We start from the raw sequence: 243793 nt of genomic DNA, 5'->3' as shown, positions 1-243793 counted from the left end.
TGTAGCTTCCGTATAGAATGTTAGCATTGTTCCATGCTTGCAAGAAACCCAGGACTGTGGGATGATGAGACTGAAGGACCAGAATGCCAAGTTGCTGTCCAGCATTGATTGTCTGTTTGCCAGTGTAGTAGAACTAGGCTCTAAGGGCCCTGCCGGAAAGTCACAGAGCCAGAGACACCCAACATCTTCTTGGGTCCCCTCTGGAACCCGGAGCAGCAGCCGCCCCCAGCACAACAGCCAATGAGAGGCGCCGAAAAACACACACAATACCCACCCCCACAAACACACACAACTGTATGCTTATCAAAGCAGGAAGCAACCTGGAGAATGTCTCAGACTTGCAAATCCAACACTCAGGAATCAGAAGCAGGAAGGTCCCTGGCTCCAGGCAAGTCAGTGCTATGCGGTGAGAGCCCTTCTGCATCCTCTCAAAGACACCCCAAAACGCTAAGTAGGATCTGTGGCTCCCCAGCTGCCTCTCAGTATTTGCAGCACTAACCATGGAGCAGTCTGACCTAAAATGTCTCTAGGTGTTTGTTCCCTGGGAGAGGGTTTGTCTCCCTAGACTGCACCGGCCTAAAGGTCACCATCCTGCCTCCCCTGAAAATTAGCTGCAGCCTAGCTGATTGGGTGTCTGTCAGGCTTAGATCCAAGACGCGACCCCCCATGCTGAGCTGGAAGGCAATTCTCTCTGGTTCAAATGTGGATGTCGGCCGTGCGCATGCGCACTGGCGCCTGGGAAAAATGGGTCCCTAGCACCTAGCTGAGAGAGTTGTAACTCCAGCCTGCTGCAACTGCTGGCTCAGGCTTCTCACCAAGGCGCTGCTGGCCTCCTGGTGACTCCAGACAACCCCAGGGTGACTGTCTTTCGTGTCAACCGGCCGGGAAAAACCCTGAAGCGTCCCGCGGAGTTTCGTGAAGATTTTGTCACCGTTCCTTTTACTCCAATCGGATGTAGTTATCATTGGTGACAGGGGGGTCCCGATCGAAAGTCAGGTCTGTCCTTTATCTCCTAGATCTGTCTCAGGCTGGCCTCGAACTGACACAGATCCATCCACGAGCCTCTGGGTCCCTAGGCCAGCGGACATCCCCTTGCACGATCAGAAGGCTCTACTCAGCTCAGGATGCTCCTGGCATAGGCTAAGACATTCGAGAGCAGACACTGTCCACAATGTCCTCTTCCTATAGGCACAGCACCCCTTTCTTCAGGCTGTACTCATTAGGAAAACCCTTGCCAGTCGCTTGGAATGGATAAGATAGTTCCATTGCTGTATCAGCGGAGGCCAGAGCACAGATGGCCATGACTGGAATTATACAGGCCATGACCGTCGAGGCCCGCCTGGAATTATACAGGAGCATTCTGCGGTCTCCTTGGTCCCCTGAGTCACGCTGGCTCTCGAGGCTCGTGCCACCATCCTGGTCCACAGTGCCTTGGCCATGGCTCTAGGGAGCTATGGTCACACGAGGAAGGAAGAAGAGATTTGTGGAGCTTTCTCTAGACCATTGGCATCTCAGGTCTGATCGAGGGTACAGGGAGGACAGGCAGCCTCTTAGTGAGGCTCAGTTATCGCAGATCACACGAGGACAGACATCAAAAGTTTCTAATTGGAAGCACGATAGTGGCGAAACCCCAGGCTATGATGACTGTGAGCCGATCTAGCTTCTGGTCAGTTAATCAGGAGAGACAATGCAGTGAAGTGGCTCAGTCTTCTGGAACTGGAAAAACTCCCTCAATTGTGGAAAGACATGGATCTCCAGACGCAAGCTGGCACCTGCAGCCTCGTGCTTGGGCTCCCAGTGTGTGCCCAAGACACCAACTAACCCCGAAAACTGCAGACAAGGAGATGAGAGCTATGTGTCCCTCATCACCACCCAGCTGTCTTCTCGAAAAGAGGAAAGCTCAGCCATGACATGAAAATGAGTCCACAGACATTCAGGTCTCTTTGAAGCAAGGTACATCAACAGGTGCCCAAGGCATGAGTTATGTTAGAGGTGTGCAGGATATAGAAGCTAGAATGGGGAGATGTCCCTGGATACAAGTCGTGTGCCCCAGCATCTCTGAAGAACAGCTGGCATGGGTGTCTTCGTGGGTCAGAACACCGAGCAGTCTACTGTGGTGGCCCACACCTAGAACCTCCATAGAGGCGCACTTGGAGTCCAGGGCACAGGAGAAAGCTTTCATCCAGAACGAAAGAAAGAGCTTAAGACCGGCCGGGCCACAGGAGACACCGGCCAGAAAGACTAAAAGAAGATAGAAAGGTGGAAGGACTTGAAGCAAGTGAGGAAGCAAGCAAGGATGGAAACAAGCATAGGATCCAGCAAGCTGGTAGCTGATGGAACCTGCGTGCCTAGGTCATTTCACCATTGGGTCCTCAGAGTTGGCGAGTTCCTTAGGACTTTGGGCCCATTCGGGTCAACAAACTCCTCACCAGAAATGCCGAGTTCTATGGTGAGACTAAGTCCATGGGGAAAAGCCAAAGGATCTGTGCTCTCACTATATGAATTAAATGTCATGAGCTTCGCTCAGAACTCTGGGGAAGGGAGAAGAATAGGTGTGGGCTGGTGTAGAGACCGCTCAGTACTCAGTCCGTGGGAGAGAGAGCTTTCTATCCTCCAGCTTGGGGAGTAGGGCATGGAGCTCAGCATCCGTGTAGGATGTTTGCATGGTTCCATGCTTGCAAGTTACCTAGGACTGTGGGAGGCTGAGACTGAAGGACCATAACACCCAGCTGCTGTCCAGCATTGATTGCCCTTTTGCCTGTGAAGTAGAGCGAGGCTCTAAGGGCCCTGTCTAAAGTCATAGATCTGTATACCCAACATCTTTTTCGTTCTCCTCTGGGTACGTGAGAGGCATCCGCCCTCCAGCACAACAGCCAACGGGAGGCACCGCAAAGACTGACAGACAGACAGACACACACACACACACACACACACACACACACACACACACACACACAACTGTAAGCTCATTAAAGCAGGAAGCACTAAGGAGAATGGCTCAGGTTCTCAAATCCAACACTCAGGAGTCAGAAGCAGGAAGGTCCCTGACTCCAGGCTAGGCAGGGCTACAAGGTGAGAGCCCTTCTGTGTCCTCTCAAAGACACCCCAAAGCGCTATGTAGGATCTGTTGCTCTCCAGCTGCCTCTCAGTATTTGCAGCACTCACCATGGAGTGGCCTGACCAGTGCCTCTAGGTGCTGGTTCCTTGCAATAGGGTCTGTCTCCCTAGGCGACACCGGCCAAAAGGGTGGCTCACCAACATAGAGCCCTGCCTCCCCAGAAACTTAAAGGCAGCCTAGTTGCCTGGGTCTCTGTCCTGCTTTGAGCAAAGGCGCTAGGCCCCACGCTGTGCGGGAAGGCTGTTCTCTCTTACTCAAATGTGGCTTGGGCCGTGCGCATGCGCATGGCGCCTGGGAAAAATGGGTCCCTAGCACCTAGCTGAGAGGGGTGTAACTCCAGCCTGCTTTAACTGCTGGCTCAGGCTTCTCACTAAAGCGCTGCAGGCCTCCTGGTGACTCCAGAGGACCCTAGGGTTAAGTTTTTTTGTGTCGACCCGCCAGGAAGGACCCCGGATGATCCCCCGGAGGTTCGGGAAAACTTTCTCACTGGTCTTTTTACTCCAATCGGATGTAGTTATCATTGGTGACAGGGGGGTCCCGATCGAAAGTCAGGTCTGTCCTTGACCTCCTAGATCTGTCTCAGGCTGGCCTGGATCTGACACGGATCCATCCACAAGCCTCTGGGTCCCGGGGTCTGCGGACATCCCCTTGCACGATCAGAAGGCTCTACTCAGCTCAGGATGCTCCTGGCATAGGCTAGGACATTCGAGAGCAGACACTGTCCACAATGTCCTCTTCCTACAGGCACAGCACCCATGTCCTCAGGCTGGACTCATTAGGAAAACAATTGTCCCAAATGACCCTTCCACCAGACCGTGCCAGGCGCTGGGAATGGTTATTAAGTTAGTTCCATTGCTGTCTCAGTGGAGGCCAATGCACAGAGGGCCATGACTGGGGACAGCTCCCGTCCATGCCCCCCTGGACCTACATGCGAGCATTCTGTGGTCTCCTTGTTCCCCTGAGTCACGCTGGCTCTCGAGGCTCGTGCCACTATCTTGCCCCACAGTGCCTTGGCGATGGCTTTAGGGAGGTATGGTCACAGGAGGGAGGAAGGAAGAGATTTGTGGAGCTTTCTCTAGGCCATTGGCATCTCAAGTCTGATCGGGGTCCAGGGAGGGCAGGCAATTATGAATGAGGCTGAGACACCGCAAATCACAGGAGGATAGAAATCAAAAGTTTGCAATTGGAAGGGAAAGAGCCCGAGAAGCAGGATGGCGGTGAAATCAGAGCCTGGGATTTCTGTGAGCCTGTCTAGCTTTAGGTCGGGGTATCAGTAGAGACATGGTGGTAAAGGGTCAGAATCTTCTGTAACTGGGAAAACTCCCTCATCTATGGAAAGACATGGGTGTTCAGATGCAAGCTTGGTCCTCAGGTCTCAGCCTGGATCGCCCATTGTGAGCCCAGGTTTCTGGCCTTCCTGACCACCCCGAGAATAAAATGAGAGCCGTGTGCTCCCTTCTCAGTACCCAGATCTCTTCTGGAATGAAAGAGATCTCTTCTTGTCTGTTAAGGATATCCTTGATATGCAAAGGAAAGTACAGGGAGATGTGAACTCAGGGTCTTTTCTGTTCTCTTTGATACATGGTATTTCAGCCTTTTCAGATGACATACGTGAGTGTGCATATTTTGCATAGAGGTAATAATTGTTTTCTATATATATTTTTGTGTTCCACAATTTCTTTGTGGAATGACTTGGTGTGGTTTGTATATGGTCAGAACACTGAGCACCTCTTGTGGTGGCCTATACCTGTAATTTTCTCAGTCCAGGTACAGTTGCTGCTCGGGTAAACATTGATCCCGAATGACAGAGAGAGTTCCAGACTGACCTGTGCCTCTGGAGACACTGTTCTGAAATACTAAAAGAGACAGAGAAGCAGAAGGATTTCAAACCAGCAAGCAAGCTAAAAAGCAAGCTAGGAAGAAAGGAAGCAATCAACAAGCAATCAAGCAAGCAGGCAGGTAGGTAGGCGAACAAGGGAGCCTGGGAAGAACTCAGTTAGCTTGCAGCAGATAGTAAGTGCACGCTTATCTCATTTGACTACTGACCCCTCAGAGGCGGCAAGACGTGTGACTTTGGGCCCAGCCTGGTCAACAAACTCCTCACAGGCAACGGAGAGTTATATGGTGAGACCAAGTCCGTAGGAAAAAGCCAAAGGACCTGTGTGTCTTTTGTATGTATTCAATGTCATGAATTGTGTTCAGCAACCTGTTAAGGGAGAAGAACCAGTGTGGGCCGGCTCAGTCAGTAGGCGAGAGAGCTTTCTGTGCACGCATGGATAGCAGAGGAGAGACCTCCTCATTCGTGTTTTGTGTGATTACAAGCTTGCAAATAACCCAGCAGTTTCGGAGGCTGAGAATGGAGGGCTAGAGGGGAAAGTGTCCAGCATTGCCTTACAGCACTGAATGAGAATGAAGATCTAAGGGTCCAGGTAGAAAGTCCTATAGTGGGACTCCCAACACCTTTTTCTGCCCCCCCAGATAAATGAGCAGTAGCGTACCACAGCAAGGAACCCCTCCCATATACTCACATCAACACATACATTGCAGTCACTATCATATATGTTTGCTGTGCCATATTTTCCTTACGTCAACAAATTTTCTTTTTTGTTTAATGTTAGCCATTTACCCTTGAAAGCTATCTAACTCCCTCAAAAAAAAAAATCCCAAAAAAATCTTTTCAGAACCCATGTCTTCTTCCTCTTCATCTATGTTTTTCCAATACTCCATATGCATGATCCTAAATTTAAAATGCATTTTAATACCCTTTCTCTTTACTCAAATTAGAAGTTTCGTTGTATCCCCGTTGGACTTAAATATCTTCATCTTCCTTGTTCTAAGGAGACTTTATGCAACATGTAGTACACATGGTAGTAATTACCTTTTTCCATTAAGTTTTCATATTTTTCAAATCAAATTTGCTAATTATTAAATTTGTGATTAATGTCATAGAGGTCATTAGTTTTGTTTTGGGAGTAATTTGTGGCCATTCTCATCTCACTGTATTTCAAAGACAGCCATTTCTTCCAGAGAGACTCTGAGTCTTAAAAAAATGTATTTATGTCATTTTGTTTGGGCCTTGTCTCCTTGGCAACCAAAATAGGTGTTAGCTACCATGAAAATGAATGACAGTGGAGTATGGGCATCCATGTGCATTCTGGATATTATAAAACAATTCTCCTCAGGACCAGTCAAACATTTTAACTGCTTTGCCATCCTGCCTGTCCTGAAATTATGTTTTGCATTTACTTATGAATCTAGTTTTTGATCATGATATTATTGCTCACCCACAATCTCATGAATGTATGTGTGTGATGTGGGGTGTGTTGTTGTAGGTGTCTTCTGTTATTACCCCAGTCTCCAAGTGTGTATCAATTCTGTGTACTTCAATCCGGTCTTTCTGGCATGGAAAATACCCTGAGTTAGTGGGTAGTTCTTGACATAGCAGATTATACCTTATTCCTACCATGGTTCCCAAATATCCCATGGAGGAGTATGAGCCCAATGAGACATTTTGATGGAGGTGAGCCACGTTGCTAGAAGTGAATGTATTCGAGGGCACCTTGAAATACAAATACTCTCTGCTACCTGCCATAAGATCTCCAAGATGCTCCTGATTGACAAGACTGAGACGTAGCTGTTGTTACATAAACATAACTGTTGTTACATAAAATCTTTGGATTTTCTGATTATGTGTGTCTACTGTTGATCAGTCTGCTAACTACTTCTTTCGTATCTGACCCAGACCTTGGCCCAATTTCACATTTAGCAAGTCTTCTTGAGTTCCACTATGTGTCTGCATATTTGTATGTGTGTGTATGTATATATGTATGTATGTAACTACAGGTCTAGAAGATCTGCTGCCATCTTCTGGTTTCAACTTGTATTGTATACATGTGGCACACATACATGCACCAAGTCACACACACATACATATCAAGACAAATATTTCAAGAGGAGAAAGAATTTTTTAAAGGTCCCAGTAAATTAATCAAAATAACGTAAAATGTTTCACATCTGTAACAGCTATCAGCTGTTACAACAAACATGTTTTGGGACTCGTAATAGTTTCAGTTAAAACAGCTAGGTATTTTAAAAGTTCATCACCATTCAGTGGCACTGGCTGGGTGGTCTAGGAGGTGATCTTCCTGGAGGAAGTATGTCACTGGGGTTGGACTTTGAGAGATAAAGTCCTCCCCTCCAGTTCATTTTCTCCTTTTCTGCTTGTGGTTTTAGAAGTGGGCTCCCAGCGTGCTCTTCCTGCTCCCCACCAAGACAGACTCCTATCCCTCCCGAGCAGGCAGCCTAAACCCTTCCTTCTATAAGTTGCCTTGACTATGGTGCTTGTTTTGTCTTGGGTAAGAAATACAAAGGTCAAGGCCAGGCAGTGGTGGCGCACGCCTTTAATCTCAGTACTGGGGCGGGGGCAGAGGCAGGCGGATCTCTGTGAGTTCGAGGCCAGCCTGGCCTACAAGAGCTAGTTCCAGGACAGGAACCAAAAAGCTACGGAGAAACCCTGTCTCGGAAAATAAAAAAAATAAAAAATAAAAAAAAAAGAAACACAAAGGTCAGCGCTGGCTCCAGGTATTCCTGCTACACAGGGTAGATTCCTCTTCAGCTCTGCCTCCAGCCCCCCAAGCCCCAATGGCTCAGTAGACACAGGGCATTCTTGAGCCTGACTCTGGCCATTTGAATGGAGGTCCCTATAAGGTGAGAGAATAGCTGTTAGGGCACAATGACGCTATTTCAGAGAGTATTTCCTCAAAATCCTGCTGAACTTGGCTCAGCACGTCCTTACGCAAGGTCACAGAAGCCTTCCCAACGTCCCTTAAAGACTGCAGGTGTCAGCTGATTTCCGTCCCTTCAAACCTCAGGTCTAACTGCTGCCAGGTGGCAGAGCGATGTCCTGAGCTTTCACAGCCGAGCATTGCACCCATGCAGTACATACACAGACGTAGGTTCCTTTTAAGGCCTCTCCAGAGGAGCATTAAGGTACTTTCTGTTCCTCAGATGTCAAGGATGGCTTGTATTGTTTGACTTCTGGATATACCCTAGTGGATAGATCCACTCTCCTGTGGGTGGAGGCTTTATTTTTTCTGAGGTTTTATTTTTATCCTGAATTTGGGGTATTTGTGAGTTTATGTGTGTGAGTGATGGTGCCTGCAGAAGCTACCGTCTTCAGAGCCCCCTGGAGCTGGAGTTACAGGCAGTTGTGAGCAGTCTGACGTGTGCTAGGAAGTCAACTCAGGCCTTCTGCCTGAGCAGTGTGTGCAAGTTCTTAACTGCAAAGCCCCCTCTCCAGCTTTGGTGTGGGGTTTCTTGAGTGGCGTTTTCTTAGGTACATTATTTCCCTTCCCCTCCCCAGCTGTCCTGCCTCCCCTCTTCTGCCCCATCCTGGGCTGTGTCCTTTGCGGTCCCCAGTGTCGTTCCTTATTACCACAGTCATCCACTCTCCCTTTCCTGCTTCATGATGTCCCCATCTGTCCCCTTTAGTCCCCCTCTATTTCCCTGTGGCTCCAGGCAGTCCTCCTGTGCAGCCCAGGTGGGGCTCAGACTTGAAGTTACAATCCTCCTTGCCTCTGCCTCAGGAGAACTAGGATTACAGGCACAGCTTCAGACTTCTCTTAGTGTTTCCTTTCCCGCCCACGGAACCTCAGTCTCCTCACCTCCACCCCTTTTTTTTCCCTCAGCCCTGTCAGCTTTTCCCTCCTGCAGTGAGCAGCAGCTTGTTTCTCAATCAGTTCCGGGCCTGGGGAGATGGCTCAGTGGGTTAAGAACACCAGCGGTTCTTCCAGAGGTCTGAGTTCCCTTCTCAGCACTCACGTCAGGCAACTTAAAACTTCTGTAACTCCAGCTCTGTGGGATCTAATGCCCTTTTCTGGCCTCCATGGGCACTGCTCAAATGAGGTGCACAGAAATACACGCAGGCAAACACCCGTCACATATTTTTGAAAACATCAGTTATGATAACATCACAATTCTAGAAAGTCATTATTAAGTAAATTGTGTCTGGGCATGGTGATGCATACTTTAATACTAGCCCTGGTGGATCTCTGTGTTTGAGGCCAACCTGGACTACACTGTGTGTTTTGGGCCAGCCAGGGCTACGTAAAGTCTCACAGAAAGGAACTCTTTACCTCATATGAATTATTATAAATTGCTGTGGTTCAAATATGGTCTTTCCATGAGCATATGCAGGAGTTTAACACTCAAAAAGTTTTATGTAAAAGGAATTAAGAAGATTAAAAAAAGGAATCGCACTGTGGATGGAAATGCAGGCCTTTGGGAAGTGGTTAAGGTCATTGATGGGGCTTAATGACCAAATCCTGAAGGCTTATCCAAGACTAAGGAAAGAGCATTCAGACAGACATGCATTACAATGTGATGGAGCCTAGATGGTCCTCAACAGAGCCTGTGCCATGTTGTTTCATACCGAACTTCTAGAACTCTAAGCCAGTATAAACCTCTGTTCCTTAAAATGGATCCTACCTCATGTATTTTGTCATAGTAGCAACCCCAAACTAACTCATAACCCTGCACATAGTTATGCAGGAGCCGGTGTTTGGGAAACTGGTAACTTTAACAAGCTGGCCATCCAAAGAATTTGCCTGAAGTTAATCAGCCCATGGGGAGAACACTGAAAAAACTGGAGGGTATGCAGGCTCTTAGCTATAACTTACTCCTCTGCATGGAAGGTTTTAATATTTATTTCTATCCAGTTTTTACTTAGGGCAAAAGCCTGGTCTCCCCTGGACTCTGTGCAAGTCACCCACCCCCGGTTCTTCCCAAATGGGCTGGGGCTGAGTCATCTCTGCACCACAGCCCAGGGCTTCTGTAATTCCAAGACAGGAGCAGCACTGAGAGAGCAGAGGGCAAGTGCAGCCAGAGTCGCACAGTGGACCCCACGCTTCTCAACATCTCTGCGCTTCTGCTTGCCGGGCCATGAGCACAGAGAGAATCCAGTATGCTCTGAGACAGTGGAGGTGAGGCACAAAGCCTGGCTGCTGGCATATGCTTGGCAGTGGTGGTGGCCGTGGGGGGGGGGGGTTGCCCAGAAGTCAAAAATGTTGGTGTCTTCTTTTATCTGTCTTTATCTTGGTTGAGATGGTCACTTGCTGGACTTAACCCTTGCTAATTCAGCTAAATGAGCTGGCCACTGAATGTCAAGGACCCCCAGTCTGTATCCCTAGCACTAGGATTGAAGATGCATGCTGCCACATCTGGTCTTTTTTTTTTTTTTTAAAAAAAAAGATTGGTTTTCTTTTTACAGGTGTATGAGTGTTTTGTCTGCGTATTTATATTTGCACTTTGTGTGCATCTGGTGCCCACAGATACCAGAAGAGGGTACTTGATACCCAGGAACTGCTGTGAGCTATCATGTGGGTGCTAGAAGCCAAACCTGGATCCTCTTCAAGAGCAGCCAGGTTCTTAACTACTGAGCTATCTCTCCAGTCCCAACTTTACATTTTAGATTTATAGTGTGTGTGTGTGTGTATTTGCCTTCATGTAGATATGTGTACAACATGTGTGCTTTGAGTTAGAGATGCCTATAAATCACTATGTAGGAGGTAGGAATTGAACCTGGGTCCTCTGTATGATTAGTTAGTGCTCTTAACCACTGAGCTATTATTCCAGCCCCAATGTTTTTTTTTAATATTTTTTTATTTATTATGTATACAATATTCTGTCTGTGTGTATGTCTACAGGACAGAAGAGGGCACCAGACGTCATTACAGATGGTTGTGAGCCACCATGTGGTTGCTGGGAATTGAACTCAGGACCTTTGGAAGAGCAGGCAATGCTCTTAACCACTGAGCCATCTCTCCAGCCCCCCAGCCCCAATGTTTTATGGTTTTTGTTTGTTTGTTTTTTTTTTGTTGTTGTTGTTGTTTGAGACAGGGCTTTTTTATAGCTTTGGTGTCTGTCCTGGAACTAGCTCTTGTAGACCAGATTGGCCTCGAACTCATAGAGATCTGCCTGCCTCTGCCTCCCAAGTGCTGGGATTAAAGGCGTGTGCCGCCACCGCCCGGCTCTGTTTTATGTTTTTAAGGTTCATGTGAAAGCCTGCATAGAAGTCATCACATAAGTATTGGAAACCCTGAGCCCCATATCACAGGCACCTTGTTTTTTAGGTGACAACTTGCATTTATTGATCCCTTCTTGTCCTTGCAAGACTCCAAGTTAAAGCTCTTTTCTCTGCATAGCCATTTCTCTGCGCCTGCTGTCTGTGCTGTTCACCCCATGCATGATGACACTCAGCCACTCCAGAGCGATCCTTCTAAGTGCCCTTCCATCCCAAGGCACCTTGGGGAGGCACTCGCTCGCAGGCTTCTCTGAGCTTCTGGAAATGGAGCAGCAGCAGCAGCCCCTCTAAACCCAGCAGTAAATTCCCCAAGATTCCCGAAGCCTGAGCATGAAGAGAATCCCAGGATGCAAGGCAAGGTGAGAGGGGAACAGTCTTGAAAATAGAAGTCATTTGACAGGACATTTGCAAAACGAGCAGAAACCAGACAGAAGTCCTATCAGGCTTTCATTTCCACTGTTCCCTCAGCCTGTGGGACTCAGAAAAGTAGGCACAAAGCGGTCATGTCACACTATTCTTCCAACTGTCCTGTTTAAGGGAAGCAAAAGTGTCTCACTTGGACAGATCATGCAAACGGGGACACAAAAGACCAGCTTTTACAGGGGTTCCTACTTACAACACACACTGAGGTTTAACATTACATTTTACAATATAAATCACAGCCAGACTGGGGCATAAATAAAACTGGATGCTCCCATGCCTTCAAAAGATTCACTTAGTATGTGCAACTAGAAATCATACGGTCTCAGATAGAAACCACACTGTCCCTTCTGAGGGTCACCCTCTGTGGACACAGATGTGCCCCATGTCAGCTGCGTGGGAAACTGTCACCTCTTTGGGGGAACACCACGAGTACTTGACAGGATGCGTTTTTTTTTTTTTTTTTCCTTTCGGAGAAAACTGGTGACAAGGAGCTGGGACCACAAAGCGTTCTCATCCTAAGGTTCTCACAGTGTCAACCCATTTCAGGAACCTCATCTCCCATGCCTGTTTCTCAGTTTGTCACTCCACAGGCTTTGAGCGAGAGCCCCCTGGTGGAGCTCCCAGGAAACAAGGCTCTCCTGCCTTTCTTTTGCTTTGCTTTTAAGATGCAATCACTGAAAAACCACTTCTCTCTCCTCCTGACTTTCGAGGGCAGTTTTTGACACTGTGTGTTGTTGTTGCTGGTTTTGCTACTGTTTTAAGAGCCAAAAGGAATCAGGAGTTGAGAATGACAGACTTGCAAGCTGTCTAATTTCCTAGCAACTCTGAGACACAGGTAAGGCAGGTTCCAGGGTGGGGCAGACAGCTCTGGAGAAAGCTACAGGAGAGGCTCAGAAGGACTGTGTTCTGAGAAGTGGTGTTGCCATGGAATAGCTGCCATGCCTCTCCAGGTGACTCCTGGGAGGGGACAGCATCTGTGTGTACGTCTCTGCAGTCACATAGCTCTTGCGTGGGAAGTCTCAGAGTCCAGGCTAACCTTCCAGAAGAACTCTAGCCACACATTCCCGCTTTGGTTACTAAGGAACTCAAGGTCAGAGACCCAGACTTCCCATGAGCACCTGAGACTTCCACAGTTCCTGAGGATCAGGCATACTCTGCCAGGTTTCTTCTTTCAAATACTCCGCTTTCTACCCAAAGTACAATCTTTCTGCCAACCACCACCGCCATCTGCTCTTCTTCTGACGGTCCCTGGGAACACCTCCGTACTGCTCAGCCCAGGATCTCAGATTCTATTCCCCAACGCCCAGGGGCCTAGTGACGCCCATGCTTTCTTCCTCTGGTTCCTTCTTGGACATCAGACGCTGTCCATCCACTGCGTGGCATCCTCTTGCTGAGCCCTTAGGGGCGAATGTGCAGAATTTTCTTGAATGTCTTCTTGAAGTTCTCGTTGCACAGGGGGTAGATGAGGGGGTTCAGCGTGGAGTTGATGTAGCCCAGCCAGATGGTGAACATGTGCACGGGTTCACTGCAGCAGCTCGTGCAAAAGGCAATGACCATGAAGAAGATGAAGTAGGGAATCCAGCAAAGGATGAAGGCCGCCATGATAAAACCCAACTGCTTGGCTGCCTTCCGTTCTCGGTTCAAGTGCAGCCCAGACACATACTGTCTGGAATGTGAGCGGAGTCTCTTCCAGGTGATCTTGATGTAATCTAGGCCGCTGTTAGATCCACTTCTCAGTTTGTCTCTGCCCGGCCCTGGCTCTGTGCTGGGGTCAGAGTCCGTGGTCCGTGAGAAGGACTGTCGATCCACCAAGGTCTGGTCCTCTGATGTCTCACTGATCCGCCGGCAAGCATTCAGGTTCTGCTCATTCATTTTGAGCTGGCTCAGGGCCTGGTCATTGGTCTCTGAGTCCCTGCCACCCGCTTCAGCCATAGCCTGTGTGATGTCAAGATGAAAACAGTGGCGTGTGACTGCTTCTCTATCCTCCTCTTGACTGAAGACAGTCGGAGAGTTCATCTTCTTGGGGTCTTCGGATGTCGATGTCTGATCCAGGCCTCCACTAGGGTCTCTTGATGGCCTTTTCAGGACCCCCCAGGGAGACTCTTTCCCAGGTTTCTTGGTATCCTCCTTGATATCCTCTGACATCGACTTGATCTTTAAGAAGGAAGGGAGGGAGCCATTGGTGAGCTGGCGGTGCTGGCAGTGTTGCCGCACGGCCTTGTAGATCCTTACATAGAACCACAGCATGAGCAAAGTGGGGAGGTAGAAGTTGATGATGGCGGTCATGACCTTGAACCAAGTGACATTGTAGAAGTCTGTCTCACACTTGTCTTCCCGAAGCACTGGGGGTGAGGGTGTGAAGTGATGCCAGCCAAGAATGGGTATAATCCACAGGAAGGAGAGAAACCAGGCCCCCAGGATGGTGGCTGATGCGCGGGTCTTGGTGCGATACCTCAGGTACCGGAGGGGTTGCTGGACGGAGCGGTATCGATCAATACAAAGGATGAAGACACTGAAGATGGATGCTGTGCTGGCCACATAATCCATGGAGAGCCAAAAGAGGCAAAGGGGGCGGCCCAGGGACCACCTGGCCATGATGAGATAAAGGATGTTCATGGGCATGACGACTGCACCTACGATCAGGTCTGCTACCGACAGGCTGACAATGTACAGGTTGCCCACGGTGTGCAGCTTACGCTCACTGTGCACAGCATAGAGCACCAGCAGGTTGAGACCCACTGTGACCAGGGAGATGCTACTTAGAACCACCACCAGGGGCAGCAACTGAGGGCTGGCCATGGCGGTCCTGTTCCCCTCACACATCTTGTCTTCGAAGGTTGAGGTGTTGAGAAGGCTCATTGGCACAAGGGCAGCCTTCAACGATGGCGTCCACCCTAGGAGAAAAGACACGACACGAGATCAAGGTCAGCGGTCACCCAAGAGCATCATGCTGGTCAGACTGAGAGCTGCTGGGGGTAGTGGGCATCCATCCCACCATCAGGACCCATGTGGTCACTCATACATTCTTTCTGACCTCATTCCATCAGTGGGTAGTTGTTGGATTCCTGGCATTATTCTGAATATCAGTGCATAAACTGGACAAGACCCTCTGATCTCGTGGATCATGCACGCCAGAGTTTAACCAGGACAGGGTAATCAGTACCTTGTGCAAGTCTTATTTCGAACATATCCTGATTGACCTGAGCTTTGTCTTGTTCACCTATGTCCTCTTTGCTGGCTGCTGGCCCTGAGACAAAACTGTGGCTAGAGCTGGGCAGTGTTAGTACACACCTTTAATGTCAGCACTTGGGAGGCAGAGGCAGGTGGACCTCTGTGAGTTCAAGGCCAGCCTGGTCTACAGAGCTAGTTCCAGCATAGCTAGGGCTGTTACAGAGAGAAACCCTGTCTCAGAAAAACAAAAACAATACAAAACAAAACAACAACAAAGCCCTGTGGCTAGAAAGAGGCAGTGGGGCTCACAAAGAATTCTCTCTCTGTGACAGATGATAAACTATGAAAACCACCCTTTTCCTCTACCCTCTTTCCAGAAGGAAGTGAAGACGGGGTGTTTGGAGCAGTTCAGAGGTGGCCAGGAAAGTGTTAAGAAAACCTCAGAGGCTCGAGGCTTTAGGGTTCAGTTGTTATTCAGCTGCTGAAGGGACCCTGGAGTCTTGGTGAACACTAAGTCCTAGTCACTCAATTCTTTCTTTTCTTAGGTCACTGACCAGGGAGAACTGACCTGGAGCTATGAGCATCCCTGACTGGGATAAAGGAGGTACAGAGACATGGACTGAATGTAGCATAGCCCCAAGAAGGAAGGTCCTTGCACTGTGGAGATAGCTCAGGGACAGACGGGTCATTAGCGACATCAAGGCTCTGGTTTCCAGTTCAGCACCATGAACAAGATGTTATTTATTTATTTATCTATTATTTATTTTAAAATATTTATTTATTATGTATACGATATTCTTTCTGTGTGTATGCTTGCAGGCCAGAAGAGGGCACCAGACCCCATTACAGATGGTTGTGAGCCACCATGTGGTTGCTGGGAATTGAACTCAGGACCTTTGGAAGTGCACACAATGCTCTTAACCTCTGAGCCATCTCTCCAGCCCCTTATTATTTATTTATTTATTGATGTCTGTTTGTGTTTTGGAAGCCAGCTCTTGGTACAGCATGAATGACATGGAACTTACAGTGTAGACCAAGCTGGCCTTGAACTTGCAGTAATCCCCCTGCTTCTGCCTCCCCAGAGCTGAATTGCAGGTATGAGCCACCATATCTGGCTTCAAAATATTAATTTGCTTATTACTTTATAAATTACAATAAGCAAATTAATATAAATTTTCATTTGCTTACTACATACAGTTCAATGAAATTAAAAAAAATGGTCTTATGTAGCCTAGGCTGGCCTCAAGCCATTAGGTAGCTGAAGATGACATTGAACTCCTGACCCTTTGCCTCCATCCCTTGAGTGCTGAGATTACACATGTGTACCATGTCTGGCTGATGCATGCTCTATTCCCCATCTCCCTTTCTCCTTCATATGTGTGGAATGTCTTTTGTGCAAAGAACAAAAGCTGCTTAACGTGCAGGGAAGCCTCGCTTTCATCCTTAGCATCAAAACCAAGTAAAAACGAACCCCACAAACCAGTAAATGAATATGGTAGTATCAGCTGTCAACTTGACAGACTCTAGACCAGTGGTTCTCACACTGTGGGTCACGACCCCTTTGGGATGGAGTATCAGATGGCCTGCATATCAGATATTTACATTATGATTCATAACAGTAACAAAATTACAGTTATAAAATAGCAATGAAAATAACTTTATGGTTGGGGTCATGACAACATGAGGAACTTTATGAAAGGGGTTGCAGCATTAGGAAGGTTGAGAACCACTGCTCTAGAAATACCTGAGAGATGGGCCTCTGAGCATGCCTGAGAAAGACTATCTTCATTAGATTAATGGATGTAAGAAAGCCTAGCTCAGCAGGGGGTGGCACCTAGGGGACCCTGGGCTGTATAAAATGGAGAAAGCCATCTGAACACAGATTCATTCATTGTTCTTGACTTCTTGGCTGCAGCTACAATGGGTTCAGCTGCTTCAAGCTTCCTCCTGCTGTGATCCATGGGGGGGGGGGGGGCATGAGCTGAAAGCAAGAACTGTGAGCCAAAATAACTCTGTCTTAAATTGCTCTTGTTGGGGTATTTACATCACAGAAACAGAAACTAAAAAGACAAATAACTGTATGTTAAATGAATGAATGAATGAATGAATGAATGAGTGGCAGAAGGGTCTGACTCAGTGGCAGTACACCCACCTGGCAGGCACAAGGCCCTGAGTTCTATTCCCCACACCATTGAAGCTAAGTAAGTAGGACTAGGGAGGTAGCTCAGTGGTTATGTGTGTCTGCTGCTCTTCCAGAGGACCTGAGTTCTGTTCCCAACAAGTACATTGGGTCACAACCACCTGGAACTCTAGCTCAAAGGGATCTACTCACACCTCCCGGCCTCAGAGGACACCGCGCTCATGTGCACATACCACCCTTCATATATAATTTTAAGAGTAAAATCCTTAAAAGTTAATAAACAAAACGAATGTGCAGGAGACAGCATGCTGTGAAGCATTTTAGCTCGGAGAGCTTCTTCATTCAGCCAGTACTTGCTGCTGCCGCCCATCCTTTATACCCTCCTGCTGATCCAACCCAAGAGGAGGAAGGCTGCTTTGCCCTGCAAAGGTGCAGGCCTGTGAATAGAAGCACTCGAGAGCTGCGATTTTGGTGGGGAAGCTATTGGAAGGAGGGAGCTGTTGGAGGAGGGCTGTTGGAGGAGGGCTCTTGGTGGGGCTGCTGGGGGAGAGCTGCTGGGGAAGGCCTGCGGGGTGGAGCTGTGGGGACACAGTTGCTTTTGTATCTGAATTTGCACAGAAACCCCAGTGCTCAGCTCACACAGGGAGGTCTGAGGAATGCCTGCAGTTCCCTGGAAGTAGAAAAGCCTTGGGGAACTCTGAGAGCAGGCTGGAAGCCCAGAAAAAACTGGCCACACAGGGAACACAGCAAACAGCACCGGTCTGCAAAAGGCAATTCCAAAAAGGGATGGGGAGCCTCAGGGACAGGCTTGATGGATGCTGGAGGCTTCTCAGGAAAAAGATGCCTCAGGGATCCACGGGTTCTGGGCCTGGGGCCTATGGTCACACAGAGAGGGCTGCAGAGGGCCCACAAGAGAAATTTTCTCCACTCCAAGTCCTGCTCAGGACCACCTACTTTATTGATAGTCCTAATAAAATGAAAGAAAACAAAAGATAAAATGTTTTTCAATGCCAGGGATCAAACATAAAGCTTCTCCCCAGGCAAGTGCCCTAGCACCAAGGCTCACAGCCCTAAATAAAAATGTCCAAATGAGCCGGGCGGTGGTGGCGCACGCCTTTAATCCCAGCACTCGGGAGGCAGAGGCAGGCGGATCTCTGTGAGTTCGAGACCAGCCTGGTATACAAGAGCTAGTGCCAGGACAGGCTCCAAAACCACAGAGAAACCCTGTCTCGAAAAACCAAAAAAAAAAAAAAAAATGTCCAAATGACCAGGAGTCTGATGACAAGGGATGCAGAACATCCTGACATCTGGGAACCATTCTGAGCACAGGCTTCCGGGCAGCTGCAGGGTCACAGGGTTACCATGGCTGGGAAGTATGTGTGCTTTATCCAGCCCTTACTAGCCTGGAAATAGCACATCAGTGTTCTCCCTTCTTATGGATCTGCAGTTTGAACAGCAGATTCATAAGTAGCTTCTAAGAGAGGGCCAGATGCTTGTGGCAAGAGGGGGAAACATGCCAACAACAGACAGATCCCACCCAGCCTTCCAGCCCACAAAGACAACAGAGAAGGTGGAGGGCATGACCCTATCCAGGCTTCCATCTCACAAGGGACTGCCAAGAGGGTGGAGGACACACAGAGCAGAGACCCCCATCATATCCACAGGGGACTGCCAATGTGTAGGGGACATGGGCTTCCATCTGACGTCATGGACCACAGGGAACTAAAGAGAAAGTGGGACACACAGAGACAGGGGCCCAGGGCTCAGGGCTTACAGGGGACTGCAGAGAAGATGAGGAGGGGACATGGAGACCTTCAGCCTTATACACCGCCCTTCCCCAGTTCCCAGACTGAGCAGCCTAGAGCTCTGGCAAGGCATCCTTATATCAAAAGCAGAAAAATGGCGACCCTCCTCCCCACCTTCCTCTACTGCTAGGAGGTGGGGGAAGCACAGAGCCAGTGAGTTTGTCATGGGCTGCGCAGGATGAGGCACGGAGGGTCCAGTAAAAGGCAGCAGTGGGTCCTTCTTCCCCAATGGGCTCAGGGAGAGGGTGACATTCTTCTGGGTGACAGTGGTGGATACAGACCAAAGCCATCAGCAGGTGCAGCCTCTGTAGTGATTGCAAACACTACAATATAATTAAGTACCAGGAAGCAAGGCCAGGGTCAATGTTCCTTCCACATGCTGGACCACACATCAATTATATTGACCCGAGCGGCCCCAGCTCAAAGAGGCCAAGCAACTCATTTAAAGTCACACAGCTAGGGTGTTTGCTGAGATTGCCAAGTCTAAGTCTGCTCCCTTTGGGTCTCTCACCTGAGTACCACTGGCACTAGGGGGAGGGGTCACTCTATGGTGGGAGCTTCTCTGTGTCTGCTCTGTGCAAACAACCCCAGCTTCCGTGCAAGGCACACCAGTAGCAGATACCTCCCGATGTGACAATGACATGTCAGATGTTCCATGGGGGACAAATAAAATGTGACCAGAGCAATGGCACGTTTGTCTAGCCTAGGACACAACATGCATCTCGCAGTAAGTGAGACTTACTTGTGGGTTTAAAAAGTATGTGTGTGTTTGTGTGTGTGTGTGCTCACGTGCATGTGTGCGCACAGATACTCTCAGAAACTAGAGGACACCCATTCTAAGAGCGTTCATGACAATACAGGAAACTCTTATGACAAAATGAAATCTTCACGATGTTGTCTGCATAGGCTAGTGCCAATTCTACCCACGGAAAGGCTGGGGAGAGGGAGGACCTCTGTGCATGCACAGCTTTCTCTGGGCTGTGGAAAACGTTACCTTTAACAGTTCCCAAGGTGTCAAGGATGAGATTTGTCTTAATAATGGGAAAAATAAAAACTCAGTAACCACATCTGTTGTTAAAAAACACAATAAAATAAATTTCATTAAAAAAATAATAAAGCAATGTTTTTACATGTTTTCTCTACCAGAAATGAGAATTCAGGATTCCATTTTGGCACACTCTGAACAGCTCCCCATCCCAGCCTGCCCCCTTCATCTGCATGGGTGACACTTCTAGTTGAGTAAGTCAAAGCATTAATTTCTCGGCTCCCATCCCAAGTGAAAAGCACTGCGAGCAAGGGTGAGCCAGACAGCAGAGCGTTGTCAAGTCTGGGAGGGCTTCATTTCCACGAAGCCCCAAGCTTGACGGTGCCACTTTCTGAGCACACAGAGCAGATACCAGCAGCAGAATACCACTTGGGCTCTGCTGCAGGACTTAGCCTTGGGGGAAGAAGGAGTTGGCTAGTGACCTTGAGTTTGGACAGAGACCCTCACAGATATCCTGAGGGTGCAGGTCTACATGCTGGTGTCTGGACTTACAGAAATGGCTCAGTGGCTAACAGTGTTTACAGCTCCCAAAGACCTTGGTTCAGTTTCCAGCACCCACAAGGCAGCACAAACCATCTATAACTCCAGTTCCAGAGGATCCAACACCCTCTTCTGCCTCTGAGAGCACTAGGCACACAAATGGTGCACATGAAAGCTAAACAGTTATACACATAAAATTAAAGTAAGTGGGGCTGGAGAGACGGCTCAAGGGTTAAGAGCACTGGCTGCTCTTCCAGAGGTCCTGAGTTCAAATCCCAGCAACCACATGGTGGCTCACAACCATCTGTAATGAGGCCTGGTGCCCTCTTCTGGCCTGCAGGCACACATGCCGGCAGAATGCTGTATGCATACCAAATAAATAAATCTTAAAAGGAAGCATAGCAATTCTTAGATACGGCACTAAAGGCTCAAGCCTGAAAGGAGAAATTGGTTCAGCGGACTTAAGAGTCCAGCAGAGAGCCCAGCACAGTGTGGAATGTAATCCAACACCCATAAGGCACCATGAGTTCGAGGTTAGTTCAAGCTACATAGTGAGAGCCAGGCGATCCCTGGAAACAGAAGGAGATCCTGTCTCAAACAGTCATGGAAAACTTTGTGTTCCAAAAGAAAGTGTAAGGCTACAGAATGGGAGAGGATATTTTAGTCTGTATTTGCTCTGTATGTGATGTATCTGGAAAAGCCCACAATGCACTGTGCCTGTGGTCATGTAGAAATGTATAAACGAGCAAGTGGTGGATCTGACCACTTTGGGAAAACATCCCCTACCACACTTCCATGAATGAAACAGCCTGACAAACCAAGCCTTTCTCAGACACAACAGCATCAGGAAGGAATACGTGATCACGAAGGGAACTCTTTCTGCACAACCGTGAGAAGGCGAGAAATGACCTCATTTCAAAACCAGAAAAGGATCTGAACAGACATTTCACCAAAAAGACCTTAAAGATAAGAAGTGCCTTTACAATCACACAAAAATGTTTGCAATATTGTGAGTTGCCGGGGAAATGCAAAGCGAAACCACGGTGACACACTACTTCATGTCTACAGCGCTGATTAGTAATTAGGAACAAGGCAAGCGCTGCACGTAGACACGCTAGCCGCGATGCGAGGGCTGCACATAGACACGCTAGCCGCGATGCGAGGGCTGCACATAGACACGCTGGCCACGAGGGCCGCACGTAGACACGCTAGCCAAGATGCGAGGGCTGCACGTAGACACACTAGCCGCGATGCGAGGGCTGCACATAGACACGCTGGCCACGAGGGCCGCACGTAGACACGCTAGCCAAGATGCGAGGGCTGCACGTAGACACGCTAGCCGCGATGTGAGGGCTGCACATAGACACGCTGGCCATGAGGGCCGCACGTAGACACGCTAGCTGCGATGCGAGGGCTGCAACGGAGACACGCTAGCCGCGATGCGAGGGCTGCAACGGAGACACGCTAGCCATGATGCGAGGGCTGCTTAGAGACACGCTAACCGCGAGGGCTGCCGGGAAAATAGGAAGAGGCAGCTCAGGTTCCTGAGCTGGCTAAATATGGTGGCCTTCAGAGCTGAAGTCACATGCCTAGACATTATTCCCACCCCAGAACCAAGACCATGTGCACAGGAAACAAGCAGGCGAGTGTTCACCATGTTACCCCACAAGGGTCCAGAGAAATCCAAGCCCATCAGTTTGTGACTGCATCTTAACGACACAGTCTATCGTTAAAAAGGTCACTGAATGTCCATCAGTGAGAGGGAACAAAGCAGATAGGCTGAGCATAGTGGTGCGTGCCTTTAATTCCAACACTTGGATGGCAAATGCAGATAGATCTGTTTGTGAGTTTAAAGACAGTCTGATCTACACAGAGTTCAAGAGACCTTGTCTCAAAAATAGAAACAAAAAAGCACAACAACAACAACAAAAATCCCAACTGGGAGGTGGTGGCGCACATCTTTAATTCCAGCACTAGGGAGGCAGAAGCAGGCAGATCTCTGTGAGTTCAAGGCCAGCCTGGTCTACAAGAACTAGTTCTAAGACAGGCTCCAGAGCTACAGAGAAACTCTGTCTTGAAAAATCAAAATAAAGCAAATGAACAACAACAACAACAACAACAAGACACAGTGAAACCCAAAGGCGGTGATTATCCAGAACCAGTAAAACAGAGAGAGAGAAACAGACAAAGAGGCAACAGAGGATAGAAAGAGAGAAAGAGAAAGATCATGACTGCTCCAAGTAGTTTAGGAACAGGCAGGATCTTTGGGGAATGACGGGATGTGCTGCAACCGACTGTTAATGAGGAACTGTACATTTAGTAATTACATTTTATTTTTAGATTAATTTTAATTTTATGTGCACAACTGCTTTGCCTGCATGTATATATGTGCAGTGTGTATATGCCTGGTGCCTGGAAAGGTCAGAAGAGCACATCAGATCCCACAGAAGTGGATTTAAGGATGCCATGTGGGGGCTGGGTCTTCTGCAAGAGCAGCCAGCACTCACTCTTAACCACTGAGTCATCTATCCTTGTATTTAAATTGTACACCAGCCAGGCGGTGGTGGCGCACGCCTTTAATCCCAGCACTCGGGAGGCAGAGGCAGAGGCAGAAGGATCTCTGGGAGTTCGAGGCCAGCCTGGTCTACAAGAGCTAGTTCCAGAACAGGCATCAAAGCTACAGAGAAACCCTGTCTCGAAAAACCAAAAAAAAAAAAAAAAAAAAAAAATTGTACACCTCACTTTGTGAATAAGTGAATTTTATAGTATATTCAATACACTATAAAACAATAAAGTTGAAAAAAAATTTAAATTCCTCTGAAGTAGGAGGATTACAAGTTCAAGGACAGCTTGGGCTAAATAATAATACCCTACCTCAAAAATTAAAACCAAACCCAGAGAAATATATTAACATGTCAGTGCTTAAGAAAAAGGGTGCAGGGCTAGGTGCAGGGGCATGCACCTGCAACCACAGTCCTCAGGAGGCACAGGCTGCCTGGGCCTCTGGATCTGTGCATCTGTTAAAATCATCTTCTATCAGTGTGGGAAACAGGATGGATTCCAAGATTCTTAGGGCCATAAATTTATTTATCGACTCAAAAAATTTTAAATTTGCATCTCATGTGTGTGAGTGCCTATAAGTATATGTACCGTGTGTGTGTGCCTGGCCTGGAAAGGTCAGAAGGGGCTATCAGATCCCCGGAGCTATAGATGGCTATGAGCCACCATATGGGTGGCTGGATCCTCTGGGTAAAAGGATGAACCCAAAACTGGGAGAATGAACGTCAGCTGGCATCCACAGCCATGCTGGCTCCCACTTCTGCATGCTCTTGGTTCTGAGCCAAACCTGGTGGCGCTGAGGACCCCAAGTGTGGGAGCAGGGTGACAACCTGTTGGGCCCATGTCATTTGACTAAGGGAGACAGACATGGAGGAATGAGGACCTGGATCCTCTGAAAGAGCAAGACAGTGCTCTTAACTGCTGCACCATCTCCCCAGCCTCTCGGTGTCATTTTAAACAATGGCAAGCTCGTTCATTAACAGAATGGCAGCTTCAGCCAGGACCGAGCCTTTTTCACAGGTAATGGTTAGCTCACATGAGCACATGCCTGGCTCTCAAACAAATTAAGCCCCTGTATATACACACACATGTGCATGCACAACCCCTCATTAATCTCAGCTTCCTGGTGAGGGGACACAAGGAGATGTCACAGCTAACCTCTGAGTTACTCATCAGAACTTCCCCCATCTTCCCATGTCACAGTGGTACCCGGGTTTAGGAGATGGCAATTGTTTGACTGTCTGGCCCACCCCCACAGTGACAGCTGAAGGCAGGGAAGGGAGCTGAGGGATAGACGGCCCCCAAAAGGAATACATGGAAAGCTTGATTCAGCTATTTCTTCCCCCCGGTTTTGGGCATCAGTAATGGAAAGGCATATGGATCCACCATATGCTGGGAAAGGGCCCATTCTCTCACCCTCATTCTGCTAACGGTTCTCTCCTAAGTCAAAGATGTAGAAACTGAGGCTGATAGAGCTTGACACCAACATGAAGAGACCCAAGGTGGGGCGACACTGAACTTGGGTGTAACTCAGTGCTTGCCAAGTATCGGGGGCCCTGGGTTCCAGCCTTAGGCTTCATCAACCCGAAAGTCCAGCAGCCATGAGAGTAAGTGTCACTTGAAGGGCCACACCATAGCACATCCATTGTCTCAGACCTCTGGCCACCTCTGCTCCCCTCACTCCCAGACTTCCTTTTCATAGGAAGAGAGAGAGAGAAGGAAATACGTGCTTTAAATAAAAACATCAGGGAACGGACAATATGAGCATCTATTGCTAAGGTTAGACAGGACCAGTGAATGCTACACCCGACCCAGCATGTGACTATCATTTCAGAAAGCAAGGAATGAGTTTTTTTTTTTTCTCAAATCCCTAAAGATTCCGCTTTGAGAAAGACACTTCCAAAAACTAAAGTCCACACAGGATGTTCTCTGCTTCAAAAGGAAAAATAAAACAAACCAAAAAACAAACAAAAACCAGACTTACAAGCTGCAGTAAGCAAAAGAGAAAAAAAGGTGTGAGGGGTTGATGCTCATGGAAATGCCTGGAATTAGGCATTCCTTTATGACTGTCTCCCTCAGCCAAGTAACCTCGAGCCCTCGGGCTGTCACCCTGCTCCCATACTTGGGGTCCTCAGAGCCACCAGGCTCAGAAGTGGGAACCAGCATGGCTGTGGATGCAAGCTGATGTTCATCCACACAGTTCTGTGTTCCTCCATCTGTCCATTCATTCTGCTTCACCCACTCATTCATTCACAAAACCTGAGCTGTGGGGCAATGGTTCTACCCTGTAAAGATTTGTTTCTTGTACTTGTTTAATAAAACGCTGATTGGCCAGTAGCCAGGCAGGAGTATAGGTGGGGTGACCAGGCAGGAAGTAGAAGCAGGGTATTGAGAACAGGAGAATCAGGAAGAGGAAAGATTCAGTCTGCAGTCATCACCCAGACACAGAAGAAGCAAGATGAGAATGCCTCACTGATAAAGGTACTGAGCCACGTGGCTAACATAGACAAGAATTATGGGCTAACTTAAGATGTAAGAAAGAGTAAAGAAGGAACTTGAGCTAATAGGCCATCCAGTTTATGATTAATGTAGACTTCTGTGTATTTCTTTGGGACTGAACAGCTGCGGGACTGGGCAGAAGAGAAACCAAAGTCAACAAACCTTTATTGGAGCAAATTTTCCTCATGAGTAGGTAGAACAACATTTAAAAAGCAAACCCAGCTCCTGCAAGAGGCAGCTCTTACCAGTAGCTCTCACCCCTGCCTTCCCGGACTGCATCTCAGTGCTCTGAACCTTCTACTTTCTGATGATGGGTGGACATGGTTTTCCCCAGTCTTTACTAAGCATAACTGGAACCCTTTGGACACACTTGCAATGTTCATTTTAAAATGTACATTTTAGCTATAGTTCCAGTTACCTGGAGGGATGAGACAGGGGGATCATTTGAGTCTAGTAATGTGAGACCAGCTTGGTAACATCATGAGACTCCATTTCAAAAGCAAATGAGCAATCCCCGGAAACCACTCTATATTTTAGTCTTAATTATATGTATGAATATGTAGGGTATGTGCACTGAACTGTAGCTGCTAGATGAGGCCTGAAGGGGCCACTAGATTCCCTGAAGCTGGAGTTACATGTGGCTGTGAGTTGTCTGACATAGGTGCTGAGAACTGAACTTGGGTCCTTTGCAAGAACACTGTATCTCATCAGAAAACACCAGGGAAGAGAGTGGTGGGTAGTGGAGCTCAGAGGGTGACAGAAAGCAGTGACAGAGTGAAGGAAACCGGCATGTCCTCAGATAAAGAACTTCAGTAAGATTTTCATGTTGGAAACAACCACATCATGGTGAAAACAAACAGATATATGCAAGCTGTAAAGGGATGCAGACACCCAGAGCCCATAGATCAGGAGGCTCAGGCTCAGCACAGCAAATAGTTACTCAGGGAGGTGTAGATTTACAGTTCACAGGAAGAAGCCTTACACATATGGATAAGAATGCTGTAGGGCTGGAGAAACGGCTCGGTGTCTAAGAGTGCACACTGCTCTTCCAGAGGTTGGGAATTTGGTCCCCAGCAACTAGGTCAGGCTGTTTACAATCACCTGTGACTTCACCTCCAGAGGATCTGATGCCCTCCCTCTTCTGGCTTCAGCAGGCACTGCACTCATGCAAATATAACTGCATGTGCATGTGTGCACACGCACACACATACAAGTACACATAATTACAAATAAAAATTAAGTAAAAGATTATATTAACATGTATGTGAAAATGCAAAAGAACTAGAATAATGAAAACAGCTAAAAATTACACTATTTACTGTATATGGGGGGTATGAGCATGTCACAGCATGTGTGTGGATGCATATGGTCACTTTTCACATCAGTTGTCTTTACTCACTGAGCTATCTCACTGGCCCTGTTTGATTTCGAGACAGGGTCTCATGTACTCATGGAGCTTAAGCTGGCCTTTAACTCACTATGTAGCTGAGGCTGACCTTAAATTCTCCACCCTCCACCTGCCAAATCCTGGGATTATAGGAGTGTGTGCTACCACACCTAATTTGAATGAAACACTCTGAAAATAATGAAACAAGAGAAACTTGCTCACCCATTTCTGAGATGCCACACGGGCAGAACACCCACAACTCTGGCACAAGTGGGGGAGCCACGAACAACAGAGTAGAGCAGAGACCAGCAAGCAGTTCCCAGACACAAAGAGGGGTTGAGACACTTCAAGGAAGAGCAGAGAGGCTTTTAGCTAATGGTACCAAAGCATTCCTGAGCTCTCAGGCAGAAGAGCATAAACCTTGACCTAAACCATGCCTCACGCTGGTTTACATACAAAACTGTAAAATATGAAACTATAAATCTTTTTACAACACTCCAAGCTCCAGGGCTCTAGGCTAGGGTATCTCAGATTCAATGCCAAAACAGGGGCGCTGAAGGAGAACAAAATGGCAAAGTGGATCTCATCAAAATGCTTAACTTTGGAAGAGACCCTGTTAAAAGGAAGAAAAGTCAAAATGAGCACTTCTGCAAACCACATAGCTTGCCAAGGACTAGCACTTGGTATATATACATAACGAGCTCTTGCAAGGCACGGTGGCTTATGCCTGTGGGCTCAGCACTGGGGAAGAAAAGACTGGAGGATCAGGTCAGGGTCACTGTGAGCTTGAGATCAATTTAGGTTACTTGAGATCCTGCCTCACAAACCAAGCCAAATCAAACCCCAAACCAAACAAACTCTCAAAACTCAACAGTAAAGACCAAATAGTCCAATCAGGAGACAGGGAAAAGGCTATGAAAAGACATTTAACCAAGAGATGAACAGAGGACATCTCTCTCTTTCTCAACACACACACACACGCATGCACGCACGCACGCATGCACACGCACACGCACACACACACACACACACACGCACACACGCACACACGCACACACACTCAATACCCCTGGCCATGAGGGAAATGCAAATGGCAGCCACAATGAGACACCACTACACACCTATAGAATGGAAGAGATAAAGAACAGCGGCACAAACGCTGAGTGTGCAGAGAGACTGTACCATGCTTGTCTCCTACTCCCAGTGGGAACAGGAAACTGCAGGCACATAGAAGAGAGTACAGCTGTGACTTAAGGGTCCTAAACATGTGGCTCCCTACAGCTCAGCAACACACCCCTGAGTGTCTGTCCCAGGGAAAAGAAAGTGATGTTCACACAAAGACCCACTCATGGGTCACCTAGTGGCTGTATTGCTAATTGCCTCCAAATTTAGCACACCACAGAATACCACTCAGCAATAAAACAGGAGCCAGGGGCTTCAGGTGTAGCCCAGTGGTAGTTTGCATGCTTAGCTTCCCAGATGCCCTGGGATGCAAGTCCTCCGCGAGAAGACAGGTTGCCAAGAGACACAGGCATGTGAATGGTGCTCCAGCACATCCTGAGGAGAGCAGCCGGTCTCAAAAGGCGCTCATCGCATGCTTCTGTTCATACGGCACCCTTGGAAGTATTAAAGATGCAGACGACAGAAGAGTGGCCTCCAGAGGCAAGGGATGGGTGAAGGGGGTCGAGAGGCAGAAGAGCGGCTGCAGGATCCTGGTACACTGCTGTCTGATGCAGTGACATCAGGATGCTGGCTAGGATACTGGGCAAGAGTTTCGCAGGCAGTTCCCATGAAAGGAATTGAGGAAAGAGACGTGAGATCATTCTGCATGTTCTCTTTGCTCTGTATGCATGAATTAACTTATTTAATGGGTCCTGGGTCTCAGGTGGCCCAGCCTAGCCTCAAATTCTTCCTGTAGTTGAGGATGACTTCTGAAGTTTTGAGCCTCTGTCTCTGCCTCCTAAGTGCTGCAATGACAGGTGTGCCCCAACAGCCTGGCTTAAGCTAGTGCTTTGTGTCTTCACGCAAACATTTTTCTGAGGCTCAACTTTAAATGTCTCCTTACATCTGAGGCAGCATCTGGGGTGCTGCATCTGTGGCAGGATCCCCCACTAACACCCATGCTGCTGACTCACCTTGCAGCCAGGGCTTCTGCACAATGCTTGTGTTTAGATTGAGATCATAAGAATCGCCAGGGAAACATCATGGATGGAGAGATGAAAAGAGAAGAGGCTGTATACTCATTGTGGAATACTATTCAGCCATACAAAGAACAATGTCCTATGGCTTTTTGTAACAGGGAGGGGACTGGAGGATAGCATGTGAGGGAAATAACCCAAGACACAAAAAGACCAGTGCCGCATGCTATCAGATGCTAAAAACAGCAATCTGAATGGCTGTCAGGGTTTTCTCTGTGAAGAGTAGGAAAGAGGGGAGCAGGGAGGTTGCACACTAGGTACGAGGCACAGCACTTGAGGGTAGCTTAGAAGATAGACTGGTTCACAATGATGGATACCTTAAGAGTCACTGCAGAGAGGAGCCTGAAGGTTCTAAACACAGTCACAAAAAAGAGAATAGCGGGGATGACATGTTATGTACATGTGAAATGTCACAGTGTGTGTGGTGGTTTGAATGTAATTTGCCTTCAGAAGCTCATAAGGAGTGGTATGATTAGGAGGTGTGGTTTTGTTGGAATGGGTATAGCCTTGTTGGAGGAAATGTGTCACTGTAGGGATGGGCTTTGAGGTTTCATATATGCTCAAGTCATGCCCAGTGTCTCAGACCACTTTCTGTTGCGACCAGTCAAGATGTAAGAACCCTCAGCTCCTTCTCCAGTACCAGGTCTGCCTTCATGCCACCGTGTTCCACCATGATGATAATGAACTAAGCCTCTGTAACTATAAGCCATCCAATTAAACGTTTTCCTTTATAAGAGCTGCCATGGTCATGCTGTCTCTTCACAATAGAAACCCTAACAGAGAAGTTGGTACCAGACACATGGGTACTGCTGTGATAGGCCTGACCATGCTTTTGTTGAAGGAATATGGACCTTTGGACTGTGAATGAGAAAAGCTGGTAACACTTTAAGCACTGTGTCTAATGGGCCATACTAGTGGGAGCATGGAAGACAGTCATGCTGATTGTGATTTGGACTGTGGGGCCTGGATCAAAAAGGTTTCAGAAGAGAAGGATGTTAGTATGTGGCCTAGAGATTGTTTTATGAATGTAGCTGCTTTTTGCTCCTGTCTGAAAAGTTTACATGAGGCTAAAGTGTAGAGTTTTAGATTAATTCCATTGGCAGAATAAAATATCAAAACAGCCTAGTATAGACTCTGCCCTGTGGTTATTAGTGGCAACTCTAACATAGGTTTAGAATGACAGGGAGCAAGCTGAGCAGGGTAAATTACAAAATGTAAAATTGGAGGAAAAAGGAGAACCAGGAAGTGGAATGAAACTAAGTCCTATATTCAAGAAGATAAATAGATTAAGAAATGTAATAAGCTGGGCGGTGGTGGCACACGCCTTTAATCCCAGCACTCGGGAGGCAGAGGCAGGCGGATCTCTGTGAGTTCGAGGCCAGCCTGATCTACAAGAGCTAGTTCCAGGACAGGAACCAAAAAGCTACGGAGAAACCCTGTCTCGAAAAATCAAAAAAAAAAAAAAAAAAAAAAAGGAGAGGCGCTCTCAAGGCAAGATCCCACCCAGCTAAGTTTCCAATTTATGAAAAGGAATTTTAAAAAGTCTTAGAACCAGGTGTGGTGGTGCAAGCCTTTAATCTGAGCACTCTAGAGGCAGAGGCTGACTGATCTCTGAGTTTGGGGCTAGCCTGATCTACAGATCCAGTTTCAGGACATCCACACTTAGGCAATAAAGAAAACCATCCGAAACAGAAAGCTGGTGATGATTTAACTGAATGAGGGGGCCATGTTCCAGCCCCAGCAAGCAGCAGAACTTGGCAGGTTCTGCCATATGGTTCTGGAGTTAAGGCGAGAAAAAAGAGGTTACAGAATATTCCTCTGTGACTAAGGAAAGCTGCGGGAGACTAGGTATGTGTCAGGAGTGTCCCTGCATGGAGGCCTAGAGAGGCCATTGTGTGAAGCTGTGAGGTGAAGCCTGGATTGCCTTGGAGACCCCAAGATTTTGGAGATGCTGGGCCTGGGGGATGCCTGCCAAGAAAAGCTGCTAACCGGGAGTGGAACAAGCCCAAGAGGAAGAATTATGCTTTCAGTCAACAAAGATGAAAGGAGCTGGAGATCTGAAGAGTGCTTTGACGTCATACATGGAGATGCAGAGTTTGGAGTTTGCCCAGCTGATTTTTGGTCTTACATTGGTTCAGTATTTCTACATTATGCTCCCTTCCCTACATTTTTATGTAGGTTATGTATATCCTGTGCCATTATATGTTAGAAGTATGTGATCTGCTTTTTATTTTGATTTTATAGGGAATTACACTTAAGAGACTGCATGAATCTCAGAAGAGACTTCGAACTTTGAACTTTAAAATATTGTTGAGAGATGTGGGAGGTGATGTATGCTGTGAATATGTTTTATTGCCATTGGTTAATGAATAAAGAATCTACCTTGGCCTGTGAGGGCAGAACAGAGGTAGGCAGGGAAAACTAAACTGAATGCTGGGAGAAAGAAGGCAGAGTCAAAGAGGCACCATGAAGCTGCCAGAGAGGAAAGACACGAGCTGCCAGCTGGAACCTTATTGGTAGACCACGAGCCTCATGGTAAAATATAAATTAATAGAAATGGGTTAAATTATGATGTAAGAGATAGTCAATAAGAAGCTAGAGCTAATAGGCCAAGCAGTGATTTAAATAAAACAGTTTCTGTGTAATTATTTTGGGTCTAAGCAGCTAGGAACAAATGAGTGGCCTCCTTACTACAGTTGAGACTGTGGTAGACTTTGGGGATTTTTGAATTGAACTAAATGCATTTTGCATTATGATGTAAGTTATAAGTTTATGGGGGTCAAGGAGTGGAATGTGGTAAATTGAATGTAATTGGCTCCCAGAAGAGTTGTACTAGTAAGAGTGGCAGCTTTGATGGAGTAGGTGTGGCATTGTTGGAAGAAATGTGTCACTGTCGGGTTTTGAGGTCTCATATATGCTCAAGTCATGCCCAGTGTCTCAGACCACTTCCTGTTGCCTATGGGTCAAGATGTAAATATATGCTGCCATGCTTCTCACCAAGATAATAATGAACTCTGAGCTGCATGCTACCCCAATGAAATTAAATCCTTTATAAGAATTGCCATGGTTATGGTATCTCTTCCCAGCAATAGAAACCCTTTCTAAGACACTATTCCATGTGTGTAGTTGCTACATGCTAATTGGGAAGGTTTAGAACTGGCAAAGGGGGACGGGCGTGCTCACTGCCCTGACTCAATCAAGACACTATATATATATGGATCTCCTTGTTACTCTCTGCCCCACAGGTATGTACAAGAAGGATGATAATAAATAAATAAATAAATCTACCTTTAAAAAGATGATAATCAGCAGAGAGAAAGAATTTCCAGGGCAACTATAAAAACCACACTGCGCCCAGTTCTGGAGAAGAATCCAGGATGTCTAGCCTGGGGTTTAGGAGTTAGTTTTTAATCTCTTGCTCCCTAGGAAATATGGTGCCAGAGTCGGGGCATGGCAGTCAGGTGTGTCTCTTGATCCCCATTTTTTCCGGGAACAAGCTCCCTGTGGCCCCAGGGCAATAACTGAGCCCAAACCTTCTTGTCTTCATTCCCAGTTATTTCTTCATCTAAGCACCAGGGTGGGGCACTGAGTTCAGTGTTCTTGTCTGCTGGAGGGCCGGTCTGTGTCTCCTGCCAGTGTCACTTCCTGGAGATCTGCTCTAGGTCTCCTGGCAACGACAGAATGCTGGCCACCGACCCATTTCCTTTTCCTGCATGGAGGCCGCTGGGTCCAGACTCAGGTTGTCTTACCCAGGCCACTGCAAAGGTCTCCAGCACAATGGCCTCCTTCTCATCTCACATCTGCCAGTCCCACCTGTGTCGATCAAAAAGCAATTTCTTGGGGACCGGAGACAATGCTCAGTGATTAAAAGCACTGGCTACTTTTGGAGAGGAACTGAGTTCTATACTCAGCACCCACATGGCAGCTCAAAACCATCTGTTACTACAGTTCCAGGGAATTGATGCCCTCTTCTGGCTTGTGTGAGCATTGCATGTACGTGTTGTACAGACATACAGGCAGGGGAAACACCCATACACATAAAAGGAAATTAGAAAAATAAATAAAAAGCAATTTCAAAAACAAATATGTATCTCGCTGTCCAACACTCCCTTTATCATTTTTACTGCATGCTTCCTAAGCCACCATTTACTTTATGTATTTTGCAAAGAGCCTTCTTTTAAAAGCCCTTCTGCTTATTTTACTGCCACACATGAAAGCTACAGAAATGCAAAAGCCTCTATGATGTCACGCCTGTGTGGCATCTGAAGACGCCACCAACAGGGGCAGGGATGAGAGGGGAAGCTCCCAGAAGCCAGGAGAGGGCAGGAGCGGGAGGGGTTGGTCATCAGGCACAGCCTCACAGTGAGTAGAGATCTCTGTACACGGTGGGCAGCCGTGCCTAACAAGGTTCTGCAGAATAGTCCCAAACAGCTGGATGGGAAGATTCGGAGTGCCGCAAACCTCAGAAGGATGGACAACAAAATGAAAAGATAGCAAACGTGCTATTTAGCATATCCAAACATGATCCTCTACCCTAAATAGGCACAACCAGGAAAAAACATGTAAAGACCGGTCATGTTTTTGTCTCCTGGGGAAGCTTTCAATAGGACTGAACCCGGTGACAACAAGAGACAGAGCTGACAGCGTGACTGCGTTCTAATGAGTCCTAGCTCGCCACTGTGAAGGCAACTCTGCCTTGAGGAAGGGAAGATAAGCCTGTATAAGAAGGGTGTTTGAGGCCAGGCAGTGGTGACACACACATCTCATCCCAGAACTTAGAAGGCAGAGGCAGGTGATTTCTGAGTTCAAGGTCAGCCTGGTCTACAAAGTGAGTTCTAGGACAGCTAGGACTGTGTATACAGAGAAACCCTATCTCAAAGAAAAAAAAAGAGGGAGTTAAAGACCCTCCAATCCCAGGGTTATATTTAGATGCTTCTGGAATAAACGAAGGGGCTTAGGCACAAACAAGATGCTGAGTCAATATTAATCACCATCGCATTTGTGTGCTTTGGTCAGTCCAGATGCCATTAACTGAGGGAACATTGGAATCTTATCACACAATTGCTTTGCCTCTACCTGAAGGAAGTGTTCTAAGACCCTCCGACCACTACACGGCAGTCTAAGTGACTCCTTTGTAATTTTAGCACTCGGGAGGCTGAGGCAGGAGGATCTCAAGTTCAAAGTAGGCCTAAACAATGTGGTAAGGCAGATTCTCAATTTTTTAAAGATACATTTATTTTATTTTATTATTTTATTTTATGCGTATAAGTGTTGTGCCCATATGGATGCTTGGGTACTGTGTGCATGCAATACCCACAAAGGCAAGAAGAGGGTGTCAGAGCCCATGGAATCAGAGTTATGGTTGGTGGTAAGTTGCCACATGGGTACTGGAAATTGAACCTGGGTCTTCTGAAAGAGCAGTCAGTGCTCTTAATCACTGAGCCATCTCTCCAGCTTTCAAAATAATACATTTAAAATGGGTTGGGAACACTTTGTCAATATGCACAAAGCCCTAGGTTCCAACCCCAGTACTGAGAAGAAAGAAAGGAGGGAGGGAGGGAGGGAGGGAGGGAAGGAGGGAAGGAGGGAGGGAGGGAGGGAGGGAAGGAATGGGAGCGGGGGAGAGTAAAATAAAGACATGGTAACCATTTATCGGGCTGGAGAGATGGTTTGGTGGGGGAGTGCTTGCTGCTGAAGCAGAAGGAACTGAGTTCAGATCCCAAACACCCAAGTTGAAAAGCCAGGTGTGGCTGTACCCCAGTACTGAGAGTGTGGACAAGCTGAGACAGAAGGATTGCTGGAGCTTACTGACCAGCTAGCCTAGCAGAGGTGGAGGGCGTAAGTGAGCCCCAAGTTCAGTGAGAGAGTATCTCAAGGGGACAAGGTGGGGAGGTATGAAGATGACACCTGGTACCCTCCTTTGGTCTCAGCAAAGATGTACATGTGTGAACTCACCTACACATACGTATGAACACACATGTGTACACAAACTCATACATCACTCACGGAACAATAACAATAAAAGTATTTATAATAAAAGGTTCAAGAATAGTTCTATATGAGAATGATGGCCAAGAATGAGCAAAACCCCATTCTCCAATGCTGGAGGGAAAACATAAAGGGAGAGAGAGAAACAGGGAAGAAGATATTGATGGGCTTCTATTCATCCTACAATGCCCATCTTAAAAAACTTCCGCCATTCCTTTATTTGATGAGTGTGTGTGTGAGTGTATGTGTACATTTTATACAGTGTGGTCAGAGGACAATCTGTGTAAGCCATTCTTTCCTTCTACCATGGGTTCCCAGGGATTAAATTCAAGTCGTCAGGCCTGGCAGCAAATGTCTTTCCCTGCAGACACACCTTGATGGCCCACCCACAGAGCCCATCTTCAAAGCTTCCCTGTGTCCTTCAGCAGGCTCTGAAGCAGACTCAGAAGGTGACACATGTAAGCCGTGGAAGAGAAGCATCCCTTTCTGGGGTTCTCACGGGGCTGTTTCCATAACTCAAGTGCTAGCCATTCTGCAATGGGATTCAGCGCTCCCATCAGGCTTCTAGCACTCTCCCTGCTGAATGAATGAATGAACGAGAATCTCGTGCACATTTGTCCTCACATCAACGGGGGAAATGAGACATTTAGGCGCATCTCCAGCACCTGGCTCCGTGGCTCAGCCTCGGCTGCTACTGAAGCTATAAAGTGTGATGGTTTGAATAAAAATGGCCCCCATAGGCTCACAGGGAGTGGCACTATTAACAGGTGTGGCCTTGCTGGAGTAGATGCGATTCTGTTGGAGGAAGTGTGTCACTAGAGGGTAGGATTTGAGGTCTAAAAATTCTCAAGCCAGATCTAGCGTGACATTTGCTTCTGCTATCTGTCGATCAAGATGTAAAACTCTCAGCTCCTTCCTTCTCCAGCACCATGTCTGCTTGTTTTCCGCCATGCTCCCCACTATGATGATGGACTAAACCTCTGAACTGTAAGCCAGCTCCAATTAAATGTCTCCCTTTTTAATGGTCATGGTGTCTCTTCACAGCAGTAAAACCCAAACCAAGACATACAGCGAGCTCTAAAATGGACGGTGGCGTGAGTCCCACCTAGGACACAATTCTAACTTAATTGGCCTAGCGTATAGTCTAAGACTTAAAAACCCAAATGGCTCCAACGTAGGCCGAGACTGTGATCTGACGCCCTAACCCACCACGTAGTAGCCAGAGAAGCCCAACAGTGACTACCGCATTTGACTCTTACCCAATGACACCCGTTATAGGGTTTCATGTTATGTTAATTCATTAATATATTCAGGAACTATTAATTAAACAGTAACATGGTGGCAGGTGCTATGCTTGGCTGAGCTGCTGGAAATGGGGCCAGAAACAAGATGCCCACTTCTCTCCCTGGTCCCTTGAGCCTCTTAGGAAGCATGGGGGCTTTGTGCCACGCAGCTCTTGAAGAACTTTCTATCTTGCTGGCTAATTGGCCAGGCTCACCAGCCATCATTTCCCTGGCTGCAGGCAGCCATCCTCACTCACTTTGGGCTGTTTGCTCTAGCAAGGGTTATGTGAGGACAGACACTATCACTTCAGGAGACGGGAAGCTCCTGAATGCTGGACCAAGTATAGAGCAGCTTCACCTAGATGGCCCCACAGGCTCCAGCCGGACAAGTGAGTCAGGTGCGCGCTACAACTCCGTAGAGCCAACAAATACTTTTTTCTGGGTGTGGGTTTACATAAAGAAATGTAAAGGTCCAGAAAAAGACGCAAATCTTAATAATCCCACAGGTAGGAGGTCATTCCTGGCAGCTACTTGAAGCTCAGCCTTACTTGAAAACCCCACATGTAAGTTCAGTGCACTGTGAGCCCAGAATGCACCCATGATCCCAGAACCCACCATAATGCCAGAACGCATCATGATCCCAGAATGCACTGTGATCCCAGAGCCAGGGGCATTCAAGTTCCAAACCACTCTGGGTTCCATAGGGAAGCTTTGCCTCAAAAACCCAAACCAGTCCATACACAGCATGTCCAGGTGCCTGGAGGACAGAGAGGCAGACACCTGTCCCCCACCTCCGCCAGCAAAGAGTGAAGGCCTTCTCAAGTCCTCAGCTGCCTCCTCACTGGGCTGCCCCCTCCACCCATCCTCCACACTGAAGCTGGATGCCGTCCTTAGAGCGTGACCCTAGTCTCCTGCGCTGGGCTCTTCAGGCTTCTAACTGTCAGGTTATAATGGAAACCCAGCTATATGGAAACGAAGGTGAGCCCGTGAAGTGAGTTGCTGGGCCTGCATCCATTTCCCACACAGGGCTTTACAGTCAACAGACACTGAAGTCCAGCATCAATTATAAATACGCACAGAGATCCATATTTGTGCTTACACATGCATATCCTCAAAGTCACTAAACCTCTACAGGAGGGGCTGGAGAGATGCTCAGCAGTTAAGAGTATTCACTGCTCTTGCAGACACTGTTCCCTTCCGTTCCGTTCCCAGCACCTGAGCCTGGTGGCTTGCAACTGCCTGGAACTCCAGCTCCAGGGGATCCGCTGTCATCTGCCCTTGGCGAGAACTCACACATGCAAATATTGCCCCCATAGGCTTGCACGTATTCATAAAATTAAAATAAAAACATAATTCTAAAGCCTATTTTTAAGCCCTTCTGAGGACTCTGAGAGAGGTGGGGGCCCCTCCATGGTGCCACTTGCTGTCATCTGCCTGCCCTCAAACCTCCCTTCCTTCTCTTAAAACCTTCAGCCCGCCTCAGTGTCGCCTTCTCTTCCCCTCCCTTGAGTTATTCTGATCCTTGGAAGGGCACCAAGTCATTTGTAAGATGAATCAACTTGATTTTCCCCGAGAGTCTCTTTTCCTTTCTCTACGCCCATCCGCGACATCAAGCCCCCAAAACAAGCCTATGGACTCCACTCTAAGGAAGGGTCAAGGGAAAAGAGAGGGGCTGTCTCCCCACAAACATCTTAGGACACCTACGCTTCCATTTCCAGCCCCATCAAGTACACCTCGCCACCTACCTGTGTCTATGCTGTTCTCTCTGCCAGGAATACCACAGTCGTCCTTAGTTCCTAACTCCCAGCTCTGATGTCACTTCCTGCTGGGCATTCCTTGACCTCACAGGCTAGGTTCACCTACTTCCTTCTCTGGGTTTTTCTCAGTTCTGTATACTTGGGTTCTGAGCCTTGTCAAGCTGGGCTGTAATTGCTTAATTGCCAAGCAGACTTGCTCACAGAGTGTGGGTGTTGACTGGAAGGCTGAGTCATGTCTGGGTCCTCCATGCCAGGATCCCAGGAGGCTCTCCCCTGGTGCTCCCTGGTGATCGATCGCTTCAGAGGCAGCCTGTACCCTGCAAGACTATCCCTGTCCTTCCTTCCCAGCTCGCCCTCTGGAGAGGCCTGTTCTGACCCTGGTGCCCATATGCTGCTTCTCAAGTGGTTCTGTAGATGGCTGTGCCAGGGAGAAAAGGTAGTTTCCAGGTAGGAAAGACGAAGTCAGGCCATCGTCTTGCCGTGCCTGATCCTGTCCATGATTCCAAGGATAGCCCTTTATGGCTCTAATCAAATGACCTCTGGGGTCCTGGCCTCGGAGTGTTGCCTCCTTCATGCAGTCCTGAGCACCAGCAGCCATGCCACTCTCCCACTCCATCTTCCCCTGATCTCCAAGGTCTAGAGTCCTTGCTGGCTTCCTTTGGTGCTGAAGATGGAACTCAGGACCTCCTGCCTGATAGGTGAGCGCCCTGTCTGAGCTACACCCCCAGCTCAGCTTTATCCTCAGCCCTGCGTGTTCTCTTACTTTAACCCTCAGACAAATATTCAGTGGGCCCTGCCCTTGCCTCTGCTCACAAAGTTACAGGTGGCGTCTCTGTGAACGGAAGCAAGAGCTGCAGACTAGATCGTTGCCTCTAACACATCCTTAATCTAAACTCTATACCAGAGAGGCACCGAGCCCGGGTGAGATGCCTTTCTCTCCCTGACCCAAACTGCGGGATAGCAAGGGATCAAGCCCCGGCATGGGCAGTACCAGTTTGCACTACTTCATGTACATGGTGCACTGGCCTTGCTCAACTAGAAGGGCACAGTACTAAATAGCCTTATACACCGCAGGGTTTCAGAAGAGGAAGCCAGATGGCAGAGGGACATGACTACTTCCTTTTGTCTCCACTTATTTTGGGGTGAGGATGAAAGGGGGGGCGGTACAAGGGCACCATCACACAATTTTATCCCCTTCTTCCAACCTTTTTGTCAAACAAGGCAAGAGATGTTTCCAGTCTCCCTCCCCTTTGTCTTGGTACTGCTACTGCTGTTTCATGTCCATGTTTATCTAAAACCGATGAACAAGGACTGCCACACTCAGAGGGTAGGGTTCGGAGCCCTGTGTTCTGGCTTGTTCCCACCTTCCCTTGTCCTCTGCCCCCAAGAGACCACTTGGAGCAGTTTGGTAACACTGAGAGAGGCTTCAACCATCCTTAGTACAGAGGGCAGCTGTCCAAGGATACCTGCAATTCAGAGGGCAGCCCTGGAAAGGGTGGTTCTTCCAGACCAAGCCTTGAAATGCCTGAAGGGAGGCAGGCAAGGCAGCTTGCTGAGAAAGACAAGGCTGGGCCAGTCCAGGAGGGAGGGAGGATTTCCACAGGGCCTTCAGATCACGCTGGGCAGGGCACCATTTGTCCCCTTCTTCTCCCTGAGTGGCATCTGGTTGCAGAGCACACTGCAGTCAGCAACTTGAGCCACTGTGCCTTCCTACCTGTGGCTTTTGGAACAGGCAACCCACTTTTCTCCATTTTTCTGCTGCTTTCCACAACTACTGCAAACCTCCAGCGGGTAAAAACGGTTTAAGCCACACAGTGAACTCCCCGAGAGAGGTCAGTAAGGGGATAGATGCATGATAGGCCAACAGCCCATATTTGGATATTTTAAAACCTAACAGGACAGTGTGCTGTCCAACCAGAGTGACCATTCTGCCTCGTAGGGAAGTGGCTGCAGTGCTGGGAAGTGTAAAGTAATCATCCTTTTCACAAATGGCTCCCGGGAGAACCTCTCAGTGCAACGAGGTTACCGCTTATCCTCCAGTTATATTGGAACTTTCCAGTCTCCGAGTCAGGGGCAGGGCTTAGAGAAGCTGCCAGCAGACCGCAGCACCTACTTGAGATGCTTGCCTGGACCATCAGGTTACATAAGGATAACAGGATGGTTTTCTGGGATGTTCATGGAGCCCAGGCATTGCAGATAGGGAAGGCTCTATGACACCGCTTTGAACTCTGACAGGGAAAAACCATATATACTACAGCACCAGTCACGGCAGCCAGCCAGGGAAACAACCCACGAGTCCAGGATAAGCAAGAGCGCCCCTAGTGTGGTCCCAACAAACAGGATAGGAAGGCCCACATTGACTGTCACCTCACAGGACCCAGAAACACCTAGGAAGCAAACGTCTGGGTACATCTGTCAGGGGGTTACTAGATATCGTTATGAGATACAGTAAGGTCCACCCTAACTGTGTGTGTCCCTATCCTAAGGGCTGGAGCCCCAGGCTGGATAAAAAGGAGAGAGACGGTTGAGCACCAACATTTATCTCTCCAGCCCCTGCCACTGCATCTCCACTGTCCTGATGCACCGTAACCCTAGAGCAAGAAAAAAATGAGGCAGGGAGGGGAGCAGAGAAAAATGTAAAGCTCAATAAAAATCAATTTAAAAAAACGAGGCCGCCCTTCCTTGAGCCGATTTTGCCTTGGGTCACAGGAAAAGTAACTCTTTCACAGTGGATTTGGTCTTACAAAGGAAAGTTAAGCAGTCACAATGCCACCGCATGGAGGCCCTTGATCATACCATATAGGGCCAGTTGCACAGAGAGCTCAGTGGCAGAGGACCTGCTTAGCACATGCAAGGCCCTGAGTTTTGTCCCCTGCACTGACAAAAAGAAAAAAAAAAGGTATAAGAACTTTCATTTTTTAAATTTAAATGTTATGTGTGTGTCTATGTGAATGCACAACCCCTGTGTGCAGGTACCCGCAGAGGCCAGAAGAGGGCGTCAGATCCCCTGGAACGGGAGTTACAGATGGTTGTAAACCATCCTGTGGGTGCTGGGAACAGAACTCAGGTTACTCTGTAAGAACAGCAAGTGCTCTTGACCGCTGAGCCACCTCCCCAGACCAGAGTCCACTCTTTTGGATTAATGAGTTCTCAGAGAAAGAAGGGTGAAGGCAGAAAACCTCAGATTTAATGTCCAGATTAGGAAGGGGGTGGGATAAAAAGGGAGTGAGTGTCAAAAGGACAGAGCTCAAATGTCAGAAGGCAAAAGCATCCAGAGATGACCCGGGCAGGCGGCTGTGTGTGAACACAGTATCACCGAACCACACTGCTGAGGTCTAGAGATGACCCGGGCAGGCAGCTAGGTGTGAACACACCAATGTCACTGAACCACACTGCTGAAGTCCTTAGAACCATAAGTGTTGTGTTACTCACACTGAAACACAACTGCAGAGTCAGGAGAGGCCTGGCAGCATTGGAACGGGGCCTTGCACCTCACACGGATGAGTTTAGCAAAGTGAGAAAAAATTCCTAGAATCCGGGGTAGCTGAGTGCCAGGAACTCAAGTGGATACAGTGTACCCCAAAGGCAATCACTATGCATGAAGCCATCCTCCCTGTATGTCATAGACAATGCACCTACTCCAACCCTCCCCAACACACCCCATCTCTTCTCTGCACTTAGGACTCAAGGACTGGACAACTGTCTCCTTGGGAAAGGAGCATTCTGAATGAAACGCCAGTGGAAAATGCAAATGTTTTTGTTACATTCTGTTTAATAACTGGTGTGGAGCCCTCTTGAAAAATATGGCACACAGGACTGGGGTATGGCTCCATGGCAAAGGACTTGCCTTGCACAGATGATGTCCCAGGTCCCATGCCCAAAGAGGACAGACAGCAAATGACGCACACAGACAGAAAACAAAAACACAGGGGAAACGGGATGGAAGCAGCAGGCAGCCATTCCCAAGTTGCTATAGTAACCCGAACTGTCTGTTCTGAGCTCACTATAGTGACCTTGAACTTATCCGTTTCTTTGTTTCTTTGGAGTTTGGCTCAGGTGGGCAGGGTTTGCAGTTTAAGATTAGGAGGGAAAAGTCAGCTTGACTTTGACACATAGGGTGACAGAAACCAATTTACTGTCTCAGCCGTGTGCTGGGCATGTATTTTCACCTGCGGGTGCCCACGGGAGGCTGCGCCATGTGGCACCTTGCTTGTCACTGCTTCCCAGGGTGACCAGGAGTCCATGGCTTTTTCCTATGTGTTCCTGTTGCCGCTAGCAGGTCACCCTCAAGCTCAGTATTTCTGTTCATGCTGGGGACTGGGGTCAGCAATACAGACAGAGGCCACTTCGCCAGGAGTGCACAGCAGGTCGCGGGTCAAGACTGGGGCTAACGTGGCGTTGGTGACCCATTCCCAAGTCCTCTTCGTGCCACCTCATTAGCTGTGCTTGCTTGGGGTCAGTCGTGGGGCCTGAAGATTCTCTGCATTCTTATTAAGTTCCCGCCACAATGCCAAGAGTTAATGACTGCCACAATTAGTCTTCCAGACAGGAAGCAAGGCGTGGAGAGGTGAAGCAGCTTCCTGAAGGTCACGGAGCTGACAAGAGGCCAAACGAGGATTGGGACCCAAGTCCTCGTGTTTGTAGCCAACACTTCCTTACTCCAAAGATTGTTCTTTTTTTTTTTTTTTTTTTTTTTTTTTTTTTAAGAATACATAAATACCGCACCAATGTAACATATGAGCTCAGAGATTATTATGAGAAGAACCTGGGATGAAATGTCTGGCATCTACCCCCTCCCACTTATGGCTCCCACAAGTGGCAGTTATCCTGACTTCAGGGACTCGTTGTGTCTGCAAAAATGCACCTCACGGGACTGGAGAGACGGCTCAGTGTATAAAGAGTTTGTTGTGCTGACACAGGGTCTCCAGCCCCCCGAAAAGCCAGCTGTGGCAGTATGCACCTGTGAATCCAGTGCTGAGAAGGGGCAGGCAGGTGGATGTCAGGACTGTCTGGCTCGTCACTCTAGACAACTGGTGAGCTCCAGACTCAGGGAGAGACCCTGCCTCAAAAAACAAGGTGGAGAGGAATAGAGGAATACACCAGACCTCAGCCTCTGGCCTCTCTACACATGCCTGTGCACACATGTGACCATGCACCCCCACACAAGAAGGAGGGGAGGGAGGGAGAGGAAGAGGGAGGAAGGGGACCCCAAGACTTTACATTCTTGCCTGTTTAAAAGCCTCGACATGGCTTTTTAATTTTTGAGGTGCCAAGACAGAACCCCCCTCATGCTGCTGAGGTAAGTCCTCTCCTGTTGAACTCCACCTCAGCCTCTGACTTCTAAGTCAGACGTAAAAAAACTTTACGTGTATGAGAGTTTCTGTATGTGTGTGTGTGCAGTACCCTTAGAGACCAGAAGAGGGCATCATAACCATGAAACTCAGTTACAGAGGATTCTGAGCTGCCATATGGTTGCTGGGAACTTAGGTTCTCCAGAAGAGCAGCAAGTGTCCTTACACGTGGAGCTTTCTCTCTAGCCCCCTTTCAGTCTAACTTGTGGGTTTCTCCTCCATACATTTTACTTCCTCATTCTTTCTGGTTGGAAATGATGGGGTTGGGAATGCAGGCTGCATACCTGGTTCACTGTCACACACTGCCCCGTCCCCTGTGCTCTGTAGGTCAGCTCAGACGCAGGTCTGACACCTTGGGTAGGAGCTTGCCCTCTCTAGGAGACATGGGATAGTTAATTATATTATATTCCCACATTCTTAGAAGTGATTGGCACCTCACACAGTTGTCTTTTTCTTTAAAAACTTTTTAAAAACTATTAAATTCTCGACATCAAATGTGCCCTCCTCACCCTACAATTTCTCAATTCAGTGATGTTACATATTCATATTTTGCAGTCAGCTTCCAGAACCCTCTACCCTGAAGAATTGATATTCCATATTTATTAGACAGCTCCCCACTCCCACCCACAGTTCCTGGGAATCCCACTCTTTTCTCCATCTCTATGAACCTGACTATCTCATTTATGTGGAGTTGCACAATCTTTGTCCTCTTGTGACTCACTGGTTTTATATTATTATTAATTATTAATTATTATTATTATTATTATTATTATTATTATTAGTTTTTTGAGACAGGGTTTCTCTGTGTAACACCCCTGGCTATCCTGGAACTCACTCTGTAGACCAGACTGGCCTCAAACTCATCACAGAGATCTACCTGCCTCTGCCTCCTGAGTGCTGGGATTAAAATCATGTGCCACCGCCCAGATATTTTATTATTTTTTGTATTTATTTGTGTGTGTGGTACCCCATGCCAGAGCATATATAAAAGATCATGGGACATAGGACATAGGTCAGTTGTCGGAGTCTGTTCTATCCTTCTACCATGTGAGTCTCAGGGACCGAACTCAGGTTGTGAGCCTTGGTCATCAGCACCTTTACCTGCTGGTCCATCTCACGGGCTGATTTTACAGTCTACCCACTTTGCAGCGTGTGTCAGGGTTTCCTGCCACTTATAGACCTAGGAGAGGCATTTTACTACATCTAATACAAGAAGCCTCAGGAGGCTGAGACAGGAGAATCTGGAGGTCAAGGCCAACCTGGGCTACCTAGCAAAGACCCTGAAAAAAAAAAAAGCCCCAAACAACAATGAAACCAATAACTATAAACCAAGAGAACCCGAAATGTGAGTCCAGAGGTCTTGAGAGACAGGCTGAATGCGCAATAAACAAGTGCAGGGGGACAGAGAGCCAACTGTAAAAGCCTGGGGAATAGCACTCCTCTGGAGGGACCCAGCTCACCGAGTTCTCACTCCAGCCATTCTTATCACTCCCATTGTTCTGAGCATTCACAGCTCTCCATAGCAGTTATTAGCCTCATCACACATGCCAATTGCGCAGAGTGAGGAGATTCTGCTCTGCTGTGTTCCCCGGCAGGGGGGACAGACTGGTGCAGGCAGAGGCAGGCTCGCTGCTGCAGGGGAGGGCGTGCCACTGTCTCCCTGTCCTGCTTCCTAATGACAAACCCAGCGCCGGATTCCTTCTTTCCAGGTCTGTCCTGGGGGCCCAGAAACCTCCTCTCGGTGGGAAACCAACTGGAGAGGGCACAAACCTGGAACCTACCAGAAATGGCCTCTTCCAGGTCTCTTCCAGTTAAAGAATTTTCCCTTCCAAGCAGAAAAGGAGACACAAGACACTGAGGCAAGAGTGTTGAGCCCGGGATGCCCGCCTGAACACACGGTTTTGGATGCAGTAAGGAGCTCAGTGTTTGGTGAGTGAACGGCAACGGCAAAAACTCTTCGTTCGTCTTGCTTCCCTCCCGGACTGGCCTCCCAGTCTACCGAGCCCGTGCCCCGTGGCCAGAAATACCAGCAGCGACAACTGGTTTCTTCTGGATATGAGACCTCATCCAGGGCTGCTTGCGGGTGATCCCGGTATTAGAATAACCAGCCTGCAGTGTTTTCTGCCACCCTCCAGACAGGCTGTGACAGTGAGCAACGCAATACTCGGTCGCCTGCTTTCCTGCTGTGCAGCCCTCTGCTCCGAGGCTCAGAGCCACTCTGCCTCTCTTAGTTCTGTTGACTCTGCTTCCCAGAAGGCACCAGGGGCCTCTCTTCTTCCACAGAGAAAAGCAGGCCTCCCTTCACTTTCTGCTCTCCTGGTTCCTCAGGTTCTGGAAGTATTTCCACCCAGCCTTTCTAAACCTCCTGAGGCCAGCCCCCATACCACCATTTTGCATGCTGGGTACAGGGTGGGGGTCAGCAAAAATGTCACATCTGCCCAGAGAAGCCTTTCCACTTGAGTACATGACCAGACCTCTGCCCATGCTCAACATGACGGTCCCTTGAGACTCTTTCATTTTCCTTAACATGTTCTGCCCTATGTGCCCATTAGTGATGATCTAACGACAGCATTCTCTGAGCGCCATGCAGATGGCCAGGATGCGTGTGCAGCTATCGTTGGAATGTGTGTGTCCCTCAGTCCCTCAGGCAGCCCAGCTGGAACTTAAACCCCAAGGCAATGGCATTCCAAAATGGATCCAGGTTGGGCTATGACTCAGTGGCAGAGCACGAGCTTGGTATGTCTGAGGCCTGGGTTTCGAATCCCAGCACCAGTAGCAATAACGTTGGCAATGGTAAGAAGACAGGTGGCACCATGCCAACTCCTCCCTTGAGAACAGGACTGGAATCTTTACAAAGCTCCAGAAAACCTCTTGACCCTTCCACCTCTCGTGCCACGTGAGGGCAGCCAGTGCCATTTCTAAGGAAGGAATCCAGATAGGAACTTGCCAACACTTCAATCCTGGCCTTACCAGCGCTACCCTGCGAGAAATAAACTCCTGTTCGTTATAAACGACCCCGTCAGGCTTTTAGAGAGAGCTGTACAGAAACACTAGAGATGGATACACCGTCTTGTCTAGCATGGAACCTCTTTAACCATGAGGATCAACGATGCGAAAGAGCTCATAGCCACACAGCTAGTAAAGAGCAGAGCTGGGCCGTCAGTCAGTCAGTCAGATAGTCAGTCAGTCAGTCAGTCAGTCAGTCAGTCAGTCAGCCAGTCAGATAGTCAGTCAGTCAGCCAGTCAGTCAGATAGTCAGTCAGTCAGTCAGTCAGTCAGTCAGTCAGTCAGATAGTCAGTCAGTCAGTCAGTCAGATAGTCAGTCAGTCAGATAGTCAGTCAGTCAGTCAGTCAGTCAGATAGTCAGTCAGTCAGTCAGTCAGTCAGATAGTCAGTCAGTCAGTCAGTCAGTCAGTCAGTCAGTCAGTCAGTCAGATAGTCAGTCAGTCAGTCAGATAGTCAGTCAGTCAGTCAGATAGTCAGTCAGTCAGTCAGTCAGTCAGTCAGTCAGATAGTCAGTCAGTCAGTCAGTCAGTCAGTCAGTCAAATAGTCAGTCAGTCAGTCAGTCAGTCAGTTAGTCAAGCAAGCAACCCTTATTATGGTTCTTTGTTTTGCTTTGGTTTTTTTGTTTGTTTGTTTGTTTAGTTTTTCAAAACACAGTTTCTCTGTAACTTTGGAGCCTGTCCTGGCTCTTGTAGACCAGGCTGACCTCAAACTCAACGATCCACCTGTCTCTGCTTCCCAAGTGCTAGGATTAAAGGCGTGCGCCACCACCACCCAGATTATTGTGGTTTTACAATGCATTGGGCATATGGGAAAATATGAGAGGACCTATCTATAAATGCTATCATTCTAGTAGGGAGACACAGGCCACAAAGGAAAGCACAAGTAAATTAATATGTCAGGTGGTGAGGAATGCTTGGGCTATAATTGATAGATTAAAGTGATCAAACAGAGACCTAAAAATGAGGGAATTAATGATGCCGACTTCTTTGGGGATTAAAAACATCCCAGAAAGAAGACAGTTGGTGCAAAGGCCCTGGGATGGGCATGTCCTGGCGTGTAAGGTGAACAGCAAGGAATTAGGTGTGGCTAGGGCTCGGAGTGAGTGGATTGAGCCAGAGCAAGAACTTTGGCTTTGACCTGAGTGAGATAAGGACCTCTGGAAGACGATTCCCAGGACCCACACTCTTGATTGCTACATTCTGCTAGTAACTGACTGTAGGCATGAAGATCAGAAGGGACCTGGGGCCTCGTCTCATCAAAAACAGCAGGCTGGTATCCTAGCAGTCTGAAAACAACCCTGGAAAAGCCAGATCTAAGCAAGCAAGGATCCTCCCCTAAGCTGCAGGAGTCTCCGTGCCTTCCCTACGGGGCAGGGTGGGATTCTGCAATGGTAGCAGAGAATCAATTTCTCAGGATTGTCGCTGGGACGTGTTCTGTGAAATCTGCCTTATGCTGACGAGAGGCAGTGAGAAAAGGCAGCATCTGTGGTGACTCACCAGAAAGGGATGAGAACTGTGTCCAAGCTGGCAAAGAATCCATTTGAAAGTGACACATTTCCCTCAGAACAGACAGAAAGCTGAAGGAAGGCAGAGCCCTGCACACAATTGCCTAACAGCAGGGGGAAGCTGGCTTCTGAGATCCCCGCTGCAAATCTCTCCAAGGCAAAAATATAACTGTGGCTCTGTGACCGCCACCAGGCTCACAATGAAGTGCCATTTGAAGGCAAGATGCAAGCACGCCCTGACACTCCACAGGACAAATTCTACTTCACGTGTTCTGATTGGCTGTCCACTCGACCCAGCCCTCACTGAGGCTGCCTGTGAGAGCTCAGAAGCTGCATGGGTGGGCACACATGCTAACCAATCCCTCTCCATCTCAATTTTTGAGAGAGGGTCTCTCACAGAACCCGGAGGCTGTCAACCTGAAGGTCAGCAAGCCTGAGTTCCTGCTATCTCTACCTCTCCAGTGCTGGGCACACACTCCGCTCAAATGTGGGTGCTGGGGATTGAACTCTGGTCCTTCTGCTTGCACAGCAAATGCTTTACCAACAGGCTAGTCCCACAGCCTGCTGCTTGTTACATTTTTTCCAGTGTTGAGGATGGAACCCAGGGCTCACATGCTAGACAAGCTCCTACCAACTGAGCTAACTCAGCTCAGTAGTGCGTGTTACATTAGCAGCCTCAGGTCGTCTGAGGAACACTCCCAACAGTCCTAGGAGAGGGAGGTTAGGGGCATTCTGTGTGCCACATGTTTCTGGTTTATGTTTCTTAGCTTCTGATGGACTGGACAAATGCACTACACAAGCACTTAGCTAATATTTACTGACTGCCTGAGTAAGTAAGTCACACGCTCTGAGAGTGCAGAGCCACACCTGTCTCCATGGTACCCTGCTCACCAGGTCCAGGGGTCTTTGCCCTCTCAATGGATGGGACAAGGATAACAGCAGGTGCTTTAACTCATTGCTTACTACGTACAAGCAATGTCATCTCCGTTCGTCCTGAAGGCAGCTTGACAAGGTAGAGCGTAGCCCCATTTAGGACACAAGGAGACGGGGGCTGGAGAGATGGCACAGCAGCTAAGAACACTTTCTGCTTTTGCAGAGGATCTAGGTTCATTTCCCAGAACCCACATCACAGCTCACAGCTATCTGTAACTCTAACACCAGGGGATCCGCTGACCTCTTGTGGTCTCTTTGGGCACACAAGCATACAAACATACATGCAGGCAAATCACATGCACTTAAATCTTTAAGGATGTGGGGGTGGGGCAGGAGAGACGGCTCAGTGGTTAAGAACACTCGATATTCTTCCAGAGGACCTGAGTTTGCTTCTCACAGCCCATGTGAAGAGGCTCACACTCATCTCTAAGTCCAGCGACAGGGGGTCAACAGTCTAGCTTCCACAGGCACCCACATTTATACACCTATGTCTGCTGGCAGACACACACCTACATCTACACAGAATTAAAAATTATAAAAATAAATCAGAGTGTGTGCAAACGAGAGAGAGAATGAGAGAAAGAGAGAGGAAAAGAGCAAAGGTGAAGGCAGCCAGAAGAGGTGAGGCTAAGAGTCAAGCTTGCTCCCTCACGCTGAGGTCATCGTCCTGATGACAGGTTTGATGTGATTACCTCTGCTGACACTGGAGTGGGGATTGAGGGGATCAAGCCAAGGTTCCAGTTCCCAGAAATTCACAGTCTTCCTGGGCAGGAGAACTGAGCTGCTTCCCCTCCAGCTAAGCCCACGCTCTCGTCTGTAAAATGGCGCTAATAAGGCTTGCATACAGCGAGAAGGGGGCCTGGAAGGCTGGGTGGGTTCACACGGAAGTGTGCTCACCACAGAACCTGACACATAGTAAGTGCTCAATAAAGAACAGGGCTCACTGGCTACCACTAGAGAGCCGACATGCCCATCAAAGCAATGAGCCAGCCCACTATCTCTCTGACCCGCCCTGTGGACTGGATGCCATGTTCCCTCTTTGGCAAACACACGTTGTGGCCAGACCCTCCATGGGACAGCAGTGGGTGAGATCTTCAGGGAGTTGACAGGCTTAGAGGAGAGATTATTAGGTGGCCCCATGCCGAGACTGGGGTCCTTGTAAGAAAAGGAAGCACTCATGAGTTTCTTCCGCAGCCCTGTAAGGATGCAGCAGGAAGAAGGCCACTGAAGAGGCCTAGAGCTCCACTATGATGGCGCCTGACCATGAACTTCCAGCCTCCAGAAGTGTGACAATGTCTGCTAAGTCACCCCAATGATGGCACTTTCTTACATCAGACCAACGGACCTAGGTGTCAGAAAGTCTGGGAGCTGTGGGGTCGTCGCCGGAAGCTAGGAAGCACAGACACACTCAATTCTATCCTGCAATGCAGTTTCATTGTCAAGCACACAAAAGAGATAAGATTCTCTGGGCAATTAAAAATGCCATCCTAACCAATTACTTCCAACCCCTCTGTTAATAAATATTTCTAAACTGGGTATTTTAAATTTTAGCATTTGGATGGGTAACACAAGGCAGGGAATGGGAGGGGCCAGGCTCCCACTACTCCTACAGGATGACAGTTGGTGACTTTTATTTCAGAATGTAAAATGTGCCTGCCCTGTGGCCCAGCAAGTCATCTTCTGAGAGCCCCTCATACCACACAGCACTAAAAGATAGTCAGGCCAAGAATCTGACTGGAAGCTCTGGATTTTAGACATTTTTGGATTTGGACTATTTACATAATGAGATTATCTTGGGGATGGGGACCCAGGTTAAATCTGAGATTAACATATGTCTCCCATACACTTTATACCTGGAGGCAGAGACTGATGTATGTCATATGTCTATATGTCTTCTGTGCACTATACCTGTATGCAGAGACTGACATATGTCTCCCATACACTATGCCTGGGGGCAGAGATTGTTGTATGTCATATGTCTGTATGTCTCCCGTGCACTATGCCTGGGGGCGGAGACTGTTGTACATCATATGTCTGTATGTCTCCCGTGCACTATGCCTGGGGGCGGAGACTGTTGTATATCATATGTCTGTATGTCTCCCATGCACTGTGCCTGTAGGCAGAAGATAGTTTTTATTCAATACTCAAATGGGCCAGCACTGTTACTGCAAGCTGAGAACAGGGTTCTAGCTTTTGAGAAAAGCTTCATGCTTTGGAGTGCTTACAGACCCCTGGAAACAATATCGGCAGCAGCAGCCATCCTGGGGCTGGATGAAGAGCAGAATGGGAACAGAACACACTGTGAGGGTGTGTGTGGCTTCTCTGGTGACACAGGAAGGTGTTCCTGACAGGAGCCACCTAGGAGACAAGTCAATGAGGGATTAGACTAGGTTCAGTTAGGAGAACTGGGTCTGAATGTGGGTGGGGCCAGCCTATGGACCAAGGTCTCAGTCTGAATAAAACTGTGCAAGTGAGTTGAGCACCAGCATTCACCTCAGTCACAAGCAGGCTTCCCTGACATAGCGTCCCCGTGGTAGACAGCTGGAACTGTAGTCAAGTGAACCTCTCCAACTGCTCGCCAGGCATTCCGTCTGTGCACTTGCACAGGTGTGCCCGCTTGCAGAAAACCTACAAAACGTCCCCTAAAATATTTTTTTTTTAACTTCGTCCCCTAAAATATTAACAGTGGCTTTGTTTCAGTGGAAATATTTCAAGTGCTTCCCCCTAACACTTTCTACAGTATGTTAGAGGGGAAAAAAAAAAATCTAAGAGAGAAAATGGAGCAAGTTAACTCAAAATTGGTTTAACAATTTAAAATCGATTTAAGGGAACAGGTTAAGGAAGTAGCAGAACAGACAGGAAAAGACGTGCGAAAGTCAGGACAAGCTTGTCAGACACGCTGTCAGCTCTTCTTCCTGCTCCTGCAAATAATCCACAGCGGTGAGAAGGCTTCTCCTTTGCTGTGGCCAGGCTCTGGCTGAGATGGCATCCGCCTTTCCCAATAGCTGTCAGGACCTGAACCAGACCGACTGTGGGGATGACCATGCTTCTTTCTTTGCATCTTTTAAAAGAGATTTTATTTTTTAAGTGTATGTGTATATATACATGCGTGTGTGTGTGTGCGCGCGTGCGTGCGTGTGTGTAGACACATGCAGCCATGAACCAGAGTGCAGTCTGCAAATGTCCAAAGAAGAAATCAAATGTCCTAGAGCTAGGATTACAAGTGGCTGTGTGCTGCCCAATATGGGTTCTAGGAACCAAACTCATATCCTCTGCACACAGATGGGCGAGCAGAGCCAATGTTTTTCTCTCCAGCATGAGGTAAAGGCGCACTGGATTAGAGACTTTTGTTCTGTAAGTGGCCTTCAGTTGCTCTTGTCAGAAAAAGATGAAACTATGAAATGATGAATATATCTATCCCTCTCACTACAGTAATCACGCTACTGTCTACACACATCCTGTAAAGTTATGTTGTAAATCCAGATGCACACAAGAAAATCCATGTAAAAGTTAAAGGGATCCAAAGCAGGAGGATCGGGGGTTTGAAGCCAGCCTGGACTACACAGTGAGTCTGAGGCTGTTGAGCTTATCTCAGGAATAAAGACAGGAGCTAGAGTGTTGGCTCATCAACTCAGAGTGTGCTCTGCTCTTGCAGAGGATGTGAGAGATCCACTTGCCCCTGCCTCCCCAGTGCTGGGACTAAAGGTGTGCGCCACCATGCTTTTCGATATTTTTATAAGAGGTGGGTATCTCTCTGTTGCCCAGGATGGCCTTGAACTCATGGGTTCGAGTGAGCCTCCAGTACTTGGGACTTCAGATTAGTGCCATCCTGCTTGGCTTTACTGCACCCATCTTCCATAATGGCTGTGCCTATTCACTTCTCAAACCTTCTACATTGCTCTCAACATTTGTGGAACTGCTGTTTCTTGACTTTTGGGTAACTGCCATATTTACTGATAGTTGGCAACATCTTGTCATGGACTTTAATTTGTGTTCTCCATTGATGAGTGGTGTTGAATGTTTTTTCCCCCCACAAGCCTGTCAGCTGCGACACATCTCCTTTGAAGAAATTTATGCCCAGACTCTTTGTTCATTCCCTGATTCCTTTTTTTGACCTAGGTCTATGTACCCCTAGATGACCTGGACCTTGCTATGTAGACCAGGCTGGCCTCAAACTCACAGAGATCTGCCTGCCCTACTTCCCTGGTGTTGGGGCTTAAAGTGTGTGCCACCATGCCTGGCTCTGCTATTGTGCTGTGAGCTTCTTTGTACATTTTGGGTATTACCCTTCACCAGATGAGGGCTGCTCTTACTACTCTGCATCTCCCATGTTTCCCTTCTGCCTTGTCGACTGCTTCTCATGCTACACACAGCTTTAGTTGGATGTGAGCCTAGAAGCTGACCCACTGACCGACTGACTGTAGCCTGAGCCATGGCCAACGCCCATAATAAGGGACTTCCCCTACTCTCTTTTTGGGGAGATTTGCAGTGGTTTCCTTTTGTGAGTGAGTTGAGAGCCAAGTCCATCCACTTGCATGTGGAAATCAAGTCTCTCAGAGCCCGTTACAGACAAGATCACCTACTCTTCATAATGACACAGTCAAAAATTGGTTGAACATGTATGTGTGAGTAGACGTCTACCCTCTATTCCATTCCATTGATCTACATTTCTGCCATGCTGCTTTTGTTTTTGTTTGCTTGGTTGTTTTGTTTTGTTTGCTTTGCTTCTTTGTGACAGGATTTCTCTTTGTAGCCCTGGCTGTCCTGAACTCACCACGTAGATCAGGCTGGCCTCAAATTCATCTGCCTCTGCCTCCCAAGTGCTGGGATTAAAGGCAGGCGGCACCACCACCCTGCTTGCCATGCTGTTTTAATTGCTATAGCTTTGTAATACCATCTAAATCAGAGAGCCAGTTATTCAGCCTGTTTTGTCTGAGTGTTGTTTTGTTACTAGTGTTTTGCTCTGTTTTGGTGGCTCTCTACAGGTCTGAAATTTGTTTTTCTATTTTAGTGCAGAATGCTTCTGTAGAGCTTGCAGTTAAGGACAAACTATGTGACTGGGGGGGGGGTCCCCTTTGCACAGAGATTGGCTAATGTCTCCCCACATATCTTTCCAACCATCCCAGGAGAGAGGGCCTCTCAATTAATCCACAGATAGTCTGTTGATGAAGAAACAAGGTTCAGGGAGGGAAAAGATTTTGTCCAAGGTCATGTAGCAAGGAAGTAGAGGAACACAGAGCTGAATCCAGGCCTTTGTGATCCTAGGACCCACCACCCTAACCCTCCAACAAGTTCTGCCTGAAGTTACCCTCTGCCCAGGCCAATCTGGCCCCTGTCTACTTCTACTGTCTCCCCTGTCATCTCCAACCATTCTGGGGTCCATCATTAAACTGCCACATGACTGAACATCTTAGCCCTGCCCACCCTGGTGACATTTTTCCCTCTGTAAACTTTCCACAGCCCCCCCCCCCCCCCGTTCCCTCAACACTGAGGCCAAGGGTAGCTCTGTTGGCCCGTTCCTTTCTTGGCTCCTCCCTGGGAGGTCAAAGGTCACTGAGGGTTCCCACAGACTCTCTGCCCCCAGGCTCCCCTCTGTGGCACTTCAACCCTTCCTGCCCCCATCTGCATATCTGCAGGCTTCTGCTTTGCCACGCTCCTGGACACAGGACCTCCAGAGATAGGGTTTCCAGAAAGCTGCTGTTGAGCAATAGGCTCCCAGGAACCCAGAAAACATGCTGAATAGAAGGCTTGAAAATGTGTCTGGGACTCAAACAAGCACAGTGCAAGTTTCAGCTAGGCATCTCCGCAGCTGTGTGGCTCTGGGCAAGTCACTCTACCCCTCTGAGCCTTACTGACTCCAAACCATGAGGATGAAGTGACGTCACAGGTAAAGTACTGGGTGCAGGGAATATGCCACCGACAGTGGCTATGACAACAATGCCAGTTCAGTGATTGACTTAGAAACAAAAACGGCCACTGTGGCAGGAACAAGAGGTAAGTCAGGCTCTGGAAGCAGTTCCAGCCAGAGGGCCAGCTTGGTAGTCAAAACTGTGAGAAACCACTATCCAAAGGTGGCGATACAAAGTCACCTCCTAGACATTCCTAGAGACACAGTCAGGCACACCACAGGGACAGGGCTACTATGACAAACTTCAAATGACAAACCTCAGGGGAGACCTATTAGCCTGGGGCTGGAAGATAGCACCAGTCTCAGGGAATGCAGGGGCCTGGCAGAGCTGGGCAATGATCCCTAAGCACAATGATCCCTAAGCACAATGATCCCCAAGTACAATGATCCCTAAGCACAATGATCCCCGAGCACAATGATCCCTGAGCACAATGATCCCTAAGCACAATGATCCCTGAGCACAATGATCCCTAAGCATAATGATCCCCGTGCACAATGATCCCCGAGCACAATGATCCCCGTGCACAATGATCCCCGAGCACAATGATCCCCGAGCACAATGATCCCTGAGCACAATGATCCCCGAGCACAATGATCCCTGAGCACACACCAGATCGCTGATAAGTGTTTTCCATGCACAATCACAATTCACCACCACTGCTGTCCTCTAGGGATGCACTATCTCATTTCACAGAGAAGGAAACCAAGGCCTGGTTCTGTTATTGACCAGCGCCTCTGAGCCTCGGTCCTCTTGTGTGTTGGATGGCAACTAGGATGTTGCCACCACCCGTGGCAATGGGGACTGCTGAGATCGCGGGCACCAGCGTCCCAGGAAGCATCTAGCATGTACTTTGTTCACTTTCCCCATGGCTTCCTTTGTGTCTTCAATCCCACAAGGCCATGCAGAGAGCCAAGTCTACATCCTCCCTCAAAGACACAATGACTTCATCTTGTCCATCTTCCCTCCCATGCTCTGGACACATACACCCCCAAGTCTCTGGGAAGCTCTGAGCTCCTACCGGTCCCAAGGGTTCTGCTTGGGGTCCTGGGACCCTTCTCCACCTGGTCCCTATCAACCCACCTACAGTTCAACAGTGCCATCTACAGGCAGATTCCCAGGCCCCAGTCCAAATGGCCCACGTCCTCCACTTGTGGGTAAGGCCATTCTTGGCTCTCTGCCTCCTACACAGTAAGCTCCAAGAGGGTGAGGAACAGTGGCACCGGTCACCTGTGTAGCTCTAGCTCCTGGCTAGAGACGAAATTCACCTCAGGATCCCATGAATACCTGACAGGAATTATGCCACTGCACCCAGGTAATACAGAAGGATTGCCCAATTTGGGGCCCATAGCGGACCATAACCTCCCCATTGCCCCTTTCCTCTTGCATAAGGAGAGCTGTAAGGAGGAGCATGGCTGCCTTGAAAGGCAACTCCAGTCCTAACCAACGTAGCTTCACATTCGCGGAGAAGCCACAGCTGTCTTAGAATACCAGTTCTTCCCAATACATCGACAGACGAAAGCCCAGTCGAAATTACAGCAAGCTCTGTGTGAAATTTATACAAACTGACTCTAAGTCTTCTATGAGGAGGGAAATCCCCAGAAGAGTCAACACAGCATTGAAGAAGGGCAGAAGCCCTGCCCATAGTGTCACTCTTCGGGGAATTTCTGCTTATTGTACGCGAAAATCTGCTCAAACTAAGAGACAAAGCAAATCCTGTCCCCCTTAAGTAGTGTCTGTGGGGCGTTTTTGCTACAACACAAAAGTGACCAGTCCAGAAAACTGCTATCAGGAGTGGGGTTGTTGCTACGACTAAGCTTCACTGTGCAGTTCTCAGGGCTCTGGATTAACAGGCTGCAGGAGAAATGGGGAGAGTCTGGTGTGGCCTAGAGAGGCCCCAGAATGATGGCAGCTCGGGGTGACATTTGTGAGGTTTCAGAGTGCAAAGAGGAAAGTTGGATGCTCCAAAGGCTCCAGATGGGAACAAGGACTCTACTGGGAACCTGGCTACAGGGCTCGTGTACTGCCAAGTGGCAGGACTGGAGGGGTAGGCTGCCCATCACAATACCGTGCACCCCACGAGACTTCATGGTTGCTGGACTTCAGTTTTGCGTGGATCCAACCTTTCCTTCCTGCACTCCGGGTCTGTCTTTTGGAGTGGGAATGGTTGCTTGATGCCGTTTTTATCTTACTGGGTTTCACGGCTAAGACCTTAAGTCTCAGAACAGATTTTGAAAATTTTGAATTTTTTAAAGATTTGTTTATTTTTATTTTATTTTGCCTATAGCCGTGTATGTGAACCATGTGCTATCACTCACAGAGACCGAAAGAAGTCACTGGATCCCTTGGAACTGGACTTGCAGATGGTTGTGAACTGCCATGTGAGTGCTGAAATTCAGACCTGGATCCCCAGCAAGAGAAGCAGAGCTACCACTGAGCAACCTCTCCAGGCTCCTGAATTTCAAATTTTTGAAGTGTTGAGATCGGGGGACTCGAAGTTGAACCGAATGCATTCTGCACCGTGTGATGGCCAAGGGCCTCTGGGTGGCCAGGGTGGAAGGGGACAGTCTGAATCTGAAGTGACACCATAGGCTCGGGGCTCAAAGGCTTTCTTCCCATTATAATTCAGGGAGGGCTGTGGAACCTGAGGGGGAAGGGCTTAGATGGAAGAAATAGGCCAACAAGGAAGGATCTTTGAAGGTTACAGCTGAGCCCCTGGTTCCTCAGACCTCTCTGCTTCCTGGCCTGCCATGACATGAGGAAATCGCCACAAGCTCCTGCTGCCATGAACTCTGCCATGGCCTCCTCCTGCCCTACCCACAATGGAGCCACTCTGCCATACTTCCCTGCTATGACAGACAAAAATGTCCTCAGACTGGAGGGTGGGGACATCTTTCCCCTCTCCGGTTGTTTTGTCAGGTTTTGGTCACAGTAACACACAATTCAGAGTGTATGCTGAGGTACCAGGCCTGACGAGCCACCATGTTTCAGCCCCTTGCCCTCCTCTTCAGGCCTGGGGCTGCCTGAGCCTTAACTGCCCCTCCTTTCAGTCTGCAGCTTGTCCTGGGATGGGGCCCTCTTGCCTCTAGCACCAGCCTCTCTGCTCAGTGAGCCCCACTTCCCAGCACTAGTGTCAAGAACACCATGAACACAAGCGGGGCAAGAGAGAGTGCAGACACGTTTGAGGGTGGACTATGGCTGTGACCTGGGTCCTGCAGAAATGGCTCGCAGCCAGCTCAGCAGAAGAGGTCATGATGAGACCAGGCGAAGAGAAATGAACAGGAAGACACGCCCCCTCCTGGGGCACAGAGCACAGTACTCCTTGGCAGAGAAGCAGCCATCATCCATCCACTTGGGACTGCTGAGATGGAGGTCTCAGTGCCTGGGCCTCCACCAATCCAAGATACCACTGTCTCTATAGTGATGGCCACTATCACGAAGCAGCCACCCTGGCCTGCAGGGAGACAGCACAGTGCAGGGCTTCTATCTGGAGACTCGAGTGGGCTGTAGACCTGGAGCTCAAGGGACGTTAAGGCCTGAGGAAGAACACTCACCTAGCTTTGGCGGGCCAGATCTCAGGCACAGCCCTTGCTTCCTCAGGGGACAGCAGCATACCATGGCCCAGCTAGCCAGTCAATGACATCAGCCCCTTGGGAACCCAATAACTTCCTGAGTCTCTAACTCCCACTGCTCTCAGACGCTATGTCCCAGTTTTTGACCTTGTGACAAAGTGCTCAACAGCTTTCGAGGCTTCAGTTCCAAAGGAAACTAAAACGTTCTCTAGCAAGTTCACAGCCACAGCCCAGGGAAGAGGCTGCAGCCCCCAGGCCTCCCTGCTCTTCTCCCCCCTGCAGCCTGGTCATTTCCACACAGTGCAAAGGGAAGACGTCCCTCTTTCCCAGAGCTCTGTGGTGCCTTAGCACAAGCAGAAGCCTTTAGGTTTTACTACCCACTCCCTTCAGTAGCCCCCTCCATGGGGACGGGGACATGGCTGTTTAGGCATGCTGATACATGTGTCCCTCAACGGTGCAGGAGCTAATGCTGGAGTCTTTTATGCAATTGCCTCTCAGAGCCTTTCAAATCCATCTAAGATGCCAGGACTGCTGCCCTTGTGTGGTGGTGAATGCTGGCTCCACTTACACTTGGCATCCAGCTTTCTGGGAACAACAGCTAGGGTGTGTGCGTGCATGCGCACACATGCATGCCTGCACATGTTCTGAGCATGATCCACAAACCAGCATCACCTTGGCTAGTTAGGAACAGAGACTCAAAAGTCTGACCACACTTACTTCTTCTGAGCTCTGCCCAAGAGGTGTGTAGATGTTAGCCTTTGTCAGACTGCAGACCAGGACCCCCTTCCGGAAGCTTCTGAACCACCACTGTGCTCCTTTCCGTTTGTGCCTGCCTCTTTATTGTCCTTCTTCTTTATCATGGGGCACCTCTCCTTTCTTCTAGGCTGCAAGCTTCCCAAAGGCTGGGGGGCTAGGATGTGTTCCCCAACCCTGCAACTCCAACACATGCTATGTAAAGGCAAAGATTTATTTTTCTCTAAAATTGTCCCCAGGGAAAGGGTGAGCCCTGTCTTTTGTAATACATAAAAGCCCACAAACCAGGAAGTTATGCTACTGAAAGCATCATTAGTCATACGTAAGGGGACCAGGATGGAAAGCTGGCCCTGCAGCGTGCTGAAAGTTGGAAACAGGCTGAAGACATGGCTAGCGGGTAAATCCTCTAGAGGCCTCTTCAGATGTGCTTGGGACGGGGGGTGGAGCATGGGAGACCCAAAAGGGTGACGCTGACACCAGGAGATTGGATGCTGATTTCAGTGTGGCACTGTCACACGTGGCCCCTGACGCCTAGAACCCACGCCCGCACCATGGGATCCCCTTCTATTAGTGTGAGCCAGACACATGTCAGACAATGAAGACATGACAAAGGCGGCAGGATGTCACTTGTGCACTTACATCACGTGTGCATCTCCTCCTTGCTGGCTTTGACGATGGCAGCTGTGGCAGAGAGAGCGCCACATGACCAGGACCCCAGGGCCAGCCCTGCTAGTCCCCAGAGAAGAACTGAGGCCCTTCAACAATCCACCAGGAACAACGTCCACCACCTTATTGGCCATGCCTCCCCACCCCCCACTCGGGACCCGGCCCTAGTCACCACCTTGACTCCAGCTCTATGAGCAGCTAAGGAATAGTGCCTTCTCTAAAAGCCATGCCCGGGACTCTGCACCACAGAAACCCACACTGCAAACAGGCATGAGCCAAGTCACCACAAAAACAACCTTTAAAGGCTCAGTAGTAGAGTATTTGTCCAGCATGTGTGAGGCCCTGGCTCAGTATCGAGCTCCAGAAGAAACAAACACAGGAATCTGGTAATGACCTCAGCGCTGGTTTGGACGTTTACCTTGGTCGCATAATTGACACGATAAAAATAAATAAATAGATACAGTCCAATTGAGAAACGTGTCTGGAAATATGACTTAACAGCTCTTGGCTGGATGTCACTGAAGACCACCCGTGAGAACACTGTAGTACATGCTTGTATTGGGATCACAAAACACATCGCGGAATCCACTTATAAAGAAGGGAGACAGCTCGTCATAGCCTCGCCCGCCTGTGTGCCTTCCTGTCACCACAGCAGTCACCGTGGAGCTCTGTGACTCAAAGTGTTGTGGGATATTATTTTAAGGTGTGTTACATTTGTTTATGCTGGGGAGCATTTATTTAACAATGCAAAGATGAGCTGCATTCTGTTATTTGTTTAACTCTGTGAAGCTGTGTGACTTTGCCTGTCCAAAGCACCTGCTGGTCTAATAAAGCGCTGAACAGCCAATAGTGAGGCAGGAGAAAGGACAGGTGAGGCTGGCAGGCAAAGAGAATAAAGAGCAGAAATCTGGAAGCAAGAGGAAAGAAGGATCGAGAAAAGAATGGGCCAGCCACCCAGTCAGCTACAGAGTCAGAGTGAAAGAGAGATGGCAGAAGTAAGAAAAGGAAAAAGCCCAGAGGCAAAAGGTAGATGCATTTAAGATTAAGAAAAGCTGGCTAGAAAGAAGCCAAGCTAAGACCAGGCATTCATAAGAAATAATAAGCTTCCATCTCATGATTTGGGAGCTGAGTGGTGGGTCCCCTAAAAGAGTAACGAGTGAAAAACAGCCAACAACATTTTGGTGGTCCAATGTGGGGCCAGAGTAAAAGAAAATCCAACAACGGGAAGTCCCTAGTCTGTTTGTAGTATTAGGTCAAACATCTAGGGAAATGCAGGTACCTTTGGGACAGACTCCCAGCTGGGGCTGTTGGCCCACCCTGAGTCTTATAGCGGCTCACGACTGGCCATGTGCCTCCCAGGTCTGTTCTTTTCTCACCTGGAAATAAGGACTCAGCCCTCTGACTCTGCTGGTCCCTGGATATCACTTCTACCACCACCTTGCTGAGGTGTCCAGTGACCTGTGGTCCTGCCTGACCCTCGGCCATTCTCACCCCACCTTGTAGTGGAGAGACATAGAGTCCTCACGTCAAGGCTTCGGCAGAGCCTCAAGACAGTGAGACACCTGCAGCCAGGCCACTCACAGCCTCCACACTGCCTGTACATGCACACCTTCACCACAGGCCCACAGATTGCCCACTGTTCGCGCGTGCTTCCCTCCCCCACTACAGCCCGGCCAGCTGCCAGTTCCAGCCCACTTGCCCATGCTCCACACAGTTTTTCCCATTTCTCTCCAACTGCCGTCTCCCCAAGGCTCCACTGCCAGGATTTTCTTTACTGGAGGAACAAAAGGAAAGGAACATGGGAATGGCCAAGAGACCCATCTCTCATTGTTCAAATAATTACTGCTATTTATGAGCAACTGTTTCGGGCTTGGACTGGACTTGGATGTGGGTGGTGGGGCTGGTCTCTGAGACAGGATAGGACAGTGAGATCTTTGAGGAACAATGGCTGACCTAAGGATAGGAGCTGTGGCTCAGTGAATGAGCACCTGCCTAGCATCCGTGAGGCTCTTGGGTTCCATCTCTAGCTTTGTATTAAGTAAAGAGGGAGCAGGTTTATGCAGGAGATGCCCCAGCCCGGAACTCATTCTAACATCTGGGGACCCAAGGCAATACAGAACATGAATGGAGTGTGGCTTGGGTTGGGGGTTTGGGGAAGCCTGAGACTGAGGTTGTGGAATGCAGTAGAAGGTGAAGGGATCAGTGGGAGAGCTGGATGATCGGATTGGCATCCTGGGTATCCCTTCAACAAAACATAAAGCATCGGTGGGCTGAGACCAGAGACAGGTGAGGCAGATGCGTTGGGGAGGAATCCTAGTGTTCCCATGGGAACACTAAAGCCACGACTACAGTAGAGAAAAGCACAGAAGGTCGGGATGTGTATTGTATTAGTCAGGGTTCTCTAGAGTCACAGAATTCGTGGAATCTTTCTATACATATTTAAAAGGGGAATTTGCTGGACTGACTTAACAGGCTGCCGTCCAACTAATCCAACAAAGGCCAGCTGTTAATGCAAAGTTCAAGAATCTCTGCTGCATCTGCTGGAATTCTAAAGAAGCAGGCTCCAATGCCAGTGAAGGAATGGCTGCACTAGCAAGGCCAGGGCAAGAGGCAAAGAGCAAGCGTTTCCTTCTTCCACGTCCTTAGAGAAGCTTCCAGCAGAGGGTGTGGCCCAGATTAGAGGTGTGTCTCCTCGCCTCAAGATCTGGATTAAAGGCGCATGTCTTCCCACCTCGAGATCCAGATCAAAGGTCTGAACTAGAAGGAGGTGCACCCACTTCAAACCAAGCAGAAGATCTCTCACAGATGTGCCCTCCATTTCTGAAGTGTAGTTCATTCCAGATGTGATCGAGTTGACAACCAAGAAGAACCATCACGGGATGGATATGGGAGAGATTTCCAAGACAAAGGCAGGATGGTGACTACAGAGAACACTTGAACGCTACCCCTGTGTTACAGATATGTGGCTAAGGTGCGGGGCGGGGGCACCCACTACTGGCACAGGTGGCTGAGAAGAGGCCAAGCTAAAAGCTACCCCGTGGGGAGCTGTTAGGAGGTAGTAGGACACTGGCAGACATCGGCTAAGGAGAGTCACTGCATGACCAAAGCAGGAACATAAAGCCTGGGCTCGCTGCCTAGCTAAGAGATGACAGCAGTTTGAACTAGAAACGGTAGCAGAAAGATCTAGAAACACAGATGAGATGGAGAAATCAGTTCTTTGAAAGGTCTGCTCTTGGTTTCCGGGAAAAGGCGGCACAGTTTGGGGAAAGATAGGGCCTGGCCTGGCTTCTCTGCCAGAGTCTTGAGCAAGGATGCAGGTGTGAGCCATTCAGCTGGGAGGCAGCCATAGATAGCACGCAGTGAGCCAGGGACAGGGGGAAGAGAGGTCGGGCTGAACCATGGAACTCCCTATATAGACCAGGCTAGCCTCAACGTCACAGAGATCCTTTGCGCCTGTTTCCTGGGTGCTGGGATTAAAGGCAGTGCCACCACACCTGGCTGAACAGTACCGTATTGTTCAGGGTCCGATTCACAGTGGGGGGAACAATGTGGTTTTAACAAGGGCAGTGGCCTGATGTTTTATACTAGAGATGACGCAGGGGACCCCAACATTAGTTCTACCCCCAACTAAGGAGCACCTACTATGTGCCCGGTGACTAAGCAGACCTGATGCAGTCCCTGTAGAGGGAACAGCTGAAGGGAGTGGACAGTAAAATCCAAAGACTCCTAGAGACACTGGCAAAGCATATCTGCGACAAATACTGTGTGTGACTGTGAATGGCAGAATGTGAGTGAGGGGAGGTGATGGGGAAATAAGACTCTGGGAAGAGGCCACAGCATCACAGCAGGGGCCCAAGCCTCTGAAGGAGGCTACAGAGGTCCTAGGCAGGGCCAGGGGCAACTCAGGCTGCAAAGTCGGGCAGCATGCAGGTCAGGCAGGGCCTGGGGAGACCTGTGTTCATGCAGAGAGAGCCTGTGCACTGCAGAGTGCTGGGCAGAAGCTCCCCCATACCTATGTACTGTGCAGAGATGGCCAGGCTACAGAGCAAAGAAGGGGAGGGAGGACTAGTGTGGGCTTGTGGGTGTGGGCTTGCTAGAGAGCATTCTGGTCTCCTGGGGGCAGAAGACTTGAAAGTCATTGACCAGTTTGTGACACCAGGTCAGTGGATTTGGGGGCATATGGCCTGAGAGCAGAGAGGAAACTAGACAGGCAGGAAGTCACCGGGGCTGGGAGTGCAGCCAGTTAGAGCCCAGAGGGCTTGCTTAGCAGACACAAGGTCCTGGGTTAATCTACCTCGGAGAGCTGTCTCTGGTTCCAGCCTGGCCTGAGGCTGTCCACTGCTGCTTTGGATCCCTTGTGAAGCATCTCCATCCACAAGGAGCCCTTTGGATAAGGTGGTTTCTTATAGCTCAGAGAGCCCTGGAGAACTGCTGCTATCACAATGCAAAAGTTCTAGAAAGACAGGCTCTAAGAACAAGGTCAGAACCTCCGGACGCCCAGAGATGTGCTCCAACCACTGTAGAACAGTAGTCACTACACAGCCAGAGCGTGTGAGGTTGCTGTCTTTGCTGCGGGTGGGATGGGATAGAATTCCTAGCCTAAGCAGGGTGGGAGAGTGGGCATGAGTGGCAACTCAGAGTACCTGGGAGAGCACACGACAGGCAGGTCTACCCCTGCCCTGCTTTGATTGTCTAACTCTTCCTTCACACGGCTGTTGATACACAAGTCTCATGCAAGGGCGGGCCTTGGATTTGATCTATGAGCAGTTCAGGCAAATGAGACTTTCCAGAAAGAAAACCCAGGCCAGAAATACGGCACCGGGGGTGAAGTCACTTGCCTTCAAGCCCAACCTTGTACGGTAGAAGGAGAGAAATGACTCCCATAAGCTGGCCTCTGACCTCCACACCCATGCTATGGCACACATGCAAACACACACTAAACACAGAAAACATAATTTCAAAAAGAAGCAGAAATCACCCCTGCAGAAACCGCTTGTTCCTGGGAAGAACTCGCAATGATGTTTTCTTTATTTTTTTTGGCTACAGGCCCCACGAGGATTCAGGAAAAGAAAGACTTCTCTTCAAAGGAAATTGTCTCGGAGAATGTCAAAGTGACCTCGCTGAAGTTCCGGCTAGATGTGCAGTGTTGGCAGGAAAACCCACTGCCAATGCTTGGGGGGTGCAGGGTCCCCCTGCACAGGGCTGCCGATCAGGGCGTGAACGTGGAGGTGATACCAGGAACCGTTTCTCTAACACAGAAGCTGCTGCTTTAAGAGTAATGCAGTAATTCAGGAATTATTAGAGAGAGAAGGAGAGAGAGCCAGCGAGAAAACACATGACTGTGAACCCTTGTCTTTTATAAAAAGCCAAAATAAGCATGTCAAACTAGCAATTCAGTAGCTCTTAGTGCTCAGAACGAGGCCTAAATAAAGGGGGAACTGGTTCAGGAGGTTATTAAGGAAGTCACAGAGTGGCCAGAGTTAACAAAACACTGCGAAACTTGTTAAGTTTGAAGGTTTGGACTTGGGGTGTCCCAGGAAGCCTCCTGTGCTAGGCTCTGAGTCCCCTGCCTGGCACTGTCAGGGGGTGGGGAGGTGGGGATATGGGACCCTCGTCTCTTCCCACTCATTTGCTTCCTTACCAAGGTGAGCAGCTTGGCTCTCACACTCCCACCACGGTGCGCTGCCAACACCACGGCTGAACAAACCGATGGACCCCGAATAGAAAGCTCTGAAACTGAGAGCCCAGATAATCCTGTCCTTCTCGTGAAGTGGTTAGCTCAGGTGTTCAGCACATGATGGAAAACTCCCTCATACAGGAGGCACCTGGCAGAGCCTAAGACAGCCAGCGCCCAGTGTGGTGGCCATTGTTTAATGCATGCCTCATTATCTTTAATTATTCTAGTAAGCTGGGAAGGAGATACCTTTGTTGTATTAAAGCTAAAAAACAAAACAACAACACAAAAACCAACCAAGCAAACAACCGAACAGGCATGGGACTGGGGAGATGGCTCTGGGTAAGCATGAAGCCCTGGTTTAGAATCCTCAGCAGCCACGTAAGGCAGGCACTGCTGTGTGTGCCTGTAACCAGAATGCTGGGGAGTGGAGACGGGTGGACCTTGGGCTTGCCAGCCAGCCTAGTCTCAACAGTGTCAGTGAGAGACCCTGTCTCAAAGCAGTAAGGCTGAGACTAACAGAGGAAGACACACAGCTGTAACACGTGTCTATATAAACGCACAGACTAAACATGTATGGGGGTGGAGAGGGAGATGAAGGGGGAGGGAGAGAGAGGGCTGAGAAAAAACTTGCCAAAGCGCACAGAATCAGAAGGGTTAAATTAAAATTTGAAGCTAGGTCTGTTTCCCTTTGGCCTTCTGATTTTCCAACGGTACCATGCTCTCCTCGACACAAACCACTCCTCCTCCCCTAGAAAAATGTCCTTCACATGGACATCTCCTGAGGACAGCTCCTCTTCCCCCAGTCTGGGCACATTTTATCCCTGTGTGTATTGTGTATGCAAATGTATTTGCATGTGTACATGGACAGTCAGGCTTCAAACTAAGAAAGTTCAAGACCAGAAGTGTTCGTGCTTCCTCACAAAGTAACAAGAAAGACTATGCCCCCACCACCACCACTAAGCAGAAAGCCCACCACTGTGGCTGTCAGAGCTGATACCCCAACAGACTTCCTGAGCCTCTTCTCCTTGCCCCCACCCTGATGTTATGACCTGAATATTTGCATCTCCTACAGTCCTATGTTGAAATCCCCTTGTAATAGTATTTGGAGACAGGATCTTTGGTGGAAAAGGATGAAGCACTCAGAACAGGATTAGTGCCGTCCTCTTTCCAGACTTCCCTCCAATCCACAGCTGCAATCTGTAAGTATTTGGGGGAGGGGCGGAAACAGGAAGCTGTCAGAGACCATACCGTGTTAGAGACTTGAGTGGCTTACCTTGGACATATGGTGACTTCCCCTGCTCCCTGGTCTTCCAGGGGCTTGGACCTTAGGCCATTCACACTGGATTAAAAAGAATAACCCTAGTAAGCACAATCCAAACATACTCACATTTCTATTCCTTGTGCATCCTCTATGTCACACAAAGCATCAGAAGCAGGAGACAGCTCAGAGGCTTAAGTGCTTGCCACTCAAGCTGAAGAAACTGAGTTAGGATCTGCCCACTCTCTTAAAACCTACAAATGTGCCCAGCTCTGTGAGGGCAGGGCAGAGTGGGGTGGACACATGAGGATGGATCCCCAGAGCTTGATGCCAGCTACTCTAGCTCAGTCAGTGAGTTTCAGGTTGGGAGAAGAAACCATGTCTCAAATAAGTAAATTAAAAAAAGAAAAAGAAAAAGAAGGTAAAAGAGAACACCCATGTTCATCTAGCTCAGTGGTCCTCACCCTTCCTAAGGCTGTGACTCCTTAATACAGTTCCTCATGTGTGGTGACCCCCCAATCATAAAGATATTTTCATTGCTACTTCATAACTGTAATTTTGAATAATCATACTCTTACGAATTGTAATGAAAATATCTGTGTTTTCCGATGGTCTTAGGCAACCCCTGTGAAAGGAACATTTGACCCCTCCCAAGGGGGCCTTGAACCACTCACTGATCTAATTCATTGTCACAAGCTGGAGCCATCTGGAAAAAGGAACCTCAACTAAGGAACTGCCTCCATCAGACTGGCCTGTAGGACAATGTGTGGGCCATTTTCCTGATTAATGATTGACATGTGAAGGCTCAACCCACTGTGGGTGGTGCTACCCCTGGGCAGGTAGCTCTGGGATGTCCAAGGAAGCAGGCTGAGTGAGCCATGGGAACAAGCCAGCAAACCATGCCTCTCCAAGGTCCTACTTCAGTTCTGTCTCCAGGTTCCCGCCCTGAGTTTCTGTGCTGACTTGGCTCAACAGTGGATGGTGATGTGGAAGAGTAAGCCAAATGAACCCTTTCCATTCCAAGTTGTCTTAGCCATGGTGTTTTCATCACAGCCATAGAAAACCAACTATGACAGTATCTAATGTTGATTTCTAGTTTCTATATGTATGTGCATACATATGTGCCCCCTTCCCATACATGTGCACACAAGAACACATAGACATGCATATACTACATGGCATTTTTTATTTTAAGTTCTTTGGAGTTTTTGAACTCCACCATCCTCATTGGCTACGAGGGCTGGGGCTGAGCATGGGGACCGTTCATGAACCCTGCTCTTCACGTCATGTTTGCCCACGTTAGCTACTGTGAAGCCCCAATGCATTCTGGAAAGCACCATCCCGTGTGCATTAGAGAATGAAGACATAAGAAAGCTCCTCCAGTGGAAATGGTCAGATGTTGCAGTCAATTTCCCGGCTCCATCCTGCTTTTCCTGTTTGTTTAAAACTTTAAACAACGGTTTGCTTTATCACTTTGAAATTTATAACCACAACAAATATTTCAGACCATTGGGAGTCCATCTTTGTTTCAAGAAAGTCTGCGGCATGCCCCAGGACATCCCAGGTCATGTCTAGGCCACACTTGCGAAAGGTCTGCCAAGCACAAGATGATAAGATGCCTGCGTATTTGCATACTTTGTCTTCGCTCTTCCCCCTAGGAGCCATATGTCACCTGGGGGTAGGTGGGTGGCCCATAGCTGTGGATATCAACAGCGGAGAGCAATGTGGCAGCTTGAGGACCCCAAACCAATCAAGAGCACATCAGCATCCTTAGTACACTTCCTCCTGCTCGGACTGTAGCTATCCTCCCACAGTTTTTCTTCTTTGCCCGTTTAAAGAACATTCCCCGGGAGGTACCACGTATCTTGTACATCTACCCTAGAGAACTCCCGATGAGCCCTTGAGCCCTGAGCGCAGAAGGCAAAGGTCCAGCCACATGCTCCCAAGAGCTTACAGACGTGTTCTGCCCTGACTTTCGCCACTGTGACACATCTCAGTACCTCCCGTGGACTTTACTCCCCCTTTGGTTGCTCACTAAGCATCTAGTTTTGGGCTACATGTGCAACGGTGCAGCCCTGAACCTGGCTTTGAGGGGCAGGGTAGGGCAGGGATCTCAGATCCACCTTGAGGGATTTGATGCTTCAGTTTCTAAGTTCTCTCTAGATTAGAGGATTTTTTTGTAGCTCCAGAAGCATCCTTGGGAATGGAGCCCAAGCCTATACAAGAAGCTCATTTATAATTCCCATGCAGTGTTTACACACAGGCCAAGGCAATTCATCTGTGTCTTGCTCTTGGTGCATCCGCAATGGGGCTAGAACCTGTGACTCAAGGTCAGACATGGATTTGGCGTCTGGCATCTTCAGATTCTTACTCTGCACTCTTATACCAGCTAGTTGCATGCAGACAATGGGGACAGTGGGATGGCCAACTGCGGGACCATGGCAACCAGTGGGGCAGCTTCCTCTCAGCACTGCCAAGTGTGCCAAAGGGATGCACACCCATTGTTGGCAATCACTGCTGTGTGCATGCATTTTCAAGAAAGCAAGAAACAAACTCCCCTGTGAAATTTAAGCAGCCAAGCCAAGTTTATCTATCCAACTTCTTTAGGTCATGCAGTGCACATCTATAGCTCCTGGTGAGAGTTCATGGTTAAGGCATCACCAAATGATAAAACTATACAGTAATATTTGGCCTGACAATCTGGTTTGAAAAATGTGAACAGGCTTGGAAAAACATGTATTACATTACTCAAATAAGTATGGTTATGGAAAAGAGAAAAAATGGCATAAGAAAATTAAAATAGCCTTGAATTAGTGTAACTATTTTCAGAAGCAAACATTTGAATACACTTTGGTATATTTCCTCTATGTTCATTTATAAAAACATAGAAGCTCTGTGTGTAGCTATTTAAACCACAGCTATCACCATGGCTTTCATGGTCTTGATATTACATCCTCTGCTTTCCAACAAAGGCAGTGTGAACTTTCCCCCTACCTCAGGGCTTATTCTACAAAATCTATTTTCATAGTTCTATCAAATGTCATCATTTTGATATTTGATATGGTAGATTTACCATAATTTACATAAACATCACCTCACTACTGAGCATTTAAAGGTATCATCATTATCATCATCATCATCATCGAAAGAGGGTCTCTATGTAGCCCACATTAGCCGGGAACTCAAGGACTTCCCACCTCTGCCTCCCAAGTGCCGGGAACGCACTCAGGACAGGTGTTCAGGGAAACTGTAGCCAGGAAATTAAATGTCCTCCACGTTTTTGCAATCAAAAGCAGCAGTCGTGGGTGAAGGCTGTAAATACAAGAGATGCTCTTTCTGCTTCCCTTTTATCTCCCCAGAATGTTTTTCAATTCTACTCTACAGCCTTTATTGCTAAAGGATAGTCAAAGGGCATGTTTTTCAGTGGATTTTCCAAGTGAGCCATCCCAGCTTCTCAGGAGCCCCCAAACCTTTACAAAAACATCCAGAAAAACGGAAGACTCTTTTTTTTTTTTTTTTCAAGCAATTCTGTCCAGCAGAGGAAAAGAAGCTTAGGTCATTACTGGGAAGTAGAGACCCAAAGACTGGATTATTTCAGGCCTTGGGGTGCTCTTCCAACCCAAGTTTTGAGAAACAAACAGGACTGGAGTTAGACAAACCTGACAAATCTGTAGTCTTGAGGGGCTCCTAGAGGACTGGGGAGGGTTGGAAAGTCCCTGAGAGGACAATCAGGGTCAGGAACCATCCAACACTAGATCCAGATGTCCCACTCTACAGATGACAAATTGAGGCTCAAACAGAGGGCAGTTTTGTCATTAGGATAAGAAGCTGGGTAGATAGGACATCTCCTGGCATCATGGAGATATCTCATACTGGGTAAGCAAATATCGTTGAAGCTAGAGAATTCTAAAATCCAAAACACCTCTCTCAATATTTGGGGTAAAGGATCCTTGCCACTGGGAGACATCAGACCCTGTTGGCACATGACGATTGCCCTTGATCTTCATGAGGGCAGGTTCAAGATTAAGCATGCAAAAGGACAAACTACGGCTAGCAAAGGGAGGGGGAAACTGACACAGTAAACATGTCCCGTGTGTCTGCCTTGTTCTCTTATCCATCCACTTGAGCCACAGCATTAGAGGAAAAAAAATCCCCAGCTGGGGTGGGGTGGAGGTCTGATTCCCAGATGCATCTGCGACCACAGCCCAGTGTCTCCACAGGGCATCACTACCCATACCCAAGTGCGTGAACACAGCTCTTGCTTCTAACCCCTTTTCTCCATCTTTTGTTTCTTCTTTCTTTGTTCCTGATCTGCTTTTCTCTCCCTTTCCTCCTCCTTTCTTTCCTTATGCATCTGCTCATACTCGGCCTCATCCTCTTCCACAGCTGCACAGTGAGGCTCTTAGGATAAAAAAGCCTTTGCTTAAGAAGAACCTGCAGTGTGTGCTTACAGTGTCTCCCGTGCACCATCCGGGCTTCACACACACACACACCCACACACACACACACAAACACACACACGGTTATCTGTAAGACAGACCTGCATGGGTAGGGAACTTATGGGGCACGCATGGGTCCTGTATTTTTAAGGCTGTGTGAGTCCCTGTGCCCTCTCTGAACAAACCTGTACTACTTCTGTGGCGCTGGCATTTCCAACAGTGTTGACTGCTGCACAACCTCCAAACCAGAATGTCTCATTTAACCTTGCACTCTTTGGCGATCCCTGGAGGCTTAGAATCATGTCTCACTGTCCTCTAGTTTCTGTTCCTCATAAGAGGTGGGACAACCTTCCATGAGAGACATCCTTCACTTTCTTTTCCGTCCCCGTTCTTTGATCATTTTTCCTACGGGAATGGGGAAGATCCTTTGTTGACTGGCAGGGATTCTTTTACACATTGAGAGATTTAGTTCAAGGGTGTGATTTGCATTCATGACTATTTTCTCCAAGAGACTCATCTGTCTTTCAACTTTGCCGATAGTATGTGATGAAAAGGCACTTGAATGTTAAGTGTTGAAGTTTCTAAAAAATGTTTGTGTTTTAGATTGTATGTCATACCTGAGGTGCACAAGCACAGGAGATAGTTTAGCCTGGGATTCTATTTGGCTCTGGGCTTTGCAACTGCTCTTCCCTCTCAATGATGTATTTGGAAGCTTATCCTTCACCTATACAGTGCTCACACAGCCCTCATCCAAGAAATGCACCTGGCTGTACCAGGCTTTTTTCTTTTGGGTGACCAACCAGCTCTCAAATTATGACACAGAGACTTATTATTAGTTATGAATGCTCAGCCTGGCTAGATCTTTTAACTTAAATTCATCTTTTATGTTTTTGCCTCAAGAGCTTTTCTTTTTGTTTGTTTGTTTTTTGTTTTTGTTTTTTGGAGGCTGAAACTTGCTCTGTAGATCATTTTGGCCTCAAAATCACTGAGATCCACCTGTCTCTGTCTCCCAAGTGCTATGATCAAAGGTGTGCGCCACCACCACCTGGCTACTTTTTATCTTCTTTCTTTCTTTCTGCTTATCTTCCTTTCCTGTTGACTTTATGTCTGGGTGGTGGCAGCTGCCTGGCTTCTGGCCCTGGGCATGTCTCTCTCTTTCTCTCCTCCTACTTCTTTTCTTGTTCCTCCTGGTCTTCTCTGGAGCCTAGATTTCTCCTATTTATTCTCTCTGTCCACCAGCCACACCTATCCTTTTCCTGCCTAGCTATTGGCTGTTCAGCTCTTTATTAGACCAATCAGCCACCTTAGGCACGCAAAGTGAGCCAAATAGAACACATCTTTACATAATTAAACACACATCCTTATACTGCTAAACAAATGCAGTATAAGCAGATGTAACAACCCTTACAGAGTTAACTATTCTGCAGCATAAACAAATGTAATACATCTTTGCCTAGTTAAAATAATATTCCACAACACCTAGTATCTTCATAAACCCTGACCCTCCCCTAAAAGTACATCAAGCTACACATACTTCCATCTAGGAACAAAAGTATAAACGTCCCCATTTCTAGTAACAATTAGATTTAGACAGTTTCTCTTCAAGTGTATTCCCAGGAATAAATAATAGAAGCGCCAATCCAGTCTGAATTGGTCTTAGATGCCTGTGCAATAAAGCAAAATTCTGTCCTCAAGTGACCTTTTAAGGAGAATCCCCTGTTTACCACCTGATGCCTGTGTGTGCACATGATCACAATCAGAGGCATCATAGGAAGGGACATGCACAGCAAGAAAAAGAAATGCATAGCCCCATCTATCATCAGGAGATAGAACCACCATCACCACGCCCCACTCCTCTTCTTGCATCCAATCAAACAATCCTAAACAACAGTCAGGGCCCATGAGTCCCCTCACTCATAGGTCCCTGCCAATTATGACAGTTTACCTCTAATCTGTATTAGAGATAATTAATCTGTATTGCTTGGCTCTGAATAATGTCATCTCACTTCTTTTGTAAATCTGAGTAAGCCCTTATTTTCGTTGGGTAAGAGGTCAAGAACCTGGAAACAGCCTGCCCAGGTAACATCTGAACCTGTGACCATGGTAACATCCTCACAACGCTTCCTCCTCTCGGGTTACTGAGGAATCCAGTAAATGTGGCCTTGGGCTCCTAATTCCAGACAAGAGATGGGATGGTGTCTTCCTGCTCCCCCAGGTCAGGGAGAACCATCACCTGCAAGCAGTAAAACACAGGTCCTTCTTCTTTCCCTCAAGAGTCAGGGAAGGGCACAGCCCACCCTGTACTGGACCCAGCCTCTGCAGACTAACTGCTCGGCTAACTCGGCTCATCTCTCAGTGCCTCAGTTTCTCCAACTATGAAACGGTAATGGCAGCGATACTGTCACATTCCAAACATTTAGTCAGGAGATGCTGGGCAGGAGCGATGAGAAGTGACAGTTACAATGTCTAAGGGTGCTGGTGGCCCCGCCACCCTCCCTCATACTGAGGCACATGATGTCTACCTCTTCAGCTACACTTGGCAGAAAATGAGCTATTCAGCTCCTTGACAGCCCCAAGAAATCTAAAGTTGTAGTGGCCACACCCCAAGTGCACAGATCTCCCATGGCAGGAGAAGGAAAGGGTGGGACTCTTCCAAGCCCTGCTAGACCTCAGAGCCCTGGGGTTTAAAAAAAAAGGCCTTAAAATCAGTGCTAGGTCTTTCTTGGGAGGGACCAGGACCCAGGCTCTGCTGTCCTGAAAGCTGCAGGGAAGCTGGGTAGAGAAGGAAACCCCAGAGGGCAGCAGGATGAGGGCAGAGGTTCAGCCTGCCACATGATACTAAACACATCCGACCCTAGACTAGCAGGTCCACTGCATGGGGGGGGGCAGAGCTAAGTGTCCATCCAGTGAACACTTCTGGGGTACCAGTTTTTCTGGGGTACCAGTTTCACAGCCAGTGGGCTCACAGCAGGTGCCAGGAAGGACAGAGAAGCAGATGAGACTGTTACTGCTCCAAAGGTCCCAGTACACAAACTGTCTGCAGTGCCCAGTGTGGCAGTGGGCAGAGAAGAACCCATCAACTCCTTTGAAAAACCAGAAAAAGCTTCCTGGAGAAGGGCTGTTGTTCTGGGAACCATGTGTACCCATCTGGGGAAAGCTGGCCTCAGACACAGGCAAGGCAGGAGGCAGCACTTCCCCTGCCTGTTTAAGAAAAGGGGGTGGCATTCAGCAAAACTCAACAGCTTGTGTTCAGGGTGAACTGGGGCTCCTTCTGAGCTGTGTGGCTCGGAAGAAGTTATTCAATCTCTCTGTGCCTCAATTTCTTCATCCGTACAATGGGGACAGTAACTGTATCTGTCTTGTAGGTTGTGTGAAGACTGGGATTCATGCATGCAATACAGCACTTGCAGCAATGCTGGTCAAACGCACGCTGAGTGGGACTGCTACTGTTATATTAGTGATTAGCTTGTGAGTTATGGTGGATTCTGGTGGGAGATTGGCTGCGGTCAGGACTATCGGGTTTTATCTTGATTAACCAGTTAATTTACTTACCACCTTTATGCTAGGGTGGGGTACAGGCCTGACTGCTAGGCAACTGCTGACACTGAGCTGCACCCCAGTTCTTGTGTTCTAATCTCTGTACCCCAGCGCTCTGGATCCCAATCTACTGGAAGTTAAGTGTCTGTTCGTCAGCACCCAGGCAGGAGCATGGCTGCATCCTGTGAGGCACTGGAGAGCAGGTAGCATATATTCCCTAGCTCTGGGAAATGCAAGCTCCATTGATGTCTCTTGGCCTCTCTGAGCTACAGGGTGGGTGCATCCCCTAGGTTTCATCAGAAATATCTATCCCTGGACACAGAAAGGGGAGCAGAGTACCCAGACCTGTAAGTCAGGTGAGGGAGTATTGTGCACACGTGTGTATGAACACACATGTACACACACACCTTTGGGTTGGTCTAGTCTCAATCCCTCCCCCTGTGCATCTGGAACTCTGGGGCCAGGTAAGTCTCTCAAGGAAGGTACTGGACAGAGCAGAAGATCAGAAGCCCCCAGTCTGAGTTCACTAGTGGTCAGAAGCACCTTCCCATGCAAGCTGGGGCAACCCTCACCCCTGCTACCTCTAGACACTACCCAGTATCCTACTCCTGCCTGAAGATTGCTTTGGATCAGGCCATCCCTCCCCAGCCTCATCATATAAGTGCAGACACATTGACCTCCATAACGTCTCCCACAGACCCAAGGGACCCTCAGACTCAGGACTCAGTTAACTCAGCCCCTGTCACTTTGCAAAGGTGGCCTGGGCTGGGTGTGATGGCATCAGAGCTTTATGATGGGTGGGCACAGTGTCTCAAGATGAGGGCAGACCTTCCCTCTTCCTCAGGTTTCCTCTGCAGGTACTAGAATTCCAAACCAAAGATCAAGGATGAGCACTGGAAGGGAGTGAGAGAGGAAAGGGCTCGGAATGTTCTCAAGCCTGGGTGTGTCCTGGGAGTGGCAGTGGAGAAGATAGATGGCAGGCACTGGGACTGGAAGTCTCTCAGATCAAAGACGTGAGCTCGGGAAGAAACTTCAGCTGGTATGCCGGTTTCTATATCTGAACAAAGCAGAGAGGAGCACCTAGCTGGGGGCGGGGCTGAGTAGGGAGTGGAAAGGTGGCACTTTCACCTACAGTGGCTCCATCAGGTTGGTCATGTGATGAACTCCCGACTTTAAATCATACAGATGAGGTACAAAGAGGGAGGCCTTTATCCGAGGCAAACAGCCAGTTTACTCCAGATCTCTTTGAACCATTTCTGAACACTGGGAGTCACTAACTTTCCCTCCCCAGCCTAAACTGCTTCATCTAGGAAATGGGCAGGTAGCAGAGGCCCAAACTAGGTGCCATGAGACAGCTGATCCGACCGGAAACGTCTGAGAACTAAAGAATGTTCCATCAGTGACGACAGCTGCCTGTTGAGTCAGGCCCCTCCCACACTCTGTCTCCACTCTAAGGGACACAGAAAGATACAGGCAAGGGAACGGGGGTGTCACAACATAGAAACTGGAAGACACATTTATATGTCAACCATTAAAGGACACACTACCCAGATAAGGAATGAGCAGAAGATCTGAGTGGACACTTCTCCAGTGAAGATGCGTACATCACCCTTAGCCCATGAAACGATGCCCCGTATCACGAGCCACCATTGCAAACCAGTGCCACACACAGAGTGGCCAACGGCAGCAAGCGGGGAGCACGTGGAGATATGGAACCTTCACAAAGTGCAAACAGCCACTTTGGAACACTTGCCGGCCCATGAAAACATCAGCTATGTTAAGCATAAATGCCCCAGAAATTCCATAGAAAAGCACAGGCTTGTACCAAAACTCATTCATAGCAGCACTGTCCATGACGACCAAGTAGGGATAATCCAAATGTCCATCAGTGGATGGATGAATGGTCCAAAACTGGCATAGCCAGGTGATAAACTATTATTCCATCATATAAAGGAATGTTGTTCTGGTGGCTGCTGTAATGGATGGGCCTCAAGAAAATTGGTGCTAAGACCTATAAAAAACTAAATCCATCAACAGCTCAGATGGTTGGGTCTGCGTTCATTAAGGCCTCGCAATCCCTCAGAACTAACCAGCAGCTAATGGGTGCTTGGGGGCGGGCATGCTATAGTCCTGGTGGTTTAGCCACAGGTAGGTTGCCTTTGCTTAAGTAAATGACTCCCCCAGGTTCATTCAGACAACTATAACTAAAAGCACTGGAACCAGGCATAGCTCCTGTCTGCATGCTGGGATGGAAAGAGTAGGCAGAAGGGCATCTATAAGCCAGGAGCTCCCTAGACTCCATATCGTTTCCTGAATCATCTACAACTATTGGGCCTTGGAAAGCCCTGGGTCAATCCTTGGGCTTTGGGCTTGTGGGGTTGCCTCTCAGGATTCTGCACTGACCTGAGAGCCCATTGGATGGGCCAGGGTCCTGTCCACAAGGCCCAACCCAGTCATCAACACAGGAGATCATGTCATCCCTGGGACTGAACCTCCATGGAACTCCACCTGGCTCAGACAAGCCTCCAGACTTAGAGCTCACGGCACACGGGCTTTGGGGAGATGGAAATGGCTTTTCTTCTCATCTTGGTGTCTCTGCTCATTGTCGCACAGTTGATGTTCTCCATCCTACACAAGCCTAGGCTGAGGGCAGCCCCAGTGGGGCTTACCTCCTGCCACGGGTGACACACTCCAAGGTCGTGCTCCTTTTCTCGGGGCCACACGAGCAGAGGATAGCTCCTCAAGGCCCAGGGTATTCTGAGCTTGACCCTCATCCTGACCTCCAGTTAAGACATGAGCAGTCCCTGGAAGGCAACAAAATCTGTTCTCCATCAAGAGCTGGTTGAGATCCTTAGGATAACACCATCCATCTGCCCTGCGGAGTTCACGGTCCAGTCAGGATGGTTCAATGTAGCGCTGTTGAGACTGTGCCAGAGGCCTTGAGATTTCTTGGGCAAGGAAGGCCAACCAATTCTGCCTAGGTAAGACGTGAAACTACAAATAAGAGTTAGCACCGCGCTAGGGTATTGAAGGATTTGTAGGAGTTTCCTCAGGACCGGACTAGAACTCAGAATCTCCCCTTCAACCCCCCAGAGCTAATAATTCTGGCAATAGTTACATCATGACTTTCTTCTCAAATGACAGTCTCTATAAAAGGGGACATAGAAAAGGGATCAAGGATGAAACACGACACCCATTTGGGCTGAATCTGGACCCAAAGACAATGGCCTCCCCAGACTGTTTCAAAGCTTTATTCTCTCCTCAAATGAGTATCACAGAGTGTGAATTCCCAGGACCGCCCCCCATATTATACAGCTGACACACAGGAAGGAGCAGCAAAGCTGGGCGGCGAGTCGGCCTAGAGAAGGGAAGACACTGGTTGTCAGCAGAAGGTGCCAGAAAAGAACGAGGTACAGAGGACGCTTGGCTGAGGGGACCAGGCCACAGCACAGCTCCTGTCCGCACACCGTGACGAGGGCACTGGATGATCAGAAACTTCCATTCGATGACATGTTGAAGGTGGCCAAGGGAAGTGGCTCTTACTGAGCACAGGAGTGATGGCCGATGTGCCAGGGTCACCAGATGAGTCACATACTGGCCCCAGTCTGCCTGAGTCCTGGAAAGTCAATGGCAAAGCTATGCCTGACCTCATGGGAGGCTGCCCTGGCCCCTACTCTCCCCAGTTCAGTCAGCAGCCTTTGTCTTCTCTCTAACTCCATCTGCCTGCCCCAACTTGGTTCCTCGGAGCTGTCACCCGATACAATGAGCTGGGGAGAGTGGGCCACAGGGTGACCAAGGAGATGACGTTTCTCCCATCCCCATCCCTCCTCTGGGCCTCTCCTGTTTCCCCATCCCTTCGTTTCCATGACAGCATCCGGCAACGAGATGTCTCCTTCAGAATGCTGGCAGGGATAGCACACAGGAGTAGAGGCATAGGCTGCAGGGGGGAGGGTGGTCTAACCTGCAGGGCACCCTCTGTATGGGTGCCCTACCCTACTCCTTACTCCAACCAGGAGAGGACAGGTGTCTCAGAGAGGCGGTCATGCTATCCAGTTCTACCTACAGAAATGTCAGAAGCCCACCACTTCTCATGGCCTCTGGTCACATGATGGTCTCTGACCTGACTACCTGGCCGTCAACCCTAGTGTCACTCTGCCACTCTATGCCTCCTTTCTTCACGGCTCCAGACGAATGAAGAGAGAGTGATGCTTTTCACACCACCTTTGGTCCTGATGCTGGTGGCCCAGAGTCCCCCAGCAGCTCTCAGCATCATCTGAACGAAAGTCAACACATCACGACAGCCAGGCACATCCTCCACAGCAGGCCTGCTCTCTCCCAGTCACCATTACTTACTCACTTAGGCCTTCTTACTCTCTCTAGAACATTCCAAACTACCTCCACCCCAGGGTCTTTCTAAGGCCCCTTTCCAGAATATTCTCCTTCAGGAGTGCTCCTCCAGGCTACACTCAATCCAAACGCCCACCTCTCACTCTCTGGGTAAAGGGACCTCACATCAGCCATTCTGACAACAATCTCCATATTTCTGGCCCCAGGGAAATGACTCTGCTCTTCAAGCAGCCCAGGACCCTGGAGAGGCAGGTAGAGCTGGACTTGAAGGATGAGGAAGGGGCTTCCCAAGCTTGCTTGGACTGCTTTTAGAGGACCTCTGACCCTTTATTATCTCCCAGGGTCCTTGGTGGCACCTGCTGACCTCTTGCAAGATTAAGTGGGACATAGGAACTTACCTTTCTTAAGGACTCCCTAGAGGATACTCATCTCTAGAGAAATGCTTTTTGAGCAGGAGCTGGGGAAAGGTTCCTCTGATACTCTCTGCAAGATTCCTAAGGACAGGGACCCAAGTCCTTGCTGTCATGCACTTCACAGCCCCAGTGCACACATCTATTCACGTCAGGGACCCTCCTGTATTCATGCTGCTCACTCCCGAGTACTATACTGTACACTAACTGCGGGCTCCTTCTCACCCCTAAACCCTTCAGGCACATGCACACTTCCAGGAACAAAGCCCTAGGCAGGCAGAACCTCTTGTCCAATCTGCTCTGTTTTTCATCACTCAGAATGGTTTCCAACACCAAGTGGAGAGGGGTGTTGAAATAGTCTCTACTGCTGAAGTCTAAAGAATCAATGAGGCCTGTTGGTCACAAGGCTCTTCTGGAAGACAGCCTAGTACATAGCTCTGTCACCCTAGTCACTGGGGACAGTGCCAGTCATAGTCATCCACTGGTTCTATATGGTGTGGCTGGGATAAACTGTGTGCCCAAGTTGTCCTTGGCAAACAGGAGGGAAAACCAGATCAGAGATGCAAAGCTGTGGGGTTGCAGAGCCCAGGGTCACAGACCGTGACCAAGAGACAGTACAGTCAGCAGGCATCCAAAATGAAAAATCTCATGGGACAACAGAAGAGAGGATAAAGGTATCAAGGACCAACAAGGTTTAGAACTAAAGAAGTTGTAAGCCTAGAAGCTAGGGGACAACAGGAACTGTGAGGCAAGAGAAGTCACAGAGTAGCAATGACAGCCAGTTAGCATCTGGCCTGGATGCAGGAGCCTTTCATCTCCTGCAGGGAGCCCAGGGGCCAGAGCAGGAGTGGATGGGCAGAGCAGGGACTCAGAAAGCAGGCGCAGAGGGATGGAAAGGCTGACAGGAGCAGAGAGCTGAACAGTCAATGGTCTTCTTGCTGTCGCTTCCCTGGCACTGGAGAAGAAAGCCCTTACTGCGGGGGGCGGGGAGGGGGGAGACCATCAGGATGACAGGTCTTGAAGGGCTGCCTAGCTGTAAATGGATCCTTAGTTCCCCACAGGGTCTGCCATGTGTGATAAAATTGTGTTTGGTCTTATTCAGGTCCCCACATCTGGGCAACCAGCACTTGCCCAAGCCTAATGTATACTTGTGGCTCTTCCCAACCCCAGCAAGTGGAATCTGCCTATCTTGCAGGGCCATGGCAGGGGACACCTGGAAGGAGCCTTCATCTGTGCTTTTAGTTGCTTTTAAGCAGTTTTGGTGAGATTTAAACCATACACCCATAACATTTACCATTTTTTAGCTGGGGGTGGTTATCTTGCTATTCTACTGCAGGTTGTCCTCAAACTCATGATCCTCCTGTCTTAGCCTCCTGGATGCTGCAAGTGCAGCTGTGGTCCATTTGACAACATCCACTCACTTTAGATCAATTTCATCACAATAAAAATATTTTTAATATCACTGTCTAAGTATGCAGTGAAATGGAACCATGGGCTATAAGTGGGCAGAAAGGTGAGAAGCCATGCAGGCAACAGAAGCATGGAGCTAAGGATGGAGACCAGCCACAGCAGGAAAGAGCTGGCTATGGGCCAGGCAAGCAACGGTACCCAGGACCTCAAACAGCCTATGCTCTGAACTCCAAACTTTACTTGGCACACCTGGGAGAAAAAGCGCAAGAAGTCAGGAGACCTGGGCTCCAGGGTTAGCACCGCCACCAACAGAGGAAGGATATGCCTTGGAGAACTTACTCTCCGTGTCAGTTAGCTTTCCGTGACTGTGGAAAAACAGCAGGGACAATCAACTTAAAATGAACAAGGGATATTTTGGTTCACAGAGGTGTTAGTCCATGGTCATTTGGCTCTGGCACTTTGGACCTGTGTTGACACGGTACATCATGACAGGAACACAAACTGTCACTTCAAAGTCACCGTCTGTTCACCTCACAGCAGCCAGGAAGCAGTGAATGGAGAGGAAGGGCTTGGGGTGCTACTGTCTCTTCAAGAACACGTCCCCTGATGGCCTAACATCCTCTCATCAGGTTCCAACTCCCAGCTCATCCCACAGATGTGAGAACAGCAATCCCAACCTTACAGAGTTGCTCAGAGCACAGACACTCGAATGCCTAGCGTCATGCCCAACTCCCAGGAGATGCTCAGCACACGCCATTATCACCCAGCCTTGGGTCAGGTGATGCTGGCGAGACTGATGAGGGCAATTACCCCAGGAAGCATGGATGTGGAGATGCTCAACTTGAAAACAAGTGTTCTCAGAGTGGCATTCAGAGCCCGACGTACAGCTCTGTATCTGAGATAAAAAGGACAGCCCGCATTCAGCAAAAGTGCTCTCTTCTGCGGGACTTTCTCCCCAAACCAGTCACAGAAAAGCATGGGACTGGCCACCCTTAGCTCTTGACACTAACAGAACAAGCCAGCACAGTGTCACTCCAAAGCCTGTGTCTTTCTGCGTCTGCCACTCACTCCAAGGCTGCACTTCTACCCAATGCTCAGTATTTGGTTTTACTTGGTCTGTGAAGCCTTTTTTTTCTCCTACCTGCCTCTAACGAACGTATCAGGAAACAAGCAACATCAGGCTCACCCAGAATCAAGTACGCAGTCTGGAGCTCAAGGGATGGGTGACGCACACAGCTCCTGCAAGCATCCACTTTTCATCATTAGGAAAGAGTTAGATGGATCAAAGCGGCCTGACTTCCCACCTGTAAGGATGGGCTAAACGTGGCCATTCCCACACTGCACCAGACATGTGGCATCAGAGGGGCAGGAGATCCCAGTTCAAACTCTAGCCTGGCTCCTCGTTAGCTGTGCACTGCGGAGTGAGTCACTCAGTCTCTGAGTCTCTGTTTGCACTGTCCCCTCCCTGTGTCCTCGTTACTCGTCTGCTTTATCACCTGTCAGGACCACAGGCCATGGCTGTTCAGGGTCCTCAGTGCGCAGAATTTGTGATACCTATAAACAACCTCCAACCCCTAACCAAGCTCTGTGAGCCTCAGCTGCTGGCCCACGCACTGTCTTTCCTATTGCTTTCAGACAAGCAGGATTCAGAGGGAAGTCTCCCATCAAAAGGCCTGTATTGGCATCTGACTACTCCAGCCAAGGCCTCCACAGAGGAGGCACGTTGGGGGAAAGTTCACCTGAGGAGGACGCTATATAATTTTCACCCCTGCAGAACTGAGGGACACTCGCTGGGACACCGCATTAGCATGCACGGTACACGCTATGCCTGCAGCCCACACCCTATGCCTGCAACCCTCCGTGGTGAGGAAGTTAAAAGGGAGGCGTGAACACTGCATCTCTGTGCACACAAAGTTTTTTTTTCTTTTTGGCAAAAATCAACCACACAACTGGACCTCCAGCTTTCACCTCTCAAAACTCTACAGCCTGGCCCTAGAAGGAGTCAGTTACCCCTGTCAACTCATAAACAATCCATGATGTGACAGAGGCGTTCAGCAGATCCATGGGGTCAGACAGATGTGGAGGACTCCTCCTCAGCCCCTCCTTCCCTCCACTATGCCCACCCCATCACGGCCACATTCCTTTCACCACACAAAGCGTCCCAGCCTGTCCCATCTTGTTCCCCTTCATTACTTCCTGCTAAGTTCCCAAGTCACCCTCTGAGGGGCACCTTAACATACATCCTTGACGGGGTGCACCCTTCCAACCCCTCAACCCGAGTGCTCTGCCCCGTCCACCTGGAATGGCCCATCTCCTCGGTCTCCTCAAGGAAGTCTCATGTTTCAAAGTCCTGCTCATCTTCCCCCATTCACTCATTCATCCACTTCTTAAACAACCTCCTAACTATTACTATCTTCCCTGCGCTGTGATGGATGTCAAACATATAACAAGGAGCCGGTCACAGCCCTGCATCCTCAGGTGGCTCATACCTTAGGGAGACACATGGCGACAGTAAGAAATAATGTGTGTGGCAGATACAGGTTCAGGGGTGCTGCGAGGCCAGAGAAGACCCTGACCCAGGTTGGGAGTGATCAGGGTAGGCTTCCTGGAAGAGGACACACGTACCCTGAGTCCTACAGCTAGAAAGCAGGAGAAAGCAGCTGCGTCTATGTGTCACGTGGCTGGATCAGAGCAAACACAAGTGCTCCTTGTCCCCAGCACGGGCTGGCAGTGTAGACAGCAGAGTGCCTACCACCCACCCAGCGCCATGAGATGTAGACTCTTTCGTGTCCCACAGGTGAGGGTGCTGAGTAGATGGTTAAGCACTTTCTCCTGTGCACAGCTACCAAGCGGCCTGGTCAGAGTGGGCCCTGTGACCAGGGTACTCTGTTGTCTATGATTTCTGTCCTTATTAAGTTTCTATTTCTGTGATAAAACACTGCCACCGTAAGCCACTTAGGAAGGAAAGAGTTTATTTCGGCTTACAGCCTTGTAATCCATCACTGAGGGAACCAGGGTGAGAACTCAGGATGGGAACCTGGACACAGGAACTGGAACAGACGCCATGAAGGAATGCTGTTTGCTGGCTCGCTTCCCGTGGCTTGTTCAGCCTGCTTTCTCAAACACCCAGGACCACCCAGCCAGGGTGGCACCACCCACATTGAGCTGGGCTCTCCCATATCAATCAATTAAGAAAATGCCTCCACAGGCTGATGTACATTGGCAGTCCCCCTTCCTGGATGACCCTGGCGTATGTCAAACTGACAAAACTAACCAGGACACTGTGCATGACGCCCGTGTGATTTTGACATTGACTCTCATCCCCTGCCAGCGCATCCATCACAGATGCCTCTCTTGGTTCAGTCAAGGGTTCATTCCTTATAATGGCCCTAGACGTCATCCCTGGGTTTGGAACAGGAGGTGACATGGCCAGATTCTACCCTGGAATAGTCAGGTGATAACAGTGGGCTTTAGGAGGCAGTGGGGCAGGTATCAGGGGTCCTGTGAAGAGACAATGAGGTCTATACTAAAGTTGGGGCAGGGAGAGTGGAGGGAACAGACTTGGCAATCAGTGGGATGCTGCCACCTGTCCCCTATGGGGATGGAAGTGCAGGAAGGATGTCTCTGGTTAGCTACCATACCTCTCAGGGGCCTAACTCCATTTGTCCAGCCCACAGACTGCACTCACTAAGCACACTCCCGCATATGCTCCGGGGGGGGGGGGGGGAGAGAGAAAGAGAGAGAGAGAGAGAGAGAGAGAGAGAGAGAGAGAGAGAACACCACTCCTAGCTCCCCCAAGTGGGCAAACCGCATTGTGCCTGCAGAACTCAGAATTCCCGGCAGAGGCTCCACCCATGAGGAGAGTGTCTCTTCTATCCTAGGTGCAAAATCAAAACCCCAGGACTGAGTCAGCACAATGAAGAACAAGACAAGCACAGCGAGCTAGTCTGAGCTAGTAACGAACACAGCTTCAGCGCCGCCTCCAACAATGACAGCAGGCGACAACCATGACGCCTGCCCAGTGCTCATGCACTGCTTCCTAAGAGCTGCCCTGCTTCCCTCTCTCCACACCAGTCTCCCCTTGCCTGGCCCTCCACAACAGTTTTCCAGAGTCTGCTGGTTGCTCAGGAATGTCAGTCAGAGCCTTCAGCCTCAATGCTCCCCTCCCAGAGTGGATGGGCAAACAGGATGACCTCAGGAAGGGAAGGCCCTATTGTTCAGTGCCCAGAGCTCGGCTCTTTGCCTCTGTCAATGGGGTGGGAGCCCCAAAAGGCCAGGGACCCTGTTTCTTCCATCCTCCTCTGCTTACACAGATAATAAGCCAGTCCCTGACACCTCAACTGCCACTCCTCCCTGCCCTAGCTAATCTTAACCGTCTTTTCTACTTCTTTCCACAGAACTGGACATATACGCAAACACACACACACACACACGCACACGCACACGCACACGCACATGCACACACGTTCACACAGTTCTAAAAGGAATTGTGCAAACAGATCCAGCCAGAGCTAGCCTGATGGGCAGCCTCCAGGCTGCTAGACTCTCCCCAAGGAAAGAGGGACCGCCTGGCTATCCTCAGCACCACTGCACCTGGGCAGGAGCCCAGCCAGCTCTGCCTTCAAGCCACACTCTCGAGCCATGCTGATTGGCAATCACAGTGACATTTTGTTCTCCAGCTGCCTGGCCTTTTTATCTTCATTCAGTTGGACAGAGCTGTGACTGGGCAAAGCCTACTCTTCACCCAGCCCCCTACAGGAGAAACCAAGGGAGGAAACACCATCTATCTCTATCTCGTGTTCCTGACTTGCTAATGGAGGGCCTCAGTCAAGCCCGGTGCCAGGCGCTGTGAGAATCAATCGATAAATTACCGACAAATATTTATTGAGCTCCCAAAGCAAGAGTGAAGACAGCTTGGCTCTGTCCAGGGTTTCCTACTACCGGCCATTCAGCTCCACAGTCTGAGTGGCCTGGTGCCAGCCCTACATTAAGCAGAGACACTGTGGTGGGCTATGCAGCCACCTGTTACCTTTCAGCTTGCATTAGGTAGGTTTTGTGTGCCTACGAGGTGCCGGCTGCTAATAAGGTCACTACAGATGAAGGGGTGCCAGAAGATATGTTCCCATCCTATAGGTTGCTGGGGGTGGCAGGGAGGCAGAGCAGGCCTCCCTGAGGAGGAGACAGCTGGGGACTTGGGGATGGGAAAGTGCAGGCCTTTATAGGACCTGGGACACTAGGCACTCAATAATACTGTCAGATGAGTACCACTGTTGTGCCCCTTTTCCAGATGAGGAAACTGGGGTCAAGGAGATTAAGATGCTTTCTTGCAAGCTAAAGATTGGAGGGAGCCTGGAGAGGTGTCTCAGTAGTTAAAAGCACTTACTGCCCTTCCAGAGGCTTCCCACCACCCATACAGGCTCCCCTCCCATTTCCAGGGGATTTGACGCTTTCTGTCTGGTCTCAGACAGAAACATGTCCAGGATAAGACTCAGAAACCTCACCGATGACCACCAAACCCACATGCCCTTAGGCTCCAGCATGACTCCCTAGAACCTTCCCTTAGGGAAGTCTCAGCAACCGTCACTAGGATTCTCCCCAACAGCTCACGGTCTCTGAGCTGCTTCCCCACAAATGCCACTTTTTCTGACATTCAGGTACAGGACCATACCTCTACAAATTAAAAGCCCAACACAAGGAGGGCTGACTTCCTGTGGGAGGGGAGGGGGTGTCCCATGTGGCTGTTTATTAATCGGCTTATTTAATATACTTATGCCCCTATTGTAGATGCTTTTCAAACATCAATTCTCTCAAGCTCCATGACTCATCTGATACTCATAAACGATCCTGGCAGTAAATTGTTGGGCGTCACTGAGCGACAGGGATGCGACAGAATTCGTTATGAGACACTCGTTGGAAGGCCGTTCCATTGCTGCACGAGCACACCAGAGTGGCAGAGGCTGCAGCGACCCAGGCTATATGGCATGAACCGTTGCCCCTGGCTACGAATCAGCACAGCCCAGAGTGTTCCAAATACCACCGGTGACAGGGACACAACTCTAAGTATTCACATCTGGACATGTCTAAGCTGATGTGGCGGGTGGCTGCACACCTGGAACCCTAGCACTTGGAGAGCTGAGGCAGGGTGGGGGCAGCCTGAGCTACAGAGAAAGTTCCAGATCATCCTAGGCTATGGAGTGAGCTCTAGCTTTAAAAAAAAAAATCATAAAGAGGAACTGGAAAGATGGTTCAGCAGTGAAAAGCATTGGTTGCTCTTGCAGGGCACCTGGGTTCAATTCCCAACACCCACATGGCGGCTGACAACTTTCAGCAACTCTAGTCCCAAGGGATTCGATGACCTCTTCCTCTGGTACTGCACACATGGACAGACATACAGGTAAAACTCAAAAAACTTTTTTTAAGGAGAAAAATGCATCATTAACAAATGAATGAATGAATGAATGAATCAAAAAGCATCCAGATATAGAAAAGGAGCAGTCAAAATATGTGAAACTGGATAAAAAGACGTCCCCTATTCCTGCTCTTAAAGTGGGTGGATCCTATAGGGCAGTGGCTACTCTGTCATCAGCTGTAAAGTCTATCTAGGGAAAGGCCTCGTCACTGCCACAGACTCCAAGAAAACTATACAGGAAGTCTCTAAGACTGGTTATAATGTTTAACATATTTATTTGATGTGTAGGGATGTGTACCATGTATGTGTGTACCCTGGAGGTCAGAAAAGGGCATCAGGTCCTGTGGAACTGGAATTACAGGGGGTAGTGAGCCACCATGTGGGTGCTAGGGACTGAACCCAGGTCTTCTGCAAGAGCAGCTAATGCTCTTAACCCCTGAGCCATTTCTCTAGCCAGGTGTGTGTGTTTGTGTGTGTGCGTGTGTGTGTGTTTAACTGGTGGTGGAGGTGGTTGGGTTTTGTCTGTTTGTTTTTGAGACAGGGCCTCTTGTCTCCCAGGCTAGCCTCATACTCACTATGTAGCCAGTGATGACCACGAACTCCTGACTCTACCACCTTCAGTTGCTAGTGCCGGTGCGGCAGGCGTGAGCTATCGTACCTGGGCCCCCTTATTATCATCATTATTATTTTACTTTGTAAACTCTTTGCTAAAGCTTAAGGCATAAGCACATGAACCGAGGCCTTGCAGTCTATTGTTGTCACTTCTATCCCGCTGGAAAGTCTGACAGCAGTAACACACACAACTGTCACCTCCTGTGGTGACAATGTCTACTCTGCCTCACTGTAATCTATGAGACACTGACGTCTATCTTTGCCCAGAGTATCATATGGCATGAGACTATACTGTCACACAGCCCGTTATACAGGGAGGGCACAAGACACAGACAAGCCAGGGCATTTTACCAGAACACCATCTGGAAGGTGATGGGACCAACACAGAGCCCTATGTCCCCAGCCCTGACCCTTGGCTGGATTGGCAAGTAGCACTGTACAGCTGAGTCTGTGTATACGACAGTCTCTTTGGCCTTTTCTGCCTCAAATGTTCTTGTTTTCAGGGAGAGATGGGAATGGCCTGATTTAAATGCAGGATCATCCTTCCCCCAGATTCATACAGAGAGCCTTGGGAAACACTAGAAAGAGCAGGGCTGTCTGCAACCCTCCAGGGAGGCTGGAGCCTAGTTACCCAAAGAAAGGTCCCTGGGACCACAAAAACCACAGTGAGTGAGACCCCTGGGGACAGGTCCCATTCAAAGCCTTGGAGCCGGGGCATGGCTCTGTTCTTCACATGAGCTCAGGGCAAAGGACAGCAGTGTGCATTTACCTAACGAGGACCAGAGAGCCTCTTCAAGAACAGAGCAAAGCCTGTGACAAATGCAAGAAACCCAGCTGAATGAAGAAACCACAGGGAAATTGCCTAGAAAGGCGGGCATCTGGCAGCTTAAAATACATTTGATAGCTATAAAATACATCTGGGTAGACATTTAGTAGCTATAAAATACATTTGGTAGCTATAAAATACACACTATACAAACAGCCCTCAAATGTGCAGCTTGGTCCCCACTCCTCCATATCTCCTCTCTGCCTGCATGGACCTCAGAAGACGAACTTGCTGTCTGCTCGTCCACCTGTCTGCCTCTTCCCAGCCAACAGTGGCCACTGGCTGCAGAGACCTATAATAGGTGTTTCTTGCCTGACTCCTTCCCTACCTTGCCTCTAAGGGAGGCTGAGTGTGACTGTATGCTCAGGCTCTGTGCTATGTGTGCTTGCTCCTCGATAAACAACACCCTTATCTCACCCCTGTTTTCAGGTAGGACAAAAAAAAAAAATGCTCTCTTCTCTCCCTGATCCCTGAGGCAACCGTTCCTTGGTCAGGCTCCCCTTGGTCAAGCTCTTTGCAGACACCTTGTTTCCTGCCTCTGCTGACTCCTCAGGCCAGCAGGACAAACATACAACACCACAGCCCAGACAGAAGCCTCCAGCCAGTGTCCAGTGTGGCCGATGCTAGCAGTGGCCTCTGGAGCTGTGCAGCTTCTATTTGCGGCTCTCCTCCACAAAGGGATCCAGTTCTGACACATGAAGCAACAGAGAGAAGCGATAAGGAAGGAAGGTGGATTCAGTAAACAGAACGGGGAGCCTAAAGAAAACTTGCTTAAATAGGTAAAAAGCAAATCATTTTACTGTGAAAGACGAAACCTTTGGAGATAATCAACTAGAAGTCTTGCCTTTCCTCATCTGGGAGAAGTAGGAAGTACCACCCATAGTGTTGTTACAGTGACTATGAAAGAGGATCCAAATTAGTACAGGACCTGGCACATCCAGCAAAGAAGACCAAGAGAAGATTCCAGCTGAGAATCTCAGCCCTATCTGGTTACCCAGAGGAGTGTGGGAGGGAGGTCAGGAGCAGACACAGTACTGGGTCACTGGGGGGGGGGGGACGGGGTCCTGTAAAACATGCTGGAGAGAGTCCCTGCCACCCCCTAGAAGAGGATGGATGCGGGAGGAAGTCAAGTTCCTCAGTCTCTGGCCACGGGGGAATGATGAATCACCAGCACACAGCCTGAAGCTGCGGCAGGCTCGGGAGGAGACTCAACTGCAGCCCACAAGCACTGGGCTTCACTTGGGGCTGAATCTCCCCCTTCTGGGGTCCTGGGTTGGCAGACCTCTCATGCCATGTGCATGGCTGGCTCTCCCCATGTCGCTCGGGATTGATAGCTGGCAGTCTCTGGGCATTTCTGTCCTCCACGGCGGGAGTCTCCCAGTGCTGGAAAGTTCCTGGCAGCCTTGGCTGAGCTAGCTTTCTTCCCCACCCTCCACTTGTGTGTCTCACCCGTGACCTCCAGCTTGGCTTTCTTCCCCACTGGTGAGCTCCAGCAAGCACCCCATGAAGAACAGCATCCTGCTTCAGCAACTGCTGCCAGCCCAGAAAAAGGTTAAACCACTCAAAGTCTGATAAATACTTGCTTGAATAAGTAAACCATCAGGAATTTCACTGGAAACTCGCATCACAATCCTATGCTAAAAGATCATCAGCAGAGATGCTGCAGGATGACGCAGAGTGGGTTTCTGCCGAAGAGGCAAAAATCAAGGTTGTTTATCAGGCCAAGAGAGGGGGGCAAAGATCATGTGATCACTCAGAGTGATGCAGGAAAAGCATCTGTAAAATGCCTACTTCCATCTATAACTAAAAATAACTAAAAACTAGACACTGGGAATGCAAGGGAGTTCTTCAACCTGACACAGTGATTTACCACAAACTTAGAGTCAATCTATATTTAATCTTCAAATTAGAATAGCTCCTACACAGCCCCAGCAAGAGGCACAATGCCCATAGGATACTTTCATTTACCATACTGAAGTCTTAGGAGGAAAGAGAGAATTAGAAAGAAAGAGATGAAATTGCTCATTGTATCTCCTATCATTGTATATGCCATGCTTTCTAAAGAATCAACTAAGGCAGTTTTTAATTAGTAAGAAGTTTGGCAAATATTTCTGGGTGCAAAATCAATTTGCAAATTGTAAATGTATTTCCCTAACAAGAAACAAACAGAACATTAATTTAAAATATATAAATGTCCAACAGATGCAACAGCCTCAAACTACCAAGGAGTATAGCTAACAAAAGATGTACTGAGTCATCAAGAGAAAGTTAAGAATTCACACTATGGGCTGTTAAAAGTAGTCATAGAAACCCAGCCTTGAAAAGAGATACAATGTTCATGGAAGTCTCAACACTACCCCTTCCACCCTCTGGAGGGCAATAGAGAGTAACACTCTTCCACCAGGGGCAATGCTCTGAGAGGAGCTGGGGAGCTTTGGATGGAAGGTCCAGCAAGCCCTGAGTCACAGCAGAATATCAACACGGGATGAGCTGGGATTCCTGTAAGAAGTAACTCAATGTCAGCAACCCACCCAAAGAGAGCCACTGGGGGCAGAAGCAGGGGTGTCGTGAGCTCTATTGCCTAGCACCCTCTATTGTTTATCTCCAGCCACAACATAGAAGGACCTGTGGTTCCTTTTCATACTGCTTTTCAGCTCGGGCTTTGGTGTGTATTGATCTTGTCTGTAGAAATAGCTACAAGCATTTGCACTGTTCCGTCAACCTCGGTTTCCTCACCGGTAAAGCAAGGACAGGGATTCCTGCCTCTGGGTCAGGAGCAAATGAACGTGAAAACACTCTTGTAGTGCTGACTAAATACAGGACCGTCTTCTGGCCCGTACGATTGCTTTTTTGTAGTCTGGGCGTAAGAGACTAATATTCTGTCTCCTAACCTGGACCTGTCTTCCTCCCTTCTGTCCATCCATTTGTCATCAAAGGCATCACAGAGTCCTTACTCGGGTAATAACATTTCTTCAATTACTTCTCATAGCAAACACTAGGTAAGGTGTTGTCTTATCTGGTTCCATTCTACAGATTCTAGGCAAGGTTCAATTCTCCACTAGGCAGCCATCGTGCCCCTCATATAATGGGGGTACTTAACAAGACCAAGTCCTTGCTCTACAAGAGTCGTTCTCTAGTTGGGAACCCACCCAGAGCTCACTAACAAAGTGGCAGAACCCACATCCAAACTCAGCTCCACCGGACGCCAGTGGCTACGTTTTCAACTCATCCCCAGAACTGCTTTCATCTCCCACTTCCACTCCCTCCTTTTTAATGGCACCATGGTTGCTAACACACATCCATCTAACAGCAGCAAGGTGCAATGGCCCCTCACCATGTGAGCAAGCCACCAGGCCAAGTGAGAGCTGTCAGCTTCAGTCCCTGTGATCCTCCTGCAGGATCAGCAGAGAATTACCACGGGGTTGATGAGTGCATAAAAGAGGTGAGGCATCCTCCCACCCCCTCCCTGGGCAGCATCAGCAGCATTGTTCCCTGATAGAGTGTAGCTGAGTCTTCTGCTACCATTAATGGCAGAAGTGAGTCACTTATAAGATGCAGACGCTTTGTTATAATTACATCCCAAGATTCAGCAATGCTCCGCGTCACTGTGAAAGGAGAGGGCAGCGGGTGACTGAGGCTTGAATGATCCTCTGCCAGGTACAGCTTTCAGATAAAGCATCTTGGATCAGGAGCAATTACAGCTAACGCCCAGTCTGAATGCTAATGAGAATTATTTACAATTGCATGTAATTCTTTGCCATTTATACACTCAGCTGGTTCTTCTTTTCTTTCCTTTCTTTTCTGTTGTCCGTCTATCTCAGAGTTAATCCCAGACACAGGGAAGATTCATGGCCATTTCACAGATGAGGATACTCGAGTCCATAGTCATTCAGTTCTAAGGAATGAAAATGGGCTTCAACCTTGCGTGTGCTTCCCCGGGAGGGAGCCTGCAGACCTCTGAAGGCACGCAGCATCGCCACAACCAGCTGCACATGCTCAGAGGCAATGGTTGGTATCCTCTGTTGGGACAGCTGCGGAAAGATCTTGTGAAACAGACCTCACGCATGCCCTCTAACCCTGAAATCGTCAAGCGACTCTTGCCTCTCCATGGGGAACCCAGACAATGACCACAGGGTTCAAATCCAGGCTGAGAGACAGGAAACACCTTCTTCTGTCCTCCAGCTCCCCAGTCCCTCCCAGCCTGGCCACTTCCTTTTAGAAAATATCTGCTTGAAAACTGCTCCGATCCACACCACACAAAAGCATAAAGTTCAGGCTGCAAGGTGAAGGAGTCAGGCCGGGGTAGCCGTGACAATAATGGCAATGCCTGGGGCTTCCCTAGGACCCGGTGCAGAGCTGGCTGAGTGAGGAGTCTTCTACCTGCTAAAATGAGGGGCTGCAGGAAGACTTTTGAATCTGCCCCACTTTACAGGTGAGAAAGTGGGGTGGGGGCGGTCCTTGGGTCTGGAGATGTAGCTCAGTGGTCGAATGTTCACGTAACATGAACAAGGCTCTGGGCTAGATTCCCAGCATCACAAAATAAAACCAAAGCAGCACATGTCTGGCAGTGGCCAGGGGTGCACAGGTTTGCTGTGCTGAGGCTGTCCGGGTGGCAGTGACAACAGCTGCACTTACATGGTACTCTGGTGAATTACAAGGTACCTTTGCAGCACCCTGTCAATGTGAACACAGTTGAATGCTCTCACCAGCCCAGAGAGGAAGGAACCACAAACACCTCCATTCGGAACATGGGGAGACATAAACAGGTGGAGCAGCTTGTGATGGCGCATAAGAGACAGCAGGTGATTGGGCCCGGAAATGCACCTACAAATGCCTTGTTACTGAGGAAGAGCCCCAGGCACTCCTTGGCTTTAGAAAGGAAAGTGTGCAAGGGGAGAAATCCACATATAAACACTGTCCCACCACACTCAAATCAAGGCCGGGGACCCCCTTCAAGCCTTGATTGTCTAGATTGTGTTCTGGGGGGTTGGGGAGTGATGGGGACCTCGGCAGGCAGCTCTGGCCTCTGTGCAAGCTCTGATATTATAGATGGGTGGTACCTAGCTACCTGCTGGTTTTTCAGGTCTTTGTCATATTTGAAAACAGCATCAGGCAAACCCTGTCCTCCACCAGGCGCAACGTTCTGCGGGTAGTGAGGTGGCCATGGACTGAAGGTCCATCTAGCCCCAGATCACAGCAGGATATCAACGCGGGGTGAGCAGGGATTCCTGTAAGAAGGAACTCAGTAGCAGCAACCCACCCAAAGAGACCTACAGGAGGCAGAAGCAGGGGTGCTGTGGACCCTGTTGCCTAGCACCCTCTATTGTTTATCTCCACTGCCATCAGCCACAGCACAGAAGGACCTGAGTGAGGTTCCATCTGCCACCTGAGCTTCACTGATAGTCCAAGATACAGGCAAGCCTGGTACCCAATCAATCCCCACTCCACCACCGACCAGTTGGCCAACTCTAGGCAATCTATTTAACCTCTCTGAGTCTCCACCTATTGCTCAGTACTGGTGCCTTGAATGGCTGCTGGATAAACTATGTTAATCCATAATCATCTCCAGTGGGCTCTTCCTCTGTTTCCAAGGGCTGGGCTGCTGGTGGGTCCCAGGAACAAAGCCAAGAGGGGGGCATTCAAGTCCTCCCTGTCAGAGCCCCACCTGCCCTCTTTATGATCCAGTGACACACTTCACCTGCGCTCAGGTTCCTGCCCTCCCTCTCCCCGCCCCCCTCCAACATTCCCCCAACAACGGAATGTGCTCTCCAAGTACCCCAGCCCGGGGAATCTTCTAGCCGGATACTGCCGGTTCCCTCAGCTCCACTTGGTCTTAGATGGGAGCCCCCTGTCGGAGGGCAGTGACCCTGCCTGGAGCATCCCCGGGCTAGCAAGCGCCTCAAAAGGTGGCTTCTGTAGAGAACCGCTGTGCTCTGCTTCCAGAACAACCCGGCGTTAATCCCAGAATTTGGTATCCCCCAACCCTTCCCCGAAAGGGCAGCCCCCCCCCCCACGGACCTCTGCCACCATAATCCACATCCTGGCCACAGCATCCACCCTTTTCTCCCCAAAGGATCCCTTCTGGTACAGCCAGAAGATGGTACAGCCAGCTGGGAAAGAAGGGAGTGCAGGTTCAGATGCTTCTCATACCCAGACACCTGGTTTGGGTTCCACCTACCTAAGAAGCTTGGATCCATCCAATTTAGGCTCAAGGCTCTTCTCTGCGGCACAACTTTCCCTCCCCTAGCCTCAGTTTCCTCCTCTGTAGAGTGGGTATATTAGTACCTGGGTCCTGGGGACTCAGGAGGATTTGAAAGATAGTGGATACCCGGAGCTTGGCACGGAGATCGCACCTCCACCCTGAGGCTGGGTTCACCGTTTGCATCAAAGTCAGACCCCTCCAGGAAGCTCGAGGAGCCCCAGAGGCAGCCCTCCGGCCCAGGAGTCCCGAAGCCCACGAGGACCGGCGCGCCTGGACCAAGCCGGAGGAAGCCACAGGTGTTTGTGCGTCCAGGCGCAGTAGCCACAGCTCCGCCATCCTACCCAGGTCGCCCCCGTCGCCAAGGTACCGGCGCGCCCACCTCGTGCGGCTACCTGCGGGGTATCCCCGCCGCCCTGCGGGGGCGAGGAGCTCAGAGCCTAGTCTGAGCGCATCCTCGCCCGCCACCCGGTTCCCGCCCCTGCCCGCGCCGCCGCTCCGACTCACCCGCGCTGGCTCCGGGGAAAGTTTGGCGGCGGCTGCCAGGCGGCTTGGTGCGGTGGCGGAGGCCGCGGAGGTGGCGGGAGCACGCGGAGGCGGGCGCGGGGGAGGAGCCGCCGAGGGGCCCGCCCAACACCAGCCCCAGGGCACCCTACCCCCGCCCAGCTTCCACCACCGCGCCCCAAGTCTATGGCAGAGCGCTGCGCCTGCCTAGCCACAGGCCAGGGACGAGTCGGAAACCTAGCGACAGCCCTCTGCCACGGCCACCGCACATGTACCCGGGGGCACGCAGAGCCACAGACCACACTCAGATACGAAGGAGCAGGCAGGATGCTTCGCAAATTCAACCACAGGTGGAAGGAGGAAGATAGAAGAGGGATCAAAGTGTAGCTGGACGGTGGTGGCTCACATCTTTAATCCCAGCACTCAGGAGGCAGAGGCAGTCAGATCTTCCGTGAGTTCGAGGCTAGCCTGGTCTACAGAGAAAGTTCCAGGACCTTGTACTGAGCTATTCAAGAGAGGTCAACTTTCACTGTACCCTTTCACTTAGGAAGACGGGAGTGTGAGTGTGCCAGTGTGTGTGTCCACAGGTCTCCAGGATGGAACTTGAGGAACTTGCTCATTTTCTGAGCTGGAAGAGGGCGTTTTTCCTTTCTCCTTCCGTTCCAGGAAAGCCCTTTTAATGTATAATTATGGCTTCAACACTCAGCGAGAGGAAGGCAACCGAGGGAGGGAAGTGGTTCCTCCTTGGCACGACAGCCTGTCCCCTAGAAGGGACTCATCCTCCTCTCCTAGTTCATAGGAATTCAGGCCCAGCCCCATGGGGCTCATATCCACAAACCTGTATGGTGGCCTTAATCCCTTTCTGTCCCGTGGGTCCAACTCTATTCCCAGCACTACAGGAGTGCCCTTCCTTAAACCTTACACTACATGAGAGGAAAGAACAGTCATCAGCCCCATTTACAGGTGAGGAAACCGAGGCCTAGAGAGGTTGTGTAGCTTCTAGAGGGTCCCAGAGAGGATTGTACTTCCATCCCACCTCGCCTGAGCCCAAGGGCCAAGGCCAAGCCAGCCTTCATCTTAATGGGGCCCCTGGCAAGTCCAATGATGCCATCTATACACAAGGCTTACTTGGTACAAGGCCCCACAGTAACCGTAGTAGGCCTGTGTGTGCCTGTTGCAAAGGTAGGGCTCCAAAATTGTTGGAAATGCCATTAGGGACCCCAGAGACACACAGCTGGATTCAGAACAGCTGTCAGACCTGGGTACCAACCCTGCCTGACTGATATGACTCAGATAAAAGCCCCCCCCCCCCCGCCCCAAACCTGTACCTCAGGAGATCCAGGAGCACAGGAATCCATGGCAAGTTCCTTCCACTTCCTGTTGCTACTTTCTGGCCTTCATATTTACATTTTGTGGGACTAATGCACCCTTTGGAACTGAGTGAGCCACCAGGGTTGCACTTGCTATAAACTGTAAGGCAAGATATTTCCTCTCCACAGCTGTGGAGCGTGCAGAAGTGGGGGGAGCCTCGGAAATGGTGGGGTCCCTTCGTCTCTGTTTCCTGAAAGTCAGCAAAGGCCTGATAACTTGGAATTTCACTTAGAAGAGGTTTCACTTCCTAAAGCCAACTTAGGCCTGTTCTACCCCAGGGGAGGTTTTAGGAAAATCCGCATTTTAGAAACAATGTGTCAGAGATTATTTGAAGCCTCTGGCGATTTCTGGATAACTTTTGCTATGGCTTCTGTGACTGACAGACCATATTGTAACCTGGGCCATGTCTGTCTGGGATCAACCAACTAGCAAAAGGCAGGCAGCAGGTGAAAAACTAAGGCTAGTTCCCTTTCCGCTGTCCTGTGGAGACTCTGCCCTGAGAGCTTCACTTGAGGTAATGTGCCTACTTTCTCACTGCAGCTCCAGGAGGAGGCTCTGTCTTCGTCCAGTTTGCAGATGAGAGCTAGTATGACGCATGCGCCTGTAATCACAGCACTTGGGAGGTAGAGGCAGGAGGGGTTTGAGTTGGCTTCTGTACTTTGTGGAAGGAAAGTGAGAGAGGCAGGGAACTGAGTCCCAGAGCAGTCGCGGAGGGAGAGGAGTAAACGGTCATTAAGCCTCCCATTAAGCCTCCCTGCGAGGCTACTTGCCCCCTCTGCATTTACTCTGCATCTTGGAGCCTCAGTGTCCCTACCTGTAGGTAAAATGAGAACAATGCCCAGGTCATAGCCAGAATTTGGGTCATGGTTCTTTCTGCTGCGGGCAACAGTAACCAGTAATAATAACCAGTTTGGGCCAGAAAGGGTGCTTGAACCTTAAAGCTTACCGGATGAGTCTGGATTCAGAACAGCCTATCCCAGAAGCTCATACCTCACTGTGAGCCTGCCCCCAGTCTGCACTGTTCTGTGTCTGCTTCACTACGAGCTGAGTCTTCCCATAGGGAAGCAGGAATACCAATTGGCAAAGAAATCATCTCACCACTCCCGCAAAAATGCCAGGACTAACTGCAATTGGCCTGGCCTGAGCCACACACCCTGCTCTGTAATCACAAGAGTTGCTCTGGTTGGCCAGGCCTGAGTCACATGGTAATGGCTGGTCTGGTGGTAAGGCCAGTCACTCTTCAGCCACCAGGGTCTAGAAGAGGGCAAGGGCTGGATCCCCAGACTTGGGTGTGATGAGTGGAATGTGGCTTTGGATCTGGAAGTTGCGGGTGTCCCCTCCCTCCAGAAGTGTTCCTGGGATCGGGTCAGTGTGTGTATTGTGTGGAAGTCGGGGCACCACTTGACTCCGGTGGGTGCTCAGTAACTGAGTCTCCTCCCTTCCTTCCTCTTCTGGAAAACAGGAACTGTGGCTCACCATAGCCAGGCTGACTTCTTTTCGTTCACACAGGGAAACTGAGGAAGATCCACAGAAGAGAAGGGACTTGTCCAAGGGGCCTCGGTTTGTCAGCCACAGAACCATGCCTGAGTGGGGAACAAACACCACTGGAATCAGCTGACAGCTTGTAGTCCCCTATTGATGAGGAGGGAGTTGTCTGTCCTGCATAGACGGGACTGGGAACTCACAAAACCTTTCCAACCCAAAGGAAGTGAGTGTCACTTATGCTGGGCTCTTAAGTCATGCTGCAAGCTCTAGACAAGAGAGGGAGGTCTAGGCAGAGTGCCCATTCAGCTCCCCACCCGTCATAGCTGAAGTTAGCCAGTTCCTCAAGGACAGCACACTCTGGGTGCTGAGAGACCCCCAAGGTTATTGTTATGAAACTGCCAAAATTAGACAAGATGGTTCTTTGCTTGAGTTCTTTCCTGCTGGGGTTGAGAGAGCAAATGGGACCAGAATGGAGAGGGGGCAGGTGGCTCTTTAGTCATCAAAGTCAGCCTTCTGAGTGAGTTGGTTCTCACTCAGATCCAAGTTCCTGGTCTTAGACAGTATTAGAGTATGGATCTGGAATGTCCCTTGAGAACTCACTTGTTCAAGCCTTGGTCCCCAGCTACTAAGGGAGGGGTTAGAGGGTGAGGGAGGGCACAGGCCACTGGGAGTGTGATCAGATAGTTGTTTTTAGCCCCTGCTCCTTCTTTGTCTCTTGCTGTCCCTTGGCTTTTTGGTTACCACGATAGAAGCAGCCTCTGCCTCCCCAAAAAACTTCTGTTGCCATGAACTTGTGCCTCAGTTTAGGGCCCAAATAATAGAGCAGACCTCGGAAGCTGTGAGTTAAAACAGTCTTCTCATTGCAAAAGCTGATTTATTCCCAGGCTCTCTGTCACAGGGATGGAAAGCTAACTAATACTGGAAGTCTGATTCTTCCACTTCAAAGTTGGCTAGATACATGGTGGGAATATAAGTCTGTCTATATATGTAATATTATTATATCTAATCTGAAGGTACTGGGGATGAGCCCAGATCCTTGGACACGAATGGCAGATACTTTGCTGAGATGACCAGTCCTCTCCCCTCTCTCCTCTCTTAAGTGCTCAGTTTTGTGTGAACTCTATGACAGGAGATAAGGGAGGGGATTTCATGTATAGGAGGTCACCAGGAAGCAGGGCACAGGCCTGGGAAAAGAAACTTGGGCACCCAAATGCTAGCAGGATCCTGGGAAAAGCACTGGACCACTGTGCGTATAAGCTTCTCCATCCCCAGATGAAGATAGTAGCATTGGGTTCGCTGCAAGTAGAAAGGGCTATGCAAGTCAATTCCACAGGACGAAATGGCTTTGCACAAGGTGAAGGCTCTGTAAACACAGGCTGTCATGTACTTACCCAGATGGTGGAACACATATGCATGGTCAGTGTCCTCGGGGGGGTCATTGTGCACCCTACAACACAGGACTTTACACATGTGGGTGCTCACCTGTGTCTCTCTGGCCTTTACAGTTGGTATAGAATCCCTAGTCCCAGCTCTTGCTAGAACCTAGGTCAGGAGCCACTGACTCCAGGGAGATTCATACTCTACTTACATCTGACCCATAATCCAAAGCCTTGGGTGAGCAAAAGTGGCAGCTTAGTTTAGGGGAAGCAGTCCCAGGCCTGCTGTGACCCCATAACTCCCCGAGAGACTGATCTCAGGCGGCTAATTCTGAGAGTCTCATTGGGGAGCCCCTGAGCCTGGAAAGTACAACAATGGTATCTGTGGAGACATCCTTGTTCCCATCCTCACAGGTCACTGGAAGCAGTCCCTTGTTCTCTCTCCAGCGGTCTCAAGGACACATTTCAAGGTCCCCGGGGAAGCTGTTCAGCTCTGTAGCAGTAAGAGACAGGAGGCTGCTCTGTGTAGCCACATCCTGCTGCCTGAGGAAAGCGGTACTGTTCTCTACATCCTGCTTTCCTGACACTTGTCTAAGATGCTGGAGTCTCTCCCCAAGTTCAGGTTCATGCCTGAGAGGCCCAACAGCAAGGGGGGCCACAGATGGAAGCGGAAATGCCATGGATTAGAGTCACCCCAGCCTCAGTAGGCTCTCAAGAGTGCTGACCAGTTTGCAATCTGGAAAAGATGACCCTGGAGGTGGTAAGGAGATGGTCACAGGGTTTTAATAGCCCACGAGCTGGGGGTGGGGATGCGGAGCCAGGCAAGGAACAGTTGGAGACTAGTATGAGGAGAGAGGAGAGTCAAAAAACGCTTTGGGAGCCGGCCCTGTTAAGCAGCAGGGGAAGAGACAGTTAAGGAGATTCCTGCCAACACAAGTCATTTACTAAGAAAAGACTAGGGGGAGGGGCATTTGCAAGAGTCAGCATGGTGAGCAGTCTGGCCCGAGCATTCCCGTTCCCCCTTATCCTTGATAAGAACCCAGTTTGTGCTGTAGAGATCCACTCTGCTCTTTGCTCAGGTTATACAGCCATTGGGCTGTAGGACATAGAACTCTGTTCTGGCCCAATCATCATGTTCCAGTTCTCCGAGCCCAAGGACTGGTACACAACCAACACTGAGACAAAAGGAATCAATCCTGGGAAGCACCGGTGCTCTTGGTGGAAAAGTCTGTCTTCTCTGAGGGTTTTCTGAGCAGGGGGATGAAAACCTGGATCTGCTGATGGCCACCAAGGCAGGGTGAGCCAGCGCTTGAACAAACAGAAATCAAAGGCTGGAAGAGCGTGTGTGGGGTGTTCCTGCTTGGCACCTAGATCCAGCCATGCCTGGAACCAACCAAGACTTTTTGTGAAATGATACATTATGTCTTAGAACAGGCCTGTTTAGACTGGAGTTTCTCTCTTAACTGAGGGTGTGCTAATGAGTACAGACCCCATTAAAAAGCTTTTATGTGATCACCAAGCCTCTGCACGAGAGAATAGGAACATTCTGGAAGTGGGCAGCAGGTGATAGCTGAGCAACACTGGGCTGGGCTTACGCTGTAAAGCAGATACTTAAATGGTTAAAATGCTAAGTTCTTACTTTCCCACAATTCAAAACATATTCTTTAAAAGCTTTTATGATAGAAGTAAGAGAGACAAGCTTAAGGAGCCATGAAATAGCTTTGTAGAGACATAATTCTATGGCATTTGAAAGACACCAGGCAAAACATTGTTGGGCATGGGAAAGCTGGATTTCAGGTAAAGGGAAGCCATGTAGGCAGGAAAAGAAAGGGAGATACTGAGGGAATGTTGAGGGGCCAGGCCAACTTTACCAGGCAAAGGGAGTCGGGGAAAGAGTGTAGAAGGGAGAACAGACTGCCTTTTGGTAACAGAGTTATCTGAGGTCCCTACAGAACTGGATGGATGTGAGCTCAGAGACTGGCAGATGGTTCCACCATCATCTTTGATGATGTTCCTCCCTCTGCTTCCCTAAGTCATACAGCCTCCTCACACTGGGACATCTGGCAGTCTGGATCAAAAATAAACTTTCAGCACCATAACCTTGCCCTCTGTAACCCACTCCCCATACAGCAGAACAAGGACCCTGCAGCTATACAGCAGACAGCACCCAGAGGTAAACCCAGGCAGTCCCAAGGACCGTGGGGTCCCATGTCATCTGATCCTGTGCCCACTCTGCCCTTGTCTCAACCTTGTCTATTCTGTCTGCCAGGGAAATGCAGACCTCAGCCATGCCCACAAACCTCGTCATCATTCATCTTTCCTCACCTGGCACCTGGTGGGTGTGGAGAGCCCCCTGTATGTCTCTTTGCCTTCCAGGTTCTCCTAGCTGGCTCTAGTCCAGCTGAATATTTTACTCCATCTGAGCGTGGGTGACTCTTGGGCAGGTCTTTATCCATAGCAGGTGCCTAACAAATAGCACTGGAAGGAACAGTTGGCACATACAAAGCCTTAAGAGACACCTGGGAAGTTAGACATGGAAAATGGAAGGGACTTACCAATGGTACCCTGAAGTCATTACCAGAGTTTAGCCCGAGCTCTAAAGCCAGTTAGTTTTTTATAATTCTTCCCACATTTTCCTGTGAAAGGATTTGCCAGGCTCTCTCATGGTAGTTTTTATCTCTAGGATGGAAAGAGCTGATGTAGGTGTGTCTTCTATCTATCTGTTGTTTCATTGGTTAATTAATAAAGAAAACTGCTTGGCCTGATAGGTCAGAACATAGGTAGGTGGAGTAGACAGAACAGAATGCTGGGAAGAAGGAAAGTGAGGCAGACGCTATAGCTCTCCTCTCTAAGATGGACGCAGGTTAAGATCCTTCCTGGTAAACCACCACCTCGTGGTGCTACACAGATTACTAAATATGGGTTAAAGCAAGACATGAGAATTAGCCAATAAGAGGCTGGAACTAATGAGCCAAGAAGTCTTTGAATGAATACAATTTGTGTGTTGTTATTTTGGGTATAAAGCTAGCTGTGCGGGAACTGAGAGGGAATGCAGCCCGCCCCTCCTTCTACAAAGAGCCAAGAACTGGCAGCCAGGGGAGATGGGAGCTAGCTGCAACTCTGTCATCATGTGCCTTCTAGTAGCTAGCGCCCTTGTATTGGTGCTCAGCAAATGAATACGCAATTGCTTGAATGAAGATGGTGGGTACCGCATAGGTAATAATTTTGAGTTCAGAGTCTGGGCCAGGTAACCTGACTTCAAATCCTGCCATGCTCATGGTCAGTGGCTCTCCATCTGGCCTCAGCCTTGCCTGAGGCGGCTCGTCTCCAAGATGGTGCAATATCCTTCACCTCCCTCCTACTTCTTATGTGTGTGTGTGGAGCCCATGGCAAATAGGATTGATCTGTGTAGCAAAAGAACACTTCAGAGCGACAACATGTGATGTCTACATTCTAAATCCTAACAGAAGACTCTTAGGAACTTCGTGGAAAAAGCCACTATAAAATGAACCAACGCCTCCTGCCAGCATTTAGCACCAACCCAAGGCCAGATGAGTGAGCCATTGCAACAGGTTCCTTCAGTCAGCTTAGGCCTTCAAAAGCCAGAAGACAAAAGCAGGGGAGACTGTGCTAAAAAACACCCAGCATGGCTGCTTCTGAAATATCAACTACCCACACTATGAGAGGTCAGACCTTACTTTACTGGGAGTCACTATGGCCTGCGGTGATTCACCGAGCAACCAAGCTAACAGGCATTCTCTTCTCCCTCATGGAAGCTTACCGAGAGCTTCCTACGTAGCTTCTCAGCAAACCTCTAAAAACGACTTGCAAACCCCATTTCACAAGCAAGGGCTGCTGGGGTTTGGAGCAGCATAGTCTCTCCCTGAAGAGACTCTGGCTTGAGGCTTTCGTAGTTGCTCTCGAATACCTATAGCTGAGACTCTGGCTGACCTGGGCATGGTGAACAGAGCTCTGGCAGGCCTTGCCCTTCTCTCCCATTCCCTCTGCCTTTCTAAAACCCTTAGATTGCAATCTTAAAGCTAACCACCAAAGTCTGTTCCCTTATTTGGCCACTTCCTTCTCCGGAGACTGACTACCAAGGTCCAGCTTTGGCTTAGCTAATTAACATGCCCAATTAAAATTAAATATATCATCCAAGTCTGTCTTCTCCATATCCAGAAGCAGTCCTTTGTCTCTTCCCCTTCTCCCCTGCCCTAGAACAAATACCCCTTCTCCCTCCCTTGTTCCCTTCCCCTTCTTCTTTATCATCTCTCTCTCTCCTGTCTTTGTCTCCTATTTCCTGCTCTCTGTCCCTCTGGGACAAATAAATCTCCTTTGGGCTGAAAACTTAGTCTTGGGGGGGAGGTGTCCTGAACCAATCCTTTTCCTTTCAATGGCCCAAGGTAACAGCACTCTAGGAGTCAAAGAGAGAGAGAGGAATTTTGGAGCCTGGCTTCCAATAACTGGTTTCCTAGCCTGGAATGTCTTAGAGGCAGCAAACATCTCCCTTTCCTCAGAGCTCCTGAAGATTCTGGGAGCTCTTGCCTTGGATTATGCACGCTTTTCTACAGAGAAACAGGCTAGCCTGCACAGTGGTAGTAACTTCCATCAGAACATGGCAGGCACTTCGCCCTTAGTAAGTTCCACACAAGAAATATGGCACCCAGCAGGCTTCATGCAGCAGTGACCTCTGAGGTTAAACCTTCCATCTTGGAGGGAAACTTCAAAAGACAGGGAGGTGAAGCAGGAGGATGGTCTAAGGCGACAGTTCTCAACCCGTGAGTTGTGACCATCAGAAAACACGGTTCTGATGGTCTTACGAACTGAGACACTGCTCTGTAGCAAAATTACAGTTATGAAGTAGCAATGGATAACATGTTATGTTTGGGAGTCACCACAACACAAGGAACTGTATTAAAGGGACGCAGCATTAGAAAGACTGAGAACCACTGTTATAAGGGGTGGTATAATGAAGGGAAGCTCCTTAAGGCAGGAAGTAAACAATTCAAAGTAGCAAGAAGTCCCTGAAGCTGATTCCCTGGGCCCCTCCCTCTCCGAGAGTGTATAAATAGGAAAGACTACTGAGAGTCTCAAAGAAACCCAGCTGCTTGGAAGAAGCAGAGTTCAGTCCAACTGCCCAGAAAATACAATGACCAGCAGATCTGCCTGGAAGAGGCCCAGACCGACAGAGGCTCCTGGGAAGGATGCTCCTGGGAAGGATGTCTGCACAACGTGCTCCAGGTTCCCAGCTCTTGTGAGCTGTCACCAGTGCTGGGGGCAGCTTTGGTGAAGCCGCTATCTTTGAGTCATTTCTGCTCCTGTAAGTAACCCCAATAAAACTCATTGGTTTACTAAGTTGGACTTTGATGCAATCATTACTTTGGCCTGTTCTGGGGCTCCACATTTGGGGGTGAGTAGACATGTGTAGGTTACATCTCCCCAGGAAAAGTCTATCACACAACAAGAAGTCTCCTGTGTGATGGGGAAGCTGAGGCTGGAAAAGCTGTGTGATTCTGGCATAGCCAGATAGGGGCATCACCCAGTAAAAGTCACACTTTCTTATTTTACAAATCATTCAGGACAGGGGTATGGGGAGGCAGATGGGGTTCCTCCAAGTCGGGAGAGGGTGCCGAAAGAAGTGAGTGAGCAGCGGAGTTCTGAAATGAGATCTCCAGAACGTGGTCATGAAAGGGTCTGAGAGGGACAGAGGGAGTTGCTGGGGGCTCCCAGGGCGTGCTGGAGCACAGAGGGTGGAAGTTACAGGCATAGAAAGAATGAACAAGCTGGGCATGTGGCAGAGGTGTGGCTACAGTCTGAGGGTTCATTGAAATTGCAGCTGCAGGGTGTGTGCGTGAGAGAACTTTGAGCCTGGGCCCAAAGTCAACTTTGCACAGAGCAGGAGGGCAGGGCTTATTTTCCTTGTTGAGTAGAAGCCGTCCCTGTCTGTTGTTCTCTCTGCCAGGGGACAGGTGGGGTTTCACTAGCTTCAGCAAACGCATTTGGGCTGTCGTTCCTCGTCCGTCAGATGGGCTAGCAGAAGTCCAGATGCGGGTGGAAACCTTGATGACCCACCTCCGGCTACCATCAACACCTGAGCTGTGCCCTGCACACAGGCACCAGTCCCAAGGGGCTAAACCCCAACCTGCCATCTGTCTGCAAGACTGTGCCTCCCAGAGGGACTGCTGCTTTTTTTTCTTTTATTACTTAGAAAAATCAAGTTTTATGAGCTAAAATTCACAGTGCTTAAGTCCTCCAATTGAAAATACTTTCAAGCATAAAATTCAATGGCTTTGGTGTAGTCACACTGCCGAGCTACTGTCATCACTCTCAATCTGTAGAACAACTTCTTCACCCCCCCCCCACAGCAATTCTGTAACTCTTATGCCCCCTTCCCTGGGTCTTGACACCCAAGGATCTGCCTGACAAGGGCAGATCTCCTCTTTCTACACTTACATATGGGTAGCAAACTCTGGTTGTGGTGTGTCATGGCTGCTTCTTTCATTTAACATGGTGCTTTCAAGGTTTCTTTGTTTTTTTTTTTTCCCCCACATCATATCATGAATCCGCACCTCATTCCACTGTACAGATATTCTACGTTTTGTGAATATGTCCACTGGCTGACAGCCTTCTGGGCTATGTCTACGGTTGCTACCAATAAGGATGTTACAGACAAATGGACAGGCTTTTGAGTGAACTTGTATTCTCTCCGTTTGGGTGTAGCTGGGGATGGAGAGGGCTTAGATTGTCTTATAATCCTGGTCAACTTTATGAATCTCCAAATTCTGCTCCACATGAACTGCTTTACCCATCATACATTTCACACAAGAGGTGCGTAAGGTACCCATTTCTCTACACCTTGTCACTATCTGTTCTTGTCCTTGTGGTAGTTTAAATAAAGATGGCTCCCATAGGCTCATGTATTTGAGGGCTTAGTCATCAGACCGTGGAACTATTTGGGAAGGGTTAGAATGGTTAGGAGTAGATGTGTCCTTGTTGGAGGAAGTGTGTCACTGGGGATGGGTTTTGAGGTGTCAAAAGCCCATACCAGGACCATCTCCTCTCTTTTGGCCTATGGGTCCCAATGTAGCCCTCAGCTATGTCTCCAGCATTATGCCTGCTTGTTGCTATGCTCCATGCCTGATGATACTGGACTAAGCCTCTGAGACTGTAAGCAAGGCCCTAATGAAATGCTTTCTTTAAAGAGTCACCTTGGGTCACAATGTCTCTTCACAGCAATGGAACAGTGACTAAGACATCCATCTTCCTCACTTAGCCTTCCAGTGGGTGTGGAATGAGCCACTCCATTGTGGTTTTGATTTGCACTTTCTTAAGAGCTAATCATCTTGGACATTTCCATGTGCTTACCAACCACTATGGAGCTTCTTCTTCTTCTTCTTCTTCTTCTTCTTCTTCTTCTTCTTCTTCTTCTTCTTCTTCTTCTTTTTTAAATACACCTATTTATACCCTTGCCCATGTTTGAGCTGTCTTTTGAGCCCTGAATTGTGTGGGCTCTTTAGAAGTGCTGGCTGCTAGATCTGCAGGTAGCTCCTCACACTCAGTGTGGACTGCTGTTCTCTACTCCACCCCAGGGAAGTGGAGACAGTCTGCACAGCAACTTTGGGGAGGTGGGGACCTTAATGCAGTATGCCAGACCTTCTCCTGCCATGGAAGCAGAACAGCTCTCAGAGGCCTCACCTAAGAGGTCAGTTTAGTCCCCTGGTTCCTGTACAGGTTCACTGTTGCCAGGCCTGGAGTCAGACTCTGAAGATAATGGGGCCCCACTGGTCCTCCTGAAGGATACAGGCTATCATTCAGACAGGTGCAGAAGCCAGAATCACCACAGTAATACTTGAATTCCTCCCTCATCATGGCCCCATCTGGTCTCCTCTGTCAGCCATCACCCGTTCTTCCCTCCCCTTTCCACCCACCTCCTACTGAGGTCAAGCCATTGACTTTGTGGCTGTCACCAGGCTGCTTCCCACAATCTCCTCCTCTCTCTGCACAGGAACATGACTTTTCTGAAATGAATGTCCCTTCATGGAGAGACTGACAGCTTCACAGTCATGTCAAGAGCAAAAACTCACAGGGATGCTGTGTTAACCTGACACAAGCTAGAGTCATCTGGGAAGAGGGGACCTCAACTGAGAAGATGCCTCCACCAGATTGGCCTGCAGGAAAGTCTTTGGGGTGTCTTCTTGGTTGATGGCTGATGAGAGAGGGACAAGCCCATTGTGGACAGTGGCAGCCCTGGGCTGGAGATCATGGGTGTTATAAGAAAGCAGGCTTAACAAGCCATGTGGAGCAAGCCAGTCAGCAGCACACCCCCCCCCCCCCAGTGGCCTCTGCTTTAGTTCCTGCCCCATGGTTCCTGTCTTGAGATTCCTGTCCTGGCTTCTCTTCATGAGGGATTACAACTGGAAACTGAAACAAACCCTTTCCTTCCTGAGTTGTTGTTGGTCGTGGTCTTTATCACACAAACAGAAAGCCAACTAAAACAGATACCAGCTGCTCCATGCCACAGTGCAGAGGTCTCTCCTCCTTCTGGGTCTAACACCCCTCTGCCTGGCTGAACTTTCTCTTGCTTTCCTCACCACCCCTACCTTCAAGCTGACCAGGCATCTTAGACTCTGAGGGTAAAGATATGGCTCTCTGTACCACAAGCCAGTGGCAGGCTTGGCATCAAGTAGACAGGCAGGTGCTTGAGATGTGTGGTGGGGGACAGAACTATGGGGGTGACAGACGAGGGAGCCTGGATTACAATTGTGCAGTTACAGGCCTGGATGTGCACCCAAGTCATCTCAGAAGGTGTGTCCGTGACAGGCTCCCAGAGCGGTTCTCTGGTGCAGGAGAGTTGTCTATAATCTGTTGATCGTGTTTTAAATAAACACTGATTGGCCAGGCAGGAAGTATAGGTGGGAAAACCAGAAAGGAAGTAGAAATGATGTAATGAGAACAGGAGAATTCTGGGAAGGAGGAAGTTGATTCCTCCCACTCCTGCCCAGACTGCCAAAGCAGCAGGATGTGATCTGCCCCACTGAAAAAAGGTGCTGAGCCACATGGCTAACATAGATCAGAAAAATGGGTTAATCAAGATGTGAGAGTTAGCCAGTGAGAGGCTAGAGCTAATGGGCCAATGAGCTTATAATTTATGGAGACCTATGTGTGATTTTCTTTGGGGCTAAACAGTTGTGGGGTACCAGGCGGGACAAAAACCCCAACAACAAACAGGACCCTCCATGTTACAGTTCTCAACCTGTGGGCTGTGACCCCCTGGGATAACCAACCCTTTCATGGGGGGGTCATATAACCAACATCCTGCATATCAGATATTTACATCACAACACAACAGCAACAAAATTACAGTTATGAAGTAGCAACAAAATAATTTTATGGTTGGGGGCAACTGTATTGAGGAACTGTATTAAAGGGGTGTAGTATTAGGAAAGGTGAGAACCACTAACCTAACAGCTTAGAAGCAAATTCAGCTGACCTGCTGGATCCTCAAATTCAAATGCTGGAAACGATTTTTAGGTATGGAAGTGCATGGCAGTAATCCTAGCAGTTGGGTAGTAGAGGCAGGAAGGGGTGAAGGGTTAAATGTCATCTTTGTGTACAAAGAAAGCTCAAGGCTAGCCTGGGATAAGTAAGACTGTCTCAAAAAGGAAAGAGAGAGAGAGAGAGGAAGAAGAAGAAGGAGGAGGAGAAGGAGGAGGAGAGAAGAAGAAAAAAGGGAGAGAAAAAGAAAGAGAGAGAAAAAAAAGAACAGTAATAATAATCAGGGGCGTTGACTTCAGCCTCCCCCTCCCCCTTGACACTGTTGGGAGGAGGGTTGGGAAGTGGGCTCTCAGCCACCCCTCAGGTTACAGGGTCACTGCAGTGCTGGCTTTGTGTGGCCACCATGCGTGTTTTCCCTGTCTGGAAGCCAAAACCTGGCTTTCTTGTTGCAAGTGCTAGGAATGAGCCCTTCTGACCACTGTGGTTTGGACTTGACTACTGAGAAGGTTCTAGAAAGAAGGAACTCATGCCCTGGAGCTTAAACGAGGGGTCAGCTTGCTGACCTCCATGAGAAGGGAAGTTCAGGGGAGCAAGGAGGATACAGGGAGAGGCAGGCAGAAATGAGATCAACTTAGAACATGAGCTAGGTCAGTCACTGATGAGGTGGGTGGTCCAGGTGTCACCTACATCTCCTGCTGCCCAGGCCACCACGCTAGCTGAAGCATCTCCATGCTGAAGGGCTGTCACAGAACAACACTTGTTTAAAACATGGCAGTTTCCTTCATCTTCCTTTTCCTCTCTCTCCTCTTCTGTCATGGTTTGTGCTGTAGTTTCGCCCCCCCCCCACCCAATCTTAAGCTTTTAATCAAGGTTACATTCTTCTTGCGTATCTATCTATTGCTTCACAGCTCACTTCTGCTTTCCTGCTTGCTTGGTAAAACCACATCTCTGGTCACATCTCTCTTTCATAACTGTCTCTGCCCCCCTCCCCAGCCTGTGCTTGCCTATAGCTGAAAATAAGCCATGATTTTGTTTTTGTTTTGTTTTACTCTCTTTTTCCCCCATTAACTGTCTCAAAACCACCTGCGTTTGCTTAAGATTCATAACCTTGAATGTTTCAAGAATCCCCCCCCCGCCCCCGCTACTTCTCTAACTCTGGTGTGAGAATATATACACACACACACACACATACACACACACACACACACACACACACACACACACCACACACCACCCGCTGCTGCAACCTGAATGCTGCCTCTCTAGGTCTTACCTGCCACTTTCTACTTCCAGGAAATGGAAGCAGATATCCCTGGACTCCAAGGTATGCCTGGCACTCTGCCTTCAATGTGTCCTCCCAATTTCCCTGCTTTGGAGTTAAGGAAACATAGTCTTCAAAAGCGGGCATTCAAGGAATTAGGAAGTAGAGCCTTTGAGAGGTACTACAATGAGGTCACAAGGGTAAGGCCCCCGGGATGGCATCAGTGAGGACATCAGTGATGGCGCCTGTGACTTTCTTAGAAAGACTTGAGCTAGTTTCACCAGGTTCCTCAATGGAGAAAGGACTTTCTCCCACGCTGGCACTTTGGTATTGGACTTCCCAGTCTCCAAAACCATAACCATGTCCCCCAAAAGCTTCTATTCTTTATAAACTGCATAGCATCCGCTGTTCAGTTATAGCAAAAACAGGAAACAGATGAAGACCCCTCCCTCTTATACTCTGCCTCGTACCCACTGCGAAGGGTAAACTGACCGTGTATTTGTATCCGTACCTGGGCCTTACACTTACACCCACCCCATCCTTCTCATCTCTCCAATCTCTCTCTCTCTCTCTCTCTCTCTCTCTCTCTCTCTCTCTCTCTCCACTGCTTTGTTTGTTGTTTTTCATTTTCAAATGAAATCTGGATCATTCTTAGCAAGCTCACAATCACACTGCCATTGCTCCAAGCTTTGGGGCATTACACCAATGAAAATCCTTTTGATGAAGACCTTTCCAAGTCCTCCTCCATATCTCTGGGCCATTACTGCTGAAACTGTAACAAAGGCTTTAAAGCAGCTCTCACTTTATTCTGCCTCCAGTGTGGCAGACTGGCAGGGCTCAGCTGTGTGACTGTTTTGATTTATGCGGTGTCAGTGGGGTGTGGTCTTCTGGAGCTCTACTGGGCCAGGCTGGTGCTGGTTGGTAGCTGGAGGCTGGAGTTTGACTGGGATTGTTGACCTAAGGCTTTCTATGGCCCCCTTCAGGGGCCATGTTAGAGTATGGTGCCCTGTTCACGACCGCAGATGCTGCTGGGTCTTCTTAAGCTTCAACCCTAGACCAGCATTGTTGCATTTTGCTGCGTTCTTCTGGTGAAAACCAATTGTAGTACAGCCCTGACGTGACAGCAAGGACTACACAGGTCCTAGACCACCGGGAAGTGAGATTTGTCAAGGCTGCCAAGTGTCACACCAAGTGCCCTCTGCAGCAGAACTTCTCCAGAAAACCGCCATCCTATCTTTTCCACCCCCTTACAGTCTTCTTAAACTCATTGCCGATTATGTTGTCACTTCCCCTTTGAACAACAATGTTCTTTGTTGAGGTTTCCAGAAGCTACCAGATGGCAGGATCCACAGTCAGTCCTTTCTCGGCACCATTAACCTCTTCCCTCTTTGCTGGTTTCAAGACCCCCAGTATCTGTCTCCTCCTTTTCCTCCTGTTTCAACAGTCCATCTTTCCCAGAGATTTTTCTTGTTCCTTCCTCTCCCCAACTTCTCAATGTTGGGGTGCCCCAGTGCTTAACTCTTGGTGCTTTTCTCTCGGCCAATGCCACCTCTTTAAATTCCATTCTCAGCTATATACCACACCACAATATTCTGTCAATGTCTTCGTTTACTTAGTTTACTTTCTATTGCTATGATAAACACTGTGACTGAAAGTAACTTGAGAAGAAAGGGTTCGGTTGGCCTGTACATTCCAAGTCACAGTCCGTCACTGAGGGAAGTCTGCATAGGAGCTCCAGGCAGAAACCTGGAGGCAGGAATGAACAGCTGCCAAGGAGGAACACTGCTCACTGCCTTGCTTCCTATGATTTGCTAAGCCTGCTTTCTTCTACATCCCAAGACCTAGTTCAATCATCAATTGATAAGATGCTCTAAGCTTGCCTTCAGGCCAATCTCAGTTGAGGTTCTCTCTTCTCAGATAACCCTCCCTCAAGTGGTCCCAGAAGACTGTCAGAGAGCTAAGGATCTCCTGTCATCTGGTGTCACTGTGGCCAAGTTAATGTCATAACACAGTGAATTCTTTATTTTTTTGTAGTGCCACTGGTATAAACCAACATAATGTATGGCTGTTTAGTGGAGCTTGACATTTGGAATTAATAATCAACAGTTAAGTCAGAGAGTTAGGTGAAGACTGTGCCACGTACAGCAACGCGAGTCTCTTAGACTGCAGTCCCTTGCTTATAGCAAAGTTGACTGTACAACTGAAGCCAGGTGATGGTAGCAGCAGCCTTGAGCTTTCTGTGTAATGTCCCTCTTGATTGCTTCAGGAGGCCACACCCAGGCCATCTAGATCTGAGGAAGTATCCTCAAAGATGTTTACAAGTGATGAAATCAGCTCCACAGTCCAGATGTCATTTTTGTCACATTCACATCTGTAACCTGGAGCCCTCCCTTGAGTTCCAGCACGCCCCCCCCCTCCCCCACTGTCTTCCTGACTGTGCTGGTCAGATTTCTGTTTGTTGTCAGCTTGGTACTAGCTAGAATCATCTAGGACTAGGGACTGTCAATTGAGGAATTGCTCCCATCAAATTGGCCTGCAGGCATTTTCTTGGTCAATAACTGATGAGGGAGGACCCCGCCCTCTGTGGGTGGTACCACCCTGGGTGGATGATCGTGGGGTATATAAGGAAGCAGACTGAGAAAACCACAGAGAGCAATCCAGCCAGCAGCTGTTTTCCATAGTCCCTGCTTCTGTTCCTGCCTTGAACTCCTGCCTCGACTTCCCTTAGTGATTGAGTGGGACCTGGGAGTTGTAAGATGAAATAAACCCTTTCCTCCCCGTATTGCTTCTGGCCATTGTTGCTCTCACAGAATCAGAAACCCTAAGACAGAAACTGGTGTCAGAGAATAGGCTGCTGCGGTGACAGATTTGACCACATTGTTTCGCCTCGCCTTTGAAGGGTCCAGCCGAACCTCCAATGGTGTGGCATGACACTGCTGTTTCTAATCAGATTCTAGGGATTCTAGTGTGCGGCTGGGCTAGAGGCGTTTCATCGCTGCCCTTTATCGGGTGCATTGATCACGAACATTGCAGCTGCTGAAGAGTAGATTTAATTAGAGGAGGTGGAACGTTTGGGGTGAGGGGATGGCAACGTCTGGACACGTCCAAGGGTTTCACAAGTCCCGTCTCTCCCGTTGTCTTGGCCCCACTTGCTTTCCTTTTAGCTGATGTCACTGATACAAATCGTGTCCATAAGTCTGAGTTTCAGAGGAGAAAGCAAAATCTGGGAGGGCAAAAAGGAGCTAAGAGGCAGATTAAAAACTTCCAAAGGTTGAGAGCCGCAGGGAGGAACTGAGGGCTGACGGGTGGGCAAAAGATCAAGTCATGTCTTCCTGAATGCACTGGGCAAGAGATGATAGAAAACAATGGCCAAGAATGAGATTCAAGGAAACTGGAGAAATCAAAAAAGGTGGTATTGTGTTGCTCTGAGCCAGAGAGGAATAGCTGGGCAGGGGCAACTTCCTAACAGAGGGGACAAGAGAACTAGACTCTCGTCTCCTCCTCCAAGACCAGGTATGGATGGCTGTAGTGCTCCACAACAGGAATTATTAGCCCAGCCCCTGTGGGCAGTGAAAGTCGGAGTCAGCACCCAATGGGAACCTCTGACTCCATGTGAATGAAAGCTGCCACCTGCACAGGAGGGGACGAGGAGGGGCTTGTTTAGAACAGCCCAAAACTGCTGTGTATGCTAAATCCCAACCACACTGGAGGAAGCCCCATAGCACAGGCTGGGTGCTGCAGGGCCAAACAGGGAATGAGAGGCCTGGTTCTCTACTGCCAGAATAATGCAGAGTGTAGACCAATGACTGAGTTCCCACTGTACAGAAAGTGTCAAGCTACACCCCATGACCCAACAGAGAATGAGGCAGGCATACCTCAGGCTTCCAGGAACAGGGGAGGCATGCCACATCATGTGTGCCTCAGTGACAGCTATGAGCTTCCAGAGAGTCTCTAGGAAGTGAGTTTTAATATGACTTAACATCTAAACCAGGACTCTTGGGAGTGAAAGTGGGTATCACTTACAGCATTACCTGAACAACTAATTAACACTCACGGGGGCTTCCCTGGGCCAATGGGGCACACTGGAACCCTGGCATAGGGAGGCAGACTTCTGCTGAGAAGGGACATTTGAGCTATGACTTAACAGATATGTTGGAGTTGACTAGCTGCTTAGAACAACTTCGTACATTGTCAGCCTGTGAACCAACCCCGCCTGCATGACTGTCATAATGGTATTGGTGGGTGATTGGATGGCTGATTTTCAATGTCACAATAAGTCCCTCATGGGGAATGTCACCCTTATTTGACAGCTCTGTCTGGGAGGCATGGGTCAGCTGGCACATCTGTCTCTTGTCTTGCTACTCGGAGGAGACGCTGAGGGCCCTGGTGGCTTCCCCACCCTAACCCATTGTCCTATCTTTTCCTGAGGTTTGATGCATCTGTTTTGCTCCAATATTTTATTTTGATAAACATACATAATATAAAATTAACCACTTTTAGGCACAGAGTTCCATGGCATTAAGTGCTGTGGCTAACACCACCATCAGTCTCAGAAGGTTTCATCTTCCCAAACAGAAACCTCCTCTCATCCTCCTCCAGACCCTGGCACCCACCATGTTCTCTTTGAGTCTGGTTTGCTAAGGACCGTATACAAATGGAATCGTGCACTGTTTATTCTATTGTAACTGCGTTGTTGGCAAAGTAGAACATCCTCGTCCACGTTGTAGCGTGTGTGTGTCAAACTCTCTTCCCTTCTCAAGAATGAATCGCAAACATTCCACTGTGACTACAGGACATTTTATCCATCTGGCCATCAACAGGCACCTGAGTTGCTTCCGTTTCTAGCTGCTGTGCACAGTCTTTCTGTGGACACGTCTGCTTTGTTTGCTTTTCCATGGCTATCACCAAATCCCTGAGAAAGTCAGCTGGAAGGAAGAAAGACTTGCTGTGGCTCCCAGCCACAGAGGTTTTAGTCCATGGGCAGCAGAATTCATTGTTTCTGGACCTGGGGTGGGAAGGTTCAGGACATCATAGTGTAATGGCCCAGTGACTGGCTTCATGGAGTTCAAGTAGTGAATAGAGATGGGGATGTGAGGCGGGCATAGACCAGTGACCTTTCTCCAACTGAGCTCTGCTTACTAACAAGCCATGTCAATGGATGAATCCATCGATGAGGTTAGCACCCTCATGATGCAACCATCTCTCAGTCTTCCATCAGTGAGCCTTTGGGGTCACTTCATATCCAAACCTCAACACCTGCTTTCAGGTTATGCGGGTTTAAACTCACATTGTGACTGTCAAATCATGGAGCAGGTCCACCAAGCTATTCCCAAGAAGGGCTGTGCTGTTTCCCACGGTAGTGGCACCAGTTAACAATCCCGCCAACCACATGCAGAAGCCCTGTCTCCTTCACACCTCTGTTAGCAACTGCTGAGTTCTTTCCCCTTTTGTAGGGACCTGTATTGGTCAAGATTCTCTAGACTGATGACAGAACTTATAGAATGAATGTGTGTGTGTGTGTGTGTGTGTGTGTACTTTTCAGTTTTATCACATTCATAGATTCACATCAGCTAATATTCCCAAAAGAAAATTTTTAAACAATTATGCATGTGGGGAAATTTTAATAACCCGAAGCTAAAGCTCACAGTATAATAAACACCTGTGCTCTGCCCTCCAGAGCCAGTTCCCAGCATCAGTTTCCTCTTGGCCTCCTCTCACATCCTTGACTTTTCAGTAGCTGGAAGGCTTTTCACCATTCCATCTGTAGCCATTGCAGAAAGGCTGCAGGAGACTGGGCACAATGGTCACAGCACCCTTAAGAGCGTTCCCCTACTCAAAGACAACAATAACCCCTAGATTGTCCCACCTAGACACCCACCCACCTCAACAGCGGCAACCCTGCTACTTTCTAGGAGAGCGGAGCACAGACTGGAGGTATTTACATGGGTTGGTATACAAAAGCCACAGTTTCATGCCCTACAGACAACCCGTCAAAGGTCCTGTTGGGGCTGGAGAGATGGCACTTGCTGTTCTTGCACTGGACCCAGGTTTGGTTCCCAGCACCCACACGGTGGCTCATAACCATCTTAACTCCAGTTTCTGGGGATGACCTATTCTGATTTTTGAGGCCATCAGGCACATATGTAGTGTATTACGTATATGCGGGCAAAATCTTGAAATGCATTAAATAAATACTAAATGAGTAGAAAGTCCTGTTCCTTTGCCTTCAGGACAGAGTCTCCCTGTAGCTGCTCCCTGCTATGTTAGTTTCCCACAGCTATAACCAAATCGCTGAGGGAAGAAAGGTTTGTTGTGGCTCCCACCTCCGGGGGGTTTCTATCCACTGGCAGCAGGCACCATTGTTTTGGGGCCCTTAGTGGGCAGGTTCATTCATCTGCCTCTTGTCTTGGCTTCTGGGTTCTCCCACTGAACCTCTGCAACAGCATCCAACCTGGCACTGCCCGCCTCTACCTGGCTGCAGCCCAGAGAGACCCTACTGCAATCCTAGTTGCCACATCCCCCATCCGTCAGAACTTCTGGCGTTCAAACATCAGGGACCCTACACACATTTTTACTACCTTCTCATTTCTTTCTCTTTCCCACTAGGGACATCCAGGTGCCCTCCTGATTTCTAGCCGATCCCTCTGTCTGGGATGCTCATGCTCATCTTCAGATGTCGTATGATCTACTTGCTGTCTTCTTCTTGTCTAGGCTCAGATATCATGTGTGAAAATGATATTCCTTGATATGCATTGGGGACTGGTTCCAGGACCCCCTTGAATTCTTCAAATGAGGGATTCAAGATGCTCATGTCCCATCTATAATATGGTATAGCATTCTCAGAGCCATACACACCCTTGCTTATATTTTGTATTTAATTTCTTTGGAGAACTTTTTTATGCTGTATTCCCATCATTTTGACCCCTTCATCTTCCCACAGCTTCTTCTGTGTCCTCCCTACCCCCTCTCAAGTTCGTGATCTCCTCTGTAATTATTATTGTTATACACACATGCACAACACAACCTACTGAGTCCATTTAGTGTTGAGGTTATGCATTTGTTTAGGACTGATCACTTGGGACTGGACACAGCCTATCAGAGAGCTCATCTCTGGCAAAGACTGATTCTCCCTTTCTCAGTAGCCATTATTGCCTGTAGTTCTTCACCTAGGGGTGGGACATTGTGAAGTTCCCCCACCCACATTGGCACATTAATTGAGATTTCATGGGTGCATTTTCTCTGTCATGTGTAGAAGACACTGTCTAGAAGCAGATGCCTCTGGCCTCTGGCTCCTGCAGCTTTCCGCCCCCTCTTCTGTGATGTTACTAGGTGTAGGGGTTTGTTGTAGATGTACCAGTTGGGTGTGGGCTCCCCATGGTCTCTGCATTTTGGTCAGCTATGAATCTCTGCAATGGTTTCTATTCTATCTGCTTCAAAAAGAAGCTTCTTAGATGAGGGGTGAGAGCTGCGCTTGCCAGGGAAAGTGGGTGCAGGTGCCCCTGGAGATAGGCCTGTGAGTGTGGAGACAGTGGGGGTGGAGCTGGGTGCTGGGGCCTATCCTAAATTCTAAAGAGTCTCCTGGAGACTGCCTATGCCAATACAAGGAAAATCATCCACAAATACACCTTTCACTGCAGCTCAAGGGGGGCAGGCTTGCTCAGTGCAGATGGGCTTTTAATTTTTGGAACATTTTCTGTCTGAGGTTGGCTGGACCTGGGAATGTGGAAACAGGGACATGGAGCCCACCACATCTTATACCTCCCCCTGCATCCACTTGGTACCTCGCTCTGTGTCACCGGAACTGATGGACATGAGGCACAAAACTGACGGTTTCCTGGAGCTGGACCCATGAGGGCAACCTGCTGGACTGATGGAAAGGGAGTGAGGCCAGAGTCCTGCTCATCCTCCCTCTGACCACAGTCACGTTTCAATACTACACACTCGTCCTCGGTAACCACTCTCTTGCTGGAAGCCTGAGCCCTGTGCTAGCCTTGTTTCTCAGCCCTCCCTGGCCACTCTGTGCTCTCCTCCATGCCTGTGTTCTCTCTACATTCCCTGCCTCTTCCTTTTCGTCATTTGTCACCTTCTGGGGTATGCGTTACACCTTCCAGTGTTTCCTGTCATATGTGTCCCCTGCCTGGGCAGTCCTGCCCTGTTGCACAAGCTGTGTGGCTTATGACCCCAGAGGTCTTAGTGTACAGACTGTGACGTGACATAACAAAGGCTGCTCTTGGTGTTATACAACAGTGGCCCTGTCACTCGAAGAAAGTGAAAGTCATTTGTTTTCCTGCTGTCTCCCAAATGCTTAGAAACGTGCTTGGCTCACTCTGATTCTCACAAAATTTTCTTTAAGAGCTGTCAGTCTCTTGGATCCTCACCTAGAGCATCTAGAACTCTTCGTAAACTCCTTGAGGGCGCCGTGCTGGCGAGTTTTGCCAGGTTCACATAAACTGCACTTATCTGAAAGGAGGGAACCTCACTTGGGAAAACGCCCTCCATAAGATGGAGCTGTAGGCAGCAAGCCTGTAGAGCATTTTCTCGTTTAGTAATGAATAGGGAGGTCCCAGTCGGTTGTGTCTGGTGCCATTCCTGGGCCGGTGGTCTGGGGTTCTATAAGAGAACAGGCTGAGTAAGCCATGATGAGCAAGCCGAGATGAGAGAGCCAATAAGCAGCTCCCCTTCGTGTCTTCTGCATTAGCTCCTGCCTCCAGGTTCCTGCCATGTTTGAGTTCCTGTCTTGACTTTCTTTGATGATGAACAGTGATTTGGAAATGTAAGCCAAATAAACCCTTTTCCCACCAGTTTGCTTTGGGTTGTGGTGTTTCCTTACAGCAATAGTAACCATAACTAAGAAAGGTAGCAGCTGTATCGGATTGGTTACCCAGTGTTGTGGTTGCTGTCTATATGTCTTTCTAAGCTAAGTCCTGTCCTATCCCCACACAGGAATATCTGGCATGAGGAACCCTGCCTAGCAGGCCAGATAGGATCAACTCAGTGAAGCCATCATGGGCCCAGGCTCAGAAGTCATGTGTACACTTGGCTCCCATCCATAGGCAGGACTCAACTGTGAGCCTGGAAAGGTGTCGAGTGACCAGATAGGTCCGAATGAATTGCCTTTCTACTTCCATGGCCCTTCGCACTACACAACCCAGGACAAGATGGACAAGATGACTTTGATCCTGAGCTGAGTTCCCCAAAGGGGAGGTGGGTTGATCCCATTCATCAAGTTGACCCTGAGGACTCAGAAGAAGCCAGCACCAGACGTTGGCCTTCAGGATGCAGCAGGCAAACACAGGAGGCTCCTTCATGTCCTAAATTCCCTGAAATTTCTGGGCAGCCTTGCAAACTGGCACAGCAGCTCCCTTGCCTTGCCCTGCGTGGCTCCTTTGTTCTCATCTGATGTTCAGTCCAGACCGGCCAGCTCACTTGCTATCTCTTGGTGGGGTGGCTTTCTGTGCCATGCCCTCCTCCCCCTGGGGACCATGGAACAGAAGCACCCGTGGATGCTCTTTGCTTGATTGAAAGTGCTGTTGGAGGCAGGCGGGACTCCAGAAAGGACAGTGATGAGAGAAGCCATTAGGTATTAAGGCCACCCACCATCGCTGCACAGCCTGGCTGGCTTCTCTTGGGCCAGCTGGGTTGGGGTTAATTAGCTTCTGGACTTCTTAGCTGTGGGGTGTCTCCTTAATTATCTGTCACCTGCCCTGCTTAGGGGAAGCAGGAATGAAGTGCCAGTAGCAGGAACTGACCTAGGGCCAGTGGGACAAGGACAAGTCTCTCAGACCTAAAGTTACATACCTCAATGGCCCCACTGCCCACCTTCCTGCTCCTCTGGGGGAAACTGAGGCCCACAGATGCGGTTACTGATCTAGGGTCCCTTGGTGGGTGGCAGAGCCATGTTATAGCCTGCTTTTCTTGCATTCAGGTCTAAGATGCCTATCTCAAAATGCCTTTATCCATACTCTAAACTGTTCTCCATTGCACAGGGGTTAAGAGGCTGAGGTTTCATGGATGACTAAGCTAGAATGAGTCCCTCCTCCCAAGGGTTCACTATGAAGTGAGGGGGATACCCCACTGAAAAGGCCAGCAAGCAAATAAGTCGGTATTGGCAGAGTGTGGAAGGATCACAAGGGTGACAAACTGGATGCTGAATGTGACCCTGGACTGCCTGACCCGGGGAGTGTGGTTTGGATGCATTTTGCTTCATGCTGAGAACTGATTGTCAATGCAAGGGCATTAATGAGCTCACAGGGCAACACCTTCACAAACAGACGAGTGTCTTTCTCTGAGACAGGGGGCTGGTCATCACGGGCTTAGGTTATTCTCACAAGATCTGATCCTTGCAGAGGGAGCCTGGCACCTCCCCTTGGTCTCTGTCCCACATACTGCCCGCTGGTTCTTCAGTTTTCCTACCATGCAGGGAACTACACAAGTTCACACCAGAAACAGGATCTGTGACCGCCTGGTCCTGGTCTCCCAGCCTCCAGAACCACGAACATCTTCCCACTATCATTTACTCAGCTGCAGGGTTTTGGTTGCACAGCATGAACCTGGGATGCAGGGGCACCAGGGAAGCCCTTTCTGAGAGATGACTCATTTCCCTAAGAGAGCAAGCGTTTCTTCATCAATTCTGGGCTAGTAAGTAAGGATGGCAGAACAGGAGAATATTACAGTTTCACAGCCCCTGGGGGCAGTGGAGATACAGGTTTGGAGAGTTGAGGATTGTAAGCACCTCAGAGGGGACAGCAAGCTCTTGTGTGCTTTCCGGAGAAAGAACAAGCGTGGTACCAATGAGTTTAGAAAACCCAAGGTAAATCTGGGGCTAGGGAGATGGCTCAGTAGGTAACCCCCAGGCAAGTGAGAACCTGAAAGTGATCCCCAGAGCCCACACTGAAACAGCACACACACACAAAAGCCAAGAACAGTGATGTGTGTTTGACTCTTGTACTGGTGGGGAGCAGGCAAGGGGGTGGTCACTGGAGGCAGGGGGCTCTCTGGCCAGTCTGGTCCTTGTGCAAAAGTGATGGCTCCTGAGGAACAACATTCAAAGTTGCCCTCTGATCTCCCCACATGCATACACATCACATGTGCATCTGTGCGCACGCACACACACACACACATGCGCACACACACGCACACACACATGTACACGCACGCACGCACACACACACACATGCACACGCACGCACACGCGCACACACATGCACTGCTCCAGCTCTAGCCCAACTACCTACGGAAGTTCACAGGTGCAGGTCACATGAGTCACGTGCCTAATTTGACATTTTCTAGAAATAACCTTCGAGAGTATTAAAAAACAAATGAAATCAATTTTAATATCCTTTATTAAACCCAGCATGTCCAAACTATTGCCTTCTGAGTATGTCATTGAGATAAAAATGCGTGAAATCATTTCCAGCTTTTATGAAGTCTTTTGAAATCTGGCCCATGTTTAGCATGTGAAATACAGCGCAGTCATGAGTAGCCACACGCATGCGCCAGTGAAACTGCTGACCAACACTCTGGACAGCACGCCTGTGCATCAGCTCTTAGGGACTCAGGTGACTCAGAGGATGGAAAGACATACTCAGCCACACTCCACAGGCAAACCAACCAGCAAAATCCAGACTGGGAGAAGCACTATATGAAAGATGACCAGCAACTTTCCCTTAAGGAACTATAATATGATGTAGGGGCTGGCAAGATGGCTCAGTGGTTAAGAGTACTGGCTGTTCTTGCAGAGGACCTAGCACCCACATAGCAGCTCACAACTGTCTGTAACTCCAGGCCAAGGAGATCCAGAGCCCTTTTCTGGCCTCCATAGGTGCTGTATGAACATGGTGCATAGATGAACAGAAAAAAAACACCTAAAATAGAAATAAAACAAAATATATTATAGGCCAGTGAGATGGTTCATTGGATAAAAGCTACCTGCTACCAAGCTTTATAACCTGAGTTGAATCCCTAGGACTCTCTTGGTGGAAGGCAAGGACCAGTTTCTAGAAGTTGTCACTCTGAGTGCCACATGCACGCAGCGGCATAAGAGCATGCCCCTCCAAACAAACAAATAAAAATAAATAAATATTAGTTTTAAAAAATGAAGTACTTTGTGAAGAGGAAGAACTGACGGAGAATACACTTAAAAACTACTGGAGTCTTCAGACACCTGCCAAGTAGCCAAGCTTTGGTTCCCAGTTGAAACAAATCACCTAAAAGGTAGTTCGTGATTTTTATAAAAGAAGTAGAAACCTGAACACCGAACATTTGATGGTGCCCAGGAATGCCCGGTTTTTAATGTGATAATGGCATCTGTGGCTGTTTTAAAAAGTCATTATCTTTTAGAAAGGCATGCTAAAACATTTATGAAGGCCTGCCAAAATAATATGAAATCTGGAATTTGCTTCCAAATAACTTTTGAGGGAAGGGGCGTGTGGGGATAAGACCAATGGTGATGTATGTCACACGTCCTGTCTATTTTTGTACTTACTGGAAGTGTCTGAACCAAAAACAAGTGGAGAATTAGGGTGCTTCTGAGAGAGACTGTGGACAGTGGAGGCCACAAAGCAGCTCCAGGAGGGCATGGACTCTGTCTGCTTTGATCAACAGCAGGCATTTGCTTTGGCTAATATGGAGAGAGGCCTCCTAGAGGTTGAGAAAATGAGATATTATGCACCGAGACTGGAGAGAAAGAAAACCATCTCTGTTTATAAGAGAGCAAAACCTGGCAGATGGAAAATCTGAACTAATGCATGAAAGAAAGAGCAAAGGCAGTGAATGAATCCAGGCAGGTCATGAAGTCAGTCAATGTATAGAAACCAATGCTACTGATATACAGTAGCAATGAAAATCCCACAACTAAGATGGCAACGCTATTTCATTTATAGCAAAAGGATTTTAAAAAGAAATATAGCAAAGAAGCAAATCCCACGTCCACTATGGGCTGGTAAGACGGCTCAGCAGGTTGAATGAACATGAGGACGTGACCACTCCTGATGGAGGAAGGTCATTGGCTAATAAAGGAACTGCCCTGGCCCATTTTATTGGTTAGAGGATAGGTGGGAGGAGAAAACAGGACAGAACACTGGGAGGAAGAGGAAGTGAGGTCAGAGACTCGACAGCTCTCTTGGGAGCAGACGCCTGAGAGAGACGCCATGCCCCGCTCCCGGGATGAAGCTTGGACCCAGGATGGACTAGGCTAGAATCTTCCCGGTAAGACCGGTGCTCACCGATTATTAGAGATGGGTTGATCGGGATATCAGAATTAGCCAGTAAGGGCTAGGGCAGAAGGGCCAAGCAGTGCTTAAAAGAATACAGTGTCTGTGTAATTATTTTGGGCATAAGCTAGCCGGGCAGGCGGCCAGGGGTGCTGAGAACGCAGCCCTGCCGCCCTTATTACTTCACACTCCAAGGTCAAGGAGATGGTTTTTACTATAGATATGAGGGAGAATTCAGCCAGAGGCATCTGGAATGGTCCAGAGCAGAGAGAGAAAGTGGTGGGCTGAACGTGGCCAGCAGAAGGAGGAGAGGAGGGGCACGGGAGTGGGGGCAAGAGAGGAAGAGAAGAGAGAGGGGCAAGAGAGGGGAGGTGGCAAAGCAGTCTAAGAGAGGAGCCCAGAGAACATGGCCAAAATGGGTGGATGTGTAGGAACCAGAAGCTGGGGGAAAGGGAAGCGAAGCCCCTGGGCTAGAGAGGTTTTTGGTGGGGGTGAGAACAGAGGAGCCACAGGTACTGATTCTGGGCCAGTGTGCACTTCGGTATGTTAAATAGGCAGGAACCATAGTTAGCCATTTATCCTGAGTTTCTTGGGGTCCTGACACAGGCAAGGGGGCTTATGGCCAAATCTGTTCAATCACCAGGACCTGCAAGATAGCAGATGAGAACCAACTTCCTCAAGCTGTCTTCTGACCTCCACAAATGCACCACTATGTGTACTATACCCAATAAATAAATGTAATTTAAAATGTGTTTACGAGACTCACACGTTAGAAACTGCGACGCATCCTTGAACTCAATCAAAGAAGATCTACATAAAGGAACGATGCCTGCACTCGGAGCCCGGAGGACTTGTGTTTGTTGGGATGTCTGTGCTGCCAACATCAATGCCCTTCCTACCAGAGTGAGAGTTAGAGTTGCCTGGTTTTTTTTGTTTGTTTGAAAGAATTGACAAACTGGTTATAAAATTCATGTGGAAAAAAAATCTAAAAAGGAAGAACTAAAGATCTAAAAATCTAAAGAACAGAACTAAGAACTAATTTCTGTTCTGAAGACCAGGAGAGATGCACAAACACAGTTATATAATTCAAGAAAATGGAATTGAGAGCTCCTCCATTGTCACCGACTGACCCCTCCATTGTCACTGACTGATCTTCGACAAGTGCCGAGACTTTCAACCAGAAAGGGAGTCTTTTCCCCCAAAGGTGCTGGGAAGACAGGATCCATATGCTGACCATCCATTCTGCCTCATGCATAGCCAAAAAATCAAGTCAAAATGGATCACAAACGATTTACAAAGTATATCACAAACTATTTGTTATGATGCCAAGAACGTAACTGACAAAAGAAAAATGAATATGTTGGACTTTTGTCAAAAATTAAAAACTCGAGTGTAATTTTAATTAGGGCTCGCAGGGCATGGGTCCTGGGTCCAAGCGTGATGCTGACTCTAGAGAATCTGATTTATCAAACTTTTTATGTATGTAGCCTCTGACACAAACACATCCTGTTGATGATGAGAAAGAAGGACATGGACGGTATGAAATTCAGGGGAAATTTAAGCTGAAATGTTACCTCACGGAATGCATCCTGACTGCCGTCTCCATGGCCACAGAACTCCTGGAGAGGATGCATCTTCTCATAGCTGGCACTTCCTGACTAGAAGTATTGGCTGAACAACGGGGAGGAGACTCCTGCTTGGAGCTTCATCGTCATGTCAGCACTGCACAGGGTTTAGTTTCCACTCATTCCTGATTTTTTAAAAAAGATTCATTTTTATTTTTCAGTGTGTGTGTGTGCGTGCATGCCTGCCCCATGTGTTTGAAGGTCTAGGAGACCAGAAGAGTGCATCCGATCCCTTGGAAGTGAGTTAAAGGAGGTTGTGAGCCGCCTGGTGTGTGTGCTAGGAACAGAACTGGGTCCTCTGGAAGAGCAGCAAACACAACTTCAGCGCCGTCTCTCTGGCCTTCAGCCATTTGTTTTTAAGAAAAGTTGGTTTGTAGAATATTACAACATTTTCAAATGGAAAATCAGTTAGCAAAAAATAAAAAACAGAGGCTGAGTAACATGTATGTTAATGGTGCAGTGCTGGCCTAGATCTCTGGAAGGTTCCAGGACAGCCAGGGTAACACAGGGAGAACCTGTCAAGCAAGCAATAAAGCAGGAAAGAAGGAAAGGAATGGAAAAGAAATGAAGGAAAGAAGAAACCTTCCAACAGTCAGAGTGGTAACAACTGAGGTGTCCAACGAGAATGGATTGATACACTGTGACAGGTCTGTACAATGAACTAGCACTCCAGTAAAGAGCTGACTGCTACAGACCCAGGGCGTGTGATTCCATTTGCTTGCGGTAGAAAGAAAGTACATCTAATTTATGGTGATAGAGATCAGGACAGTGACAGCCCAAGGGATTCGTGTAACTGGAAAGGCACATAGAAGCATCCCTAGGGTGGTAGAAGTAGCCTGCACTCCAAGAACTGTGCTGATAAACTGCCAAAGCACACCTGTACACCGAGGACCCCTGCAGGCCAATGTGACAGTTTTGCTTTAATTTGTGAGAGATAGGTGGGTGACAGGAGGGTGACAACGTGCAGGGAACAGCCAGGCATTCGGGACTAAAGAGTCTATTCTCCAAGGGTTGGAGAGATGGCTTGATGGTTAAGTGCATTGGCTATGTTCAGGTCCTAGCATCTATATGCTGGCTCACAACCTCCTGTAACTCCAGTTTCAGGGGTTCTCATGCCCTCTTACTAACCTCCAAGGGTGCAAAATATTCATTACCTAAAATGAATAGATCTCTTCATTTCTGGGACCAGAGGTTGAGCGGTGGGCATAGGGCTCTAACTCCGCCTTTGTTTTTGTCGACGGTCCCCGTGGCCCTGTTGTGTACTTTAGTGGCTGAGTCAGCTCACTCCCACTAGCTGAGCTTTCTCTACTGCCTCCCTCCTGAATCCTGTAGAACAAGGATTCCTAAGGAGCGGCTACCCAGGAGGTGGGATCTTTAAACTTGGCTGTTTCAGCCCCTGGGTACCAGAAGTAGGAGAAGAGCTTTTTCCACCATTGGTCCCCTGCCTCCCTGGACAGAACAAATAGGGCATCTGGGAAATCTCATTTAAAGTGTCAGTCATGCCTGCCTGTGGCTACTCCAGGATTCCTTACCATGGAACAAGTACCAGCAAGGACAATGAGTCACTGTGGGGGCAGAGCCAAGGGGAGCTGAGGCTACAGCCAGCGGAGGCAGGAGGAAAGGACACAAAGATCTGAATGTTGGGGACAGACCAAACCAAAGACATCCAACTTAAGTGCAGTTAAGTCTTCTATAAAATGACATGGGGTTAAATGGGGACAAGCTCCAGAAAAGGGGGGGCTGGGCAGGTGTGAATTCTTAGGAGTGGATGAGTGTATAGTTTGGCATACTCTGAGGGAAATGCCCACTGCTCGAGTGTTTGTTAGGCTTAGCAGGTCATAAGGAAGCATTAACTGTTTTAGTTGCATAAGGAAAAGCACCCCATACCAAAGGTCAGGGCACTCTACCTCTTGCGGAGCGGAGTCACCAGTCAAGAGCTACAGCTGAAGTCCTCAACAGCCAGAAGCTGGCAGAGGTCCTGCACTAGCACCTGCAGTGTAAGAAAGCTGGGCTAGAGTGTGTGGGGACAAGCGGGGGAGGCACTTAGGATCTTGGGCCCTGGAGATATGCTGCTGCCTGTTTTTGCCAGTCCCCCATAACATCTGCTTCCAGATGTTCTCACACACTGGCCCTGAATCAGCTTTGCATCTCAAGGGGCCACACCAGTCATATATTCCCCCCTCCTTCCTCTCTCCAAATTTTGTCATGTACATTTAAAAACCTGACCCCTGGACATGGTATGATCTGGTCAAGCCAGAACTCTGCCAATGGCGTTCTAGAAACAGTGAGTTAGCCCCATACTTGGAACAGTCATGTTCTCATGGAGGAAAGAAAATAGACTTCTGTGCTGAGTAGGGTTTTTTTGTCTTTTTTTTTTTTTTTTGTCAACTTGATACAAGCTAGAGTCATCTGGGGAAAGGAAACCTCAATTGGCTACCACCTCCATCAGATTTATGGGAAATTCCGTGGGGCATTTTCAGTTTTTAAAACATTTGATTTATTTTGTGTGTAGGAATATTTTGCCTGCATTTATGTATGCACACCATGCACATACAGTGTCTGTGCAGGCCAAAAGTCCTCCTAGAATGAAGTTATAGACAGTTGTGAGCTGCTAAGTGGGTGCTGGGAACCAAACCTAGGTTTCAAGAGAGCAGCAAGTGCTGTCTCTCTAGCCCCCATTTTTTCTGATTATTGATTGATGTGGGAGGACCCAGCATACTATGGACCATGATGCCCCTGGGAAGGTGGTCCTGGCTTGTATAAGAAAGCAGGCTGAGCCAGCCAATAAACAGCATTTCTCCCCAGTCTCTATTCCATTTCACGCCCTGGCTTCCTTTCATAACAGACCACAAAAGCTGTAGGATGAAATAAGACCTTTCTCTCCATGATCCTTTTGGTTGTGCTGTTTACCACAGCATTAGAAACCTACCTAGAACAACTTTGGAATCAAACAAACCTGATTTTGCTTTGGGCTCTGCCATCTGCTAGCTGTGTGATTCTGCTCACGTTCTCCCATCTCTGGTTCCTAGCTTCCTCTTCCACAAAACGTGTGTATCCTAATACCTATGTTCAGAATGGCAATTGGGAAGACTGAGAGCTTTATCACATGTTCACATGTTGTGCCGTGCAGTACACAGTAGGCACTTCCCTGCAAACATACCCTCCCCCAGCTAAAAGAGACCTTCCGCCCCTAGGGAGCAGCATGCATGGATTGATTCACCATGGCACCAGGCCTCTTATCCTGGCTGCTTGTCCTTGGGGATTTCCTTCAATTCTGGGCTGGGGTCCTTGTCCTGCTGGCTTCTGTTTCCTGTTCCAGCCGCTCCTCTTCAAAGGCTCAATTGTTTGCTGTCTTCATTTGTTTCTTCAGGAACCTAGTGCTCTCCTGGGCTCTTGCTTCGCTTTCCAGGGAAAAATGGCTTGACCCAGCTGGAGGCCCTTACCGGGAACTAGTCCTTTGTTCTCCGCCGAGAAGTAGATGAGGGGTCTGCTTGGAACTGGGCATCACCAGTGGGACTTCAAAAGGACCCACTGCTGGAAAGAAGGCGGGGCTCAGTCTGAGAGTGATGGGCAGATATGACTTCACGTGGTTCCCAGGGGCCACAGACTGGGCAGAGCCTGAGACCAGACACATCAGGCAGCCGAGGGCTGGTGGTAGAGCTGCCAACACCAAATAGCAGTCCCCGCAGCTGTGGGGCGGTCAGTCACATCTCCCATTTCCATTCATGGTGCTGTCTGGCTCCCTGAGACCTAAACAGATTTCCTCAGCCCTCATCCTGAAAACGGTGTCGTTTTCCAAAGCATGGCCACACTGAGCATGGCACTTATGGGGCCAGGTCAGGTCAGTTCCCTTCCTCTCGGAGTGTGATTTCTCCCCAGGGGTAGACTGGCTAAACTGCTTCCTGAAAACTCGGTGTTGGCGGCTTCCTTGAGGCGCCTATTGTTCACAGTCCTAGGAGTGACACACATGCACATGTATACATACATTTACATGTTAGAGTTTACTATGTTCACAGTACGTGATGGGTCATGTGTGAACACGGCAAAGGATTGATGTAGGGTATTTAGTTTAATTGCTTAATTAAAAATGTTTGATTTTATGTATGCCTGTGTGCCTTGGGCTCTTAGAGGCCAGAAGAAGGTATTGGATTTCCTGGAGCTGAAGTCACAAATGGCTGTGAGCTGCCATGTGGGTGCTGAGAATCAGGCCCAGGGCCTCTGAAGAGCAGCCAGTGTTCTTAACCAGTAACTTATCTCCCCGGCCGCCAGCTTAATTACATTTTTCCTGTTACCAAATCAAGAGGCTGGCCATTTCCACCACACCCAAAAGTTTCCTGGGACATTTCAATCAATAGTTCAAACCCCACCCTACCCCCACAAAGCAACCACTACCCACAGTTTACCACCACAACTAGGATTGGGCCAGTGAATGATCGAGACATTCAGTTAATGGTCCACCCATGCTGCATTACCTATTGCCATTCCTCTTCAGCACTAGGTAGTAATCTACTATAAGCCAGCAACTTGTTAGACGGCTCCCAGGGGACAGATAAGAACAGACTGTTTTAAGCAGGACAGTCAGGGAGCGCAGTAAATTCCAAGGAATAGACTGTGAGGGGTGAGGGATGGCAAGAGGGCTTAGAGAGTAAAGGTGCTTGCTGCCAAGCCTGACAACCGGAGTTTGATCCCCAGGATCCCTAGGGTAGACACTGACTCTCACAAGTTGTCTTCTGACCTCTACATGTGTCCCATGGCATGCATGTGTGCACACACAAGCACACACATAACTAACTAACTAAGGATTTAGAATTGAATAGAAGGAAATCCAGAAGTTATGCTCAACTTCCTCAATTTATAAGTGAGGTTCAGGGACGGGAAGTGACTAGTCCAAGCCCAAGGTTACACAGCTTTGTGAGACAAAGCTGAGGCTCCATCAAATTGATTTCTCTAGCCAGTTAGATCTAGCCTTTTTTGGTTTTTATTATTTTTGTTTGTTTTTGTGAGACAGGGTTTCTCTGTGCAGCCCTGACTGTTCTGGAACTCACTCTGTAGATCAGGCTGGCCTTCAACTCACAGAGATCCACCTGCCTCTGCCTCCTGAGTGCTAGGGTTAAAAGCATGTGTCACCACCATCCAACTGGGACTAGCTTCTAAAAAGATATTTTATTCATTTATGTGTATGCACACCCATTTCTCTCTCTCTCTCTCTCTCTCTCTCTCTCTCTCTCTCTCTCTCTCTCTCTGTGTGTGTGTGTGTGTGTGTGTGTGTGTGTGTGTGTGTGTGTGTATGTGTTTGCAGAGGCCAGAGGGGGTTCAAGTTCTTTGGAGCTGGAGTTGTAGGCAATCCTACAACTGTGAATCACCTGACATGGGTGCTGAGAAGCAAACTTGGGTCCCCTGGAAGAGCAACAAGAGCTCTTGACTCCTGAACCATCTCTCTACCTAGTCTAGCCTATCCATTTCTTTTTCCCAACCCGCACGCCTTTCTCTCCACACCTGACTTGATCTATTAAATAGAAACAGAAAAGCAATCCTTTACATCCTAAAAAGTCTGTTAGTTTTTCTGCACACACAATATGCTCCCCTGGGAACTTATGACACAACTTACTTTTGAGGTGTCAAAAATGTGTCTGTTATGATAATGGATTTATAAATGTTCACAAAAGAGAAAAAGAGGCGACCCATGATTCACAAGAAACATAGACTATATTGGAGTCAGTGTGGTGGAAAACTGCAAACAAGGGGTGGTGTACTTCTCAATTTGCTTTGCACAGGCTGAAATCCAGCTGCTCACGTGTGTTCCTGGTGCGATTTCTTTGGTTTTTTTTTTTTTTATCAGCTTTTATGGCAATAGAAAAATTCTAGGTCAGATAGACCAGGGTTCACAATATGTGCTCAGTTTTTGCAGCTTTGTTACTACCTTAGTATGCTTTCTATTGCCGTGCTAAAACACTTGAGAAGGAAAATGTTATGTCATTTAATAGCTTGTAGTTCATCATCCAGGAAAGTCAGAGCAGGACCTTAAGGTAAAAACTTGGAGGCAGGAACTGAAGCAGAGGCCACTGAGGAAGGAGTGCTGCTCACTGGCTTACTCCTCAAAGCCATGCTTTCTGGTAGTACCCAGGACCATCAGCCCAGATTGGCACTACCCACAGTGAGCTAGATCCAGCTACATCAATCAAAAAAAGTCCACCATAGGCTTGCCCACAAGGCAATCTAGAGGCAATATATTCTCAATTGATGTTCCGTGTTCCAAAATGACTCTAGCTTGTGTCAAATTGGCACAAAATTAGCTGGCACAGCTACCACATTAATGGCTGATCCTGTGAACTTCAATTTCCCCTGAAGAGTGGGCACAGACAGCATCAACCATGGTGTTGGGGGCATCTTTTCAGGCATCAGTCAATACTCGATGCATCCTCTTGATAAGAATTTGGGCTCTGACAGAGTCCTCTGGGGAGATGAGGTATGTCTGGCAAAGCCGAGGCGAGGAAATGGGAGTCTAGCTTGTGGCATGTGGGAAGCCATATTCTCTCTACAAACTCTGGCATTTTCCTTGGCAAGGGCCATGTGCCTTTCAAGTCTCTGGTGCCTGTTTCTCATCAAGGACGCAGAAGCCAGGGAAAGGCCAGGCCTGTGCAGGCTAGGCCTCGGTGTCACCAGTGGCTGGGGTCTATGCGCCCATGTTTCCAGGTTCTTGGGTTTTTAAAGAACTAAAGATTCACACTGGTCACAGAGGTAGCAGAATGATTTTATTCAATCCAAAGCAATCATGCAGATTAGAAAGAAACATGCCAAGAGTGACAAGGGCCACCTGAATGAGGCTGCTTAAGGTCTCTGGTTATTGCTTAGGGCTTTGGGGGTCATTCAAAGGAAGGAGGAATTTGGCTGTCAAGGGGCATGGCATGGGAGTTCTCTATTTTGATTGACAGATCTGCATTATATAAGCCTCTACCCACTGAGCATCTTCCTTCCTATTATGATCTGACTTTAACCATACATACAACTATGTATAGGCTAAGATGGTAAATAGAATATTTTCCCTAAAAGTTCATTTGGAAGACACAGTTTAGCCCCAAATTAGTTCAGGACAGATTGGCCCTCCTACACACTGGTCTATACTAGGAATATGTTTGAACAGAAATGGAAAAGAAGTGGATTCCATTATTTAGACAGGGTTGTGTGTGCAGCTCAGGGCAGGAAGGAGGCCTAGGTTGCCAGGGACATTGTTAAGAAGAGAGGTGTCTGTATAGACCATGCGTCATAGGTCTAGGTTGGCAAGTGCATTGTTAGAAAAAGGGTGTGCATCTCCCAGCTGAGCAGAGTCCCCAGTTGCTAAGCTGTTCCCTATGCTTGCCTTGCTCAACAGACTAAGAGTAGGGCTTTGATAGTCACACGGTTGGGTGTTCATCTTACCCTGGGGGCCTAGGCAGGTCTATTTTCTGTGGCTGTGATAAAATGCTATGACCAAAGAAACTTATAGAATAGGTTCTTTAGACTCACACTTCTAGAGGTGGCTGTCCGTATGGCAGGGGAAGGCATGGCTGCAGGTGGCTAGAGCAGGAGATCACATCTCAGCTGCAAGCATGAAGCAGGGAGTGAACTGGAAGTGGGCGAGGCTATGAACTCCCAAAAGATGCTCCCAGTGGCATATTGCCCCTAGCAAGGCTGTACCCTCCAAGAGTCCCATAACTCCCCGCACCAAAACAAACAAACACAAAAACAAAAACAAAACCCCCAAAACAAAAAACCCAGCATCACCACCTGGAGACCAAGTGTCCAAATATATGACCGAAGGGTAACATTTCTCATTCAAAGCATGACAGGCAACTGCACTTTGACTCTCCAGGCCTCCGGTGACATCAAGAATGAGGCCTTGAGCTTGGGCTGGGGAGGAACAGGAGAGGTCTGGAGAGGCCTGGGTAGGGATCCCAGTTCCTAGTGATGCACCATGTGGTCTTGTGTAAGTTACTGTTTCTCTTGGAGCCTTAATTTCTTCCTCTGCTGTTGAGGAGGCTCACTCCTGTTGGGAGGATCTCATGAGCCAAGCATATGAGAATGGTAGCCAGCCTCCTCCCCCACAACTTTCTATCAAGTGAGAAGTTTCTAGGTAATTCCATCCCAAGCATCTGGTGAGTAACAGAAGCCCTTCCATCAGACCCTGAGCAGGACAGGGGGCTTCAGGAAGCTAGGGCTGCAGGTAGGGGTCTCTGGTTGACAGAGGCTGTTTGTTGAGCGTCGTCCTGAGTCCCCACTGTTTCAGCTATGGAACAGGACTGCAAGGGTCAGAGGGTTAAAGGGCACAATGATTGCAAAGCATTGAACACAGAACACAGCCAAGTGCACTGGCTCAAAGAATGGGTTCAGGTCTCAAGTGGGGTTTGGAAACCATCTCCAGTATTTCCTGGATGTGTTACATTAAGAAATTACTTAAAAAAAAAAAAAAGAGCACGAGCAAGGAACTCAGGACCATGAGGGGTGCACCCACACACTGAGACAATGGGGATGTTCTACTGGGAACTCACCAAGACCAGCTGGCCTGGGTCTGGAAAAGCCTGGGACAAAACCGGACTCTCTGAACATAACGGACAATGAGGACTACTGAGAACTCAAGAACAATGGCAATGGGTTTCTGATCCTACTGCACGTACTGGCTTTGTGGGAGCCTAGGCAGTTTGGATGCTCAACTTACTAGACCTGGATGGAGGTGGGGGGTTCCCTGGACTTCCCACAGGACAGGGAACCCTGATTGCTTTTCGGGCTGAGGGGGGGGGGTCTTAATTAGGGGAGGGGGAGGGAAATGGGAGGCGGTGGCTGGGAAGAGACAGAAATCTTTAATAAATAAATAAATTTAAAATTAAAAAATTAAATAAATAAATAAATAAATAAATTACTTAAGCTTTGGGCCTCAGTTTCTCAGTAAAGGGAGGGCTTAGTCATACCCACTGACAGGGTGTTTCAGTAACAGAGAGGCGGCAAGAAAAATCACAATGCCTGGCAGTCAACCAGAGCTACGTGGTAGGATGTGGCTTCTTCTGGGACATGGCCGTGGTTGGGGACTCCATGTTCTCCACTGCCTGCCTGTCACTGTCACAGAATCAGATCTGAATCAGTTAAGAAACATAATTGGATTTCAGTTAGGCCACAGCAGGCTCTTCTTTATCTTAGAAAGTGTTCTCTTTCTGGAAGGGGACATAGTAATTGGAAAGAATGTGGACTCGGACCAAACAGGGAATTCTGAGTCACACACGTCTGTGACCATGGGCAAGTCACTTCCTTGTCACGGAGCACCTTCCTCCTTTACAGAATGCATTTACATTGCAGCACTGCTGGGCCCCTGAGGGTGCGATGGGATTCTGGGGGCTGAAGTCCCAGCCACACTGTCCTTGGCCCAGGGCTAACTTCTTGAAATCTGCAGCTTCCTGTCTCCACAGCAGCAAAGTTTTGGCACAGGAGTGTCCTGGTGACTCCTGGCCAGACGAAACCAATGTTTGCACCGTACTCTGCAGCGCTCACTCAGACTAGATTCCCTGCTCTTCTGGCCTCTTTGTCTATGCAACCTAGTCTGCTCCAGGGTAAGGCAGATATCTGGCCTTTGGTGTCTCCGGCTGGGCAACTTTGAAGTCCAAACCCTTGTTCAAGTGACTTTATCTCTCTGATCTCCAACCTCCCATTTGGGGACAATATTAACAGTGGTTCCTTCCATTAAGCAGGTGAGCAGGGCTAGAATGAGATGAAAATTGATAGAGAAATGTCTGCTGAGCACACCTACTGAGAGCTCTGTGCACAGGCATGAAATAGTCTGACTCTTCTCAGCCTTACGGGTCTCTAGTTTAGTTGGTAAGTACTGTCTTAGTCTAGGGAATCTAGAACAGAAAGTTCCCAGTGTGTTGGCACACATATTCAATCCCAGCACCCACAAGGGGACGTCTGAGACCAACTGCTCAAGGTCAGCCTGATCTACAGCCAGTTCCAGGGCTATACAGTGAGATCCTGCCTCGAAACAAATCACAACACAACAAACAAACACACACATGCATGTGCACACGCAACCCATCACCACCACCAGAAAGACTGTATTAGTTGTGTTTTGGCTAATTTTGATCGTAACCTTGATAGACTCTAGAGTCCCTAAAGAGACAAGCCTCGGGCCCAGCTGTGGAGGGATATTCAGATTAGGTTAGTTGAGGAAGGGAACATCATTCCACCAGGCAGATGGCAGGGTGCACAGCTCCACAGAAGGAGAAAGCCAGCTCAGCCCCAACATCCACTACTCCATTTACCAACTGCAGATGCAATGAGCAGCACCTCCTGTTACCCGCTTTGCTGGCCATAGTGGGCTGTATCTTTCATTGCCAGAATAAGCTCCTCTCTTGAACTGCATCTTGCCAGGTGTTGGGTCATAGCAGCACACAAAATGTCGCAAATACAGGTTGTAACAGGAGGCACGGGGTTTTACATGGAGTTAGTTGGCCATGTTGGGCAGCCAATCCGTAACAAGAGACGCAGGCTGCTTGTCGTCCTGGCCGCCTGGCTATCTTACACCCAAAATAATCACACAGAAACTGTATTCATTTAAACACTGCCTTGCCCATTATCTCTAACTTTTTTCCTTTTTTAAAAAAATTTATTTATTAAAGATTTCTGTCTCTTCCCCACCGCCGCCTCCCATTTCCCTCCCCTCCCCCAATCAAGTCCCCCTCCCTCGTCAGCCCAAAGAGCAATCAGGGTTCCCTGCCCTGTGGGAAGTCCAAGAACCACCCACATCCTTCCAGGTCTAGTAAGGTGAGCATCCAAACTGCCTAGGCTCCCACAAAGCCAGTATGTGCAGTAGGATCAAAAATCCATTGCCATTGTTCTTGAGTTCTTAGTAGTCCTCATTGTCCACTATGTTCAGCGAGTCCGGTTTTATCCCAGGCTTTTTCAGACCAGGCCATCTGGCCTTGGTGAGTTCCCGATAGAACATCCCCATTGTCTCAGTGTGTGGGTGCACCCCTTGTGGTCCTGAGTTCCTTGCTCGCGCTCTCTCTCCTTCTGCTCCTGATTTGGACCTTGAGATTTCTGTCCGGTGCTCCAATGTGGGTCTCTGTCTCTGTCTCCTTTCATCGCCTGATGAAGGTTAATATTCAGGAGGATGTCTATATGTTTTTCTGTGGGTTCTCCTTCTTATTTAGCTTTTCTAGGATCATGAATTATAGGCTCAATGTCCTTTATTTATGGCTAGAAACCAAATATGAGTGAATACATCCCATGTTCCTCTTTTTGGGTCTGGCTTACCTCACTCAGGATAGTGTTTTCTATTTCCATCCATTTGCATGCAAAATTCAAGAGGTCCTTGTTTTTTACTGCTGAGTAACACTCTAATATGTATATATTCCATACTTTCTTCATCCATTCTTCCATTGAAGGGCATCTAGGTTGTTTCCAGGTTCTGGCTATTACAAACAATGCTGATATGAACATAGTAGAGCATATACTTTTGTTGTATGATAGTCCTCTCTTGGGTATATTCCCAAGAGTGGTATTGCTGGGTCCAGGGGTAGGTTGATCCCGAATTTCCTGAGAAACCACCACACTGCTTTCCAAAGTGGTTGCACAAGTTTGCATTCCCACCAGCAATGGATGTGTGTACCCCTTTCTCCACAACCTCTCCAGCAAAGGGTATCATTGGTGTTTTTTATTTTAGCCATTCTGACAGGTGTAAGATGGTATCTTAAAGTTGTCTTGATTTGCATTTCCCTGATCGCTAAGGAAGTTGAGTATGACCTTAAGTGTCTTTTGGCCATTTGAACTTCTTCTGTTGAGAGTTCTCTGTTCAGCTCAGTGCCCCATTTTATAATTGGGTTGATTAGCCTTTTACTGTCTAGTTTCTTGAGTTCTTTACATATTTTGGAGATCAGACCTTTGTCAGTTGCGGGGTTGGTGAAGATCTTCTCCCAGTCAGTGGGTTGCCTTTCTGTCTTAGTGACAGTGTCCTTTGCTTTACAGAAGCTTCTCAGTCTCAGGAGGTCCCATTTATTCAATGAGGCCCTTAATGTCTGTGCTGCTGGGGTTATACGTAGGAAGTGGTCTCCTCTGCCCACGTGTTGTAGAGTACTTCCCACTTTCTCTTCTATCAGGTTCAGTGTGTTCGGACTGATATTGAGGTCTTTAATCCACTTGGACTTGAGTTTTGTGCATGGTGATAGATATGGATCTATTTTCATTCTTCCACAGATTGACATCCAGTTTTGCCAGCACAATTTGTTGAAGATGCTCTCTTTTTTCCATTGTATACTTTTAGCTCCTTTATCGAAAATCAGGTGTTCATAGGTTTGCGGGTTAAAGTCAGGGTCTTCTATCCGATTCCATTGGTCGACTTCTCTGTTTTTATGCCAATACCAAGCTGTTTTCAATACTGTAGCTCTGTAATAGAGTTTGAAGTCAGGGATGGTAATGCCTCCAGACGATCCTTTATTGTATAAGATTGTTTTGGCTATCCTGGGTTTTTTTGTTTTTCCATATAAAGTTGATTATTGTCTTCTCCAGATCTGTGAAGAATTTTGATGGGATTTTGATGGGGATTGCATTGAATCTATAGATTGCTTTTGGTAGAATTGCCATTTTTACTATGTTGATCCTCCCTATCCAAGAGCAAGGGAGATCCTTCCATTTTCTGGTGTCCTCTTCAATTTCTTTCTTCAAAGACTTAAAGTTCTTGTCAAATAGATCTTTCACTTCCTTGGTTAGAGTTACCCCAAGATATTTTATGCTATTTGTGGCTATCGTGAAAGGTGATGCTTCTCTGATTTCCCTCTGTTTCCTTATCCTTAGTATATAGGAAGGCAACTGATTTTTTGGAGTTGATCTTGTATCCTGCCACATTACTAAAGGTATTTATCAGCTGTAGGAGTTCTTTGGTAGAGTTTTTGGGGTCGCTTATGTATACTATCATATCATCTGCAAATAATGAAAGCTTAAGTTCTTCCTTTCCAATACGAATCCCCTTGATCCCCTTATGTTGTCTTATTGCTGTTGCTAGAACTTCAAGCACAATATTGAAGAGGTATGGAGAGAGTGGGCATCCTTGTCTTGTTCCTGATTTTAGTGGGATGGCTTTCAGTTTTTCTCCGTTTAATTTAATGTTAGCTGTCAGCTTGCTGTAACTAGCTTTTATTATATTTAGGTATGACCCTTGTATTCCTCATCTCTCTAAGACCTTTATCATAAAGGGATGTTGAATTTTGTCGAATGCTTTTTCAGCATCTAATGAAATGATCATATGTTTTTTTTCTTTCAGTTTATTTATATGGTGGATTACATTGATAGATTTGCGTATGTTGAACCAGCCCTGCATCTCTGGGATGAAGCCTACTTGATCATAATGGATAATTTTTCTAATGTGTTCTTGGATTCGGTTTGCCAGTATTTTATTGAGAATTTTTGCGTCGATATTCATGAGTGAGATAGGCCTGTAATTCTCTTTCCTGGTTGAGTCTTTGTGTGGTTTTGGTATCAGGGTAACTGTAGCTTCATAAAAGGAATTTGGCAATGACTCTTCTGTTTCTATATTGTGAAATACATTAAGGAGTATAGGTATTAGCTCTTATTGGAAGTTCTGGTAGAATTCTGCATTGAAACCATCTGGTCCTGGGCTTTTGTTGGTAGGGAGATTTTCGATAACAGTTTCTAGTTCTTTGCGACTAACAGGTCTATTTAGATTGTTCACCTGGTCTTGGTTTAGCTTTGGTATATTGTACTTATCTAAAAAAATGTCCATTTCTTTTGCATTTTCCAGTTTTGTGGCATACAGGCTTTTGTAGTAAGATCTAATGATTCTCTGAATTTCCTCTGTGTCTGTGATTATGTCCCCCTTTTCATTTCTGATCTTATTTGCATGTTCTCTCTCTGTTGTTTAATTAGTTTGGATAGGGGTTTGTCGATCTTGTTGATTTTCTCCAAGAACCAACTTTTTGTTTCATTGATTCTTTGGACTGTTTTCTGTATTTCTATTTTGTTGATTTCTGCCCTCAGTTTGATTTTTTCCAGTCTTCTACTCCTCCTGGGCACATCTGCTTCTTTTTTTTTCTAAAGCTTTCAGGTGTGCTGTTAAGTCCCCAATGTATGCTTTCTCCGTTTTCTTTAAGTGGGCACTTAGTGCTATGAACTTTCCTCTTAGCACTGCTTTCATAGTGTCCCATAGGTTTGAGTATGTTGTCTCTTTATTTTCATTATATTCAAGGAAGACTTTAATTTCTTTCTTAATTTCTTCCTTGACCCAGGTGTGGTTCAGTAGTTGACTGTTTAGTTTCCATGAGTTTGTTGGCTTTCTGGGGATAGCATTGTTGTTGCCTTCTAACTGTAATCCGTGGTGATCTGATAAGACACAGGTGGACACTGATATTTTTTTTGTATCTGTGGAGGTTTCCTTTGTTTCCGAGTATGTGGTCAATTTTTGAGAAGGTTCCATGAGCTGCAGAGAAGAAGGTATATTCTTTCCTATTTGGGTGGAGTGTTCTATAGATGTCTGTTAAGTCCATTTGCTTCATTACTTCCAATAATTCTCTTAATTCTCTATTAGGTTTCTGTCTGATTGACCTGTCCATTGAAGAGAGAGGTGTGTTGAAGTCTCCTACTACTAGTGTGTGTGGTTTGATGTCTGCCTTGAGTTCTAGTAATATTTCTTTTACATAAGTGGGTGCTTTTATATTAGGGGCGTAGATATTCAGGATTGAGACGTCATCCTGATGAATAGTTCCTGTTATGAGTATAAAGTGTCCATCTCGATCTCTTCTGATTGATTTTAGTTTGAAGTCAGTTTTGTTAGAAATTGGTATGACCATACCTGCTTTTTTCTTAGGACCATTTGCTTGAAAGACCTTTTTCCAACCCTTTACTCTGAGTAGATGCCTGTCTTTGTGGTTGGGATGTGTTTCTTGCAAACAGCAGAATGTTGGATCCTGTTTTCATATCCAATCTCTAAGCCTGTGCCTATTTATAGATGAATTGAGACCATTAATATTAAGTGATATTAATGACCAGTGGTTGTTTACTCCAGTTGTTCTTATTGTTTTTGGTAGTGGAGTTTGTGTGTCTCCCTTCTTTGAGTTGTGCTGGTGAAGGGTCGCTAGATGCCTGAGTTATTGTAGGTAGTGTTGGCAATGTTGGATTCCTTGGGTTGCGATTTTCCTTCTATTACTTTCTGTAGGGCTGGATTTGTGGCTACATATTGTTTAAATTTGTTCTTATCCTGGAATGTCTTGTTTTCTCCATTGATAGTGAACAATAGCTTGGCTGGGTATAGTAGTTTGGGTTTGCATCCATGGTCTCTTAGTTTCTGCAGTACCTCTATCCAGGACCTTCTGGCTTTCATGGTTTCCATAGAGAAGTCAGGTATAAGTCTGATCGGTTTACCTTTATAAGTTACTTGGCCTTTTTCCTTTGCAGCTCTTAATATTCTTTCTTTAACCTGTATATTTTGTGTTTTGATTATTATATGGCAAGGGGATGTTTTTCTTTGATCCAGTCTGTTTGGTGTTCTGTCTGCTTCTTGAATATTCAAAGGAATATCTTTCTCTTTATGTTGGGAAAGTTTTCTTTCATAATTTTGTTAAAAATATTTTCTGGGCTTTTGAGCTGTGACTCTTCTCCTTCTTCTATTCCTATTATTCTTAGGTTTGGTCTTTTTATTGTGTTCCATATTTCCTGAATGTGTTGTGATGAGAATTTGTTGGCTTTGCTGTTTTCTTTGATCAGTGCGTTTATTTTCTCTATGGTGTCCTCAGAATCTGAGATTCTTTCTTCTATCTCTTGTATTCTATTGATTATGCTTATTTCTGTAGGCTCTGCTCTTTGACCTAAATTTTCCATATCCAGCTGGTCCTCAGTTTGTGTTTTCTCCCTTGCTTCCATTTCAGTTTTCAATTCTTGAATTGTTTCCATTACCTGTTTGATCGTTTTTTTCTTGGTTTCCCAGGGTATCATGTACGTATTTACTCATTTCTTCAAACTTTTTGTTATACTTCTCATCCATTTCTATAAGGGCGTTTTTTACATGTTGTTTAAGGGACTCTATTGCTTTCATAAAGTCATTTTTTTCCACTTCTTCTGTGTTAGGGTGTTCAAGTCCTTCTGTTGTAAGATCATTGGGTTCTGGTGTTTTCATGTTGTTTTTCAGATTATTGGGTGAATTTTTGCCTTGGCACCTGCCCATCTCCTCCTATCAATGCTATCTAATTGGTCTTTTAAAACCAGATCAGGTTTCTCTGCTGGCCAGGGGCTCCTCTTACAAAATGGCCTCGCTCCATTTCCTGGCTCCTGCTGGGGGCCAAGATCCCTCTCATCCCTCAGAAGGGTCTTTGGGAACAGGACCGGGCTCCCTGTTTGCCAGGGACCTCGCCAACCAAAGGCCTACCTCTTTGATTTAATTGTAGTGGGGCGGTCTGTTCTCGGTGTTGCGCACCGTTCCTTTCTGCCTGCGTCTGCCGCTGCCCCGGTCCCTGCAGCCTGCAGCCTGTGCTGTCTGTCACCGCGCTGGTCCCTGCTGGTCCTGTGCATCGTCTGCCTAGCTCTAACTTCTTATTGGCTAATTCTAATATCTTAATTTAATCCATTTCTATTAATCTGTATATTGCCATGTGACTGTGGCTTACCAACAAGATTCTAACCAGCATCTGTCTCAGGCAGAAGATCCATGGCATCTGCCACCCTGCCCTTCTTCCCAGCATTCAGTTCTGTCTACTCCACCTAAGTTTTGTCCTATCAACTAGGCCAAGGCAGTTTCTTTATTCATTACCCAATGAAAGCAACACACAAACAGAAGGAACTCCTACAGCAACAGGTGTTAAAATGATCAAGGCTGGGTAACTTAAAAGAGCTTTAGTTGACTCAGGTCTAAGTTCAAGGGCACTGGGTTGACTTCTGCTTAGTTCCATGGGAAGTAGATAGCAGCACAGCAGTGGGAGCGTGTGCAGAAGAGATTATTACATGAGACAGGACACTTATTTCTAACAACTAACTCTTAGGGGAACAATGGTCTCAGAGAGAGAGAGAGGCAAAGACAGACAGACACAGAGAGAACAAGATTAACTCCATAAGAGGAGAGCACCCAATGCCCTAATGACTTTACATGATGTCCCCCTCTGAAGGTTCTACTCTTTCTCAGACCACTGTGCTTAGGACTAAATCTCTGACATACAAACCCTTGGGGACAACACACATGCAGACCATAACAAATGCGATGATGGAGAAATGCCAGGCTGTAGAACAGGTTGACTGGCCTCCCAGGAGGTCTTAACTTGAGCTCACTGTGGACAGAACTGGAGCAGGGATTTGAGTATGAAGGGACATTGGGGAGGGATCATGGTGGGGACAGGGCTAGAATACGGAGGTAAGACGCCTATTGGCAAGGTCACTACTATGGGGTCACCACCTGAGGAGGGGACAGAGGGGCTGTGGTAATGTCTACCTGAAAAGAGAAAGGGACATTACCTTTGTGGGAAGTCCAGCCAGCTCTCCTGCTGTGCCTCTCGTTGAGGGAGCTGAAGGCAAACATAAACATCCAACTAAACCCGGCTGGGCCAGAATTCAGACCTGGATGGGGAGGCTATGGCAGATGGTGATACTGTCCCTGGAGTGTGGGAGCCTCTAGAGGATATTCCAGGTGGGAGGACAGATCCAGATGTGTCACGCTGCCAAAAACACAACTATCTGCCACAGCCTGGTCCCTGGCAATACCTCCAACCCTGAAGAATGTAGATAAGCATTCATTTCCTGGAAGAGCACACTTCCCAAGAACTGTGCTGCCTCTCATGTTGAAGAGAGGATTATACACCACAAGCAGGTAATATGGGATTCAGAGAGCCTTGTCCACTCCTGCCCGGCCTCCTGACAGCCCATTTTCTAGGTTAATGCTTCTGGTCAGAGGTTAGTGGGAACCCTGGAAGACAGATGCCTCTTGCCCCTCCTATCTAATGTGGGTGCTGGTGGCCTGGGAGTTAGGAGATGTAGCTCCAGCCCCACCCCATGACTCCTTGGGCTGCTTTTGCGAAGAGCTCCAGATGATCTGAAACACACAGCTGCACTGTGGTCTCATGTTTGGAGACCAGTGCTGTGGCCAGCAGTTGGGAGCAAGCGGGAAAACTGCTGTACACACAGTTTTCCCTTTAGTTTGAACCCCAAATGTTTCCTACATGGGACTGGAGAGATGGCTCACTCGGTAAAGGACCTCCTGTATAAGTGCAATGGCCTGAATTGGGATCCCCAACACCCATGTGAAAAGCTGGGCATAGCAACATGTTTGGAACCCCAGTGCTATGAGGGCAGAGACAGACAGACCCCTGACTTATTGGTCAGGAAAATTAGCCAATCAGCTCCATGCTTGTGAGAGATTCTGCCTTAGCAAATCAACTGAAGAGCACAGTGATAGAGCAAGATACTCAACATTGGCTTCAAGTCTCCACTTGCATACCCACACATGGGCACACATGCACATACCCATACAGATATGTAGATGCATACACACACAATATCCCCCACATGTCCATTCTGGAGTGCCTCAGCTAGAGACTACTGAATTTTCAGTAGTAGTAGTAGAAACAGGTCACTGGAGTGGGTCTTTGACGGTTATATTGGCTCCTGGATTCTGACTTTGATCTACTTCCTCCTTTGCCAGGATATGAGCAGCCTCTGCTGCACACACCCACTGCCACAAACTGAGTGGCAGTTCCACACCTTCCTTATCGTCATGGACTGGAGAGCTCTGAAACTAAGATCAAAGTAACGTCTCCTGTCTTGAATCCATTTCTGTCAGATATCTTTGTCACAACAATATGAAAGTAATGAAGGCAATCTTGCTATCAAGCTGTTGTCCAGTCAAGTTCTGCCATTGTGGAGACATTAATCATTTGCTGCTAGTATAAGAAAGCAGCCCCCAGTCTGGGTAAATGCAATACAGATAGAGTATGGTCATAGTCTAGGACGGCTACAGGCTGCCCCAAGTCATCCTTAGCTGATGGTTGGACAGAGTTTATTAGGGTTGCGCAGAAATGTGTCCCTGGGGCTGACTGGTTCCTTACACTTAGTTCATGCCAGGAAAAGGGCCTCTGAAATACTGCAGCCAAGCTACATATTCTAATTCCACTCATCTCATCAAGTGCTTGTTCCCAGCATCCATTAAGCCACCTAACAAGCCATGGATTTCACCTCTGGAAACACATTTATTTTTAACAGTCATTATGCTAATCAGCAGAGCCTCTGCTGTGGAGCATCCATGAAGATAAACGGACCCCTTGTTGTGGTGCCTTCTGAAGGGGTGGGGGCCACTTGGAAAGGATGCTGATGGGCATCTTGGGACCATAAGCTGCCTGCCTTGGATCATGTCCCACTTTCTCCTCCCCCAAGGTATTGGAAAGTTTGCTCCTGACATCGTCGTTGATGCCTTCTGACTGTCAACTCGTTCTGTGGTGAAGAGCACCCTGCAGCCATGATGAAGCCTCCTACTCCAGGCAAGAAGCTGGGCCAAGGCTGCGTTGAACTCCCTGTGGATATAGGTCACTTGTCCAATGGTAGTAACTGTCTCTGATCCCCAGACTTTCCCAAAATGTGCCTGACTGCACAATCGTTCTTTATCTTTTAACATTCTTGGTTCAACAAGCCATCCATCTGTCCACTACTCCTTTTATCTTGGTGTTTTATGCATACGGAACACTTCATTAGTGTTTATTCCTTGGGTACCTGCTAGGCCTCAAGCTTCAGTCCCTACGGCATTCAGCACTCAGTAGACACCGTCATCTAGGGACACAGATGCAGCAACATCTGCAGATGCTCAAGTCACTTACGTAAAATATTGTGGAATTTGCATAAAGGCAACCAGACTTGCCATATGCATTAAACTATCTCTAGACTGTAATACTGACAGAATATAGATGCTACACAAATCCCTGTCCTGCATTGTTCAGGGAAGACCTTTATTCCCCCCAGAATATTTCTGATACATGTTTGTTGAATTCGTAGATGTGGATCTGCATATATGGAGACTGACAATACAGAACCCCTACTTGGGGGACAAAATAGCGGCACAGGAGAACCTTCCCACCATCACTATTGTTGCTCAAAAGAGGAAGTATGTGGTAGTTTGAATAGGAATGGTCCCACAGACTCATGTTATTTTCAGCCCTTAGAGAGTGGCACTATTAGTGACCTTGTTGGAGGAGATGCAGCCTTGCTGGAGGAAATGCGTTACTGTAGAGGTGGGTTTTGACGTCTTCTATATTCTAGCTATGCCCAGTATGGCACACAGTTTCCTTCTGCTGCACGCAGATCAAGATGGAAAACTCTTAGCTCCTTCTCCAATACCATGTCTGCCAGCATGCCAACATGTTTTCTATCATGAGGAAAATGAACTAAATCTCTGAAACTGTTAAACCAATCCCAATTAGGTGTTTTTCTTTATGAGGGTTGCCATGGTCATGGTGTCTCTTCACAGCAATGAAACCCTAAGACAAAAGGTATGGTTGTCAGGAAGGGAGGGGCACCTCTGAACCATTGCCTGGCTGGTAGAAGCCAGCCCTGGTTCTGCTGGGGTCTCTTGGATCTTTGCTTCTCCATGTAGTGTTGTGGCTTTCCAGAGGGGCTGGGTCACCTGCCCAGGGCCTGTAATATCCATGCTTATGACTCCTATTAGCTTCCAGGGATCACAGACCTCTTCCTTGATCCTAGGAGCAGGGGACTGTGTTTCTGAAGACCTGAGCCTTTGTGATGTTTTGTGAACAGAGGGGGCAAAGTAGAAGCAAACCAAAGGACAGACAGAGTCACAGCCCACACCACAGATGAGTATTGAGCCCATCCATGCCAGGGATAGCTAAGGCCTGGCAATTCAGCACTAGGACAGGCTCAGGCCCCTCCCTCAGGGAGTTGTAAGACCAGAAGGGGCCTCAAGTTCCTGTCTCTAGCCTGTGCTTCTCGTGACTAAAGCTGTATTGGAACACAGGCATGCTCATCCATGTCTGGCAGGGTCCCAGTGGATTACCTCAAGAGTGCACGTGACCCACAAACCTACAGTGCCAATCGACTGCCTTGTTAACCATGGTAAGAAAATAGGTAGTTAAGGAGGCAGAGAATGAGTAAGAGATCAAACTGCACATGCTGGGGGGTGGGAGAGTGGGAGAGAGAGGGAAAGACAGAGAGAGAGGGGTCCTCACACCTCTGTGAAGACAGGAAGTTGTTTCTGTGCTTCATGCATCCCACAAAAACTCCTGTTGAAATTCAGTGCTCACAATGAAGTGTTTAGGAAGGTGGTGGCTTGATCTAGGGGCACCATTCTGAGGCTGACCTTTGGGAACCCCCAAATGTCATGTGACGTTTTCAAAATAAGACCCTAGTCCCCCAGAACCACGGCTGTCTAAGAATAGGAGGAAGAGAGACCTGAGCCAGGACAATGGGCCTCACTCTGCTCTGCTCTAACCTGAATTGACTCACTAGTCAGAAGACCAGCACTAGATACAATCTCTGGACCTTGGATTTTTTTTTTCAGCTTTCAAAACCTTAAGGAATAATCTTTCCTACATAACTTATCCTGTTTATAGTGTTCAGTTATAGTAACAAAAATATTTAAGATGGCTCAGTTCCCACAAATACTGACATGTGCTGTCTTTCACCATGACAAAACTTCACAGTTAATAGTTTAGTCAGCTTTTGAGTCTCCCAGTGGGAAGCTCAGTTCCTGTTCACTTCACTCCCTTGACTTCCTAGGAAATAGAGGATAGTGCAAGAGAGACCTGGAGGGGAGCAGAAAGGCTGGTCCTTAATGGGTGAAAAGTGTCCAGGGTCCAGAGAGCCATGTGGAGCAGCAGGCAGTTAGCAGAAGCTGCTGTGGTGCTTGTGGCTGGGTTTGAGCACTTCTCGTAGCTCCCTGCAGCCTCTGAGGGTGAGGTCACACTTGGGACCAAAGGAATCACTCTCCAGGAACCAAGCTGGTGTTCCTCTGCATGTTGTCTAAACTTGGGGAGCGCATGATCTTGGGGTATGCTCTCTCTCTCTCTCTCTCTCTCTCTCTCTCTCTCTCTCTCTCACGCGCGCACACACACATGCACGCACGCGCGCACATACACACACACACACACACACACACACCATTTTATCTTATAATGTGCATAGCAGAATGTGGATCTATTCATCCACATCTTGTAAAGAGGAAGATGGGAGAGGTGAAATACATAGAATTTAGGGCATTCTCTTTAATTAAAAGATTCCAGCATTATAAAAAAATAAGGTAATGAATGTTTGGAATTTTTTTTTAAAAAGTCACCATGTTTTGAGATTTAAAAAACAGCAAATACCATAAACATCACAAAGCCAAATAAGTAATGGATATTTACCAAGTTCCTCACACCTTCCTACTTTTGAGCACATGCATATGTTTATGCATGCAGCTACATATATACATCTGGAGACCAGATCTTCCTCATTTGTTCTTCACTGTATTCTGAGACAGGGTCTCTCACTGAACCTGGAGCTTGTTGGTTCAGCTAGATTGGCTGGCTAGTATACCCTAGGAGTAACCAGTCTCTGCCCACCCAGAACTGGCACTACAGACAAATGCTATGTCCAGCCTTTTGGTGTGGGTTCTGGGATCAAACTCAGGTCCTAAGGCTTACATTTCCCCAGCCCATGTTCTTTTTGTGTTTATTCTACTTCATTCAAGTGGTTTTCATCTTAGATACTTTCTACATAGGTAAAAGAATGTTAGGTCACCTTTTTTACACCATGCTACTGACTGGTATTTGCTTTGTACTAAGTTGGGGTGCATAGAACATGTGACTTCACACACATGCATGGCTTTGTGTCTAGATCCTTCAGACAAGGTAACTCAGGTAACTCTTGTAAACTCTATTTTGTGTATTTTCCATCACAAAAGATAATTTATGGCATATGAATACTGGTTAGCACTGCCTTGTTGGGGATGTTCTGCCTCTACAACTGGAACATAATTTTGACTAGATGGTGATGAGAACTAAGTTCAATTATAACACTGTCTGAGGATTAGTTTCTTTGTCCAACCATAAGATGCTAGCCTCTGTCCCCTTCTGATCTTGTTTGTCCTCGAGGACCCACATATTTCTGGTCCCCAGCCCCAGGGCTTTCACCAAGATGCTTCATCACATCCCAGGCTGTGCTCCTTTTGGGCAGTGATGAGGTAAATCATCAGGGCAGGAAGGCTATTCCTGGAAGCTACTGCTACAGCAGGGTGGGGAACATTAGCCTGCGTAAGGAGGGGACAATGAGCCATATCTGTTTATCACACTGGGTCCAAAAGGTGTCCCCAAGTCCTCCTCCCTCGAATGTTCCCTGTTGCAGGATAACACAACCAAAGTCCAGGTGGGCAGAGCTGTTGCCCTGGCTGTAGCCAGCACGCATCCCTTCCTGAAATGTCTGTCATCTGATGGATACATAGACTGTGCTCCACTATCACAGTGGACTGTCTTCTAGTACTGACGCTGGAGGATGCAGGACGGTCCCTGAAAGCACTGTGCGGGTGATAATAGCTAGACACAAAAGGCCTGACTGGAAATGGAGTGTGCTGGGTTTGAGCTTCTGAGATGCAATTCTGGAATCAGATGACGGTTCTGGTTTTTATAATGGTGAATATGATTTTTAAAACTACTGCATGGTGTGTGTGGGGGCTTGTGGGGGGCTTGTGTATGTGTGCATGCATGTGTATGTGTGCATGTGTATGTGGGTATGTGTGTATGTGGGGCATGTGTGTGCACGTGTTGGATAATTTTATATCAATCTGAAACAAGCTAGGGTCATTTTCGAAAGGGGAACCTCAGCTGAGAAAATGTTTCCACTAGGCTGACCTGTGGCAAGCCTATGGTGGATTTGCATGCTCACTGCAGGCGGTGCCACCCCTGGTCTAGTAATCCTGAGCACTATGAGAAAGATGAGACAGCCATGAGGAACAAGCCAACAAGCAGCACTCCTCCCTGGCTTCTGTTGTGGTTCCTGCCTTGAGTGTCTGCCCTAGCTTCCCTCAGCGATGGGAAGTGACCCGAGAGTTGTAAGCAGAAATAATCCCTTTCCTCTCTGACTTAGTTAGGGTCTCTATTGCTGTGAAGAGACACCATGACCACACCCACTTTTATAAGGAAAACATTTAACTGGGGTGGCTCACTTGCAGTTTCAGAGGTAGAGTCCATTATCATACTGGCAGGACAAGGCGGCACGCAGGCGGACATGATGCCGGAGAAGTTGCCGAGAGTCCTACATCTTGCAGGCAACAGGAAAGAGACTGTGACACTGAGTAAAACTTAAGCAAAAGAGACCTCCAAGCCTGCCTCCACAGTGACACACTTCCTCCAGCAAGGCCACACCCACTCCAACGAAGCCACACCTCCCAATAGGGTCACTCCCTTTGGGGGCCATTTTCTTTCAGACCACCATATTCCCCTAGTTACTTTTGGTCATGATATAACCCAAACTAAGATGATGTAAAAGGACGATATTTACATAAATAACCTCTCAATAAAGATATTATTTAAAAGATAACCAGGTGAACACATCGCATAGGTCCTTCCCATGACACACTCTTCTTTAATGTAAATGTGTATAAGTTATTCATTGGTTGTAATGCTGTTACAAGCAAGCGTGAAACCTCGGTGCCACACTACTACAGTAACTAGGTATTTGGCTCATGGAGTCACCGGGGCTTTGATTGGCAGTTCCAATTTCAGTTAGCAGCAATTATGAGGATTTGTTTTTCATCGATCTCAGGTAGAACAAAGAGGATGACTTGGGTCTGCACCTGATGTGCTCTCCTCCAATATACTGCACATGTCTGCAAGTGAAGGCAAGCAACAAGAGCGAGGGAAAACAAATACACAGTGGAAATACACCCTCCCAGGGCTATCCTTGCATGGCGCCTGCTAACGTTTGTGTGCACATGCATACATGAAGGTGCATGCAAGCATGTGTGTGTGACTATATGCAGAGGCCAGAGGCCAACCTTGAGTGACATTCCTTGGGAACCTTCCATCTTTTGCTTGATACAGGAAACCTCCCAGGCCTAGAACTTTGCCCAGTGTCTAGGCTAGCTGGCTGGGAGCTCCAGGAGTCCTCTTGGCATGGCCCGGAACATCATCACACAGTCAAGGCCAGGTTCAGTGGCTAAAGACACCAACTGCCACCTTAAGAGGAGACAGACCTCAAAGTAACATGTCAAAAGAAATTTTTTTATTTGCGTCCATGGATATACAGATGTGTACCTGCTCTTGTGATGGTAGCTGTGTCTGTGTGTGAGACTGAGTGTGCATGGGCGTGAGTGTGAGTGTGCATACTTGTAAGGTTGCTATGTATCTGCACGTACTCCACTGTGTACAAGAGCATGTGCTGGAGGCTTTTCAGCTTGAGTATATGTATGCCTGAACCTTCCTGGACAGATGTCAGGTTTAGTGAACCAATGCATGTATTCCCCAAGCCAGTGGGATTCTGGGGTCTTTGAGTCTGTTGACCCCAAACAGACAAAAGAGTGCAGGCTTTGAAATTAGGAACCCAATCCATGAGCCAACTGGCCAGGCAGAAGACTCCAACCCTAGACTTCTGACCTGTGAAATGGAAACATCACTTCCCAGTTTCCTTAAGAGCATGCTGGGAAGTGAGGCGCCAGGCAGAGGAATGTGGTTAACTGTGACGCTTGAGTGGGGGTAGCAGCGAGTTTCCCATCCCGACTCTGCTCTCTGGCCCACATGCTTGACCCCTTTCCAGAAGCTGGGACTGAAAACTGAAAGCAGCTTCACATCTCTTAATGTGTTGTCATGGCAACCACTGGCTCCTGCTCATGGCTCTGTCGCCCCCTCACTGTGGAACTGGGGTGTGGAGGAGGAGGAACGGACTCTCCAGAAGTCCACCTTCTTCTGAGGGTGGAGGAGGTTGGACCTTGTCACTGTGGCAGCCACCCTACTGTCCCCCGCTGTTCCCCAGCAGCAACTCAAGATTACAGGGACAGTCTGTTCAGGGTCCCCTGAGTAGCCTTAGCTGGTGCAGATTTCAGGGCCTTACTCAGAAAGTGGAGTCAGGTCTGGGGGTGGGAGGAAGCAATGCCCCCACAGTTTCACTTCAGGAGGAATGGCGGCATCGCTGCCGGCATACCTGTAGAATTCCTGAGCACGCCTGAGGTGCAGGGGCGGGAATGACCCAGGCACAGATCCCGCTGGGTCTGTAACCTGCCGCTTCATTTGCTGACTCATTCCTTCACTTACTCACCAACGTGTTTGCTTATCCTTTCAATTACTGACTCTTCCGCTCACATTTAAATAACCATGCCTTCCTCTATTTACTCGCTGCTCTGAGCAAACATTCATTAGAGCCTGAGCTCTGAGAGGCAGGGAGATAATTAAGGCATAGCCCCTGCTGCCCTGCAGGGGGTTCCAGGGTGGGGTTTTCTAACTGTAGTAAAAAAAAAAAATTCTTAAGAGACTGTGAGAGAAATATTATGTGCATAGTAGGTATAGTAGGTACAGTGTGGGCCTGGGGGTAGGGACAGGTGCCAATACTCCCCTCTGGCACTTGGGAGGATCACTTCCAGGACCCTGACAGACACTAAATCCATAGGTGCAAGTACTCTCCATACATTGACTTTAGCAAAACCCATATGCGGCAGGTGGAGTCCGGTCCCTCTGCCAAGGTGAGCGCAGGGGATTTCAGACAGAGAAGCACTTGAGCTCGGTCTTGGACAAGCAACCCAAGTTTTCCTACTGTTCACAGAGGAAAGAATCATGGGAGAAAGAATGGCATATGTGAGAACTGAGTCGTGGAAAGGCAGAGAAGAGCTGGGTAGTTGTGGGGTCTGGAGTACAGGCCACATGCCAGGGAATGGGGGGCGGGCAGGTGAGAGGACAGATACTGGGTTCCAAAAGGACTTTGTGACTGTCTGTTTTCTGTTGCCAGTACCGCAGAATGAGTGAAGGAAAGGTTTTTGTGAGTTATCCTCAGCTACATAGTGAGTTCAGAGTCAGCCTGGGCTACCGTGAGACCTTGTGTCAAATATTTAAATAAGAAAAATGGGGTTCATTCACTGACGGTTCTGGAACACCAAGACTGTTTGCTGGCAGTACCTGGCAGAGGCATAGAGTGACAGACTGGGAACACATGTGCAGCCTGCCCATCCTCTCCCGACGAAGGCACCGTCCCAAAGCCCTTATCTAATCCTATACCTCCGACAAAGGTCCTCCCTACCTCCAAACACCAAGGCCACCTTGAGTTTCCATCTACCACCTTAAACCTCAGGGAGTAAATTTTAATACCCAAATCCCCAGGGAACACATTCAGATCATAAATGTAGCAGCCTTGAATACCAGGGAAAGTGTTTATCAAAAGGTTTTATCACACACAGAGGAGCTCGGAGGAGGAGGGGTTGTAACCTGACAGGAGAGCTGTAGCAGCAAGTAGAGGGCCAGGAGATATGAGAAGGGGTGCAGCCCTGGTCTTTTGGTTTGAACTACAAGTTAAGGATACACCCGTGGTGGTGGGCTGGGAGGGAGGCCGGAAGAGCTTACCACATGGCCTGGCTCCTGCGGGAAGAAGCTGTTACCTAATATTGGGAACCTGGATTCTGCTCTCACCCGACTTTGACACTTCCTCTCCCCTGGAGAAGCAGAGTTATCCAGTCCTCCAAATGGGAGGGGAGTGTAACTAGAATTTATGGTCCTTAGCAAAGAAGGCTCACTAAGAGCAACGTGGTGTCCACTGCTAATCCAGTGTCCTCTGAGGGCCTAGAAGCTCGAGCTCCCATCCTTTCTCCATGAACTCTGACATGCAGAAATGCTCCTGACCAGGACAACGTCCCTCTTGGTCAAGAGCATCATTGTTATATCAGGGTTCTGACTCTTCCTGTGCCTTGAATCTCACATCAAAAGCACCCACACCCTAAACTGACTGTCCTTCTACTGGCTGGAACCCCCCTCTCCCCCAAGGATGGGCTGTCACTCACTTGGCCAATCCTCTGTAGTCATGTTGTGTGCAGCAGAGAGAAACCGTAGGATCACGAGGGATCATTTGCTGCTGCAGCCTCACCTGGGCACAGACACCCACTCTTCACTAAGCATATGCCAGCCAGGTGGCTAAGGGGGGGGGCTATGAACGTGGAAGCTGGAGTCACGTCACACCACAGTCTGGAATATTCCCTGCGGTGTCGCTCAGAGCTACAGTTCTCTTGCTTCTGTGCTACTCCACAAGGTCCTCTATGATGTGACTGCTCTGCCTCCTGCCATATTAGTCCCAGCTTACTCTGCTCTTGCCCTGCCATCCTGAGATGCCCTTGGCCTTCATCCTTCTGCCCCAAGCACCATTCCTCGGTGAATCCCTGTAGTTCCCTCCACAGCCCTTTGGCTCTGGTATTCCCTTTGCAGTGTGGTATTTCTCCACGGCTACTTGTCTAAGTTCTCCAGCTCTGCAGAACCATTTCCCCCACACAAACATCTGGCTTCTCTGCTTTAAGAAATCTTCCTAACATAACACAGGCTCCATGGCTCTCATGTGCCGGGTATCAGTTGGGTATCTGTAGCTCTTGTTTCTTCTCAAGTCCCAGGGTTCACTCAGCACAGAAGGGCTTCAAGAAACACCGTGGAGTGAGTGCATGCCTGAGCCCAGGGCTTAACCCCAAATCCATTGCAGTCACCTGCAGGTCGGTCCTCAGAGCAGGAGACAGAGGCAGCATCCAGCCAGAACTTGTGCAGCTGGATGCAACCTGAAGGTTGAAATAGTAAAGCTGGTCTTCCTTTCAGGGTGCTTGTCACTGTTCCCTGAGGCCCCTGGCCCAGGCATCCCCTTTCCCAGCCTGGCATCAATCTCCTTTTCAGCTAAGACTGTAGAGTGTCCTCAGGCCACAGCGCCACCTGCTGGGCACACAGGGGTACCAGCAGAGGCTCAGCATGGCCTGGAGACCCTGGCAGAGTTGAAGGGAGGAAATAGGGGATATAGGGTCTTTCACAGGCCAGGGTTCAGTTTCTGCCTAGCTCACTCCCTAGCTGTGTGATACCCACCAGGTGGATATCTATTTGTGCATACAGATGGAGAGCTTATCTGTAACAAAATGGCAGTGGAATTGGGTAACTTTCAAATACTACCTCTTGGGAAAGTTCCCCCAGATCTCCCACCCCTCACTAGGCCATGCACTGCACCCTTTTATCTTGCTTTATTGTTTCCTTATAGCAATAACTCCACCCCCACGTGACATGTCAGCATTTCTTATTATCTCTTCTACAAAACACCGGCTCCATCACGGGACAGGTTTTGTTCACTGCATCCCAAGAGCCATGGCAGTCCCCATCACACAGCAGGGCCTAAGCAAACCCTTGTCAAGCACAGCACATACCAATGGGCACACACTAAGAGCCTTGTAAATGCTGCACTCACCACGCACTCACGTGTCCTTTTGTTTAGGTGTCTGCTGGTCCCTTAGCTGAGTCACATAATCACAACTCCAAGTCTACCATTCGAAGGATGTCAGTGGGTCATTGTGATAGCTAACACTGTCATTGACGGGCCCTAGAGTCACTAGGAGACACGTCCCTGAGCACGTGCGCAGAAGTTCCTAGTTTAGGTTTATTGGGGTGAGACCAACCCAGCCTGAATGTGGGCAGCCCTGGGGCTGGGAATCCAGAATGTGAGCTGAGCACTGGCATTCATCTCCCTCGGCTTCCTAATTGCAGATGTGGCATAAACAGTCAGGTCACGCTCTGCCCACCATGACCTCCCACCATGATTGAAGCTTCCTTTAAACTGTGGTCCCAATAGCCCTTTCCTAAGCTGCCTTCGTCAGAGTCTTTTATCCCAGCAACAGGAAGTAAACTGACACGCACAGCCATCACCTCCACTGTCGCTAGACTTCTTTCTTCTAATAATAATGAGTGTCTGCCTCCGTTAAACAGGACCCCCCATTCAGTCCTTCTACCTTTTTAATTCCACTGCTCGTCTGGTCTCTATGAAGCTGACTGCTCTGAGACCTAGTGTAACAGCGGGAGTCACGCACATTCTTATTTGTCCTTGATCACCTGATTTTCTTTTTCTTTTTTTTCTTTTTCTTTTTCTTTTTTTTAACATACAAAGGCGGTAACTCCTGTAGGGCCAAAAGAGGGTTGGATGAGATCAGCGCAGGAAAAGTCTGTCAGATTGTGGCCCGAGGCTGCTGTACACATTATAGACACCATGTGGCAGACTTGTACTATGAAGGCATCCTTTGCCGCTGCCTGCAGAGGGAGCAGGTGGATACTGGAAGAGACCAGGACTAGGGGCTTCAGTGGCAGCAGGAATGAGTTGAGGAGCTCTTGGGAGCAGAACACTGGAGCCAAAGTCCTTCAGGGCTCCAATTCTGTTTGGGCTGTGAGGCCCGATGGAAGAGAAAAGGAACCAAGACCACAGAAACTGTGGCAGAATGCGCACAGTCTGAGGCCCTGCAAGGACGCTTTGCTCTGTGGCATCAGAAGAGTGTCTGTCGCTTCACCTTTCTGAACCTCCACATTACAGGGAGAGGAAACGAAAGACATTAAGGCACCCAGGGAGCCTTCTGTGTTCATGGATACCACAGAGGAGAGTCGTCCACCCCCCCTCACCCCAAAAGATCAGGAAACCTTCCCAATTCAGGAAAGAACATCCCAGTTCCTGCTTAAGTAATCTCACCAAGGTTAGCATGATTTTTGTGCTGTCCCATCCCCATCTCTGGAGCCTTCTGCCTCTTCTCAGTCCCAGCTACTTCCTAGAGCTCCTTTGTCCTCTAAACAGGAGTGTTCAGACTGAAGTAGCAATAGACTCACTTTTCTGAGTTCTCCCAGCCTCAGAAACTAGTTTCTATTGGTCACAGAAGTTTAAGAAGTGTTGGTTAGGGTTTGGTGCTTGTGTGTGTGTGCCTGTGTGTGTGTGAACTTGACCCAAGCTCAAATGATCTGGGAAGAAGGAACCTTAAATGCCTCCATCAGGGTGGCCTGTGGGGAAGTATCTTAATTGATGATGGATGGGGGAGGGCCCAGCCCACTGTGGCTGATATAGTCCTGGGCTGACAGGGTGAGCCAGCCATGAGGGACAACATTCATCCATGGTCTCTGCTTTGCTTCCTGCTCTGACTTCCTCCAGAATGGACTACAGCTGTAAACTGGAAAAACTCTTTCCCTCACCTTGCTCTTGGTTCTCCTGTTTATCAAGACACAGAAGCCTAAGGAAGACAAGAAGCAAGATACAAAGGCCACAGATTGCATGCCTACACTCGGGTGACTTGTCAGGAAAGGGTAAATTCATAGAGCAGTGGTAGCCACAAGGGGCACAGAATGGATTTGTGGTGTCCTCTTGGTGCTACCCAGACAGAGGTGGGGACTGAATGGAGCCGGTGGAGTGGCATTTCATTTGTAGTTTAATGAACAAAACTTACCTGAAGGCCAGACAAGCAAAACAGCCGGCCACTGGCTCTTACCTCTGCCTCAGTCTGAAAATGGCGATCCTGCCTCCAGGAATCTCAGAATAAGACTGAGAGCTGTCTCCTTCCATTTTATAATCCTCTCTAGTTCTTGGATTCATGCACTACTGCTGGTTTCTATGGCAAGCTAGTGTGGCTACTGGGATCAAAGGTGTGCGTCACCACTGCCTGGTCTGTAAGGCTGGCTAGTGTGACTGTTTGACTTTTCTGCTCTTCAGGCAAGCTTTATTTATTAAACTACAAATGAAATGCCGCTACAAACTGGGACTAGACCAAGCGCTGCTGCATGGCTCTACTTTAAAGCACTCGATTTTGTGATGAGTTTCACCTTGATTTAGAAGAAATAAGTCTGATTTAAGAATGTTCTTGCCTCTGAAAACATCTAAAGAATGGGGTCAAGGGCAGTGGCTTCCAACATCGCTACCCAAAGATTGAGGCCTTTTCTCTCTAGCAGTACAGCAAGGACCAGCATCCACCTGCCCCTGCGTGTCCATGTTCTAATTCAATCCTGATCAGCTTCCCCAGATGGCAGTTAACTTCTCTTCTTGTCCATTCCCCAGTGTGTCTGCCCACTCAACTAGTCTGTCTACTTACCCGCCGCCAAACCATTCCTCTGTCCACTCGCCTACACACCCACTAATCTATTTATTCATCTACTTATCAACCCATTTATCCTTTATCACCCACCCTCCCCACCCATTCACTCACCCACACATCTGTCTGTCTGTATAGTTAGTGTTGACACAGCTTAGAGTCATTGGAGGGGAAAGCCTTGATTCCAGGAACTGCCTAGACCAGTCAGATGACTTACAGGCACATCTGTGGGGACTTGTGTCCATTGTTATCTGATGCAGTAGGGCCTTCCCACTGTGGGCAGCATCATCCTTAAGTAGGTGGTACCAGGCATTATAGGAAAGGTAGTTAAAGATGGGACTATGAGCACGCAGAGCACGCAAGCAGCACTCCTCCACGGTCTCTGCTTTAAGTCTCTGCCTTTAGGTTTCTGCCTTGAGTTCTTGCCCTGACAAGCCCTACATGATGGAGTATAAACCGTAAGCTGAAATAAACTCTTTCATTCCTAAGTTGCTTATCACAGCAATAGAGGGCAAAGTAGAACTTCATTTACCCATTTATCCATCCATCCATCCATCCATCCATCCACCAACCCACCACCCACCCTTACTCTACATCCATGTATATATCCTCACGGTCACTCATGCATCCACCCTTACTCTTTACATCCATGTATATATCCTCACGTCCACTCATGCATCCACCCTTACTCTTTACATCCATGTATATATCCTCACGTCCACTCATGCATCCACCCTTACTCTTTACATCCATGTATATATCCTCACGGTCACTCACCCACCCTTACTCTTGACATCCATGTATATATCCTCACGTCCACTCATGCATCCACCCTTACTCTTTACATCCATGTATATATCCTCACAGTCACTCATGCATCCACCCTTACTCTTTACATCCATGTATATATCCTCACGGTCACTCATGCATCCTTACTCTTTACATCCATGTATATATCCTCACGGTCACTCATGCATCCACCCTTACTCTTTACATCCATGTATATATCCTCACCTCCACTCATGCATCCACCCTTACTCTTTACATCCATGTATATATCCTCACGGTCACTCATGCACCCTTACTCTTTACATCCATGTATATATCCTCACGGTCACTCATGCATCCACCCTTACTCTTTACATCCATGTATATATCCTCACCTCCACTCATGCATCCACCCTTACTCTTTACATCCATGTATATATCCTCACGGTCACTCATGCACCCTTACTCTTTACATCCATGTATATATCCTCACGTCCACTCATGCATCCACCCTTACTCTTTACATCCATGTATATATCCTCACGGTCACTCATGCATCCACCCTTACTCTTTACATCCATGTATATATCCTCACGTCCACTCATGCATCCACCCTTACTCTTTACATCCATGTATATATCCTCACGTCCACTCATGCATCCACCCTTACTCTTTACATCCATGTATATATCCTCACGTCCACTCTTGCATCCACCCTTACTCTTTACATCCATGTATATATCCTCACGTCCACTCATGCATCCACCCTTACTCTTTGCATCCATGTATATATCCTCACGGTCACTCATCCACCCTTACTCTTTACATCCATGTATATATCCTCACGGTCACTCATGCATCCACCCTTACTCTTTACATCCATGTATATATCCTCACGGTCACTCATGCATCCACCCTTACTCTTTACATCCATGTATATATCCTCACGTCCACTCATGCATCCACCCTTACTCTTTGTATCCATGTATATATCCTCACGGTCACTCATCCACCCTTACTCTTTACATCCATGTATATATCCTCACAGTCACTCATGCATCCACCCTTACTCTTTACATCCATGTATATATCCTCACGGTCACTCATGCATCCTTACTCTTTACATCCATGTATATATCCTCACGGTCACTCATGCATCCACCCTTACTCTTTACATCCATGTATATATCCTCACCTCCACTCATGCATCCACCCTTACTCTTTACATCCATGTATATATCCTCACGGTCACTCATGCACCCTTACTCTTTACATCCATGTATATATCCTCACGGTCACTCATGCATCCACCCTTACTCTTTACATCCATGTATATATCCTCACCTCCACTCATGCATCCACCCTTACTCTTTACATCCATGTATATATCCTCACGGTCACTCATGCACCCTTACTCTTTACATCCATGTATATATCCTCACGTCCACTCATGCATCCACCCTTACTCTTTACATCCATGTATATATCCTCACGGTCACTCATGCATCCACCCTTACTCTTTACATCCATGTATATATCCTCACGTCCACTCATGCATCCACCCTTACTCTTTACATCCATGTATATATCCTCACGTCCACTCATGCATCCACCCTTACTCTTTACATCCATGTATATATCCTCACGTCCACTCTTGCATCCACCCTTACTCTTTACATCCATGTATATATCCTCACGTCCACTCATGCATCCACCCTTACTCTTTGCATCCATGTATATATCCTCACGGTCACTCATCCACCCTTACTCTTTACATCCATGTATATATCCTCACGGTCACTCATGCATCCACCCTTACTCTTTACATCCATGTATATATCCTCACGGTCACTCATGCATCCACCCTTACTCTTTACATCCATGTATATATCCTCACGTCCACTCATGCATCCACCCTTACTCTTTGTATCCATGTATATATCCTCACGGTCACTCATCCACCCTTACTCTTTACATCCATGTATATATCCTCACAGTCACTCATGCATCCACCCTTACTCTTTACATCCATGTATATATCCTCACGGTCACTCATGCATCCTTACTCTTTACATCCATGTATATATCCTCACGGTCACTCATGCATCCACCCTTACTCTTTACATCCATGTATATATCCTCACCTCCACTCATGCATCCACCCTTACTCTTTACATCCATGTATATATCCTCACGGTCACTCATGCACCCTTACTCTTTACATCCATGTATATATCCTCACGGTCACTCATGCATCCACCCTTACTCTTTACATCCATGTATATATCCTCACCTCCACTCATGCATCCACCCTTACTCTTTACATCCATGTATATATCCTCACGGTCACTCATGCACCCTTACTCTTTACATCCATGTATATATCCTCACGTCCACTCATGCATCCACCCTTACTCTTTACATCCATGTATATATCCTCACGGTCACTCATGCATCCACCCTTACTCTTTACATCCATGTATATATCCTCACGTCCACTCATGCATCCACCCTTACTCTTTACATCCATGTATATATCCTCACGTCCACTCATGCATCCACCCTTACTCTTTACATCCATGTATATATCCTCACGTCCACTCTTGCATCCACCCTTACTCTTTACATCCATGTATATATCCTCACGTCCACTCATGCATCCACCCTTACTCTTTGCATCCATGTATATATCCTCACGGTCACTCATCCACCCTTACTCTTTACATCCATGTATATATCCTCACGGTCACTCATGCATCCACCCTTACTCTTTACATCCATGTATATATCCTCACGGTCACTCATGCATCCACCCTTACTCTTTACATCCATGTATATATCCTCACGTCCACTCATGCATCCACCCTTACTCTTTGTATCCATGTATATATCCTCACGGTCACTCATCCACCCTTACTCTTTACATCCATGTATATATCCTCACAGTCACTCATGCATCCACCCTTACTCTTTACATCCATGTATATATCCTCACGGTCACTCATGCATCCTTACTCTTTACATCCATGTATATATCCTCACGGTCACTCATGCATCCACCCTTACTCTTTACATCCATGTATATATCCTCACCTCCACTCATGCATCCACCCTTACTCTTTACATCCATGTATATATCCTCACGGTCACTCATGCACCCTTACTCTTTACATCCATGTATATATCCTCACGGTCACTCATGCATCCACCCTTACTCTTTACATCCATGTATATATCCTCACCTCCACTCATGCATCCACCCTTACTCTTTACATCCATGTATATATCCTCACGGTCACTCATGCACCCTTACTCTTTACATCCATGTATATATCCTCACGTCCACTCATGCATCCACCCTTACTCTTTACATCCATGTATATATCCTCACGGTCACTCATGCATCCACCCTTACTCTTTACATCCATGTATATATCCTCACGTCCACTCATGCATCCACCCTTACTCTTTACATCCATGTATATATCCTCACGTCCACTCATGCATCCACCCTTACTCTTTACATCCATGTATATATCCTCACGTCCACTCTTGCATCCACCCTTACTCTTTACATCCATGTATATATCCTCACGTCCACTCATGCATCCACCCTTACTCTTTGCATCCATGTATATATCCTCACGGTCACTCATCCACCCTTACTCTTTACATCCATGTATATATCCTCACGGTCACTCATGCATCCACCCTTACTCTTTACATCCATGTATATATCCTCACGGTCACTCATGCATCCACCCTTACTCTTTACATCCATGTATATATCCTCACGTCCACTCATGCATCCACCCTTACTCTTTGTATCCATGTATATATCCTCACGGTCACTCATCCACCCTTACTCTTTACATCCATGTATATATCCTCACGGTCACTCATGCATCCACCCTTACTCTTTACATCCATGTATATATCCTCACGGTCACTCACCCACCCTTACTCTTTACATCCATGTATATATCCTCACGTCCACTCATGCATCCACCCTTACTCTTTACATCCATGTATATATCCTCACGGTCACTCATGCATCCATTCTTTATCACCATCCTAGACACTAGAAATTCAAGAATTAGGACCCCAAACTCAGGCCCCCTTGCTGAAGGAATCCTATGTCCAGAGAAGGAATGTGGCTCACTCTTAGTTATAGCACAGGAGCTCTTATGAGGCTGCGGAACCTTCAGAGATGAAGGAGCTATCAGATTTTCTCAAACAAGAAATGGTTAGTTCAGGCAGAAATGTTACATGGAAGTGGAGCCTGGTGGCTTCAGACTGAGGAGAAGGAAGGACACATGTGCTGAGGGACCCCAAGGTGAAAAGCCCAGACGAAGGCTAGAGATAACTCAGTGTAGACCTGGATTCAGATTCCCAGCACCCATGTGAATTATGGATGCCGTGATGCTGGAGAGGTGGAGATGGACAGATCTCTGGGACTTGCTGGCTGGCCAGCCTAGCCAAAGGAGGGCTTAGTGAGAGACCCTGTCTAAAAAAAAGACAAGGTGGAGAGCAGCAGAGGCAGACATTCAAAGTCAACCTCTGACCTCCATGTGTGCATGCAAGGGCAAGCACACCTGCTCCTCCGTCACACACACACACACACACACAGGGTGGGGGGAGAAAGAGAGAGGGGGGAGAGGGGAAGATGGAGGGAGGGAGAAGGGGAAGGCGGGGGGGGGGGAGGGGAAAGGAGGGAGGGGAGAAGAGGGAGAAATAAAAGCCCAGGCAGCAGCGTGCCCAAAGCACAAAATAGCAGAACAGCTGGAGCTGGGTATGTGAGGGGAGTATGCTGTGCCCATGAGACTGCACTGTGTATCACCCAAAGGGCATGGTCTTGGTGGGGACCTGATGGGGGATCATGGGAGAATTTCAGCTCCAAGTGCAACATGGTCAGGTCTGCATTTCAGGTAGATTCCTCTGAGGCAGTGAGGGTGGGACTCAGACATGTACCACAGGGCAGAGCCGCTCCAGCAATGGGGGTTCTCATTCTTTCCACCACTAACTCTTAGGAAGGGGGCAGTTTTCCTACCTTGAAACCAAAGCATGCTGGGGCCTGATAGGATCTCTTCCCATGAAGTCCTGGCTATGGGCTTCAGATCTTCATCTCTGACTGTTCAATGGGCTCAGGGATGGGGTAGAGGAGGGGGATGTAGCCTGCCTAGAGACTCTTTTCCTGCGCCCCACCCTGGCAGATCCTGCTATATAGGGCTCTTGCTTCTGCTACTCGGGAAAGCAGTGGGAATTTCATTCCCCTCTCACTGGCCAAGAAACAGCAGATTTAAGCTTGAACTCCTCTGTCTAAGCCATGACCCCAGCCATCTAACTGATAGCCACTTCCTTTGTACTTACAATCTTCAAAATTATCACTGCAAAGTTCAATGCATACGGTTTCCATAGCTACACTGCCATCCCCAGAAGATGGGTGAAAGGATGGGCTGAGCAGGTTGCCAGTGAGATCACAAGCCTTGGGGTTGAGTCCCAGCTTCGCTCCTTACTAGGAGCTGTGTGACCTTTTGCGAGTAATTTAGCCTCTCTGTGCCTCTTTGCGCACCTACCCAAAGAGATAACCCAAGCAGCTAGCACGTGAGATACTGGGATGAAATGGTGAGCTCGTTTTTTCCGCGTGAAGAGACACTGGAGTGAAATGACAGCTAACACTGGGTGTAGGCCTCAGAGCAGGCACTGTTCCTACGCCTTGTACAGGCGTGCTGAGCGCCTCCCGACTCCTCTTCCTCCTCCTCCTCGCTGCAGCCCAGAAAGCTGGAGGATCCGGGAGCTTCTACCATTAAGACAAAGCAGCTGGGTTTAAGAAGTAAGCGGACAGGTTTACTTTTGTCTCACAGTTCTGGAGGCTCAAGGGCTTGATTGGCAGCTCATCAAGTGGGAAGAGGGAGAGAGAGAGAGGGAGGGGGGAGAGAGGGAGGGGGGAAAGAGAGGGAGAGAGGGGGAGAGAGAGAGAGAGGAGGGAGAGGAGGGACAGAATGATGGGGGGGAATCTCTGTCAGCCAATGAACTTTAAGAGGTGGGACCAAGTTAGGGGCGTGACCTTTGGGGTGGGGGCGGGGAGAAACACCAGGCCGCCCAGGGTTCGTGCTCTCTCTCTCTGTGGTTCCCATGCAACATAGCTGAGCTTGGATTGTTTTGTGAGCTTGCCCTTTATAATAAAGAAAAATATAATTGGTCTATCTTGTAGCTAGCCTGGTATTTGTCGACCTGAGATAATTCAACACAGAGGGACAGAGAGAGAGAGAGAGAGAGAGAGCAGACAGACACAAACTTGGGAATGGCTGGTGCTGAAAAGCATGGCTCCTCTCCTGGGCCTTCAGGATCCATGAAAGCTAGGTGACTGCTTGGCATCTTGTGTTTAGGCAGAGTCACCTGCTGACCTCTGAATAAAGGGGTGCTAGTCACTCACAGCATGCTATCTGAACACGGATGGCACCAAGCCTATCTCACCACTCTGCATGAATGATGGCATCTTCCCGTGATGCTCAGGGTCCCTTCCAGCCCGCCAAAGGGTTCTAGTGACTATCCTGGAGATGCAGGACCACAGAGACTCACAGAGAGATCATTCCATGAAGACATCACCCCCAAGCCAACATCACTTCCAAGTCTTTGAAACTGAATTGTCCCCTCAGGCAATAAGAACTTTGAACCACCTTGTAAAAGGAGAATTAAGCCAATCAACCAAGACCAAGACTATTAACTCAAGTTGCCTACAACTCACCTTGACCACCCCCAGTTCTCCCTCATGTCAGTGATGATGATGAACCTGGGTCACCAAAGCCCCCTTCTCCTCTTCCCAGCATGACCACACTGATGAAATCTTTCTCTACCTTGCAGCATTTTCAGCTCTTTGATTGACACAAAAGATCCAGCCTCCCAAAGCACTGCCCTGAACACGAAGCCTTCAACACAGTGTCTCTATCACTATTTTACAGATGGGGAAGCCGAGGCCCATGGGGACAACTAAGCCATCCTTAGTGTCACCAGAGGAACAGAGGTGCCGTCAAACCCATGAAGCCCCGGTACACTCACACCAGAAGCAGTGGTGACATCCAGCAACTGGGGGTCCCCATTATGTGACACCACCATTCTGCCTCCCCACTCGTGCGGGAGAGAGGTGGCACCAGACACAAAGGATGACAGTCTCTGGGAGGTTGGCTCAGGAAGAATGGCTGGAGGAGCCTGGAGGCCCAGCGCCCTGTTCTGAACTCCATCTGCTCAAGTACTTCCTCCCATGTACCAGACAGCCAGTATCAGCAATAATCCTGGCCCAAAAAAGGTGGCCCTGGGGGTCATGGGTTCTAATTACCAGGACCATCTGATGCCAGCCACCCGTCCTTGTGCAATAGCAGGCCCAGACCTGCGGGGGCCTAATGAGAACTACAGGGGAGGATGGCTCCCTCCCCGCACCCTGCACCCTGCCTCCCACCTCCCTCCCAAGAACACCTCCCTGGCCACCTTCCCTCCCCGACCACCTTCTGGTCTCACCAGAATGGGTTTCAGAGCTGCCTTAATTCTCACTTTAATTAAAAGGAAATGTCCTCCCAGTGCTTTGGGGCTGGATTTTCTTCCCCTCCCTGGAACATTTGTTCAGCCTCTGAGCTGGAGCCTGGTGCCTGGTTAATTGAAAGTTACAGATGAGCGAGGACATGGCTCTCCCGGGAGGGGACGAAGAGAGACACAAGCTGGCATTGGCTCCAAGCTTTTCCGGTGTATGGCAGGGAGAAGTGGTCATGTCCCAGGCTGGTGGGGAGATGGGGTGCCGCCAAGAGTCTACAGGTACCACCTCCATCTTCAGGATCCCCCCCAGCCACGGCTGACCCCACCCCACTCTGTGGAACCTCAGAAGACAACATGCCAGAATTCTAAACCCACAAACTCCCTTTCCACTGAAAAAAAATAACAAAGGGAAAGATCCCCAGTGCAATCGTCCTCCCACCATCTGGCAGCAATCATCGCTAATACCTGGGGGAGAGCCGTCTTCAGGAATTTTCTATCCTCTTTGCATGACCCACTGATTTTTATTGCCTTCTCTCCACCTTGATTATAAAAGTGATTGATGATCACTGAAAACAGCTTAGAAGAGAGTGGTGAACGCTTGTGTGCACTTAAACCAGCCACATGCAAAGTCATCCCAGCAGCTGGGATGCTTCAAGGGAAGAACAAAGCAGGGGCAGGGGAGGGGCATGACATAGGTCCTAGAGGGCAGGTACTGTGGCAAAGCCCTGGGGCGATCAACATATATTGGGGAAAGGGTTCTGGTTCTTTTGCTCTGAGGGCTTCACTCTGTGAGTGATGCATCTGTTTCCTTTAGGCTTCTGGCAAACAATACACTCGCTACTCTGCCTGTCTCACTAGCCCCCCTCCCTTCTAAAGCATCCACCCTCCCCTAAAAGTGCCAACAAGAGACTAAGTCTTTAGCACATAGACCTCCAGTGGTACAGAAGAGACAGACAGGGCACTTTTATGTCTTGTGTTATCAGGGCAGGTTTTCCCTCCACACCTGAGAAGTCTGCATGAACACCCTATGAACAGTTCAGCATGCCTCAAACATGCAGGTACAGAGAGACAACTGAGAAGGAGGACTTTGACACCACAAAACTTGGGGATGAGGCTGATCACCTGACCATGACTGAGGTGGTCTATGTTTCCTAAGTGTGAACTGGTCTCCTCCTTATATTGCTGGCCCTCTGAATGAAGCATAACTTAAAGTTTCAGGTCTTGTTCCTGCCCATGTGTGGTTCACAGTGACAGACAACATGAGCTCTGGCACTCCAGTTCTGGATCTACACGACAGCAGCTCGGAGTCTAATTTCCTGTGCTTCTGGGTCCCACCTGAGGACACTGAGCTGAGCAAGAGCAACTTTCGTGAAAGGTTTCTGGGCTGGGTAGTTGGTTTTTGGAGTTTCTTTTGTTTTTTTGTTTTGTTATTTGGTTTTTTGAGACAGGATTTCTCTGTGTAGCCCTGGCTGTCCTGGAACTCTCCCTGTAGACCAGGCTGGCCTTGAACTCAGATATCTGCCTTCCTAGTACTGGGATCAAAGGTGTGTGCCACCACATCTGGATCTGCTATGCTGGCTGGTTATATGACAACTTGATGCAAGCTGAATTCATCTGAGATGAGGGAACTTCAACTGAGAAAATACCTCTATTGGATTGGGCTGTAGTCAAGTCTGCAGGACATTTTTGTAGTTGGTGATGGATGGAGGAGGGTCCAGTTTACTGTGTGTGATGTCCTGGGTGCTACAAGCAGGATAAGGAAGCCAGCAAGCTGCATCTGTTCCTCCAGTTTCCTTCCATTTGAGTTCCTGTCCTGACTCCCTTTGATGACGGGCAGTGATGTAGAAGCATAAACCAAGTAAACCCTTTCCTCCCAAACTCGCTTTTGCCGTGATGTTTCATCTTGGCAACAGTAACCCAAACTAGGACAGTTGCCAAGAGCAGGGATGACAACAGGCATCATGCCTACCTCTGCAGCAAACGTAGCTGGTACTCTGATTAATCTGGATAGCACCCCTACTCCAGCGCCCAAGATCTCCTTCCAACTGAGGATCAACAGACAACAGGGGCTGTGTGGTACTATGTGACCATAGGGTTGCGTCCCAATAGAGCATATATTCAGAAATTATCAGAAGTTGAAAAGCACAGGAAACACTCAACGGGTCCCACACCCTCGATTCGTCACATGACAGTGGCAGAGTGGCAGTGGGCTCATCTCATGCAGGGACTGATGAGAGGCTCAGTTTCCCACTCTACACGGCAACATAGTGTTACACTGAATATTACCAGCCCAGGAAAGACTACAGTTTAAAGCAAAAGACTCGAGACATGGCTTCTGCCAAATGCCTGTCACTTTTAGATGACAGCCCAGCTAAAGACATCTGGTTCTTGAGAGTCAGGGACGATCTGAATGTGAAACCTTGCATCCTATTTTTACCCATCACCAAACTGTGACCTGTTGAAGCAAAGTGACATTTGCTGTTCTTTTTCAATGTCACTTTGAATAGCCGAGGGGTGTTTGCTGGCCTGGGGGTGGGGGCTCAACATCTATCCTGAAAAGCCTGCCTTCAAGCTTCCAGTGAGTTCTTTCTTCTATGGCTGCTGTCACATGCAATGCCATAGTGACATTTCTGGAAATGTTGGTCGCATCTCTGAGTAATGACTAAGAAAATAAGTCTGGAAACTGGAAGGGGTGAGTCAAAGGATCACACAAAGGAACACACATTCTTACTCTCTCTTGCCAAATTATATGCATGTGTTCACATTTATTATGGGATGTGTTCCTCTCTGGCCCTGCTGGCACTGCCCACTATGCTTTCCAACAAGTCCGTAGGTTTATTTAAACACCATGGAAGCTCTTTCTGGCTGCTTTAGTTGCTAGGGAAAGAAATCAAGTATGTTGGTGATGAGCAGGTAATTTGATAGCTGGTTTCTTCTCTGTGGGCTGAGACTACTGGTGGCATACATCTCTCAGAGCTTTGGGTGGACTCTATGAATGGCTGAGCACCAAGCATTTGGTCTGTCCTAGTCTTTCCAGGAAGGCCCCAGGAGGGTTCTGTGCTTCCTGATAGGCTGGACAGTTTCAGACTATTTCAGGGCTCATCCATCTTCGGATGGGAAGGATGCTGTGATTTAACACAGGTCTCCTTTTCTGACTGGTCCTCAGTTTCCCAGCCTGCCAACAGGGCCTGGGAGGCTGTGCTGCTACCCCAGCTGTTAAACAGCTGCCTGAGGATGTGCCTCTCCAGAGCTGGGCACGGTGGACTTTCTGCCTGTCTGGTATGCGGAGTAGAGGAAGCTCTTAGTGGGTGAAGTCCTGACAGATGTGTGCTATAGATATGGGCACAGTAGTGTCAAGGACCATATAGCCTCAAGACCCACAGGAAAATGGCAAAACCTTTCCCCTAAAGGTGAAGCTCAGAGGGATGGCAAATATATCCCCTGGTCCATATTCTGATGTTGATAGTGTATGCAGAAGTCCACCATGGTTCCCTTCCCCCATGTGTATGGCCTGGAAATTGCCCCTACAGAGATTGCTCCTACTGAGACTAACTAAGCCTGCCTCCTTGATCCAGTTGTGTACCACAAACCCCGCCTCCTTGTTTATCTGTATGTAATAACCATACTTTTTCATTCAGCTCTATGCAATAACCTGTCTCCCAGTTTAACTTTATATAATTAGCATACTGCATTCCCAGGGTGCTGAGGTTCCTCCATCAGAGGACCCAGTTCACCTGATCCCAGCTTTCCTGTGTGTGTGTCTTTATTCCATCACCGCCTCATCAGGTTAGTTCCTGCAGCAGAGCAAGGACGTGGCCTCTAGGAACTTAGCAATTCCAAACTGAAGTGGGCGAGTCCAGAAAGTCATGTAGAAGGGCACCAAAGCCAGGGCTTGAGAAAGAACCTGGAGTGGCCAGCTTGGGGGACAGAGGTTATCTTCTGCTCTGGGCAGAGCAAAGAGGTGGAAGAAGAGTGATCTGGACGTGGGGGACCCCTGCCTGAACAAAAGGGTTTCTCATTTTACCAACCAGGAGGGGAGGGTAGCTGATGGGTGAACAGCCCTTGGGCCACCCCACACTTGTTCCTCTTCAGGACTTCCAGAGAATCTGTCCTAGCTGCCTGGCCCTTGGGACGTCTCAGCCTAGCATCAAGGGTTGCCTGAGAAGAGATCATAGATGCGGTGCAGGGAGGAGCAAGCTGTCACTCACACTGTCCTAGAATACAGGAAAAGGGCCAGTGACCCAGCTCCATAACCACCTTGATTCATGTCTAACATTCTGCCTTTGCCTTTCTGTGCCTCAGTTTCCCCAGCAGTAAAACCAGCTCTCTTTCCCTGGGGAAAGCTGCCATGATTCTGTTCCTCTCCTGTACCTATGGGACCCCAGCTTCCCTCTGGTCTTTTCTGTTAGGTTTACTGTGCCAGCTCCAGCAAAGGGCTCAGCCAGTGAAGGCATCTGCCATGCCAAATGGAAGCCAGGAGAGAGGTCAGAGTCAAGGTTGCCAAAGATGCTGTCAGGAAGCCAGGCTCCATCCTTCCTGTGTGCCGCCTTTGAAGGCTGGCCTGTCCACACCTGGCCATAGGACAGCAGGAGAGATGTTAAGCAACCCCACCCTACTGCAGAGAGTCTTTTCCCCAACATAGGTAAGCAATGCCCTGAGGTTCCCACTACAGCTTGGACCAGCCTCTGTGAGCTTTACATTCATGCTGCCACACACAGCATTCTCAGTGCCTTTGCCCAGCACCATGACTGATGAAATCTCATCTGTCCCTTGGCGCTGTGGCTTGTTCATTTATATGTCTGTTATTTGGAAATCTCACAGTCCTCCCATCCTTCTGCTGATGAGCATCATGGCCTCCAGTGGAGGGCTGTTGAGTTGATGTGCTGAATGCTATCATTTGCACTATCTTTTGATAAACATTATTGCAGGGCACAGTGAAGAAACTAGCAAAATGGCTGCTCCGTGGGTGGAAAAGAAAAAGTTTATTCCCTACTGCCAAGGCTGTCTCTTGAGAAGAGAGAGAGAGAGAAGAGGGATGGTGTGTGTGTGTGTGTGTGTGTGTGTGTGTGTGTGTGTGTGTGTTGAACTCACTGGTTATAAAGAGAATGGGTATCTGGGAGGAGGCAGGATTAGTTAGAGCAGCCTAGGAACTAGCGTGGAGCTGTGATCTTCTGGAAGCCGGTTTGAATTACTGGAGAACTGGATGCCCTCTCCAGAGATGGGGGGACAATGACGACGACTGTAGTAGCGGATAAGAAAGTAGCGGCTTTTCCCTGGCAAACAAACCCACTTTACAAGCTGTCTGAAGAACACGAGTGTTTATGGGTCGCAGTCCAGCCTGAGCTGAGCCCAAATTGTCATTTGTGGGGAGGGGGTTGGGACCAACACTAAGCCTGCCACTCTGTTAAGCAAACACGTAGGAATAGAATTGTTGGCTCCTAGAGCTTACACACACCTGGCTTCATTAAAAACTTGGCATCATCTTTCAGTGTTTTTATGATGAAAACTTCAAAACATAGGCAAGTTAATAGCATAGCGACTGCCTGAATGTCTGCTACCTGAATTCTGCTGTTAGAACTGTATTAAACATTTTGGTCATGACTCTTGTGTGCCATTTATCCACCTCTCCACCCATGTGTCCATCTTGTTTCTCATCATATAAGACCCCAAACTGCTGGGCATGGTGGCATGTATCTTTCCAACACTCAGGAGGCAGAAGCAGGGAGATCTGTGAGATGGAGACCAGCCCAGTAGACATAGTGAATTCTAGGCTAGCTGGGGATGCAGAGACCTTGTCTTCAAAAAAAAAAAAAAAAAAAAAAAACCAAAAACAAAAAGCCAAACGAACAAAAACAAACACCAAACAACCTCACAAAGCCTTCCTAACTCCATGCTTCCAGGTCTGCCCACCATACCTTGTTGGCTAGGATTACTCCTATGCCCAGATTCCTATTAACTGCTATCCAGGGCAAAGAACCACATGACTAGAATAGACTCATTAAAGATTCACCAACCAGTGGGGGCAGAACCATATTCACCTATAGCATGAAGCTTCCTGATACCCAAACAAAATCAGAGCTGGGTGTGGAGGAGAAAGGGGGTAAGTGGCTGTTGGTCTCCAGCCCACTGCCTCTAATGCCATCTCCAGAGAGCATGAAGCAGACAGGGAGGCGGATGAGCTGTGTGAAATACAAGGACCCCACGGGAGACCTTCTATGAAAAGAAAAGGAGTCAATATCTGATTTCCCAGGCCTTAGCATTCAGTTCACCCTCCCCGCCCCCCCTCCCCCCCCTCCCCCCACGTCCCAGGGCAGAGGCCCCAGCAGGAGGGACACAGTTCTGCTACTTCCTTTATAATGTGAGATGTGGGGTGCCTGCATAGCCCTTGTCTTCCTTCACAAGCCAGGAAATAGAGCTGATCCCCACCCCCATCTTTAGAGAGGGACCTGGGATGGTTGCTATCAACTAGCCAGAGGAAAGGCTAGCTAAGGGGCCTGGCCTTGAGCACCAGGCATCAAACACGAGTGACCGAGACACACACCAATGCTCTAAACTCATTTTTTTTTCTAAGATGGAGAGCAGGCTTTGGGCAAATTGCCACCCTTCCCCAGACCTCAGCTGTGCCATCTATGAAGATGAGAAAGGAAAGAGAACAGTATTGGATGGAGCAATCTACCCCACGCTTTAGCTTCTTGCCCCAGACCAGCGTGCAGCACCTCCCCCTCCTCCGCCCTCTCGCTGTATAGAGGTCCCGAGCACAGTCTCAGTTGACCCCAGCCAGCAGCTAAGCACCGAAAGCTTATCAGACATGCAAATGAGCAGCCCCACATCGCCTCCTTTATGAGCATAGTGCAACTGAAAGAACGCAGATTCTCTGCTTAGCTGAGGGTCTGGGGCTTACACTCCGAGAATTTAAAATGCCGAGACTCGGTCCTGCATCTAAAGATGCTGAGTGAGTGGATCTGAGATGGGGGTGGGGTGGGGCCTTGAACCTGTAGCCATGTTTGGGAACCAGCACTTTCAAAGTTTGGCAGAAGGTCCTGTCCCTTAGCCATCTATGGGCACTGATGATGTCACCCATTAATTCATTTGCTTGTTGGTTTCTTAAGGAAAAGCTTATTTATTCTGCCTTCTGGCTTTTTCTCTTGTTCATCCCAACAACTGTTTCAATCCGCAGTCCCAGCGTTCCCTGCTTTTCCAGGGGCACATGCTCTAAGACATCAGTGGATGCCTGAAATCACAATCATATCAAACCTGCTCCGGCTATGTTCCCTCCTACGCATGCATACTACGGCAGTTTCATTTATAGATTAGGTACGGTAAGAAGTTCACAACAGTTAACATGGATAACACGAACAGTCCCCCTTACGCTATGGCAAAAGTTCAACGAACAAGGCCTCTTGGAGCATCCCGTTGTGCCCACTGTGCCGTACTCACCCTTCTGCGATGCCAGCTGACGTCATGCCTGTGTGCCGAGTTGCAGAGAGGCACGCAGCGTAAGCATCGCGGCGGCGTTAGACTATGACATCAATGGTCTCCTGAACTGTGGCACTGTGGTACTGTGTCAGTTACCTCTGTCTGGTGACCAAGTCAGCTACCAAGTGACTAGATGAGGAGCGGTGTTCACAGCGTGGACATGCCAGACAATGGCGTGACTCACATCCTGTGTGGGATGAAGCAGGATGATGTGGGCCTTCTTCGCGGTATCCGGGGTGGCACACAACTTAAAGCAAATGAATTGCTTATTTCTGGAATTCTCCGTGTATTATCTTCAAATTAGCTGTAATAGAAACTGCAGAGAGTGAAACTGGATAAGTGGAGTGACAGCGTCTATGGCATGGCAGGCACTGGAGAGGAAAAGTCTGTTTCCACGGGGACGAGGCTGCAAGACATGCCTCACCTGCATAAGTCCAGGAGCCTCCAGAGCACAGGGTGAGGGCAGGAGCTGACTGGAGGAAAGTGTAGCAGGCTTCTTTCTTCTGGGTCACCAAGCAGCTCCCAAATCATGAAAGAGACACTTATTATGAGGATTTAGTTTTTTGCTTTTTTTTTTTTTTTGAGACAGGGTTTCTCTGTGTAACAGTCCTAGCTGTCCTGGAACTAGCTCTTGTAGGCCAGGCTGGCCTCGAACTCATAGAGATCTGTCTGCCTCTGCCTCCCAAGTGCTGGGATTAAAGGTGTGCGCCAACACCTCCCGGCCTTTATTATTCGTTTTGAGTGCTTGGCCTAGTTTAGGCATATTTCTGGCTAGCTCTTTTAATTAAAATTAGCCTGTTTCTCTTTATTTACCTTTTGCCTTGGGTCTTTTTACTTTTCTTTCCTTCTGTATATCTTACTTTCACTGCTTCTCATGTCTGGCTGGTGGCTGCCTCCTGGTTTCTCATCACAGGCATGTACCCCGTTCTCTCCTCTCTCTTCTCTCATTCCTCCTCTCTCATCTGTCTCCTATTTATTCTCTCTGCCCACTAGCCCCGCCTATCCTTTCTCTGCCTAGCTATTGGCTGCTCAGCTTTTTATTGACCAATCTTAGGCTGGCAAGGTGAAACATTTGCAACACATTTTTACAGAATTAAACACACATCCTTGTGTCATTAAACAAATGCAGCATAAATAAAAGTGACACACCTCTACATAGTTAAAGTAATATTCTACAGCACAAACAAATGCAACACATCTTTACATAGTTAAAATAATATTCTACAATGCTCTTGCAGAGACAGGGTACTTTGGAGGGACCCAGAGTGTGAGAATTTTCCCAAGCAGATAGATAGTGGATGCACAGAAGGGCTCCGTGGCAGAGATGATTCAGTTTGGAGGGTGTGAGAGACCTGGGGTCAGGGAAGAGGCCTGAGGTTGAGTGCCAGCGGGGCAGAGGCTTGTAAGACCTCTGGGATTTGAGTATGGATCTCTGGCTGCAGGAGGCACACTCAGTCCCCAGCTAGGCCTTTGCCATTATACTCTAGCTGAGTGTGGAGAAAGAATCAGAGCCCTGGGGAACAGAAAGGGGCCTCAGCAGTGGTCTGGTGAGCCAAGATGACTGGCCCTGCAGGAGATGAAGAGAGGGCAGGATGGAGCTGAGACATTGTGGGTGGGGCTGGGGAAGACAACCACAACCTCACAATGGTCTGTCTTGGGAGTAGGGCCCTGGCAAGGCTGAGGAGAGGTGATTGTGACTTCCGGGTTCGCTTTCAGCTCAGGTGAAGCCCAGTTGTGGGTCCTACATGATCATGAGCCTTTTTGAAGTCAGTTCCCTTACTTCAAATAAAGTCCCAGGAGGTGGTGAATTCGTTACAAACTTTCAACTTAAAAACACTCCTAAATGAAAAGGCAACGTTTTGACCATCAGGATTTAGCAACATGATCCCTAGGGAACGTTATTCTCACAGTGAGGGAGGCTCGAGGAAAAGGAAAAATACTTATCTCAAGTCCCTTCTTCCATGGGATCAGCTCAGAAGCCCATCGCTGTCAGAATCAGTCCCTTCCAGGTGTGCAGCCACTTCCTGCTCTGCTTACATGCCTCCAGGGATGGTGAACTCACTCCCTAAGGACTAGGGCCGTTTGTTCTATTTTTGAACAGCCCTAGCCATGAGAAAGTTGGAGCCTCTCACCCTTAACATACTTTTGACCTCTGGACCCCAGGATCCTCTGTACTTCCTGCCTTGCTGACCACATTCACCCGTCAGTACTTCGTCTGTTTAGTAAAGCCGTCACATCTTTTGCCTGCCTTTGTCATCTTCTCACTACACATACTGCATGTGTGCGTTACATGTTTCTGAGGTACTTCCGGCTAAGTTGCAGAAGAGTTAGTTCTGCACCCTTGGGCATGCATTTCCTCAGCACAAGACATCCTCTCACGCTACCTCAGGGCACTGCTCAAGATCAAGGAGCTAACCCCAGGCACACTATATTTTATCTCACTATACAGGGCATTCAAATTCCAGCCAGCGATCCACCAAAGCCCGTTAGAATAAAAGGAAACCGTGTATTTTACAACGCTTCCATTGGAGGGTGTCTGGCACATCATGGCAAGAAGGCATGGCCGCTGGCGTGTGAGATGGCTAATCACACTGCACTCATGGTCAGGAGGCAAAGAAGAATGTGGGTGCTCAGCTTTCACCCTCTCCTTTTCCCCTTTTTATTCAGCCTGGAATCCTAGCCCATGGAACACCTGTGTTCAGGGTAGGTCTTCCCACCTCAGTTGAGCCTTTCTGGAACCACCCCTGCTCCTGTGGGAGGAGCTATGTCTCCCAGGTGATTCCTAATCCAGTTGACAATAAAGACTAAGCATCAAAGTCTACTCCCTGTCAACCTGACACCTGAACACATCACTGAATCGTAACGCTGTACAACCTTGGCCTATCTCACAGTATATTCATCTCTAAAAGTCTCCGAAATCTTAACCTTTCTAACAACACATTTAGAAGCCCCATGCCCATGCCTATAATCCAGCATGTTAGAGTTTAAGATCGTCTTTGGTTACAGAATGAGTTTGAGGTCATTCTGAGCAATATAAAAATCTCTGTACAGTAAACCTCCTTCTTACAAAGCAGGGGAACAAGGACATAGCAAGGAAAGATGGGATCAAAAAGACCAATATTCAACAGGGCAAACCCTAAAGTTCCAGATCTGGTACCTGGAGCTCTTTGGTGGCCTCACCTGAGCCCTACAGGGCTTGAGAAGCCTAGCCTTCCAGGTCTCCTGCCTCCAGCAGACCCTCCCCCCTGGGCGAGCTTTAGTCCTTGGTGCCTGTCCTGGTGTCCCAGCATCTCAAAATCCTGGGGTCTCCATTTCATCTTAGGCTTTATCTTCACAGCTTCATGCAATGGCCTCTCTGGTGTCAAGTGGAGAACCTCTTTGGAGACATCCTTGGGTCAAGTTCCCTCCCTTCTAATGCATTTGCGTTCCAAAAGTCAGTGCCTTCAGTGGGTGAGGTCTTGCTGTGGGGTATCCACCAGAGAAGACTACTTGGACATGGCATGGATTTAAGCCAACAGAAAATCTTTATTAGCCGGCGGGCAACTACACTGGATGTTTGGGATCCCAGTGTAGCCCCAAGCCTTTCTCAGGGTGAGCTTTTTTTTTTTTTTTTTTTTTTTTTAAAATCCAAGATACACTTTTTTATTTATTTACTTATTATGTATACAATATTCAGTTTGTGTGTATGCCTGCAGGCCAGAAGAGGGCACCAGACCTCATTAAGGTGGTTGTGAGCCACCATGTGGTTGCTGGGAATTGAACTCAGGACCTTTGGAAGAGCAGGCAATGCTCTTAACCACTAAGCCATCTCTCCAGCCCCTCAGGGTGAGCTTTTAAACACAAAACCATATCCTGGGTTGACATCCTTCAGTTAACAAGAACAGTTGGCCAAAAAGCAAGGTTAGTGCATTAGAGACTTTCCCGCAACTAAGGTCTTTGATGGGTTAGGCCTTTGTTTTTGATTTATCAGGTGACGCTGCCTATGTGCTGAGTTTTATGGTCTGGATGGTACTTCCATCGCGGAATCAGTTGTGCTAAGATCTGTGGCCCTGTTGTAGTCTTGCTCCGAGGGCGTCCTTCCAGCACAGAGAGCAAGGTTTCTCCTGAAAGCTGCCATTTCTGCAATTGTAGCTACTTTCTCTACACTCACCTCAGCACAGCTTTGGACAAATTACCCATTTTCCACATCTTTCTGCTTTGAAGTCTCATTACAAACCTCACTAAACATCACAGCAACAGCCACACCATAATCATAACCTAAACGCTAGACCTTATTGGTATTTTCTCTGCCAAATAGAGGTCCATTGCTTTTAAATTCAGCCTCGCTCAAGTTCTCAGAACATGAACAAAATGCAGGGATTCTTTGCCAGAATACAGCACAAATGGCCTCTAGCCCAGTTCCCAGTAGGAGTCCTTATGCTCTCTAAAACCCCCATGAGCACAGTCTTTACTACTTCATTTCAGATGGCTGGTTTCCCAAACTCCCACCGGAATGGCCCATCAAATTCTGCTTAAAGCATTCTAGGGCTTCTGGAGCCCACGGGGGTGGGGGGAAGACTTTCATATTTACATTCTTCCCATGAATTAATTCCAAAGTCATAACGACCACATGGCCACAGCAATGGCCCGGCTTCTCCGCACCAATGTTCTGTATTAGTTGCTTTCTCTCGTTGCTGCGATGAAGCGCCCAGCAAAGCACCTGAAGCGCAGCTGCACCCACAGAGGGGCAGCCAGAAGGGATAGAGCTGACTCCAGAGGTCCTGTGGAAACGTCCTGGAGACCAAGCTCTGAGCTTTCCTGGTCACCGTCCTGCCTTAACTTGCTTAGTCTCAGCTCTTTGCCTTGTGCCTGGTGCCTTCTCTGCCGAGGGAGGTCACAGTGGTGAGGGACAAAGATCAGGCTCAGGTGCCCAGATTAGGGCTGTGTGATTTACCTCTGAGGGCCTGAGGTTACTCACCCACTAGTAGAGATAGTAAGCTGTGTTTTTTTTTTTTCCTGGTTTGTGGGAAGGAGCATTCCAGGAGACAGTGCTGGCTGGATAGCAGGCATCCAGCGAACATAATTCCTTCCCTTACTCCTTCTGTCCTGCCATCACTGCGAAGGGGAAGTCATTTGCCAGAGGCCTTGACATCAGCACCCCGGGATTGCCAAAGTCTGAGCCAGTCCACATGGCCCTGGCACTTGGAAAGGAGCAGAATAGAGGTAGAAGGGTGTGGACGTTTCTCTATGATGGGTCTTGTAAGGACATCTTTGCCCAGGGCCCTTACTAGTCACATCCCCCCACCCCCAGGCTCTACCTCCCTTCCCAGACAGCATATCTTTCTGCCCATTCCTACCTGATGTACCTGTTGCCACTGAAAGTCATCTAGCCCATCAATATAGTACTGTCACCTCTCTCTCCCAGTTTCTACCAAACCTGAACTGATGGTGGCCTTGAGCAGACTACCAAGACATTGACAAGGAATATCTAGGGAATAATCCTATTCTCCCTTGATTTCTCCAGAGACAGTGTTAGATATTATTAGATGTGTCCATCAAAAATAGGCTCTCTGTTTATACCCCATTAGCATTTGCTAGCACAAGAAAGCTATCAAGAGCGAACTATGCACAGACCTTAATTGATGTGCGTCACAACGAAATGTTCTTGTCAGTGAATCGTCCTCCTCGAAGGGAGGACTATATTTTTAAAAAATATAGTTTATTATGCATTTCTCACTGTAAAAATAACAACCATGTCTGGGACACAAACAAGGTGACAAGATGCTGGTCCCATGGGAAGCCACTATACACACAAATGAAAACCTGAAAAAAACAACAGAGAATATGGCTGGAGTACTAACCTGAGGCTCACCTGTATTCCATGGGTTAGGGGGTGCTGGTCAAGACCTGACCATTACCGCTGTCATTCCTGCTACCATTACTGTAGCACTGATCTCTTCAAGCAGCCCTGAAATGGCTCTATGACCTGGAACAGTGTCTCAGGAAAGGTCCCCCAAGAGCCAGGAGAGAGAAGAGAGAGACTGTCGCTGCCGTAGCATCACAGGAAGCAGTCAGCATGGCCCCATTCGGGTACTCACTGTGTTCAAGGCCTTTTCTGAAAATGTGATGCTTGGGAGCCACCAATCCTCGGCCCTTTAGGAAGACACAGCAGAAGGTGACAGAGGCTCCCATCTACTCCAGAAAAGAGGGACTGGAAAAAGAGAGGGCTCAGATGTTTTTGTAACTTTGTGTTCAAAATCCACGTCAAACTGGCAAGGGTCAGGAGCTAGGGAACCGTAGACTAGACCGTAGGAAACTGGCTCACTGGAAGAGGGTATCTTAGTAAACACGTGTGGTGCTTTGAATGAGATTGCCCCCTACATAGGCTCATCAGTTTTATTGCTTAGTCCCCAGCTGATGAGCTGTCAGGAAAGGACTAGGAAATGTGTTCTTGTTGGAGGAGGCTTGGCCTTGATAGAGGAGGTGTGTCACTAGGGGTGGGCTTTGATCTCTCAAAAGCCCATGCTAGACCCCCCCCTTCTCCCCCCCCTTCCTGTGGATCAGAATGTAGCTCACGGCTACTTCTCCAGCACCACGCCTGCGCCTGCTTGCTGCCATTTCCCTACTGTGTTGATAATTTGATAATGTATGAAGTCTCTGAAACTGTAAGCAAGAACCCAGTTAAATGTTTTCTTTTGCAAGAGTTACCTTGGTCATGGTGTCTCTTTATAACAATAGTAACTAAGACAACATGAAATATGCATGTGCATGTGACAAACATATACATCCTGTGATTTTTTTTTTGGCCATTAAGATTTCATCTATATTTTCAACAGAAATAAACAATGTTAATGTTGTCAATACATGCTGTAGTTTGGGTCTGATGTGTCCCTCCAAAGGCCCACATACCAGTGCTTTGTCCCAGCCCATGATGTCAATGGAGGTGGAGAGAACTTTGGGAAGAGCGGCCTAGCAGGACATAGTTTCCTGGATGTGTGTCTGACCTTGAAGGGGGATATTGGGACCCTAGGGTCTTCCTTTCTCTCTCTGTGTTCCAGCCACCATGAGGTGAGCATACTGGCTTCACTACATGTACCATTTATAATACGCTATGCCACCACAGATCAAATGACCATGAATTGTGATACCTGTGAACCAAAGCCCCAGTAACCCTTTCCTCTCGTGGTTATCTCAGGTACTTTGTCACAAGATTAGAAACATGGCATGTAGCGTGTTACTAAATAAGTATAAACACATACATTAAAAAATCAATGATGATTTTTTTATGAGCTATAAATCCATCAAATAAATACCAAAAGCCAGAAAGCACATAAAAGAGTTGCACCATCAGTAAAAATCAGAAATATAAGCTCACATTGGGCTTGGAGAGATGGTTCAGAGGTTGAAAGCACTGACTACTCTTCCAGAGGACCGGGGTTCAGTTCCCAGCTCCACATGATGGGTTCACAAGCATCTGTAATTCCAGTTCCAGGGGATTTGATGGCCTCTTCTGGGCTCTGTGGGTACTACATACACATACATTCAGGCAAAACACTTACACACATAAAAATAACGTCAAGAACGTAAGCTCATGTTTGAGGTCTCTTAGCTGTTAAAATGACAAAGACTTAATGACAAGCCCCAGTTTCCAAAGAGCACAGCAGAGTGATTGCTACCAAACTCTTCCAGCAGGGATAAAAATGGACACAACTTCCTGGGGACAGCTTATCAGTAAGTGCTAACGACCCTGAAAATGCAAAAACCTTTGGATCAACAGTTCTGCTGCTGTGAGCACATCTGGAAGAAATACAGATGTGCACAAAATGTAACCCTTAAGATGAAGAGCCTTTCTTTTCAGGCATGGAAAACTTCACCCCTCATAGCAATCTGCACCACTATGATTTTGGAAACAAAACATATTAAGCCTTCAGCTAAACACTTTGTGAGATGATGCAGCCACAGGCCCTGCCCGAGGCTAGGGAGCTGCAAGAGTCTCTAGAGAGTTGACAGAGGAGGGAGGAGTCTGGAAGCTCTTTCCAGACTTAGAGACCCTGGGGGAGATCAGAGTTACTGCTCATTGGGACAAGCTGGAGACCCAAATTGCCATATTTCCTCGGTTTTGCCTACAATGATAACAGCTCAATGCTGTCACCCTGGTTACAACCACGCTCATCAGAAGCTCTAATTAGCAACCACATGTGATTAATAAAAGCAGGGAGAAAAACAGCTTAATTATGAAGTGATGGTGTGACAGACACAAACTTCAAACCACAGGGCTCTGGGTGGGGGATGGATCCTGACAGGAATGGTTGGTCGCTCTATGAACATCACAGCTATCTTCTGAGCACTCAGTTGGGGCCAGGCACGTGCTATGTGCTTTCTTTGGTTTACTTCACTGTACTTTAGCAGTAATTTCATGAGGAAGCCAGGCCACAAATGTGTATGGAGTGGCATGGGAATTGAGAAGCGGAGTCAGAGTCATTAGTGGGCTGACCGACCCCAGAGCCAGCATCCTGGATAGTGTTCACACCGTTGTTCACTAGAGGCTGCCAGAACCCAGAATCAGGATCCTGGATAGTATTCACACCGTTGTTCACTAGAGGCTGCCAGACTCCAGAATCAGGATCCTGGATAGTGTCCACACACTGTTGTTCACTAGAGGCTGACGGACCCCAGAGCCAGGATCCTTGATAGCGTTCACACCGTTGTTTACTAGAGGCTGACGGACCCCAGAGCCAGCATCCTGGATAGTATTCACACTGTTGTTCACTAGAGGCTGACGGACCCCAGAGCCAGCATCCTGGATAGTATTCACACCGTTGTTCACTAGAGGCCCATCCACTCACCATCTACTCCCCCATTCTTTCACCAGCTACTGATCGACTCACCTATCTGCCCATGCACTGTTCATCCAGCCGCTCCTCAGCTACTATCCACCATCCACCCATCCACTTGCCGGTTATCCTCCATCCACACAACCATCTATTGCATCCATCCACCAGCTTTTCACATCTCTTCAACCCATCCAGTCGCGTACCATCCCCCCACCACCTATCTATCTACCACACATCCATCCAGCTACCACCCGTCTATCCACTCGTCAACCATCTACTGTCCGTCCATCCATCCGTCACCCATCCATCCACCACTTATCTATATATCCACCATCTACCACCCACGAACTACCAACTCACCGTCCATACAGCTATCATCTATCCATTTGTTAAGCTCCTTCTGTGTGTCAGGCATTCTGTGCATATTTAGGCCATAGCAATAATTTTAAAAAGTTCTCATCCCTCTCCCTGAACCCCAATCTCCTTTATAGTATGTTGGCAGAGACAGAAAAAGAAAGATTATCAAGTATTAGAGCTAGGCAGTGGTGGCACACGCCCTTAATCCCAGCACTCGGGAGGCAGAGGCAGAGGCAGAGGCAGAGGCAGGTGGATCTCTGTGAGTTTGAGGCCAGCCTATTCTGTGATGTTTTTGCTCTTTTGACTTTTGGGGGGGTCCCACCACCCAGTTCCCAAATAAATCACACACGGAGGCTTATTCTTAGTTATGAATGCCCAACCTTAGCTTGACTTGTTTCTTGTCAACTTTTCTTAACTTAAATTATCCAGATTACCTTTTATCTAGGCTTTTATCTTTCTCTATTTCTGTATACCTTTCTTTCCTCCTTACTCCATGACTGGCTGGGTGACTGCGTGACCAGCCCCTGACATCCTCTATTCCTTGTTCTTCTTTCCTCCCAGGTTTCTCCTTCTATTTATACTCCCTGCCTGCTGGCTCCACCTATCCTTACTCCTGCCTCGCTATTGGCTGTTCATCTTTATATTAGGACCATCAGGCATTTTAGAAAGGCACAGTAACACAGCTTCACAAAGTCAAACAAATGCAGCAGAAACAAAAGTCACACACCTGAAAATAATATTGCCCAACACCAGCCTGGTCTTTAGAGCTAGGTATAGGACAGTCGGGGATACACAAAGAAACGGTCTTGAAAAGCAGAAAACAAACCAACAAAAGAAAATAGGAAAAATAAAGGGGGCATGGGATAAAGACATTAGCCACCAACCTGACAACCTGAGTTCTAGCCCCAGACCCCACATGGTGGAAGGAGAAGGCTCCTACAAGCTATTCTCTGACCTCTGATCATGCATTGAGGAGTATAAATGCCCCCCAAATAAACAAGTAAACACATAAATATAATTTAACAACTTAAAAATAAAGAAAATATAAAACAGAAAGTGGTATGTTGGCACATACCTGTAACTCCAGCACATGGAAGTCTGAAGCAGGAGGATTTTGTTTTGAGGTTTAAGGTCAGCCTTGGCTACATAGTAAGAATCTATGTCAACAAACTACAAAGAAAAATCAGGGAGATGAGAGTGAGTGCAATTGTTATAGTTTCAGTGATCATGGGAGGTGTCTGTGAATGAGATGACTCTGAGCAAAGAGCATAATGAAGGGAAGGGGGCAGTCATTGTTATCAGGGGCAGAGAAGATCAGAAGGGAGAATCAGCCCCACGGATGATGTCAAGGCCCACAGCCCCACGGATGTGGAAAGCAAATGTCTTACTGCCCACGTGACTTTGCTCCAAGCCCCTTTGACTCTCTTGCCATCCTTCTGCTTGGGGTGGGTGTGGAACCATAGTTCTTCTGCGGCTATGTCATCCCTTGGCTCCCAGAGTAGGTGGTTATTTCTATAAGTCACTCTGAAATTGCTGTCTAAATCGAGGCCTTCTTGGTTACCCTGCATCCTCCAAGCATAAAGAACCCTGAGTGTAAGGGTTTGGAAGGCTAATGGGATAGAGACAGGGTTTGTTTGCAAAGTCACATGAACAAAGGTCTGAATGATAATGCATGGAATCGAGAAAGACAGAAGTCAGACCAGTCTGTGGGACAGAGGAGGGAAATGGAATTGTATTCTAGATGCAGCTTGAGAAGTCACTGGAGGCTGAAATAGGGTCACAACATGAGCCAGTCTGTATTTTAAACTTACTCTAATGCTATTGCACATGTTCTATAGTGGATATGAAGGTTTGCATGAGAATGACCCCCACAGACTCATTTGTTTAAATAGGTGGTCCCCGGTTAGTGGAACTGTTTGGGAAGGATCAAGAGATGTGGCCTTGTTGGAATAGGTATGCCCTGGTTGAAGGAATTGTGTTATTGGGTGGTGGGCTTTGAAGTTTCAAAACCTGCCCCAGCCCAGTCTCTCTTTCTCTGAATGCAACTTGTAGATCAGAAGTGAGTTCCCAGCTACTGCTCCAGGGCCACATCTGATGCCACCATGTCCCCTGCCATCATGGTCACAGATTCATCCTCTGGAACCATAAACAAGCCTCTAATTAAATTCTGTATTTTAAAATTTGCCCTGGCCATGGTGTTTCTTCACAGTAATAGAGCAGTAAGTAGGATAGTGAGCAAGTCTAGAGGGAGTATGTGAACCAAGAAGTCTGTTGTTTGGGGTCCAAAGGAGCAAGGATGAATGTCTGGGCCATATTGAGGTGGTGTTCTTAACTTCTGCCCCGAGCAGTCAACTAGACCTGCCTTGGGTGGTCTCAGTCCATCTCATACATTCCGTACCTTTCCATGTACCTCTGTTCCTCTACATGAAGGATTAATACTCAAAATGAGAGCAAGTAGGCACAGCCATGGGAAGACCCACGCTTGGAAGAAGGACGCTAAGGTTACTTGATAAGCTGGTGGCCTGATCTGTGGCCTTTGCTGTTTGCCTGCCCCAGTGTCATGGGCGCCCATCAGAGATGACCACTCAGCAGGCAGAATTTATAGCCAATTGAAAGTCTTTATTCTAGGTGACTGGGACGACACTCAGGGATTCCAGATCCAAGTGTAGCTCCAAGTGTTTAGAGTAAGGGCTTTGCTACAGGAAGGTTTTGCACAAGCAAGCAGTTAAACAGAAGCTAAGTGATTAGCTGGAGGGGGAGGTTTGCACAAGCAGACAATTTAATTAAGTAAGATAAATTAACTAGGTTATCTTGACCTTGGGCTCCTAGAATAGAGTTGGGTAATTTTCCACAGAATCCTCCACTAATTCTAGTTAAACCTTGAAATGCCCTCAGCAAGAATACAAGATGGAGGAACCTCTGCAACTATCCTTCCCTGTCCTGTTGGCAGAAGCTGCTTGTTTGCTCCTGGCTGCCCTGACTCAAAATCACCACACAGAAACTGTATTAATTAAATCACTGTTTGGCCTATTAGCTCTAGCTTCTTATTGGCTAGCTCTTATATCTTAAATTAACCCATTTCTATTATTTTATATTTTACCACGAGGCTCATGGTTTACCGGCAAAGTTCTGGTGCATCTGTCTCTAGCGGCAGCTCCATGGTATCTCCCAGACTCTGCCTACTCTCTCCTCTTCTATCTGCTTGGAATTCCTACTTTGCCCTATTCTTCTAAGCCAGTGGCTGAAACAGTTTTATTCATTAGCCTATAAAAGCAACACCTAGACAGCACTACCCCATCGGCATCCATGTTCTAACTTCTCTAGAAACTGGGCTCTTTTCTGACTCTCAGTTCATGTGCGTGGGTACTACTGATCCATTTCATTGCTTAAGAGGTGGCCAGATGGCCATTCAAACATTCTGTCTGCTCGGTCACATTTAACAGACGATATCTAGGATAGATGTGTATCCCAAATGGGCCCCAGAGCTGAGACACATAACTTAGGGACAAGATACACACTGCAAGTAGTATGTAAACCTGTTCTTCCATCATTAACTAGACAGATAATCTGATAATTTTATAATTGGGAGGCAGGAGGCAGAGAGAGAGAAAGGAGGGAGGGAGAGACTGAGCCTCTGATTTCTGATGTCACCCTTTTTTGCGCCTGGATCCAGCTATGCCTGATGTCATCTCTTACGCTTTAGACAGTTTGCATGAAAGGTTCTGTCAGTGTCCTAAGCAAGTTGCAAGCTCCCTGTGAGCATTTCAGAAGAGGGGCCTGTTGCTTTTCTCCATGTTTTTTTTTTATTTTATCTTCATATTTAATGTTCAAATAAACAGCCATCAGCAGTACCCAAGTGCTTGCATTCAGTCATTCAGACCAAATCCCAGACCCAGTGAATGACTCTGCAGCAGCCAGGCTCCCCTAGGGGACATCAATGCACACTCCAGGCTCCCTTACGGGACATCAAAGTACACTCCATTCTCCTGAAATAATTCAAGCCTCCAATAGGATTTAGAAACCTTTGAAAGGTCTTCCCAACCCAGAGCCCTCCAACCTCTTTCCACCACCCCGCCCCCAGAAGTTGAAAGGAGAGAAGCTGGCAGAGTCAACCCAGACCACCTCGGTCAGGGAGACCCAGTTGAGGGAAGTCACTATGATCCCCGTTTAAAGGCTGCAACGGATTTTCTCTGAAGTCTGAGCTGGACTCACTGTGACTGGAGGGAAGTCAGAAAATTTACAGTCAGCTCCAGACAAGCCCCAGGGTGGGGCGGGGATGCGGGAAGCCTTCCCTGAAGTAGGTGGTTTCCTTAATTTAGTCCTTTCTTTGTTCTTCAAAAGGAAAATTCCATTCTCTTCTGAAATGCCCACAAGGTATTTCCTCTCCATCACTTTGGAGAACTAGGAGTAGCATTGAAAAGTCCTGATGCACTTCATGGAGATGGGGAGAGAGAGCTGAGTTGACAGGTTAGTGCTCCGTGGGCTTAGGCAGCCACCAACCTCACCTCAGCCTCGCAATTATTTGTGAAGAGACAAACATCTCAGTGCAATGTGTGTCCCTAAACTGGATCCTAAAGTCACTATCAGGTACGCTTTAGGGATGGTCAGGGAAGCCGGGTGTGAGCTAGGGATTAGACAACCACATTATGGCCATGTGAAGTTCCCTGGATGCCCTTGGTTTTAAGAGGAGAACCCAAAATGTCAGCAAGTCATTCTCAAATGGCTTAGCAATTGGTCACCTCATCCATGCCATGTTGCATGAGCTGGGGCTGCCTACCCACAACGCCTCTGCCTGATGGCCTCTGCCCACACTCTAGAGGGTGCCAGGCGGGAGCCCAGGCTTCTTTTCTGCCACCTGTTCTGGTATATGACAGCTCTGGCTCTCACCAGTGCCAGGCAACTCTGCTTGCTGTCTGTGAGTGACAGGAGGCTAGGCCTTCCTGCGTGAGTCAGCTCTCGGTGCTGGTGTGGAGCCCCTGAGACCCCGCCTGAAATCACATCCAAGGACAAAGGGGAAAATTGCCTAGACACTTCCAGCTCCTCAGGGGGCTGGCCTCAGACCAATGCTATCTCATCCCGCCTGTTGTGAGGGTGCTTCACGGTGGGCAATCAAAGCCCCTCACCTCAGAGTGGCCTGGTACAAGACAGGCAGGGACAGGACAGCAGAGGATAGGGAGGGAGAGATGGAGGGGGGAGGAGAGGAGCTCCCCAGGCAAAGGGAGGTGAATCCACAGGAGTGGGGTGGGAGTAGGTAGGGATCAGAGGTCAATTTGAAGGCACTGGTTCTCTCCTTTCATCATGTAGGTTTTGGAAGTTGAACTCTGCATCTCATCAGCCCAATTCATGCTTCTTTGAGGGTCTTCTTTTCCGGTTCAAAGCAAGTTCTTGGTTCCAGTAGAGAGAAACCTTTCGGGGCTCTCAGAGACCAGGATGACCGAGGGCTGGATGCACTTGCCTGCCTTGTATGGTTTTTTGAGCCTCGTTCTGCACCCACCCGCAGAGTGCAGTGAAGTTATACATTGGTGGGGCAGCTGGAGGCAGTATGCCAAGAGGTGATGAGGACCGTGGAGAATAGTCACCCTGGTCACTCGAGCCCCCCATTTGAAGCTCTTATTTCCCAACCCTTCTCATAATTATCTAAGGACTATATCCCTTAGTAAGCCCCTTGTTCCGTGTTAGTCATAGATGTTTCTCAGCCCAGACTGATTTGATTGACAGAGGAGGGAAGAAGGAGGAAGCAGGGGTGGGGTGGAGTAGAGTCAGAGAATATGGCATGCCTACAACTGTTGTGCCCCGGATGAAGCATAGCTCGGAGTCCAGTCTAGCTATTCTTGCAACATCTCTGCCAAACTCACATTTTTCTAAATGCGATTAAAAAATTACAATTCTGAAGAACACGTCAAGTCAATGACACAGATGTGCTTCTGATCATCCTCCAGCTTAGATCTTTATTTGGTTGACACAATTGAGTGTGGCTCCACCACACAGCTCTGCGTGACTTCCTTCTTGTGTTGCTCAGTCTTTGAGGGAAGCCCAGATTCACTGAAGTGGACTTTGAGCCCAAATCTCTCTTGGTCTGGGACAGAGTTAGTTTGTGTCCTTGTTGTGTTGTGTCAAGGAAAGAGACTATTGTATGCTCCCGCCCCTAAGAGAGGAAGGTCTTCAGTAGGTGTGGTGGTTTGAAAAGAGAGCTACCAGGGCTGGAGAGACGGCTCAGTGATTAAGAGCACTGGCTGCTCTTCCAGAGGTTCTGAGTTCAATTCCCAACAACCACATGGTGACTCACAACCATCTGTAATTGGATCTGATGCCCTTTTCCGGAATGCAGCTGCACATGTAGACAGAGCACTCATATATAATAAATGAACAAATGAATGAATACACAAATTAAAAACAGAAAAAGAAAAGAGAACTATCTCCCAGAGTCTCTAGCATTTGAACTCTTGGTGCCCAGCTGGTAGTGCTGCTTGGGGAAGTTTAGGTGGTACAAACTTACAGGAGGTGGTGCTCACTGGGGAATGGCTTGCTAGAGGAGGTGCTCGCTGGGGGATGGCTTGCTGGAGGAGGGGCCTCGCTGGGGGATGGGCTTTGGGAGTAAACAGCCTCGCCTACTTACAGTTTGCACCCTCTGCTTTGTGATTGTGGTTCAAGATGTCAGCCTTAGCTTCCCGCTCCTGCCATCATGCCTACTGCTTCCCCGCCATGCTGGACTCTTATTCCTCTGAAACCACAAGCCCCATAAACCTTTTTTTCTAAAAGTTGTTTTGGTCGTGGCCACAGCAAAAGAAAAGCAACTAATACAGTGAATATCATAGAACCTTTATTATTTTTCTTCTAAAGTCTTAGAAACTTACACAACGCCCGTGCTCTAGTTGTGATATCATTTATAGACATTTAAAACACATCTTCATGTATAAATATTTTACATTTGGTCCATAGAACAGATAATTTTACTAAATAATACTGTAATTTTTTTTAAAACAGGCTCTGTATATAGTCTGAATAGTCATATATTACATATACTTTTTATATAGAGATAAATTTACTTGGTGTCTGAGAATAAATCCTTATTGCAAAAAAAGCATATATGATAATACAATTATCTTTTTTTCCCTCTGGGCAAAAACTAAAAAAGAAAAGTTACACATAGTCACAGTTCTCACAGTAATTGTACGACCTTTAATGTTGTGCTCTATAAGGTAAGTTTGGGTGGAAATCGGGGGATTTCTTGCCAAACATCTCAGAGGTGCTTACACACATGAAATATACTGCATTTATCTCAGAAAGACTCGTTCTCAGTTTCACATCTAAGAACAACAAGCAGCAAGAAGGAAATTTCCTGCCCTCATCCTAAAGGGCTTCAAACACAGGCGGGAGGAGGGATGGGGCCACGAGACACAGTGGAGGGTCCTTGCATGCCACACCCTGGACTCTGAGGACAGACACCTGTGCAAGCAGAGTCTCCACCAGGCAGGCAGACTCCTTAACCACGGGACCCCTTTACAGGTGTCCTCGAGAAAAACTGGTCGATTGCCTACACAGTTTCACACGGGACGCTAAATGCCACATGTGAGGAGGGGTGTGCATGTGTGTGCTTTTCTATGTGCATACGTGTTTGCATTCTCTACAGTGTGCTTAATGTTCTGAGGGAGATAGCTTATTGCAAGAAACTGGTGTGCTGGTCACTTTTGGATGAGAATGACAAGAGATTCAAAGGAAAACCCACGGTCACAGTTATTCACCATAGTTATTAAGGATTAGTCATAAACACAGTTTGTGAGCTATCGAGCTAAGGCGCTACGGGACACGACATACGATTTGCTACATGGGAGCCCATCCTCTCGGCAGAGGAGAGAGGCTGAGCTGCTGGAGCTTTCCAGAAATTGTCTCCACTGGATTCACCTACACAGAAGCCCAAGGCCAGAAGGGACGTGTGACGTTTCCCTTTGGAGCAGGTTAACAAGGGAAGCTCAGTGTCGGGGTAGGGTGGGCAGTCTCTGGATAAACCCTCCTCCATTAGCGGTCATCAGCATCTGAGGAGTTTTCAGAAAGGTGAGGAGGGACGGCAGAACTGAGTGGCAGTGACAATCTAAGAGGGAAACCAGGGCCAGCTGGATTCATCTTGATTTAAACAGAACCTTCACCTTGGTTTCCTTGGCCATTGTTTGTGCAAACCTGGGCAGCTCAGAAGGATCACAGCTCCCACTTGGGGAAAGTTCTGGAATGGTGACCAAAAAAAAGGCAATTGTTCTTGTGGCTTTTTTTTTTTTTTTAAATTCTCCTCAGCACACAGGGCCCTTCTGGATAGGCGGCTGCTGTTAATGTCAATTGGGGAGGTGGGACAAGAGACACTGAGCTGCCCGGGTCACAGGGTCACAGGGACAGAGGACCCTCTCCGCTTTGCTCCGAGGTGTCTGTCTAGGGGTGGATCTGTGAAGCTGCCTCGGGAAGAGGAAAGTGAGAAGGAAAGAGACTGGCTCCCAGGGGGCACGAACAAAATGCCATAGCTCTGGTCTATGACCGGTTCAGAGCCAAAGTGGACAGGAATGTCTGGATAACAGTCTATGGTTGGGGCATAGGACAACAGTCTGAATATGACTACAAGCCAGGAGTGTGTGGCCTCAGCTGTCACCCTCTCTGGTAGCATAAAAATGAGCTACTGTGGCAGTTACAAAGGCCAGCCACCCGCTCCTGTTGTGGGGCCTGAGGGAAAAGTCACCAGGCCTCTGGGAAAGCCCCCAGGGGTGGATGGCCATGCAGGGTCCACCCAGAGCACACTGTCCCCCATCTCCCCTCTCTGCATGGTGATGATGTCTGGACCCGCCCCTTGAGGTAGGTGGAGACAGAGAGCATCTTCAGTCTTCAAGGGGTGTGGGTACTGCCAGGCCAGGGTGCCAGTGTTGGGGTGATGAGGGAGCTGCACCCTTAGATGTAGGCTTCCTTGCTGGCTGAGCTGCCAGCCTGCGGCTGCTCAGGACCATTCTCGGGGCGCACGATATCTTCACTGGGCTGGATCATGACCTGGAGGCGCTGTGGGCAGGGTGGTGGTGAGGCTCCTTGCAGTGGGGACCAGCCCCTTCCATCCCTCCTTCCTCCACCAAACCCAGCTCCAGTCTCCTCAGTAGAGAGCCAAATGTCCTACACGGTGGAGGATACCCGGCCAGAACACCGTGCTCTCTTCTGCATGACCCAGAAGCTCCACACTGGTCCTCTGATGCCACACTGACCTCCCTCCAGCTCACCTCAGGGCATTTTGATCCCTTGACCTTTGTACTTCCCATCCTACCCGCCTAAGAATATTCTTTCTGCTTCTACTACTTAGTCTGGCTTATCTTCAGGCTTCTAGGAGGCCACCCGAATCCTCCTCCACCCAGGCAGGTCCCCAGTGACTCAGAGGTATACTCTGTCACTCGAAATAGCACTGCCTTGCCAACTCGGGCCTTCCCAAGTAGACCCTGAGCCCCCCAAGTTGCAGAAGGGCTTACCTGCTTTAGAGAGCCCTTTAGGGTGAGGAACATGTAGGCCATGTACCCGGGGATGAGCACCATGGAGGACAGGGCCATGAGCCAGCCCACACCCTGGCCCCACTTGGGGAACACATAGCTCCCCATGGTAAGCGGTGTCATCTGGACAGCGCTGAAGAGAAACACGCCCTGTGGATGGGGAAGGGCATGACAGTCAGTCCCTAGGGCTGGACCCAGCAAGGCCCTACCTCCACCGCAGCTATCCTGACACGAGGCACCTACAGTGCCTTTCTGGGAAAAAACCCTGCAGAGGGGGCCCTGCCTAAAGGACACCATGATCTTATACACAATATAGGCAGCGGCCCAGTCCCCATCTCAAGGACCTGAGGTGCCCTGCCAGAGTTCTCAGGACCTCAGTGTCCCTCAAGGAGGGAATGAGACTTTCTGAGAAAGAGAAGCTTCTTTGCGTTAGGAACCTGGACTCCTGGGTTAGGCTGAGCTAGGCGAGCTCGGTTCTCTCTCAGTGACTCAGGGCAACGGAGGTTAGTCAAGCCTCATCCTTACCGCCACAATGATGGGTGTGAAAAAGGACCAGCACAGCTTCCACCAGATGCAGGGTCTGGAACCCACCATCTCCTGGATGTTGTCATAGAATCTGTTGACACCTGTGACATGGGAGTAAGAGCAGAAGGCAGGACCGTGGTCTAGGACCCCATTAGACCACCTCTTTCAGGTGTGGCCGTGAGCAAGTCCCTCACTTCTTTAAACCCCAGTGTCCTTGTTTCTTACATGGGACACATGCTTTGGTTTTACTCAACTGTATAGCACCGGAATATGAAGTAGGAGGATACATAAAGACAGGCCTGCCTAGCACCCCACCCACAGACACCTGTTCAAACTATGCCTTCAGTGGCTTTGCCAGGGGGCACATTTCCCCCTGGTGGTCTTACTGTGAGAAACTGATTGTGAAGAAAGTCCACATTTAGTAAATCGATGACAATAAAAGAAAAACCTGGAGCGCTCAGAAAGGAGCAGGTCCATGCTTACTGTGGAAAGCCACAGAGCAGGGAGACCCATCAGGAGGGAAGAGGGCAGAGTGTGGGGAGAGGGTGATGGGGTGCAGGTGGAAGAGGAGGGCAGTGCTGAGCTCTTTCAGAGGGCACATCCTGCTGAGAGAGTTGGCATTTGGGAAAGACATTCTTTGATCTCTGGACTCCTAGGCAGTCATTTGGGGAATTTTGGTCCTGCAAGAAACAAATAACTTAGATTTTTCTTTTGTGATTTGTCCTAAAATAGTTCACACCTGGAATCATACATAGTCTTGCAGTCATTAAGTCCATGGCTTAAAAAATTGTATAGTTTTTCAGATAAAATTTCTTTTTCCCCCCCACATTTATTTATTTTGTTTGTGAGTCGTGAGGCACAGGTGGAAGTCAGAGGACAACTTGGGGGAGTCTTTATCTCACTCCACAGGTGGGCTCAGGGGCTTGAACTCAGGTGGCCAGACTTGGTGGCAAGTGTTTTGAGGCATCTTGCCAGCCGCTAATAAAATTTCGAACCAATCTTTTTATCCTCAAATTTATGAAACCATGATGGCTTGCATTTTATTTTTTAAGATTTACTTATTTTTACCATATGTGTATTAGTGTTCGTCTACATGTATGCTGCATCATGCTCGTGCTATGTCCATAGAGGCTAGAAAAAAAAAACTGGGTCCCTAGAACAGGAGGCTGTGAGACTCCATGAGGGGAGGGTGCAGGAACTGAACCCAGATCCTCTGCAAGAGCAGCAAGTGCTTTGAACCTCTGAGCCACCTCTGCAGCCCCTGGCTTGCATTTTAAATGAGTGTATGCAACTGTCTCAGTCACACTTCTAAATAGGGTAGCTAGCACCTGTGTTAACTAAGCTTGTGGAAGTGTTTCGAAGGCAAAATAGAGGGTTAGTAGTCAAGATGTCATTAATGAACAATGATTGGATGGATGGATGATGGATGGATGGATGGATGGATGATGGATGATGGGTGTATAAATCACAGAAGAGGGCTGGTTCTCACCATAAAACCAGGAAATGGAGACACACTCAAAGAAAACCAGGAACAGCAGGCTCATGCCACTGGCAGAGTAATAATCAAAAAGTTTGAAGACATAAATGCCCCCCTGAAAGAGACAAAGGGATGATGTGCAGACAGTTCCATCTCTGTACACATTTCCCAAGCCCCAAGAGCCCAGTGAGGCAGGGATTAGACACTGCAGCAGGGCAGCTTGAGGGCGGAGTAAAGCAAGCACTTAGGGTCTGTGGCTGCTCACTGTCTGGGTGGAAGGGGAAGACGCCCCATTTCCAGTGGACTTTCGGTATGTCTGGAAAGCAGCTGAGCCATCACCAGCATGTATCAGTGATTCTTCTTTCCTGCTTTAACCCTCTCCTGACTCACACAACACAATAGGCAGAGCTATGTTTTAAATCAAATCTAATGGCGAAGCCGGCAAGGTCTGATTTGACAACCCGCCCACTTTCCCACTGTCTGCCTCCACCACAAGGGCCCCCTCTTGTCCCTATAGCTCCCCAGATGCATTCCTACTGCAGGACCTTTGTGCCCATTCTGCCTGCTTCCCTAAGATTTCCCCTCCCCAACCCAGCACTGACCCTGCCTCATCCCTAAACCTCAGCTCAAGGGTCACTTGTTTAGAGAGGACTCCACCAGCTACCTTGTCTGAGGTAGACCCCCACCCCAGCCCCTGCTGGTCACTCCTCATCCTACTATCCATTTCCCTTCTGCTCAGAAAGAAGCTAATGTCTGTTAGTTTTGACCCCTAGAAAGCCAACATGACAGCGTCCATCATGATAACAGCTGAATCCAGGGGTCATGTTATCCCACAGCAGGTGTGCACAGCATTTCTCTCTGAGATTAACAGAGGGGACTTGGCACAGGTCCCTGCTAAAGTTCCACTTCCAACTTGACTTTGACTCATTCCTGTGAGCATTTGCAAGCTCATTCCCCCATCCCCCTTATTCTGCATCTCCCCCATCCTCTCATTTGCTCATCCCCTCAGTCTCCTCAGCCTCTACCTTCTCAGCCTCCATCCCCTCATCACCCATCCCATCACCTCCATCCCAATATCATCTACATCCCACATCACCCCATCCCCACATCACCCCATCCCCACATCACCTCCATCCCCACATCACCCCATTCTCTCATCATCTCCATCTCCACATCACCCCTTCCCCATATAACCTCCATCCCCACATCACCCCATTTCCACATCACCTCCATCCCCACATCACCTCCACCCCCACATCACCCCATCCCCACATCACCTCCATCCCCACATCACCTCCACCCCCACATCACCTCCATCCCCACATCACCCCACCCCATTTCCACATCACCTCATCCCCACATCACCCCATCCCCACATCACCTTCATCCCCACATCACCTCCACCCCCACATCACCCCATCCCCACATCACCTCATCCCCACATCACCTCCATCCCCACATCACCTCCATCCCCACATCACCCCATCCTCTCATCACCTCCATCCCCACATCACCCCATTTCCACATCACCCCCATCCCCACATCACCCCATCCTCTTATTACCTTCATCCCCACATCACCCCATCCCCACATCACCTCCATCCCCACATCACCCCATCCTCTCATCACCCCATTTCCTCATCACCTCCATCCCTACATCACCCCATCCTCTCATCACCCCATTTCCTCATCACCTCCATCCCCACATCACCCCATCCTCTTATTACCTCCATCCCCACATCTCCATCCCCTCATCACCCCATCCCTTCATCACTCTCTTCCCTTCCTCCAGGAAGCAGGTGGTTATGGCTAGGATGGATACTATATTCTCTAAATTTATCCTACACTTTCTAGTCCAAATTCTGCTTCTCCCATCAGTCTGGGGTTCCATGGATCTCAGTGATGTGCATAGGGTTTGTCATGATGGTGCTCATGCAGAAAAAGATGGTGGCAAAGGCTAACTCTGCGGAAGGAGGCCCAAGGGCTGGAGAGCTTTGGGTCTTGGAAGTGAACGTGTTTCCTGACATGAAAAGATGTGCCAAGAAATAACTAGGGAAAATCTGAGGTATGTCAGATGCTGGTCAGCTTACCTGGGTGATGTTAGAGAGACCAATCAGGTAGGACACGACACACACAGCAGCAATGAAGAGTTCACGGCGATTGCGGAGAAGCCTGGGGTACTCATCCACCAGGGCAGTGATGAAGCCCTCCACGGTACAGAACTTGTTGGGGGAAGGATAAGGTCAGCCGCCTGAGGCAGCCAGCCTCTACCCACCCACCCACTCAAAACCTGGCCTTGTAAGGGAAGATAGAAGGCCTATAGCCAGTCAGCAGGGCTAGGACTGTCTGGGGTCAAGCCCTCCTGGCACTGTGGGGGCTAACCAAGACCAGGCTGGACCCGATGGGGGTCCTTGTGGTGCTGTGGGGGGCTCACCTGGCTGTCAATGCCCAGCATCAGCAGCATGGAGAAAAAGAGGATAGCCCAGAGGGGAGAGATGGGCAGCTGTGTCACAGCCTCGGGGTATGCCAAAAATGCCAGTCCAGGGCCTTGTGGAGGGCAAAACAGAGGGAAGAAAGAGAGAGACTGAGTGCCACCAGTACATGCAGCACACTGGGACACCCGGCACACCTGACAACCCAGCACACACATACACACACACACAGTACACCCAGCTCACTGGGACACCTGGTACACCTGACAACCCAGCACACACACACACACATATACACACACACTCAGCACACCCAGTACACTGGGACACTCGGCACACCTGACAGTCCAGCACACAGCACACCCAGCACACTGGGACACCTGGTACACCTGACAATCCAGCACACTGGAACACCTGGCATACCTGACAATCCAGCACACAGCACACCCAGCACACTGGGACACCTGGTACACCTGACAATCCAGCACACTGGGACACCTGGCACACCTGACAATCCAGCACACACACATACACAGAGCACACCCGGCACACTGGGACACCCGGCACACTTGACAATCCAGCACACACACACACACACACATACACAGAGCACACCTGGCACATTGGGACACCCGGCACACCTGACAATCCAGCACACACACACAGCTCACCCGTCACACCCCCCACACCGTCATTTGCTCATTGTGATCTCAGCTCATCCTTTGGGTACCCTTGTGTGTGCACCGGTCTCCCTTAGGAAGCAATGAGAGTCAGCACTGAGAGGGAAGACAGGTGGTACAGAGCTGTGGCCGACTTTCAGCGAGAGACCATGGGACCTGTCCAGTGGCAGGGACAGTGTGGGCATGGAGAGGCTGAATAAAGACACATGAAGGAGGTAGGTGGAGGGCAGATACTAGAGCTGATGCAGGAGCTTGTGGAGAATGGGGAGGGTAGGAGGAGGCTGGGGCTGTGGAGAGTGGGGGAGGGTAGGAGGAGGCTGGGGCTGTGGAGAATGGGGAGGGTAGGAGGAGGCTGGGGCTGTGGAGAATGGGGGAGGGTAGGAGGAGGCTGGGGCTGTGAAGAATGGGGGAGGGTAGGAGGAGGCTGGGGCTTTTGTTTCACTTAGGACAGCTGAACCCTTCATGAAGTGGGAAGCTATTGGGTGAATCAGATGTGGAATGTCTGTCTGGGGCCTGGGGGAGTGTAGGTCTGGAGACCCCGGACTGTGATCTTCCTAGGTGTGGTTCTGGGGTGGGGGAGGGGAAGCGAGAGTCTGGAAGTTCCAGGAGTTCCCTGTAGGTGAGACAGGAACCTCGGCAGAGAGCATGACCAACCCATTTCCCCAAGGAACAAGTCACATTCCCTCCCTTGAACCTCAGGGGCTTCTGACAGGTACACACTCCCTCCTGCTGTGGCTTGTCTTAGGCAAAAGGGAAAAGGGGTTAGTCTTTGGTACTGGTGACCATGGGAACAGAGTGGGCACAACCTCCACAGAGCCAATGTTTTTAGAGCGATGACCCAAGTCTAGCCTGAAGAGCTTTGTATCCTGGAGTTGACCACGTCCCTGGTGGACCCGCAGGCATCCTCGTGACAACAAATACCATCGCGGCAAGCCCTGCCTTCCCCAGGTAAAGGGCTAACCTGAGGCTGCCACATCAGCGATGGATCTCTTGGTGACGTGAGCCATGAAGCCCACGATGGAGAAGATGACGAAGCCGGCGAACATGCTGGTGCAGGAGTTGATGCAGCAAACAATGATGGAGTCCCTGAAGGGCAGGAGGGCCCGTGAGGTACGTGGTGGGGGAGCCCGTGAGGTGAGGCGGGGTTTGACTACAGGATGGTGGGACCAGAGGGCAGTGACTTCTGAGGGAAGGGAAGAAGGTTCTAGAAGAGAAACTACAAGGTCTGGTGGTCCTAGAAGGGCAATTTCAGAGCAAGACAGGAAGGGTAGGGTAGGAAGGAAGGGGCCACCTAAGACGGCAAGGAGGGACCTAATATGCAAAGAGCCAGGGCAGGTATGATTACAGAAGGTATGGCCTCAGGGTTCCACAAGGAATGTAGTCTTAAATGAAAAGCACGGCCTCCAGTGTGTGACAAGAGTGCCCGGAGACAGGCGTGAATTACTGGGGTAGGCAAGGTGGCAGAGAGGTAGGCAAGCATTCCTGGGCCCTAGCCTCAAAGTGCCTCTCCCAGGAAGGCGTGATGGTGGGCGTGGTCAGGAAGGAACGTCAGGACCCGCCCCCTCACACCTGTACACATTGTTGTGGAAAGAGTTGTAGCTTCCAAGAGCGATCAGGGACCCCAGGCCCAGCCCGTAGGAGAAGAAGATCTGGGTGGCTGCGTCGAGCCACACCTGTGGACAGAGGATCAGAACCTCAGAACCGATGAAGTACAGAATCATCGTAGCTCGCCTACCCAGGAGTCCTCAGCTCCACCTGACATGCTCAGTTACTTAAGGGCGGCAGTGTGCTCTAGACCCCGCGGACCCAGTGGGGTGGGGAGGGGCGAGGCGCTCACCTCCGAATCCGATAACTTGCGGAAATTGGGCGTGATGTAGAAGAGGATCCCCTCCTTGGCCCCAGGCAGCGTCACTCCACGGAAGAACAGGATGATAAGCATGATGTAGGGGTACGTGGCAGAGAAGTAGACCACCTAGGAGCAAAACAGCACCAGATTGATCGATTCCCCCTCGGGGAGCCTCAACCTAACCAGGATTCCTAGCCTGCGAGGGGTGCCCGCCTTTCTGAAGCCCCTCCATGGAGTCTGAATCACTGTCTCAGTGCCCGTTCCCCTATTCCTGTCTTCTCTCCTTGCTCCCTCTGTCCCTCCTCCTCCTCCTCCTAGGTGTATGAGGCTGGTACCTGTCTGTGGCCAAGAGTGAGATACCTTCTGTGAGAGACACTTCTCCACCCTCCACCTCCTGCCAGAGGCCACACCCCATGCCTGGAATTCTTTGTGAAGCTCAGGGCTGGCTTTGAACTCACAGTGATCCCCTTGCCTCCTCGTTCTCAGTGTTTGGTTACAGGAGTGAGTTCTAATTTTTAATCTTGTTGTTTGGGTTTTTTTGTTTGCTTGTGTGTTTGTTTTTCTTTGAGACAAGATCTCATTACGTAGTCCTGGCTGGCCTGGAATTCTGAGAACCACCTTCCTCTGCCTCTGGAGGGCTGAGACTAGGGATGTGTGCCACCATACCCAGCCCCCACCTCTTTTTTTTATTTTTTATTTCCATATTATCCAAGTTACACATATGACATCAGGGAAAGTTTAAAGTCCATGTTGACACACACACAAGGTCCCATAAACAGCTCCTATCAGTTACGTGAGGGACAGGCCACACAAGGCTGACATCTCTGTTTCCCAGTGCCTAGAGCATTCAGTGGACTCTGTAGATGTCGGACAATCATTCAACATTTCAGTTCTTCACTTTTTCTGTGTGGCTGACCGCACGTCCTTGCAAAAAGGGCTCAAATGACTGTGTCACCTCTTCGACGTGTGTGAAGCTAGAATACCTTCCTGCTCAGGTCTTAAAGGCTGCCTCACTGTCTCAGGAAGAAATGATCTTTAGTTACAGAAGTCCTTTGGGCAGTGCCAGCCTCCTCCATGATTTTCCAGCTATACAGGGATCTAAACACAACACAAAACCTGTCTGTATACAATTTTTCTTTTTTAATTTGAAAAAGTGTTATTTCACGCTTGGAAAACTTCCAGCCATGCAATTACTAAATCTAATACCATCAACCTTTCCTAGCTTGCAACTTACATTGCTTTAGAACCTTCTGGAAATGGAACTGCAACTAGCAGGGTATGGTGGCCTCTATGTTGAGCAGAGATGTTTAAACTTTGCCTTCTGTCTAAGAAACTGCTTTGTGCACTGAGCTCTTTGCAATCTCGATTGTTCCCAAGTCTGATGTGATTCCCCACATTGGGGATGGTAAGCATGGGTAGATACTGAGTTACCTTAGTCTCTGTTATTGGACTCTGAGATCCCTCAGTATTAGAAAAAGTAGCCACAAACCATGAAAACAAAACAACAACAATAAAAAAAACCCAACTTAAAAAAAAAAGAGCACTCATCATCAGTAGAACCAGCAGGCTGTGTAACTTTGGGTAATTTCTTACCTTCTCTGAGCCTTGTTTTTGTTTGTCTAGCAAATGGGTGTGATTTTCAACCCCAATGAGCAAAAAGGCTGGTAGAATGAGGACACAGGCCATGCCTAATACATTTCCTGTCTGTACTTCCCTATTCTCCACACTCAGCAGGAGGCTGAGCACACAGTAGGTGTTCAATAGAAACTTGCTGAGGGACAGATAGATGGGTCAACATCCCCAGTTGATACAGGAAGGAGGCTCCCCACTCTATGTTTCTGATAAGAATTCTGGGCGCCCCTCCCCACCACCAATGGTTAAAACTGCTATTAAACACCGAGTTTCCACGTAGAGGGTATCGGCTAGCATTCTGCATAGATTGTCCCTCAGCTACTAATGGATGAGGGGATTGAAGTTCAGAGTGGTCTTGGGACTTATCCCACTCCACACAGCTGTTCCCTGGGGAGCTGAGGTTCTAACTCTTCTCTGAAGTCCCGAACAAAGCCCCTACTTTTCTGCTTCCTGGAGGTACCTAGGAGGGCCCGAAAACCTGCCTCTGCTCGCCCTAGTCCTGGAGATAGATGAGGGGTCTCCTGACTCCAGCACAGGATCTGAGGACCTGGAGGGTCCCAGGGCCTACTAGACTGCAACACGAGTGTGTACCACCTCTGCTCCCTTTAGACCAAAGTCAGGAGTAAGTCAGCTAGCTCTGTCTCCACATTGTCCAACAAAACTCGAGGCCAGCTGCCCTCCTGAGCCAGCGTCCAGATGGCTCCAGCCAGATGAGCCAGCCTGATCCCTGCCTGCACTTGTGTAATTAGAAGGAAAGGACAAGCACCCTCCACAATGTTGCAGACCCTGACGGGTGCCAATGAACCACCGGGTATGTGTTATTTCATAGGAGAAAAATGAGTTTCAGGGGGACAGAGTGACACACCCATGGTCACAGAGCCAACTTGCTATCATGCAAGGATATGAACTTGGGGATATGTGCCACTAGTCATCCATCCCTTCATCCATGGGTCAGGATAAAAGATGGCATCCTGGGTTCCTGTACTGGGCACAGGGTGGCACAGAACAAGTGCCAGGGGAAGCTGGTTCCGTGACCTTAGAGGAACACCTGCCATCTAGTGATGGCTCCATCAAGCCCAGTGGCATCTGTGACCCTGGCACTGGCTGGTCTCATTTCACAGGACTGTACCGAGGCACAGAGAGCTGAAAGCCCTTAACTAAAGTTAGATGGAGCTTGTAGGTGAGCCCTGGTCCAGGACACACCTTCTCCTGTAGAACTGTCCCCTCTCCTGTGCGCCCCCATTATGCAGACACACACTTTCCTACCTTTCCAGTCCAACCAACACCCTTCCAGATGCAGAAATACACAAGCACCCAGGCAATGGCCAGCGTGATGGCTAGTGGCCAGCGGATCTGTCCTGGCTTGTCCAGCCCATCCGTCATCTGGTGCATGTTGCGCCTGGGGACGGAGGAAGAAGGAAAGGGTCACATGAGGCCAGCAAGAGGTGAGTGACCAGGGCTCCGACACAGATCACACCTTCCTCGGGGGTTCTGATGACACCATGACCTTGTAATTTGGACAGGGACCTTGGAGCCATGACACTCACCCTGGAGACTGTCTAGCAGGAGCAGGATTTGGGTCAACTGTGACTCCTGGGCTACTGCGCCTCTACTCTGCTCTACCCAGCCTTATGGGATCCTCCTAAATCCCAGGTAGGACCACCTAGTCACTCTGGTCACTCTCCTGCCTGAGACCTTGTAGCACACAGGACCCTCTTGTCTGGACCTGAGCCCTCCCACGCGCCACAGCTTGCCCTTGCTTCTCAGCACAGTCCCTCACTGGCACCTTCTGCAGCTGCTCCCCTCACTGAGCTGGCACACACATGCTTTCTCGTGTCCCCCTGACCCCCCATTCCACCTGTTACAGTGAGCAGCAACATGCTCCTGCGGGCTGGCCCAGGGCATCTCTCCTACCCTGTATATCCTCCTACCAGTATGGATCATTTGAGGCTATCAATGCCTGTTGGCACGCTCAGGTCTCTAATTACCCTGGCACACAACAGGTGTTCAACAAACATTCGGGGATAAATAGTTGAAGGAAAAGCCACATTACCTGCTGCCACGCTCTGGCACAACCTCCCCAGCCCCCCGCTGACACCACTGGCACAATATTCCCAGTCCCCCGCTGACACCCACTGGTACACCCTCCCCAGCCCCCTGTGCAGACACCCACTGGCACACCCTCCACAGCTTCCCACTGACACTACTGGCACAACATTCCCAGCTCCCTGCTGACACCCACTGGTACACCCTCCCCAGCCCCCCGCTGACACCCACTGGCACACCTTCCCCAGCCCCCTGCAGACACCCACTGGTACACCCTCCACAGTCCCCTGCTGACACCCACTGGCACATCCTTCACAGCCCCCCCCCCCCGCTGAACCCAGTGGCACACCCTCCACAGCCCCCCTCCCCCCACCGTTGACACCCACTGGCACATCCTTCACAGCCCCCCCCCCCCGCTGAACCCAGTGGCACACCCTCCACAGCCCCCCTCCCCCCCCGTTGACACCCACTGGCACATCCTTCACAGCCCCTCCCCCGCTGAACCCAGTGGCACACCCTCCACAGCCCCCCCCCCCCATTGACACCCACTGGCACACCCTCCACAGCCCTGTGCCCAGTCCCCACTCACTCCCAGAACTCCACTACAGCGCTAGTCATGTTGGTGGTATTGACCAGGCTATAATTGGAGAAGCAGCGATCAGTGTTCCAGGGGTTGTCACACTGTTTCCATGGCAGGGTCTGTAAGGGCAGAGTCACAGACGGATTCCACTAAGCCCCTGGGGCTGGCCAGAGGGGACTCTACTCCCCCTGCCCACGCTTATCACCCTTTGCACCTGCGCACAGCCATTTTCCCACCTCTCCTTCCCAACAGCTCTCAGAGGCAGGTGGAAAAAACCACGCCACCCAAATGTGACCTCCTGACCCCCTCACCAAGGACCAACTTCCAAGCTGCACTGTGTCCACCGGGATGACCAGTGTGTCTGTCCCATGTGTAGCTTAGCTCTAGGCTCTTCATACAGGACTTAATGGGGGTGAGTTTCCCCTTTTGTTTCCTTCCTCTTCCTGGTCAGACACAGACCACGTAAAATTCACTGCCATTCCTTGCACCCCTCAGCAGCATGAAGCACACACAATTGTGAAGCACCACCTTCTAGAAATGCCATCTCCTTTGCTCACTAACTTCCCGTCCTCCAGGCTCCCCCCACGATGCCTTCTGTCTCTTGGAGTCTGACTACTTGCCGGTAGAATCACACAGCATCTGTTCTCTGTGATGGCCTTATTGTCTTACAAAACACAATGCTGTGATAATATGGCCTAGGCCCCAGAGTTTCTGAGACCCTGCTTTTGCTTCTTTGAACTCAGAGACAGAACTGCTGGATCACGTTCATAAACGAGAGCAGTGAGGGCTCAGAGAAGTGATAGCTCATCCATTCCTGAGGTTGCACAGCTGGTGGAGAGTAGAGTCAGCATTCAGACCCATGCCTGAATCTGAGTCCATACAAAGTGTGCCAGCAGATCCAACCGTGGGATGCCTGAAGTGCTAGACTGAGGTCTTTAGTGTGGCTGGCCACGGATGATGCTATAGGAGACAGACGATACCCCTCATTTAAGGACTGACCCAGGGAGCACATTGGGGACCCCCACAGCCCATGTGGGCCCTGACCACTGTGGTCAGCCTACAGCCACTCACTGTGGTGAAGGAGTTGTACAGGTAATAGATGGCCCAGGAGATGATGACAATGTAGTAGATGTTCAGCCAGAAGGACAGCACAGCCGCAGCAAGACCCACGCCTGGGGTGGAACACACACAGTGCATGCTCAGATATGGATTCAAGGCTTCCTCTCCCTGAGGACCTTGGGTGAGGCCACTCCACCTGCCCAGCACCCCCCCCCCCACACACACACACTCACCCTTGAACATGGGAGCCAGCTTCCACACGCCTAGGCCCCCAATGGAGGTGTACTGGCCTAGAGAACACTCCAGAAGGAAGAGAGGAACACCCGCAAAGATGAGCGTCAGGAAATATGGGATCAGGAAGGCCCCTGGAGGAGAGACATAATCATGGCCCTGAGTCTCCTGCAGCATTCCCTTGTGTCCCACCCACAAAGTATCGCCCAGGACCAAAGACATTCCTTCATTCAAAATGCACCCCAGCCCTTGCAAGAGACAGATGCTTCTGACATCACTGCCACAGACAAACGTAACTGGGGACTCTTAATTAGAGGATGAGGTGATAAAGAGATCTGTTCTCAAAGCTCCTCCCTTCCCTTAAGGCAGACCCAAAAGATGCAAAGACCTGGCCCGAGGTCACCAGGTGGCCACCTACCACCACCATTTTTCCCACAGAGGTAAGGGAACCGCCACACGTTGCCCAGCCCTATGGCGTAGCCCACGCAGGACATGAGGAAGTCGAAGCGACCCTTCCATGTGTCCCGGTCAGGGAGGTCCCCGGCCTTCTTCTGCACCTTGACCACCAAGGTTTTGGGCTTGTCGCTGGCCACAGGGGCCTCGCTGACCTCAGTAGAGATCTGCCCATCGGCCACCTTGCTATTGTCAGTCGCCATGTCTCGAAACACAAACTTGGCAGCAGGGGTCCTGGTGGATGGACGTGTGATGTCAGCCCCGGTCCACGTGGACAGCAGCTTTGCAGCCTGGGGACATTGTAGGAGGACAGAGTGGGTTACAAAGAAAGGGCAGGGGAGCCTGAAAGTGCTTTGAGTTCTAATCCCCACCCACTTTAACATGTCGGGGCTGTGCAACTTTATCTAATTGCTTCCATCTCTCTGTGCTCTGTTCCAGCTTTTTAAAGCAAGGACTGCAGCACACCTCTTCACGGACTGTTGGGAGGGAATGCAAAAGAAGCCATGTTTGGTGGAACACTAGACTGAGGGTGGAGGGTCACGATGAGGGCGGCCTGCAATATAGAGTGAAGATCAAAAAAGCAAACAGAAAGAAAAAGAATCTTGTTTGTAACCAGCTGAGTACATAGTGTTTAGTACTACGACTTAACACTCCAGTGTTGTGTGTGTGTGTGCAGGTATACATGTGCAGGTATGTGTGTTTCTTTGTGGGGCAGATGTCAACCTTGGGTCCATTTTTCCTGAGTCTCTAAGTGTGTGTCTCTTGCTTGGGACTGAACTTAGGGCCTCACGTTGGTTCTGAGTCCAAGTACTTTACTGAGTCATTGCCATGATTGCTCTGAGCTTCAGTTTCCCCATCTGTAGAATGGGGCCCATCTCCTGTGCCCCAGATGGTGGCTTATCTTACCCGACGGCTCTCTGCAGTGGGTCCTCTCCTTAAGGCTCCCTCCGCAGAGCCTGAAGAATAAAGTGGGGAGACAGTCAGGGAGATGAATGGGCAGGCTAGACCAAAGAGCTCTGGACAGTTGGCAGGAAGCAACAGGCAGGGGGAAGCAGCTGAGACGTAGGCTGTGCGTGTGACTGCAGAGCGAGTCCATGCAGCTCAGAACTGGCCCGCGGATACGGAGACATGCAGGGGAGGCTGTGTTAGGAGGATAGTCGTGGCGATGGGCAGGGTGTTCCATAATTTTATTGGGGGAAAAGAGGAACCAGGGGTAAGTCAACGCTCAGGGCCTGCAGGGTATTGGGAACTGGGCTGATAATTTCTTTTCTTTTTTTCAATATACAAAATTAAAGTTTACTCCAGCTGATACTTTTCTCCATCCTCCATATAAACATGCAGAAAGGTTATAAAAATGATGCCAGAGCGCAGGGAAGAGCCCTGTATTTTGTTTAGTGTGAGGAAGTAGGCCTATTTAAGGTTCTGCCCCCTAAGCATGCCAACAGACATCCATGGAATTTATTTTCTTCTTTGTGTGCTAACATTTTTTTTCTAGAACATTCTATAGAAGCTGTCTAACAAAATGATGCAAACTAAACTTATGGAACCCACAGAACAAACTGGATCACAGGAAGGAAGTGCTGCTTCATGGCTCCCACATAGGAGATGAGCAAAAGCCGTGGGTAGGTAGCATGGGTGTTGTGCCTAGGGCCTGCCCCAGATGCCCTGTGTGCAGTGCGTGGCCTTCAGCCCCTCACATGCAGCCTGTTACCCAGCACCACCGTGTCCTCCTCATGGGAACACTTCACAATCACCCCTGCTTCTTTTCAAGGTGGCCTGCTCAGTTTGAGCCTCCTGCATAGTGATAGGCTTGTTTTGAATTTTTATCTCCATTCTGGCCAGGTCTGGCCAGGTCTGGCCCCATCAGGGAAGCTGTGGCCTCAGGTAGAGGCAGCCTTCATCTTCCAGGATAGAGAGAGCAGGAGGCTGAAGATGAGGCCTGCTCCAGCGTCAAGATATGCAGACAACTCGGGTGGGACAAACAAATGGGCTCACTTCTTTCGTGACCACAGTGTCCTCGGTTGTCCCACTATCCCAGTAGGCTCCAGCTGCCATATTTATTTAGAATGATCAAATCAACCTCAGGCCAGGTCTGAACATGTGATCTAAGCTAGCCAATTAGATTCCTTCCCAGGGATCTGGACATCACGTGCTGCCCAGCCTGTACTCAAGTGTGGCAGAGAGAGCCAGCTGTTGAGGAAGAGGATATCTTGCTGATGTTCTAGTCTGCACTTCCAGGGTCTTCTAAAAGCCCAGCTACTCTACTCTGGGATGCCAGTGTCCCTACTATGGCTTTTAATGAAGTGTCAGGTCGGTTGTGAGGCTTGGCTCCCACCAATGTCACCGTTGCTAGAGTGGTTGTCACAAAGCTGAATTCCACCTTCTAGGCTCTCTCCGGCTGTGTCTCAGGAAGATTCAACAAGACGGCCATAGACTCCCAGCTTCCATAAGGCTGTTGTCATTATTCAACAGTGGCCTGTGGCATTCTGTAACTGCAGCACTGATGGGCAAGGATGGTCCTCATGGTCATATGTGGCTCAAAGACTCCTTGACCCCTTGGGTCCTCAGAGAAGGCAGTCCACAAGTCCTCAAGTTCACCCCAAGGGTCCCAGGAAGAGCTGGCCCCGAGGGAGCCACGCTGCCATTTCTGTTTTCTGGAAATGTGTATCTGGATTCATGCAAACACCTGCAGCATCCGAGAAAGAGCTGCAGAGCCAAGAGCTGTGATTTCATGTCTGCGTCTGAACATAAACAAAGGAGGCTGGTGTGAAGGAACTGGTGCCCGCGGGAGGAATCGGGATGCAGAGACTGACTTGCCTATTACAGAAGCCACCTTATTCCTGAGTCTGACCTTGGCTCCCTCCAGGACCTGCTCATGCTGGGTGAGCTGCCTAGCCTATCTGACCCCATCTGGATAAATGGGGGAGGGGGCGGAGATGAGAACAGAAAGACCAGGCACAGAGACATGCAGGATAACTCCTAACTCCGGCACTGGCTGACAGGGGCTCAGGAAATCTCAGGCACTAGGTGGACATTCACCCTTTCACCTGGAGATGATCTGCACCCAGGACTCCCAACTGCACCCATGTGAGAATACACCAGCAGGGCTAACACAGGGACGGAGGGCCACGCACTCTGAGACTCTGGTCCCTCAGAGTCTCAGCACTTCAGAAGCCAGGTATCAGTCCTAGTGGTAAACACGTGAATCTCTTCTCTGTGTGGGTCTTTACGTCAGTCGGAACAGGAAGAGGTCCAGCTCATCCCTGGTAGAGGCTGAGAGGGGAGCTGGGCTGGAGTAATGTGCACAGGGACTGGTTTTGAGTCAAACAGAAGACTCACTGAGAAGATAGAGTTAATGAAAGAGACCAGAAAGGTGGTGAGCGATTCAGTGATGGCCCAAGCCTCTTCAGTATGGTTCTGGGACCAAGTCCTGAAATCATTGACAAAAACATAGCTAAGCAGAAAGAGTTCTGTGGGTCCCTCTGCCGGAGACTTTGCCAGGAAGGAGTGAGGAGTTGGAAGCCCTAGATCAGATGTGGCAAATGGGTCAGAAGTGGCCCTTGGGCTTGTTTTATTTGGCCAGAACAACAAAATTCAGTTTGAATTATTAGTTGGAAATGTGACACTCTGGGATATAGTGTTTGAAGCAGAGCAAAGACCCCAAGGCCGGAAGGAGCTCTTGGTGTTAGCAGAGAGGTCAAGAAGGGCGCAGGTCCAGGTGGAGGGGTGACAGGGGTCATGTCACACAAGGTCTTGGAGGTTGCAGTTGAAATGATTTTTTTTTGTATTATAAATGGGTGGGGCTCTCAGTCTGAGAGTCCAAGAGAGACATGGGGAGTTGGTCTCGGCCACTAGGGCACTGGGCCTGCTGGTAGCCTAGAGATGGGCGCCCAGGGCTGAAGCAGTGGTCAGCTGTGCAAGAGGGGCGTGCAGGGACACCCTGATGGACAAACTCCCTCTGTCTCCTGGCTTCAGAGGGCCTGGTGTGGAAGGAAGTAGGCAGAGGCCGGGAAGCCAGGGCTGGAATGTCAGGGGTGCCATTGTCCCAGCTCATGGGTTGTGGGTCAGGGGAGGCAGAGCAATCAGCTTGGCTTGAATGCTGCTCCTGCTTGCTTCTCTCCCTGCTTCCCTTTCCTCCCTCCCCTTTCCCTGCTTCTCTCACCCCTCCTCCTTTCTCCCTCCCTGGCTGGGCTCACTGCTGCTTCATCTTGCTCCCTCTCTTCTGCTCTGTAATTACTGGAATGGCAGAGGCTTGCAGCAGCTGTAATAGCCCCCACTTGCTTTTATCTCTTTCAGAACTGTGATGGTTCAAGAAAGAAATTAATATTGGGCTTGGCATCATTCCAAGAGGAAACAATGCATTTTATTATCTGATTGAGAGAGAAATGCTAGGCCCACCCTTGGGACATCTGCTGTGTACTCAAGTCCCAGTGCGTCGATCCTGTCACAGAAGTGCTGCATGTATTAGGCACCTACTGTATTCCAGGCATGTCACAGGAGTTCTAGTGCCCAGACTTACTGCTGCTACTTAGGTTGGATTACTATACACCCCAGAGAGAAGGAAACTGAGGACTGCCAGCCTAGGGCTGCAGTCAGGGGGCTCTCAGGGGGCGGTTCCAGCCTTGCTCTGCACAGGGCAGCTCTGGTAGCAGCAGTGTCCGCTGGGACAAGGAAGTGTGACACAGGTGTGCTGGGCCTGGAAGCTATGAGGGAGGGAACCCAGATTTTGTGGGGCTGGCTTCCCATCTGATCTCGGCAGGGTTCTTAATTGGGATATTTGGCTTGGGCTAGTTTTGGGCTTCAAGAATGTGGTGAGAATCGAAGCCAGGACACACAGGATGTGCCAATACGGGGCAGTTCCAGGTGCCAGGCAAAGAGATGATCAGCCATACACACTCTCATAGGGAGCGACTCGCAACGACAGCAAGCCCAGGGGAGAGAGGTGAGAGGGATGTGAGGTCCTGGAGGGCCACAGGTGTTCAGGGGAAAAGGGCTGCTTCCGGCAAGATTGATGGGACTGTCCAGCTGGACCTCCAGAACAGTCCCCATTCTTGGACCCTCAGCTGACATATAAGGGGACCAAAGAACCTCCCTGGTCTAGACGGGCTCTATACAACATTTATATATCTGCATAAAGCCCAGAGAAGACCGGCACAAGCTCAGGATCACACAGCACAAGAGTGACTTTATCTTTCCAGTCTTTGAACTCTCCCACACTCATTCAAGAACTGCAAACCTCTTGACCACCTCAGCCTACCCCGGGGTCAGCAGCAGCCCTAGTACTGGATGCTGGGAAAGCCTAGCCTCCACTAGGGAGTTCCAGGAAACCACTTCTTTTCTCAGAACTCAACGGAAAACCCTCATGGAGTGTTGTGGTTTCCAGCTTCATGTCTGACCCAGAGAAGAGTAAGATACCGAAGCTACATGGTCAATAGTCCCATCTTGCAGTCATGATGCCCTATCTCAAAGAGGTCAAATGAGCTGTCCCAGATCACCCAGAACTTAACCTGGGCCCTAGAGTCAGAGCCTGGCCTACCGCCTCCCTTAGCTTGTGCATCCTGGGCCCAAGCCTGGGTAAATTCTCTGTGACTTTTAGGCTCCCTGGGCACAGAATCCATAGCAGTTGGAATGGCCACAGCGGGAGGGCTGGGGCTGCTAGGAGATGAAGTTGTCCGTGCAAGAGGAAGAGGAAGCTGAGGCTCTGGTCCTTCCAGGGAGAAGGCAGCTGAAGGTACCCTAATACCCTGTTGAGAACATCATCAAATGTATAAGCTGTTGCTGCTCTGAATAACTATTAAGCTATCAATTAGCAACAACTGCACTCCACAGAAGAGTAAACGGAGGCACAGAGAGGCAAAGCAACTTGTCAAGTTCTCCTAACCAGAAGCTGGGTGTTGAGATTTGAGTGAGAGGTAACGTGACAGCCTGACCAGTACCCCTCATTCGGCTGAAGACCCTGGCTCTCAGCTCATTAACTCACCAGCCATGGGGAGGAGCACTGAGCTCACACCTCACTAGCTGGGTAGCCTCAAGCCAACCACTTGCCCTCTGTGCCTTAGTTACCTCCTGTGTGTAAGCAGAGGGGCAGGGCTCTGCTTCCCAGTGACCTTAGCTTCCTCATTCCGATTTCATTCTTTCTCTCTCTCCATCACACCATCGGCATCCTGCCAAACCCCATTCTGACGCCTAATTATCTGGTGTCTGGTGGTGCACCTCATTTTGTTGAGGCAATTTTCAATCTAATCTGCCCGGCATCGAGTGAGCCAGGTCCCATGCTGGGGACTGGGGGATGAGATTCGAGATGGAGTCTGCAGTCTCCTTATGGAGCTCCCAGGACATTTGAGAGATGAACACAGATGGACCAGCACCACGGACTCCTTCCTGGGCATAGCCAGTTGCTGTACAGGGCCTTGTGTGCAGGAAGGGGTGTTTATTCTACAGTGGGACTGCAGATCTAACCCACTGAAGTTTCCTGTGCCTTTAATATGTCTGTATATCTCCTATACCATGTCATTTGACCCCCATCACGTGCCCATTGCACAGATATGGAAATGGAGGCCCAGATAAGGAAAGCCTGCAAAAGTCCAGGAGAGGGTTGTTAGATTGGTTGCCCAAGCTCCTGAGCATGAATCTTTGTGGGGACACAGGACCACCAGCACACAGGGGATTTGACACCACTGCCTGGTCCTTGTGAGAGAGGTGCCAGATTTGTACAAATGGGACTCGGTGTCCCCTACAGCTCTACACACAGCACCAGATGCATGTGTGTTCTCCTGACTTCCATCCTTAAGATCCAAGGACAGCGTATATCCTCAAGCCGGTGTTGGGCCAAGTGTTTAAGAAGGGGCTTTCAGGAAACAAAGCAAAAGGCTGGATGGGTGGCAGCTGCTGCTGTCCCTGGTATAAACACTTGCATGCCAGATCACTGGGGCCAGTTGGAGGAACCCCCAAGATGTGGCAGGACAGTAGGGCTTTGTCTCTAGTTCTGCAGATAGCATTTGAGATGCTGTTTCTTATGCAGCCAGGATCCTCACTACCCAGTTACCTCATGCTGGAGCCTTCTGATGCTTCCTATAAAGAAAGTCCCGAACCACCCCCTTCGCTGGCTCTGAGCATGCTCTGTAGCCCCCAAGTGTGCCAGCTTACTGCTCTCCCCACCCACCCCAGCATCAGCATCCCAGACCTAAGAGAGGGCAGGGAGGCATGGAGGATGGATATGAAGGAGGGAGGAATGGAGAGGGTGGGATTAGGAAGATAAGAGGGGGGAGAAGGAAAAATAAGAGGAGGCAGAGGGCTGGGAGATGATGGCAAGGAGGAAGAATAGAGGAAAGTGAGGAGGAAGGGAGAGGATCGAGGAGAGAGGGGAAAGGGGAGGGGGTGGTAGAATGGACTCCTGTTCTGCAGACCCAGACTGTATCCCTTCCTAAGTACTCAGGGAAGGAGGGAGCACACACCTACCAGACGCAATCTGAGACTGGAGGAGCCCAAGGTCATTCATGGGAAATGATCTGAATTCAAATTTGGCCTCAGGACACGGGTCATTGATTTCTTCTGTATCCTAACTAGGTTCGAGGTGCTAAACCCCCTACACAGACTTCCATGCAGGCAGCTGCCTGCACATCCAGTCCTGCACTGGACACAAGACAACCTCACAGAGGCGAGCCAGGGGTGCTAGCCCCTCTCCTTTCCTGACCTCCTGTGGTGGCAAAGGCAGGTTCTCTGGAGGGCCTCTGTTCCAAGGCCGCCTCTGCAAAGACTCGGAGCTCGGCCCACCGGAAGGATTAACTGGGACCAGGAAATGAATGACAGGGTGACCACTTGGCACTCGCTCACATGGCTCTCTGCCTTGTAAAAGCACTGTGAGAGCCCATGGGGTTAAATAACCATTCTGCCTTTTCTAGAATGTTGGAAACTCCCACAGGAGTTAACAGAATGCAAATTTGGGGGAGTGGGGACTCTTGCCAGGGCAAGTTGAATTAATCACATCCCTAGTAAGTCACACGTAGAAGTGAGGCCAGGAGGAGGCCTGTCTGGGTGGCACAGAATAGCTCGGCAGTGAAGGTAACCAGGGACAGTTTCAAGGTTCCTGGCCAAGCATCCATACTGGGGACACCCTTCCCAACAGTGTCACAGGCTTTACCCAGCCCTCCCAGAGGCTAATGGTCAGCAACAAGGTCACTGAAGGTTGCCCAAGAACCAGTGCTCTTTGGGATAAATATGTCTGTCTTATATGATGTCTGCTTAGAATTTTCAGATCTGAATTTGCATCCCCTGGAGAGGGAGCTGAGCCCCAACATTACTGTCACCTTGTCCCTAACTCCCTTAGTCACGGTTATGACCACTTGGCCCCAGTGGGCTTTGATTTGTAGTCCTAAGGTACGTGGTGCCACCATAGTTCCACAGCGGAGTGCTTCTCTGGGTGTAGGCGAAGGGTGAGGGTAGAGGCGGCCCTTTCTAGGGGTGTCAGTGTCTCGCGGTGATGGAGTTCAGAAAAGCATGCCAGGCATCTGCTTTCTATTGGGAAACAACAAATCCCATTCCTCTTTTCATAAGATCTCAGACAGGGTAAAAATAACCAGAGCAATGGTTCTCAACCTTCCTAATGCTGCATCCCTTTCATATGGTGCCTCACATTCTGGTGACCCCCAGCCATAAAATTATTTTGTTGCTATTTCATAACTGTAACTTTGCTTCTGTTATGAATCCTAATGTAAATATCTGTACTTTCTGATGGCCTTAGGCAACTGCCCTGAAAGGGTTGTTCTACCTTCTTCCCCAGGAGTCCAGGCCCATGGGTTAAGAAGCACTGGGTTAAGAAGTACTTTACAAGGATGAGAGGGGCTATATTCTCAGAACTGACAAAGGGTAGAGTTCCGGGGTCTAAGGCTGATTTTATGTTTATAAAGATACACAGAGGCTCACTTTCATGTCTGCTGCTCACTTCTCTCCTCGGCTTTCCAGAGAGATTCCACGCGATGACTCTCCACCCTCTCCTTACAGTGAAAATCCTGATAGAGGAAGAATCCCAGAAGATGGTATAGAGACTGAACAAATTCCATAGGCTCCAGCCTATGGATAGCTCCTGCTTGGGGTCAAAGGGTGAGCAGATGTTTGTCACAAGCTAAGACGGGAAGAGCAGAGCAGGACCCTGGCGCTGGGAGCAGGGCAACCTGCTTCTGAGTCACAGTCTGAGGAGTAAAGGTTAGTCATAAGCTCTCCATGCAAACAGAGCGTCTCATTCGAGGACTCGCGCTTGGGGAGTACAGTGAGGTGAGTACCTAGGACCCAAGACAATGTTGACGGCTGACATCGCTTGTTTTAAGGTATTGGTAGGGAACCAGGCAGAGGAATGATGTTGGGAGTTCTCAGCTACATGCAACAGATTACGGCAGCCGGGGAAATCCCAGGGAGAAGTTGATCATTTCAAACACTTCCAGTGAACTCCTCAAAAATGAGAAGGTTGCCAAAAATCTTGACTAAATGTGAACAGTTCTCTGCCTCTGAAGGAGTCCCTTGTCCCTCTCCTGACTGCAGATGAAGGTTTGGGGAACCTGTTAGCCAACACTGTAGGCTGTGTGTAGGGGACGCACAAGCAGGTACAACCTCATCTTAAGGACTGGGTCTGCTCAGACAGGTTCAGGAAAAGGAACAAAATGGTCGCCTGCTTCCATCTCCATTGGCGCTTGCAATTCTCCCTCAGGGATGGCTGCACGCCCAAATCCAGCTCTCTCTCTCTCTTTCCACTTCCAAGAAGGAATGGGGTGACAGCCAGCTCACATCCCTATCAGCATGCAAGCGATAAACTCTGGGGTTCCTCAAGGTGTTACCCTCACATTCTCTGATCCAGGAGAGAAATGTATTTTACCAGCTGTCCAGGCGAGAGACATCAATGGTGCGGGTGAGAATATTTTCCAAAGATGCCCGTGGCCTGCGGTCATTTACACAGCTGGCGGAAGGAACCCGTCTCCTCCAGTGCGGCGTGCTCGCAGGTTTTTAGGGATGCAGCACACACAGCATGCAGAGCATTGTGCCTGTTTCTGAGGATGGAGGCGTTTGTATGTCTCCTGACGGATGTCCTAGCCTGGGGACAAGCATCTTGTGCCCCTGTACTGGCTTCAGCAACTTTCATTCTTGCAACTTCACCGGTGGCAGCAGTGACCCCTGCCCCTCATCTTTCTCCTTGGGCTAATGACAGATGGTGGCTGCTATAGAGGGAGTCAGTTGGGACTAGCTGGTGGCTTCACCTACCATACCGTACATCGTTTTGTAATGTCTTCTGAGGTGGGGAATGGCATTCCTCCCATTTTCCAGCTGAGGATGCTGAGGCTCAAAGATGCATGACTTGCCCAGAGGCACGGAACTAAAGGGATGGGGTGGGGGTTGACTTTGACTTCAAAGTTGATGCTCTGGCAGCGTGCAGTGTCCTCTCCTTTGGGCTGACCTGTTCCAGGAGGTCCAGCAGAATCTGTACATTCACTGTCCTTGTCACTGAGGAGGAACCAGAGCTCTGCTAGGCCCTGAGACCACCCCTCCTGAGACCCCAGCAGTTGGCTTCCACCCCCTAGGCTAGGCTTTCCCTGCTGCAGTGGGAAGCACAGGGCCAGCTCTGCCTTGCCTCTGCTCTACCTAATTCTATGACAGCGAAGTGCCCCTTTCTGAGTGGGTTGAGAAAGGAAGGAACTCAACAGCAGTGAGCGTCTCGACAGTGACTCCATCCCTGCGCGCCCATCTCTGCACACCCATGCATCCTGGCTGGGGAGCCTAATGCTTCAACATAATCCCCTCTGCTTTCTCACAGGCTCCCTCACTCCAGAAGCTCCCGGATCAGCATTCCACACGCATCGCTCTCCTTGTGCAACGCCATTATCTCCCGAGGACACATGCTCCGTTGTCACGGCAACCAGAGTCCTTCCTCCAACTCCATTTAATAATTTCTCAACAGTCAAGCTGGGCCGGCTTGGGGCAGGGGAAAGAGCAGCGAGGCTGGGTGAGAAGTTCTGGGTCCTAGCATCTGTTGGGCCTAGGACAACTGTCTAGGCCTCAGTTTACCCATCTGTAACACAGGGCTGCCTACAGTGGGTGTGCTTGTGGTTTTAGCTTCAAAATCCCGAGAAGCAGCCTGCTAGGTCTAAAAACGCCACTATAGCGACCAATGTGGGAGGTTAGGATAATATTTTAGGCCAGAGAATGAACTGGAAGCTGTCTTGAGTGGTGGCAGTCTTTCCTGATAAACCAATTCTAACATGTCACCTCCAGACACTGAACCATCTCCCCGATCCCCCAGCATTAGAGTTGGTTGGTTGGGATACACAGTTCCACCAGCAGTCATCATAGACCCCTTTCTTCCCATTCTGTGGATAGGCAAACTGAGGCAGAACAGCCTGGGTAAGGTCCATGTTCTCCTCAGAAACCAGGGACATACTATCTAGGAAGCTGAAGCAATAGGACATGAAGAATGGCCTGTCTACTGGCTGCCTCTCTACCCACTTAGCCCTTAGCTCCTATTGCTATGGTCCCCAGCTGTGTGACTTCTGGCTGTCACTCAAGGAACCACGCAGATGATGGAGAAGGAAAGGGAATGATGATCTGGGTCCCTGAAGAGATACAGTTTCCACAATGAGAAGCTCTTATTTTCCAGAACCTGGCACACAGTAGGCGCACAACATTCTATCTGGTGTGACTGAATGCCCACACCTGTCCTAACCAGTATCTAACTTATTTAGGTCCCCAGAGGCCTCCAGAAAAGTCTCCCAAAGCTGCCATGGATGGATGTCCCAGAAACAGTTGAGGACCCCAAGCCTAGGAAGGACACTGGCGCCTCTGGGACCTAGTGAGCCTCCAAGGCTGCAGAGGGGTGCTCTGCCCTGGCCCTGGCCTATGGCATCTCTTTTGAGCAGGCTGCCGGCAGCCCTGCACTGCCATTGAACTCCCCGGGCTTGGCGTTTCCATTGAAGCCCTACCAAAGGAGAGGAACCACATCTGCTCTGTCATTACTGCCATTCAATGCCATTTGGAGAAAGAGCGGCTCGTCTTACCCAGCCATTAGTCTCAGGAGGGTGTCATGGAGAAATTCAGGGGGTGAGGAGGAAGTGGGATGGGCAGCTTCCCTCCCCCAACCGAGCCTGGAGCCTGAGGAACAGGCAGCAGCAAAAGGACGGCTATCCTGGTCAGCAGTCCTGAGAAGAGACGCATCCATGGTCCCTGCAGCCTAAAGCCAGGCAGGAGGTGACTCTCCGCTTCCTTCTCGGGTGTGCTAGCTAGGGTCTCATGGAGTCCCAGCTCTGTCACGGTCTGTGAACTAACTTGGGACACCCCTTCAATTCTGGTGTCTCTGTTTCTTATGGAGGTTCTTGGTACCGTGGCTGGCTCTGTATCATGTCACAGAGTCAATATTAGGGGGGTGACCCCATGTATCATCTGCACTTTCTTTCTGAGAAAACCTGTTAAATGGCACACACCTGCCTTTAAACCCCATTTTTACAAACATACATAGGTAAGACTGCTTCTCGCCTTTCTCCATGAATACTGTTTTTTGTTTTTTTTTTTTATTTTTTTGCAAAGGTGGGAGGTGTTACGGTTTCCTATTTTTTTTTGTTTGTTTTTTGTTTTTAATTAGACGCGAGTCCTTGATCTCAAGCTCTGGAAGTAGTCATAGTAATTGCAAAGAATGAGCCCCATCTCCTCACAGCTCCTCCTGTCACCTCTACACAGCCTTCTTTCTGCTCAGGTGCTTTTCAAAGAAGTGAACAACATGGAAAAACATGGGCTTCAGCATCAGCAAAACTCCATCCGAACATAGCTGACAAGCAGGGCACCCACTCTCCGGGTCCCTGCCTCAGAGCTGAGGAGAGCATCCACCCCAGCACCAACCTTGCAGTGGGTGAAGTGAGGGGCTCAGCCTTGCCCAGGGCCTGGAGGTGGGGCACGCGGGCAGCAGTCACATAACCGGCCAGCCTTGTCCAGGGCCTGGAGGTGGGACACTCAGGCAGCAGTCAGATGACCGGTCAGGTTCTTTAGTCCACCTTACAACAGCTAGGGGACTGGAGAAGCCCCCAGGCCTCCTACCTCCCCTATTGCACCCCAGAGGCAAGTGTCCCAAACAGGTAAGATGTCACAGCCATCAGCACAGCAAGTGTTCAACATCAATTCTAAGCAGGTGATCTATTATGTGCCCATCCCCCATCCATGTTGAGCTCACTTGTAGCCACGTGATGCTCCGACAGTGGTCTTCAGATAAACTGGCTTACATAGGAATGTTGCTCCACATCCTTCCTGGCTTCTGAGACCACAGACCCCTCTGTATAACCTAACAAAGGCTGGAGGGTTCGTGTCACCCCAATTCCTTCAAATGGGAATGCCTGTGTCATGCAGGCCTGTTTGAGAACACACATCTCTCCCTCCTCCATATCTGGCTACTGCTGAGACCAAAGGATCACACTTTTGAACCCTAAACTCTGACCATGACCAAGACAATGACAGTTTTTGGTCAGAGCCCAGATAAGGCTCAAATAAGTAGAGAGACAGTCCTTTACTCGGCAGTCTCTGGGTTGAGCCCATCCTTGACATCTGCCACCTCAACCCCCGGTGCTGTGGGTTCCTCTTCTTGCAAGTATGGTGCTACCCAGGTTCCCTCTCAGGAAGAAGGGCTCAGTAAAGAGGACCCATGTCGGCTGCAAAGCCAAGGTACAGGCAAGGACTTGGAGTCCTCTGAGCCTCAGTTTCCCCAAAAGATGAGGATAGTAATGGTAAGAGTGTCTTTGGAGTGCCTGGCTCAACTAAGAAAATGCTTTGAAAACTGAAATTCTACATATTAGATGAGTAAATATTCTCTCCCTGAGCCAAGAGAACTCATTTAGGTCAAGGTCAATCAGATTTAGGTTTATGAGAAAAACTATCTGAAAATAAGATTCTCTCTGGTTGATGGAAGACTCTTCTCTAGGATTCTTCTCTAATCTTTTCCTGGGTTACTTCTCCATCCCACCAGCAAGGGCGTGGTTTACAAACTATAAAGTGCTACTCTGATAACCAGGAGTCGTGTGGTCAGCACCAGTTTGCAGCCAAAACATTGGCTCCAAATGTCTACACTCCTCTCATGGCAACTGTGTGCTCTCTCTGCTCTTCTCAAGCAGGAAGGCCAGGGAGGCTACCTGTAGCCAGCGCCTCCCAGGGCATCTTTGACCTTGAACGTCCCTCTGTCTAAGGCTCAGCTAGCTCAAGAGGTGGCGCAAGACACTGGCCTTGCAGACATCAGGCAGCTGACAGGTGAGCAGTGTGGCAGGTCACTGTCTGAAGCAGCCACCAATTTCTGCCTTTCTCACTTGCTTGCGTGTCAGGATTACACCCAGCCCCAGAAGCCCAGGGCCCCTTTGCCAGCTGAGGGGCCCAGCACCTTAATGTGCTCCGTTCCACCCAAGTGCATATCTCCCCCACCTTTCGAGTGCCACCACCAATCATTCTCCAAGACCTGGTCTCCTTGTAATTTCCAATTTGTGAGAAATATAAAAATAGAAGGCTATTCGCTGCAGGCAGCTCACAGCGAATCGGATGCCCCTTTCTGTGTCATGTCAGATCACTGGAAACGGAACTGATGGCTTTCTTGGGCTGCTCTCAATGGCTCTCAGAGCAGGGAGGTGGGGGGAACAAAAGATGAGAAACCCAGGAGTTTGGGAAAGGTGGTGGCCAGGTGCATGTCACCAATACCAGCTTTAAGTGAAGTGCAGGCCACAGATCCCTTTGAATAGGATGGTGATCTCAGCTAGAATCTCAGTTCTGCATTATAACAGCAGAGGTCTCCAAACTTCAGCTTCCTCCCGCAGGCAAGAGCCTCTAGGCAGATGCCCAGCCTGGAGATGAGGGGCCTCAGGTGATGGAGGCAAATCCTGAGGTTTCTCTAGCAGGCTGTGCCTGGGCGCCACAGCAGGAGGTATCTTCTGCAGGGGAGCTTGAGTTTGGACTCAGGGTCATTTACTGTCCTCCTCTGTTACTCCCTCTGCACAGGGACAGTTATGCACACCTCACAGGGGCTTGCGAAAATTAACTGCCACCACAAAAGTGCAGCAGGACCAGATTCCCTGGCATTTTGTCAGTGTGGCAGCAAGGACAGCTGTCACTGTATCTGCAATGCTGTCCTGGGGACAAGGGTTCTTGAAAACTCTGCCTTTGTTTATAGCCAAATTCCAGGTCACCGCTTGTGCTCACACCTACCGCCTGTACCAGGAAGGGTCTCTGCTCTGAGTGGGTTTCACTGGCCTTCCTTCCACAGCCGAGGGATCAGGGTTGGTCAGGAGTTAACGACAGCGGTGGGTGTCTAAGAAGTTTACAGACACCTCTCCCAGGAAGCCCTATTTTGAGATTCAAATCTGGCCACCCAGCCTCTTTACTCTCAGGGGCCAAGTTCTCTTCCACTACTTCACAATGGCTTTCAGAGAATAGGGCAAAGCTGATGAGAGAGAGAGAGAGAGAGAGAGAGAGAGAGAGAGAGAGAGAGAGAGAAAGGAAAAATAAGAAGGAAGGAAGAAAAGAAGGATGGAAAAGAAAAAAGAAACTTAAAAAGTCAGCAAATCTTGGAGCAGTGGCTGCTTGGTGACCTCACCACTGAGGGAGGAACTGCTCTCTTTAGCTGTCTGTGTGGGGGGGGACTGCTTTTTGCAGTTGAAGTCATTTCAAGGTCATTTGAAGTCATTTTAAGGTCATTTCCATCCCAGCAAGGGCTGACCAGGTGAAGAATTGGCAACATTACCCAGTTGAGTGGAAGGGACAGCTCTTATTTAGGCAAAGACAGGCCTGTTGCCACATTTCCATTTCGGGACCAGGCAAGGTGACAAAGGGGCTCTCATTGGGTTTGGCTTCAGGAATTCCTCTGAGGGAAAAGGAAGCTGGGTGAACACAGCTTGGGACCGAGGGGCTATCTGGCAAGCTCTGGAACAGGACGCAAGGAAAGGCATGGCTTCCAGCTTACTTGCATGGTCATGGGGAGCCTTTGGGAATGCGGAGGGCTGCAAATTGTGGCCAAGGCTGGATTTGCTAGGGTCGACCCTTGGCCAGGCATCTGACATCAACAGAAGCAAGAGGCAAGGAGGAAAAGTCAATTCTGAGTTTCAAGTGACCTGAGAGATATCTCACAGCCCGTCCTAGGGACAGGATTTCTACAGGAGGGCAATTTATTTAATGCTGCTCTGGACCTGTCCCTTGCAGGAAAGGAAGAGAAGCAACCATTTTTCTGACAGCAGGTCTGGAGGAACTGTCCCAGTCCACCATGAAATCCCACTGTCAGTGACCTACACTTGACTATCCCACTTTACAGCTGTGAAGATGTGTGGCCAGAGAAGCACAATAAGGCAGCCCCGGCTGGGGACTCAGAAGAGCAGGACCAAATCTTTGCCGCAACTCCTCCTCTCTGTGTGACCTTGGGCAAGTCACTCCCCCCCCCCTTTTTCTCATTCTCCCTTGATTCTAAAGTAGGGCTTAAGGCAGCCCCCCCCCCCTTTTTTTAGTGAGGTTAGGATAGAAATTACAAGCTTGGCACACCAAAAGGCTTCAACATTCCATTTCTTCTTTCCAAGGGGGACTAGAACTTGGCCAAGGTCACCCAGCCAAGCAATGGCAGTGTTCAGCCCACACTGAACCCTCACCCAGGGCGCGTTCATTCGTTCCTGGCTGTGGATTCGAAGGAAGCATTTTACAGCCTTCCTGTCTCACCGACACAGGCAGATAAGGGCAGGTCCCTGCTAGCTGGACCATTAGGCAATCACCTTCCTCCCAGGTGGGCTTTATTCTTGAACACATTGAGTTCCTTCTCGGTGGATGAATTCACAGCCTTAGCTCCTGAGTTTCCAGGAATGTCAAATACTGTGCTGACAGAAGTGTGAAGGTTCTGCATCTTTCCTTAGCCTTGCCTTGGCCTCTGAACTCCTCATTAGAGCTTCATTCCAGAGATCCTACTTCCAAGGAAGGAGGGTTCCACTGGGGAATGACCACTACTGCTTTCTCCTTCGGTGGTAGCTGCCTGTCTTCTATGCCTTTCTCAGGGAACCCCACTCCACAGAGGCTCTGGGGACAGGCCGGCCTGTGTCTCGCTGCCTGGGACTCACTGTTTGTCCTCTCGTCACTGGCCACCAAGCCAGCACTTGGCTAGAGACAGAGCGCTTTCTTTGTTTGCTGCCTGCCTGGCGATTCCTTTCTGAAGCTCGAGGGAGGCTCAGCCATTTTGCCCTCCTGTTCTGGGGAAAACTCCCTCGTTTCTCCTCTCTCAGCAGGGACTCAACCTCCCAGGGCCACTTTCTCACCTTCTCCTTTGCTTTGAAGAGGGTCTGAGGATGCTTTGACTTGGAGGTGCTAGGTCTGGTTCAGTCTCCCCAGAACTGGGGTGGGGGAAGACTGCAGGACACTTTGAATTTCCACAGACCTCTTTTGTTTTGCAATTTGGAAGTTGGGGTATGCGGGCTCCACTATTTCCATCAAAGTTCACAACAACAGATATATAGAAATACAGGCAGGACTCAGGACATCATTTTTTTCTCTTGCCCAACACACACCCCGCATGCCATAGAAAAACTGGTTCCGCTCAGCTGGACATAGTCCCTTCCCGGATGTGGTCACAATCCCGTTCACCCTGATCTTCGTGGCCAGGAGGTTCAGTCCATGGACCTTATGTATCTTGGTCTTAACAACTGGCTTTCAAAAATCCAATTTTCTCCTTGAGACTCGGGTCTGATTTGAAAGGACGTTGGCTCTGTACAGAGCTGGCCATTCTGAGTCTCTTGTTGGAAGCCCAGAGCAACCACAGAACAGGACCTCTGTGGGTGTCACCCATGGGGACGGGGATGAGTGCATACAGGGGGATTGGGCATGGAGAACCTATGGTCATTCACAAAAAGGAAGGAAGGTTTGCCACCCAAACCGCTGTAAGTCCTGGCCCGATCCACCTCTTGCACTGGACAACTCTTGGGTGAGCAGGGCAGCAGCGCCAGCTTGCGCGCGCTCAGCCCAGGCTGTTGTGCACTTTCTTGAAGCTAGGGTTTCCAGAGAGCTTGAGGTGCCCCAGAATGGAAAGGAGATGTCCCCATCCTCAGGTGGTCCCTAGCCTTTACATCCTTCCCGCCCCAGAGAGAATGAAGCATGCGGAAACTGGGGACGTGGCGCACGTTAGTCTAGCTCCCTCCTGGATACCCCGTCGTCGACTGGGAAATGAACCAGGACATCGACGGCACCCAGCCTCTTGTGACCCTCCCGCCTCCGGAGCATCCCTGGGCTGCAGCCGGCGCACGTCGGAGGCGAGGACGGGGGTCGCTGCAGCCTAGGAACCCACCCTCCACCCAGCGCCCCGACGCCAGCTCCCCTCCTACCTGCAGCCGGGGCTGCGCGGGCCGCTCCGGGGTCGGCCGCGCTAGGACGCGGGCGCCTGGGCTCCTGGGCTCGCACAGCTCGCCTGCAACCTCTCAGCTCGCTAGGGCTTCGAGGGCGGGCGGAGGGGCGGGGCTATAGGGCACGCCCATTGGGCGGGACTTGTCCGCGCCGTCTTGCCCGCCCCTACTCTGCTGACTCCACCTCGCCTTTCCCACCTTTTCTGCTCCTGCACCTCTCTCCCACTTACCTCTGTTCTACTCTCCTCCTCCTTCTACCCTGCACCCCTCCCCCTCTGCCTTCGCCTCTCTCTACCAGCCCCCTCCTCCCTCTGCCTGGCTCCCCTCCTTCCTCTGCTGGCACCCTCTTTCCTTCGGCCCTGCTCCCCTCCTTCCTTGCCCCCCTTCTCTCCATCCCCTCCTCTCTTCCTCTCTCTCTGACCTCCTTCTCTCTCCCAGCCCTGCTCCCTCTCCATCTTCTTGTTGGCCTCCATCCCCCTTCAATCTCCTGGCCTCAAAGGTTTACTTCAATTTGTCTTTTGGTTTCTCTGGTTCTGTCAGACCTTCTCTCTTGGGGGTACTGTGGGAGCTGGTTTAGGACTCTTGAGCCCTCCCTTCTTGTCCTGTCTGTTGCTGCCTTGCTGTTTCTACCTGGAAATACTAGGCTGGGAAAGATGGCCTCTGCAGGGGTGTGTCATGAAGGGGTGTGTGTGCGTGCATGTTTGTGTGTACAGCAGACTACAATCTGTGTATTTACAGCAGACTAAAATCTGCGCAGGTGTGTACAGCAGACTACAATCTCTGTGTGTGTGTACAGCAGACTAATCTGTGTGTGTGCGTGGATGCGTACAGCAGACTACAATCTGTGTGTGTGCACGCTCACGCATGTGTGCGTGTACAGCAGACTCCAATCTGCTCATGTGTGTGTATGTGTATACAGCAGACTACACTCTGCGCATGCGTGTGCATGTGTGCGTATACAGCAGACTCCAATCTGGAAACCCAGGGTTGGCTAAGACGCCTAGGTGCTCTGCTTCCAGCTTGTGAGGTGTGAGGGGTTGGTTGTCTAGAACATCCCTGCTTCTGACCAGCCCCAGCACAGTGCCAGCTGCCTCTCTCTCGAAGTCCAGACCTCCTGGCTCCTTCCATAGAGCCGTTGGGGGAATGGCCATGCCTGCATTTTCCACAGTCCCCTCAAACTCAGAGAGAACTCCTTCTCTGCTGCAATGTTGCCCTCCCCGCTTCTGTCCCCAAGTCTGTTATTTACTATTTGATTTTCCATTCACTATTTTCATCCATCATGGGGTCTCCAGCCTCAACTCCCAAAGGCCACCCGAACTCACTTTCTCCACACTCACTTCCACAAGAACGGAGGCTTAGCGCTCTCTGGAACCCCCTGACTGGTTACTGGATGCTGTCTGTGCTTCAAACAAATCTTTCATGAGCTCCTTTAGTGCAACATACGCTGGTTCGGGCTTAGGGACACAGTGGTAGACACAGGCCCTAGCTCTTATGGGGCCAGTAAGAGAAACAGGCTTTCTTGGAAAAAACATTAGGGAGCCTAGAATGACAAAATTGGCCAGGGCCACCGTGAGGGTCTGTAGTAGTATATTACTTGTATTTTAATAAATAAATCTTGCCTGAAGACCAGAGGCAAAGCTAAATCCACTAGAGGTCAGGTAATGGTGACACACATCTTTAATCCTAGGATTTGGGAGATAGAGGCAGATGGATCTCTGTGAGTTCAAGGCTACTCTGGCCTACACAAGATCAATGCAGAAACAAATTCGGTGGTGGTGGCCTACACCTTTAACCCCAGTACTAGTGGGAATATAAAATGGGAGGAGAGAGAGGTTTAGTTTGTAGTCACCCAGCTTTGGTAGAGGTAAGACTTCTCTGCTGGCTTGGCTGCTTTGCTTTTCTGATTTTTGGGTTGAACCCCAATTTCTGTCTCTGTGTTTTTATTATTTGTGCTGCAAGGGTCCTAGCCCAGGTTGGGATGACAGTTGCATCCATTCAGGAAAGTGCTACTGGGGAGGGGGCGTGGTTAAATCTACAAAACTGTCAGGGGAAATCTGGGTGTGGAAGCAAGGGGAAGGGTTGCTTTTGCAAGCCTGCTAACCCTTCCTATGTCTTCCTGTCTCAGGACCTCTGTTTTTACTGAGGGACCTTCTCCCAACTCCTCCCACTCATACGAATGGGTAGAGAGCGCACTTCCGCAAGTGGGACTGTGACCCAGAACCCTGCCAGTCAGGACATATCGCCTCAAAGCAAGGGCATGCGACAGATGTTAGGCTAATGACACCTCCATCTGGGACTTTTACCAAAAGTCTTGGTCATCGACAGGTTTCTAAATCTGGACTGACTGACACACCTGGAAAAATCCTACCTGAATGTACGGGAACATAGAGGAAAACGGAAATGAGGCCAACAGAGGCCCAGTGAATGTAGTTCAAGCCCTCTGATGCAGCAGTGCCTGAAGGCAGAATGATTCTCTGAATAATCAGACACTTTTTAAAAGGTTGATTCATTCTTATTTTGTGTATCTGTGTAGGTATGCTCATGCGTGTGTATACCTGCTGCCTGCAGACTTCAGAAGAGGACTTTGCATCCCCTGGAATTGGAGTTACAGATGGTTGTAACCACCATGTGGGCTCTGAGAACCAAATCCTGGTCCTCCAGAAAGCACAACTAGTGCTCCTAACCACCGAACCATCTCTCCAGGCCCTGATTGGCTTTTGTTTCCATCTTTCCACATCTCTGCATCTGTTTGACCTCCCACAAAAAGCTTCCCCTGGCAGTCAAGACAGTTTCTTAGGCTTGCCTCTCGGATGGATATTAAATATTAAAATGTTCTCATAGCACCCTCCCCTCCACCTCAGCCCCATATGCCTCCCAGCCCAGCTGCATCGCTCAAGGAATGGCCTCTAAGCGGATGGTAGCGAACCACAAACTTGGCGTGATAGAGCGCTGAGTGCTATCCCTGAAGCATGAGGAGTGTGTGTGTGTGTGTGTGTGTGTGTGTGTGTCGTGTACACACGTGCCCATGCACTGTAGCTACAAAAGAGGCAGGACCCCCAGCCCCTTATGAAACATCCGAGAGAGTCTGTCAGGTAACTCACAGGAGTTTCATGAGTTACAGAAGCATCCTCTGTAACACCTCATTTCCAAAATGTCAGCTGCCAGCCCCTGGCTGTGGTGGTAAGAACGTTCACGGAAGAGGGTGAGCCTTGGGTTGGTGCTGGGCAGAGGTTGAAGCCTCTCAGGAGCATGGGCAAGCATGTATGAAAATCCCGCATCTCCAGCTGTGGTGGGCAACAGGATAGAACATGTTGGATGTCTTTCTACTTCGACCTTGTGTCCATTTTCTTGGAGGCCTATTTCTGGCAAGTAATATTGGTCTTTTAGTTACAATGTGATGCAAAGTTTCCTTTTCAGATACACTTATTTAATCTAAAAAAAGGAAATATTTAAGTAAATAAAAATAGACACGGCACACAGATTTTTGCCCGGCTCTTGTGGCTGGCTTGCCAATGACTTCAGTTTGTGTGGCCTAATTTAGAGAACTGCTTCGTCTGTGTATTCATTGGCTCAACAAATATTTATTGAACACTTAGTGGGTGTGAGGCACGGGGGGAGGACTAAATCAAGAGACCTTAGAGTAGGGGAGATGCCTTTCAGGAATCCAGGGTCTGCGTGCACGGTTCACCCACACACCACACTAAAATAAAACATGAGACTTGAACCTGAGAGCACTGGGGAGCCATTGAATGACCTGGAGCTGAAACGTAAGGGAGAATTTAAGAAAGCTGAAACTGCTAGGGTTGGAGGGCCTGGCACCTAGCTGAGTCCCTAGCACATAGAAGGTACTCAAGAAATAGCTGGAACTACAGCTGTTACTATTATTAACATCCCCTCTCTTTCTTAACTTAGAGAATTCACTGAGTCTCAGATCCATGGATTATCAAACCAGAAGCAGTTTGTGGATTAGTCGAGGTCCTCAGGAGGGAGCAGCGGCTTGTCATAAGACTCCAGTTATCTCGTGGCAAAGCCAGAAAGACTTGAGTACTAGCTACGTTTCCAAGCACTTATCCCATGCTAACTGCTGACACAGGGGTACACAGAGGCACACAGAGAGCTCAAGTGCTTGGCTCAGCATCACACAGTGGGGAGTTGCAGGGCTGGGATGCCACCTTAGGTCTGCCTGTCTCTAGGGCTAGTAACTCTTCCTCTTGTCCCTAGATTTTCTTGTAAACCTGACAGCCACTAAATGAAACCTGAAGTGGGAGTCAGAATGAGCTGTCACTAACCTGCTGTGTGACCTTGGACAAGTCCTTCCCCTCTCTGAGCCCATTTCCTCCTCGTCACTAGGCTGCTGCAGGTGGATATGTGCTCAGGGGTCTGCTGGCCTTGCTTTTGTCCAGGCCTGCTGCTCACGACCCTATCTGCTGCTCCATCTGACTTTGTCTCCATGACAACATCCAATTCCATCTGTCAGGCTGGCTGAAAGTGTGGCAAGATGGAGACTCCCCTTCCAAACCTATAAAATCACTACTGTGGGCACACAGGCCTTTGTCGGTTGTGTTTGATTTCCAGAGGGCTGGGGTAACCTTACCCACAATCCTGTTGTGGGCCCAGGATTTCTCCATCAGTGGATAGTCCCAACAGTTATATGTTGGTACCTGAAGGCACGGGACACCAGAGTTGGGCTCATCCACCACTTTAGAGAAGTGAGACCTTCATCCTGACCATATAGCGAAGACACCGAATGCTCAGGAGCTGAAAAGCAAGGTAGGGTAGGAAACTGAGGGAAGTAATCGGACACGAGGCCACCTTGTCATCTTGTCCTCGAGTTACACTGGGGCACATCACTACTGGCTGTGGCCCTACCGCAGAACGTTAAAATATTTGTGCCTCTCTCACCTGCAGGGATCAGTAGGTGGACATTCCAGCATGCCAAAGTGACCAAAGGAGCAAGTCCACCAGGATGAGTTGGGCAGCACCTCAGCACAAAGCATTGTGGTACTTTGCTGGCTGGAGCTCGCTGACCTTAGGCAAGGGGCCTAACCTTCCTGAGCCTCAGTTTTCTCATGTATAGAATAGGAATGAGACTAGAATTTTTCTCACAAGTCTACCAGGAGGGATCCAGAGAATGTCCTGGTTTGTGGCACATGGTTGGTCCCTATTTACACTCTGCTGGTGTTGACAAGTTCTGGCTTCCCAGGAGGGAACCAAGGTCAGCCTGAAGTGTTACCACCTCCAGGAAGCCTGCCTGATTTTCCAGGAACTGTACTGATTTCCCCCCTCCCCCTGCTAGAATTCCCAGACACAGCTCATTCCTGCTCCCTTTGGTACTCATTCCTCTCCTCTGGGTGGGGAAAGGGACTATGGCTCCTTGGAGCCCAAACACAGTGAGACCAGTACTGTTGACCCTTATGCCATCTCCTGGTGCAAAGCATCTGGGACTCTTGGGCTCCCTCCATACAGACTGCCTGAATCTGGTCTATGTATTAACTTCAAGGTCTTTAGAAAGATAGTTCCAGGCTCTTGCATGTATGATTCCTCTACCAAAGACACTGTTCCTGCACTGTGTTCTCCCCAGGTGCTCTCCTGTACGGTTGAGCTGGACGCATGAGGTTCAGTCCCATCTCTCCTTCACTTGACCCTGATCTTTGGGACAGAACAGAACTGGCAAGGTGGAAGTACTGGATTCTCACCCCCAGGAGACCATCCGGGAGCCACCCATCCTTGGGTAAGTCCTACCTATGTGGAAGAGGCACGTCAGCTATTTACTCAGCGATCACTTAGTGCAGGATCATTGAAAGTCAATTGAGCTGTCTTAGTTAGGTTTCTATTGTTGTGAAGAGATCATGACCGTGGCAACTCTTATAAAGGAAAACATTTAATTAGGGCTGGATTGCAGTTCAGAGGTTTAGTCCATTATCATCATGGCAGGAAGCATGGTGGCATGCAGGCAGACGTGGTGCTGGAGAAGGAACTGTGAGTTCTACATCTTGATCTGCAGGCATCAGGAAGAAATCTTGTTCAAACAAGATTTAATTGGGCATGGTTTGAGCATCTGAGACTTCTAAGTCCCCCATCCCTGCCCCTGTGACACAGTTCCTCCAAAAAAGCCACAAAACCCACTCCAACAAAGCCAAACCTCCTAATAGTGCCACTCCCTATGAGCCTATGGGCGTCATTTTTATCCTGTAAATACTTCAGCACAAGGGGAAAGTAAGTACTTTATAGATCAAGCGAAGAGAAAAGGTGACCTGCCCAAAGTGACTTGACTCACGTATCCTCCTTTGACCTTCCGAGAGCTGGTTATTCTATAGAGGGCCACTGTTTGGAAATGTCACTCATTTCTTAGTGTCTCTGTTTCATGGTGGTCTGTGAAACAGGAATGAGATGGAGACTCTGACCACAGGACTGAGGTACATTGCAGGGAGGGCACCCTGGGCACACACTGGCTCCTGTTGAATCACAGAGAACAGGCATTATGGAGAAGTTCCTGTGCGGAGACTGTTCCAGTAGCTACCCGACAGGCCTTTATGGGTCGTGTTTGAGTCCTAACAAGCCAAGGAAGTAGGAATGATTCCTGTCCTTATTTTAGCCGAGGTTTATTAAGGGAAGGTACTTTACCCGGGGGCACGGCTGGACTTGTGGGAGTTGAGTGTGGGTGCCTACCCGTTCTGATAATGCATCCTGGGTGGGTCCCTTGTGTCTAGGGCCATGGCTAGACAGACGGTGTGTGAGAAGATCATGCGCATGCTCTTGTGTGTAGTGTGGACCAGGAGAGGTGAGAAGCCACGTGGTTCCTCCATCGCAGGCACCATCTCCACAGAATCTGAGTGTAAGCCACTGTATTACTTCTGTTTCCATGACCGAATACATGACAAAAGCAACTTAAGAGTAGGAGGTTTTTACCTTGCAGTCAGGGGATGCAAGGATGTCATGGCGGCGGGAATGTAGCAGCTGGTCGCACTGTAGACCTCGGTCTGTGGAATGCACAGCCACGTTTAGAGTGGATTGTTCCATTAACCCAATCTAGAGCATCTCCCAGATGTGCTAGAGGCTTGTCTCCTTTTTATCCAAGATCCTGTGAAGTTGACAGTCAATATTAACCGTCATACCCACACACCCGAATGGAGAGCCCAGGATTGTACCCAGTCACCTGCAGGTACACGTGCATTCAACCCACACAGGACTGAGTGAGAGGTGCCCCCTTGCTGCCATTGTGTACAGCGGGCTGAGCTTCTTAGACTCTCTCTGCAGCCCAAGACATATAAAATAGGTATGCAAATCAGACGTTGACTAACAAACCCTAAAGAGATTTATGTTAAAGCAGTTCTTTGTTACACATAAAGCAAAAGGCAAATCTGCATGCTAACGAGGTGAATTTGTTTATTTTTTCATAAAGATTAAATCTTGTCTGAATAATTGAAACTGCTGAGAATGCCCTAGCAGCAAAACGAACGGTTTAAAAGGCAGAAGTGTGTTTAAGGCCATTTCTGAAATCATTGGAAATTCTGTTCCAATCACAAGCCCAAAGTCACTGAACCCGATTTTGTGAGACTCAAGTCAGCAACTCAAATGGCAGTTTTAAAAATCAGACATTCTGCGCTTGGGAGATGGCTCAGTGGGTAACAGTGTTTTCTCCGTAAGATGAGGACCTAAGTCGGAGTCTCCAACATCCGTGTGAAAACAAACAACAAAAAGGAATATGCATTCACATGCCTATAGCCCCAGCACTGGGAGGTGGAGATAGGCAGGGCTCAAGAAGCGCTTGGGCATTTGTGTGACCACTCTCACAGATGCTGACCAAGGACTGCAGGGTTTGGGGAGCATGGAAACACTTCCAGATGCCCAGGTGACAATAATGGTAGGAGCAGGGCAGGCCAAACCACCTAGGACAGGTCAGGCTCAGGTTATGAATGACATGCTGTGTCCTTGCCAATGGAGACTAGGCTGTATGTGCCTCAGCAGCCCGTGTGACAGCACCTGAGATGGTGACTTCCAGGGAAGGAAGGTGATTTTGCCTCCTGGATGCGGTCCATGGCCACCTGCCATCTCTTGTCTTCCATGGCTTTTAGGTGAGACAGCTCATCATGGTGAGGTGTGTGCTGCGGAGTAAAGTTGTTCACTTCATGGCAGGGGGAAGGAGAGAGGAGAGGAAAGAGGGAGGTAGAGCAGAGAAGGGGACTGAGGGGAAGAAAGGGGAAGGAAGGGGAAAGGAAAGGAAGGGAGGGGAAGGGAGGGGAAGGGAGGGAAGGGCAAAACCGTTGCACCATCCAATGATCCTCTCCCTGGGCACACTCCGCCCCAGGGGATGGAAGACCTTCTACTACAGGTCCACCTCTTAAAGCCTGCTGCACCTACACAAAGCTCCCAGCTGGTCACCCAGCTTTAGCACACAGCCAATCCAAACTGCACCATGTTAGCACAAAGATAGCTGAGGAGTGAACTGGGCCATGCCTGCCACACCTCAGCCCTGTTCGCTTTCTACAATCTCTGCCTTCCTGGAGTAGCAGGCTGTGGGACACTGGGGTGAGAATTCTGACTTGGGAGTCTGGTTTGTTCCAGGGCCTTCCTAGGGGACCTGCAATCCTCGCTCTGTCAACACAGACATGGTCCCAACTGCCCAGGTGAGATGGTGACAGGAGGAAACCTGGTATGAAGAGGATGGCAACCAGGGATGTGGCCCTTAGCTCCCGTGTCTCAGGAAGTCTGGAGGCAGCCGGCACTTCCTGCTCTCATTAGCTGTTAGAGTGACAGCTAATCACAGCCTCCTTATTTATGAGATAAACCATGCGCTCAGCACATTTCTTCAAAGCGGAAGCTATTGATGGTCCTAGAATAGCTCCTGAGAGGGAAAGCCCACGGTTAATGGAGCCTTGAGGAACAATGTGCAATCAACAGGGCTGGGGCCAGTCACATGGGCCTCCTGGTAGGGGGATGAAGGGTCTGGGCTGGGGCGGCACCCGGAGAAGAACAGCTATGTTTGTAGGGGAGAAGACCACAGCACCCCAGATTTTGGAGGGATGGGGTTGAAGAGGTGTTGGCAGATGGAGCAGTGGGGAGGAGGAACCTTGCACCTGCTCATCCCCCACACTGCTGCTGCTTCTCCCACCCCCACCTCTTGTTCCTTCTCCAGAGCTCTTTAACTCCCCTTTCTTTCCCCTCTTCCCTTCTCCTTCATCTTCCCTCTTTAGGGGTCTCAGTTATTTATTACATAGATAGGAGTACAATGCTGAAGACAGACCTTGCTCTTTTTTTGCGTTTGTTTGTGTGGTATAAGTGTGCACATGCGCGTGTGTGCACATGCAGAGGACAGAGGTTGCTGTGCTGGGACTTCCTCTCTGAAGGAATCTTCCTGTCTCTGCCTCCAGCAGCACCAGAGTTAGACTCGTGCCACCACACCCTGCTGGTCCTGGGGATCTGGACTCACGCCCCTATACTTGCTCAGCAACACTTTCCTTGCTGACCCGTCTCCCCATGTTTTCTCCCCGTGACCCTTCCTTTTGATCAGCACCCTTAATCATTTGTCCCTCTACTCCCTTCCCACAGATAGCCACCAGGAAACTTCACTGCATGCCCTTCTGAAATGTTCTTTCCATTTGTATATATCTCTATATTCCTAGAAACATGAAGGTTCCAACCTAAGGGAGGATGGAATAGTTTATCTTCTTGATCAACTTGACTGGACTGGGAGTCACCTAGGAGACAGGGCAGTTCCTTTGAGAATTTCCAGAAAGGCTTAACTAAGGAAGGAACATCCACCTGGATACAGGTTGCACCGGACCATCAGCTGGGGTTTCCTGTTGAATGAGAGGAACACAGTTGGCTAAGCACCAGCCTCCATCTTTCTCCTTCCTGTGAATGCAATGCGAAGAGCTGCTGCACACTCATGCAGCCGTACCCCCCGCCATGCTTGTTGTACCCTCACAGCCTGAATGAACCCCTCAGTTTTTAAATTGCATTGTAGGGGCCCCCATTTGTTGTCTCAGCACTAAGAAAAGTCACCGATACAGGAATCACTTGTTTTGGTTCACACTTCCAGAAGCTTCAGTCTGTCATTGTGGCAGAGCACCTTGCATCCTTGTGACCAGGAAGGAGAGAGAGAGAGAGAGAGAGAGAGAGAGAGAGAGAGAGAGAGAGGGCCAGAGGAAGGAAGAAAGGAAGGAAGGAAAAATAAGAAGGAAGGAGGGACTTGGATTTTCTCTTTCTTCCTCCTTTATCTCATTCTGGTCCCCAATCCATGGACGATGTGATTGTTCCACCCTAGCTGATCTCTCTGGAAACATCTGACACATCTATGGTCATCTCTCCTGCCCCCCAGACCCTGTCCTGAAAGGCCCCAGGACTGCCTGCCAAAGCGCTTGATCCACCTGCAGCTGCCTCTCGCTCTGGAGCTCTGGACAAGTCTTTGTTGAGGTCTCACCATGAAGCTCCAGGGAAATTGGGATCTGTGAATACTAGACAGCCAGTCCAGTCCGAGCTCCCCTGGGGCCTGCTAAGCAGAGCTGGAGCCAGAGCTGATATAGAGACAAGTGTCCAGCCCGGGACTCCGGCCAAACCCCACAGATGGCCGCTGGCCGTAGAACCAGGCTCTGGAGGGAGGCCCAGCTGCAAAATGCTCACTCTTTCTCTATGCAGGACAGAGCAGGGGTTTGGAGACCTCTCCAAAGGGGCTGAGAGGGGCTGAAGCTGGAGACACAGGCTTGAGAGCATCTTCCCTGGGAGTTCAGTTTGAAACTGGAAAAAGACTCCATCTCTGAAGAGGTGGATGTCAGAGAAGGAGGCAGGGGCGGGGGTTCAAGGTGAAATAAATGCCATAAACTCTATCCTGTCATGTCATAGATCCCCTCCCCTCTCCCAACCTTTTTCCTCCAGGTCCTAGGCACGCCCTGGATGTGCCCAACCCGCTCCTACCTCAGTGCTTTTGCGCAGGCAGCCCCCCCCCCCCCCACTCCAGCAGATCCCTTCTCATTGCTCAGATCTCAGCATCATTGTCCCTGGCCTTCTCTGATCACCCTTCATAAAACTGCCAACCAACCCCAGTCATTCTTTCCCACCAAGGCTGGCATCTAGACGGGCAACCGAGTAGCAGTCTGAGCTGTCTTAGTGGGGAAGGAAAAGAATCCCTGTGCCGTGAAGGCCCTGTTCTGGGGTTGGTAAGATAGTGACTCTAGAGACGGCAGACAGGAGTCTGTAGGCTTGAGGAGGGGAGGCTTCCCGGAGGAGAAAAAGAAGAGGGAAGAGCTGCTGCTGGTTTGGAGTCTGGAGAGCCTGGAGAATTCATCCCCAAGTCTTCTCTAGAATGGACCTACCTACTCCCTTAGAGACTGCCCCCTGGAGCCTCCTCCCTCAGAGCGATCCCCACAGTGCCATTTCTGAGGCCTAGACAGGACCCACGCTGGACTCGGCAGCCAAAGACACAGTGCTCCGCAGCCACAGAGCCAGGCCAGGTGGAGACAGAGAAGTGTGGAAGCAGACAGATGGCCCCAAATGAGGGCCAAATGAAGCCGCTAAATGGCCCGCCGGGAGTGAGTGTCCGGCTTCCCATCTGTGAGGTGTTTTCTTCCCTGTGAAAGGGTCTATACAGTTGGGCCTGGGCTGTGCTGGCATGTGCCCTTTGTGACAATACACACTTGCACATGAACCGTCTGCCTGCCCAATTCTTGTTGAAAGACCAAGGCTTGGAGACAGTGCTGGCTGCACATCCATGCTAAATATCCACTCACAACAACTGCTGAAGGTGCATATGATCTTTCTTGTGGCTCCCTTCCTAAGCTCCAAAGCCTACACAGGGTGTGGGTGCAGGTAACACCATAGTGCCTCCTCTCTCCCAGGACAAGAGGAGTCTGCCGGATCATGGGGATGTCAAGAGCAAGAGGTCCCCTCAAGGGAGACAGGAAAGAGGAAAGATAGAGAGAGATTCGGGCACATATTGTCTGTTCCTCCTGCCCCGGTCTCCTGGAACCTCCCTGGGCACACTGTGACATCCCCTTTACTGGGATTTTGCCCAATCATTCCCTTCCCAGGGATGCCCAGGCCTCTCTTCCTGGCTGGAGCAAACTCCTATCTATGCTCCAAAGCCCAGCCCGATGGCCACTCTAAGTTCTCTAACCAGCCCGTCTGCATTCCACTCAACCCTGGAAATATTTCCTCCGAATGTTTATCACTTTTCCTGGGTCTACTGGGGGTACACACCCACCACCCCATCCACTCCTAGCCTGATTGAGAGCCCCGTATTTGCCCAGCAGCAGGCGACAGACACTCTGTGCCACTTTCACATCTGCAAAGAGGCGCTGCCCATAGAGTCTGCTTCCTGGTCAGTGGCAGTGGTCATGCGAGTGGACAACTATCCAGGCATCTTCCGTTCTTTTCCGCTTCACCTTCCCTTCCGTGCTCCGTCCTTCCTTCCCTTGTCTCTTGGGCGGAGGTGTATGTGCAGCTCTGGGCCAGGGAGCCAGTGTTCTTCTCAGGCATCTGCAGCCGCCCTGTGGCCTCTGGTCCCCTTTGGAGCTGGGCGAGAGCTCTCTCATGGCATGTTATTGTTTCAGCTTCTTGCTTTCTGTCCTGTTGGGTCAGAGCAGGAGGCCTGGCCCACTGCTGCAGGCTGGAGGAAGATGAGAAAGCCCCTGTGAAGCCCAGGTCTCTCGAAGCTGCACTGCAAATGCCCCGGTCACTGGCCCTGACTGGACACCCCGCCTGGCTGGCCTTTCAAGTCTGTGATTACACAAGCTCTCCTGGGCTCTTCTGGCCGGTGCTGGGAGCGTGAAGTGGGAGATGGAGGGTAGCTGAGACCTTCAGTTTTCTACCAGGCCCAGCTGCCTGTGTGCTGGGTCCCTGGGTCCTGCCGGTCTGTTCCCCGCTCCTACCCCCTGACATCCCTATACATGTAGATGGTTAAGACTTATCTGTGAGACGGGCGTAATCCCAGAACTCGGGAGGCAGAGGCAGGCGGATCTCTGTGAGTTTAAGACCAGCTTGGTCTACAAGTTCCAGGACTGGCTCCAAAGCTACACAGAGAAACCCTGTCTCAAAAAAAAAATAATAAAATAAATAAATAAAAAGGAAAAAAAAACTTATCTGTGAAAGCAGTAAAGAGGCTTACCCATCCATCTATCCATTCACTTATTCTTCATTTTCTGCATTCATTCATTTAGTCACATCGTTAGTTCATTAATTCCTTTCTTCGTCCATTCACTCTCCCCATTCATTCATGCCCTCATCCACACATTCATTTCTTCATTCACTGACTCGTTCCTCCGCTTACCCATCCATCCACTCATTCCCGCATTCATTCATCTGCACGTTACTTTCTCCTCTTCTTACCTGGTTCCCCCAGTCCACACAGGTCCCTCCTGTCTCATCTCCTCTGCCATGTCTGGTGCCCCTTTTCTGACCCCCGTTGAATCGTGCCCCTTCACACTCCCAGCACCTTGTCTGCCTTTGTACTCCTCTGAAGAGTGGATCACCCTTTATTCTAAAGACGGGGTCTTACTGTGTAGCCGTGACCGGCCTAGAACTCACAAAGAGAGACCTCTGGCTCTGCCTCCTGAGTGCTGGGATTAAAGGCAGGCAGCATGCCTGGCCATGTGGCAACCTTGGGGATGCTATATAATCTCTGTGCCTCAGTCTCCCCGTCTGTAAAATACACAACCTCCCAGGCTGTCCTGAAGACTGTCCAGGGAGTGCTGCATGCTGGCCATGCAGCTCACAGACATGGCCATGACCAACATGCGTGCCACAAAAAGCTCCAAGCTGGGGTCAGGTAACAGGGCTCAGGCTGAGCAGTGTGACACTGGCATCTGCAGGGCCCTTGTGGCTCCATGCATGGACTTTCTCCTGACTCTGGGGTCAGCTGAATGCTTTGGAGATGCGCCCCATCAAAACAAACAACAGCAACAACAACAAAACAAGGATTGACCCATATGGGACAGGAGTTGAAGGGTCAGTTCTCAGCTCTAGAACTCTTTGTGGTAGCAGTGGAACCTGCTCCATGCTTCTGGGATCCAGACCTAGCTGCCCACACACCCAGCCCTGGCCTGGTTCCTGTGGTTCCTATCTTCACTTTCCCCCAGCCCTGATCAGAGTTTCGGGTGTCTCCTCCCAAAAAATGCTGCTTGTCTTCACTTCATGTCAGGCTCTGTTTCTGGGATGAACCTGAGGCAGATGGATTCTTGGAGTGGAGCCTTCCTGGGGAGTATCAACACCTCCTCCTTCCCAGCCCAGCCATGCCTTTCCTTCCCAGCAATTCCCCCTGTGGTCCTCCCGTGGTGTCTTCGGAGTGCTCCTTTAAAATCCTGCTTCTGCTTTATTCTGCCACCTGGGACAGTATGGGAAGAGAAGAAGTAATTGAGCAAATAGGATTGTGCTATATCAGGGTGTGTATTACATGAGTCAAATTGCCTTGAGAAGACATGGCTCCTGCACATTTTTGAATGGGTCTTGTATAGAACCGCAGGTTAGGGTACCTTAACACAGGGGTTCAGGAAGAGCCCTGCCAGTCCCTGCAGTAGCTTCCTGATTTGTGTTCACTCCTCATTTATCACACTTTAAGAGGCCTCATCCCAGTATCAGCATTCAAGGGCACAGTAGGGAATGACACAGATGTGACCTTGGGACACTATAGCCATTCACAGTCTAAAGCAGTCTCAGGAATTGGGGCTCTGTGAAGTTGGGGACCTTTTGGGTTAAGGTATCTGATTGCCTTTCCCTAAAGAGCCCTTACCTTTGCTCCAAGTGGGGTCAGCTTTGGGTACAGTTTGTAACTTTGGTTGGTGGCAGCGCTATCTTGGTCACAGCTATAGAGGTCTTTTTAGACTCTGGTCTTCCAGTTACCCAGTGGTTGGGGCTGTAGAATTGAGAGAGGCCGTGTGTGAATCTGTGCCTAGCCATGGAGAGCCTGTATCTCCCAGAGAGGGTCAAGGCTGAGGTACCTGAGCCTTAGAGGACTCTGAGCCAGCTGTTTGGCGGTATCTCTTTAGAGGGAGAGCATCTAAAAAGGGGAATAAACTGGATGGAGAGAGAGATGGAGAGGGAGCTACATTCCCACGATGAGAATCAGAGAGTAGCTCAGAGTCCTTGGGTTGGAAACAAGAGGGCTTGAGGGACAAGTTAAATTCTAGGTTTCACTCTAAAAGCCGGAAGCTCCCAGCTACAGCTTGTCTAGTTGTCTAGGCAGCAGAAAAAGAAGCCTTAGTGTGGTGCTGGGCCATACCTAAGAGCCTTCTTTGGATGCAGATAAGCCAGGGAAGAGAGCGCTTTGACTGGGTACTCACTGCGCTTCTGGGGGAAGGTTACTTCTGGGATTTTATTTAATCTTTCCTAGAATTCTGTGAGACAGCCTGCCAGGCAGGTCATGGTGGGAACAAAAGACACTCAGGTGGTATTTAAATATGTGGTTGGGGGAATCAACGAGGTGGGACACACATCTGAGGCTGGCACTTGGGAGCCCAGCTGGACCCAGAGAAGGAGATGACACTACCAGAATATGGTAGGAATGGGTGTAGATCTAGAAACAGGAAGACTCGATGTCAAACCCAACAGACAGGGTCTCCGAAAGATGCAGTCAGCATAAAGGTGTTCGGATCTCTGGGATGGGGATTGCAGCAAGACGGGTAGATGGCTTTGGACTTGGGCATCATTCTTCTCTCAACCTCCTGACTCTTGCCAAAGTCCCATCAGCTAAGCCTAGTTGTATGTGTGAAAGGACAAGGCACCCTGAAGGTATGGCTCTCACCAGCTTCCTGAGCCACAGTTCGCAGAGACTCTCAGAAGGGAGAAGGTGTCACCTCAATCTCTTCAAATCCTGACTGAAATGTTTCTATTATCTGAAGGGCTGGACTTAAAGCTCCAGGTGAAATGGAAAATGAAAATGACAGCCTTTTGTCAAAAACCATTGTGAGGGGCTGGAGAGATGGCTCAGTGGTTTAGAGCACTGACTACTTTTCCAGAGGACCTGGGTTCAATTCCCAGAACCCACATGGCAGCTCACAACTGTCTGTAACTAAGGATCCAACACCCTCACACAGACATACATACAGGCAAAAGCACCAATAAAATAAAAATAACTTTAAAAAACAATAAAAAATAAGAATTTTAAGATAAGAGCAGACATTGATTGTCACACGCCCTTGGGGCTGGCTGGCTCCCCAGACACAGACACAGACATGAGACTGAGGGTAGAACGAACCATCAGGCATCTCACCAAAGGCTCTTGCACCTGCACACAGCCCTGCCCTTTGTCACTGTGGAGCCCCATAACTGCCACATTAATGACAAGCAAAATAGACTCAACACAACTAACACCGGTGGAAGCAAGGTGAGGCTGGCTCTATCTATGCTCCTTGTTGGGGTTTGTCTGAAGTGCTGATCCTGCACTATGCTCTCCAAATCTTGAGTCTCGCACATGCTGAAGTGGGTAAGGACATTAACACCATCTGCCCCCTTCCTTAGTGTTGGTCTGAGAAGGATGGCATGAGCTCTGGCGTCTCTGGAACATGCTGAGGAGAGTCTAGCTCTGGAGCCATACCAAGGATGGTGAGCCTGCCAGCTTACCCCAGGACCATCCACCACAGTGACCCTTTAGCCACACAGGTTCCATTGAGCATTGGATAGACACCCCACAATTATACTATCATTGAGTCGGTCTAGCAATGTAGAATACAGACCAGCAAACAGGCTAAGAGGGAAATGGCAGCTGAGAAACTTAGAGTTCATGCCCTCCCTCCTGAGCAGTGGGCCCTACACCCACAGGCAGGGGTAGGATAGGCAACCTCCCAGGCCTCTCAGATCATCGATTGGCATAGCTGTGGGGCATGTTCTGGCTCTTGGAGCTCCCTGACACATTAGGAGACAGCCTGAGCAGCGACCACCAGCCAAGCCGCTTACTGACTCCTGGTCCTCAGAAATGATTAGTTAATGAGTTGATAAGTGGTCGGGGTAATTTGTTGTACAGAATGTGGTAAATTCACTCCACTATCTGTGTCCTGGAGTTGCTTCCAAAAATACCGTTGAACCTTGAGTCTTTATTTTTAGAGACGACTTTTAGGGAAATCAAGACTTTGTCTTTGCCTAGGACTAACTCCCAATCCCATCAAATGGTGAAGGCAGGATTTGAGTCCAAAACAATGAAGGGTCTGCCCCAAAGCCTGGTTGGTTTTGTGTCTGCCTCTCCTGACTCCATGCTGTTGGTACCTTGGTTAGGTTTAGGCTCCTAAGCCAGAGCCTTCACTGTGGCTTTGTTAACCAGAACTCTCTTGCTTAGATGGAGGCCTGATCTCTTTAGTGTGAGGGTAAAGGAAGGCTGCCGTTGCATTCGTCTAGAGGGAACCTGGATCTGGGTGGAAGGCTGCCTTTGCATCCGTCTTGTGGGATCCTGGATCTGGCAGCCCTTGCCTGCTTGGATCTGAGTGGTGACATGGAGAGGTGTGACAGTTGATTCTTATTGATCCCCAGAGCCCTCTGGGTACCCACCAGACCTGTGTGACTTAGAATTGAGGTGTCTTCTTTGACAACCCAGGCAGCTGACATCTTCAGGAATGGGAAGAGGGCTGACGGGACGGGACAGGGTGGGGAGGGGCACACTCTGACAACTTCAGATTCGACCCCCCTCCTTTTGGGAAGAATGACTGATTCCCTAGGCTGTCTTCCTAGCAGGTGTTCAGTAAATACACATCAAAGGGCCAGACTGGAAAACTGCCAATGCTGCATGCTGCATGTTTACACAGAATAATAGGTCCTGGGCTCTCACAGCAGGACCCCCCTTCCCCCCAAAAAAAACAACAAAAAAAAAACCCAAAACACACACACACACACACACACACACACACACACACACACACATTTCCTGCCCTCCCCTCTTCCTCTGACCTGGTGACCCCAACCTCCCAGCTTTGTATTACAGTTGATGTTCATTTCACACCCCCCCCCCCCATCCACTCAACATTGGGTTAGAAATCTTGGCCCATTTACTTTCTGATTATGCTAATTATCTAGGCTCTTTTTTTTTTGTTTAAAGGAGACAATTATTACCTTCAGTTTGACAGTTCTGACATCATTAGCAGTCACAGCTGCCAGAACCACAGCGGTATTAGTCACCTGAATTGCTCCAGAAAGACAATTACTGTCTTCAGTCTGGGTCCCAGTGCTTTGCTCTATGGGGACAAGAGGTGGCAGGGACAGGGGGCTTAGCAGTCTCCGCAGTGAGCAGGAATCACTGGGGGAGCAAAGGGTGCCATCTGCACAAGCTTTGGCTGCTACAGTTGGAGCAGGAGGTCACAAGAGAGCAGAGTGGCTGTGACTGCCACCCTGGAAAGCAGAGGGCCATGGAGGCAGGAGACACGCAAGCTCACAGGAGCCATGGCACTCCCTGTTTGGTCCCAAGAAGAGTGGAGACCTAGGCCAAGGCTGGCCACCATGCCAGTGGACCTCACTTCTCTGCCCATGTTGCCTCCTGCAGTCCTGAAGTATAGCGTGTCTAGAATCCATCTTTCCCTCTTCTCTTGGTTCCTGGGTTCTCAAGGCCAAGTATCTCCACAATTATAGACTATTTCTGTCCAGTTAGATGTAAACACCTCCCTTCTCTTCCTCCCTGTCCTGCTTCATTCTGAGATAAGGTAGTCCAGGCTGTCCTAATGTTCACAATCTTCCTGCCTCTGCCTCCTGAGTCCTGGGATCACAGGTGTGCACTGCCATAGCTGGCAAAATGTCTTAACTCTTGACAAATATCTTTCTTTTTCCTACTGTCACCTGTGACATTAAAAACCCACAAAGGGAGTTCACGCATCTATAACTGATAGCCCTTCTTTCTGTCTTTGAGGGGCTGGGAGGGGCCTTCCTCGATTGTCTGCTGTGAGTACGGGGTGCATGTGGAACAGGATGTGGGAGATGCCCCGGGAGACTGCCTTCTACCTCACAGAGCAAAGCTCAGAGAGCAGATGGGTACCACTTGAAGGATAGCAATGAAAGGAGGCAGGACTCTGGGGAGCCATGTGTCTCTGGACTCCATCTCAGTCATGGCTGTGGTTTGTTTGGAACCAGATTCTCTAAGCTGAGGATTTGGCTGAAAACATTCAGCTTGCATTGTCCCCTGGCATCTGTAGAGTCTCCATGAGAGGGTTGCATTGTCCCCTGGTGTCTGTAGAGTCCCCAAGAGAGGGACTCACTATTTTGTTTGAGGGTGATGAGATGAAGATATAGACACCTTAGGTTTCTTTTTCAAGCTTGCAGGTCACAGACCTCAGCCTTGAGCTCTAGCGACTCCATGAACTCTATCTTCACTGCCTTGTCTATCACATGGGTCCAGGAAGATAGCTCAGTAGTCAAGGGCTTGCTGTGCAGACGTGGATGCATGGAAATAGTGCGTGGGCATGGCAAAGACCAGGAATCTCCGGAGCAAGCTAGCTAGCTAGACTGCATGAATCAACAAGCCCTTGGTTCAAACGAGAGAGCCTGTGTCATAAGGTATATAAGGTGGAGTGCAATCATGAAGACTGTCGTTGCCAGTCCCTAGCCTCCATACACATGCACAGGCAACTGCACACACATGCCGCTCCCTCAGGGTGGTACCCAGGCTCGGATGCCTGGCAGGTGCAGGGTGTTCTCAGCTGCTCACACTGGAGCACCTGACACCCACCCCAGCTTGGGGGACTCAGGGTCTAGTACCTTCTTTTAAACCCATCAGAGACAGAAGGAATAAACTGAGCCATGCATCTTTAGGCTGGGTCCTGGCACGGAGTGCAGTTCTGACCTATCATGGGGTTATCTGCCCCTGTTGTAAGCTCTCTTGGGGTCTGGAGCCCAAGCACCGTCTTCCTTAATAACCCCCAGTGCTCGCAGTCACTCAAGCGCTCAGCTGATACACAGTGGGTGGCTTCTCATGTTGTCCTAAGGGCTATCACTGTGAGCTCTCCCATGAGGCTTCATGATAAAACTACAAGTACTAAGGACCAGGAGGTGAGGTTTTCTCTCTCAGATGACAGGTTTAGCCACTTGTTCCTCTATTACACACCTACGAGGACCAGAGCCAGGATCCTAGGGAGGTCTGGCTGACTCTGAAAAAATTACCCAGGAAAATATGGCAGTTTCTAGTGGCCGTCAGCAAGCACAGTGAAGGTCTTTATAGACTTCGTAATAGCCCATATCGTGAACAAGGAAACAGACTCAGAAGAAACGAAGCCAGTCCAGAAGTCCCATAACCCAGAGTGGGGGGACACTTCCTGCTTCCCCAAAACCTGCTTTTTATTTTACCCACTGCACTATGTCTCTGTTACCTGTAGTCCCCACACCAAATAACGTCAGGATGAAGATGGGGGTGGGGATAAGCCTGCTCAAACAGCCCCGTGCTGCAATGGCTTTCTCTGCAGCCCCTCAGGCCTCGCCAACCTTCCTCCGCCCACACTGGCAAGAGACCTGGATAAAATGGGGCAAGCAGGGGCAGAGCGAATTCAAGATGACATCCTGTGGCCGCGGGCCTGTGGGCAGCAGGGACTGGAAGTGGGTTGGCATCCAGGGCAGTGATGACCCACTTTGGGGCTTGTTCCCTGTCTGAGTCTTCCTCGGGCCCCTCCCAGCTCCCACATGGACCTGCAAGGGGCTTGTATATCCCATCCCCCCCGTCACAGAGGAGCTGGGTACAGTGGTAGTCCCATCTCTTTCTGTCTCTGCCAGCGGGGAAGCACGTGCCTGGTCTCATCAGCTGTGTCAAAGGGACCTGTCCAAGAGATTCCAGTATGCCTGTCTGAGCAGGCACAAGGAGCCACTCTGCCAGCCACTAGGAGTGCGCGGGGGGGGGGGGGGGGGGGGGGGGAATTGACTAGGAGCCAATGACAAGCCAGCGATTTGTTTTTGTTGTTTAAACACACAGAAGGACATACCTCCAAGACAAGGACAGCATGCCTGCCACTGGTTAAAACTTTGCTAT

General features: G+C 49.0%; 2 protein-coding genes across 4 annotated transcripts; both read right to left on the bottom strand.

Annotated features, from left to right (window-relative positions):
• Window positions 1-11254: 11254 nt before the first annotated feature.
• Window positions 11255-172943, bottom strand: Hrh1 (histamine receptor H1). 2 transcript variants are annotated; one of them, XM_041639055.1, is made up of 2 exons: window positions 172842-172943; window positions 11255-14515 (listed from the first exon to the last, which is right to left on the bottom strand). In XM_041639055.1, exon 2 carries the CDS (start codon window positions 14478-14480, stop codon window positions 13020-13022), a length of 1461 nt encoding a protein of 486 aa, XP_041494989.1. In that variant the 5' UTR covers window positions 14481-14515; window positions 172842-172943; the 3' UTR covers window positions 11255-13019. The 2 variants fall into 2 exon arrangements, with proteins under 2 accessions (XP_041494989.1, XP_041494979.1); XM_041639045.1 differs by lacking the exon at window positions 172842-172943 and adding an exon at window positions 95257-95286.
• A 15905-nt stretch (window positions 172944-188848) lies between these two features.
• Window positions 188849-223008, bottom strand: Slc6a1 (solute carrier family 6 member 1). 2 transcript variants are annotated; one of them, XM_041640000.1, is made up of 16 exons: window positions 222859-223008; window positions 205421-205470; window positions 204480-204804; window positions 204064-204195; window positions 203843-203943; window positions 202781-202890; window positions 201412-201544; window positions 198505-198639; window positions 198237-198340; window positions 197629-197753; window positions 195990-196102; window positions 195646-195777; window positions 193568-193670; window positions 192079-192179; window positions 191536-191703; window positions 188849-191080 (listed from the first exon to the last, which is right to left on the bottom strand). In XM_041640000.1, exons 3-16 carry the CDS (start codon window positions 204715-204717, stop codon window positions 190976-190978), a joined length of 1800 nt encoding a protein of 599 aa, XP_041495934.1. In that variant the 5' UTR covers window positions 204718-204804; window positions 205421-205470; window positions 222859-223008; the 3' UTR covers window positions 188849-190975. The 2 variants fall into 2 exon arrangements, with proteins under 2 accessions (XP_041495934.1, XP_041495940.1); XM_041640006.1 differs by lacking the exon at window positions 222859-223008 and adding an exon at window positions 222439-222463.
• Between the last annotated feature and the right edge of the window lie 20785 nt (window positions 223009-243793).

The sequence above is a fragment of the Microtus oregoni genome, unplaced genomic scaffold (genome assembly GCF_018167655.1).
Source record: "Microtus oregoni isolate MIOR12 unplaced genomic scaffold, Mior012 000002F_ref0000024, whole genome shotgun sequence".
Lineage (NCBI taxonomy): Eukaryota > Metazoa > Chordata > Mammalia > Rodentia > Cricetidae > Microtus > Microtus oregoni.
The sequence above is the reverse complement of the archived record's forward strand: the minus strand, read 5'-3'. Positions and strand labels throughout refer to the sequence as shown.

Excerpts from the sequence above, each read along its gene's own strand:
- Hrh1 (XM_041639055.1), bottom strand. The coding sequence starts at position 14,480 with ATGAGCCTTCTCAACACCTCAACCTTCGAAGACAAGATGTGTGAGGGG.
- Slc6a1 (XM_041640000.1), bottom strand. The coding sequence starts at position 204,717 with ATGGCGACTGACAATAGCAAGGTGGCCGATGGGCAGATCTCTACTGAG. Across the intron at positions 203,944-204,063 it reads GCTGGCTCCCATGTTCAAGG|GCGTGGGTCTTGCTGCGGCT; the intron begins GTGAGTGTGTGT and ends GTTCCACCCCAG. Across the intron at positions 196,103-197,628 it reads CGCTGATGTGGCAGCCTCAG|GCCCTGGACTGGCATTTTTG; the intron begins GTTAGCCCTTTA and ends GCCCTCCACAAG.